The 265,999-nt window shown below is 46.0% G+C and overlaps 2 protein-coding genes and 2 long non-coding RNA genes across 6 annotated transcripts; 2 read left to right on the top strand and 2 right to left on the bottom strand.

The window, feature by feature from the left end:
- The first annotated feature begins 12,205 nt into the window (after positions 1–12,205).
- On the top strand, positions 12,206–31,655 carry LOC120406592. Its single transcript, XR_005599379.1, has 2 exons — positions 12,206–12,695; positions 31,409–31,655. It is a non-coding gene; the product is annotated as an uncharacterized LOC120406592 (long non-coding RNA).
- A 10,295-nt stretch (positions 31,656–41,950) lies between these two features.
- On the bottom strand, positions 41,951–43,048 carry LOC120406817. Of its 2 annotated transcripts, none has more exons than XR_005599607.1 (3): positions 42,844–43,048; positions 42,311–42,381; positions 41,951–42,212 (listed from the first exon to the last, which is right to left on the bottom strand). It is a non-coding gene; the product is annotated as an uncharacterized LOC120406817 (long non-coding RNA). The 2 variants fall into 2 exon arrangements; XR_005599606.1 differs by lacking the exon at positions 42,844–43,048 and adding an exon at positions 42,487–42,633.
- A 3,840-nt stretch (positions 43,049–46,888) lies between these two features.
- On the top strand, positions 46,889–69,933 carry LOC120406661 (homeobox protein EMX1). Its single transcript, XM_039541678.1, has 3 exons — positions 46,889–47,315; positions 53,790–53,974; positions 69,411–69,933. Exons 1-3 carry the CDS (start codon positions 46,961–46,963, stop codon positions 69,576–69,578), a joined length of 708 nt encoding a protein of 235 aa, XP_039397612.1. The 5' UTR covers positions 46,889–46,960; the 3' UTR covers positions 69,579–69,933.
- Positions 69,934–91,776: 21,843 nt separating this feature from the next.
- Positions 91,777–251,515, bottom strand: SFXN5 (sideroflexin 5). Of its 2 annotated transcripts, none has more exons than XM_039542387.1 (14): positions 251,391–251,515; positions 233,881–233,949; positions 219,177–219,254; positions 202,355–202,381; positions 200,560–200,614; positions 198,879–198,904; positions 192,493–192,546; positions 187,650–187,706; positions 185,226–185,291; positions 163,106–163,196; positions 145,756–145,871; positions 140,642–140,727; positions 124,088–124,205; positions 91,777–96,323 (listed from the first exon to the last, which is right to left on the bottom strand). In XM_039542387.1, exons 1-14 carry the CDS (start codon positions 251,445–251,447, stop codon positions 96,246–96,248), a joined length of 978 nt encoding a protein of 325 aa, XP_039398321.1. In that variant the 5' UTR covers positions 251,448–251,515; the 3' UTR covers positions 91,777–96,245. The 2 variants fall into 2 exon arrangements, with proteins under 2 accessions (XP_039398321.1, XP_039398322.1); XM_039542388.1 differs by lacking the exon at positions 91,777–96,323 and adding an exon at positions 108,374–108,455.
- Positions 251,516–265,999: the final 14,484 nt, after the last annotated feature.

Genomic DNA, 265,999 nt, shown 5'->3' with positions numbered 1-265,999 from the left:
GTGACTTTAGTTACAGCCTGAGCAAGGAATGATGCCCCTGGAGACACTGGCTCAGAGAGGCACCCATTTCCTCCTTGCTCCTGGGTGCAGAAATTTACCATTGGCCTCTGCCAGGTGTAAATTATAAGTCCTGACCCCGCCCCACCCCTGCTGACTCAATGGCACTGGCTAGTATGCTACACAGCAATTTGTAAAACAGGAAATGAAGAATTCTATCCCCAAAGTGAAACTTCAAGGCCATCTTACGTAGAATAAACAACATTAAACAAAAACTTCTATAGCACCCTATACCTTGGAAAATGTATAATCCAGATTTTACATGATACAAGTGAGAATGATAAAGGACACAGCATTGCCAATCCTAAGTGTTCAAAAACCATGAGTCAGCCACCTCCCCACCCCGCCACCCCACCCCAACATCATAGTTTGGGCTTTTTAAAAGAACAATAAATGGTTTTTTTACTTCTGGTTTCTTAGCTTTGAGGTGCACTCGGGGTCATGTTTTCTAACTTTTTTCCTGCAATAATGAAGAATAAAAACTCATTTATTTTCCAAATGCAAAGTGAGATTCCAAATGAATCACAGGACTCCAGGAGCTGGGACTTTATGAAAATCACCAGTTATTCTGAGACTTAGCTAAAATAGCAAGAGTTGGCAATGGTGAGAGAAGGAAGGGGCATGCTAGTCATGCCACTAGTTACAATAACAGGCGACTGCAAAGGGGCAGCCACGGGGGTCGACGAAGGAGGAGGAGAAGGAGACGACATGGCAGAAGGAGGCGAGGGCATAGGGGTCACACAGGAGAAAGAGGAGGAGAAGGAGAAGATACTGAGCTCCTGACTTCATCCCACTCTCCTGTGCAGGTCATCGACATGCCGCTCTACAATAAGTGCACCATCCAAATGAAACAACTCTTGCATGAGAACACCCCCAAATGACTTCCCAAGATGCAAGGAGCCTGCTACTGAGTGAACAATGCCACCTGCCACCCCTCACCTTTGGCCATGGCAGGGCGCACCAGACTGGCTGGAGGGAGCACGGGGAGGGGGCGGGCTGCTGGCCCCAGCCCAAGTTCACTCATCAGACACAAGGGCAAACTTTTCTTAAAGGAGACCTGTCTTTTGGTTTGTACCCCTGCCCAGCACTAAGGGGGTCTGCAGCTGTTTTGTCCTGGCTGGAGGGGGAGCACAGGTCCTGGGAGAGACACCAGAGTGGGCTGGGAGTGGCTGGCTCGCTCCTTGAGGAAACCCCCCGGCCCGTACTCCCCCCAGCAGCACCCTGGCAGTGAACGAAGTCTAGGAATAAAATGGTTGATTTTTATTCTGGCAAGAGGTTACAAGTTGGTGCCACAAAGTACCCTAGGAGTACTGAAGATTCATAGATTGATCTGTTACAGGTGAGTGTATGTGTTTGCGGGAAGGGGGGGGGCAGGTTAATGTTTAGGACCAGAGAATACATGACTGGACCAGAGAATACATGTCTCAGGATGTGCAGCATTTCATAAAAATGACATAGGGGACATAGAATCAGAGACATAATGGGATGGAAAAGACACCAGAAATGTAACACCATTATACAATCAGTGGAGACCAGAAGGATATTACAGCAGAGTTTTAAAAAAAGGAATACTGAAAACATGCCATCTTAAAATCCCAAGAATGCCCCACTCCTGGTGTGCTCTCAGTTCTGGATACCCCATAAATAAAAGGGGTTCAGAGATGCCTGTTCAAATGATTAGTCTCTCTTCATAATACTAGAATTCTGGTGCCCAAATTTTAAAAAGGATTTTGAAATATTGGAGAGGAGGAAGAAGAAAGAGAGAGCTATAGACAGATTTAAAAAAAGAAAAAAACTGAGGGGCAGAAAAATGCCATACAGTGAGAGACTGAAAGAGCTCGATCTGTTTAAGCTTAGAAAAAATAAGAGCAAAATGGGTACTAAATGGCTCATTGATCTAGCAGATAAAGGCAGAATGTAGCAGGGTGGTCACCTCACTCCTGCCTGGAAGGGCTTAAAGCAGAAAGCAACTACAGCTGTAGCCAGTGCAATCAGGGCCCAGCTGGCCCTTATAAGACGGTAGTGGGCCAGAAGCACAAACAGAGACACTCTCTCTGTTTGTAGAGGGAGAGGGACCTGGCTGCTAGGGAGCTGAGAAGGTATCTGGGTGGAGCAGGGCTGGGGGAAGGCCAAGGGAGCTGGAAAACCCCAGGCTGTGGCCTAGTCTAAGGCCAATTGGGTACTGGGGTTGCAGAGGGCAGCCCATGGGTAGGTTGAGACAGCAGGTCCAAACCCCCCTTGCCTGTGATGAGGGGCTGATACTGCAGTCTGCCCAGGGAGTGGGGACTAGTTAGTGACTGGTAGTCCAGGGAGGGATGCAGTGGCAGTGGGACACTGGCCTGCAGGGGGCTCCGGAGGCTGGATGAGCTAATTCCCGAGACGACCATCAGGAAGCGCCACAGCGGTGAGTCTTGCACCATTACACAGAACAAGAACCAATGGCTGGGAGTTATAGTCAAGCCAAGTGAAATTAGAAATGAGCACAAACGTTTAATTGTGAGGCTGATTGAGCATTAGAACAAACTACCAAAAGATGTGGTGGGTTCTCTTGATGACTTCAAATCAGGACTGGAGGGGATGTTGGCTCTGTCAGAAAGAAAGGCATCCATTCCCAGGCTCCACTACCAGAGAAAAATTGGATGGGAGGGGAACACAAATCTTTTCAATAAACTAATGAAACCATTCATTTCCATCTCTTCAGTTTGATGTTACCATTTCAAATTGTATATGAATTGTATTATAGCTGATAATATAATGTATCAGTTTTATATAATAAAATATATATTCAAAGTATAAGCTATTAATACAATACAATTTCATTACATTCATATATCTAAATTTAAAAATATTGTTAAATTATAATAGTCAAAATGATAAAGATGAAACAAAGCACCTCAATTTTATCAAAATAAAATGTTTTTATATTTCCATAATGAAATTTCAGAAATTCTTTTTAGCAGAAAAAAGACTTTTCTTTCAGATTCTGGGCAGAATCTCTGTTTTATAGCAGGGGGTCTCAAACTTCATAGGAGCTGGAGAGGGGACGTGCCGCTGCTTCCTGGAGCTGTGTGGAATGGGGAAAGACCCCGACCCCTCTCCCCAGCTGGAGCACTGGATTGGGCGAGCCCCAGATCCTGCTTCCCGGATGTGGCTCCCAGGCCGTAGTTTGCCCATCTCTGCTCTAAAGCCTGGGGCCCCTGCTCTATTCATTCTTCTGCGAGCTTTGCCATGTGAGAGCTGGGGAGGGCTCGCCTATCCACCTTTACCAAGGGCATGGCTTCTGTGCAGTAGTGCTGCCACCTTGTGGTGATTTCAATAGCACACGCCATAACACTTGCAGGGCTACATCGATTCCAAGGGCCAGAAGGGACCACGGTTATCATCTAGTCTGACTTCCTGAATAACACAGGCCAAAATAGGGTGATTTATTCCCCCAAAATAATTCCTAGAGCAGATCATTTAGAAAACATCCAATCTTGATGGAAACTTTGTCAATGATGGAGAATCCGCCACATCCCTTAGTAGATTGTATCACTTGTTACCCTCATCAAAATGTACAATTTACTTCCAGTCTGAATTTATCTAGCTTCAACTTCAAGTCATTGGATCATGTTAGATCTTTGTCCACCAGAGTGAAGAGCCCATGGTTAAGTATTTGTTCCCCAGGTAGGTACTTAGACTGTGATCAAGTCACACTTGAACTGTCTCTTTGTTGAGCTGAATAGATTGAGCTCCTTGAGTCTATTACTATCTATAGAGCATGTTTTCTAATCCTTTAGTCATTCTCGTGGCTCTTCTCTGAACCCTCTCCAATTTATCAACCTCATCCTTAAATTGTGGGCACCAGAACTAGACACAGGATTCCAGCAGCATTCACACCAGTGCCAAATACAGAAGTAAAATAACCTCTCTGCTCCTACTTGAGATCCTCTGTTTATGCACCCAAGGACCTCATTAGCCCTTTTGGCACCATGTTACACTGGGATCTCATGTTTAGCTGATTCTCCACCATCACCTTCTCATCTTTTTTAGAGTCACTGTTTCCCAGGGTAGAGTCCCCCACCCTGTAAGTATGGCCTGCATACTTATACATTTACATTTAGCCGTATTTTAAAAGCGTAGGGTTTGCTTGCACCCAGCTTACCAAGCAATTCATATTGCTCTGTCAGTGTCCCATCCTCTTCATTATTTACCACTCCCCCAATCTTTCCCCCATTGCCATACTGTTCAAAAGCTACACAGATGAGCCCCAGTGGGCCATGCTAGTCTATATTGTTTAATAGGTGGAGTTGGTAATGATGCCTACAGTTAACATTGTCAGATACACTTCCCATTGTAAGACCCTGTTTTCCGTTGCTTATAACTTTGCCAAACTTAAATCATTCAGGTTGGAAAATTTCCAGGCCAGGTGTCTGCTTTAGGCTGAATTTTTGGGGGAAAGTTGCAGCAAAAATGGATCATCTTTCTCAGAAGAAGATGGCGGGGGGGGGGAATACATGATTTGCCTATGTTTTAAAAAATTATCACAATTGTTACTTTGAGAAACTCTAAGGCCCCCATTCTGTGGAGCAGGGACTGGAAATATGGTATGCGAGTGGGGGAGAGGGGGTCACCCTTGTGTCAGGGATGTGCCTTTTGCTGTTCACGGTGGGGAAAAAACCCAAATGTAACCAAGTTATGAGATTTTTTTCCCCAAATGCTTAATTTGCACATGCGCAGTTGAGAATGGTTAGAGTTTGGCTGCTAAATTCTCTGAAGATGCTATCTGAGGCTGGTGCATGCTCAGTGAATTCAGCCCTAACGTGTGACCAGACTGAGCATGCTCCATCTCAGAGATGTAGCTGCTGAGCAGGACTTTCCCTGAAACTGCTCCTCCCCAGCTGCTGGTGTAAAACACAGGAACTGAGAGCAAAGAGCTGCTCTTTCTTGTGCTCTGAATGATCTGCCAATCCCAGCTAATGCCTAGGCAGCATGGAGGAGAGGGTGGTGGGAGAGGGGGCGCGAGCAGAACCTGCTGGTGGTGATGGGGAGTGTGACAGACCCAGGCCAGTGGGGTCCAGGAGTCTGGTAGAGGGCAAATATACTGGTCACTGGATGAGCAGTTTTCTGTTCCCTGAGTGACCAGAGCAGGGGCTGCACTAGCGTAATCAGGAACCTGCTAGAACCAATTAAGGCAGACAGGCTGATTAGATCACCTGCAGCCAATCAAGGCAGGCTAATCAGGGCACCTGGGTTTAAAAAGGAGCTCACTTCAGTCAGGTGAGGAGGAGCCAGAGGAGAGGAAGTGCGTGTGAGGAGCTGGGAGCAAGAGACACAAGGAGCTGAGAGTGAGGGGGTGCTGCTGGAGAACTGAGGAGTACAAGCGTTATCAGACACCAGGAGGAAGGTCCTGTGGTGAGGATAAAGAAGGTGTTTGGAGGAGGCCATGGGGAAGTAGCCGTCATGCAGCTATTACAAGAGGCACTATAGACACCTGCAATCCACAGGGCCCTGGGCTGGAACCTGGAGTAGAGGGTGGGCCTGGGTTCCCCCCCAAACCTCCCAACTCCTGATCAGACACAGGAGAAGTTGATCCAGACTGTGGGGAAGATCACTGAGGTGAGCAAATCTGCCATTAAGCACAGGACCCACCAAGGTAGAGGAGGAACTTTGTCACAGGAGCTAGAGTGGAATTGAGTGGGATAAGGAGCCTGGGAAGGTGAGAGACTGGGATTCGGAGCTGGGGTGGAGAAAGAGGAAGGGAGCTGAGAGCCAGTGGGATGGTGGTGGAGATAGGACAAGGTGTTGGGAGGTATGGGGGAGATGGGGCCTTTCTGAGCAAGGAGTCTGGGAGGGACACTGGGATGTAGCCGAGAGAGGGAGACATATGTAGCTGGGGGGAGGGATAGCTCAGTGGTTTGAGCACTGGCCTGCTAAACCCAGGGTTGTGAGTTCAGTTCTTGAGGGGGGCCACTTAGGAATTCTGGGGCAAAAATCAGTACTTGGTCCTGCTAGCAAAGGCAGGGGGCAGGACTCAATGACCTTTCAAGGTCCCTTCCAGTTCTATGAGATAGGTATATCTCCTGTTGTTATTATAAGAAATGCTCTGCACCCCAACTCCAGAGAGTTTTGCCCTGGGCTGTGTTGGCATAACTTCCTTGTCTATCATTATATCCTTGGTGTGGTACCCAGAGCAAGCATGTTGTCAGTGTGACATCTTCTCAGGGAAGAATCGTGACCGTGGGAGTCAGGGCACCTGGGTTCAATTCCCAGCTCTGCTGCAGACTTCCCATGTGACCTTGGGCCAGTCACTTCATCTCTCTGTGCCTATTTCCCACACCTGAGAGGGTTTGTGTGTGCCCCAGTGAGACTGGGAGCTGTAATTGCAGGTCACATGCTTTCTCCTAGCCACATGCCCTACAGGAAATTGCCTGTAAGGCTTCCTGCATCCTATGCAGATTGGAAGGGATTGGTGTTCTGCACCGGATAGGTGGAAGGTCTTGGGGGAGACATTAATAGAGCACAGGCCAAGAGGAAGCTGTCACTGGAGAGGGCTGTGAACTCCCTGAAGGCAAGGGCTCAACCAGACCTGAGGGGCAGTGAGACTGTGGAGCTGTGTTGGTTTGTTTTGAATCTTTGTCAGTGAAGTCCTGAGAAGACAGGTGGAGCCCGTGCTGCCGTTCGGAGATTGCACTCAGCTGTTGAAAGTAATACTTCTCTGCTTCACAGAGATGTGGCCAGGCTAGATGCAATTACTGTGGTTGCTCAGATACTGTAGTGATAGCAGTGGAACAGAGACCTGCACTCAACAGGATTCTCGCTGACCTGGCCCAGTTAGGCAGTGGATGGGTTGGCTGGGCCTTTTGTCTGGCCTTCATCTTCAGTCCTCAGTAGAGGACATGCCAGTAGATAAGCATGGAGGTGATCGTAGCCTAGTCTGGAGGCGACCAAGGCAAAGTAGATCACTGTGCTAATATTGTGTCAGAGAGGAGGGGAGAAAAAGCTTTGTTGCCCATGGGTGGGAAAGGGTATTTCTGGCCACTGGTGGGACGTAGGTGTCCCCACTTTGGAAATGAGTCTCATGGTATTCGGCTGCTCTGAAACATATAAAGCAAAATCAGCAAGGGAGCAGGCAGAGGCTGCCAGCATCTCCTCAGTGCAGGTTCTGAAAGCATAAGCCCAACGTTCATTTGCTTCTCTTTAGATACTGATTTCTTGTGCACAGGATGTTACATGGAAATGAGTTGAACAAAGCCTCAGCGACCATGTAGCCAGCTGAGAATCAGAAAACATGCTCTGCCTCCCTGCAGCTATGCACTGACTCTACTCTGGATGAAAAGGTCTAGAGGAGAGAATTCTGGATCACTCCTCTACATTAACACTCACCTGCACCAACATTTCAGATGGCCGGTTGGGCTCAATATCTTTGGTGCCAAGCCTCTATTTGTCTGGGGTAAAGGAGTGGTTATCATAGCCAATAGCTCATGCATCTGCTTCTTATGTTTGTGAAGCACTTTGAGTTGAAAGGTGCATTAGAAAAGGCAAAATACAGTATCATTGCATTTTCATCCCTTGTTCTGCAATTCAACGTTATGCCAGTAGAGGACACCTCAAGACCAGGAAACAACCCCAGCTGCCCTGTGGTTTGAAGCTGGCCCTGTTGAAAGTGTGACAGCTGTTCTGAGTAACTCAAAAAGTGGCCAGACATCAATGAAAGCTAACCCCAAAATAATGACCAGCAAGACTGGGAAACGTCAGCTGTCAAGTCTCAATGGAAATTTCACAGTCTGCTCCCACGAGTGGCTGATAAATGTGATACACTGGACAGAACATGAGGAAAGTACCACAGGGACCTCTAGGGTCCTTCTTTGGTGTAGGGCAAGAGAGGCGTGCTCCTGGCAGACAAATAGAAATATCAGCTTCAGGCAGCCTCCTGTCATGCCACGCTGGCCCATGAACAACTCTGTGGTAAGGGCCTTACCCATCTGTCACTGAGTGAGAGCACAGAGGTTGTAGGTAAACCATATCTGTCCTTCAATGTGTTTACACAGCAGCCAGCACAAAAGGGCCATGACCTTGTCCAGGCCCCTGGGTGCTACTGAAATAGAAATGTTATTAGGGGTTATGATGATTCTCACCGAGTTCCCCCACACCTGCACTCCCACCTGCAATCTGTGCGAGCAGCAGGTGCCAACACACGGCTGTTGCTGGCCATTCCTTGATTCAGCTTCAGTAAATACAGAGCTTTCTAGGAGCGGATGGCTGTTTCTCAGACAGACTGTAAATAGATAAACACACTGTCAGCGTTCCATAGAGCCCAGCTATGCACAGGCCTTTCCAACTTGCTGTCTCACTGAAGAACTGCTGTCTAGTGGTTAGCGCACAGGACTGGGAATCAGGAGATCTGGGTTTTCTTCTGGCTTCTATCCCACACTTGCCTTAGGCAAATCACATCCCATTATTATTGGCATTACTGCAGTACCTAGAATTCCCTCCTGAGGTTGGAACCCCCTCATGCATCTTAGCTGGGAAACTGAGCAAGTAAAATACTCCTGTTTTTTATGGCCACCTGTAAACAGTGTCGCCAATTCTTGCCTTGCAGTTTTAAGAAAAAAAATACTGTGAGACTTACAATAAAACTCCAGCTCCTGGAGTCAGGTGATTATGTGAGAATCTCAGCTTGTATTTTTAGAAAATAGTTTTTAGGCCTCCTGGTTGCATAGTAAAGCTGGAAAATGTAACAACCCCCAACCCTTAAAGGCTCAAAACCCAGAAGGTAAATAAAATGATTTTAAAACTGATTTTTATTTTTTATTTTTTAATTCTTGGGGTTGGCAAGAGACAGGGTGCAGGCTGCACTGAGAGGCAGAACCTGGTCCAGGGATCATGCAGACTGCATACTGGTCAATTTCCTTCCCTGTTCTCCACCATTGACACAGTCTGCATGCTGGTGGGGTCTGGCTCCACGTCACTGTCTCTTGTGGAGGGTCACCTTCTGGGTCTGCCGTGGAATTTGCTCTTTGTGCAAACAGGAGGGAGGTATGGGAGGAAGGTGGCTGGTGCGGTGGGAGCTAGAAGGAAATGAGCAGTGCAGGGAGCAGAAGAAAGCGCAAGAAACTAACTGTCTAGCATAACCACTGTGCCTATGTCACGGCTTGAGGGTGTTACAAAGCCTTCCACGGTGTCTGGGAAGCCTGTGGCTGGGACAGATTAATGCAGGATAGCGGGCGGCTGGGCCTTGCAGTCTGCTGCAGCAGTGGATCAGAGCGGCAGGTGGCACTATAGAGCACAGCTGGGTGCAGGTGGCAGGGCGTGGATAGCCTGTCTCAAGGAATCAAGAATGAAGATACTTGGGGGAGCTGGGAGGATGCAGGCATGAGCCTGGCCAAGAGCCTTTCCCAGTGCTTAATTGGTCATGAAAGAGGTGCTGGGCTCAAGCAATTTTTTACATTCATAAGGGAGGCAGCAAGCCCAGCGGTGCCGGGGCTATGAACTGCTAAGCCCAGCGGTGCCAGGGCTATGAACGGCCAAGCCCAGAGGTGCTAAGGCTTAACCCTGGCAAAATTAAGCCTTGGTCTTTCCAAGTATTGCTGGCTGCATTTAGCTGGGGTAAATCCTATGCCTGGGTGAATAATGGAGGTGGGCCAGAAGGTTCCCCTCCCGATCCACACTTACTCAAAGCTTGGATCCTGGGCTAGGTTCAGGCCCGTCTCTAGTCGATGGGGATGTGCATGCTACACGGGGAGGACTCTGTGATGGATGTTCAATGGAGTCTAAAGCAGAGCCAGTAGATAATAAAAGCAGGGAGGACTATGTGACAAAGGGTCCCTCTGTCCGTCCCCACCCAGTTATGGTAGCTAGCCAGCATCTGATCTTTGGGATGTCCTGGGAGGGGCTAGTGCCTTGCTGTATTTTCTAGGAATTAAGGAGTATCCCTTTAAATCGTTTGTGAGCTCTCAAGTGGTCCTCACCATCGCCTATGTTTCCGAAGCCACCAGAGCCCCGCCAGCGCAGCGGTTTGTACAGGTAGCCAGGCCTGGCATGTTCTGTATGTTTAGTGAGCATGCTTATTTGGCCCACGCTGTTCATGGGTCCTATAAAGAGCAAAAGACCCAACTTCCTGTTCCATCAACCACCCTGACTCCCGCTCTTCCAAACCCAGTTTCAGAGGTGGTTTGTCCAGCCTTGCTCTGAACTCTGCTCAGCTGCCTAAGCGGGTGTGTCAGGTTTCCTGCGAGGAACGTAGACCTAGTCCGTTATTGTGGGAGACCCGCTGGGGACATCGCAGCGCCTGGGCCCAACTGGAGATCAGCTGTCCATTGTAGAAAGCGGCGCAGGCTGGCCTGCCTCTCATTCCATGGGAGTGAGGCGATCTTATCTGCCAGGGGCTCTAATTCTCATCCAAGCCCTGCTCTTGTTTGTGTTTAGGAGGCGAGCTTTGCTGCTCTGCACGGCTGTGAGATTTGGTTTATCCTCTCCCCTATGAGAGCTCTGCAGGGAGGGGCCTGTGCGCCCCCCCCCACCCCCCGCTTGACCCAGAAAGTTGGGTCATGCCACTCACCAGTCAGATGGGATTACTGCCACGCTAATCATGCTATTATCAAATGTAAATGATGCTAAATAGTCTGACACTGTCAATCAAATTAAACAGCAGCCTCTTGTTCGGGGGTGGGTTTTTTTTCTTTTTTAGAACTGTCATGTCAGCCAGCCAAAGGAGGAGGCGAGGTCTGTGCTGTGGGCAGGCATATGGGGAGAACTCGCTGCAGCGCACGGGGCTAGCCCAGCATGGCACGCAACATGCAGTGTGTGCATTCGCGGCAAGCCGCAGGCCCCCCTGCTCTGGGCAGTGGCCCTGACTCCTCTCTGGCGTCCCCCTGCCGTATGTTCTCAGCTCTGTCTTCCTCCTGCTTCTTCCTTACCAGAGCAAAGGGAATACAGGCCCTTTGGGTTTTCTCTCTGTCTCCCTTCCTGCTTTTCCCAACTTCTTTCGTTTCCTCTTCTCCCCACTGTGACAGAGCGGGAGCTGCCTAAGGGGCGCGCACTTGTATAAAATATTGCTAAATAAAGCGCCCGGGGCTGCACCTATGCAGCAGCACGTGTGAGGGACCCCCCACCCCTGCATTGTTTTACTTGAATTGAGTGATGACTCAGTGCCTAACCTGACCCTCAGCAGCAGCCAATCCCCCCTTCAATTCCACCCGGTGCAGCCAGGATAAAGAGGAATGGCTTGTGTTTCTCTCTTCCCCTTGGCCTGCAGTAGCAGGGTGAAAGCTGCTCCGACCTGTTCTGTGTGCCTAAGGCAGTTCACCTCTATTGGTTCTACCTGACTGTCCACTGGGGATCAGTAGGCCCCTTGGGACTCCATCATGCCCATATAACTTAGCCCATCCAGACAGGATCATTTAAAAGGATCTAAACTATCTGAGGCAATGCAGCAGGACTGACATCCTGCCCATGTCCTCCCCTATTCCTCCCTCCTCTCCCTTCTGATCGCTGATAGACTGGGTTGGAGAAGATGGACAGCACCTGGCCCTTGAAATTGTCAATTACAGAGCAATCTCCTCCCTTTGTGCTGCAGCTTTTGGATTCCCTTCTCAAAGGCGTGGGTTTCCAAGAGACCCGACTGGGAGAGGGAAGAAAGCCAGCTCACAGCCTGTGTTGAAATGGTGCCTGAAGTTTGACTGAAGTGAAGCCAGAAGAATTCCCCTTGGACCATGACCATCCAAACCTTTATCTCTTTCCATACGTTCCCCACATTTTCCCCCTCCTCCTATCTGGACAGCTGCTATGAAGAAGGGGGGAGATTTGAGTGGGGAGGAGAAGTGGTGCTTGCTTGCTTGTAGTGTATTATTCAGCCTGTAGGTGTTGCTGTGTACCATATAGAGGACCAGCCAGGGTGTGGTCACTGGTGAACAGTGAAGACAAAACTGGAACTCAAACTGTGTGGATGCCTGTTGTTCGTCTCTAGTTTGTAGTTGCTTTCTTGTTTAAGGCTGACTGATTCCCTGTAGCATGAAAGCGCTAACTAGGCCTTTCACATGAACATAGGAATTGCCAAACTGATCCATCTAGTGCAGTATCTCATCTCTGACAAGAGCCAGCAGCGAGGATGTTGTAAGAAACCCTGCAGCAGGCAGTTATGTGTTAAACTGTTGCTAGGGGATGTTAGAACTTGGCTCCGGGGTCTCCTTCCCTTGTTGGTCTCCATGTTCTCTTTGCTCCAGCTCCCGGGTGAATCTCACTGTGACGCAGCCTGGCGATCAAAGGAGGCGGTCTATCACAACGGAAGATGGGACGTCAGAACTGAAGAGTGGGAAGTTTGAAATCTGAGTCCATCTCTGATCACAGTGGGGAACAATCCTCATGTATGAGTCACCCACCTCCTCCCAGGAGTACCTCCCAGTTATTTCTCTCACACTCTCTCTCTTTGGGCCTCAGGATGGGGAGTCTGTCTCAGACTTTTTCAACCTGCATCTCTTTGACTTTAGCTTGAGGACTTTGAGCTTGACTGCAGCACTGCTCATGACAATGGGCAGAGTTCTAAATAAGAACACAAGATGGAGCCATTCGCGACAGGCACTGCAGAGGCAGAACAGGCAGCAGAGGAAGACAACCAGGCGCAAGCAGAATGCATTTTAATTGGCAGTGCTGATGCAAACGTAAGGGCTTGTTCCTGCCTCTTAGTCACATAAGAAATCCCATTGAGGTCAGTGGGGGCTCAGCACTATACACCGTGCCCAGGTGCCCTGACCTCCTACCCCCCTGCTCTAACCAGTAGAAAACACAGCCTCTTTTATGCTTCCTATGCAGTGATGTGTCCCACACTGACAAACAGCCCTCCAAGAGCTTTAGACTGAAGCATGCAGAGGGTTTGTTTTTTAAAGGCATTGAAGTCACTTCTGGGATCTCTGAAACAGTCCCTGCTAGGGGTTGGGCTGGTGCCTCTGCCAGAAATCCCCACCAAATCCTTGTGACCACAATGCAAAACCTTCCAAATTAAAAAGGGAGCATATGCAGCGACCTTCCCAAGCTTGGACGCTGACCCCATGCTGCTCTGGGGTCAGTCCGTCACCAGGGCCTCAACTACTCAGTATATTAAATCTTTCTTAGAAAGGCGCTGAAGCACCATCTCACCGCACCAAAAACAAACCAGAAGGATTTTCTCTGCCCTTCACACTAAGTACTCGGGTATTTCACCTGGGTCCTGGGAGCATCTTTGTGGGGTGAGTGAATCTCATATGAAGGCCTGATTTTCACAGGTACAGGTCCTATTCTGTTCAGTGTGACTTCTGGGTGATCAGGCCAACGGCAAAGGAGGTATTGCCCAATTCATGGGGCATTGACAAGTGAAAAATCCCAGGCCATGTTCTCAGCTGCTGTAGATGGCTGTCCTTCCCTTGACGCTGAGAGCTGATAGAACTCTAAGGGATTGACACCAGCTGAGAAACTTCTCTCTTATGCTTTACAAGTGGGACTGATAACGCCTCAGGTTCCTGGTGGAGAAGATGGATGGCCCACTGGCTACCTTGCTGGGCTGGGATTCAGTAGGTACAAGGCACTGGTTTGCCATGGGCTTCCTGAGTGACATTAGGTGAGTCACTTCGGCTTAGATCTACAGTGGTATGTGGGCTCCTAGCTTCTGTGGTTTTCAAATTGAACCTCTGGGCCTTAGTTTCTCTGGGTGGGGACCACAAAGGTATGTAGGCACCTGAGTCCTGCTTTTCGGCACCACTGCAATCCATAAAATCCTGCTCAGCTGCTGACTAACCATGTAGGCACCTAAACACGTGTGGCACCTGAAATTTAGTCCCTTCCCCCCTGGGCTATGGGATATGATGAAGGAATCTCTCCCAATCTCTCCTGCTGAAACTGTTCCACTTTAATGGACTCTGTAGCCCGGTGGGTAGGGTGCTTACCTGAGAGGTGACAGATCCCTGTTCAAATCTCTTCTCAGCAGGCTGCGAGGACTTGAACGGGGGCTCTCCCACATGCCGAGTACCCTAACTGCTGGGCTAAAGGTTATAAGGGGCTGCCACATGGAGTTAGATGATCTCTGAGTGCACTTACTGGATTGGGCCCCACATGTGACTTAGGCAGATGGGCACCTGTCTTCCCCCGGGTTGTGGATTGCTGATGGAGAAATGTGCCTCCCAGCAGCCTGGACTTCGGCGCCAAACTCTGAGAGCAGGCCAGGACTTAGCCCACACCCCTCTCACCAGCATCTTCCCCGGCTGGCCTCGCCCACTGGCTTCTGTGGATCACAGCCTAAGGTACCCAGTTCTCCCCACTCATTGTTTAGGGAGCCTGAGCTAGGCACCTGGGCTATGTGGATTGCAGTGTTGTTCCTGCGGTTTTTCTATGTGCCTAAAAGTTAGGCCCAGGGGCGAGGGAAGCTTCCTAACAGTGAGGGGGAGGGCCTAAACCATGGTCCTGCCCCCACTCCGCCCCTTATCCCGAGGACCCGCCCCTTATCCTGAGGCCTCGCCCCTGACCTCCTGCCCTTGCGCTGCCCTTTTCCCCCCAAGACCCCACCCACTCCCCCTGTTGCTTGTCCTTATGGATGGTAAAAAGTGGAATGGCATAGCCCTCTTACTTTTAAAAATGGTGGGGCCATGGCCCCTGGACCCCCCGATCCCTGTGCCCCTGACCACCATGCTGAGTGTCATCCCACCTAAGTCTGTTTTGTGGCTCTGGGCTGCTGTCTCATTTCCCCCTCTGTAACTGTACTGCCTGACCTCTCAGAGAAGGTGAAGATAAATATATTAAAGACTGTGGAAAACTCAGGCAACATGGCCCATATAAAGTATACAGATTACATATTTTATTTAAATCTGTTATTTACATAATCCATAACTTTTCATCATATGTGGTTTTGCTTTCTACATCTATTGGACTGGGACAGCGAATCTAGATTGGTCAGTTTCACTTGTGGTCACCTGTCAGTTTCACTCTCTGGTTCTCATCAAGGCTGTTGTGTTGGAGATTCCTGTCTTACACAGCTCCTCCCCTGGGGTGCCTGAATGGACACCGAACACCTGGCATGCTTTTTTTTTCTGCACTACGCAACGATCCCAACCAACAATTTCCAGGCATTAGACCTCCCTGATAGTCCTGCAAAGTGTGTTTCTAATACCAGGCCCCTTCTCCCAATACCAGTGTCCCACTGTTGATATCAGCATTGCCTCTCTGCTGAGCAGTGGCAGGTATCCAGGGCTGGCTTCCCAGTGGAAGTGGAATCGATGACGGGGAGTCTGGGTATATTTTAAGTGTAACTTGTTTTATTTGCATGGATGCACCAGTCCTGGAGCAGAGGTGATCACACTGCATGTAAGGCAATCCCTTCTTGCAGGAATCACAACCCAACACCAATATCTAGTTCCCAAACCCCTGCTGCTCCTGCAGCTCCTTCACTAGGAGCTGTCTCTACACAGAATCTTGCATAGCCCAAAACTAATGACACACCATGTCTTTCCAAGACTGAACACTGGTTTGCACACTAAGACCTTGCAAGGCTCTCTGTAAACAGTGCCAGCTGGTAACATCTGCCATAAAAATATGACTCTTCTGAGTCAGTAACATTTTGTTGTCTGCACTGGTGTAAGTAACTGCACAAGGGTCTGGGAAGCAGAGAATCAGACCCCCTAATGTAGACACATTGCCTCAGTATAAGAAATGGTTTCAAAATGGGATATGTTACATGTGTGCAATGCATCTGCACAAGGGGTTTGCACGGATGCAGCAACCAGCCCAGCAACAAGAGAGACCAGAAAGAAAGGCCTCCCTGGGTCTGAGCTTGGGTGGCTAGTCTGAGACTCCGCTGGTGCTGCAACATCCACACAGCTATTGGTAGTGCACTAGTGCAAGCCAGCTCACACGGGTCTGTCTACTCAGGCGGGAAGCATGCTCCCCGCTGCAGTGTAAACATACCCTCTGAGCTTTTCTTGGCCTGGATCCTGAACTCTCTTTTTCCTCCCCACATCCCCTTGATCCATTTCTCAGTGTCTCAGCATTAAATAAAACGCTACCCAACAGCTGCACATCAGCTTTGCCCTCAGGAGATTCTGCCCTCTAACACATACCGTTTGGTTGGTCAGTAAAGCAGAGACAGATAAGAGATTAACCCAGTTTAGAGCGATGGAGCAATCAGTTAGCTGGTAAACTGTGCTGTTCCCCAGGGCTTCAAGTGCCTTTAATGAGTTATTATTTAGTAGGCTATATTGTAGTTAATGGAGGGACATTGCAGAAATGATCTGTTATTAATTAAACTATGCCAGGGCAAAGCTACCAAGTTCTTCTTCCAGGCTGAAGTGGTTAGATTTACATTGCTTAGTATGGAAAGATACTGGAGGGTGGACTTCAGACAGGAAGGAAAGATGAGGTTGCCATTTTAAAAACTGTATTTGTTTTGATCCTCCCTTTTGTTTGTATTTTTGATCCTTCTTTCAAGCTTGAATAGCTCTAGCTCCACTAGGAGTTACAGGGTTCGGTGCAGGAATCGCTGGGTGAGGTTCTCTGGCCTGTGCCATGCATGAGTTCAGACTGGATGATCACAGTGGTCCCTTCCGGCCTTAAAAAGCTATGAATCCAGCCCGAGTCCATTTTATTTATTTATTCTGCATTGCCACAGCACGGCCAGAGCTCCGGGCGTCCCCAAACCTCTGACAGCCAGACGCTGGGAGTGGGCGACGGGATGGATTGCTCGATAGTTGCCCTCTTCTGTTCATTTCCTATGAAGCATCTGGCACTGGCCACTGTCAGAGACAGGATCTGGGTCTAGAGGAACCATTGATCGGACCCAGTCTGGCTCCCCTCCCTGTTGCGCTAGGCAGTGCACAAACATATAAGAAAGAGATGGTCCCAAAGACTCCAAGTGATGAGTAAAAGCTATTACCAGCCGGGGGCAGCTTGGTGGCCCATGTGAAGCTTTTCGGTCTAGTTCCCAGTCTCCACCCATCACCTCACAGAACATGCCGCAGCTAACTGGCCCCCACTGCTGGCAGACTCAGCCCAGAGACAGAGGGCAGGGTTGGATGTGTGAGGCCTGGTTCCTCCCAGCTGGGGGCTGTGCAGATGAAGATTGCTCTGCTATTGTCTGTTAGGGTGACCAGATGAGATGAAGAAAATATCGGGATACATGGGGGGTGGGGGTCCACTGGCAGAGCAAAAAACAAAAAAACCCAAAAAAAACCCAGTGCTGCTGGTGGAGCAAAATATCGGGACAAATTGCATCCCAACAAAAGATCAGTCAGGATAGGGGGAGGGATAGCTCAGTGGTTTGAGCATTGGCTCGCTAAACCCGGGGTTGTGAGTTCAATCTTTGAGGAGGCCACTTAGGGATCTGGGGCAAAAATCAGTACTTGGTCCTACTAGTGAAGGCAGAGGGCTGGACTCAAGGACCTTTCAAGGTCCCTTCCAGTTCCAGGAGATTGGTATATCTCCAAATTAAAAAAAAACCACCCAAATATCAAGATGGTCCCAATTTTATCGGGACGTCTGGTCACCCTGTTGTCTGTGCTATGGATGGATAGATGACGACAGTTTCCAGGGCAGTCAAGCCAGCACCTTTTGTAAGAACCCCTCACCTTGGGTCATCAGCAGTGCTTGAAGCCAGGGCATTAAGCACCAAAATGCAGATTATTACCACTTAAGGAAAAGGAGTAAATCCACTAGCTGCTAGCAGTAGTAGGCTGTCATCTTCTGCATGCTACTGGAGGGGGATGTGACACACGTTTTATGCCTTTTGCCATCACTACACTCACACAAAGAGCCAGTTAAAAGCAACCAAAGCATTGCCCAGAACCTGAACCTCATCACGTCACCAAAACTTGGGCCAGATCCCAGCATGAAGTCATTGGAGCTATGTTGATTTATACCAGCTGAGGATCTGGCGCCTTGTATGTGGCTCAAATATGTGCAGTTAACTTATTCCATATCACGCCCCTATGAATGGCGTGGGCTTCGACAGGCCTCGGGGGGCCAGGTTGCTGCTAAAAAAGTCTGTTCTCCTGTTCCTCCTCCCAGCCATGTCTTTCAGAGCCAGAGGATCAAGTGAGGATCTGAACTTTCCGCACCAGTTCTCTGACATTTGCCCGTCACTGTGTAACCAGCCAAACAATAAATAAACGAGAAGGGTAGCTGCAAAAACGGAGCCAAAGGGAAAAAGCACATTATGGGGGCGGTGGGAAGGAGTCACTAACAAGCCAGTCTGTGCATGTGGATCATTCATTTGGTCTTCACTGCTCTGGACTTTCCACTCTCACCTGCTTCCTGTTAATCAGAACCCACATTACAAAACATTGCAGTTAATAGCTGGCAGTCAGATCCATGCCTCTCCCTTGTGGGTACCTGCCCTCCTCAGCGCTTACAGGCAGCCTGCCCCCTGTTCGGTGAGCTTGCTGGAAGGAAGAACTCCCCGGGGATTATTCAGACACAAAATGGGCTAAGTTGGGCAGGTGCTTTGTTGGCGAAGGGGGAAAATGGGACAAACTCAGAACTTGGGTGCTGTCCCCCTAGATGTCCCTTACTAATATACAGCATCGTCAGGTAACACCCTGGTGAATGGTGTGTCGCATTCCCTCTCCCTCCCCCAAGGGGCTAGTCCATATAGTGGATAACAACCTACTTCTGCTGCCAGTCAACAGAGTTCCTCCGTTAGCTCAGACTGCCTGAGCTTTGGTGTGGAATGTCTTGGTTTGATCCCCAGCTGGAGACCGATGCTGGGTGCTCTTCTACCGGCTCAGCATGTTTGGGGGGCTGGAGGGAAGAGAGTGCACAGGAATCGACTGCTCTGGGCAGTGATGCATTATTGTTACGAGTCCATAGAGTCACAGAAACGTCCCGTGTCCCTCGTTGGCTGAAGTTCAGCGGTGCTTTAGACAATGGCTTCTCGGGGGCACCTGTGTACCCCAAGCCACCTGTGAGCGTGGTGTTTGTCGTGCCTCTCTGTGGTCCCCTGCTGCACCACACGAACAAACCTCCCCTGTAGGCCTGCAGTGATCAGGCCAAAAGGGAAGGGAAATATTCTGCCCCCTTCAAAGGGCTGATGCAAGTGAGTGTGTCAGTGGGAGCTGTAAATAACACCCGGCAACAGAGCCACGTTGGTCATTTCTGCCGCGAGTAAACCCAGCGTCATCTGCGAAAACAGGAACCAAGCGTCAACAGCGAGTTCTGAGCACAGAGCGAGCAAGAGAGCAGCGCCAACACCCTCCTCCTTCTCCCCCACCCCCAGTTCACAGCAACAATATTTTAAACACCGACGACAGTGCCTGTGACAAGGACAATTTACAGCTGCTCTGCTCTCCGGTTACTTTCCAGGGTCTGCTGGTTGGCGGGGGGGAGGGGCGGGGGTGTTGCACAATATGCTTTGGTAATTGCAGGCAATACACCTCTACTCCAATATAATGCTGCTCTCGGGAGCCAAAAAAATCTTACCGCGTTGTAGGTGAAACCGCATTATATCGAACTCCCTTTGATCCACCAGAGCGCGCAGCCCCGCCTCCCTGGAGCTCTGCTTTACTGCATTATATCCGAATTCGTGTTATATTGGGGTAGAGGTGTAAATGTGGTTTTTCAAGAACTGCATTGACCATAGTGACATCCCTGCAAAAATGATACTTTGCATCATCTGGGTGACCCAGACAAATGAACCCAATTGGTTCTGCTGGTGCGGCTTTATATTCCAGATTGTAATGATCTTACTAGCGCCTAGAGCAGTGGTTCTCAACCCATGGCCTGCATGTGGCCCCGTGAGTGCACAACTGTGTCCCAGCTCAGCTGTGCACTCAGGCTGCGGGCTTTGAGCTCCCACTTGCGCTGCCGTGCGGTGGGATCCGGGCTACCAGCTGCTGCCCTGCTGCGCAGTGGGCTCCGGGGTATGGCAGGGTCCGGGGTCAAGGTCCTTGCTGCACCCCGACCTCCGCAGTGGGGTCTGGGCAGCTGGCTGCCGCCAGGCCCCACAAGACAGGGTCCGGCCAACCAGCTTCCACCCAGCCCTACACCACGGGGTCCAGGCGGCTGCCTGCTGCCTGCCCCACACCGCAAGGTCCCAGCGGAGTCTGGGGTCGGGATTCCTGCCCTATGCCCAGCTCTCCACTCCTGGCCCCATTCTGTGGGGGGGCGGAGGATGCTGAGCATAGGGGTTTGTGGGCGGGAGGTTAGGTGGGGGGCTCTGTGGTTCTCAACCTGCAGCCCAGGTAACACTTTGTGGGCCGCATATGCGACCCACAATGATAAAAAGGTTGAGAACCACTGGCCTATAAGCACCAGCTGAGGTTAGGGGCCCATTCTGCTGGGTATGTTCAAAACATAGTAAAAGACAGTCCTTGCCCCCAAAGAGCTAACAGTCTAGCCAGACGGGACAAAGGGTGGGAGGGGAAGCAGGCACAGAGCGGGGAAGTCACTTGCCTAAATTCAAACAGCAGATCAACGGGCAGAACTGGGAATAGACCAGAGGCCTCCTGACTCCCACCCCGGCGTTCTCTCCATTACATCACACTGCCTCTTATAGGTGGAATTGGTAGCACCATTTAGCGTTAAGGTTGCCCAATGCTTCCCATTCTAAGCCCCTGCTTTCAGATACTTATAACTAAGCCAAATTTTAATCATTTGGCTGAAATTTTCCACCTCACGTGTCTGCCTCAGGCCGAATTTTTTTTTTAGAAAATTTTGAGCCTAAATGGCTCAGCTATTTCCAAGAAAGAGGCTATGGACAAATACGTTGTTTTGCCCATGTAAAAAGATTCTGACAACCTTTTCCTTGAGAAGCTCTAGCATCCCCATGCTTTGGAGCTGGGTCTTGAAATCTGGCAGTGGGGGAGTGGCCTTTGAGTCAGGGACATGCCTTTGCTCTCCCCCGGGAAATCGGCCCAAATTTGGCCAATTTATAAGTCTTTTCAAAATTGCACTTTGCACATGCTCAGTAGAGCCTTTCTAGAGCGTCACAGATAAATGCCCCACAGATTCCATCCGCGCTGGCCTTGCTCCAGCCCAGGGCTGGGCAGGAAGTCCCCTGCATTTGCAGCACGGGGCTGGGGCCAGGCACCAGATCTGGGCGATGGAGCCTGTCTCTCCTGCACTCTCAATGACCCGCTGCGGGGCCAAGGCACTGTGGAGGCGAAAGCTGCCTGATTTGAATGCCAAGGGGGAAAGAGCCAGATCTGGGGGTGGTGGGGGGAGTTGACTGGGACACGGAGCCTGTAGGGTGGTGAGACTGGGACTAGAGACTGGTGGGGTAGGGAGGAGACAGACTGGGAGTCTGGGGCTGCCTAATATTTCCCATTAAAAGTATGTATCTAGGCTGCCCATAGGGGCTGGCGTGGTAGGAGGCCTGTGCTTATGGAGATGGCGATTCTTTCCCTGTTGCTGCCAGGGAGATGCAAGCAAGGACCGGGCGCAGCACAGTGGCTGCTGGGAGATCCTAGGTAGCCACAGATTTGTCACAGCGTTTAGCCTTAATGTTGTGCCTTTCATCCCAAAGTGCTTTATGAAACGGGGTCTGGTCCAGCATGGAGATGAGCCGCTCCTGAGAGGTGCTGAGTCCCCGCATCCCCCACTGAAGTCAATGGAGGTTACACATGCTCAGCCCCTGGAAGGGCTGAACTCTGGTGATAGGCGGGACCACCTGTGGGATGAGAGGGGAGCTCCATTTCTTTGGCCTACTCAGCCCTTGGCCATGCTGCAGAGGCTGCCAGCAAAGGGGCAATGGCCAACGCTAGTTGTGATAGCCGTCTGGGCTCAGGCCACCAACACACTTGACACAGGCCACCAGACAGCCTTGAGATCACAGCAGCTTTGGGCCACCCGGCCACCACCTCTCTTATGAAGTGTGGCTGGTGGGTTCTCTCTGGCAAACGAACACTGCTTAGACAGGGCAGCTGGGGGCCATCCTGCAGAGCTAAAAATAGGTGGGGAAAGTCTTCCTCCTCTGAGACAACTCCTTGGGTTGGGGATATTTAAGGACTATGGTTCTCACCCACAGATCTTAGACCTCCTCTGAAAGGTGGGCAAGTCACACTATAATAGAATCATAGAAGAGTAGGGCTGGAAGGGATCTCAAGAGGGCACCTACTCCAGCCCCGTAGCGCTGAGGCAGGGCCACGTAAACCTAGGTCGTCCCTGACAGGTGATTGTCTAACCAGGGATCGCACAATGAAATCAATAGGCAGCAGGTTTAAAACCCTCAAAGGGAAGTACTTCTTCACATACCGCATGGCCAACCTGTGGAACTCATTGCCAGGGGATGTTGGGAGAAGGCCAAAAGTATAACGGGGTTCAAAAAAGAGTTAGATAAGTTCTTAGAGGATGGATAACTCAATCATTGCCCTGTTCTGTTCATTCCCTCAGCAGCACTGGCCAGTGTTGGAAGACAGGATACTGGGCTAGACGGACCATTGGTCTGACCCAGTATGGCTGTCCTTATCTGCCCTTAAAAACTCCAGTGACAAGGATTATCCCATCCCCACCTTATAAAAGGGGTTCAGAGAGATTAAGAAACTTGCAGGCCTCACACAGCAAGTCAGCAGCACAGCCAAGTGTAGAAGTGAGGTCTACTGGTTCCCAGGCCATTGTGTTAGACACTATACCATGGCTTATTAGCGTTACTCAGGGATAGAGGGTGAGAGAGGGAGATTGAGATCATGCAAATATCTGTCCCTGGTGTCCTCTTGGTCTTATTGCTGGAGACACGTAAGGGACAAATTTATTTTTCTTTCTTTCTTTCTTTCTTTCTTTCTTTCTAGCTAAAGACAGATCTCTGCTCATCACCATGGTATCTGCCCTCAGTATTGTACTCAGTGTGGCTGCATGGGTGGGCAGAATTTGGCATGTAGAGTGTTGTATGAAATGTCACACTCATTTGGCTAACAGATATTGTGCCCATTTGAAATTCCTCTCCTTCCCCTCCCCCACTTCACATATGTTTGGGCGTTCAGAGAAACTTCAAGAGATGATCCAAAGTTCCTGAGACTGGGGATATTAATAACCCCAGCTGGGACATAGTATCTCCATTTCAGGGATTGGGCTACCAGTAATAATCACCTACTTTCCAGGGGTGTTTTATAAAAGTTTGTTTCTAGACAATGTACCTTCTGAGCCACATTGAAGTTGTTAGTGGCCCCTTAGTTTATATGGGATTTTGTGCTGTTAAAGAGGAGGGAAGGATTTTTAATATTATATTTGCTTCAGTTAATTACCAAGTTAGTCTTGTAAACTATCACTGTGTGAACAGGGGCCTTTCCCAACCTACTCCAAATCAAAGTCCACAGGCTGTGGCCGTACCTGAGGTTTGGCTTTGTTAATAAAGAAATGAACAGACATCTTAAAATTCACCTTCAGATGTGACCCAAGTCCTCGCTGTTCCTGAGGTTCCTCCCTCAGAACAGCTCTGCCCATACCCTAGATCTTCTTTCCACACATAGCCACTCCCACTTCTTTTAACTCCAGGTGGAGTAATGAGTCACCTGCCCGGTGAGACACTGATTCACATGTGGTTTCAGGGGTCCTCATGAGAGGAGCCTCTTATAGGATCTGTGCCTAAGTCCAGCAGATCCCACTTAACCCTTTCCCAACAGGATCAGCGCTTATCAGGCAGGAGACGTTTCAGGCAAACATTGCTGGCCTGTGACATGCTACTAAGAAAAAAAAATTCTGTCTGGGACTTCACTGCAACTTTAAGTGCTGCAGCTTTCAAGATAAAACGGATACAGATAAGTTAGAATAAATGCCTTTTTATTAGTATTACTACTATGACTTATAACTCTTAAAAGCCCAAGCCCCACATATAACAAAGAGACAACCCCTGCCCCAAAGAGGTTACCATCTAAGTATAAGACAAGCAGTAACGAGTGGCTACCAACAGCACAGGAAAACAGCGAGTTGATTGTGATCAACCTGATAAGCAGCAGGCACCAGAGATTTCTTATTAAAATTGCAATAATGTTACAAATGTGATTTACTTATTTCGACTGATGCTTCAAGGCATAAATCGGTCTCTAGATGTAGGGATCAGGAAGCAACTTAAAATAACTCTGGACCCAGGGGTGAAAGTAACACTTACCGGTACTGCCGGAGGGAGTCCTGAGGGGGGCGTGGCCTCAACCGGAAGAGGCGTGGCCACTCAAGATTTAACGGCCCTGGGGCACCGGCTGTGGCTGGGAGCCCCAGGGCCTTTAAATCAACCTGGGGCTCCCAGCTGCAGAGGTGGCTGGGGGCTCAGGGGTAAATTAAAAGCCTGGGGCTCCAGCCACCGCGGAGCTCCGGACCCTTTAAATCCCCACCGCAACTCCAGCCCCCGGAGCCGCAGGCGGGATTTAAAGGGCTCTGGGCTGACCGCAGCCACGGCAGCCCAGAGCCTTTTAAATCCGGCCCAAGCCTGGCCGCCGGAGCCACGGCAGTGGGGGTGAGGGATGTTAAAGGGCTCTGGGCTGACCGCAGCCGCAGCAGCCCAGAGCCCTTTAAATCCGGCCCCAGCCCATCCGCCCGAGCCACGGGTGGGATTCAAAGGGCTCTGGGCTGCCTGCTGTGGTGGGGAGCCCAGAGCCCTTTAAATCCCAGCCGTGGAAGCCGGTGCGGTCCGGCATGGCGTACTGGCTCTTGCCGGTACGCCGTACCGGACGGGACCGGCTTACTTTCACCTCTGTCTGGACCCAATAGTCCGTAACTGTCCACTATGGGGTTACTTGCACTTTCCTCTGAAGCAGCCATTGCTAGCCAGGGTCAGAAACAGGACACTGAACTAGATGGACCTCAAGTCTGGTCCAGTCTGACAATTCCTATGTTTGTATTTTGCACTTTATAAAGTGCCTGATCCAAAGCCCATTGAAGTCAATGGGTGTCTTTCCACTATTGTCAATGGGTTTTACATCAGGTCCTAAATTAGATGGGTGATATTAGATTGGTTATTTCTACTTTGACATGTTAGTCAGTTTCACTCTCTGGTTCTTAAACCCAGTCCTGTTGTTTTCGGGTTCTCAGTACCTCACGGGATTGTTCAAATCCGACTCCTGTGTTCCTGTCCCCCCTTCTCACTGAGCCTTTCCGGGAATGATCGTGCAACATTTTCTCTTCCTTTCTGAGGTTTTTGTGGTGATGTCTATTCTTCTTTTTTTTTTTTAAATCAAAACAAAAACTGAAATGTTAGGGCCTAAAGTAAATTTTGCCTCCTTTGAAATCTCTGGTGGGTTTTACTTCTATTAATCAAATCCCCTCATATTGGCTCAGAAAGGAGAAGTTTCTTTCTTTCCCCCCCTTTTTTTTTAAATAAAGCATCTCAGATCTCTAAGTTGCAACTCATCTCACACCTAAGCGAAATTGTGTTTTGCACAAGCCTTTCAGCTGTTTTCTCAATCTCTCCTCTGTCTCATTCTCAATTCAGTCAGTTGCTATAGGTATGTTTTAATCCCCAGCATGGTAGATTTTAATTAGTCTTTGTACAGATGGCCAATTAACATTCATTACTTTTGCCTTGAGCGATTAATTATGAGTTTGGATAGAAAGGGAGACAGAGACAGAGGAAAGATGGGCAGGTGAATTTTAAAAAACGGTTTTTAATCAGAGTTTGGGTTTTCGTTTTTGTACCATAAAAGAGAAGCGAAGGAAAGCAGTTACCCTCCTGATTGAATCACTTACAGTCCCAGAGTGAAGGCAATGTGTTTGAACAGAAGACCCAAACCCGCTTACTCTCACTGTTGCTATCATTGGACTCTAAAGCCAATCGCCGGTGCCCCAATTAAATGCTAATTGAGCCTCTTTCATTTGGAGCTGGTGAGACCTTAGCTGAAGCTTGGGAAGGGCAAAGGAAGAGTAAAACCGGATGGACAACTGATTCCTGAGGGATTTGGGAACATCCATTACATCTCCGGAGTTCTAGTTTGAAAGGCACGTAATGGAAGGGCTGTTCTTGGCTAGTACCTACTGAACTAGTGGTATTAAACCAGGTTCAGAACAGACTGTGAAAATATGTAACATTTCAGTACAAATAATAGTGATGTTTTGCACCTTCATAGTACTTTCCATCTGAGGATCTCAAAGCACTTTATATATATTAATGAACTCAGCCTAACAAATTTCCTGTGATCTAGGTAGGTATTATTATAGATGGGGGCTGTGAGGACAGAGAGAGATAAAATAACCTGCCCCTGGTCAGTGACAGATCCAAAAACTGAACCCAGATTTCCTGACACTTGTGCCTTAATTACAAGATCATGTTCCCTCTGAATGAGGTGTGTTAGGGGGCAAAACTTAGTTTACATCATAGCGTAGCATCATACTATTTTGTTGCCTCAGAGAATTGTAGAAAATTGATAAGGGAAGCAAGGGGACACAAAGTGAAATCTATGGCCAGAAGAATGAAGGATAAAAGGGAGGAGATTTTAAAAGTATATTAGGAACAAAAACAATCCTGACACGTGTGTTTGGTTCATTGCTAAATGGAAATGATAGAATTATCAATAATAAAGCAGAAAAGGCAAATGTGTTCAATAAATATTTCCTTTTGTATTTGGGGAGGAAAACAAATGATGCAGTCATATCATATAATAACTTTATTTCTGTTCCACTAGTATTTCATAAGGATGTTAAACAACAGCTACTAAAATTAGACATTTTTAAATAAGCAGGTTCAGATAACTTGCATCCAAGAGTTTTAAAAGAGCTAGCTTAGGAACTCAATGGAATGTTATTGTTGATTTTCAATAAATCTTGGAACATCAGAGAAGCTTTAGAAGACTGGAAGAAAGTTAATGTTGTGGCAATATTTAAAAAGGGAAAACAGGATGATCTGGGTAATTACAGGCCTGTCAGTCTGACATCGATTCCAGGCAAAATAATGGAGTGGCTGATATGGAACTCGATTAATAAAGAATTAAAGGGTGGCAATATAATTTCTGCCAATCAACATGGGTTTATGGAAAATAGATCTTGTAAAATTAATCTGATATTTTTTGAGATTACAAGTTTGGTTGAGAAAGGTAATAGTGTTGATGTACTATACTTAGACTTTGGTAAAGCATTTGACTTTGTACCGCATGACATTTTGATTAAAAAAGTAGAAAGATATAGAATTAACATGGCCCACATTAAATGGATTAAAAGCTGCCAAACTGATAGGTCTCAAAATGTAATCATAAACAGGGAATCATCATTGAGTGGGTGTATTTGTAGCAGAGTCCTATAAGGATCGGTTCTTGGCCCTAAGCTTTTTAACATTTTGATTAATGACCTGGAAGAAAACATAAAATTGTCACTGATAAAGTTTTCAGATGGCACAAAAATTGTAGAAATGGGAAATAATGAGAGCAGCTCACTGATACAGAGCAATCGGGATCACTTGGTAAGTTGGGCACAAGCAAACAATATACTGTACTTCTTCATATGGCTACATGTAAATGTATGCACCTAGGACAGCGGTGGCCTGAGGGCCGCATCGGGTTTCGTAAATTGTATGGAGGGCCGGTTAGGGGAGGGGGGTTGTGGCCCGGTCCCTACCTCCTATCTGCCCCACCCTGGGACTCCTGCCACATCCAACTCCCCCTGTTCCCTGACGGCCCCCCTGGGATGCCTGCCCCATCCACACATCTCGCTCCCTGTCACCTGATCGCCCCAGGACTCCCACCCCCTGATCCAACCCCTCCTCTCATTCCTGATGGCCCCCCCCGGGACCCTTGCCCCATCCAACTACCCCTTCTCCCTGTCCCCTGACTGCCCCCAGAACCTCTGCCCCTGACTGCCCCCTGGCACCCCATCCAACCACCCTCCTTCCTGACTGCCCCCCTGGGACCCCTGCCCCCATTCTATCCCCTGTTTCCACCCCCGACCACCCCGACCCCTACCCACCCCCGGTCCCTGACCACCACCCCAAACTCCGCTGCCATCTATCCAACCTCTCTACTCCCTGCCCCCTTACTGCGCTGCCTGGAGCACCAGTGGCTGGCGGTGCTACAGCCATGCCACCCGGCTGGATCCGGGCCATGCCGCTGCCACCACCACCATGCCCGTGGGCCGTAGTTTGCCCACCTCTGGCCTAGGAACTAAGAATGGAGGCCATACTTACAGGGTGGGAGCGACTCCATCCTGGGAAGCAGTAACTCTGAAAAAGACTTGGTGGTCATGGTGTATAATCAGCTGAATATGAGCTCCCAGGGTGATTCTGTGGCCAAAAAAGCTCATGTGATCCTGGGATGCATAAACAGGGGAATCTTGAGTAGGAGCAGAGAGCTTATTTTACCTCTGTATTTGGCACTGGTGTGACCACTGCTGGAATCCTGCGTCCAGTTCTGATGTCCACAGTTCAAGAAGGATGATGATAAATTGGAGAGGGGTCAGAGAAGAACCATGAAAATAAGGAAAGGATTAAAAAACCTGCCTTATAGTGATAGACTCAAAGAATTCACTCTATTTAGCTTAACTAAGAGATGTCTATGGGGTGACTTGACCACAGGCTATAAGTAGCTATGTGGGGAACAAATATTTAATAATGGACTCTTCAGTCGAGCAGAGGAAGGTCTAACATAATCCAATGACTAGAAGTTGAAGCTAGACAAATTCTGACTGGAAATAAGGTGTGAGTAGTGAATAGTGAGAGTAATGAACCATTGGAACAATTTGCCAAGGGGCGGGATGGATTCTCCATCACTGGCAAGTTTTAAATCAAGACTGGCTGGTTTTCTAAAAGCTCTGCTGTAGGGATTATTGTGGGGCAGGTCTCAGGCCTGTGTTATACAGGGGGTCAGACTAGATGATCACAATGGTCCCTTCTGGCCTTGGAATCTGTGATCTCGTGAGTCTTTCCAAAAGAGATGATAAACCCACCTGGATTTACCTGGAGACAGATCATTTTTGTCATCTTCTAATTTCCTTGGTTCTACTGTAGGCTGGTTGGAGATGTTGCACATCTTAGATCAGCCAGTGCATCCCGCAGCACAGCTGGTATGGTACCTGTGTTACAACAACCCAGGGCTTTGGTTTCCTGGGTTTCGCATCTGCAAACACACACACAGACGACATGCAAATACACACAACATATATCATACATACATGCACATAAATGTGTGCACTGGCTGGAAGAATCCTAGAAATAAAGGGCTTGATCCTACCTTCTTCAGTGGAAGCTGGCTTAGACCTGACGTGACAAAATTCTGTTAGAACATATGCTAGCCCATAGTTCCTGGGTATTGTTCCCTACAGTATATTCTCCAACCCCGGAAGTCCCACTGAAGTTAAAGGGACTTAACAACGTACTTAAGTGCTGTCCTGAATAGGAATTGACTTAAGAATTCAATCTATTTAGCTGTGTGCTTAAGTGCTTTCCTGAATCAGGGCCTGATTGCTTTGTCCACTCTGGCTTTAAATGTTTTAAGCTTCCACTGGGTCCCTTGGGAAAGGATTTTGCAATCTAATAGGAAGTTTCCCCTGACATCCAGTCTAAATTCTCCTTTTCTCGGTCCATTCTCAACACAACTCCCCTACCACCCAGATGCACGCCAACACACCGACACACAATAACACGCCTGAGGAACAGGCGCACTGTCATTTCTACATGGGAGAGAAACATAACCCTGTCAGCAAATGAGAAGGAGGTTGGTAATCCCTCGTCGCCTAGTTTTCGTACAGAACCAGGGCTTTATGTGTAGCGTAGTCCACTGCTCAAAAAGCGCTTTGGGAAGCTGAACACACTAAGCAGCCACAGCTGCCAGGAGCAGCTCTCAGAGAGAGTTACACGACGAAATCCCTTTTAAGATCTGGGCCTTAGTTATCATGAAGTAACAAAACTGATGTAAAACCGTTAATAAGCAATAATTTATCTTCTATACCTGCGTAATGATTTACTAATTGATCCTGGAACTTGTACTGAGCTGCAAATAATTGTGTGCTAGTGTTGTGGCTCGTTGGTTTCTTCTCGTTAGGTTATATTGGTGTAAATCAGGAGTAACACTGCTGAGGTCTGTGTAGGTAGACGGGTGTGGAATGGGCCCAAGGAGAAGCACATTTGGACTCCATCCACAGCTAAGGACATGAAAGGGGTACGTTCCTAGCTGTCTAAAGTGCATTTGAAGCTGAGTTACAAATTCACCTGGCTAGCAATGTCAGCTAAAAGGCCCCATCCTAAGAGTGACCCATGCCAGTGCAGGAGTAGCAGGATTGCTCTCCTGAGTCGGGACGACTTATGTGAGTCAGACTCTGCAGGACGGGGCCCGTAATTCCCCCTGCACAATACCCACTTCCAGCTTCGGCACATCACTAATTCGTTCTAATTGATTTTTCACACTCTCGGGAGGGGGATTATGACATCCAATAACAGAGCCCTGATGTTCTGGCTTTCTCCCTCCCTGAAAAGAGCCTGATAGGCTAGACTCCACCCCCCCCCAAGAGCTGGCATACTTTTCTCAGCCCTGGGTAGCCATGGTGAGACAGTTCCCAAACCCTTCCCCTCTGCAGTTTGGATCAGAGGCTGGCTCAGCCTAAAACTCCCTTTCACTCAATATATGAAAGTTACTAATGGGCCCGCTGCAGCTGTTTCGGTGTGTTTCCCGATCACCGGAACGCTCTCTTTCTGGCTGTCTATTTACGCAGGCAGACAGAAATTGAACAGAATAACTCTCTGAGGGCCTGATTCTGACGCCCTCACCCATGCTACGTCGCATTTCCTCACTCCTGGTGATTTCATCCTGAGGGAGCTTTGCAGAATCGGAGCCTCAGTTCATGACAAATTATAATTGCTGGCCCACTTTTGTCTCCAAAGAGGCATTTAGTCCTTTAGCAGAGAAGATCAAAATTTCTCTGAACTGCCAACAGGGGCCTGTTCCTACTTGTGGAAGTAGGTCCATTGATTTCAAATAGCATAAGGATGGCAGGCTCGGACTCCTGGCAATCTCAGGGCTTGAATCTTGCCTCAGCTGTACCAGTTCTATCCTGGTGTAACTGCACTGACCACTGTTAGGTTGAAATTTTGGGGCGGGGGGAATTAACAAGCTTAAGCTTGAGGTCTAAACTTCCTAAAATTGTCACTTTTATGCAATTTTGCACCAGATCAACTTGTCTTGAAAACTCTGAGCCAGGCATAAATTGGCATCATACCATTGGCTTCAGTGGAGCTGTGCTGACTTAGACCAGTTGAGGATCTGGCCCATCAATTGAAACACTGATCTGTGTGTCGTAAATGAGGGCCAGATTCTGCTCTCAGTTACGCCAGTCTCAACTCAGACAGTTGCAGATTTCTGGCAGACTCTGATGTGGAATATATATGTATATATATCTTCATACTATATGTTCCATTCTATGCATCTGATGAAGTGGGCTGTAGCCCACAAAAGCTTATGCCCAAATAAATGTGTTAGTCTCTAAGGTGTCACAAGTTCTCCTGTTCTTTTTGCGGATACAGACCAACACGGCTGCTACTCTGAAAACTGATGTGGAACTGATACTTACCAGCAATGGACAGCTAGAAACATTACAGGAAAAGGAAGGACACCCTCAGCTAGAAATCAAGGCCCAGCTCCTCAGCTGGTGTGATCCAGCGTAGCCACATTGAAGTCCGTGGTGTTTCACTGGTTTGCACCATGTGAGGATCTGAAAGTACAGAAATTCTATAGAAAATGTCACACAATGAATGCCAGGTTGTCCAAGTACCCTTGCCAATTTTTATGATTGTACAATCACATTTTCCCATTACCTTTTTTTATTTTCCCCAGTTGCTGTGTGAAGGACCCACACTAACAAAGGAAACTGACAGCCTAACAATTCGCTCTGTTCAGATAAACCCCTGCAGAGCCACAGTGAAGTCAATGAGACTCTATGTAGATACAGGAGTGCATCCCTAAAGGACAGATTGCAGGGGCCTGACTGCTGACCCTGGGGAAAGCAGCGAAACTGACAATGTGCAAAGTGCTGTCAAAGGCTCAGAGTAAACAAAATTAGATATATTTCCTCTCAAAACTCTTCCAGTTCTACTAATCATAGAGGTAACTTGTAGCAGGAGTTGGCAAGAAAATAGCAGGCACAACAGTGGGGTTTTTTTAATTGATGGCGTTCCTTTAAATTCCATTGAGCTGCATTGGACTAGGAGCACTTTGAAAAGGGGGACAGGATAGGGATATAGCTATTGTTTTGCTGAAAACAGAAAGTCCCTTCTAAGAAGGGACAGTCGTCACCTGAGTACAAGGGAAAGTTTCATAGGGGGCTGCAGGTCATTTCTACCAGGGGCTGCCAGCTAGGGTTGCCAACAGCCCTTTATTACAAGGGACATCCCTTCTGTTCTCATCTCTGTACAACAAGATTGGGAATTGCTGAGTGTTGCAAAAAGCAGCAAGAAATTCCCCTGGCGAATGTAGATGAGTCCTGCTTAATGTTATTATTAATAAATAATAATGATAATAATTAATAGCGGGAGGGGGACGGGGCAAGTTGCTAAGAAAACAGTCCCATATTTTTGAAATACAACACTGGCAACCCAACCGCCAGCAAATATCACTGACAAAACCGGGACAAAAAAAGAAAACATACAAGAAAAGAAATTAATGGTTGGACCGAATCCTTCTGCAGGTAACCTTTGGCTTCACACCAGTGGGACATTCCTTTGCATAAGGCCTATGGTGTCCAGCCCCCTAGGGACCGGCCAAACAGCAAATCTGTTTTGAATAATAGTGTCAATTCTTAATATAAAATGCTGGCACCCACCCACCCCAACACACATTCTGGGTAAGCGAACTGCAATACGCTGACGTACCCTCCTTTGTAGTTTTGTAAAATATTTATAACAGCAATTGTACCTGTTTGGCTCAGTCCAGAGACCGAAATCTTGGAAGTTCACACCAAACGTTTTGTGTGTTGCACATGTACATATCTCTCTGAACTTATTCATGCTGAAAAGCCCTTCTTCTTTTTAAGTATTTCCAGATCAGATCCGAAGAGAACACGTGCCGTTTCTTTCCGTGTGACATCCCTAAACTATGGCCTTTCCTCTCCATCCCCACAACTGAAACGCTCACCCAGGCTCTCATCATCTTGCATCTCCATCACTGCACCATCAATCTCTCTGGCCTTGCCACATGCTCTCTTGCCCGGCTCAGATCCATTCAGAATGCAGCTGCAAAGCGGGTTTTCCTCGCTTGTTGCACTGACAATCTCACCCCTTTCTTCGCATCCCCTTCCTTAATTCCCCTTTCTCTATCACCTCAAACATTAGCTACTTGTCTTCGCTTTCAAGGCACTTCATGGCCTATTCCCACCCTACCTATCAACTCTCATTCGCTACCAAGCTGTCGATGCTCACGTCTGATCAGCCCACGATACCAGCTCCCATTGCTTGCTTGTTATATTTTCATACACGCACCTTCATGCTTCCTCCCATGCTGCCCCTCATGCTTGGGAGGAGCTCTCCATAAACATCTGCACCCACTTTCAAAACCCTCCTTAAAACTCTCCTGGGCAGCGATGCCTACAAAAACAATTTGACCAGGGTTAGGCCTCTGCTGTGCAGAGACCAGTATTGTCTCATTGTTCCCTCGTACTCCCCCGTTGATCGGACTCCATTGGGTCTCGCTTGTCTCATACCTGGACTGTAAGTTCTGTGGGGCAGGGACCATGTTTTTGTTCTGTGTTTGTACAGCACCTAGCACCTGAGGCTCCTTGGGGTCAATGCTAATACTCAATAAAAATGATGCTGAGTAATACTATAGTTTCCCTTTGAACAGCATGAAATGTCGGTTACATCTCAGAAGGTGCCAAGACATTTACATCTACGGGATGAAATGAGGATGATGATGGTTTATTTTCCATCTGAGTCTATGTGACTTGTCCCAGGAATAGAACTCATCTCTCCTGACACCCACTCCCCTGCCCTAACATACTGCGGGGCTTGTCCCATATCTATAAGATGCAGTGCACAGGCGGCCAATCTAGATGATCCCCGGTTGTCCCTTCTGGCCTTAAACTTGATGATTCTCTGACTGAGGCCAGGTCTACGCTAGGCCTTGTCTCCACTACAAAATTAAGTCACCCTAAGTTAGGTCAGTGTATAATCACCGCAGTAATTACTGAGGTAGTTTGTGTCCACCCTATGCCCCCCTCTGTCGGTGGTGCAGGTCCGCACCTGGGACACTTCCACCGACTTAACTGTGTGGGGTATTGTGGGACGGTGACACCTAGAGTCCCCCCGAGCTGGGGCCGATAGGGGGCCAAGCTGCCAGGCAATGTAAGTAATGCGGTGGCTACACAGACACTTCATCACCCTAACTATGTCAACCTAAGCGCTACGCCTCTCGCGGAGGTGGAGTTATTAGGCGGGTGGCATGGGCCACTTACATCGGCGAGAGCAATGCTGTAGTGTAGATCACGTCCTAGAAAACTAGGTCGGCATAACTACCTGATAACTAATCCACACCCCTGAGCAGCGTAGTTAAGCCGACTTAAGTCCCCATGTAGACAGCACTAGGTTGACAGAAGAGTTCTCCCATCAGTTTAGCTACCACCTTTCTGGGAGGTGGATTACCTGCGCCAGTGTCAACATAGGTAGCATCTACACTGCAGCATTACGGTGGCACAGCTTGAGCACTGAATGCACATTGCAGCCCTTTCAATAATAGCCAGTGTACATGTAAAAATCCAAGTACCTGCCCCATCCCTAGGGGATGCTAAGAGCAAGGCCTTATGCATGGAGTGAGGTAGGGTTGCATGGATGTAGTTTCACTAGTGCAAACCCCACCAGTGTAAAACTGGCTTGTATTGTTGCAGCTCAAGCTACATGGGGACAAGGCATTTTTTATACCAGCGCAGTGCATCTGCACTAGAGGTTTGCACCGGCACAATTCCTCCAGTGTAACTGTATCCTGCCATGTGCACAAGGCCGGAGTTACTCCACTTCCGCCCTGGAACTGACCTCAATGAAGTGATTTCCACATGGCAGAATACGTCACCCATGACGCTTCTAAAAGTCCCTGCTATATCGTCAACTAAAACAGGGTTCAAAAAAGAACTAGATAAGTTCATGGAGGATGGGTCCATCAATGGCTGTTAGCCAGGATGGGCAGGGATGGTGTCCCTAGCCTCTATTTGCCAGAAACTAGGAATGGGTGACAGGGGATGGATCACTTGATGATTCCCTGTTCTGTTCATTCCCTCTGGGGGGAATGAACCACTGTCGGAAGACAGGATACTGGGCTAGATGGACCTTTGGTCTGACCCAGTGTGGCCGCTCTCATGTTCTTATGCTTTAAACCTCCAGCATTGGGTGCCCAGGAGTCATGAAAAGCTGGAGTTGCTGATTTACTAGCCTATACGCTAATAGAGAAAGAAATGACAACAACGAAGCCAACTTTGGTTGTTGGCTCAGAAGAGAGGAATCAGGAGACCCAAACTCTCCTAACTCGCTCCTTGGGCAATTCTAGTCACTCCCTTTACCTAATTTTCCCCATTCGTAAAAGGAGGCGAGTGATATTCACGCATCCTTGCAAAGCGCTGTGAGCTCTGCAGGTGAATAAATGGGAAGTATTATTATCTGACTGACGCCTGCTTTGAAAGAAGGTGACAACCAAGTCTAATCCCTCGGACTCTCCGCTAAAGGCTTCCTTCATGACCCCAAAATAGCCTTTGAGCCAGAGAGCGCCCCTCAGTGTTTGTTTTATGCACAATTCCCATTTGGCACCTTCCTACAGAGCAATGGCAGGATATGGCCCTCTGTAAGTATATGCCATTAAAATATGCACACTTCCTGAAAGCAATATGGATTTGCTAAATATACTGTGCACAAATCTGTTTACATTAATAATGGCTGGGAGTTTGCCATCCATATGACTGCAAGAAACCATCAATTCAACATAAATTAACTGAAAATTACAAGAGATGGAAACTAACTATTTCCCTCCTCCCCCCCAGCTAGAGAAGGGGGAAGCACAGAGACATTGGCATCTATGCTATTGACAAGGATGGCTCTGCTTGGCAAGCTTGCGGAGTTTTCTCCAAGCATTCTATGCCATCTCGTTTGTGCATTTGCAACGTCTTGAGCCTCTGCAGAGGGAAGATGAGAAACGATCACCACTGAAGGCCATCAGAGCTTTCTGTTGCTCCTCTTCACTTGCTCTCTTTCAGAGAACAGTTGAGGTTTGCTGAAAACCAGTCTGCAGATTAATCCCTGACACAGCAACCCTGCAGGAATCAGTGCAAGATTTGAACCTTCCCCCACCCCGAAATCAGTAGCCAAACATCAGGGGCAACAGGACTGGCTCAGGAAATTCACCAAGGATGAAGATGCTTTGTTTGCAGTTTAGGACCTGATTCAGATCCTCTTACTCACAGCTGGGTAAGTACCTTGCTCTGAGGGTGGAGGAATGTATCCCTAAGCGATTGATTTGTACCGAAAGGAGTGGTGGAGAAAACAATCAGTTGAGAAGCCTCCTCTGGTTCCTCTCAGAGATTTCGCTTTGGGCACTTGAGCTGAAAAGAGGAATAAACACACATAATATTTATCCACGCTCCCAGGAAATCTCAGTGGAGACGCGAGGGCCCAAGTCATTGTTTTGGCATGGGCAGATTGCTAACTTGTTTAAATCAAAAAAAATCCCAACTTAAAAAAATTGGCAGCTCCCGGCATATTAGTCAAAAAGCTGCAGACTTGGCTCCCAGTCACCTCAGCAACATAATGTTAAATGGCATCAAGACAGTATATCAGCCATTTACATATGTTGCTTATAGACGCCAAACTTATTAACACAATAAAACTGCTGCTAAGATGCCTCCCTGCCTATTTTTCTCATTGAGAATGTCAGTGTTGTAAGCACCTAGCAGTCTCGGATGGAAACACACTTGGTTTGCCTTTCATACGGCAATGGGGAAAATAAATATATGAATCATCTAAGGTCCCACAGACCATTTCCAAATAAATCTTTCCAGGAGGAAGATTCATAGATTCAAAGGCCTGAAGGGACCATTATGATCATCTAGTCTGACTTCCAGAGAATCTCACTCAGTAATTTCTTTATCAAGTCCATAACTACAGCATCTCTTTTAGAAAACCAGACAGTCTTAAAGACTTCAGGTGACTGAGAACTCAGTATGTCTCTAGAGGATTTGTTCCGATGGCTAATCACCCTCCCTGTTCAAAATGTGCATCTTGTTTCTAGAAGAAAACACTTTCCCGAAGGCAGGATGTTAAGCAAAGGTGCCACTGAGTAATGATCCTCTGCAATTTATCGTGCCCAATGCTATTAACGAATGAATCCTGGGAAGGAAGTCGCCAGTCACTATTTAGTGTGCCCATTTTACAGAAGGGTTGCTGAGGCACTAAGTGAAGTCAAGTGAGGGGCAACAGGTCCCACAAGGCAGAAGTAAGACTAGAGCAGTTCAGTGCTTTACCCACTGGCCCATCCTTCCTGGAGATAAGACTGACCGATCAGTTCAGTATGAGAAGGCTAAGGGTTGACAGCAATAACCACACACCATTGGTCTCCAAGCAGGACTTTCCACTGATCTGCATCAGGTGGGAGGTTGCATAAAAAACACTGGCGTGATGTAGCCCATGAACTGCATTTATCACTCCACGGGCGCCACCTGGCTGTGTGGGGCACTTCAGGGGCAATTGCCGTTCAGAGGCACAATCAACATTTCCAGGGATTAGAACAAAAGCCCTCCGGGCTTCCTGGCTGTCCTGATGCTCTGAGCGGGGAGTCAGACCTCCTGTCTGCAGCTGCACCTTCACCAATGCTTTGCAGGCCCCTTTGGACGGCTCAGGCTTTGTCAGGATCCTTCAGGATCGGGGCTCCCCACGCTGACCTGAACCCCGGAATCCAGTTAAAGGGAATGTGATTGGACATGGTTAGGGTTAAACTCCCACGGGATCCTTCAGCGCTCCTGGCGCAAAGGAACCCCGGGCGGAGGTTGATGGAAGATTTTCCTGCGTTAAGGAGCACGGAAGTGGGTGTTTCTAAGGGTTCATGCTCACTCACAGCTCCCACGGGCTGCTGCTGGAGAGCAAGACCCGGTCCCAGCCCCAGCTTGTAGCCAGGGGGTGACTTGGCTGCACAATTAAAGGCCTGACTTTGCCCTGTGATGATTTATTTGCCAACACCCCAACTAGGGACCCTCTGTGTGTACTTCCTGTGAAACAAATAAACACCCGGCCTTGAGGAGCACCCTGAGAGCCCGTAAATAAACAGACATTTCTTCCCTTCCGGAAGGTTCTCTCAGCTCCGGGTGGCTGAGGAAGGCCCCTATGGAACTGGGCTATTGAAAAGCAAGGGGTGGGACATGGAGAAATATCCAGGGCCGGGAGTCTCATCTTACCTCTGCTTCTGCCCTTAACTTCAGTGCAGAGCAGGATCCAGTGGGTGCTGACACCTGCTGGGCATGGCATGTCTGATCAGGTACCAACCCCAGGAGATGCTCCTTTTCCACTGGGGCTTCTTAAGTGCTCCGTGGGGAAAGAGTGTGCGAGGGGCATCCCAGACCTGGACAGTCAGCAGAGCCATGGATGAGCTGGCACCATGTGCACGCACTGGTGACTGGCTGCAACTTGCTGCGAATGTGAGAGGTGCAAGAGCTAATGTTATTAGTGCATCTTCTTTAAAGGAGCAGCCCCATGCAGTTTGTCATTAGGTCCAGAATATATTCGACCACCAATGGCCCCGGTCCTGTGTTCTTCTTGCACCCAACCCATGGGCTTAGAAAGAGATTTGATTGCACATCAGTTGCAGAATTAGTTGTGGGGAGGGGGAGAGCCAACTTGGGCAATCTGAGCTCAGAGGTTAAGGTAAGGGGGAGCTAAAAACAGTGGGAATTTCCCCTTTTTCTGCCTGGCTTGAGGGAGCAGCACCCCACCCCCTTGTCAGGTGCAGTGTTTTGCTTTTGAACCACTGCCTGGGTGGGCCCCTACAGGCTGCACCCCCCTATAGTCTTGTGAGAAGGTCTGGCCCTTCTCGCCAGCCCCCCTCCCTCCAGCAGCAGTAGCTGCATTTCCAGGTTGTAAGCGCATGTCCTGGCTGTGGGGCTGGACCTGCCCTGTGTATTTGGAAGCCTTGGAATGATCCCTGCTGCTGGCAGGCCTCATTTGAATAGTTGTGTTTCTCCAGCAGCTCGCACCTGAAGCTCTCTAAGCACGCTACAGCCAGAGGGGAATCAAGCACGCTACAACCATGAGCCCCTGGGGCTGCGGGGAATCAAGTCAGTCCTGCCATGCTCATTTTATAGACGGGGAAACGGAGGCAGTGCCGGTGAAAGTGACTTGGCCAAGGTTGCACAACAGGTTAGTGACTGATCTGGGACTAGACCCACAGCCCTAAATCCTATTAGATTCCCCCCCTTAAGGGACACTGCCCATCACCTCCATGGGCACGACATCATGGGGCAACGTAAGAGTCTTGAATTTTATCCCAGGTGTCACACTCCACTGCATGATGTTGCCGCACCCTCATGTACTGACATCACGTCAGGACACCAACCCGTAAATGTTCCGGGATTAGGTTTGTGGGGAGCCCAAGCCTAACTTCCGGGGAGTCCGGTCCTGCTCCTCCATTCCAATGCCAGGTGTCTAAGAGATCTGCTCTAGCTCAAACAAGAGTTCTGGGCTTCATGCAAGAATCATTGGTGAGGTTCTCTGGCCGGTGCGATGCAGAAGGTCCGACTAGATGATCACGCTGGTCCCATCTGGCCTTAAAGTCTAGGGATAACTTTACTGGGAGTGGAGGGTGCTCGGAGCTTCAGGCTGTCCCACCATCCTAATGCCTGAGCTGAAGAGACAAAGATGCCATCCCAACCTTTCCTGTTACTCCCCAGGTAACTGTAGAGGTTTCAGGTTCCTGGGGTGCTATTGAATCTGAGACCGGGATGAATTTCAGAAGATGGGATGCAGGGAGAGAATTTAGGGGTTATGAGAACTCCAGGATGCCACAGCTGACCAGGCTTCCCTCTTATCCGGGATGGGGACTGTCTCTCTTCTCCCTCATGTCTGGCTTCAAGGCCAATAGTCCCCTGGAAGCAGCTTTAACTACCTAACGAATACAAGGTAATCCGGGAACATGGTTTTCCCCTAACCCAGTTGCACACATGGTTCAATCTTGTAGCAGAGGGCCTGCCCCATTCCCATGGGTGAGAACCAGGCTAAAACCTTGCTCAGAGCCAGGGCCTGTCTGCCCGACCAGAGTTGAACACAGCTGGGTAACAAGGCTGTAGCCAAAGTATGTCATTGCATGATTTGTTCTTTCCTGTGTGGACAGAAACTGCCATGTAATACACAAGGCCTTTTTTGGGAACCTCCCACCATTGCAGCTCAATCAAGAGTAGGAGCCCTAAGGCAGACAGGATTCTAGCCCACACTCCATCACTGACCCTTGCGGGTGACCCCGGGCAAGTCCCTAACCCGCCCTGTGCCTCAGTTTCCCATCCCACTCCTTGTCTGTTTTAATTGTAAACACTCAGATAAGGACTATCTCTTATACCCAGCACAATGGGCTCTGATTTCAGCTGTGGTCTCCAGGTGCTAATGAAACTCATAAAGTAACACTGTCTCCCAGAAAAGTCCAGTATAGAGCCAGTCCAAACCAGAGAACCAACCACAAACTATGAGCTAAGGTGGGGGGCACATGCCATCTGTTTTTAAGCAGAGCTCAGTGAGAAGCCCTGTTTTAACACACAGGGGCTGGTTGGCCCTGGGTTCCGTTTCAATGCGGTTATTTGTGTAGTGTAATCAGGGCCTAAAGAACCAGCCAGATGAAGTGACTTGCCCCAGGAGAAGGGGTCAAATCCTTTTTGCTTCTATAGCGCCTTCTATGCCTTACAGGTACTGTCCTCCATAGCCCCCAGTAGGCAAATCAACTCAGGATTATTATCCCTTCAAACAGATGGGGAAACTGGGAATCAGGGTGTTGGGATTCCTTCGGGGACCTTTTCTACTTGGCCAGAGAACACCTCATTCTGTTCTGGGAGAACACTTCAGCCAGTTCTCTGGAATCCAAAACCACAGTTTGAATCCAGACTCGTCACTGAGGTTTCTCTACTGGCAGTTCATAAAGCTACACCTGAGCTGATCAGTGCACATAATTATAACTCAGATTATAAACATATTTGAAAACAGATGCAGATTAGTCTACATTATATCACACGCTTTATGGTAGGTTTACTAATTACGGGAACCAATCCCTGAATAGATGATAAGCTGTCCACCCACTACAAGGCGTACTAGTGAGCAAAGCTGCAAACTTACCCCACATTACTCTTCTCCTTGCTACTTCTTTGTTTACTAGCCACATATTATTTACAAGGAATTCGTGCTTTGTCCACTGTTAACCTCTGTTTCCTTTACTTCTGTTTGCTTTCATTGTTCATGCAAGGCCTACGCTGGGAAGTAAAGTGACTTGTCCAAAGCAGCAGTAGGAGAGACAGTAACAGACCACAGGTTTCCTGGCTTTTATTCTGGTGCCTTAAGGACAATGCCATCCCTCCCTGTCTATTTGCCTGCCTATCTATGTTCTTGAGCTGGGGAGATATTTGTCTTTCCTTAACCCAGAGGACTTAACAAAGGAGAAAGCCAGGGAAATTAGAGAAATAACTTAGCAATTGGAGTTGAGGGTTGGGTGTAGAATGCCTTCTTTTAAATATTTCCGAACCGAGCTGACCCAAATCTGTAAGGATGAGTGAAAAGAGACACGGAATAGACTGAGGCTATGGGTAACTCCTCGCTGGCATTAAGGGGAGGCGTTTTCTTAGGTCTGGGTGCAGGATTCTGCAATCAGTAACCCAAAGGTGTGCTCAGGTAATAACCTGCGGTTAAATCATGCCCTCCAGCTGACTTTTGAGAGTTCCCAAACTTCATGTAGCCAGGATCAAATCAGCCCTGGTGGGAGAGAGATAAATGATGGAGATAAAATTCCAGCAAAAGCAAGTTAATAACCCCACCAAAATAATAATTAGGCGAGTTTAAAAGGAAATGATGCAGCACTTTGAAGTCTGATCAACTTTTAATGTCCCATCAGGCTCCTCACCCCTGGTTGCCCTTTAGTATCTGAGTCTTGATTTTCCACATTTTGCCCTTTGATGATGGAGGTTGATGTGTTACAGATTAACAGGGTGGCGGGGGGGAGAAGCGCCTCCAGTCCTCGGAAACTGCTGCAGGTCTGATCTCAGGAATCACTTTCCTTTCTCGGGGCTTGTCTACACGGGGGACTGCAGAGAGAGGGCAAGGGGTCTGGGGAATCACTTTCCTGCAGAGTCAGAAGAGAGATGGTAGAGCTCAGGAAGGAAGACGTAGGGGGAGGGTGGGGAAAGACAGAAAAACACCTGCAGTGCAATTTGAACGTACTCACGATCCCAGAGCCGGCATCTCTCTCCTGTGCCCACCTCGGCTCCTTCCATTTCGCTTTTGTTGCCTGGCTGGGAAACACAATCATTATTTACCCAAGGCGCATCAAATTCCCGCTGGAGTTCCAACTCCTTCCGCCTCCAACCTCCCAGTTACCAATCCGGAGCCCGCCTCACTTCACACCGTCTCCAGAGTTTTGCGTTGCTGTTAAAATCGAATCAATCCCCACTTGTTTCCACTGGTAACTTTCATTAGTTTTGAATCCGATCGCTCCTTTTTTATTTTTATTTCCCCCCCCCTCTTCTAACTAAGGTCCCCCAAAGAAATACTCATTTCGCTCAGTCAAGACAGATCAAAACTAGTTCCGACTTCACCCTGGAGAAATTCAACCGGGGAGGAGAAAAGGGGCCCCTTTCTTTCTTTAATAAAAATGGGTCCCGTAGACTTTCTAGCCTGTGTCTCTGATTTTCTAAAGAGCGGCTCTCTCTGGCAGTAGAAATTCCGCGTGAAATAATGGTCCTTTCATTGGTTACCCTAGAAAAGGTGGAAGATCTGATTCCGAGGCAGGTGACTTGAATGAGAATCCGGCAGGAAATCCCAGGCAGAGCAGAAATGATGTTGATGATTTATTTTATTTGCAGTTGTTTTCCCTCCTCGGTAGCCGGGGAAACTTCCACCACACAGGCAAGCCGCCCTGCGAGAGTCCCGCCGTGTAATAACCACCTGTTTGCAAAAGGAAAGTGAAGTGATTTAGTACCGGGTTTAAACAGCAGCGCCTCTTAAACGGTGTCAAGTCCGCAGCGTCGGGGCATGGAACGAACTGAAATTGAAATGGTTGTGATTATCTCGGCAGGACAGAAATAATAAACACGATCTGAGCGACTCCCTGTTAGCTTTCGGCGACCCCAGTCGTCTCAGGGCACATTGGAGCCAGAACCCAATTCGGATTTTCTGTGCGAAGAAACGCTCTGCTAAACAGCGATGTATCCTGCAGAAATGGAGCCTTTCCGTCTGTTTAATGGATAGGGAACAAAATGCAACCGCTCCTGTTAGCCTTGTTCTTTAATGGTTTTACTACCCTTTAAAAAAATGACCTCCCGTTTTCTGCCATCCGCAAATTGGGATTTCTCTTGAAAAGCCTAAACTTTACCCTGTGTGCAAAGGATCCTGCCTCCCCCACCCCCTCGGCTCCCACGCGAGATGGTGGATATGAACTGCTGCAGCGGCAGGAAATTTGTTCCAACTGAAAAGGAGCAGTGTGATCACTGCAGGTGTGGAACGGCGTGGCCAGGCCGAACTTGATCCTGGTGAAGTCGATTTCAAAATAGAAATTAAACCGAATTATTCTTTTAAAAGAGAAAAGCCGGCTGGGCATGTCTGGCTGGCAGAAACGGAAGATCGATGATTTAGGAATAAAGACCAAATTATTTGCTCAACAACAAAACGGGTGTTTGGGAAGCCTCGTTCAAAAGGCTCTGGAAAAAAACAGGCATCTATTAAGAATGACAGGTTTTGACACGTAGGCTGAACCTCTGGGGGTTATCTCTGTGCACATCAAATACAGACAATCTTTTATTTTTAGATTTTTAGATTTTCTTTTTTTACCCACCGAGTGTTTGCAAGTAACAACAAAAACCCACCTGAAATCCCCAAATCAAACACACAGAGCCCTGCCTTTAAAAATGATTTTTAAAGCACTGATTTTTTTTTTTGCACCGGGAAGAAGAATTCTTTGTTTTTACCTTCCCAGTGGCTCACTGTGGATCTGAAACCGCAGTTCCCTGATTTCTAAAGCGTCTAATTTCACTCTGCCAAAGTAGAAAAGAATTGTGTTTCCCCGTGGAGATTTGTCCCAGTGCTCGGGAGGCTTTGAGCTTGAATAAAATAATCTCCGTTCTTATTTCGATAGCCTGCTCGCGTCCATCTATCGGTCCAAACGAGTCGTTTCGAATCAATATCGGAAAGATCTGTGGGTTTCTGAGCCGAGCCGGTATGCGCACAGGGCCCGGCCCTACACGGCGGTTTGATTCGGACCAAACCTCGGGCAGAGCAATTTTCACTCCCCTTCGCATTCATCTCGAAGCCCTTTCTCGGGTCTTAAAATCCAATCGACTCTGGTCTCCCCCACACCTCCAGCCCCCCAAAGGCAGCGGAACAAAAGGCTCCGGTGCGCCCTTCTATCAACCTAGGGCCCGATCCCTTCGGTAGCCAGCGGACTCCGGTTTAAAACGCTCTGCGATTTCTTGGGCAGGCAGACAGCGCGTCCCGAAATAACCCCCACTCGGAATAAAGGCGACAGGTGCTTGCTCGCCGCCCGTGCGCGATTAAACCCGCTCGCACCACGCGGGGACCGTTGTTGGTGTCTCCCCATTAGAGCGTCTCGGTCTTTATTTATTTTTCACTCTGTGTTTATTTCTCGTTCTTTGAACCTTCTTCCTGTCCCCAAAGCCAATTCGACCGGCCTGGCCCGGCCCGGCCCGACCCTCTCCCCCGCTTTGCGTGTCATCCTTCGCCTCACCTGCAGCCGCATGGACGGGTTTGCCAGGGCAGCGGTTTTGTTCTATTAGTTTGGAGCGGTGTTTTTACGTGTGTGTTCCCCTCCCGGCCCCACTTCGGCCGAAGATGCCCAGAGAAAAAAGAGGGGGAAAAACCCTAGGTGTCTGGGCAGAGATCTTGTGTGGTGCCTCGATCGTCCTTCCTGAGGGCCACAGGGATCTCAGGACAGGAAAGCAAGGGGAACAGAAAGGGAGAGGGGTCTCTCTTCCCCCCCCCCAGTTAGTTCCCCTCCTCCTTAAATAGTCTTAATTTCCAGCAGAAGGGAGACTCGTAGGTTGCCTGCCTGGCGCATTTCAGCTCACTGGAGTGGAAAATAGACTTTACACCTTCATTGTAGCGGGCGCTCCGGACAGCCCCACTCCTTCACAGGGTTAACAAAACTCAATCAGTGTGCGGACACTGGCCTGCTCCAGCCGGGAGCCAGACCCAAAACCCGGGGTGAACTCTGCGAGAGAAGGGGTGGGGATCTCGGAGCACGGGGGAGCGGGGTAACCACGGCTCGGCGAGTTTGCACCAATTCACATTGGTTTTTTTCCTCACACGCCCCCTTCCCAGTTTGCTCCCTAATTAAAAACGTCAGGTGCAAGCGGAGCGGGGGCTTGAGTTGGCCGGTAGGGAGATGTCACAAAGCCGGAGCGACCCCATCTTTGAGTCAGCGGGGTCAGCAGCGAGCTCAGAAAGTTAAGAATAATCAGCCCCACCACAAAGCGTGAGTGTATCCCGAGATCTAATTGTCCCGGGTGTCCTTTGGCGTGAGAGATTTACATTTTCCTCTGAAAAGAACCTGTCAGAAATTGTCCACTTCTGTGAGAAAGTCAGGCACATCTACCCATCTATCTGCACAGCGTGTAGCTTCTTCCTAAATGAGCACATTGCGGGACGTCTGTGTGCGCAACACACACACATAATGCATGTGTGTAGGGATATGTCAGGGGTTGCTTTTAAACATGGAGATGGCTCCTATAAACAACACAATCAACAATAATCAACACAACACGGATTTGCAACAGAAGCTCTGAAATAGTCTATTTAAAAGCAAATCAAACAAACAAACAAACAAAAAAGACCCACAAAAAGACACATCACCGCTCCTGAAACCAACATCCTTTCCACACCAGATCCCTTCTTGCCAGAGAAGAAATAAATCAAATTTACACGGGGAGAAAGCGCCTGGGTTTGCTATCTGCCTGAATCTGAAATCTCTTAAGGAAATCGGGGAGCCCCAGGGCTGACAGGCTGTCGGTGGGTAACATTAGGGCTCCTGCGTGTTGTTTTTAAGGAATTAACTCTGTTTGAAATAATGTGGACGCAGATTGTGACGGCGCAGCCTTCACAACCCCCTGTTGCTCTCCCGGGTGCTGCGCTGCCCTATGAATTTGATCCGCACCGCGTTGGGTTCAAAGTGGATCGAGCGATTTCTCTCCGAGGAGTTACACCAGAAACACACCTGATTGAAAAGGAAGGGGGATTAAAATCGACCGCCCCCCCCCAATCATCTGGGTGGATTTCGAAACCAAAGACACGGTCCAAGAACCCAGCGGGGTGTGTGTGTGTGTGTGTGTGTGTGTGTGTGTGTGTGTTGGGGAAGGTGGCTTAGCCAATGGAGAAGCCGGGAGCCCCTGTGGCCGCAGCCCTGCCAAGTTTGCGTTGCTTCTTCTGCCAAGGCTCCAGTCCAGTTTTTTCAGGAGATCTCTCTCCCCATGTGCCCTCCCCAACCTTAGGGCAGGTGAGTTGTCCAATCAGATGGTCCTTGCCAGGTACCAGTCTTATTTGTACTGCTCTCCGGCGAGCCAGCCCGGATTTGTGTACCGGGGTGTGAGTGTGCGTCTTGCGGGAGCCCCCCCCCCCCCGCCTCCAAAGCAACCAGCCTGCCTGCAGGACTCTGCTCTCCTCTCTGACTGCAAGGGACAAGTTTGCCTGGATCGCAGCTCCCTGGCTGCTTTCACCTCGCTGGGAAAGACCGCTCACCTGCTTGCTGGGGGGTGGGGGGGGCGGGGGGCAGAGTTGTGTGTGTTTCGGGGGGGGGATCTTTTGCGCACACACACACACACCCGAGGCACAACCCCCTCCAAAGAGCTCACTCCAGAGCAAACCATGTTCCAGCCTGCAGCTAAGCGGTGCTTCACCATCGAGTCGCTGGTGGCGAAGGACAATCACTTGGCTTCAGAGGATCCCATCCGACCCACAGCCCTCAACTACCCCAACCCTTCCGCGGCCGAGGCGTTCGTCAATGGCTTTCACAGCGCGGCAGCCGGCAGGTCCCTCTACAGCAGCCCGGAGCTGGTCTTCCCCGAGGCCGTGAGCCACCCCTCCTTGGGCGTCCACCCGCACCAGCTGGGCGCGTCCCAGCTCCAGCACCCGCACTCCTTCTTCGCCCCCCAGCACAGAGACCCCCTCAACTTCTACCCCTGGGTGCTGAGGAACAGGTTCTTCGGGCACCGCTTCCAAGGTAAATCAGGAACCGCCCGCCTCGGGAAGGGAGGGGATTTCCCCGGCGTGTCGCTGCCCCTGTCCTTCCCCTTCGAAACGCAGAGACAGACCGACCGGGCAAGCCAGGCAGCCACTGCCTTTAGCGAGGGGCCAGGGAGTCGCAAGGAAGAGGGGATCTATGCAGGTGTGTGCTGGACATGTGTAGATCCAGGCGTATTCCCACACATCCGAAATGCAAGGGCAGAGTTTTAGTGCATTGAACAATTTCTTGCTGTTGATTTCTTCTTGCATTCAGCATTCTATCTACCCCCATACACCCCCTCTATCTATCTATCTATCTATCTATCTATCTATCTATCTATCTATCTATCTATCTATCTATCTATCTATCCCCATACACCCCCTCTATCTATCTATCTATCTATCTATCTATCTATCTATCTATCTATCTATCTATCTATCTATCTATCTATCTATCTATCTATCTATCTATCTATCTATCTATCTATCTATCTAGCCCCATACACCCCCTCTATCTATCTATCATCTATATATCTATCTACCCCCATACACTCTATCTATCTATCTATCTATCTATCTATCTATCTATCTATCTATCTATCTATCTATCTATCTATCTATCTATCCCCATACACCCCCTCTATCTATCTATCTATCTATCTATCTATCTATCTATCTATCTATCTATCTATCTATCCCCATACACCCCTTCTATCTATCTATCTATCTATCTATCTATCTATCTATCTATCTATCTATCTATCTATCTATCTATCTATCTATCTATCTATCTATCCCCTTTGCAGTGTTGTAGCCCTCTTGGTCCCAAGAGATAAGAGAACCACCGTGGGTGAGGTAATGTCTTTTAAAGAAACAAGGAAGAGTCCGGTTGACTAACAGAGTTATTTGGGAATAAGCTTTTGTGGGTAAAACCCCCACTTCTTCAGATGCATGGAGTAAAAGGCAATTGCTACAAAAGCAATTTTCCCTCTCTTGATATTGACATCTCATCCATTATAGGGAGTGGACCACATCCACCCTGACTGAATTGGCCTTGTCAACACTGGTTCTCCACTTCTCTTCCTGTGTCAGTATAATAATGCCTGCATCTGTAATTTTCACTCCATGCTCTGAAGAAGTGGGGTTTTTAACCACGAAAGCTTATGCCCAAATAAATCTGTTAGTCTTTAAGGTGCCACCGAACTCCTCCTTGTTTTTGTGGCTACAAACTAACACGGCTACCGATCTGAGACTTGGTGGCAGAGACAAGCTTTCAAGCTACAGAGCTCTTCTGAAGCAGCTTGCACACATATGCACGTCTACACAAATGCATACATATATATCATTGTATTGCATGCATATACTGCTTGTGTATTGTCGTGTCTATTCTGAGGAAGAGCTCAGAGTAGCTGGAAAGCTTGTCTCATCCATCAACAGTAGTTGGGCCATTAAAATATGTATTTCCTCACCCACCTTCTATCTATCTATCTATCTATCTATCTATCTATCTATCTATCATCTTGTGAGCTTGCGTTTCTATTGCATCCTCAGATCTAGGTGTATGTATTCTTTCTCTCTCCATAGGACTTTTAATACACGAATATATTTCCAGTGCAGCAATCTACACAAGCAGTGTATGCATGCAATACAATTACAAACATGAATGTGTGTAGTCCTCTATCTGTATATGTGCGATTTGTGTGTGTATAGATAAAGAACCGTGAGACTTGAAAACAATGCATCGCTGTTTCAAGGGAAATACAAACATTGGATTACTAAGATCTCGTTTATAGCGATATTTATAATATATGAACGCGGTAGTTGAGATGCTGAAAAGTATAAGAGCGTATTTATATTTTAAGGAACAAATATGAACGAATTAAGGAGCGTGTGTAGATAGACAACACGGGTCTGTAGTAAATCAAATGTTTCCTTTTAAAATAATTATTGGATGTTGTTTTCAAGCTCTCTGGATTTTGATTTTGGTTTTATTATTATTTTTTTGCGTGCTCGTTTTTGTTTTCACGTAAACTAAACTCGTCCTCCCTGTCCCTGCGCTGTTCGTGGCCCAATCTCGCGGCAGAGAGGCAGGTTACGAAATAAATCCACAAAAGGTCTGCGGCGTTAAAACTGTTGCTTCGGCAGCCTTGTTCCTAAACTCAGCTCAAGTTTTCTTGTTCTCTCCCGGGACATCTGTTCTCAGCGGTCGGACGCTGCTGGCTGGGCGCTGCTGGACACAGCCCCTCGGTAATTGTGAATCTAGTTTCCTAGAAGAAATAAAAAAAACCTGGAGCAAGAAATGTAGGAGCTGCTCTCGCATTTCCCAGGGCGCGTTGGGAGTGGGAGAAACCTCGCCCCCTGCGCTGGGGTATTTTTAATAATAGATCTGAGCGGGTCTGGGGGCAGAGAAAAACAACGATCGAATAAGGGATCCGACCCCGGATGCCTTTGAACTCAGTAAGTCAGGGGGAGTTTTGCCATTGATTGTAAAAGCCAGGATCAGCCCCAGTGTCTAGAGGCCAGGCACGTGGAAAAAATACATATAATTATAGTTGCATAGATATATATATATATATAATTAGCTAGATATAGCTGCCCTCCAGGTTATGTGATAGATATAACGTAGCCTATAAAGTTTCATATTATACACTCAGTACGTACACACAGCATAGAGAGATTAGATTATATTTTACAAAGATACTCATCTCTTTATATATAATTTTACATACTTTTATGTGGCAGGGGTGGCGATCTCTCTGTGTCTATACACACGCACGCACGCATTTACTTGGTCACAATTGAACCTTGGACGTGATGTGTATTCACATGGCTGTCTGTTACTTCTTTCGATTTATAACAAAACATTTAACCTACATACGTCATTTTGAGATCTGATGTACAACTAGAAGTATATGAAAAATAGAAATAGATCGAGTAATTGACACGTGTAAATAAGCGCATGCCTGTGGCTAGGTGTGCGTTTGTGTATCGTACCCAATTTGAATCCTATGCAAAAAATAATTCTCTGTGCCCACGTGGGTGTATGTCTCGGAGAATTATTTCCTTAAAATGCATAATATATTGGAAATGATTAGTCCTTCCATACCCACAAACTCCTGCAGATTTCTGCTTAGCAATTATTATATGATAGCTCCTGCAGTTGTGTGTGTGTGTGTGTATACATATATATATGCAATTTCTCTTCTATTCTCTAAATTTCCCTTCTAGTCTCTAAAACCAAGGGAAAGGTTTCGCTTGCACCTAATCTCCAAAAGGAGACTTTTCTTTTCTTTTTTTGGGTAAAGAAAACAAGCGCCTGTGTAAGGAGTTTGACCCAGGCTGGGGTTGCAAAGCTGCTGAGATACTCGGGTGTTTCTCCCCACCCACCCCCTCTCCCAAGTCCTCATTACCGAGTTATAAATGCAAATCCACATTAGGCTTTTCACTCCATACACTAAACCAAGTAAAAAGAGAGCAGGGGATCATCAAAGGCCGGCTTTGTTCTGGGCGGGAAGGGAAAGATTAGGTTATCTCCTCAGCAGCAAATTCTCTCGCCTGGCTCCTGGCTATGCCTGCTTAAGCAATAAATTGCCGCTCGCGAGATTGCTGAAATTGTTATGTGTCAGCAGCACTGATTAGCCCGACAGATAAAAAAAAATCCCGGGGGTCAGAGCAAGTTCCCTCTTTGGGCAAAATCCCTTTTTCCTGCTCGCGGGAGGGGATCGGCCGGACATCCCAGCCGCTGCCCGCCCTGCCTCTGGGACGGGACCCACAGGGGCAAAAAGATCCCCGGATCCCATGTGGCACCCGCCTCCCCCCGCCCAATATACAAAGCAAACACCCCTTGCCCCCCCGCCCAAACAAATCGCTTCTGTCCATTCTAGGCTCGGCGATGCTGCCGTTTCGCGGGGAGGCGGAGCAGGGAAGCGGGCTACCAGGGACAGTGTAAAAGTCACCGTAGGGCCGCTGGGCGCTTGGAGATCCCTGCTGAATGGCTAGCACCGAGGGGGCTCCTGCCTCCTCCTGCTCCAGGGCAGTTCAGCGGAGAGCGGCTGCAGAGAGGAAGTGTCCCGCCATAGACCAGTTTGGGTGGGATCCCCCCACCTGACGTGTATTCGCGGCTTTATTGAGGATTGATTTGTGTCAGCGCCCAGAGCCCCCCGAGTCATGGATCCGGCGCTCGGCGCTGTACAAACCGGGTTCGCTGGTAGCCCGTTCCCGGATCGCTGCTGGGGCCGGGCCAGCCCGGTTCGCAGCGATTCCCCAGCGGAGCCGCTTCGCTGGGACGTTGGTCACCAACTTCGCGCTGCTCCCAGAGGCCGCGGCTGAGATTTCTTGCCCGGTTACTTGGCTGGAGGCGCAGCGGGGAGCAGATAGGAGGTGGAACCCCCCCGGGGCCTGGGAATGGGGGAGAAACGGGCCCCCGGCTGTAGAGTCCGGGCGCGCTGGGCTCCAGTGTAGACCTGGCTAGGTCGGGCTCAGCCTCGGTGTGCAATGGCCAAAGGCTACCCGCCGGCCCGCGCCCTAACCCAGCCTCCTGTTTTCCCTGGCAGCCCGGCCAGCGCCGGCGGGAGGAGACGCTTCTCCAGGCGGCCCGGTTTGCCCAGAGAGGGGGTTCTCCTCCGGAAAGGGGCGGGGGTCTCCCCGATTCCCACCCGACTTTCCTCTGCTGCGCCGGTGATGCTGGGGGGCCGGGGTCACTCGGACCAAGTGAGATTTGTGTAGGAAATGCTGGGCCTTTCCCATCCTGTACCTGGGGCCACTTCTGTCTTTTTACCAGCGATCTCTGCTCCACGGCTTCGCCTCTAGCCAATAACTTTCCTTCTTTCTTTCTCTTATGCGTCTAGTTCTCTTTCTTTCTACTTACTATACTTAACTTATCGATTTCCACTTCTTTCTTTCTTTCTTTCTTCCTACCTACCTACCAACCATATGTATCTATTTCTACTTCTTCTACTCTCTTTTCTTTCTTTCTTTCTATCTATCCCCATACACCCTCTCTATCTATCTATCTATCTAGCTATCCCCATACACCCCCTCTATCTATCTATCTATCTATCTATCCCCATACACCCCCTCTATCTATCTATCTATCTAGCTATCCCCATACACCCCCTCTATCTATCTATCTATCTATCTATCTATCTATCTATCTGTTGCTTTCCCGGCCGCCGCTCCTGTGTTCCCGACCCCGCTGCAGCCGGGAGTTACTCCCAGGACTCTGGATGTCACGACGCTGCTTTTTGCGGCTCCTTTTCCCCGGCCGCAACGGGACAAGTGCGGGCGGTGAATGCGGCCCCTGGGACCCTCGCTAGGCCCGGCCGTTTCCCAGGCGCTGCGGGCTCCCCGGCTTTCCCCGTCCCGGGCCGAGCGGTTAATTAAAAGCTCCGCAGCGCTTTGCAATTGCTGAAGTGCCGGGTCCCGCCAGCCGCCGCCAGGTCGTTTGTCAGGGGGCTCTGGGCGGTGCCTGCAGCACCTCGCTCTCCCCGCGGCCTGACCCCGCGCTGGATGGGGGCAGAGATAAGGCCCGTTTCAAAGGGAGCCTCCCTGTGATTTATGGGCACCAATAAGCGCGGCCTCGTTCCTCTGCCAGGGCTTTAATTACAGGGCAGGTCCCTGCGCGGCGCGGCGCGGAGCGGAGCTCAGCTTGCGGGCCGGGGCCGCTCGCGGGGGGCTGGGGCTGGCTCCCTGTTCGGGGAGGGGGGGTCCCCTTTGGAAGTGGGGAAGCAGGAGGCCGGATCGATCCACCGCAAACTCAGAGAAATCACCCACCGCCACGTCTTCGTTCACGTCCCCTGTGTGTGCGCGTTTCGCTTTCTTGCTTCTGATTCATTCTCCACTTGCTTTCTTGTGCTTTCTCGTTATTCTTTCTTCGTTTTCTTCCTTCCTTCCTGTCCTCTTCTTTCTTTCTTTCTTTCTTTCTTTCTTTCTTTCTTTCTTTCTTTCTTTCTTTCTTTCTTTCTTTTCCTTTTCCTTGATTCTTTCTTCACTTTCTTTCTTTTCAGTCCTCCTTTCTCTTTATCCTTCCTTCCTGTCCTCCTTTTTCTTGATTCTTTCTTTCTTCACTTTCTTTCTCTGGCTTTCCTCCTTTCTCTTGATTTATTGTTCACTTGCTTTCTTGTCCCTTTTCTTTCTTTCTTTCTTTCTTTCTTTCTTTCTTTCTTTCTTTCTTTCTTTCTTTCTTTCTTTCTTTCTTTCTAGGGCTCCCTAATCCTGAAGCTGCCCAAGGGACTTTCATTCCCACGCATGAAGATCAGGGTAGGGGGAAGGGAAGACCCTTTGGGTGGCGGGGGGGGGGCATCCCTGAGAAAGGGGCGAGTCACCCCCAGGACACACTCACACATTTCCCCAGCAGGACAGGCCACTGGTGGGGCAGGGAGGGGGCTGGGCAGACTAAGAAGTGGGGGTGGGGGTGCCCTGGGGAGTGAGCCCTGGCCTGGCACGTCTCTGACTCTCGGTGCTTTGTCTGCAGGGAGCGAGGTGTCCCAGGAGGGTTTGCTACTGCATGGGCCATTTGCCAGGAAGCCCAAGCGGATCCGCACGGCCTTCTCCCCGTCCCAGCTCCTGCGGCTCGAGAGGGCCTTCGAGAAGAACCACTACGTGGTGGGGGCCGAGCGCAAACAGCTGGCCAGCAGCCTCAGCCTCTCCGAGACCCAGGTAAGTACAGGGGGAGGGATCCAGCCATCCTCCCTCCCGAGCCTCTCTTCCTCCTTTCGTTGTGGTGTTGTGTGCCATGCAGAAATGGATAGGTCACCCTTTGCTTGGCTGCGGGGGTGCAGTAGCATGCCACATGTTTCATTGGGGAGGGACAATTGTACCAGGGCCTGAACTCAAAGGGGCCCCTAAAACATCTGTAACTGGGGTGAAATGGGAGGGCATCAGGCCCCAGGCGATGTAGCAGGCATCCGGGTCTCAGCACAGCTGTGCAGCCAGTTCCCTGAAGCTGCTCCCATTCTGCTGGGCAAACAGCTTTCCGCTGGCCGACACAGGAGTTAGGGTGGGTGGGTGCTCAGACAAGGTACTGCAAGGAATAGCACCTCTGAGCGCAAATTGTATTTGCAGGCCAAGGGACTGATCGTTACGGAGCACAGAATCATTTGCCTTTAGCAAAGTAGGTTACTATTATTATGGTCTGGCTCTCCCTTGTATCTGTTGAATCAAAAACTGTCAACTATCTGCAAGAAATGAGTAAGGAATAAGGATATCTGGGAAGGGGAGGAAATTCCTCAGGACTTCAAAGACGCAAACTTATTACACTATACAACCAGAAAGGCAACAAATCTGACTAGCTTAACTCCCAGGCTGACTCCCTGGTATCTGTAGGTGATAAAAGACTTTCCCCTACTTTGCTCAATCAGCTTACTATGATTATTATTCACTATATCAAGGGCTTGAGACCCAGCAGTACAAATGTTTGTCAGATCATTTCCCCCACAGTCCTGGGCTAATGGAACGATACTCTGTGGATTAATTTTTAACGGATACATAATTATGGGATAACTATTCCTGCTAATAACAATCATTACAACATGCATTGCTATAAAAACCCATGACCTGTAGCATTATTCCATTGCATGTAACACTGCAAAAAAGGAATCTTATTGCACTTGTTTGTCAATATAAACAAACTTTACAATTTGTATAAGTCGAGCCAGATAAGAAATAGGAGCCAGGAGTTGCTGTAAATTAAAAAGGAATGGAGATTCATTTCAACTAACTTTTCCCTCAAGATTTTAAAAGGGCATTTTTCCTTACAGTGTTAAGAAAAAGTGAAATCCAGAAATATTATAGATAGGAATGTGGGTGTAAAAAATATAAGAGAGAAAAGATGCAGAGGTGAAGGAGCCAAGGAATATACCCAGAGGTCTGTCTAATTCAGTATGCTGTGTCCAACAACTTCAGCTTCTGCAGAGGAAGGTGCTAAATTCCCCAGAGTGGACAAGTATGGAATAAGCTGCACATCGGGAAAGTTTCTTTTTACTCCCCTCAGTCAGCGGTTGTCTTATTCCCTGAATTAGGAGGGTTTATAGTCCTTCGATGTTGTTATCCAATCTAATGTAGCCGTGGATGTTCTCATTATCCACATCAGTGGCCAATCTGTTTTTGAATCTTGCTAAATTCTGTGTGAGTATATATTATACGGTATAAATATATAACTAAATGTACACGTATGTATACACACACACACATGCACGCACGCGCACACAGGTTATTGGAAGAAATCAGCAGCAAAAAGTTGCCCCAGGATTTAAAACGTTTCTGAGTTTGGGTTATCAGGCATAATTTCAGGAACAGCTTTAAACCTTTGGAAAAACTGGATAGATAGATAGATAGATAAGGCTGAATTCAGACTTGGATCCAGATCCAGTCTCCCCAGTGCTTTGGTTCTGCATATCCCCATTTAGAATTTTTGAACCCCAGGGGATCATTTTAAATGTGTTCACCCCAAATCCAATGAGACAGGTCAATCACTGGGATGCCGTTTGTCATCACCCATGCTCTGAGGTCCTGTGTTCTTCTTTGCTTCTTCTGTCATGCCTCACGTATGAAGCCAGCTCTCAGAAAACCCCCAAAAGGTTAATGAAACAAATGCCAATTAGTTTTGAAGGCAACAGCCGTCAAATATTGCCCCAGGGGGTCAAGGAATCCTTCGGATTGTGCTATGTTGCCCCAAGCCTAATTGTGATTTGTTCAGAAAATTGAAAGACGTGTATCTCTAAATCTGGGTGGATGTGCATGTGTATAGTCAGAAAGAGAGCAGAATCTCACGTTTTATTGTATATTTATAAATATTGTATATTTATAGTTCTAGAAATCCCGTGGATGCATTTTTGTAGCTTTCTAGTACAGAGTTATTTATCATCTGCAGTCACTCAGTGAACACAGGTCGGCGTTTTGCACTGAGAGACTTCTCTTTGGAATCGCCAATAACCTAAGGCCAGATTCTGAGCCTTTAATAGCATTTCAGTATCATCTCACTCCACAAAGCATCCCACAGAAATCATTAGGAGTAAGATGCTAAACAGGAGGAGGAGGATCAGACCTGGCCCTGAATGATCACCAAAGTAATTCAGCTCATAAATGCAGCAGCAGAGCTATTTCCAAAGGGAACTTTTCGATTTCAGCCCAGATATGTAGTGTTATTCATTTATTTTTTCATTAGCTTTGTAGCTTTTTAAAATTTATGTTTGATCATGTAAAGTGTGTGCGGCGGGGAAGAACCAATTTTCCATGAGAAATACACAAATGCTGTACCTGAAACATATGTATTACTGTACGAATTGGCATCAAAGTACTGACCGGTCGCTGGAATCAATCTATCCCATCCATGCTTCTGAAAAGAGGAATTAAAAAGTTTAGCTCAGATTGTAACACACATTTATAGCCACCACATATATTACTACAGTGTGGGTATATGATGTGTAAAATATACATGCACACACCTCACATCTCAGACACACACACACACTGCCAGTATAAGGCATACACTTCATCATATATAAGACACACATGGTGTGTCATGCATGACACATGCACCATCGCATAGGTAAGATTCTCACACAAACACCATTCTGACGTAACATAGGCACCTTCTCTCCTACCGCGCACACACAGAGACTCACATATAAACATGCCCGTACATATTTTTGATTTTAGATGAGAGAAGTGCAAATTGCCTAAATGTCCCCCAAATTCAGTAGCTCGACTCCCGGGCCTACTCTCGTCGGCAGAAGTGTGGCGCTCAAGGCAGGACCTTGCTCCGTCTCTGAGCAGTTCTTCTTCTGGCACTTGATTTCTGCACTTCGTCTCAGTCTCAGCTAAGACTTTCTGGGATGCTTGGAAGCACCTGCCTCCGCTCCTGAGAAGAGGCAGCTGCAGTGTCACAGCTGGAGTGAGGCACAACTGGGACCAGAGAGCAACATCTGGAGCAGCCCAGAAAGAAGGTGGAGGGGGTCTGAAGAGACCCACCCACACCTGTCCATCCCTTTGGGTCCCAGCCCGGGAAAGAGATGGGTATTGACCAGGAATTGCCTTTGGATATAGGGTATGAGGTGTATAGAAGGGACACTAATCTCCTGTCCTATGGAGTTAACAGAGACTGAGGCTGGGGCGTAGGCACCAGAGAGGGGGGCTGAAATAGATTCAACAGGGCTATAACACAGCTACTAATGGGGGTCAGTCTGGGATGTGCCCACAGGGGATCCAGCCCAGACCATACCCACTAACAGGAGGGGTGATGGGGTTGTGTGGGCTGTGCAGCAGTTGGGGTGTGGGGCGTGTAGTTTGTGTGCTGTGTGTTGATTTGGTTAGGAGGGGGGTAAATTTGTGTGTGCTGTGCTGCTGTTGGGGTGTGGTGTGTGTAGTTTGTGTGCTGTGTGTTGATTTGGTTAGGAGGGGGGTAAATTTGTGTGTGCTGTGCTGCTGTTGGGGTGTGGTGTGTGTAGTTTGTGTGCTGTGTTGATTTGGTTGGAGAGTGGGGGTTTGTGGGTGCTGTGCTGATAATACTGGTATGGGGGGATGGATAGCTCAGTGGTTTGAGCATTGGCCTACTAAACCCAGGGTTGTGAGTTCAATCCTTGAGGGGGCCATTTGGGGATCTGGGGCAAAAATTGGTCCTGCTAGTGAGGGCAGGGGACTGGACTCAATGACCCTTCAAGGTCTCTTCCAGTTCTAGGAGATGGGTATATCTCCAATTATTACCTTTATGTGTAGTTTGTGTTCTCTTTATGTGTGGATTTGAGAAAGAGGGGTTTGGTGTGATGTGCTGATGCTGGGATGTGTGCGTAGTCTGTGTCCAGCCTGTGGAGAATAGATCCACAGCACGTGGGGCAGACAGGACAATACATTGGTCCTAGGTCTAGCATACGTGATAGGATCCTTCTTGTATAATACATGCACCTTCTCTCATCCCATTCATGCACAATCACACAGACATTTTTAATTTCAGATGAGAGAAGTGCAAATTGCCTAACCGGCCTGTACAGACACACACACACGCACAACTCCAGTGCTGATGCTGGGGGACAGGGGGCGTCGCCTGTGTACTGTGATGTATACTTGGTCTGACTTTAGCCCTACATTTCTATGATTCTATGGGTCAATTTGTGTCAGAAGGCTTGTGGGCTTGGTGTGACACGCTGATGCGGGATGCCGGTGTAATTTGTGTGTGTCAGTTTGTGTCAGAGGGGTTGTGGATTTGTTGTGCCGTGCTGATGTTGGGATGCAGGTGTAGTTTGTGTGCTGTGTGCGTGTTGATTTGTGTCGGAGGAGTTGATGTGAATTGCTGATGTGGGGAAGTGTGTGTAGCTTGTGTGCTACGTATGTGGCGATTGGTGTCAGAGAGTTTGGTGCGACGTGCTGAACTGGAATGCGCGCGTCGTTTGTGCATGGAGTGAGTGTGTCGATTTGTGTTGGAGGGTTGTGGGTTCGTTGTGACGTGCTGATGCCGGGATGCATGTGTAGTCTGTGTGCTGTGTGTGTGTTGGTTTGTTTAGGAGGGGCTGTGGCTCTGTGTTAGAGGTGTGGATGGAGGGGTTGTGTTGGCTGTCGAGTGTGTGTTGTTTGTGTGTGTGTGGTGTTGGAATAATTTTGCCAATGGAAATTGACAAAATGCTGCTTGACTTTTTGTGAAGCTTTTTGGCAAATGAAAACCAGCCTGTTCCTCCAGAGGCAGGTCTTGGTGGTGACTCCTGTAAACTCCAGCTGCAAAGCAGGAGGAAGACCGTGGCTGGGTGGTTCTGTTTCAAAACACTCCATCACCAGGCGAGGACTCAGTGGTGCTCCTGGCGAAGTCAGGGGGAGCTTCGCCATTGACCTGAGAGCAAGGCTGGGCCTAACATTTATTATCCCAAAATTCAAAACCCTCATTCAAAGGCCCCAGTTACCCCAGGAAAAACTTGGGTTCAGTTGAGATGCTTTGTTGGGATCCTTCTGTCATCCACCCGCAATGGGAAAAGCCAGTTGGCATTCCAGTCCAGGAAAGCATAGCTGGAGGTGCACCTGCATAACCAAGCTGGCAAACCGGGCAGGGGAAGAGGGTGAATTTATACTGCTAAAGTCCTATATGTGCAGTGAGTGTAGACTGGCCACTCGCTACGCAGGAGCCATGCTGGCAGGCTGGCAGTGAGAATGGCAGGGGTCTCTGAGTGGATGCCCCTTGCCCTGCTGATCTGTGGTTTAGGAGGCAGAACCGCTTGTTGTTCCATGGGGAAAATTCCTCCCCCTCCAAAATTCCGTTAGTCGAGACTCCCATAGGGAAGTGTGGGGCCCTACCCTGGAAGACTAGACACCCCCATAGAAGGGAGAGGTGCTAGTGGCCTGAGCACAGGTCTGGGAGCCATGACCTCTTGAGCTTGAATCAGTGACCACAGGCAAGTCACAGCACGTCTGCCTCAGTTTCCCTGTCTATGACATGTTGGGGGGGAATAACCTTCCCCACCCCCCTGAAAAGAGTGCTGCGTGGATTCCTGATGAACATTTGGGCTTGGAAGACAAAATGTCCTGTGCAATCTCAAGGCGAAAGGCCTCCTATGTTATTTCTTCTTGCCACTGCTTTTGGCTGTGACGGGGGGGTTGCGGGGTGGGGAACATAAGAACATAAGAAAGGCCGTACCGGGTCAGACCAAAGGTCCATCTAGCCCAGTATCTGCTAGGCAATGATCAAGTGATCTCTCTCCTGCCATCCACCTCCATCCTCTGCCGAACTTTATCCAGTCTTTTTTAAACATGTTATAGCCCTAGCCTTCATAACCTCCTCAGGTTCACAAGTTGACTGTGCGCTGCGTGAAGAAGAACTTGTGTTATGAATAAGTAAATAACTTTTCCTTATCGACCGAATGGCGTTGTGTCTGGCCTAGCTCCCTTTTTCACAGGTGGCAGCTCCATAGTGTCTACTGATTTTATCTGACACCTAGGACAGAGAGATGGGTCACGGCCAGCAGCGGCGGATTATGTTAGGTGCTGCAGCGTCCCATCAACAGGGATGCATGGACAATAGATCCAATGGCATGCAGGGCAGAGAGGAAAATCAATCTGTCCTGCATCTAGCACCTGCGAGAGGTGTGCCTTGAATTAACATACACGGCATTCTGTCGATAACAATAACAGCACTAACAATCAAGGCCTTGCTTTATTGTAGCAAAGCTATTTGGGTTCCAGTGTAACTATATTGCCTCTTAACCAATAATAATAGGAGATATACCTATCTCCTAGAATGGGAAGTGACCTTGAAAGGTCATTGAGGCCAGCCCCCTGCCTTCATTAGCACGACTAAATACTGATTTTTGTCCCAGATCCTTAAGTGGCCCCCTCAAGGATTGAGCTCACAAACCTGGGTTTAGCAGGCCAATGCTCAAACCACTGAGCTATCCCTCCTCCCAAACCAAGCCCTAGGATGCTATTCAGTGATGGTGAAGGGAACAGAAATCAGAGTCATGGGGTTAGAAGGGACCACAAGGGTCATCTCGTCTAGTCTAGGTATGAAAATAAATGCACAAAAGTTAAGGAAGGAAAGAGTTCAGCGTCTCAAAGGAATGTTAGTTTGCTAATCCTGTATCTGCGACACTTACCATTACTGTATTAAAGTGCACGTTTAGACAGAATAACAGGGATATGTTATTGATAAATGATAAATACATTCACTGGGATGGAGGCAACATTCCGAGGCTAAATGTGGGACTAGCTTCTGCTCTCGGTTACAGCGGTATAAATCTGGAATATCTCCACTGATTCTGATGGATTTACACAGAATTTCCCCCTTAAAGTGCCATTAGACTCTGGAAAGTGACAGGTACCAGGGGGCAGCCGTGTTAGTCTGTATCAGCAAATACAAGGAGGCGTCCTTGTGGCACCTTAGAGACTAACACATTGATTTGGGCATAAGCTTTCGTGGGCTATAAAGCGACTGTAGAACAGACACCGTGGAGTTTTATTTATTTAGTGGCTCCCGATCCAGTTTGCTCCAACGACAAACCCAAAGATGTTTTCTTCTAACTGCCAGCCCAGCAAACTCAGCCTGGGCATCAGAAAGACAAGCTGTGTTCTTTCCGAATTCTGCCTTGACACAAACAATCAAGATCTGTGACTGGAATCTGGTTAACAATTTGGTTAACTATGCATGAGCCGGAACAGAATCCGGCGCCCTGTCTTGTAGCTGTGTTGGCCCCTGCAGGGCAAAAGGGAGTGAAAACTTCCTTTGTCGGGCAGCTTTGACTCAGAGACTCGGATGGGGCCATGTCTGTTGAGTACGAAGGTGTCATGGTTACACAGTCACTTTTCTGACCATAATCATTGCTTAACTCTTTCATTCCCTGGCTTTTGCACCTTTATATTTGTAACCTTTATGGTCCGTTGAAGGTAAATTCTTGTAATTGAATTTCGCTGTGGCTTTGAAAAGACAAACTCCAGAGCTATTAGGGGTGAGGAGTTTACAAAATGGAGATGCTGATTTCATGAGCTCAGCTGCCTCGGCCAGTGGTGACCTGTGCCTTGGTAGGGTATTCAGAAAGCAATTGGACTCTGGTCACTCCAGGACAGTTTAGTCCCAGCCAGGACTGAAGAGTGACCCTATGTGGTGTCAATAGACAGCACAAGCTGGGTTATCCAGCCTGGCAGCTAGCGAGCCCCAGAGAACCACTGTGTCCAGCAGCCTCCATAATGAATCTCCTTCATACTGATTATACCTCGGTCCTATCTCATCTCTGCCCTGAAGGACACGGCAGGCCCTGAACTCTAAGGATACAGTGCAGTAGGGAATGGTGCGAATTTGCGATGCAGGGCACTTCAGAGATTCTAAGGCCACAGGGGACCACTCTGACCAAGCTCCTGGAAAGAACCCAGAAAGAATCAAGTGCTGTGCCGAGTAACAGGGCAGAAAAGCTGTTAAACCAGTGTTTCCATGTGCTATTTATTCCTTGCTCAGCTACTCCTGCATGCTTCACACAGGCCCCCTCCATATACAAAGGCACCACCCGCCCACCCACCCCCTGCCATAGCAGCGCAGAGCGGAATGAGACAGGCTGAGAACGGCTGACAAGGAATCTTATTCCTATGCCTGCAATGGGGAGAAACAAGGGTTAATTAATACACTTCTATGGACAATGTTTCATCGTAGAAAGAAAACACTGAATAGCTCTGATGGCTGGCTCAGGTCCGGTCAATATGAAGACTATAATGCATACATAGCCGTGATGATAGTGGATTAATGTCCATTCACTACAGAACTTTGTTCAGCAACCCTAGAGTCCTCCATAGCAGTTGATTATCATTGTATAACAAATCTCCTGGGATGTCAGCAGGGTTTGAAGCCAGGAGCTTCAGCATTAGAAGTATGGGTCTCATCCACTTGAGCGAAAGAAGTAACTCCACTAACAGCTCCCTGTGTGAGGCTTTTATTCTGTATATAAACCAGCCACTAGAGGGGGACAGAGTAACTAGTTCAGGTTTAAGCATCCAGGAGTTTGGATTTGCCTAGGCTTTCTTTGGCATTTTAACTTCAGGCAACCTGGTTACATTAGCATAAAATTTGAGCAAAGCAACTTTCCCGCGCATTGCTGGCGCTGCATTAACACAGCTGGGAAGAAAACTCAAGGAAGGGTTTAACCTAGAGTAATTCCCAAGATGAGGATAATGTCCAAAACTTTGAGTGTGTATATAGGGCAGAAGATAAAAAGTTTATAAAACAATGAAAGGGACAGAGAAAGTAGCTTGGGAGCATCTGTTCTCCCTGCTTCATAACACAACCGGGATGGTCAATGCAACTGAAAGGCAGCAAATTGCAAAATGGGAAAAAGAAATACTATTTCCACTCAGGGTGTGATTAGACTGTGGAACTCACTGCCTCAGCATGTCACTGAGGCCAAGAATTTAGTACGATTCAGAGGAACTGGACGGACATTTATGTGGATGAGGATATCTAGCATTATCATAGCTAATGCTAAAAGAGTTTTGGAAGGGATAACAACTTCATTTAAGCCAATTTCTATTAGGGATCGGGGAGCAGATTCTCCTACCTCTGCCTACTGTGGGGTTAGGGTGACCAGATGTCCCATTTTTAAAGGAACAGTCTCGTTTTTTGGGACTTTTTCTCATATAGGCGCCTATTACCCTCCATCCCCTGTCCTGTTTTTTCACAGTTGCTCCCTGGTCACCCTATGTGGGGTTCTTGCACTTTTTCAACAGCATCTGGCTTGCGACCACTGTCAGACAGGATCTGGGCTAGATGGATCACAGGTCTGAGCCACCCTGGGAATTCCTATGGTGTGAGGGAGGGTGGTTTACCTTTGCAACGTGGCTTTCCTGTCCTAGGCACCTGCAGTATTGGAATGGATTCCTCCAAGCGGCGTACAGTTCAGAAAGAAGTGCTCTCTAGTGCTTAGAGCACTCTGGCTGTCAGGATGGGTTCCATACCTTCCTCTGAGTGGTGCATGACCTTAGCTATTGATTTAATAGCTCCGTGCCTCAGTTTCCCCATCTATACATTGGGGCTAATGATATTTCCCAAGATCCTCTGTGTCTGATAGGTTGGACTGAAGTTTGTAAAGTGCTTTGGAGCTGTTGAATGAAAGGCGACTATAAGTATTGTTTTAAAAATACTCTAAAACTAAGAAAGCAAATGAGCTGATTCCACATGCTTTGATTTCCCTGGGATCCACCAGTCTTGCACAACATCTGTATTAATAAAATAACCAGTTCTTATATTTCAAGGTGAAAGAGTCTAAGTCGCTGCATAAAGTAGATACAGGGATTATTTTGCCCACAACGGAAATGCAGCCAGCTGTGATGTGGACAATGGCCGTTGTCCATCCATGGGGCATAGTACTTCAAGACAGAAAGTAGATAATATTGTGTCCAATCAATGGGGCAGTAGAGAAGCAGAATGTAACTGCCCGAATGGGAATCCAGCCAGGCCCATCCATTTCTCCTGTGGAAATGGGCCATAGGTATCTTAATGGCCTGGAGTGGTCAAGACAGCGAAGCAGCACAGTGCCCCCTAGTGTCTTGCTGGTGCCTAGACTCAGTAATACTGGGAGGGAATAAGGCCCCTGAATCACCATCAAAGCAGAACTCTGGCTGTTGTTTATTTCCCAGAGGCCCCTCAGCCAGCTGTTGACTCAGTCTGGGCACATGCACTCTGATGAGATCACACTAGGAACTCAGGCTGGGTACATGCTTTGCACTGCCAGCAGTTCTGTTCTGAGGCCGGTTACTCACCCGTTTGCTTTGCAGCTTCTCAGACCTCTCCCCGTAACACAGGTTAACGCTGGAAAATCCTGACACTTGAAATTTTGTTCCTTGATCTTTTTTTCCATCTCTTCATACTCTTTATGCAGAAGGTAAAGGCAGTTATGCATGACTCTCCAGAGAGCAGGGGGTGGCATGCAGACATGCACCTTGGTGAAAAGGAGGAGTGGTCTTGTGGAAAAAGTGTTAGCAGAGTGACATGCAAGTGCTTGCTCTGCTACTGAATTCCTATGTGACCTTGGGCAAGTCACTTAGCCTATCTGTGTCTTGGTTCCCCATGTGTAAAATGACACTTTCCTACCTCTTGTAAGGAAGAATACATTAAAAATTGGGAAGTGCTCAGATACTCCAGCAATGAGGGATATAAATAGGATGAAGATTAAATAGTGCCTAATGAGGAAGCAAATATCTCACTCAATATCTGAAAATGACAAGGTTTTATGTGGCTAATCGGGAGTTTGGATAATCGAGGGGGCGGGAGCCGTTCTGCCATCTGCAGTGAGGCGGCCTTCCTCATAGCTGGGGGCTCCGTCTCCCCGTCCTCCTCACAGTCCTGGCCAGGGGTTTCTGCTCTGGTGTCTGAACCACCACGTTATCCGATCTCTTCCTTGTCTCCCAGCTTGGGATATGGGGGACAAAGAAGGGATTTGGCTAACGAGGGTTCGGAAAAAAGGAGACACACCTTACTCCTAAGATAACTGCTGGTGATGTGTGTGAGCCAGAAGGACCCCGACTGATTCTCAGGGCAAGTGTATGGCCCGGCCGTTAAAAAAGCTCATCTTTGCGCTTATAGACGGAGCAAATTAGATGTAGGCACAATTTTCCCAGAGTCACATTCTGGAGCAGAAGCACGCTCTAAGCACCGTTGTTATACGTGGCCGTTTGCCCTGAGTTAACCAGCCTCCCTCTTCTTAGCTGTCTTTGTGTGCCACTCTGCCTGCCGGCCTGCCCAGTTTTCTCCCTCTGTCTCTCTCAACTTCTGATAAGCAGCACCGCTAAATGTCTCTCTCCCACCCCCTGCCCAAGAAAAGCAGAAAAGTCGCCCACAAAAACCTTTAACTGGCAATGACAGTTGCTAAATTATTTCACTAAAAATCCAGGAAATCACCAGTTAAGGCAACGTTCCCACCAACTTAAACTCACACCTCATCCCCCCCGGACATCAGGCCGCCCAAATGCGTTCCCACACATCTCAGTGCCACAGGCATCTCATCTCTGCAGCACACTCCCTGGTCCAGTCCCCGTGTAGAGCCACCCCCTCACCTTCTTCCAGTCACATCCACCCACAGACCCTCCTCAGACAGCTTCAGATAAACTCTGCATCGATGTAGATACTCACATTGCCTCGTCACCATAGTATCTGAGCACCTCAGTCTTTGATGCACTTATCTTCCCAACACCCCAGTGATGTAGAACGTTGCTATTATCCCCATTGCACAGATCGGGAAACTGAGGCACGCATGGTTAGCTTGACAAAGGGGCTTGGGCGCTGCAGTGCTGCTGGGACACAGATTTTATAGCTATATCTTAATCAGCCCTTGAAATGTGAAAGCAAATGGGAGGGAATTAGCTCTGTGTAGCATGGAGCTGGGTCAGGAGCTTATTTATCCTCACAACATGCGTGTGAGACAGAGATGATCCCCATTTTAGGGAGGCCCAGGCCCACAAAGGTATTTAGGCTCCTAGCTTCATTTATTCAATGGGAGTTAGATGCCTAAATGCCTTCGAGAGTCTGGGCCAGAGAGACTAAGTGCTCCTCAGGTCTCCCATCTCCCAGGCAAAGCCACGGGATCATCCCTCCTCTCCGCCTATACGGGCCACACTCAGGTCCACTGGAAATCAATGGAGTTTTGCCATTGACTTCGCTGGGACCAGGGCTTAGACTTAAGCATTTGACTGTTAATTGAAGGGGTGTTGGGGGATGGCTTGTGATGTGCGGTGCGTGTTTATTCCAAGCCGCTGTCCCCGCCACGCTCTTTGTACCAGCCGCCCTGCTGGATTCTAGGCCAGGGGGTCGCAACCCTTTTCTCTCTGAGGCCCCCGCAACATTCTATAAAAACTCCACGCCCCCTCCCCCCCCGTGCCACAACAATGGGGTTCCTGTGTATAAAAGCCAGGGCCGGCGTTAGGGGGTAGCAAGCAGGGCACACCACGCCACAGGTGCCCCTTTGAAACTACATGGCTCAGGCTTCAGCTTCAGCCCCAAGTGGCAGGGCTCAGGGCCCCAGGCTTCAGCCCCATGCAGTGGGACTTCAGCTTTCTACCTTGGGCCCCAGCGAGTGTAATGCTGCCCCCCCCCCACAAACCTGCTCTCAGGGAGCCCAGAGCCCTGACTGAGAACCACCGTTCTAGGCAAAACCCTTTGGGCCTACATGACACAACGAAACTTTATTCTCTCTAGCAGCTGCTGTGTGTCCCCCGAACGCTTGGTGGGGTTCCCTGGCACCGCGGCAGAGTCACACGAGAGATCAATCTAGATATAGAGCCGAAGGAGCCACAGAAAGGCGTAGACAAGGGAGAAATTGAGCAGTGCCATTGCATGAGCTCTGAGCCGTTCCTGTCGCAGCCATACATCTGGTAACTCTGTCGCGCAGCTGCAGGGGCTCTTTCCCCTCGAAGTTGCTGGTTTTAATCCTGCCCTAGGTGGCTGCCGGCATTTGTCGTTTTACCTAGTTGACGTTACAAGCGGTGGTATCGCTAGCGAAGCTCATCACCAGAGGATCTGAGCGCTTCACTAAGACTAGCTGGTCTGGGAGCGACTGGGTGCTCAGCTCCTGTGAAAATCAGGACAGCGGACAAACGCCCGCCCCACCCTCCACCTGGTAGGGAAGTAGCATCATCCACATTGTGCACATGGGGAAACTAAGGCACGGAGCGACCGACGTGACTTGCCCGTGGCAGAATTGAGAGTAGAATTCAGGTCTGGCGAACCACAATGGAAGGGCTTTAGCTAGAGGGACATTCTTTCTCAGCAGAGAAGCCAGGTTATAAAGGGACATTTGGCCGGCACTTTCCTCTTGCCTCCTACAGATGGTTCCTCCAGCAGGGAGCAGGGTGGAGATGCTTATCCCAGCAGCGTTATATGTTTGGAGGTGATGCACAGGGGGCTTTGCCGTCCCTGGTTTCAATTTCGCACCTTTCACAGACACTGCTTTCACGTCAAAAACAATTTTTTTTAAACATTTTATTCGCAAGCAACACAATTTGCAATTTACAGCTGCTGAGCAATGCTTGTCCCTTTGTCACCTCTTGGGCTGCTCTGTGCTGAGCAAAACTGGGGCACCTTTCTCCAGGTTGCCATCCCAGTTCCTCATCTCTTTCCTTGCTGTCCCTATTTGAACCTGTGGAAGCTGAAACTAGCAACAGGGGAGCTGCCGAAGGCTCACATAAGCATCTACAAAGTGTAGCTGCTTCTAAACTCACCCGCCAGCTTGGGTCTGAAGAGCAGGGATGGAGATCCGGTAGGCTTCAGGTATGGCCAGAAATAAGCCAGGACCAATCTCTCTCTCCTGGTATTTCATCCCTTCTCAGTCTACTCCGGGTGCCCACTGGGCACTGCACAAATGAAATGAAAATGAAACAGCAGCGACTCTCAGTCTGTGACCCAGCAGAAGCCCGCATGGCCCTTCCTGGCGGCCCACAAACGGAGGGTATGTCTACACATGAAACGCTACAGCGACATTGCTGTAGTGCTTCAGTGTAGACATGACCTACTCTGACAGGAGGGGGTCTCCCATTGACGTAGGTAATCCCTATACCCGAGGTGGTAGCTAGGTTGATGGAAAAATTCTTTTGGTGACCTAGTGCTGTCTACACTGGGGGTTAGGTTGGCCTAACTACATCACTTAGGGGGGGTGGATTTTTCACACCCCCCGAGCCCTGCAGCTATGCCGATGGAAGCTCCTAGTGTAGCCCAGCCCCCTGCGTTTTTAACCTCCTGTAATTCATTGCCAGTTATCTCAAGGTAGTTAACATGTTTGAAAAGGCCAGTGTGGACATTCTCCAGATGTCTGTCAGGCTACAAATGTTTGTAGTTTCACCTAGGGATCAGCACTGGATAAGCTGTAGGCTACGGCTGCATTGCACAAAAGGTGTGGTTTTTGCATCCCGATGGCTATCTCTGTGTCAAATCCTAGCGGAGACAAGGCGTTGTAGTTTTTATATAGATGTAGCTAGTCAAGGTAAACTCCCGGTGTGGGATAGAGGGTTGACCTTGATTAGCTTGCTACATCAACGTAAAAATACATTACAATTATTACACAACACTACAATACATCTACATTACAATCAGTCACTTCACTACACATACATTACAGTCGCTACATTACAATACATACAGATTACAATCACTGTGCTACACTACACTATCCTATAATACATCTACATTACAATCAATCACTGCACCACACAAACATAATCACTGCCCTACACTACACATTCATTACGCTACACAGCCATGCAATACACAACCATACCTGTATGTTACAATCACTACACTGCACTACAGTACGTATCATAGAATCATAGAATATCAGGGTTGGAAGACACCTCAGGAGGTCATCTAGTCCAACCCCCTGCTCAAAGCATATACATATATCATACATCTATATTACAGTCAATACACTTGACGTAAAATGTGCAAGGGAAGACCAAGTCCTGGGCTATCTGGCAAGTCAGGCTGCGGTGGGTTGGGGAGTTGGGAGAGGAGCGGGGTTCTTTCTTACAAAGTGGTCCCCCGCATAGGAAAAGCTAGAGGGCCCCTCTCAATGCGTGGCTTGCTCAGAGTCAAAACACATGCCCAGAGAGAGCATAGCATCTCTGTGACCCCCCGTCCTCTTTCTGTCTCGCCCAGGTGAAAGTGTGGTTCCAAAACAGAAGGACGAAATACAAGAGGCAGAAGCTGGAAGAGGAAGGCCCCGAATCAGACCAGAAGAAGAAAGGTTCCCATCACATCAATAGATGGCGGATTGCCACCAAACAGTCCAACGGGGAAGACATTGATGTCACGTCTAATGACTAGAAAGGGGGCAGGCTGCTGGCAAATAAACCAATGAGAGGAACAAGGGGGAGGAGGGGAAAATACGGGGCAAACAAAACAAAAACAAAAACCGGAGCGATTTCACAAAGACAAAGCAACCGTCACCAACAGCTGAGTTTCCTCCGCGGTGCATGGGCCAAACGAGAGGCCTACGGACCAGTCCCCCCCTCGGCACTCAGTTCTGCCCACTGGGTGGCCTTCACCGGCGCTTTGGAAATGAAAGCTCCCAGAGAACAGAGGAAACACCCCTGCAGCCATCCTGCGCTCCTGAGAACTGAACCGAGCTGCCCGTCCTCGCAGCCTGAAGCTGTCGGTCAGCCACAAGATCAAATAAAAATGTCAACCAAGAAACTCAATGTACACAATCCTTTTCTTTTTTTACACAATTTTTATTTTAATTTATTATTTTATTTTGTGCGTGTGTTCCCTGTCGTAGGTAGTTAACAGCTGTAGTGTGCGTTACTGTATGGTAATAAAAGCAAAATGGGCTCAATGCATATCTGATTACCTTGGCAGAGGAAGTGGGGCAGGGGGTGTTGAGGGGCGGACAGGACACACTGGTCAAATCAAAAGCTCCACTTTTCCCATTCAACCTCAGACCCTTTACCAGCATAGTTTAAAACCAAGTTTCATTTGAATGGGAATGAAATCATTCATGGGAGAACAGGGAAATGCCTGATTCACTGTTATTTGTGACCAGGTTGATAAACTAATGCTATTTGTGGGTCCTTATTATTCGTGCTGGATGCTGGCTGGATATAAGGAATTGCCAGGCGGGATCAGACCCAAGGGCCATCCAGTCAAGTGCCCTGCCTCTGACAATGCCGGAGCCAGATGCTTCAGAGAAAGGTGTAAGTACCCCACAGTTGTGGAATACTCTGCCTGTGGGGATAGTTTTAATTAGCCCTGGATAGTGGTTCTATCATGCCCTGAAGCATGGGGGGTTTGTATCACTTCTAAAACGCTAGGTTATTTTTTAGTAATTTTCATTATGACTCTGGACATTCTAGGCATGAGGTAAATTAGAGCTGAGTGAAAAATTCAATTTTATGTTTTCCTTGAAAGAGTCCAGACGAAATGATTTCATTCCAAAATTTCTGGGGCAGATTTAGATTTCTGGGGGTGAAATGGAAAGATTTAGCTCATTTCAAATGGCTGTTTTCTTTTCATTTTAGTTTTCAACTACCAAGCTAAAACCAAAACGATTGTTTCCTTTCATTTCCAATTATTATTGTTGAAACATTGAAAATTTGGTCAAAACCAAGTTGCCTTGACACAGTCTCAATTTGGCTGCCTCCTCACTTTTTGAGAAACAATTTTTTTTAATGAAAAATTTTGGCCAGCTTTGCTATCGAGGTCTTTTTAAAAGTAAATCCTGCTAAACGCTTGGTCTTGGTCAGTTGTGAAAATATCTGTGGAGCTGGAGGCTTTTACCAGTGAATGAGTCGCCTAAGGAGCACTAGCAGATACGTGTCATTTGCTATTTGTTATTCTCCCAGTCTCAAAAAGATGTAATTGTCCAATCAGAAAGCAGAACCAATACGAAGTGACTTAGCTCAGCAAATTGTTGATGTGAACTGCCCAGAGTCTGACAAAAATGGGTGAATCCTTGCAGACAACAACCATGTGGGAGGAATTGGGGTTTGCAGGCAGAAAAAGGGGTGATTCCCTTCTGCCGTTAGGAAGCTAACTCTTCAAGGGACATCCCAGGTTTGCTACCTCAGGATGATTGCAGAGGTTCTGCCCAGGCTTCTGCACCTGCCCTCAGGCCCCTATCCCTCTGGTTTGCTGACCCCTGCACTTTCTGGGCTCCCCCTGGCTGCCTTTCTTCCCCGCATGCAGTGAGGTTGTAGACCAGTTGATGTGGCCTTTGTCTGGCAGGAATCTCTGCGCCCGGGCCTTGCTGGTACTGGGAACAGTGAGGTTCCCTATGAAGTGTGACTACCCGCCATTGCCGGTGACACCTGCTCAGCGAAAGGAGTTGGGTTGAAATAGGCCAGAGGCTCTGCGTAGGGTCTACTGTATGGGGAAGTCTTGTTGATTGTAACAGGGATGAGCCCAAATGTCTGCACTGCTGCGGGCGCTCAGGATTAAAATGTAAAGTGACTCTTCTTGGTGTAGCGGTGCTGAGAGGCGAAGGGCCCTCGCATCCTGCTGGTTCTGGGCCGGGGTTTCGGTCCTGTCCCTGGCGTCATCGCCATGCAGCGATGTTTGCGATGCCATGGAAGAGCAGCGAAACTGTAGCTGATCGCGCTGCAGATAAGAGCTGAATGCTGTTTATCCTGGCAATGCCAGCGTGAGTGACAGCACTGTGGTTAGCAGCTACTGTGTGAGACAGGGCAGCTAACAGCTCCTCTGTGTGACAGTGCGTGGGGTGGGGTGCGTATGTGTGCAGAATTCTCACCAGGCAGCCCGGCTGCTTGGAACAAGCCCTGGTAGCTCCAGGGTACACAGGCTTATCAGCCCTGGATACTCCCATCCTTTCTCATCTCCCCATCCCTCCACTGCACTGAATAACCTGGAAAACTGCTCTGTGGCATCAGGGATGGATGAACTCCCCCACCCCCCACCTCAGTAAACTCCAGGGAGATGATGGTATCTCTAGCTAGCTCTCTCTCCTGAGCTGAGTTTAACACAAATCTGGCCTGAGATTTGAGTGCCCCGGGGCCTGTTTCACGCCCTCGCTGAAGCTGGGTTTACATTACTGCATCTTCACTGGCTTCACTGAAGTTACTCATTTGCACCAGTGCAACTGAGAAGTGAATCTGGCCCAATGATCCTAATCTACCAGATCTTCCGCTGGTGCCAAACAGCGGCATTCCGTGGCACTTTGCTGAGTGACACTAGCTCAGGATCTGATCCCATAAGTTATGCTGCCATCACTTTCTCATGGCATACGCTGGGAGGGAGGAGAACTACTGGAAAATGGCACCTTTGCTGGGAAGGTGCATATAAAGTATGTCAGTGATCCCTGTGAAGAATGCGGCACATACACAGTGGGGCTGGCTTGCCCCTGGTTTGTAACTTAAACTGGCATTTACATCTGTGCAGAGTCGGAGGTGAGACACACCGGCCCGGGAGGTAAGTGCAGACTGCTGGTAGTGGAGCATGTCACACGCACTTTCCACAGCTGCAGATGACTGTGTTAAATTCAAGGCAGGGCGAGGCCAGGCTGCCCTTCCCATTCTGCCCAACTGAGCGGGGTGGGCCCCCGTTTAGCTGGGCGCTACACGCTTGGCCTGACCCGGTGAACGGGCCAGCACTGCTTCTTAGGAGCCATTGCGAAGGCAAGTTCCAAGGCTAAAGGGTCAGTCCCGCTCCCCTACACCTGTGAATAAGCCATTAAAAACATTCTGCAAGCGAACAGGAAGGTTGCAATGACTAAGTGCTCAGCGATCAGGTGATGCCAAAGTTAAGGATGGAGGATGGAGTACTCAGCGGTCAGGCGATGCCGACGTAAAGTTTGCAATTACTAAGCCCTCAGAGGTCAGGCGATGCCAAAGTTCAGGTTGCAAGACTAAGTGGTGAGCTCCCAGAGGTGAGACCCCACTGGGGAATCTGGAGAGACAGATTAGGGTCCCAGGTGCCATGGACGTTCAGAGAGGGGGATGCGTAGGAGCCGCTCAATGAAGATTTAGGACCTGGGAATTTGGAGAAACACCAAATTCGAATGAGGTTTACATGGGAACCTTGACCTGCCCCTTGGGAGGCAGGGGAACTCACTTGGAAGGTGCTTTAAGTTATCCTGCACTGTCATGCATCGTTAAATATGATTAACAATTACCCATGTCTATGTTTCTCTCCCTCCACCCCCCCTGCTGTTTCCTTGCATGTTTTCTCAACCTGTTGGGAAACATGGAGCGTTGGGAGGCTGGGACACTGTTCCCAGCCTCTGGTTTTGTTTGCACAGGCACCAAGTCACTGCGAAGCAGCCAGTGGGAGCTTCCCAGGTAGTGAGAGTAGCTGGGTTCATGGCTAACGGCCGAGATGCTGCTGACTCAGCAGCAAGCAGATCGCAGGGAGTGTTCAGCGCTAAAGCGCTGTGTCCCTGGGACAGACTCAGCAGCTTGGTAAGGGACAATGGTCAAGGGGGGAGGGATAGCTCAGTGGTTTGAGCATCAGCTTGCTAAACCCAGGGTTGTGAGCTCAATCCTTGAGGGGGCCACTTAAGGATCTGGGGCAAAAAATCTGTCTGGGGATTGGTCCTGCTTTGAGCAGGGGGGTGGACTCAATGACCTCCTGAGGTCCCTTCCAACCCTGATATTCTATGATAGAGGCTTTTGCCTCTCAGTCCACGGCTAGACGGTGTCCCTGGTTGACAAGAACTGACGTGGCTGCGATCCACGGCTTGCATCCAACCCCATCACCACAACTGGCAGTAGCAGGCCCAATTGCCAGGCCAAGGCCTGAGTGGCCCATAGAAGCTGACTGAAGGCTGAAGACCATGATCTATTGGGTGTAGCCAAATCCAGGAGAGATTGTTCTTGTCCCTGGGTTACCTACTTCCTTCCTTTGCAGGTCACTGCTGAGAGGCAGCCCTTTCACATTCATTACAGTGGAGACTAGACTGGCGTTCTTTGGCTGCATAAGCTCATGAAGTGCCCTAGCACGGACCACTCCAGCGAAGCGTGATCCTGCACAGCTTACGTGGTGTCTACCACGCCTTAGAGTCCCTTGCTGTCAGTGAGGCGGGAAGAAGGTCGTGGCTACCCAATACGGGGCGGGAGATGGTCTCAGGACAGAACTGTGCTGTACCAGGCCTGAGCTAGCGCTTTGGCACCGTGTGGCTGTTCCAAGCTGGTGTAACGTAAGGCCTGTGTAACACAAATCAGTTCTAACTGAGAGTGAGCTGGCACCAGGCCGGGAGAGTCGGTGTAGCTTTTACATGAACCATTTTAAAGCCAGCTGGGAAGGAAGGATGGTCTTGTGGTGAATGCACTGGCGTGGAACTCAGAAGGTCTGAATCCAATTCCTGACATTGCCACAGACTCCTTGAAAATTGGTGGAAGTTGGGTGCCTAAATACCTTTGTGGAGCTGGACATTAGTCTCTCTGGGCCTGTACAGTGGGCATAGTTACACTTCTCTTGTCTGGTTTTGTTGTAAGCTCTTTGGATCTGGGACTGTGTGTGTGCATTTGTGCGTGTGTGTGTGTGTGTGTGTGTGTGTGTGTGTGTGCATGCATGTGTTTGTGCGAGTGTTTGTGTGTGTGGGGCTCGAGTCGGTCCTACAGACACCCAGTTAGAGACAATTGTGCTCTGAGTGTCTATAGTGCTGCTGACACCTCTTGACGCTAAATCCTGCTTGTGGTACCAGCACAGCTCACAGTAGAATAGACAGGTTGGGTTTCGCTGAGAGAGCAGCACATTCATTAAGGGTCAGTCATTTTTTTGGTGAGCCTTTTTTAACTGCCCAGGAGAAGGAACAGTAGGTAGATGCCTTTTTTTTCTAGTGGTCGTCTTGGAAATCACAGTGATGTAGCCTGTGAGCGTTCTTAGGCTTAACTCAGGGGTTCTCTAGATGGGGTCGGGACCCCTCGGGGGGGGGGGGGCGCAAGGTTATTACACAGCGAGTCGTGAGCGGTCAGTCTCCACCTCAAACCCTGCTCTGCCTCCAGCATTTATAATGGTATTAAACATATAAAAAAGTGTTTTTCATTTATAAAGCGGGGGGGGGGGGGTCACACTCAGAGGCTTGCTGTGTGAAAGGAGTCACCAGTACAAACGTTTGAGAATCACTGGCCTGACTGAAAGGGCAGCAAGTGTAGAATTTTTCACAAAGATGCAATTTCTCCCAACAGTCGCTCAGGCATTTGAGTTAAACAGATATTAACCCAAAGACTCAGCCGAGCGTTTTAAACTCTCTGACTGAAAATCTCATCCCTTCTCCCAGATCCTCAGGTTTCACTTCCATAGTACGTGCAGTGTCACAGCTCTAGTAGGTCCTGACTCATCTGCAATGTCATCCAGAAAAAACAAGGTAGAAAAGGCCCAAATTTCTGTCAAAAATTAGAGGGGGAAAAAAGATTGCAAAGAAAAATGCTTTCCAGGCAGACTTTTAGGTCTCAAAGAAGCACAGCTGGGCACAAGCTTTTTCCTTTGCACCTGAGCTATTGACGTTCCATCTTTGCCACAGTAGGTCAAAAATGACAAACACTTCCACCCTCTCCTTAAATGTGAAGACGCCAGTGACTAAACTGTTATAATCAGAGAGGGGGAAATTAAATCTGTTTTTAGTGCTTTTGTTGGGAAAAATGTCATAGCTCTGCTCATTATTATTAAATTAAAGTGTTTTGCGTTAGTAGCTAGAGGCTTCATCCAAAATTAGAACGTCATTGTGCTAGGTGATGTACAAACACATACCAAAGAGCCTGCTCTAAAAAGCCTACAATCTAAGTAATAATGCTCACCTTTCCTGCATCCCCCCTCTGTCTGTTTTTTACACACACACACACACACACACACACACACAGAGTGAGAGAGAGAGAGAGAGAGAGAGAGAGAGAGAGCTCGGTCTACACACAAAGTTACATCAGTTTAATTAAAGGTGTGTTTTTAAACTGGTTCCTTGCCAATGTAAACTAGCTTGACAAAACCCCTCTAAACGGATTACAGTGTGTCCACAAGGGCGTTTGCACCAGTTCAACTAAATAGCTTTAAAAACTGATTGTAGTTAAACCTGCGTGTGTGTGTGTGCGTGCGTGTGCGCGTGTGTGTGTGTGTGTGTGCGCACACCACAGCAAAACTACTGCCTGACAAGCGCCCACCTGTCACACTTCTGTACCATAACTAGACCTCAGCTGGTGTATTGGGGCCCCAGGCCATGGAAGGCACCTGAAGCACTAGCCCATTGAAATGGCCAGTGAGGTTCTGTACCCCTGTCCTAGCAGCTGGGCTCGAATCTGCTCAGCACGAGCCCCCCCATACTAATAAGACCTAAGGGCGCGTGAAAAGGCCCTGTGCTTCCTGCACACTGGTGTGGGGGTCTATGCCTGCTCCTTCCTTGAAGTTGCGAGTGGCAATTTTATTTACTTCTGGGGTGTCCGTCCTGCAGGAGCTGTGTGGTGCCTCTGGTAGCCCAGAGCTCACCGCCAAGTTCTCGGTGGCTGAATTGGTCCCAATGCTACTGGAAACTAATCAGAGCAGCTGAGATGTGCTGTGCAGCCAGAGCCGCCTGCTTGTGATATGCATGAAGCTGGAAACGCGGTTCGTTGTAGAGTGGCTCCTTGCGCTCCTTTCTGGTGGTGTTTTCAGCCATATCCTTTCCTTTGTCTCGCCGGCAAAGAAAGAAGCTATTAGCGAGATAGCCATCTCATGAAACAAGTGCCCCTTTGTAGGGTTACACCGCAAAGAGGGCCTTAGCCAGACCTTTTGGTCTCCTCTGGTTTTAAGCCCTAACATAGTCATGTTATTGACACTCATCACGCAGCAACGGAAACCCACTTAGAGCGGCCAGGGCCTGAGAAACAGCTGGTGTCCGCCCCTTGTGTGGCTCAGGCCAGACAGCACAGGTATGGCAGGTATGCGAGGGGGGGTTATGGTTTAGCGACTCTTCACACCTGCGCCAGGTATTGAATGTCGAGAGAGAGCCTTCCATTTTCCTTGTAAGTACCCTGGAATGGCTGATAAAAGGGAGTTGCTCTAGGCCTGGGGAATCGCAGGGTGAAAGCTCCTGTGTTAACAGAGCTTTTTACTTAGCAGGAACTGCCCCTTCATCACATCGTTAAAAGCCCTGTAGGGCCACTTACGCTCAGCTCCCCAAATAGGGTCCGTGTGATATTTCCACTGGGGGAGGGTAAGGGGTTGGGAGCTGTTGCTGAGAACGCTGAAGCACGAGGAATTTGTGCCCTCTCAGGTTAGATTTCCAAACAGTGACACCTAGGAAGGAAGTGGCTTTATTCTCCTGGGCCAAAAAAAAGGGGGAGACACAGGCCAATGGGAGTTGGGTGCCTAACGTTCTTTGAGACTCTGGGCCACGGCGGCTAAAGCCTCTGAGCCAAGCACACCTGAACTCTGGCAAAGGTTGGAGCCACCTTTTGCAGCTGGCCCCTCGTTCTACAACAGCATGAACCAAATGCCCAGCCCTCAATGCCCTAAAACGCCGCGAACGTTTGGCTCTGAACGTTGCCGCTTGGGCCTGCTGAAAACACACAGGTCCTTGGCAGCGCAACTCTGGCCAGAGTCCAAGTCCCTCACTACTGCCTCTTGCCTTGAAGGGGGGTGGGGGTGGGGGGGGTTGAATGGGATTCCCTGCCCTGATTTTGGTTGGCTTGACTGAATCCTGCAGCTTTGCTGTCCCTGGAGTGTAGCTGGACCCTCCTGGTCTTTGGGCCACGGGGCAGCTCTGGTGAGACTGGCACCACTAGGCCTGGTTTTGTATTTACCTGCCGTAGGTTGCCTCTCCTTAGGGTGTCTTGCCCTGGAGAGACAGAAAGCCCCCACCCCCGTTCTCAGGCCCTGTTTTGCTTTGAGCAGGGACAGGGGAATTTGCTCTGAGATCAGGTTACTAAACACTGCTCTCTGGCCCTGTGAGTGTTCACACACCAGTGACCTCCTGTGCCCTCCCCCAGCAAAGCTTTCGCTCGGTCTGACTGACCTAGGGCCTCAGCCCAGGGGCCTGGGAGCTGTCTGCTTAGGGCTCGGACAGGTGTCTTCCCAGAGGCTCTCAGAATGAGCCATGTAATCAACAAGGCTCAACAGCGCTAAACAAACAAACAGGGATGGCAACACACGGGGAATGGGATGACACCTGAGCTCAGGCCAGAGATAGGGAGGTGGATTCCCTCCCTCATGCCCAAGTTAGAGAGAGCACAGGAACCACCAGCATGGCTCTCACCAGGCACAGACGGGGGCCACTGCCTGCTGATCCTGCTGCCATGTGCCTGGACTAGCAGGGGCGGCTCTAGCTTTTTCGCAGCCCCAAGCACCGCAGGCAGGCTGCTTTCAGCGGCGCGCCTGCGGGAGGGCCCCGGTCCCCCGGCTTCAGCACACCCGCCGTTGAATTGCCACCGAATCAGCGAACCTCCCGCAAGCAAGCCTTGCAGGGACCGGCAGGGTGCTGCCCGCGGCTTGCCGCAGGCATGCGCTTGCCGCGCTGGTGCCTGGAGCCGCCGCTGTGGACCAGGGAGGGACAGCCTGCTACAAGGTGCTGCAGGGTCTAACCAGAAAAGGATGGCGCGGGGGGGGGGGCATTTAGTGGGGTGTAACTGGGAGGAAAGGATGGAATCCAGCGAGGTTGACTATGTTTAACCTGCTGCCTACTAATTTCATTGGGTGACCCCCTAGTTCTTGTGTTATGTGACAGGGTAAATAACACTTCCTTAGTCATTTTCTCTGCAACATTCATGATTTTATAGACTTCTAGCATATCCTCCCTTAGTCGTCTCTTTCCAAGCTGAAAAGCCCCTGTCTTTTTAATCTCGTCTCCTATGGAAGATGTTCCAAACCCTTAGTCATTTTTGTTGCCCTTCTCTGTATCATTTCCAATTCTTATATATTATATCTGAGCTGGGGCAACCAGAACTGCAAACAGTGTTTGAGGTGTGGGCGCATCATGGATTTATTTATATGCTATTTACCGTCTTATTATTTATTCCTTTCCTAATGGGTCCTAACACTGTTAGCTTCTTTGACTGCTGCCGCAGGTTAGGGTTGGTTTGGATCTAGCTGGGTTTATGTCACAGCAGAGCACCTAATTATCACAAATACATACAGAAACTTGGCTTTAGAAAGGCACCGGGGAGAAGGGCAGATGCTGATCTAAGCTCTATAGGTGTAAAGCAGGAGACAGGTCAGTGGGGTTCCACTGTGCAGCCATATAATTGAGACTAGAGGGGCTGGATTAAAAGAAGTGCAACATAACCTTTTCTCCCAGTGCCGTTAAAAACATGCAGGGTCTTTTTGTGAGCCTAGCTTTTTAAATCCCACAGTGTATATTATTTCATTAGAGTTATTTTTTATTACTTCATTAAAACACACTATTGTTTTCTTTTCTTTATAGGGACACTGTCAGCTTTGCTTAGGCTCACCATTTTGGCTGTGCAGAGAAAAGAGGATTTTAAAAGAAACCGTAGAAATGTTCTCCTGGTTTTGTTTTTTTAAATGCCAGTGATGCTTTATTTAGCTAGCGACACTCTCCATCAATGTGGGATGCAGGGTGGTTTGTTTTGTTTGGGTTTTTTTCCCCCACGGTCTTTCTTCCTTTCTGCTAAGAATATGTCTAGGTGTCAGTGTGAGTAGCACCCTTGTCTCTGAGCCTATATAAGAAAAAGAACCAAAAATCAGGACTGTCCCTATAAAATTTGGGACATCTGGTCACCCTATTAGGGCGTGAGGATTTTTTTTAACCAAACTAGTCAGATCAGCATATACCTACAGACAGGGGCTTTAGATACATGTAGCAACCTGCATGGAACTTGAAGAGAGGTGCCCAGGTTGCAGAAGGGAACAGTTTGGAGGAGACACCAGGAAGTTAGTCTGTGTGCACATGGCTTGAGTGCTTCGTTATGTTACATCTTCTAATAATTCTCTTAATAAAGAACCAGTTTAGTTTTACAAGCATGGCGGCCTCTCATGTTATTGCCCAGCACACAGTACATGAAACATGGTGGCAGCAGAGAGCATGATTACCAGGCAGACAAATCAGCACTTAGAAATAGAGGAACCAGGCAGCATGGAGGGATTAGTTTATTCCTCTATGGTAATAAGCTATATTGGCATAACTCCAGCCACACTAGGTAGGTTGTACCACGCTAACTCTACCAGCATGCCTAAAATGGTACAACGTTTGTGTATAGTGAAGGTCAGAGTTGGCTCCAGGCACCAGCTGAGCAAGCTCGTGCTTGGGGCGGCAGATTCTGAGGGGTGGCATTCCCTCGAATCCATTTTTTTTGTGCTTCGCTGCTTCGGCCGCCCTGCAGGTTTTTTTCTTTTTGGTTCGCCGCTCCGGCTGCCCTGTAGGGGGCGGTGGCGCGGAGGAGGGGAGCGCCCTGCTGGGAGCAGGCTGCGCCCTCCATCTGCCCCAGCTGGTGCCAGGTCTGTAGCAAGGCCGGCAGCCCGTGTCCTTCCCTCCCGGCCGACCGGAGCGGTGCGGAGCCCTCCCGGCAGGCGGCGCGGCGCGGCGGAAGCCCTGGCCAGCCCCCTTCTCTCTCCCCCCTCGCTCCCTCTCCCTCCCCCCCGATGCATGGGGCAAGTCTGCAGTGCCGGGAGTCCCCCTGTACCTGCGATTCGGCTGCCCTGCACGGTTATTTTTGCTCTGCTGCTCCGGCCGCCCCGCAGGTTTGCTTTTTTTTGGCTTGGAGCGGCAAAAAAGCCAGAGCCAGCCCCGGTGAAGGTGCAAGTGCATCCCATGTGCCTAAGAGGGAATATTTGTTTAAGAGCTCTATAGCGAAAGGGGGAAGGAGTGAGCTGGATCTGGTTCATTGTTGCTAGGCAGATCACAGTTAGCACTCCACATGCAGCAGGTTCTGGAACTGGGCATGGCAGACGTGGGCATGCTCAGTAGGTTCCCTGTTGCTGGACTCAGACAGACGCCACGAGGACAACTAGTCAGGGCAGCTGCTTTACAAAAGGCCATTTTGCAGCAGGGCTTGTTTTTTAAAAAGCTGTATACTTCACTGAGTGGTTGGTTAATTAGTTAGCTGACTGAGTGATGTCAGTAGGGAAGGAGGGAAAGTCTGCATGGATTCCAACTGAAGAGTTTTACAAGCAAGTGGAGGGAAGATGTTGCTTTTGACTCAGCAGACTGTGTAGAATAGTGATTTCTGGAGTCAAATTAGCACTCAGCATTACCCAAAAGAGCCACAGTCGTGTGAATTCATTGTGCCCTTTCACAAGGACTGACCAAGTATCACTATTTTATCAACCACGATTGGTTAATGACATAGTGAAGGCATCCTGATTGGTTAATAACGTAGATTGGTTAATAATTAAATCACACATGGTTTAATATCATGTACTGCAAAGAGCTGCAGGGAACACATTAAAGAGTGACTTGGGGCTCATGACCCACAGTCTGAGTATCACTGCTATAGTGTCTGGTGATCAAAGCCTGTAAATGAGACTCAAGTGAACTCAACCTAAGCTTTTGGGAACTCTGAGCTTCTTCTCACTGTGTTTCTGTGGGGATTGACCTGTTTAGATTCAACTTGTTTTCTGTATTTATGTTTATGGACAACTGTGAAGATAAAGTACGTGGATTATAAAGTAGCCATGTTATGTTGTAGAAATTAAGTCGTAGTTGTTACTATTATTATTTATTATGTTTCTTTAGCATAAGATTTTATAAAGTTGGTACCTAAGAATTAAGTTAATTCCTTTTGTTCTTTTTGGACTTTAGGGGGAGGTTTAGGTTGGACATTAGGAAAAACTTTTTCACTAGTAGGGTGGTGAAGAACTGGAATGGGTTACCTAGGGAGGTAGTGGAATCTCCTTCCTTAGAGGTTTTTAAGGTCAGTCTTGACAAAGCCCTGGCTGGGATGATTTAGTTGGGTTTGGTCCTGCTTTGAGCAGGGGGTTGGACTAGATGACCTCCTGAGGTCCCTTCCAACCCTGAGATTCTATGATTCTATGACTTGATTGTGGGGCACTGACCCTGTGCAATCCTTGCTGAAAATCCTCAATGGCTGAATTCCAGGTCTCCATGTGCTTTTCTAGGGGAGTTGTTTTTAGGTACTAGGAAAAGGGCAATGAAATAAATTCTAGCCCACCCAAAGGTTATATAAGATCCTACATGCAGAAGGAAGCGTCCGTGTCCCATGGCATGAGCAGCACGGTCACGCACAGTAACCATGGTCTCATCTCCAATTCTTTTCCTTACACAGTTTAAAGAGAGAGGTGGGTTTAGCTTCTCATTTGTGGCATGTAACAAGATAGAATTCGTTATGGGCTGTGTCTGATTCCACAAACAAACCTTATGAGCCACTGGGGGGGCACTAACTTTGTATACATTGTTCTCCATTCCCTGTAGGAGAGGAGATCTTGGCTACTAATCTGTAAGAGGAAATTACAAGGCCCAGACACCACCTAAGTCCCTATACAGGGGTGAGTTCCACCCCAAGTTACTGTCTCTTGCCCTTAACACAAATTGAGAAAGAATCTACATCCCTGAAAATCTAGGTAATGATTCACCTCATAAGCGCTGGGAAAAAATCACATTCAAAGTCATTGTTTAGGGCGTGAATGTTATTATTTTACTAACTGAGCCATCAGGTTAAAGGGTTTTTAAAAGATTAACTCAAACCCTCTCAAATAATTAGAGTTAAATGACACGTAAACAGTCATCTGAATTAATTTCTGAACTTGGTTGGCTGCATTACTGAATGCATCAATAGGCAGCCAGTGCTTTTTATAGGACTAAGCAGGGAAGACTAAATTCCCGTAAGAATCAATAAAGGCACTATTGTTTTATTTTTTTCCCACATTAATAAACTCTGCAAACATTTTTGGATGCACCTGTGAAAAATGTTGCTTTCTTGCCTGGGACATTCAGTGGGTGCCGATATGGTGCGCGTCACACACACACACAGAGTCTTATTTCATCCATCAGGGGCAGAAGAGAACACACAAAAATGGACACTACAGTTTAGAATCGAATGTGGTTAGCATATGATAACGAACAGAATACGTGTATTTCTGTGCCCCACTAATTCCTGCTGAATGAAAACAGACATGTATCTATCATACACATTATACGTATACTAACCAAGCTAGAGTCAATTTTTTTAAATGCATCTGCTTTTATTCCAGACATTTAGAAGTGTTACATAAAGTGTTGTGATTGATAAATCTATTGAGAAGGTTAAAAAGACTCTGTGCGCGTTTCGGAGTTGATTGAAATTGACAGAGGTACATGTGCTTGTAAAGTTACATTATAATAACTGCTGGAAGACAAGACATTTCAGAAAGATAATACCCCTGTTTTTTCTCATGATTTACAGTTTGCCATTCAATACAATTATAAGGTGCTTTCAAATTGGAGTGGCTTGTTTTCTGAAGAGTGATTTCTTTAGACAGGTTAAGGGCACATGAGAATGTCATTTACAAAACATTTTATAAAAGGATGTTTCTTAAAGGGAACCAGGCAGATTTCAAGGTCTGTAAATAACCAATGTTGTCAGTACAGTTTTGAGCCCACATATTTTGCACACATGACATCAGTAACTCTAAGCTAGTTCTTCAGCATAGCTGCCCCATTCCACTAGTTTCTTGTAGCCTAAGAATGTTTTGTGCACGGCTTCTGTCTCTGCTGTAATATGCCGAACAGCACCAAGAAACTTCTCAAACGCAGCTGGGTGGCCTATCAGAGCACCTGTGTTCTGAGTCATACGCTTTTAAAAGGAAGAGACAGCTACAGCTCTCTTGATATGCAGCACCAATGGAACCCTGAGATCTACACGGTCAGTTTTAGCCAATTGTTTCAGTGTCACATTTTTATTTCATATTTCAGACATAAAACCAGCGACTAGGCATGTCCCCTTCCTGCTCTACTACTGTACAAAGCTACTTCTACGTCTGCTGTTATGTTGACACTGTGAGAGGGGTGTGTGCCTCCCCAGCTCACATACACACACGCTCATCGAGCCAGTGCGAGTATAAATTGCAGGCTGGCCATGGTAGCATGGCCAGTGGTGTTGGAGGCACAGCGGAGCTAGCTCCAGGTGGGTTTGTGCTACCATGGCTACACTGTTATTGATACGAGTGTGGCTATGTGTACATGAGCAGGGGAATCACACAGAGTACACATAGCCGACATTGTGCTGGGCAGCCAACTGGATTCACTGGGTCAGGAAGACTTAGCGACCAGGAGCCACCCCCTGTACTCCTCACTTAGGCAAAAGTCCCATTGGCTTCACTATTAGTGCTATTCACATAGCACAATAAACATGCTATAAAGACAATTACGGAGCCAGATCCTCAGCTCGTGCAATTCGGAATAGCTCCCCAGATGTCAGCAGTGCTACGCCGATTTAGAGCCGCTGGGGACCTGGTCCGTATGCCCCTGCCCTGGAGAGCTTACACTCGAACCGTGGGCAATAAGTAACATGTGAACACCGAGTAAGGGGAGTTTGGCCTAAGCTGAAGATGGGGCTTTCGTTAACAAGCCCTAAACAAAACCAGAAAGAGAGGAGATAGCTGACGACGCTCAAGGAACCCAGCTTTGACGCTAAAGATATGCATGAAGCAGACATGAAAAAAGCAGAAGACATTAGGTATCTCTATTGTAATCGACAAGAACTGTGCAGTATTGTAAGCGTTGTTTTACAAAGTGTATTGAACAAAAGTAGCTATTGCTATGCTGAATGCTAGGCGTCTATTCCCTATCCCAGCCTTGGTGAGGACAGTGTCACGGTTGGACGGAAAGGATAGGCCAGCCATTTTCTGCCTGGGCTGGTACATTTTCACAACTACTTTGCCAGCTGCTCTAGCAAGGATGAAATACACGTTATCGCTTAGCAGCGCCGTCTTTCATTTGTAAGATTTTGCGTCCCATTACAGGTTCACATTGTTGCCTGCGAGTGACTACAGCAGCTCTGAGTTGTGATGTGTCTGTAATGAGCACTCTGTGGCCCAGTCCCTCAGATGGTACAGTCCCATGGAAGTTAATGGAGCTAGACTGATTCATGCCAGATGAGGATCTGGCCCTGTGGCTCCATTTGGCATCTGACTGATGTAGCTCCCTTTTCTCTGTGTTACCTTATGTGTACTGGTGATGAGGCTCATTGTGGCTTGGGCATCTTTATAACCTCTGGCTGTGGCTAGCCATAGAAAGATGGCCTGGATGATGCAATAGGCTTTTCCCATCTGTACAGACTATAATATAGCCCAGCAGCTACCCCTGCTGCCCTGAGCATGTGAATAAGGCCTGGTCTACACTAGAAAATAAGGTTGGCATAACTACGTCGCTCAGGGGTGTGAAAAATCCACCCCCCTGAGCAGTGGAGTTAAACTGACCTAAGCTCTAGGTCGATGGAAGAATTCTTCCACCACCCTAGCTACCGCCTGTGGGGGAGGTGGGTTACTTACGCTGACGGGCGAATCCCTCCTGTCGGCGTCGGTAGCGTCTACACCAGCACTCCTGCAGTGGTGCAGCTGTGCCACTGTCGTGTTTTAAGTGTAGCCAAGCCCTTAAACAAAGTGGGGAAACAGCCCCTTGGCTAATGGTTGAAGTGAAGCGGCAGCAGTTTCCTCAGACAAGGTTTCCTTGGGGCTTCCCAGGCATGCGTCTAGCATGGACCTATGGCTGGAACATCACGGCTCTCCCCACCCCTGCATGAAAGCGCAAAGCAGCTGCCTCTGTGGCACCATCCCTACATAGGGTGACCAGATGTCCCGATTTTATAGGGACAGTCCTGATTTTGGGGGCTTTTTCTTATATAGGCTCCTATTACCCCCACAGCCCGTCCCGATTTTTTACACTTGCTGTCTGGTCACCCTATTCCCACAGGGCACCCGGAATCTGGAGGTGGGGAACGGAGCAGGAGGCTCTTGTGAGGCATATCTTGCCCTCCTGTTGGTGGGGAATCTGCTCCGAAGTTAACATCGCCTAAGCTTGGACTCACCAGCAGCCATGCAGGTGGCCCTGGAGCTGATGTCGAGGAGCAGAGCTGCTGCATGGACCATCCTAGCCTTTGGCAGCTCCCCCAGGAGCGTCAGGTCCCTGAAACTCCTTGTTCAAGACAGTGCGTGAGGTGAGTTTTCCTGTCCTACTGCCCCCTCCCGCTGGGATCTCCCACAGGAGAAGGTGATCCAGCTGATTCCTGCCTGGGTCATACTCCGACAACCCTCCAGTCGACATGCCAGCCTGCCCTGGGAGCAGCCGATGCAAACACATCTCCCACAAGGGACTCAAAGTTCTTGCTGGCTCCTTTTGCTGCAAACTGGGCCTCGTTATTTCTTAATTAACATACCCAAGAAATCAATTAACTGCTACATTTCTAATTAAATACTATGGGAGACGATCATCTCATTATTATTATCTGCTGAGGTGAACAACTCGATGTGGTTTATTTGCCATTTCTCCCACTTCCCCAATTATGGGAAATAATAAATGCAAATGACGGTGCTGTTCTCACAGATTCCAAACTCCTTTTGTACATTAGGAAAGTCGGAGAGATTAATTAGCTATTAAGTGAATGTGCATAATGTTATCATTAGCTGTTGTGTGTATTGGTTTTGGCACAATTTGCTGTCCTAATAAACAGTACTAATGTGCTCTCACTCTCTCAGTGCCATGCCTTTCATTTCTAATATTGCACAAATAGCAAAGTGTGTGTGTCTCTTCTCTGAAAATGCACACTAGCAATCAGGTTCGATTATTACTTGGGCCAGATTCTGATCTCATTTGCACCTGGTCTAAACCTGGGATAACTCCACTGAAGTCAGTGAGTGGGGTTACTCCGGATTTACTATAGGTCCACTTGAGAACAGAATTTGGGCCATTCTTTTTTGGACTTTTACAAGTAAACAGAGATACAACATTTTGAGAAAGTGATTAGTGATTTGGGGTGCTTCCATTTTTGGGGGGGACAGCAGGGGAGCAAGCTGAAACCCTAAAGGGGCCCAATTTTTAGGAAACGGTGAGCTACCGCCCTCTTAAAAATCAGGCCCCTTTTCAAAGTGTTTCAGGCTGGATCTCCAAAAATCACTAGTCATCCTTGAAAATCTGAGTTAAAGATTTCGGAGCTCGTTGTGTTTAGTGGTCCAGTAAGTTTGGGCATTCTGAGCCTGTTCTGGAGTTGATCATATTTTCACATTATCATGTCACATCATTTGGGGAATAAGTAAACAACGTCAGAAGCCTAAACGAAGAGATTCGTCATTCCTTACAATCAGTACCAAGCTCGCGCTAAACCCAGTGTACAGGGAATACAGTGCAAAACCAGCAAGGTGAGGTTTATCCACCACCTATACGTGAGCAGCAAGTCTGCAGTACAAGTTTCAAGTATTCTATGGGGAATGCAGACGTTGTGTACACAACTGCAAGTGAAACAGGCTTTTTAAGCCTAATTGTTCCTTAGGCAAGCGAATGCCTGAGCATCAACCACCAGGTTTGTCTTTGCTGAACCACCCTGTGGCTTGCTGCCACCCAAATCTATTGCAAACCCTTCTAAAAAATGTGTCGGTGACTTAAAAAAAAAAAAATCAGGTCTGATTCAACATGACAGCACCCCGGATTTAAACTGGGTTAACTCCACGGATTTCAGTGGAGGTACAACAGCCTAAAACTGGAGTCGTGCAACTCCATGGTGAATCTAGCCCATTATTACTGGTCTGGATTTGTGCAGCACGTTGCACAATGGGGTCCTGATCCCTACCTGGGACTGATGTTGTGTACACGATGCTTTAGAGACAGCTCCTGCCCCCAAAAACTTAAAAATCCCAAAAGGCTTGAGTGTCCTCTCACACTATTGATTTCAATAGGGTCACTCCTGATTTACACCAGTGTAAGTGAAAGGCGAGTGGCGACATGCATCTTACACTTGCCAGTGCGTCGGCCAATATGGTCCTGAGTTAGACAATGACCAGCGGGAAGAAAGAGAAGGCTGGGAAAGAGTGAGACACGAAATCAGTGCATATCTAGTATAATGCTCCCTATATTATACTGATAGCCAGGGCGATGGCCAGCCAATCCAGGGAGATTGGAGGAGGGGCTCGAGGGAGCATGCCTGCTGGAGGAAGGGCACTGCCCTGGGTCACTATGTGTAGCACCTACCCCTAAAGGCACTAGTTTCTCAGGCCTCAGGCGGCTGGAAGAGTGCTCAGCAGAAGGCACTCGCCAGCGGGAGCAGACTGCTGCTCTCCAGCGATATTGACCTTTTCCCCCTGATTGGCTTCAGAGAGGGAATTGTGCAAGTACATGGTCATTTACCCGGCACACGGTGGCTGTCTTGGGTGCTCCCCAACTGCTTTGGGAGGGTGTCCAACCCCTGCCCTCAGACACTTGAGTAGTGTCCCACTGACCGCTCTCACTCCTCGGGTTGGGATTTGGGCCATAATTTTCCAAGGAATCTCTGAGCACAGGCCATGTCGAAAGGATCGCTGGCAAATGATCTCCAAGTTTGCCTGGATTTCTTCTTGGAAGCCCCAAACCCTGTGCTATTGTACACCATGAGGAGGAACCATTCTGAGTGCTGGATTTCTCCAGCCAAGTTTGTTAAGCGCATTAGAGAAGGAACCACGCCTTTCGTGGCAGATGTCAAACTGAGCCAAAGCAGTGGTCTGCTGAAGACATCGCCTGCTCCACCTTATGTTCAAAAATCTTATCCCTCATTACTCCAACCCATCTCCGGTGTCCCCTTGGTTTCTGTCCCCCGTGGGCAGAGTCTTTGTGTAGATCCCCTTCCCACCTAATGCCAGTTCTATGCTGATGGAATGCCACTGATGTAAACGGTGCTATTCCCAATTGACAGCAGGGTGAGAAGTTCCTGGATCAGCAATCATTGCCAGTAGGAGATATCACAGAGAATAATCTTGTATTGGAAACAGGATGGACATGACCATCCCTGATTCTGCTTTCCCACAGCATCTGCTCCAAACCATTCAGGGAAAGGCTGACTGGAGACAGAGGAGAAAACAGGGAAGCATTTACGGGTACTAAAGGTGGGAGGAGAGAGAATGGCCCAACAAGAAGAGGTGGGGCGGGGAGATCACCAGGTGGGTGGGGAAAGAAATACAAAGGAGAGAGGAGACAGATGATGACAGGAAGGGGACTGAAAAGGATTCAGCATGCAAAACAGTGCTAAAGAGGAGTCTGGTAACAGAGAGACACCTATTTCCTTCACTCCCTGCCCTCTCCTGTACTACTATCACTCCGTGTGATAAAGGGGAGTCGGGTATGTTCCACCTCCTGTTTTCACTATGGGTTATCACCTTGTAGCACTCTCAATCTGAGGTGGATCTCCTGTCCATGTCAGTGGAGGTTACACATGCTTATCGAGGGCAAAATAAAGCCCTAAATATTCCAGGACAGATACACTGGTTGCTTTGAGCAGCACAAGTGATGCAGAACACGTGGAGCGAGCCAGTAAAACTTGCCCTCCATCTTTGCGAAGCAAGAGGTCCATGGCAGAAAAGGATGCGGTTACTTTCACAGGCGCACTTCCAGCTGGCCCCTTAGGATGATTTCTAGAATCACCTGCCTATGTCACCTGTACAGCAGTTACAGTGTGGGGCAGGTCTCTGGTCTGCGTTATGCAGGAGGTCAGACTATATGATCACAATGGTCCCTTTTGGCGTTGGAATCTATGAACAGAAGACCTGTGCTGCTACATTTCTAACAGACAATGGGACTCTAAATCTAGAAACATGGCCAGCAGCCACAGACGCTTTGTCCACAAGATTGGAGAGGAATTCCTCCCTGCGCCCACCCCCAAAAAGCAGAAATTGTCCCTGTGACGTTCTGTCTCCCCCACCCCCATTTTTTTTTTAACCTCCACCACTGAGAGTGCAAAGGGGTAACATGATTGTTTTGATGCCAGCAGAAAGTGCTCTTGGCTTCTGCTACTACCTCAACTGGATAAAAGGAGAATGGCTCAAGGGCAGAACTGAGATGATCCACTTCTGCGCTTTGTGGAGAACTGTGAATACTTCACCGGAACTTCAAGGATGGCAGTTATCCAGGTAGCCTCATGTTCTATTAGGATGGTTTTCAGGGTACTGGACCTTTAAAATTTTAAGGAGTCTACCTCCTGTGCAGCTGTCCGTTTCATGAAGCAGGGTGCATGCAATGTATTACATAGGACATGCACACACGTTGCTCTCTCACTGAGCCTTTACTTTTGTTCTTTCTTATTCTGTTATTTCCCTGAATATATAATAATTGTCATTCAGATTGAAAGTGCACGATTGATCTTTGTGTAGGAAAAACACAGAACAAGAATCTGGTGATGGGGATAGGAACTAAGACAAGGAAACAAGAAAACAAAATTAAATTCTCTCAAAGAGAGCAGTGTGTGTGTGCTCACATGCTTCATCCCCCACACATCACAAAATGGACGGCTTTACAGCAGAGAGTGAGATAAATGCCATAGGCATTTAAAGATGACACATAGATGAACACGATATGTTGGGAAGAGTCAACACAGCTGAGAAATCATGCCTCACCAATCTATTAGAATTCTCTGAGGGTGTCAGCAAACATGTGGAGAAGGGTGATCCAGTTTATACAGTGAACTTAGACTTCCAGAAAGTTTTTGACAAGGTCCCACATCAATGACTCTTAAGCAAAATAAGCAGTCATGGGATAAGAGGGAAGGTCCCCTTGTGGATCAGTAACTGGTTAAATACAGGAAACAAAGGGTAGGAATAAATGGAGTTTTCATAATGGAGAGCGGTAAATGGCAGGGTCCCCCAAAGATCTGTACCGGGACGTGAGCTGTTCAACATATTCATAAACAATCTGCAAAATTTGCAAACGGCAGGGAATTATTCAAGATGGTTAAGACCACACACCTGACTGCTAAGAGTGACAGAGGGATCTCACAAAACTGGGCAACAAAATAACAGATCAAGTTCAATGTTGATAAGCACAAAGTAATTCAACGACAGTCATAAAAGCAAACAGAATGTTAGAAATCATTAGGAAAGGGATAGATAACAAGACAGAAAGTATCATAATGTCGCTTTATAAATCCCTGGTACACCTACACCTTGAATACTGTGTGCAGTTCTGGTCACCCATCTCAAAAAAGATCTATTAGAATTGGAAAAGATACAGAGAAATGCAACAAAAATGATCAGGGGAATGGAACAGCTTCCGTATGAGGAGAGATTAAAAAGACTGGGACTATTCATCTTAGAAGAGAAAAAAGTAAAGAGGTGGTATGATAAAGGACTGTAAAATCACAAGTTATGTTGAAAAAGTAACTAGGGAAGTGTTATTTACCCCTTCACATAACACAAGAACCAGGGGTCACTCAATGAAATTAATAGACAACAGGTTTAAAACTAACATAAGGAAGTACTTCTTCAGACAACGCACAGTCAACCTGTGGAACTCATTGCCAGGGGATGTTGTGAAGGCCAAAATTATAACAGGGGGTAAAAAAAGAACTAGATCATTTCATGGAGGATAGGTCCAGCAATGGCTACTAGCCAAGATGGTCACTGATGCCACCCCATGTTCTGGATGTCCCTAAACTTCTGACTGCCAGAAGCTGGGAGTGAACAGCAGGGGATGGTTCACTTGATTGCCCTGTTTTGTTCATTTCCTCTGAAGCACCTGGCATTGGCCACTGTCAGAACACAGGCTACTGGGCTAGATGGACCTTTGGTGTGACCTAGTATGGCTGCTCTTTTGTTCTTATCATGTACATGGAAAACAAGACATACCAGTTACATGACTACAGGTACAAAATTCAGGGATGTTTGAATCTGAGATTTTGGTTCAGGCTAGTCTCAAATTGTTACCTCTTTCTTCTGAAACCAAACCTATCTATTTGGGGTCCATGTTCAGAGAGGTGATGGACACCTGTAGCTCCAGTTAAAGGTAATGGGAGCTGCAGGTGCTCAGCACCTCGCAGGGCAAGGCCATGTGATGAGGACAAAAGAAGACATTTCTGAGTTTGATATTAGTAAGGTGAGGAAAAGGGGGATCATTGTTAGTGCCTAACCTCTGCTAAAGGGACACTGCCCAATTGTTTACTCCTGTTAGCACTGCAGTTATGGGAGAGTGAACTGGACTCCCTCCAGGGTCACACACCATTAACAGAGAGTTTGTAGGTCCTGACTACAGAATCTTTATTATTAGTAGTAGTATTATTGCAGCATCTAGAAGCCTAGTCATGGACCACTGACATATCACCTAGAACAACCCCCTGCCCCCAGCTTAGCCTTTTAGATCTTAGGCCAAAGTTTCAGAAATGAAAGACAGAAAAATCACAGGCCAGATCTCCAGCTGGTATAAACCAGCACAGCAACAATGACCCCAATGTGGCCCCATATTTTGACATATAAAGTGAGCACATTTGATAGGGCTTCATTGGAAGAAAACAAAACTGGAACCTTGTGATGCACCTGATTTTGATCCCTTTTCTACCAGTCCTCCCGTGGGTATAAAAGGGATCAAAGGGTATATCTTTTGATTTCAACAGAGCTACACCTTATTCATGCAAGGGTGAAATAAGAATCAGGCCCTCTAGCTGTAATTTAAGATTAGGGCCTGTTAACTCCCCCACTCCACTCTCTTCTAAACCCTTATAATACATCGATGGATTAGTTCCCCTGCTAATTAATGACCTGCAAAGCACTGATCTTAAACACTTTGCAGTCAAAGTTTATGAGTGAAGTGAAACGATTTGCAGTCTCTCATCCTCCTTGGGAAAAAATAACTAGTTTGACTTTTACTTATTTATTTATTTTTAAAACATTTGCAAAGCTTGTTTCTACCTCCCCCCCCCCCACCCCAGGTATCTCTGTCAAAAAAATGCAGTGAGCAAATCCTTGAATATTTTTCTATCAGCCATTGTAATTAGCTCTGCATGTTGAAAATTACTCACTCCATCTGTAGCCCTGGCAGGTAGCTAGAGTTCACAGCTAGTGGAATCTTTGATCAGTAATTATGATGTAAAAACAAATCGCCCCACTCCCCAGCAGTGACATCGCTGCAGTGGAGAAGCACTCACTTCTACCTCCTTCACACCCTCAAATGACTCAGTCTACCCCTCCCTTAAGAGTTTGGCAGGATTTCAACAGAGTGGTTTGAAGGGTGACAAAACACCATGACATGGAAAACTGAGCGATGCTGATAGAAAACAGAGCCAGGACATTGCTCATTGTTAATACGAGCAGCTGATTTTGTTCGCCACTTGGATTTCAGTTCAGAACAATACAGGACACAGGTTGTGCTGTAAACAACGAGATCCAATTGGTTTCTGCATTCATTAGGAACGTGAGATTATTCGCCTTCACTTTAAACCCAGTTTAGCTGCTACACATTTGGCACATTTTTAATACTAGTTTTTCTCCAGCACATATATACGTGTGTGTGTGTCTCCATCAGTTGTGGGGCTCAGATTTATTTTAATTTGGCTTTTATCTTTCACCCAACCAGCGCAGCAATGAAAAGTCCCAGTTTTCTTTTGCTAATTCTGTGCTCTGTGTTTTTGGCCAAAGCAGTGTGCGTTTCTCAGTGGCGGGTTGGGATTTTTATGCTTCACCTCTCTGTGTGCTCCATTTCTTACCGAGCCGCAGTGGTAGGCCTGGCTTTTCGGTTTCATTGCTGGGGTGAGCTGCATAACCCATGTACACACTGCTTGGAATCAATGGGCCTGATGCTGTGCTGGATTGCCCCTGGTGTCCTTTCAGATACCGGCGCAAAGTGGATGTACAATGTTACCGCGCCAAAAAGGCAGGGCTCTGGCACTCGCTTTGGGCCTGGTCCGAAGCCTGCTGAAGCCAGTGAAAAGTATGGCACTGACCTGAATGGGGTTTGGATCAGACCCTGAATACAAGTGCAGGTGTGAATGACACAAGGCACAAGGCAGTGAGGAATCAGTTCTTCTGATGATCATACGGTATAAATCAATATAGTGCCACTGAGCTCAAGGGAGTGACACCAATTTACCCCGGCTGAGGATCTGGCCCTGTGCGTCCTGGGGAGAATGCAGCGTGTGGCTGGCAGAACGGGACTTTGCAGGCCTGACTCCCTCGCACCCAGGATACACCATACTAATGCCCCTGGGCTCGAATCTCCTCCCATGTAGGTGAGCACAAGAGGCAGCTCCTTTGGCGAGGATGGAGTCGCTTTGGGGTAAAACCACTGGGTGAGAGGAGCATCAGCCCAATATTTCCACGTTCCATCTGTGCATTGGTGGAACATGCTTCAGAATATACGCTTCCCCCATCATTTTCTGCACCCGTCAAAGTCCATTCTTGCTATTTCTTATACTTCTGTGCCTTGGTACAGCACATTTATTCCCGTCTGTCTCCTTCTAAACTCCTTATGCTTGGCGATTGCTCAGCAGACACTGGCTGCCTCACTCATGTACATTCATGTGATCTAGTGCATTAGAAGAACTATATTGGGTTAAATTTTGCTGTCTGTTACACCTGGGGTAAATCCAGAATAGGCCCATAGACTTAAGTGAAATTACTCTGGATTTACACCAGCATAACTGAGAACATGATTTGGCCCGCTAAGCTAAGTATGGCTACAGTGCTTTGAGACTGAGTCTCCTCTCACTTAGGCTGGTTTTAGACACTTTAGAGACTTCTGCGCAGTTACTCCTGATTTACACAAGCATGGGAGCAGAATCAGCCCCCTCTGGTTTGATCCACCACTGTGTAACTCCACGTTTATACTGGTGTGACTCCAGTGAGGAGTCAGACTAGCACAAAACTGGAGTAGCACATTGGTGACATAGGTCTGCTACTACGAACCATTGCAAGAACCCACTTGTACACATTCTACAGCAGAGGCTTCCCATGCACCCCCCAAAAGCCCCAAATCCAACCTGGCATTTTAATCATTATAATATATGCATGTCTAGAGTGCCCATTACCATCGTACCTTTCATTCTAATTGTATTCATTGGTGAAATGCACCAATGGGACAAATTCTAAGCTCTGTAACACCAGCCTAAATCTGTAGTAAGTCCACTGGCTGCAGCGGAATTACTCTGGTGTGAGTGATTAGAATGTGGTCTGTATGACAAGTCAGATTCTCTGATAGTGTCAATCAACAGAGTTCCACTGAAACGGATGGAATCTGATGGTTTACACCTGCCGAGGATCTGGCCCTTCACCATTAGGCTAATTCTGCTGTCATTTATAGCAGTGTAATTTAACAGAAGCCAGTGAATTTACTCTAGGGGTATGTCAATGTACATGAGAACAGAATTTGGTCCATTATGCAAAGTTAAAGGACAGATCTGTTTATACTAGCAGATCTCTTCCCATTCTGTGTACTATAACTTGGCAGGTTGACTTTTCGTTAGCTTGCTAGCCTGGGCAAAACCTGCAAATATGCTAGTGCATTAGGCTCCAATCACACAGAATATCTTGTAAGGCCAATGAATGCCAGGATACCACCCTGGTTATTTGTCGGAGAGGGAAGGAGGGAGGGCACACAGGCTATGACCTTCATTGTGTTATTTGTTTAGAATCAAAGTGTCACAAACCTAACCAAGGAACATTGTTTTTGTGCATGATTACTGGTGCAAGATTGACATTTAATCAATATGGTACACTTATCAAATGCCCTGTCTAGCGCTTCTAACTCATGCACCAATCGATTTCTACAGAATTATTTCTGTGCAGCATCCAAGTGTTGAGATTTAATTCTTATTAAAAAACAAAATTGTCTTGCGTAGTCTACTTTCACGGAGAGTTAGGCATACCCTTGTCAACATATCATTAAACCCCTTTCCATGCAGTGCTGTTTCTAATTCAGGACATTATATTGTAGCTAATTCTCTAACGTGCTTGAAAGTCATTTGTTTTTGTTCTTGTTGCTAATTTAAAACTTTTACTAGTAATCTTTTTGACTGATGTGAGGTGTCAGTATTCTGAAAGTGTTAATTCACTCCCAGCTCCTGAGAGTGGTAATATGTTACTATCTCTGAGTTCTAGTGTTTGTTTTTCCCGCCCCAGAAGTAATTGTGAGCTTCCCCTTTTCCTCCCCGAATCTTCTGTGCTCAGAGGATCCACTTCCACTTACAATCCTTTATTGTAGACAACCGTCTTACTGGTAGTGGCCATTGCAATTTCTGGCTCCAGTTGGGATGTCTCAATCTGCCAAATCAAAGAGGAGGTAAGATTAGAATTGGGCTAATATTGTCTGACAGCAATGGGAGCATGATGCATCAATAACATAAACAAACAGAAGCAAGGCTTTAGCTGACTTTTCTGATTTTACTTATGCTGGCGTAAATCAGGGGTAACTCCACTGAAGTCAATGAGCCTGACTCTGGTCTCCTAACTATGCAAATCTGGGGTAAGATCTGCAGGAGTCGGTGGAGAGTTATAGAAGGCCCAACGGAGTTCCTCTGCTGTGAACTGCAGGAGTGCGGCTGTAGTAACAAGCAGTAATAACAGTGCTTGGCAATTCAGTAATGCCTTTCACCTGTCATCTCAAACTGCTTTCCCATGATTATGCTTATATCACACCAGCTTATATTGAATTATGTTATGTGAAATGACTCATATTCCCTCCCTTTCCAACCCTTGAAATTCTATATTAATTTAAACAGCGAAACAACACATTTTTAAAAAAAACCCAACAACTCTATTGTCTTGTTTTACATACATTTCCCTTTCCCTTGCCTGATGCCGTCTCTCTTTCCTTCATATCAAATCCAATCTAGTTCCCAATCTTGCAGTTGGATCCACATGGATGGGTGCTTGGGTGGGATTCATAAAGATATTGAGCGGCCTAACACCACCCTTTTGACTGTGCCACGACCTAGTGAAGTCAATGGGGCGCTCCTTGTGGGAGCAAGAGTCTGCATGTTCAGATCCAATTCCAGGATCAGGGCCCTAAAGTCTCAGGAGGGGGATTAGCGGTGAAATCCTGGCTTTGCTGAAGTTGGTGGCAAAAGTCCAGTTGATTTCAATAGGACCAGGATTTCACCCCCTATTTTACTTAGTCCTGCCATGAGTGCAGGGGACTAGACTAGATAACCTCTCGAAGTCTCTTCCAGTCCTACGATTCTATGATTCTTTCTCTCTGTAAAGCACTATGCACTCCTATGGTACTACAAAGAAGTGTTAAATAACATAATACACTATATAACAGACTAAATAATATACTATATAAGTCTTTGAAAAGTTTATCAGTGGATCTTCTATGCTGTATATTTTAAAGGCAACATTGTTCCATTCTCCACTGCACTTTTTCTCTCTGTGAAATCTCCTTTTATTTTTTCCAATCAGACTTACAAAAAAGCTTTTCTGTGATCCAAAAATAGTCGGACCCTCTGTATTTGGAGGACGAGATTGGGGTGGGAGGAATTCTTATTGTCCAGTCCAGGCCAGGATCCCCCCAGAAACAGGACCCTGCACCTGACAGTATCATATTTTAAAAAATCCTATACATTTAATCAGTGCTGAAGCTGACAATGCTAGGAACCCACGTTAAAATCTAAATGCTTTTGAAAATGTTTAACCTAGTTAGACAAATTAGCAAAAATTTGTGCAAAACAATTTAGGTATTTAAAATATTCAATGTTTTTAAAAACTGGAAAAACTGTTCTTAGCTTTCAGCTGCAAAAACCCAACAAAATATAACATCAAAGCAATCTTAACATGAGGTGCAACATAACCCTTCAGCAAAGCTGTTAAACAGCTACTGAGGCATCATGGGAAATAGCACTTCATTTATTCAAATGCACATATGTCAGGTTTTTGCACCATATGTCATTCCAAGCTATTTACAGTAATAATTAAATCTTAATCAACGTTTAACCTCTGTAAAATGTTTGAAGGGATCTAATCACCCTTCAGACTGCACTAATGAAGGAGAAATATATAAACATAAAAAGAAAATGATGCATAGATAGCACACCAGAAAGAACAGTAATTGCAAAATTGTATTTCTTTTAAATATAATCAGCAAATTATGTAAAGTAAGCCAACGAGTATTTTAAGTGAAGACATCTTGGGTGTCAGAGGTGTGATCAGCTAATTTTGTACTGCTATCCATAACAGATGTAGCATATTTTCTTTTAGTGCCATTATTAGCAACTTCACCATTTCTTCTTTTACTGAAACACAAAGTAGAGCATTATAACAGGGGGAAGCTACTCAACGAGGATAAAATAGCCTTTCCTCTCACTGTACAGGAGAAGTGACAGCCGCCATTTTGATACCAGGATTAACTCTGTTCTGGCTGCCTCTGATAGAGCTTTTCTTTCTACTTTTTCCCCTCTGGTACGGAAAGAAAAGTTTTTTACACATCCATGTAGTGCAATTTCACAGATCAGTATTAAATATCACAGCCAGAGGTGCCTCAGAATTACCTAGCTAAAAGACATAGGTAAGGGAGATATATACCTGGAGATTGTCATAGACTCACCCACATGACCTAATTCTCTGCTCTGTTAACACACCCACACAGTTAGGTCAGGATGGCACAGGAAGGGAAATTCACCTTGTGTAAAGCTATATGCACCACTTCAACCCCAGGGTGAGGATGCAGAGCTGGGTGAATCGGTGGAACAGGCATGCAAGGGCATATGCTGCAGCCGATTCAGACCAGTGCAGAGGCAGTTGCTGAAGACAGAGCAACCGCAGGATCCTGGCCTACCCCGATCAAATGGCCCTGCCCGTAGAGGATGCACAAAGTGGCAGCAGGTGCTAGCCGAACCTGGTGGATGGAACAGTGAGTCGGGAGGAGCTGTGGTTTCCACTTATGTGGGCTTGGGGTGTGAATTCATAGGGCCATTTAGCTCTCTGTGCAATGCTCCAGACAATGGGCTTTATGCGGGAACGATGACTTTCACCCTCTACACAGAGGGGGATTTCTAGGGACAGCAAATTATGGGCTAGATCAGTGGCTCTCGACCTTTCCAGACGACTGTACCCCCTTTCAGGAGTCTGATTTGTCTTGCGTAGCCCAGGTTTCACCTCACTTAAAAACGACTTGCTTACAAAATCAGACATAACAATACAAAAGTGTCACAGCCACATTCTTACTGAAAAATTGCTGACTTTCTCATTTTTACCATATAGTTATCAAATAAATCAACTGGAATGTAAATATTGTACTTGCATTTCAGTGTATCGTATATAGAGCAGTATAAACAAGTCATTGTAAGTCTGAAATTGTAGTTTGTACTGACTTAGCTAGTGTTTTTTCTGTAGCCTGTTGTAAAACCAGACAAGTATCTAGATGAGTTGATGTGCCCCCCTGGAAGACCTCTGTGTACCCCAGGGATATGCATATCCCTGGCTGAGACCCACTGGGCTAAATTGTGCATTGCAGGCACAGCCCTGCAGTAAGTGTGGACCTGCATTGCTCCAGGGGACCTCCAAGGGGCACTCTCGTCTCCGGGGGCTCCCTGCCTCCACTGAGGAAGAACAGTTTGATACCCCTGTGAGGGCTACAGCATACTCCCCCCTACACAGCTGACCAGTCCCACCCGATACTGCACAGCGAGGCAGGCAGGCACTGGGGTGGAGGAGGGAAGGCAGCAGGAGTGGATTAAGGATGGCAAAGAGGTGGCTAGTATTGCTGGTGTGGGAGCCGAGGAGACAGTGAAGAAGTGATGCTGTTTGACCAGGAAGAAGGCAAAGCCGGCGGAGGAAAGAATGAATTCATAGCACCGGAAGGCCATGCAGTGACAGGTCTCTTTCCAGAGACTCTTAGCAGATGATGGGGTAAAACTGCTGTGTAAAGGATCATGGGTCCATTTTATTGCCATGTACTGTTGGGCCCACTCTTCCCCCGTTAGGCCTGGGAGATCTCTGGCACTGGGGAGCCCTGAGGCCTGCCCAGCTCTGCATGACTCCAATAAAGGCAACAGTGGAGATGCTAGAAGCACTGCCCCGGAACTTTAGTTCCGTGTGCACTCCCAGAAGTGCACATGTGTTTCCAATGCAGATAAAGGAACAAAGTACTTTGCCGAGGCACTAGCAATGCACTGATGAGAAATGCACCCAGGGGGCTATTCCCTTTGTTTGGAAATCAAATGGAAAAAAATAAGGTGGTGATACTTTAAGGCAGTAGAGTCACAAGTCAGGGAAGGCAGTAGTTAAAGTCTCGGCAGCAGCATTAGCTTGGCTACGTCCACATACCCATGGCGTAATACTTTCCATCCCCGTTTTGGTGTTAAAAGTGTAGTTTAATATAGTATGTTAAACAGGTATGTTGTTAGATCAGCCGCCAGTATCCTGGAATCTGCTCAGCCTGGCTTTGGGCCAGGGAATGGTATTGAGACTCTTGGTTCTGAGAGATGTCCACCCTCTGTCCAGAGAGAAGGGAAGTCCATCCGTACTCATCCTGCTGGGCCCCTGTAGCGTTTGATACCAATGATCAGCAAATACTTTTGCCTCATCTCCAAGAAGGTCTAGAGTGAATGGAAATGCCTGAATCAGGGCCTTCCTCCCAGATAACTCTGAGGACTGCTATGGGCATTGGTGTATGTGCCTCCATACCTCTCACCTGCAGTGTATTACCAGACTCAATCCTCTTCCGCACACGACTCAACATCTCCATGAAGCTGTTATTAGTGCTGGTGAGACAACAGGGGCTGGAGTGCCTGTGGCACAAAGATGATACCCAGCTGTACAGCTACTTCATACCAAATGCAAACGGCATCATCACCCAGCTCCCTCGGTGCCTGGCCAAAATCAGCTCCTGGAGAAAGAGCAGTCAGCTAAAGCTAAATGACTGTGGTGATGCTGGTGGGAAGAGGGAAATGCTCCAGAGAACCAACTTCCTCTCTTTTAAGGGCATTTGCCCTCATGTTAAGTGAGTCCACAGCCTGGGGTCCTTCTGGGCTCCTAAGTGCTACTAGGTACCAAAATAGTCCTGGAGAAAGAAAAGCTCCAACTTTCCTCTTTGACTGGCCAGAAGACTGCAGCCCACCCTATCAAACACTAGCCTGGCCACCGTGATCTGCATATTTGTGATCTCCAGGTTTGGCTCTTGCAGCTTGTTATAATGAGGAATGAAGCCCCGTGCCCTGAAAATGCCTCGGGGTGCAAAGGAAGCACCCCCCTGCTTGGCAACTCAGATGGCCAGGAACACATCTCCCTGGCCCTCCACCCTCTGAACTGGCTCACCACTGACTGCAGCATCATGGACTCGATTTGGAGATGAAGGGTCACATCACCCCCCCTCTCCACACCCACAAGGGGTGGCTCAGGGGGAGGAAGTCCTATAGCAGTGGTTCTCAAACTTTTGTACCATGCTCCAAATATGACGAAGTGGGTATTCACCCACGAAAGCTCATGCTCCAATACATCGAAGTGGGTATTCATCCACGAAAGCTCATGCTCCAATACGTCTGTTCGTCCACAAGGGGCCACAGGACTCTTTGCTGCCCTTTCACACAGCAAGCCTTTGAGTGCGACCCCCCCCCCACCTTATAAATTTAAAACACTTTTTATATATTTAACACCATTATAAATGCTGGAGGCAAAGCGGAGTTTGGGGTGGAGGCTGACAGCTCACGACCCCCTGAGGGATCCCAACCCCCAGTTTGAGAACCCCTGTCCTACAGCAGGGTATGCCTCCAGGCTTCAGAATAGGATCTAGCACCCAGCCCCAAACTCTGGGGGATCTGCAGAAGGTCACGATAATTGGTGTAGACGCCCTGCACCCGTACCAGGGAGTGAGATAGAGGTGGTTCTGGGCCCTGGTGGCCACCCCTATCTCACTCCCTGGTAGCGCAGTTCCATTGAAGTCCTGCTACCAGGCCCTTCCTTGGTCATGGCCACCCCACGAATCCCCGTAAAAGAGATAGGTCCACCAGAAAGGGTGCTCCAAGGAACAGGGAGCAAAGCCCCACTTCACTGGGCAAGTAGGGGAGATGTGTGTCTGCTGGGCCCCAAACCCACCCATACGGGGTGACTAATCTCTGTCCCTCCCCAAGAAGCATCCTTTGTGAGGTGTGGTTAAAATGGTGCCGGTTCTCCTTTCCCTGTGGGAGGTCAGCTCTACACAGCAGATTTGGGGTGGGAGGAGACGATCCCCCACTAAATCAGGGATAACAGTTGCTGGGAGGCCTGGGAGAAAAGGGACTTGAGTTTTGGCAGTGGGAGAGGATGGGTCTGGAGTGGGAGAGCGGCTCAAGAACCCACGGAAGGGAACTGGAGTTTACAATCCCCTGTCCCCCAAGAGTGCTGAAAAGGGTCAGGGAGAGAACATGGCGGCCTCAAGAGTGGGAGACCCACTCGGTAATGTGAAATGCCAAACCAAGGCGGAGCAAAGCCTACCCTGCGCCTGCCAAAGAAACCTTTACCGTCGACGTCAGCAGGAGCTGACTCGGTCCTGGGAAATGACCTGGATGCACAGCAAGGCAGAAAAGGTGCTTTTCACAGCAGGGAACGAGCTATGCTATTCCTGCTCTTGTCAAGTCGAGCTGGCTGCTTTGCCCAGGACTAAATATTATCCCCCACCACCAGTTACGTTCTGGGATTTGATGCAGTTCTGACAAGCCTGCATCCTCCCTCCAGCAGATTACCAGGTGCATTTAAAACAAATCCACCCTATGTCCCTCCTCAAGCATCTGTTTATAAATGAGCATAACCCAGCATGGCAGAGCCGGCTTTCAGCCATGCTCTTGACCCAGTGAAATGTATCCCTTGAGGGGAACAAAGGCGCTTTAATGGGAAAGCCTCTTGTTGGTGGCTGCTGTGAGTGAGTTCCATTCCCCGTCTGTCCCCTGCCGTGGAAGCCTCTCTCCTCTAATCAGTACAGACAAGGCTAATTGGGGTGATAAAGAACTGGCTCTGAGAGCTGGCGTGGGCTGGCAGAACAAATGGTGCGGTGGTCACAGCTGGGACTGTGGAGACAGAGAGAAAGCGTGTGATACAGGCTCCGGGAGCTGAAAGTTTAATCAGCCCATGTTGCGTGCGGGTCTGCGAGGTGGGGGGTTGTGTGTGTTTTGCATTCGCTGCTGACATGGGTGTAACGTACACGCACGTCCGGTGAAGCAGAAGCAGGCAGAAAGCAGATGCTTTTTGTTAGGGGTTGATAATCATTTCTCTCCCGGCTCGGGAAAAGGTGTAGAAAGGAATGTGCTCCTAAGGGTGTAAGGAGGGAGACAGGTCTAGGCTTCCTGCCAGGGATCCTGTAATGATATGGAAGGCAGCTAGGGGAGACAGGACCAGATGGATTTGGCATACAGCTAATTTCTCCGCCAAAAAACACCACCACAAAAAACAGTTTTCTAGAGGGGTGGGTCAACATGTATTGACTGAGGCTTCATCATGAGGAGGTGGGGGAAGGGTATCTGGGCTTGGTTCTCTTGTTCTATGGGGCAGGAGTTAAAAGAGAGGTGATGGTGGTAGAGTTCCAACAGAAGTGATGATGCAGAACTTGCTGGGTGAGGATCCATGGCCGACGTTATTGTAGGTCAGACTAATTGATCATAATGGTCTGTTCTGGCCTTATAATCTATGAATCACCCGGAATGGGATGGTGGAACCCAGAGCACCTACCAAATGGCATTTTCAGACAAATGGGGCTAACATCCAGTGTAGTGGTAGCTCATGATGAACATGATTATTCTGTGTATTACGGCGGCATGTTGAGATGCCAAACAGGACCTGGGGTCCGTGGTGCTGTACAATCAAAGAAGTCACAGCCTACCCTGAAGGGGATGGACAAGCAATCGAGTAGGTTTTTATCCTCTTTCATTCCTGCAGTAAGAGCGTCTATGCAGACTGTAACTGGCTTCTAAAGCGCTCCCATGTTATTTCAGAATTCCATTTTTTTTTTTTACTGACAGTAAATGAAACCATGTTGTTAATAGGGATAAAATTAAAAAATGGAACCAGAACCCCGCGGTGCCATGTTTATTTTTATAAGGCTGAGGACTGCTCTCCAAAAAAAAAAAGAAAAATAATTGAAAATACTTTTAAAAAGACAGCAAACCCTGCTCTCTTCTCTTCAGATCAAAGAGAACTTCCACAAAGTTCCCCTGAGCTCCCAAAAATTGAAACACTCTCTCTCTCTTTCTCTCTCGTTAAAAGGCAGAATCAGGAAGGAAAGTGGGATTTGCTAATGTGAGAGCAGCTTGGAGAGTTCCCCTTCCACAAAACTACTGGACAGAATTCTCCTTGTGGCATCTGTGCAGCCCCACTGACACCAAGCTGTTGCAGCGAAAGGAAGAGCAAGATCAGGAAATAAATGGTCCAATCTTGCACTCAGAGCTCTGACTTTGCCTGAACGGAGACTGCAGGGTCCGGGTGCATAAACCTTGCATGCTTTTAATTCCCCCATCATCTCCATGTGTTTATCATGATTCCAACTGATTGACAGCTTCCTGACCGTGCTGGATGCAGGGAGGTCAGCCATAACTGCATCCTGTGTTACTTTTCAATAGATTATAAGGCCTGGGGCAGAGACTGATAACATCTACTATGGGGCCAGGGAATATTAGGATAATCTAGTCTGATTTCCTGCATAACACAGGCCAAAGAACCTTGACCAGTGATTTTTCCATCTGGCCCAACTACTTGTGACTGAATTAGAGCAGATAATTTAGAAAGACGTCCAACCTCAATTTAAAGACTCCCAGTGATCTTACCATACCTGGTCCATGATTATTTACCATCGCTGTTAACAATTTGCATCATATTTCCAGTTTGAATTTTTCTAACTTCAAACTTCCAGTCACCAAATCTTGTTGTGCCTTCATCTGCTAGATTAAAGAGTACTCTGCTTTCAGAAATCTTCTCCCTCTGTAGGTACTTATCGACTATTATTAAACAGCCTCTTAATCATCTCTTCGAATAGACCCAGATGCTCAACGTACGGCATGTTTACAAGACTTTGAATCATTCTTATAACATTTTACTGACCCCTTTCCAATTTTTCAGCATCCTTTTAAAAATATGCACTGGTCTCACTACTGCCATATATAGCGGTAATAACGCCTCCCCACTTCCACTCAATATTCCCCCGTTTATGGATCCAAGGATTGTGTCACCCTGGGAGCTCACATTCAGCTCAAGTCCTTTACAGTCACTGCTTTCCAGACTCTAGCCCTGTTTTACAAACCGGGCCTTTTCCTTGTCCCATGATGCATGACCGTGTATGTGGCTGTATAAAAACACATGTGGTTTGATTGTGCTAGCTTGCAATGACTGCTGGCTGCATCAAAACGTGACATTGTACAAATGGCACCTTTCACTAACCAGACCTGATGCCTGGGTGTGTCCAGAGTCAGAGCTGCTGGCAGAATAAGCTTTTACTCCTTTTTACTACTGTGACCCCTGCAAAGCCAGCACAGGAAGCGGGAGCCTGAATCTACTTTGTGTCGTGCATCATCCATAGAACTGCTAATTGAATTCCAATCTGCAGTGCCAAATTTTACCCAGGCAATCCTATTGAAGTCAACTGACAAAATGTGGAGACAATGAGATTGCACGGCTGTGACAATGTGGCCTGTAGAATCTTTATTGCTGGGGACTGTGGCCCAAGGACCCTTTGGTGTCAACTGACAGATGGCGTGAGGGATGCATAGGGTTTTACAGGATTCCCTGTATACATATTATTTTGCCAAAGGGTGGCATGTGACGTCTCTGCCAAGAGGCAGTAGCTCACTGCTCACAATAATCATTTCAAAAATGTACATATGGATAATATTGAAGGAGTTAAGTATCTATCCTGGGAATTAAGTTCTTAAAGCCTTGAAGTTAAAGGCAAGTCCCGAGGCAGTGACAGGCCTTGGACAGGCAAGGGGGTAGCAGACCCTTCTCTCTCTCTGTCTGCTCATGTGTGTACTGTGCATTGTATGTCCTACCATGGGCGGCTATTTGCATAGTGAGCCAGATCCTCAACAAGAGCGTGGAAAATCTATACAAGAGAAAATCTACAGGAAAAAACAAACCCAACAGAGGGGTATGCTGTTTCTGAGTAAAGACAATGAACTTTAGGGGGTATAACTGGATGTACACCCTGGATTCTCTACCTCGGGGACAAGCTGGCAGCATTTTTCGTCTCATGAAAGAAGGATCCCAGCCAGGCCTGGATGAAAACTGCTGGAAGGACTTTGGGGTGAGCATTGCTCTATAAGACATGGATGTATTTAGTTAAATAAGTCTAGGCTGTAGAACGCCAGCGATGATTTTATTTTATAGGTAACCCTGTGTTTCCAATACTTCTACTTGCTATCACTCGAATCTCTAGTCTCTGTTAACTAAAGTTTGGCTTGTTTTCACTAGAAGCATATCTACGTTTTGTGTGCTCTCGGGTGGGACTGGTAAGCTGAGGTGTACTATTCCTGGAAATGTCATGAGTGTCCAGTGGAAGGGGGCTGGACCCTCCAGGGAGATGCTCGCAGGTGGGGTGAGCCTATCACTAACTGGCCGAAAGAGAGCAGGTTCCTGAGAGAAGTGCTTGTGTTCCTGGTGGCAGGTGGAGTTGGGAGCAGACCCACAGCAGGCAAAAAAGGCTTCCTGGCATAAAGGCAGGTGGTAGTGAGGTGCCTCCCAACCCTGGGTAGCCCCAGGAAGCGTTACAGTGACAATGCTGGGAGAGCTAGAAAGGGCCTGGCTTGACTCAAATCTCAGGATCAGCATGTAGCACTGGCTGGTAGACACAAAGGTATTTTATATGCAGTGGTAAGACACAACAGACCCAGAACCCTCAAGAGGTTATTTTCACAGTCACTCTGCAAGATTTGGAAATATCTGTGACTCCAGGCTCCCCAGTACGGGTTTGTTTGACTATTTCAAACCACGTTTACTAATTTTTTTGCTGCTCTGACAGGAGGCAGGCTTTTCACAACTGCTTTCCTCTAAATATCTGGGGCCAAATTCACTTGCACCAACACCTGCATGAATACAGATGCACACCAGTGTCCCATCCAGGAGCGGGCGCTCAACCCCCGCCAAGCCACCTGTGGATGGCACTTATGCCAGGATCATCTGTAGCCCCAACAGGGGAAGAAGAGCTAAGGGGATGTGCTAAGCTTGCTAATCCTCTCAGCCAAAGGCACCAACTAGAAATATGCTCTCTAAGCCACGTCTGTACCATGGGGTCTCTTCACTTCCTGGATAGACACATTCCCTATCTGAGGTGTTATCTCTCACAACTAAGTCAACTCTCTCTCCCCCCTTACGTGGATCAGCAAACTGGGTCATTCCACAAATCCCCATCAGCGATGCCCAGTCTGTAGAATGAAAGAGTGGAAAAGACCCCAATATATTTTCATACTGAATTTTCTCCATGCAGCTTAGAAAGCTCAGGTGGATTATTCTTTAAATGCTCTCACTGACAAGTGTCATAATGAACAGGCTTGTGTGGTCCCCAATGCCCTCTGCTGGAAGGAATCAAAACTGCCTGAATGTGTGTCATCGGCCCTATACTGCTCATACCAAAGAGAGTAGTTCAAAGGCTGCTGGAGCAGGAGGATCTGGATTCCATCCCTGCTGTCACCAGGAAGTTCTGAGTGGCTGTGGTGTGCAGCATTGTTAATAACAAAGGTGCATGGATTTGGCATGATGTACGTAACCAAACAAAAGCATAAACTGTGAGAAGTGAGGCTGGATACACGAGAAATGCAGGGATCAAAGATACTTGCACAGCTGCTGGGTGCCAAGCCATTTAGCCAGTGATTACTTGCACTATCGAGGGCTTTAATGACTCATTTCTTTCCATCTGCTTTGATCATGGCCTTTTGTTTGGCACTTTAAAGTATGGAATTTGAAATGGAGGAATGACATTCCCTAAGAGCTTTCAGTACTGTCTGGTGATGAAGGGAAAGTCAAGAATTGCCAAGGTGCTTTTTTTTTCTTTTGCATTAGTGGGTAGAAAACAGCCTCCCCGGTTCAAAGTGTTAAAGGAGAAAGCTTGAGGGCTGGGGGAGGAGGGGGGCACACATGTGTGCTTTCATCCTCATCCAGGAGGGACCTTAATCTACATCATAAACCCATAATGCAACCTGGCTAGGCTACAGCTGGCAAAGTGCTCCGCACGCAGAGATACAGCCTCTGCCCCAGAGAGCGTACAGCCTAAAAGAAAGCAAGAAGTCAGGTTGTACCAGAGAGCCAGAGGTGGGAATTGTTTAAAAAACGCTCATTATTTTTCCATTTTGATTTTTTTTTTTTTAATACAAGTTTATTTCTTGTGACCCTCGTGGAAGCTTGACAGGTGGGGTCGTGGACATCTGGGATTGAAAGTGACGACAAATGGAGGAGGAGGAAAGGAACAGGGAATTGAGAGGGGCCTCACAAGTGGTGTGCAGAGGCCTGGGGAGACACAATAGGAGACAAAGTCTGAGCCGCAGGCAGAGCAGAAGCTGTGAAGGGCTCCAAGAGCAAAATCTTGATGTGGCGGTTAAAGGGGGACCCAGGGGCAGAGTTGGTCACATTCATCATAGGTACAGGGTGGCCCTGGGCCAGAGCAAGGGTGGGCCCCTCCCCCCCCCCCCCGGTGCTCCTGCCAGGGAAATGGGGTCAGTTCATGGTGGCTTGCCCCACTCTGCCTGCCGGGCACTCCTGAGGAGCTGAGTCTGGGCATGGAGGCTTGCACCGCTCCTCTGCAGGAGCGCCGGGTGGGTGAAGCAAGGCAAGAACCCGCCCCCTGACCTCGCTCGCTGGCAGGAGGGCTGGATGGGCAGAGTGGGTTGGGGCGCGCCCATTTTTCAGGGCTGGAGCCCCTGGGCATGGGCCCTGTTGGCCCAGTGGCTAATCCGCCACTGCAGGGTTGGGATGGCGTGAAGTGCTCCAGGCAGGGCAGGAGCAGCTCTGGCAGAGGGATGTGAAGGGACACTTTCGGCACAATCCTTGCCTAGCTCCCACTAGTGCTGTTAGTCCTTCATGAGCATGGGCAGTGAATTCACACGGAGGGACGAGATCAGCAGGGAGCAGAGGCGGACTCAGCCCTCTGTGGGATACGCCTCCCTCTGGTAGCAGTCACCTGTTTCGAACCCTTTCATACAATGATTGCATTGTCTTCCCTGAGATTACTTCCAGAGCCCCTCCCTTAAGAGCAGGCAGCACTTTGCATATCACACACAAGACAAACCCCACACTCTGGAGTCTACTCAAATGTGACAGGTAGAGGAAGGCTCAGGCACAAGAAAGGGTGGAGAGAGCGGAGGTGAGGAGAGCCACAGGACAAGCTTTGTGGGTTTTGAAGGACCACCAGGTAGGTGCTGGGGCCTTCTGTGTTAGAAGCTGTTGCAAATGCAGGAGGCAGCCAGTGAGAAGCACTGACAGATTAACCCTTTCTGTTGCCCTGGGCAGAGTGTAATAATGTTGTCCCTTCCTCTCAGTTCACCTATTGGCAAGAAGTGAAAACTTTATGTCCCCTTCCTCTGCACTAAGGAACATAAGAACAGCCACACTGGTCGACCTAGCCCAGGTTGACCAGCCCAGTCTCCTGTCTTCCGACAGTTGCCAGTGCCAGGTGCCCCAGAGGGAATGAACAGAACAGGGAATCACCAAGTGATCCATCCCCTGTCACCCATTCCCAGCTTGTGGCAAACAGAGGTTGGGACACCATCCCCACCCATCCTGGCTAATAGCCATTGATGGACCTATCCTCCATGAAACTCTCTATCTCCTTTTTGACCCAGTTATAGTCTTGGCATTCACAACATCCTCTGGCAGGGAGTTCCACAGGTTGACTGTGCGTTGTATGAATAAATATGTCCTTTTGTTTGTTTTAAACCTGCTGCCTATTAATTTTCTTTGGTGACCCCTAGTTCTTGTGTTATGAGAAGGAGTAAATAACACTTCCTTATTTACATTCTCCACACTAATCATGATTTTATAGACCTCAATCATATCCTCCCTTAGTCATTTCTTTTCCAAGCTGAAAAGTCCCAGTCTTATTAACCTGTCCACATATGGAAGTGGTTCCCTACCCCTAACCATTTTTGTTGCCCCTTTCTGTACCTTTTTCAATTCCAATATATTTTTTTTTAAACGGAGCGAACAGACAGCTACCACCCAAGGAGATTACATAGTTTACCCTCTATATCTGAGGCCATTTCGAGCAGAGAACAATTCTGTGTTTTGTTTGGCCTTCCACTGCCGGGTTTAATCTTTAAGCCCTCCACAGGCGTGGCCCAGTTATTTCCATAACGGACTCCCTCAGCCATCAGGAAGTACAAGAACAAATGGATATCAACTGGCCATCAGAAAGTTTAGACTTGAAATTAGACGAAGGTTTCTAACCATCCAAGGAGTGAAGTTCTGGAACAGCCTTCCAAGGGGAGCAGTGGAGGCAAAAGACATATGGCTGGCTTCAAGACTAAGCTTTATAAGTTTATGGAGGGGATGGTATGATGGGATAGCCTAATTTTGGCAATTAATTGATCTTTGACTATTAGTGGTAAATATGCCCAGTGGCCTGTGATGGGATGTTAGATGGGGTGTGATCTGAGTTACTACAGAGAATTCTTTCCTGGGTGTCTGGCTGGTGAGTCTTGCCTACATGCTCAGGGTTTAGCTGATCGCCATATTTGGGGTCGGGAAGGAATTTTCCTCCAGGGCAGATTGGCAGAGGCCCTGGGGGGTTTTCACCTTCCTCTGCAGCGTGGGGCACGGGTCACTTGCTGGAGGATTCTCTGCACTTTGAAGTCTTTAAACCACAAGTTGAGGACTTCAATAGCTCAGACATAGGTCAGGGGTTTGTTAGAGGAGTGGGTGGGTGAGATTCTGGGGCCTGCGTTGTGCAGGAGGTCAGACTAGAAGATCATGATGGTCACTTCTGACCTTAAAGTCTATGAGTGTGCCACAATGACAGCTGAGACGGATAGGATGGAACTCTCAGACTCTGCCTTCTGCTGTGGGAACCACAAAGCCAGAAATCTGAACACACTTGAGTCTCGCAACCTTTAGAATGTGACACAAAGCTCAGTTTGCTGCACAAAACCTTCTCATAATCCCTGCGAAGAGTCTTCTCCAAATTTGCAGTGTCAGCCTTAGTACTGACAGCCCCAGGCATTTGAGCATCATTAGCCAGGCTCCAAAACATCATGAGGTTGGCTTAAAACCATGAGATTAAAAAAAAAAAAAAATCTTTTTTTTTGCCTAGTGGTTTCTGAACCATTGGGGCCATTCAGGACATGTTTTGAAGTTTTTCTCCACAATCATAAAGACTAAAAAGTTTGTTTTTTGTTAACGAAAGCCAAGATTCATACCTAATCACTTATCTTCAGGAGCTGGGGTTTTAAGAAGAATATCAAATATTGCAAAGCTTGCAGTGAAATCATGAGAGTTGGCAACACTCTGACCCTAAGACAGTGGCGTGAAATTAAGAAGGGAGTGGAAAGGATGGTCCTTTTGAAGAGCAACGATGCCCTGTGTTTGGCATGCAGATACTGCCGCCATTAGCGCATTAGACGTGAGCAGGATAGAAGCTCAGAGGTTAACACATGCGTAACGTGAAGTTACTGCCTACAAGCACTCATGTAGTGGCAATTCCCACGCATGTGACTGAATCAAATAACAAAGTTCATCACCACAGATAGAAAACAGGTGACCTCAAGGCAAAGGCAGGGAACCTCCTCCCACGCAATGGAGAACCAGATGAAGGGGCAGAACCACAACTGGGCAAGGGCAGGGCTTCTGATGCCCATTCACACGGAACAAAAAAAGAAGTTTGTTCATTCTGTAGGGAAGTCCTGATTATGTGTGTGGCATGTATAGCAGAAGGTAAGTGCACATCGAGACAGCTGTTTGCTAGCCAACAACTGGAGATTGCCGCAATCCTGGTCCTATAAAATGTCTCTTAAGATCAGAGGCAGGCACAAGCCAGAACCATGTATGACCTTAAAGTCAGCAGTTGCAGTGGGCTGAGAACTCTCCCCCAGAAGAGGAAGTCCTTCTGAAGTTAGCTGTGTGGGGGCATTTAACATAGCAAGCAGGGGGAGAGATTCCTTACTCACTAGTCAGGAGATCAGGAAGTTTACGCTGTAGATTGGATTCTGGTGCAGTGGGGTCCATGCCAGCTAAAGCAGATATGGAAAGATCAGGACTAGCCTACCTAGAAGATGACCTGGGGATGTCCACAGACAGTCTCTAACCAAAGCAGCAGAACTTGGGTTCCGAAGCAGCCCATCTGTGTTTACTGAAATGGGCTACACAAGCCCCAGCACATACAGATACGTTTGACTTTTGTCCTCTTTTGATAGATATAAAGGCCCATACTTACACATCCAGATGCCCAGAGTAGGCATCTACATCTGCATTTAGGCACCAAAAATCAAAGTGGCCTGATTTTCAGAGGTGCTGATCACCCACAACTCCCACTGAAATCACTAACTTCAGACACACAAGTGTCAAAATGCGGTCCAAAGTATACAAGCTTTTCAACGTGACTGCCAAGATTAGACAAGCTAAGCAGAGTCAGCCTAGACCAGCACTTGTATGGGAGACCACCAAGGAACACGCAGTGTGCTACAGAAAGTGGCACTGGTGGTTCAATAGGTGGCACTTTCTCCCTATGAATCCCTATTGAAGAAACAAGGACATTGGTAAGGATCAAATTCTCCTTACCTAACTCCCGCATTCCCAGTGGTTTCAAGGGGACACAGCATGCTTCTTGACTTCCTGTCCTCATCTCTCGTAGTGTTGCTCTGCATAGCTAAACAAGGCTACATTACACTCCAAAGGGAGCTGCATATCAATGATGTGATTAGTGAGTGTGCTGTGGAGTAACAAGTGTTAGAGAAATGAAACTGGTATTTTGATATTGGCCAAACCTAGAGCGGTATAATGGAAGCTTTCCTTGATGACAAATGAAGTCACAGTGTTTCAAGCAAGTGCCATTGTCTCTTGAAGTGTTGGAAGACGGAAGAGTGAATACCAACTCCCTTCTCTAGAGAGACAAGGTGGGTGAGGTAATATCTTTTATCGGAATAAAATATCTTGTATTCTCATGAGGATTTTATTCCCATTCAATAACAATGTCAGAAAGGGGTCTGGTTTCATGTTTTTATGTCTGTCCCTGGGACACAGGTTCAATATGTAAACTATCCATCCTGCAAGTGCGAACTCCTGCAGGTGTGTGGGTTGGCCCAATAAAAGGCATTACCTCACCTATCTTGTCTTTCTAATATCCTGGGACCAACATGGCTACAAAAACACTGCATAAGACTCCTTTCTCTCTCAATCTTCAGCATCAGCAGCACATAGTTCTGACGGTGGCAATTTTTCTCTTTGGGTGAAAATGAGCAATAAAACCAGATTAAGTCCATTTTAAGGAGAATCCCTCACACAGATCGCATAGCAGGAGAAAATACTCCTGGCTGTTTTGGGGGGAATATACAATCTCTGCAGGTATATGATATACTAGGATAGCGTGATGGATGTTACAGGATTTAGGGAAGCTGCTGTAGCTTCTGAGACGCCAAACAATCTGCTTGAGAATCTCATGCTTTCAATGTGTCTCCTTCTCTTGGACGGGACAATGAATGGGACTATCAGGAATATACTACTCATTTTAAACAGTTAGAAAGGCCAAAGGGCATGACTATAATCACTGGCCTTTGGGAAATTTGATTTGTTAGTTGGAACTTCTATACATTAACTAATTCTTCTTATGGCAAGCAAATCTGGAACAGTTCTGCTTGCTAAGCAGCCATGTGTCCTTAACACCTCACTTGGAGTGTGGCCACTGCACTTACGGGGAGAGGCACAGCAGCCATCTCTTTGAGTAAAGGACTGCTGAGAAATGTCCTGAAGAAAGAAGTCAATTAGCAGGCCCTGGAAAAATGGTTTCTTTCTATAAAGTGCCTTTTAAGTATGGCTTTCAAGCCTCTTTAAGGGTTAATGTTTAGCTATTTACCTAGAGTTATGGGATGTCAGCTCTTTCTTTTGACTCTTAATGGCTTATAGGTATCAGGAGGTGAAGATTCCTTAAAAGAGATGGTGTCAGGAATGTTTTTTATGCCCACCAGCACCCACACACCTGCAGGAGTTTGTGCTTGCAGGATGGATAGTTTACATACTTGAACCTGTATCCCAGGGACAGAGATATAAACATGAAACCAGATCCCTTTCTGACATTGTTATTGAAGCCTTCTGCAGTACAAAGGGGTTCTTTCTCTCCTCATCCACATTAAATGACCACAAATAACTGTTCAGTTCAAGGCAATTCTTCAAACTACTGCTCTAGGGATCAAGACTACAGGGTTAGGGCCTGATCCTGCAAGGTGCTGAGCACCCTTTTCTCTCACTAACTGCATCTGGACTTGATTTCAGTGGGAGAAAGACTCATCTCCTAATAGCTCCTTTGGAAGCAACAGTGACATGCCTGTATTAGGCACAGAGACAAGGTGGGTGAGGTAATATCTTTTATTGGGCCAGCTTCTGTTGGTGGAAAGGACGAGCTTTCGAGCTTCAGAGGCACCACATTGAAAGGGCAAAAATGTGGTGACTGGGTCAGGTAACAAATTGCCACTATTGTAAACAGACTTCAAAACACAGATCAACCTACTCACACATCAAAGTTGTTTTGACAGGGGCATGGGAACAAAAATCTGGGTGCTGAATAAACCTGAACATTGCTCACTTGTGACATTCAAGGGATGAGAAATGCCAGTGTGTCTCGTAATTACACTTGGGTGCAAAGAGGCATTTCTAACTCAAACCATCTTGTTCAACTGCTGCCTCATTTTCAATAACTTCCGAAGAGCGACTTGTGCTGGGAACAGGAACCTCTGAAGACAGAATGTCCATCTCTTTCGCTGCAGCACAGGCACAGCCTGGGCAGAAGGGAGGTATGCTTCCCCCAAGCTGGTCACTGAGATCTTGAGAACAAGGCAGGTCAGCCATTAACCAATTCAACCCCAACTGATGACAATTGAGGTGCCAACTATGATTCAGATGCCTGTTCACTAGAACCTGGATTCTGACCATCCAACTCATTTTACACAAGTCTCCAAGCTGCCACCAGGAAATATCTTCCATCTGCTATCAGTCTGGGTTAGATTTAAATTGGCAACCTACCACGTACCCCACAAAGGGAGAAGTGGCCGTGACTTCACAAGGGACTTTGCTATTGCTATGGAGTTTACATGGAAGGTGCTCAGAGATGCTACTGAGATGGGCAGCAGTATAAAACAGATAGATGGAGGGATTAGATAGATAGCTAGATACATCTCTGTAGCTATTAAGGCCTCTTCATTTTATAAAGTTTAGTTTCTTTCCATATTGAAGGGACAATGCATGTTTCTCTCCTGCTGAAGCATGACTCAGAAGGACATTGCACAGATTTATGCTGGAAGCATGGGGCTTCCCGCGTTCCTTTAATAGTAACAAGACTCTAAAGAGATTCCACAGGCTGCCCACAAGAAAAACTCCCAGGAGTCTGCTGTGGAGGCAGATGCTGCTTCTGGGAGATCATTGCCAATAGGTGACACCTGGAATGTGTGGATGTTGTCCAACTGAGGCGAGGAGGAGGAGGAGTGGGCTGGTGCAGTGAGGCAATCCGACACCTCACCAATGTATTCCCCTCTCTCGCCTCAGCTACGTTCTCAAAAACAGAGTTTCAAATAACGCCGAGGGATTCTGTCAGACAATTGTGATCATTGGTGCCTGGGGCTTTTTATAACTAGAAGGCATGATACAGTGAGGGGAATTAAGCACTGGAACGATTTACTAAGGGCTGTGATGGATTCTCCATCACTGGCAATTTTTAAATCAAGATTGGATGCTCTTCTAAAAGGATATGTTCTGGTTCGAACAGGTATTATTTTGGGGAAGTCCTAGGGGCTGTGTTATACAGGAGGTCAAACTAGATGACCACAGTGGCTCCTTCACTAAGACTACTGTTCTGATGATATGCCATCTCCCTTTACAAACTCTCTGCACACGGCTTCCCCATTAAAATGCAGCCATCTCTGGGGTAGACTGGAGCAGAGGGCAGGCTGGAAGCAGGAAGGACCAAATAGCTGCAGTCACTTGGCTCAGCAGCTGCTTAGCTCAGAGAAAAGTAGTAGCTCAGGGCTTCTTCCCGCCTGCATGACAGTGGAGTCACTGTTGGAGATGGGGAGAGTAATAGACGGGGCAGTTCCACGTGACAGGAGGGGAGAAGGTAGGAGTGGACGCAAGGGTCGGAGCCAGGTGGGAGAGGAACAGTTGCGGGGTATTTGCAACACACAGAACTGACATTGGAAAATGTTTTCTGATTCTTATTGCCAACATTTCATTTCATCTTATTTCCTTGGAGAACTAAAAAAAGATCCTTTCAGTTTGAACAATCATGCTCTCTGCTGGTGCTTTTTACATGCTCCAGTACTCACACAGGCTCTGGGTGTTTCTTAATGCCTTCAGAACGCACGGCACCTCGCTGTACTAATGATCTCCCAGACAGCAGCCTCCGAGAGCATCACAATTAGAGGTAAACGAAAGGGTGTACTCGCTGGAGGAATCTGCTCTACAGGAAGCGAGCGACTGCGATTTTTTTTTTTTTGCCCTGGTTGTTTTTGCAGCAAAGGTGTTCTGCAGATGCCAGGCTGTCAAGGTGGGATGGGGGAGTGGAGTGGAGGTGTGAAGGGAAGGCCAAAGGGCAAGGCCAAAGGAAAAACAGCATGTGAAAACTGGCTCCTCAGGAAACACACGCCAGGCCTGTGAACCCTGCCCTCAGACAGAGGAACAGCTGGTGCAGGTGAAAGAAAACAAGAGATGGGAAAGAGCGAGCAAGTGAGTTGGAGAGAAGAGAGATTGCCTCAACGAGGCAAGTCGTTTTCTCAAATCTCTTCTTGCTTTGTCATCTTATTTGGAAAAGGTTGACGGGAGGGAGAAAGGAAGGGATGGGTGGGAATTGAAACCTCAAAGAAACAAATGGGCAAAAGACCTTCTGCTTTAAATCGAGGCTGATCAAAACCTTTCTGAAAGCAGGCAGTACAGTTCCGACAGAGAGGGTCTGGTCTGCCGGTTTGAGCTGATGCACTTTGCTGCCTCAGGCTAATAGCGGGAACTTTTCTTGTGCAGCAAACTATAGTTTTTAGTGTGCAATCCCCTTTCTAAGTTATATATTCCAGTATTTCTGCTGTGCCGTGGGACCCTCTCTGAGCCTATTAACCCAATTAGCCACTCAGTAAAGGACTGAAAATGTGAAAGACATCAGCATTTGGGACTAGTAGCACTTTGTCAGTCTAGAGCACTCTATAAAGAGTTTCCAGCGGCTCTGAGTATGTTGTAGGTAACAGCAGCTGGGCAGGAGATGCTGCAAGAAAAGACAGTTAAGCCTCACAACAGGCCTGGGAGGTAGGTCAGTATTAGTCCCATTTTACAGATGGGGAAACTGAGGTACAGATAATGAAGTGATTTGCTCAGGGTCACACAGAGAATCAGAGCTGGGACTAAAACACTGGCCTCCTGACTCCCAGTCCCATGCTTTAACCAGTAGACCATGCTCCCTCCCTTTGGTTACTGGGGTGGGATCCAGTAGAGCAGATGTATCCTTCCATCTAAATTAAACAGTCCCAGATGCCAAAATAAAAGGTAAAGAATGGTCCAATGAGAGAATAAGATCCTCCCCATAGCTCATAAGAACAGCCATACTGGGTCAGAGCAATGGTCCATCTAGCCCAGTGTCCTGTCTTCTGATGGTGGCCAATGCCAGGTGCCCCAGAGGGAATGAACAGAACAGGTAATCACCAAGTGATCCATCTCCTGTTGCCCATTCCCAGCTTCTGGCAAACAGAGGCTGGGGACACCATCCCTGCCCATCCTGGCTAATAGCGAGGGCATGATCCTATCACTGTGCAGAATGAAATGGTTTATCTACTGCTATATGACGAATAATAAAGGCTGCTGGTTCAGCCCTCACATCTGTCAAAAATGACTTCCACTCAAGTGAAGCCCAAGCCAGATAAAACCATAAAGTCATGAGCCTGCAACCAAAATATGTGACTTGTGACACTTGTGGACATTCAAGACCTCAGGGCACTTGTCACAAGAAGGGCAGTTTTCAAGGCCAACCTTGACCATAAATGTCAGTTTTGGCCAATGAGCTTTTACGCTGCCTAAAGCCATCAGCATTTAAGGACACCATCCCTCATGCCTGGGACTAAAGACAAACTACCATACTTCTCACTTCTTAAACATCTCCCCACCCCCAGCAGCTGGCAAATCCTTTCCCCCACTCCTCTCCATGTCGGACAAAACTACTGTAGAGAATCCCGTCAAGCAAGGCAGTCCTAAGGGAGAGAGGGTTGCTTGGAGAACCCCTGTTGCCTTGCATCTGATATGATATAAGGATGCTTCTGGAGGGCTATGGCTGTGACCTCCATACAGCTCTTTTTGTCAAGTGCCATTTCATTAAAAAATCAGCCTTTTAACTGTGGACACATTTCAACCTCACCAAATCTGCTAATTATTGACAGTTGGTGAAGAGGAGATTTCACTTGTTCCTCCTGTTAAACTGCATCTAATTAGTAATTACTGGTTCACTGTCATCTTTACTGCAATAATCCCACTGCACATTGGCTCATTAACCTTTTGCTTTTCTAATGCAGCCTGCCAACAAGATGAAGGCTGAAACAGATTGGAAAACAATAGCTCAGTCTTGTATTTTAGATGTTTTTCCTCTTGCCCTGGAGAGCCGAAGGGAAGATTATTTTTAAGACAAGAATTTCAATTGCAATCAGCCTCATTCTTGGTGATGGTTTGTCCTACATCTAGTCAGCTACTAGAAGTCTTTAAACGGAGCCTGTGATGGGGCCTGGGTCTCTCTGTCACTGACTCCTCTTCCAGATGCTTCAGCCCTTGTAACCAGAGCCCCGTGCACTACACAGCATGCTGGACCTGGGTTCGGCAGCAAGATTCCTGGACTCTGCAGGTGCAGCAGACTGGAAACTGTGCAGCAGTTTCTTTTAAATAGAAAATGTAGGGTCTGAGTTAATTAAATATGTACGTGAACAATGAACTCAGTAGGGTAGCCCCTGGCTTATTTATTGGGATGCTGAATTCAATTGATTTTATGCAATTCCCATTTTCAGTGTTGGATATGTTGCAGATGTTTGTACAGGCAATGCATAACTGCACTGGAGGGACAGTCAGTGAGTATGTTGTAGGTAACAGCAGCTGGGCAGGAGATGCTGCAAGAGTCATGGGAAGCAGTTTGAGATTGTGAGCTAAGAATATTAACTGGGTATTTCTGCTAAAGCGATCTGCAGTGAAATACTTAATGCTGCAATTAGGTTTCAGAGTCAACACCCTCTTGAGATTAATGGGATAATTCCCACCATATTCCCACAATGTTTTAGACTTGCTGCAGACCCAAGGAGATATCACTGCATTGGTTTACACTTGGTGTCTGTTTTCAGGGTTATCTTCACAACCATAAGGGCAAAAAGAAAAGAAAAGAAAATTGAGCTTCTGGAGCACAGGTCTGCAGTATGAAGTGAATCAGAGAACCCCTGGGGCTCTGCCTTTGATTAGATATGGGTCCAAGACAATTTTGATGCACTAACTTTCCCAAAGCTTGGTTGATCAACTCAAGGGTTACTATTTTAATGTCTATGAAGACAGTTTTAAGGCCAGATTCTGATTTCACTTACACTGGCTTTAAACTGGTATAACTCCACTGACTCTGAGGCAGCTATTTCTGACCTACATTGGTGTAAATGAAAGCAGAATCAACTCTTATGGCTTAAAAAAAACCAGCCAAATGGCCTGCTTCATTACTCTTCAGAATGTGGCAAAACTCACCATTTTTCTCAGGCCTATGGGGAGCAAGCAGTTAGACAGGGTGGGGAAGTAGAGGGTTGGTGACAGGAATTGCTATTAAGGTCTCTGGCTTTTGCATAGGTTGCTGGGGCACCCCTTTAAATCTGTGACAGGGCTTTAACTCTGGGCAATACTGTTTCCTGTACATTTTGTAAAGTGCTCAGAGTCAACAATGGGAGCTCAACACAATCAAAATAAATACATTAAACGAACTAGGCTCCCCACTTCAGTCCACTAAACTAAACTGAGAACAAAAAGCCACTGAAGCTCCTAAGCGAAGAAAGAGCTTAATAGTGAATCAGCTGCTAGGCTTCTTTAATCACCGACGTCAGTAGGGTAGTACATGCATAACAGAGTCACATTTGGCTCATTTACTGTTATTTTAAATGGCCCCTTTGGAGCAGAATACCCTGGTTACACTCCATTTGCTCCCTGGACATACCTTGTTCCAAGTGGACTGCCTCTAATGTCTGATCTATAGCTGCTTTACACCTACTACCTCCACAAACAAAACAAATACTTGTAGCACTGGGCACAGAGTTCGTATCCAGCCACACAGGAAGGTCTGCTAGCATAGCCGGGAGAGGAAGCAGGTCTGGCAGATTTCGTGCACACACATAAGCCAAACACATCACACGCTCAGATCCTGAATTGAGACTCAGGACTGATGGGCTGTGACAGGACCACTAGCCAAGTCTGGGAAGAACTGGCTCTGAAGAGATTATGGTTTTAGAGAACTGACCTACTCCATTCACTTCCTAGGTGCTGAACGTCTCCAAAGCTCATCAGCCACTAAACAGATCGGAATCAGATTCTGCAGGACTGGAGATTTACACACACCCTTCAGCAAACGACAACACTTTGTAAAAGACTGGGAGTCTGATAAGACTGAATATAAAAATGCTTGATACCTCAAAGTTCCCACAGCAGGACTTCAGTTCTCTTGAAGCTGAGGGACCAGAGCTGAGAACCCCGTGGATAATGAGCAATACACCACTGGCTGTAATGGCTTCCCTTCACTGACATGATGTGTGGGCAGAGAGCACATCAGTCTGTTTTAGTGGCTAATCAGCTCTGATTCATGTTTACACTGTGGATAACACTTTTTTTGCTTTTAGAAGGTCACTTTCAATTAATCTTTGTACCATTTTAAAAGTCACCATTGTTTGCAATTGTAATAGTCTTTGATACAAGACAGACATTAATTTTTTTCTGTAATTTAAACAGAGCTAGGATTGATATGGCCATTAACATCAATATAACCGGTCAGACCAAAATATCAATAGCAGCACTTTTCACCCAAAGAGCTCAAAGTGCCTTACAGATGTCTGTAAGCACTGTTAGACTCATTTTTCAGATAGGAAAACTAAGGCACGGACTTTTTTCTCTTTTTTTAAGGCCCAAAAACCTTCACAGAGGGCATATAATTTTGGATGCTTCAGCTTTTGGATAACAAACTTTAGATACCTGTGGCTTCATTGGGTGCTCATTGCCTCTGGAAATCAGGCCTTTGGTGCCTTAAGATGGAGACCCAAACAATGAGTGGACATTTTTGAAAATTTAAGCCTTAATGACTATCCCAAGGAATTTCAGCCCAAGTAATTTCAGTGGCAGTTGTGATTGGACCCCAGTTCCGGTTTTACTTGAATGGTTTCCGCTACAAAACAGTTAAGTATCCCATCTTCTTTTGACTGGCATTTTGGTGACCCCATAAGCAAGAGAACATCAAACTGGCTTTGAAGTGTGGCTTTTGGCCGAAAAGTGAAATCTAACACAATCTAACACATTCTTGTTGCTAGGCACCAACAATGTGCACTGTGCTGCACAAGACACGGAGCAAAGACAGTCCCTGCCCTGAAGATACAATCTAGAGATGAAATGGAGAAGGTGGAATACTCAGAGAAGCTGCAAGAACACGGATCTGCTCCTTGTATGTCTTCCGGTCATAGAGGCTTGCTTTATAGACAACAACAAATGTTCACTACATGAATACTCCGGAGACAACACAGACATGGGAGAGTGAGCAGGACTGTGTTCTTCCTGATGCACCAGAAGCAAAAGAGGCAGCTCAGTTCTGACCACATAATCTTTACTATGGATGCTAATGAAAAAGAATGAACCCAGCTTGACTCTCAGAGCCCAGGGTGAGCTGTCAGAGCCATCAGGTAGAAACACAAACACTGACTTGTGAACAGAGCACATTTGACAGAATCACTGAAAGAGAATAACTATGGAGGGCCACAATGTCGTCTTTACAGCGTTACTCTTGACTACAGCTGCTACCCTTTAAGTACAAGCAGAGAGGATTCTTTCCAGGTACATTTTTTCAAATGTCTCATTTAAATGTTTTGTGTCCCCGCTCCTCCCTGCAATTAATATGTGTTAAAACTGATTACTGCACAGCCTAAGAATCCTCAAGACAGAAGTGGGTGAACCAACTAACTCCTATGGGAGAAAAAAAGGATGGGAGGGGAAGGGAGGCCAAACAGGAATGGTGCCGTGTGTTGTATTTAAACCATTTATTTCTTGCATGGAACATAGGACTTTCTACTTCAAAAAGATCTCACAAAACTAAGTGATTGGGCAACAAAATGGCAAATGAAATTTAATGTAGATAAATGTAAAGTAATGCACATTGGAAAAAATAACCCCAACTATACATACAATACGATGGGGGCTAATTTAGCTACAACGAGTAAGGAAAAAGATCTTGGAGTCATCGTGGACAGTTCTCTGAAGATGTCCACGCAGTGTGCAGAGGCGGTCAAAAAAGCAAACAGGATGTTAGGAATAATTAAAAAGGGGATAGAGAATAAGACCGAGAATATATTATTGCCCTTATATAAATCCATGGTACGCCCACATCTCGAATACTGTGTACAGATGTGGTCTCCTCACCTCCAAAAAGATATTCTAGCACTAGAAAAGGTTCAGAAAAGGGCAACTAAAATGATTAGGGGTTTGGAGAGGGTCCCATATGAGGAAAGATTAAAGAGGCTAGGACTCTTCAGCTTGGAAAAGAGGAGACTAAGGGGGGATATGATAGAGGTATATAAAATCATGAGTGATGTTGAGAAAGTGGATAAGGAAAAGTTATTTACTTATTCCCATAATACAAGAACTAGGGGTCACCAAATGAAATTAATAGGCAGCAGGTTTAAAACAAATAAAAGGAAGTTCTTCTTCACGCAGCGCACAGTCAACTTGTGGAACTCCTTACCTGAGGAGGTTGTGAAGGCTAGGACTATAACAATGTTTAAAAGGGAACTGGATAAATTCATGGTGGCTAAATCCATAAATGGCTATTGGCCAGGATGGGTAAGGAATGGTGTCCCTAGCCTCTGTTCGGCAGAGGATGGAGATGGATGGCAGGAGAGAGATCACTTGATCATTGCCTGTTAGGTTCACTCCCTCTGGGGCACCTGGCATTGGCCACTGTCAGTAGACAGATACTGGGCTAGATGGACCTTTGGTCTGACCCGGTACGGCCATTCTTATGTTCTTATGTTACTCAGTTCATCACTGGTTAACTTCAGCCTTCACTTAATTTGATCCAAACCTCAGGAATCAAATCCCTTGTAATAAATATAACAAAATCACAACCCCTTTTTTTTGATCACCCAGGGCAGGTATTGCTGTATGATCCAACCACCAGCTAAAGGAAAGGAAAACCCACATGACAATAAAAGATGAACATGGCTCTCTGTATGCATCCAGCCATTGTTACTGACAACGTAAGCACTGCCATGTGCTGAGCAAGCTGTGATGTGCACGCCGGAGGCCATATATATAACAAGACCAAGCACATATTTAAGTCAAGGAGACAACAGCTGACTGCCAAAGGACAGGAAGGCCTGGTAGCAATCAAACATTCAACAGAGCAATCCATTTTTGTGATTCACTGTGTTCTCCACATACCAAACCCACACCTGCACACAGGCCCTCTGTACGCGGAGGCTAGAAACAACCAACCTTCCCAATGACGCTTCTGGCAGGGGGCTTCTCCAAAAGCCTTAGCCTGCGTGAGGTTATAGATCCTGTTGGCTGCTGTGGTTGTGATCACCTGATAAAATCTCGCCCACCATTAGCTGGGGGAGGCAAACAAGCTGCCACATTGCGGTGACTTCAGTGGAGCTGCTGCTCCTCTGCTTTGCGCTGCACAGTGTAATAGAGACTAGACGTGCACTGACCTCCGACATCTGTGGAAAGAGACTGATGGCCAAGGGAAGAGCCAGGCCGAAGGCCGCGAGGCACACAAGGCCTTGCACTGGGAGAACCATCCGGGGACGGGATCGCAGGAGAGACGTTCTGTAAAGAGGAACCAGGCTTTGTTAGTTCGACGGACACACCAGGTTACCCCGCGCCATCATCCAAACAAGCTCTGCTGCTCTGTTAGTGCTGCACAAGGAGCGGTGGAGCAGTCTCGCTGTCTGTGACTGACTCCAAATCCCACCTCGAGAGCCGACCGTCTCCCTGGCAAAACATTCATGAGAAAGGACCAGGTCTCTGGCCCTTACTCATGTTAAGCGGTATCCTGCTCTGGGAGTGGTCCTAATGAGATCAATGGGACCCACTCACAAAGGACAATGCTTCTCCTGGTGAGTACGAGCACCATAATCTGCCCCACAGGGAGTTATGCACACACAAGGGGCCAGTCCTGCAGGCCTGAGTAGTTCCATTAAAGTGAACTGGCCGAACTCAGAGGTGATGTGCCTAGGCTGGTGTAGGCTGGACTCCCTGGATGCAATTGCATACCAAGCCCCTTGGGGACCCAGCACGCAAAGCTGTAGCCCTGTCTGGGCTAGCAGGGGTTTGCTGTGGCCCCATAACTGAAGGAATTTCTGTAAGTTGATGCAGCCTTGCAACTCATAACCTGGAGCTGCTCAAAATAGCCATAGTGCCATCTGTTGTGATCCCAGCCGTATCATGCCTCCCCTCACCCCCCACCCCCATTCCCAGCCCCAGCTTGGCATGCCCTCCACAGGGGGGTGTTTGCGGCTGCCTCACACAGTGCCTGCACCAGGGAATTCTCCCGTAGCCAGCAAAGGGAAATCAACACAAGGATGAGTCCCTCCCCCTTACTCCAACTGAGAGTTCCTTATATACACTTACCAATGTGTAACTTATGCACATTGCAGCTGAAAAAAATGTGCAAGTTGAAATATGGTGGGGCTGCTTTGATGTAGACCCTCTTGTTGGTTGCTTTTCTTACTGCTCTGTGCAAGATACACCAACTTAGAGGGACAAATACCGTAGCTTTTCCTACCCTCAAGCTATTATTGACTATTTGTATTACAGCAGATGCTAGAGGCCCAGGTCCTACCTTCGCTGCAGAATTAACTCAGGTGATCAGCACCTGCATCTGAGCACCTAGGTTAGCTTAGCCTGGGTGTGAGCTGCCACCTTGCCAAGCCATAATACCTGAGTTACTGTATCCTCACGGTACTGTGCTCCCTGGTACGTGCCACTAGGACTTCTGGGGACACAACCCATGGTTCTTTGCGCTGGAGTAAGCTGAACCACTCTATAATTCTTTCCCTATGAGTTGTGGGAGAACTTGTCGGTCCTTCTGAGCACAAGGGGGGGAATTGTGGGAAGGCACTGGAGGACAATCATCCTCACTCCAAAGCGGGTGGGTTACCGGCACGAGTGAAAGCAGAACTCAAGCTCTAACTCTCAGACCCAGCTGGGCCAGCTAGCCTGGGTTTGACGCACCACCAAACTCAGGTGAGAGGGCTTTGTATGTGGACAGGATAGGGGTTAGGGACAAGACCCGAGTACGAGCCTGAGTGAACCCTGCAGTGAAGACAGAACCGTAGTATAAAGACAGACCCTGCCCCAAAGAGCTTACAATCTTAACTGCAAGGCAGACCGAGGGTGGGAGGGGAAATGAAGGCCTGGAGAAGGGAAGGGACTGACTCCAGGACACCCAGCAGATCAGTAGCTGTGTAGGGAACAGAACCCTGTTATCCAGAGTGCCTTTCCTACCCTTCATTTAAATAATCACTCAGGGCTTTTCACATTTCTTCTTTCCATTTGTCTCTCTGATGAGCCTGACTGTGCACAAGACAACATTGTAAGGTCACAAACGGCATGCAGTGAAGCAGCTCTCTACATCGAGAGAAGTGACTAGCCGAGCCCCTGAGGTGCTCTCAGTCTCACCAACGGTGGCGGCTGAGAGCTGCATTTGTATTTTTCCTTTGAGTAAAGCTTGGGAATAAAAAAAGGGCCAGACCCTGAACTGGTGTAAATCAACCATAGCTCCTTTCTCCTCCAGAGTCATAACTCCTCACTAATGGTGAGTGGAGACTACACTGCTCTACATTCAGTGTACACTCTGTAAGCTGGGCCTGTGTTATCCAATATTCATCTGTTCTGTGATCCGTAGCCTGGAAAAGGATTTAAGCGCAATCCTCGTAGCCTATGCTCAGGCAGAATTCCTGCTGAAGGCAACAGGAGTTGTGTTTGCGTAAGAGGTTCAGGATCAGGCCCTTAATTATATTATAACAAAGTTCTAAGATTATTCTACAGGAAAACGAGCCTTCAAGAATTGACAGCAATGAAAAGTGGATAACTGGTCCCCTCTCTCTGGGAGAGAGGAGATTGCTGGAACTGATGCATTCAACTTGTGCTTAAAATGTCATGATCCATTAGAGCCCTTACTGAGAAACTTGTAGGGACTGGTCTCTTTCTGGCTTCCCTGGAGCACAGTTTAGAACCCAGACATCATTGCTTACACCACCCTGGCACTTTAATTTGGAAGCTGCCCCCTTTTTAATTACTGCCCGGTTGGGGTCCTTATAATCACCCAAGTCAAAACTAAACCAATTTAAAATGATCACTGGTACAGCTCCTAGGTGTGACTTCCAGGAGTGTTTTCAACTCAGGCCAGTTCAAATTACAATGGCTATAACCTCCTAATTAAGAAGAGTTATGGCTTGATTTAAAGAAAAAAAAACTAATTAACACATGAAGTGTAATGTCTTAATTGGAGCTTGGATTCTAAAATTTGTGAAGTTCAGGATAAATGATTCATAATTAGTGGAGAAGGATCACTTTTCTTCTGCCCTTAGGATCTTTGTCCTCAAATCAGTTTTCAAAATAACATTTAGCTCAATATTGTCTTCTGCATTTTGCAGAGAGGGAATTGGAATGCTGTCTAATATCTCAACAACTGCCCCCCCGCAACTAAAATCTACATTTGATTTCAACTGCTAGATGTTCCACAACCTCCTGTTTGCAAAGCAATCATCTCATACCAGATAAAAGAATGAATTCACTGTTTGTTAAATAGTGAACTAGTTTATTTCCCGGTAAATAAATTGTGAGCCTTGCTCAGCTGTTAGAGTACAGAACTAGAAGTCAAGACTCCTAGGTCCTATTAACAGCTCTGTCACTGAGACTATGGCCCGTCGACTCTGCTTCCGCCTCTCGCCGTGGTGGAGTACAAGAGTTGACGGCAGAGTGATCGGGGATCGATTTATCGCATCTACACTAGACGCGATAAATCAATCCCCGATAGATCAATCACTACCCGCCGATCTGGCAGGTAGTGTAGACGTACCCTATGTCTACACTTAAAATGATACAGCGGCACTGCTGCACTGTGTCAGCACAGACGCTTCAGCAACAGGAGGGGTTCGCCTGCTGCTGTAGTTAATTCACCTCCCCAAGAGGCAGTAGCTAGGGCCAAAGGTGCTGGAACTAGGGGTGTGTGTGGGGGGGTGTTGCTGCACCCCCCTGGTTTGGAGTAGTAATAACAACCCAAATACGTGGTTTCTGCCTTCAGCACCCCCACTACAAAAGTTGTTCCAGCACCACTGGCTACATCGACAGGAGAATTCTTCTATCTACATGGGGGTTAGATTGGCCTTTAACTACACCCTGGAGAGATGTACCAAAGCCATTGTAATTTTTCAGTGTAGACCAGCCCTGGCATGCTTCAGGCCAGATTGCACTGATCATACTCCCAGGGAATGAACAGTACCTTGCACTATCAGTAGTTACATTAAAATCAACAAGGCTACTTGTGGAGTCTGATATGACTCAGTGCAAGTAGGGATATCCCACTTGAGCCTTCTGTGATTCAAAATAGATCAGATCAGCACACATTTTCCAAAGTGGCCTCTAATTCTGAGTTGCTCCAATTTTTGGGTGCTCAGCTTTGGATGCATTGAGCCCAATACATTGCTGCCTGCATCTTGTGTTGTCGTTTACACCAGTGGAAAATGACTGCAAAACACTAGCAAATCAGAACAGTAGGGTTTTATACCCACTTTGCAGTAGGGCAAACAATTCTCAAGGCAATTCTATGGTGAATCAGATCCAGCGTTCCTAAAGCTGGGAACCGAAACACAAAGTACGTAGAATTAGAAGCCACCTTTGAAAATGTGGGCCTTGCCTCTTCTGTTCCTCTGCCTGGGCTCCTGCAAAATGATCATATTTACATCATTCTTCCCATTTCTGAGGCACACATAGCAGCACTGCTTGCCTCACACTCGACTGCGAAGCACAATTAACATTTGCAAATTGATCTTTGGATGCAAGACACTATGTATGTGCAAAGTATTTCTCCTCCTGCCACTGCCACCACTTTTCTCCTTCTGTCTGTCTCTCTCCCTCTCTTTTTAAGCTTTGTCTGTCTACTCCCCCTCAAAATTCCCTGGTGCCTACTTTTTTGGCATCTTGCTGCTGACGCACAGCGGATACAAGCAAGCCAATGACATCATGAGGAGCTTCTGGCTCATTGAGCCCAGGTATAAATTATTATTCTGAGATAGATGTATTTAAAACAGAAAGACCTTAAAGATCCCATATATATATGTACATATATATATGTGTGTGTGTGTATCAACTTATGCAGACAGTACATCTGCTCCACAGACACAGTGTGTTGTAGATCTTGTAAATACACCTTCATTCAACTTTCATCACATTGTTCATTAGTGATTTAAATTTTGCATAATTTGGCAGCTGCCTCTGGTGTTTTTCAGGAGGTACTGTAATTTATTCCATATGGAAGTCACTTGGTGTACTAAAAAGGAGTTATCAGGTTCAGTGAACCAGAGCTGTATTTGCCTAGAAGAAGGTGTTAGATGCTAAACTAAATATGACAGGAGTTAACTGAAATCTCCCGACTGACAGATTCTGTGGGTTTTGTCGTGTTTAATATAAACAGGATCATAGCTAATATGTACATTATGAGAGACTGGGAATTACAATGGGGCAGGAACATTAATCTTATTTCTTGTGGGTCAAAGCCCTGAGTATCCTGAGGCACATCCCAGGCAGGAGGGGGCTACTCAGAGCCCCTTGTTAAAACTGCACCTCCAAAATAAAGGAATGTATGGGGTGATTTTCCTGTCCTTGATGGAACTGTCCCGTATCAGGATCCTGCTAATCCACCCCTGCCACAAGCAATTTATCCCTTGGGATCAGAAAAATCTACCTGACGAACACATTTATTTTGCCAGCTGGATGGCCTCTATTTTTAAAATCAGTTCCCAGGGGAAGCTTCCCCCAGATGCCCTACAAGCTATCCCCACCCCTCCGTTGAGGGTCACCCAAGAGAATGCTGTGCTTTGGTTGCGATAAGGCAGCTGTGAGGAGAGCCAGGGACGCCAGGATTGTCCTCTTAAAAGGAAAAACAGCTTCGACTTATGACACGTGGGAGCCTTAGCACGGCAGGATGCATGTGGCTGTGATGCTGTCAGCTGAGCCATTTCACCGCACGCCTGGAGACCTATCATGTTAAAATCTGGGCTAGAAGGGAGGTTAAGAGAGAGAAGAAACTCTCATCTTTAGGGCGGTAAAACTTTGACACTCTCTACATGTTCACCTTAGCCCCCGCACTCTGCCGACATTACCAGCCTCATCGGACCACTGGCCAGTTCCACACCCAGTGACCCCGTGCCTTCTTCCGTGTGGCCCACTGTGCACGGTATGACCTCCCGGAGCTTACCCACAGGGCCCCAATCCTGCCTGCATGTAATTTCCTCTTGAAGACCCTGGGCAACCTACAGTGAACTGAGCTGTCTTGTACATAAATTGCCTGATGTTGTTCCCCGTTTCCCTCACCTCTATCTACGTGTCTGACTGTCCTTCAACTGGGAGCTCCTTGGGACTGGGACCAACCTTGCAAAGTGTTTGGAAAGCTCTGGGCACTACCAAAAATAAATTATTGTAAAGGCCCTCTGCTGGTGCCTTGCCCAGTCAGTGGCTTGAGATGATTTTAAACTATGCAGAAAATGGTGCTCAACTGTTTTTATTGCAGAATTAAGGATATTGTGATTCAAACAATATAACCAGTGTCTTGAACTTTATGCCCTTTGCCTTCTGGACTACAGCAAGGTGACATATCTGGGCATAAAGCCTTCAGCCCTTAGCAAACTCCAACTGGTACAGAACACGGCAGCAGATCTCCTGAGCAATGTGAGCACAACAGAACCTGTCCTCCACTCCCTGCACTACCAAACCAAGTTCAAGGTCTCAATCCTCATCTTCAAAGCACTCAACAGCCTGGGCTGAGGTTACCTAGAGAGCCTACTGTTGTCAATGATCTTTCTCCTCTGGCACAATGGAACTCTCTGAAATAAGGGTAGAGCTTGTCTGTGCAGGAGACAGAGGTTTCTCAGAGGCCGGTCGGAGATGGTGAAATGAACTAAGGACCACCACAAACCTCACCACTTTCCATTCTAAGTGCTAGGAACACATCTTTGACCTTGTCATCTCTAATATAAACACATAGCAGCGTATGTAAGTTTGGGTGTATAACGTACGCACATGTGGGTGTATAAACCCTCCAAAAGAAAACACTCCACTGCACACACACTGTGAAGAGGATGAGAGAACAAAAAATGTGACAGATGTGCAGTCACATTGCTTAATGCTCTACTGAAAGGCGCTAAGATACTCCAGCAATGAGTGTGGTATAAGGACCTACATAGAATAGAATAGAATAGAATAGCTAGAATCCTCCCCATGAACAAATCAAACCAGTAGCCCTACTTATCCACTCTATAGTATAAAGATTCCAAGCCAAGGGTCTCTAGTACAAGTCTGTTTGCCAAGAGGTTCTGCCACCTTCTTTGGCTCTGGTTATGAGAAACCCTTTTCATTTAACTTGAAAAACAAATTAATTGATTCCCAGTTCTCCTCTCCAATACAGCACACAAACCCCAAGACACTGGGGTCACAGGTTAAGGGAGAGGGAGGGAGAAATTGTTGTGCGAGTCCCTGTTAAAATCTTAGTATCAGAGGGGTAGCTGCGTTAGTCTGTATCCACAAAACCAAGGAGGAGTCCAGTGGCACCTTAAAGACTAACAGATTTAGTTGGGCATAAGCTTTCGTGGGTAACCCCCCCCCCCACTTCTTCAGATGTTTTTTACCCAAGAAAGCTTATGCTCAAATAAATCTGTTAGTCTTTAAGGTGCCACCGGACTCCTCGTTGTTCCTGTTAAAATCTTGACACCACCTCTCCACTCTACAAATGCTGCTGAAAGGTGTAACTGCGCTCCTGGGATTGGACAGAAAATAATTCTGCTGACTAGAACAGAATTAACAAAGTGACTGCAGCTTCCCCACTTCCCAGATGTTTTCAAGAGAATTTTGTGCTGGCGACAGATGTGCTGGAGACTGGAGTTCACTTGGTATCTACAGAATGGGCACAGCACGGGCAACTGAAATGCCATCCAGCTAACATGCCTTCACTTGTTTCTCAAGGAGGGAGCTCAGTCTCCAACCCTATGTCCATTTCTCTGAGACTGCCCACCAGGGGACCCCAGGGTATCAGCTGTGGGGGGCGTGTTTTGCAATGGGCAAACTTGTCTTGTAGGGAAAGGACGGGGACTGCGCTAATAGAATTTCATAGGGCAACACACAGGGTGTGAGGAGACTGTTTTCACCTTTGTATCATCAGATTCACTGCTGAAAAGTGCAGTGTGCTATTATAAAAATACCACAAGGAACCTATGCTGCAGCTTCATGCTCCCTGGCCTTCCGCCACAATTTCTGCTTGTGCCCCTCCAGACCACTCAGAATGAAGCAGCCAAGCTCATCCTCCTCTCCTCTCTTCAAATCCCTCCTCTTGCCTCATCCCACCTTCTGCATCAAGTTCCAGCTTCTCAGCCTTGCCTTTTAGGCCTTGCACAGGTCCGAGACTCCCTCCTGCCTACATCTCTGTTTTCACTTCACAGCCCTTGCTCTCTCTGCTCTGCCAACATGTCCTCCTTCCCGTCTGCCTCGCTGCTCTCCTCTCATCTTTGTGCCTTCTTCCACACTGGCCCCTGCACCTGAAACCCATTCTCAGTTCTATCCACTGAAGTGATCACCAAGGAAATGGTTAATGTCGACACTGGTGGGCCACCATGGGCTACAGAGCTGACACTGGGTTGGATGGATCAACAGAGGGCAAGAGAGTTCACCCTTCTAGGCTACTGTTTCAGGCTCTCCACATACTCAAGAAAACACAGCATTGTGTACGCTCAGTTTGGGTTTGGAAAGGTTGTGGGTTTTCTGGCAACTGCGAGGGCTAGAAACTTTTTTTTTTTTTTTTTTAAATGAAAGCTGAGATTCTTCACAATCCAAATGTCATATGGACCACGTAAATACATCCAGCAGGCTGGGTCTGGCACCTGGGCTGCATGTCTGACACATCCGATTTAGGGTGTAAGCTCTCTGGAGTAGAGGCACTGGGCCAAAAACTCTACTGGTGTAAACTGGAGCAGTTTCACGGACTCCACTGAAGATGTGCCAATTTACACTCAGCAGATCCCATGTCTTTATAAGCTCTATGCACACTGGTCATGCCATATAAAAAGATAAAATAACAACATAGCTTATTTTCTCATGGACAGGAGTTTGGATAAAACTGAAATTCCAAGTGGATACCTACGTATGTCCCCAAATATTTAATTTTAGGGCTGTCAAGCGATTAAAAAAATTAATTGCAGGATTAATCACACTGTTAAACAATAATAGAATACCATTTATTTAAATATTTTTGGATGTTTTCTACATTTTCAAATATATTGATTTCAATTACAACACAGAATGCAAAATGTACAGTGCTCACTTTATATTTATTTTTGGTTACAAGTATCTGAACTGTAAAAACACAAAAGTAGTAGTATTTTTCAATTCACCTCATACAAGTACTGTAGTGCAATCTCTATCATAAAAGTTGAACTTACAAATGTAGAATTATGTACAAAAATAACTGCATTCAAAAATAAAACAATGTAAAGTTTTAGAGCCTGCAAGTCCACTCAGTCCTACTTCTTGTTCAGCCAATCGCTCAGACAAACAAATTTGTTTACATTTTCAGGAGATAATGCTGCCTGCTTCTTGTTTACAATGTCACCTGAAAGTGAGAACAGGCATTCTCATGGCACTGTTGTAGCCAGCGTTGCAAGATATTTCTGTGCCAGATGTTCTAAAGATTCATATGTCCCTTCATGCTTTAACCACCATTCCAGGGGACATGCGTCCATGCTGGTGATGGGTTTTGCTCAATAACAATCTGAAGAAGTGTGGAACGACACATGTTCATTTTCGTCATCTGAGTCAGATGACATCAGCAGAAAGTTGATTTTCTTTTTTGGTGGTTTGGGTTTTGCAGTTTCCACATTGGAGTGTTGCTCTTTTAATAATTCTGAAAGCATGCTCCACACCTCGCCCCTTTTCAGATTTTGGACAGCACTTCAGATTCTTAAACCTTAGGTCGAGTGCTGTACCTATGTTTAGAAATCTCACATTGGTACCTTCTTTGCATTTTGTCAAAACTGCAGTGAAATTATTCTTAAAATGAACAAGTGCTGGCTCATCATCCGAGATTGCTATAACATGAAATATATGGCAGAATGTGGGTAAAACAGAGACGGGGACATACAATTCTCTCCCAAGGAATTCCGCCACAAATTTAATTAATGAATTATTTTTTTAATGAGCGTCATCAGAATGGAAGCATGTCCTCCGGAATAGTGGCTGAAGCATGAAGGGGCATACGAATGTTTAGCATATTTGGCACATAAATACCTTGCAATGCCAGCTACAAAAGTGCCATGCAAATGCCTGTTCTCACTTTCTGGTGACAATGTAAATAAGAAGAGGGCAGCATTATCTCCTATAAGTGCAAAAAAACTTGTTTGTCTTAGCGACTGGCTGAACAAGAAGTAGGACTGAGTGGACTTATAGGCTGTGAAGCTTTACATTGTTTTGTTTTTGAGTGCAGTTATGTAACAAAAAAAAATCTACATTTGTAAGTTGCACTTTCATGACAAAGAGATGCACTACAGTACTTGTATGAGGTGAATTGAAAAATACTATTTCTTTTATCATTTCTACAGTGCAAATATTTATAATAAAAAAATAATATACTTTGATTTCAATTATAATACAGAATACAATATATATGAAAATGTAGAAAAACATCCAAAATATTTCATAAATCAATTGGTATTCTATTGTGTAACAGTGCAATTAAAACTGTGATTAATCAGGATTAATTTTTAATCACAATTAATTTTCTTGTGTTAATCGTGTGAGTTAACTGTAATTAATCAACAGCCCTATTTCATTTATACCAAACTAACTTTCTAAGAGTACAGCAGCCTGTGATACTCTCACCACTGTAACTGCCTTAGCAGAACTTACCTTGATGGCCAAAAAAAGTCATTGGGACCTGCCTACATTCTGGCTTGAATCATGCCAGCAATAACTCTTTTGTGTTTTCCAGCATGGCTCCTGCTAAGCTGGTTTCTTTGCCCAGTGCGGACTGGGGATTTTAACACTCATGCTAGCCCAAAGCATGGTGCAGGCTAGCCCCATTAGGTAACACACAGAACCACTTCCGAAGATGCGGCCCAGTCCTGTTCCCAATTAACTCAATGGGAGCGTCCAGCAAGGGCTGTAGTTTATAACGATGTTAGGCCAGCTATGCTAGGCTGCAATTGTGTCTGAGAACAGGGTTATAATCCATAAAATGAATAGGTTCTAATTGTTTCTGAGAGAGAAGGAGGAAGCTGGGTGAGGGGAATGGGAGGATGCTGGGAACATGGCTGTGGCAACTGATGCTTAGTTGGAGAATCCTTGCACCGTTTCTTCCTCATCTTTCTATAACCATTGCACAATAGGATACATACAAGTATCTGAATGATGACAACATTGTGAGATACAAGTAGGATAAATTCATTCCTGGTGTAACTCCACTGAAGTCAGAGTTATGCGAGGGGTCCAGTGAGGCTACACCAGAGAAGGCACATGATGAGTTCTTCTACTTTCTTCTGCTTTAAAATTCTTTATGTCCCATACTTAGAATTTTCTTACTTTCATGGATGCAGCTAAACTGTATTTATATTTTATTAAGGCTGTCTTAACATAGCTATTGTTAATTATACAACTGAAATAAGAATATATCCGTGCAAAATAACTGGCATTATGCTCATCACACAGCGCATGCCATCCCAAAATAAATGTTGATTCTATAGCTTGGATGCTTCTACATCGTGTCCAAGCAGCAGGAGATGCATGAGACATGGTGAAAGAACGGAACACCGGGGAGCTGAGCAGTGGGAGGTAACACTGAGTTGCCTGAAGAGCAAAGAACGAAGGCCAGGGAGTTAAAATACGCAGCAGGCAGAGACTAGAGACGCCAAGAGAGCTGAAAAAAATGGCATGAGAGATGAGAGAGGCAGCTGGGGGAGTTAAAACATGCAGATGGAGAGATGCGAGATATGGCTGGGAGAGATGAAAGACCTGGATCCAAGTGGAAAGACGACGACCAGGAACTGGCCACTAAAATAAACTTTTAAAATATTGGGACAAAAAACCCCAACAACACTGTATTAGTCTTGTTTTAAGCTAAAAACCATTGGTGGGGACTATGGGCAGTTCCTCAGCTGATGGAACACAGCTCCACTTAAGTCAAGGAAATTACACCAATTTACCACTGGCCCCATATACAAGGAATCAGAGTGGCATTTGTAAGAGTCACTTTACCCACTAACCACAACCTCAGATTCAAACACAGCAGAACTCTGAGGAAGATCTAGATTGAACTTTGTGACTCAGGCCTAGGTTTAATTAAAATCACCTTCAGCCTTAAAAATAATAAATCATCCTCCTCCTCACCATTTTTAAAGTAGAATCATAGAATCATAGAATTCAAGATCAGAAGGGACCATTATGATCATCTAGTCTGACCTCCTGATCATAATGGTCCCTTCTGATCTTGAATATGAGTAATATGAGATTTTTTTAAATAATTAAAGCTATGTGTAATACATCTCATATGTCTCTTGCTATAACTGCAATAAAACTTTCCCACTGTAACCAGGATCTGACAGACAGCTGTCTGTCAGACAGACAGAGTTTGCAGTGTTACTGTAGTCTTGTTGGTTCTAGGCTATTAAAAGATAATGTGGGTGAGGTCATATTTTTTATTGGACCAACTTCTGTTGGTGAAAGAGACAAGTTTTCAAGCTTACACACCTTGTCTCTCAGATAGACAGACAGGAAAAAGAGCTGCCTGGCAATTTTCCACTTAAATGATTTTTTTGACAGAAAAGGCAGCTTCTGCAAAATTGAAATTTTTGACTGGAAAATTTTGATTTTGCCAAGATTTTTCAATTTTCCATCAGGAATACCAAATCAAAATACTTCATTTCAGGTTGGTTACACTCATACTGAAATATTTCTATTTGTTGAACTGATCCAAAATATTTTGTTTCAAGCCAATTCAAAATTAAACGGAATCTCTTCATGGTACTGTATTGCCTGGGAGTTGTAGTTCAGGAGTCTCATGCCACCATTTTATCCTATGGGCCAGTTCCCTGGCTTGACCATGTCTCCCATGATGCAATGCAGCCTCCCCTCTGACCAGGCTGTAGGATGCATCATGGAAGATGTAGTCTGGTCAGGCATCTGAATTACAACTTCTATGAGGCAATGCAGCACCACTGGGAGATGCAGTTTAATGCTAAACTGACTTGAAATAGAAGATCTTAAAAATCACATAATCGTGATTACAATTTTGGGATTTTCCCCATGTCAGTACTAAATGATTTTGGCAGCTGATAACTCACAAATTGCTATAGATAAATAAAGGACAGAGCTTCGCAGCACTTGAAAACTGGTGCCATGCTTTCACATGGTATGGAACCATTTTTTTAAAGCACTAACAGTTCTCAAGACAGATGCAGATAAGTTCATGTTGGAACTGAAGAGGGAGGAAAGTAAGGCAGCGATCAGAGTAATGTAGCATAGCTTTCCAAAACTAGATATTATAACAGGAGAGATCGTCAAAGCCACAAATGGCAGCGAAGTACCTATATCTCACTGAAAGTCAATGGGAGTTGGGTGCCTATATGCCATTTGTGCCTTTGAAAATCTACTGCATTGTCTGTAAATATTATAGAGAAATTATATTTCTGCTAGTCCTCATTATATAAGCACAGTATTGCCAATCCAAAGCATTCAGAAATCAGAAGTCAGAGCCCAAAACCATGAAAATGGCTTAAAAATCTTATGATTTTTAAAAAAATAATAAATAATAATGTTGTTGATTTGGTGAGTTCTGAGCCTTTAGGGGGCACTCAGATCACATTTTCAAGCTCTTCTTTGCAGCCACGAGGGCTAAAAAATTACTTTGTAAAAAAACTGAAACCTGAGATTCTCACCTAAGCGTTTGACTCCAGGAGCTGGGATTTCAAGAAAAATGACAAACAGACTACTATTGTATGAATATAAAAATGTATAATCTCAGCCAATACCCAATGGAGTCTTTATGGGCCAGATCTTCTCCTGGAGTAACCTGTGTAGCTTCGCTGGCCAGCTCAAAACCTGGCCTTATAATCGACTTTCCTTCTTTGCTGACCCAGTCTGTTATGCCTCCACCTTCCTGTACTGACCTGAACTGAAAACTCACTTCTTCCAAAAAGGCCCTTCCTCTTTAGTCTACTCTTCAGAGAGTTGTCATGAAATTGGACTGAAAATGTTTATTTCACTGACCACTAAAAACAAAAAACCCTGCAAAAAAATGTGGAACTGCACAGGTACATGCCTGTGGAGTCTTCTGGCTCCCCTGGGAGACTCCTGTCTTTGGGCACCCTCTGCTGGCATCCCAAAAGCTGTCAATCTCCTATTTTTAGGGACAGACAGCTCCATACTATAATGACTGGCCTGAGAAAAACATTGAGCAAAGGTGGATGAACAGAGCACCCACAGCGAGGTCCATGCAGCAGGAAAGAGCCACAGATTTAGAGTAGGGAGAAGATCACAACATCTCAGGAAACGCAGGCTGGAGAAGGCAGTACTTAGTGCCTGGGGGACTTGATGGGAAAAGGAGATGCTGGAGCAAGGCAAGGCCCAAGAAGGTCATGGGGGGAAAGGGGCGGAAGGTGACTACCACTGGAATGGAGTGAGGTATTTTAAGGTTATGCCAGAATTCCCCAGGCTGGAATTTGACCTGGACACCTGGGTTCACAGCCTGATCTTTGGGCAAAGGGGATCAAAAGTTCCATAAGAGCTTTAAACCACCTTGCACATGCCACACAACATGCTAGTTTTACATCTCACCAAACTTTTTATTTGGCCTGAGCCATGTGGGTCTCAGGAGTCCTGGGTTCAATTCCTAGCTCTGCCACTGACCTCCTGGGTGACACTGGGCAAGTCACTTCTGCGCCCCTTGCCTCAGTTTCCCCATGTGTAAAATAGGGATAATAATACCGAGCTTCTTTGTAAAGCGCTTTGAGCGCTACCCATGAAAAGTCAGTATCATCAGTATTCACAGCATGTCTGTTTGGAAAGTACCAAGCACAGGGCTGGTGCTACAGAAATAATTAATAGCAGAGAGGGAGGATGGTCTTGTCAAAGCTATGGGCTGGGACTCTCTTTGTGATATTGGGCAAGCCATTTAAGGTTTGTTTACACAAGGAAATTATTCCATAATAAGGTAGGGTGCGATTTTAAAGCATAACAGCTATTCTGGAATAGCTGTGTGGACACTTTTATTCCGGTTTAGCTTAATCCAAATTGGAATTATTCTGGTCAATATCCCCATGCAGACAGGGCCTTAATCTCGCTCTGCCTTATTATCTAATCTGTAAAATGGGGCTAATAATACTGTGATTCTTGACACCCTTTGTCTGTTGTGTCTATTTAAGAGAGTCCAGGGTAGGGACAATATGTGTTTGTACAGCACCTCGCACGCTGGGGCCCTGGTCTTGGAGAAGGTCTTGAGAGGTGACAGTAATACAAATGAACAAATACAAGATGCCCAGAAACACATCAGCCATTAACACTTATAGGAAAAAAAAGGCTTGATCCCTGTTAACAAACAGAGAGAATTTCCCGCAGCCCAATGGCATTTATGGACCAAGGGCAAAGCTGTTGCTACCCAAAGCTGAGGTTCAATACCCAGTCCTGCTAATTATTGTTTACTTTGTCAGTGGAGTGTTTTAGAGCTGCCATCATTAACATTTGCTTAAAAAGTGCTTCCAGTTTTGCGTCAGAACCAAAGTAGCTGGCTCTTTAGAGACACTATTCTTCAATGCAGTAATCAGTCTCTGAAGGTTCACAGGTGACACACGCCCCATTGAAGCCCATTGAAACAGAATGAGGTGTACAGATGGGATGATAGTAGATGGCCTCTTCTCTGGCAGAGAATTTTTTTTTAAAAAGCCAGGAAAGAGTAAACATCCACAACAAAAAGAACTCACCGCACTACGTTCTTAGCAGAAAAGAAAAGACATGCTGGAACACAGGGGACGGGGGATATGGATGTAGCAGATACTTTGTTAAAATGCGGTGACACTGATAATTAGACATACTATGATAATACTGCCCCATCCCACACACACCCTAAAGTGCTACCAAAAATGTAGCGTTTCTCAAAAGTGCAATGAAATACCATGGAGCCATACATCATGAGGGAGCCAATCTTAATCACAGGAAGCCAAGTTTCGCAGAGCATGCAACAGACAGCATTTGAGGCTAGTGTTCCACCCATGCTTCCATACAATTAGGCCCAGTTTTTCAGAAAGAGGCCCGAGGCCTGCATGAAATTACATGCTTATGGCCTGATCCAAACTTCACTGAAATCAATGGGAATCTTTCCATTGAATACAGAGGGTTTTCAGGCCCCTAAAGAGTAAAGGTGATCAAGCAACTGCAGCAGTTCAGACAGAAGATTTCTTCTTGTTCCTTTTAAAGAGAAGTCATAATACCGATATTAATGCTACAGTATTCTACACCGATGGCCAAAGATGCCAAAATAACAATACAATGTGTAACAATACAAATTACTGCTATCTACTGGAGTATACAGTTTGACAAGGATATTTCTTCTGAAATCACAGTTAATGTCCACACTGGAGCTTGAAGGTGTAACCTCCGGTTACAGACCCGCGTTAGCTCTGATCAAACTAACAGTCTAAAACCAAAAGAGTAGCCATAGTGGCATGGGTGGGCTAGCTGACCTGAGTACATACTGAGGGTCTTAGATGGGTTTGGACTCAGGGTGGCTAGCTCCCTCCTGCTGCTTGCACTGCTGTGGCTACATTGCTATTTTTAGCACACTAGCTTGAGCTAGCACAGGTATGTCTCCCTGAGCAGAAAATGGCACCTTCCCGCTCCAGTGCAGGCGTATCCGAAACTGCACATCTTTACCCATGAGGGCTGTTCCTCACTTTCCCCCAGCTTCCCTTTCCCTGGAAATTCCCCCCAGCCCCACCTCACCCAACACTTACTTTTCCAGTATAGACATAATCATTGGAGGTAGAACCAGTATAGGCATTGGCAGGACCACTCTAGTCAGGGCTGTCTCTATCAGTGCCTAAAATAAAATAAAATAAAATAAAATAAAAAAAAGAAATAAAAGACAGACACTTAAAACTGCTCCCAGCATATGCCTTTATTGATCAAACAACCCACTGGGACAGAAATCCTTCCCCCAGCATTTTCAATGGTATGTATGTGGTTGGAATGTAACAACAAAGATTGATAACAAGGTTGATATCAGTCACTTGCATATAGATTCATGGATTATTAGGCTGGAAGGGACTATCTGGTCTGTGACTATCTGGTCTGACCTCCTGTATAACCCAGGCCAGAGAACTTTCCTCAATTAATTCCTATTTGAGCTAGAGCAGATCTTTAGAAAAACATCTAATACTGATTTTAAAATGGCCAGTGATGAAGAAGCCACCACAACTCTTGGCAAGTTGGTCTAATGGTTAATTACCCTCACTGTTAAAAATATGTGCCTTGTTTCCAGGCTGAATTTGTCTAGTTTCAGCTTCCAGCCATTGGATCTAGTTATACATACCTCTGTCTGCTAGCCTGAAGAACCCACCAATTTCTCTTCCCCATGCAGGTACTTCCAGACTGTGATCAAGTCATCCCTTAACTTTCTCTTTGTTAAGCTAAAAAGATGGCATTCTTTGACTATCACTGTAGCACTATCTCTACACTGTACCGCTGTAAGGTCTCTCGTGCAGCTGCTCTATGCCAATGTGGGAGAGCTCTCCCGTTGACATAATTAAACCACATCCAACGAGCGGTGGTAGCTATGTTGGTGGGAAAAGTTCTCCCGCAGAGGCAGAGAGTATAATAGGCTAGGGAAGGCTAAGCCTGCCCTGGCACAGCTGCAGCTGCGGGGAAGTTTTTGATTATTATTATTATGCGCCATGCAAGTTCTGGGGAAGCTGAGGAGGCGGTATGTGCTACTCAACTTCCTTGGTTCATCAGTAATCTCCCTGGACTCCATGGCACATATAAAAAGCTCAGGTTATTTGGAAGAGACGTGACAACATAAGTGATAGTGTAGACACGGCCTGAGTTATTTTTTTTCTGAACTGCTAATCACTCCCGTGGCTCTTCTCTCAACCCTTGCCAATGTATCAACATAGGGTTGGGCAGTAAGTGGTCTTCCCATCCCTGGGGAGTTTTCTAGATTTTGAAATCTTTCCCATTCTGAATCAGGAAGGGAAATCAAAACCTGGAAATTTCTCTCACATTGACAAGTTGAAAAAATAATTCAATTATGGTAAACTGAAACTTTTTGTTTCAATGGCGACTTTTTAAAAAAAACAACCCAAAAATTAAAAAAACAAAACAAAAAAAACCCTTTAGATTAAATTTACTAAAACATGTATACAAAAAGTCACTTTCACTCAAACCCCAACTTCCCTTTCAGAAAATGTCAAAAAGCAACATTCTGACAATTTCATAAGTTTTTTTTGCAAAAATGTTTCAATTTGGGAGATTTGGCGAGCAGTTTTGGTTTTGATAAATCAGTGTTTTTCATTAAAAAAATATATTTGCTGAAAAATTCCAGCCTAGCTCTCTTTACCTATATTCTGCTCTTGCTCTGTTGTTGCTGCAAATTATGGGCCAGAATCTGTGCTCAGTTATGCTAGTGTAAACCGACAGTAAGTCTGATATAAACGAGAGTACGGCATGGCCCTATGCATGTAATAAATAACGTAACATTCTATCTATGAATATGTGTCAGCAAGGTGATGCATTGCGAAAAGGGCTAATATTCTGGGGTGTATTCAGAGGAGTGCCACTGGTAAGACATGGGAGGTAACTATCCTGTGCTATTCAGCACAGATGAGGCCTCAGCTGGAGTACTGTGTCCAGTTCTGGGCACCACACTTTAGGGAAGATGTGGATAAACTGGAGAGAGTCCAGAGAAGAGCAACAAGAAATGATAACAGGTTTAGAAACCTTGACCTATGAGGCCAGATTAAAAAAACTGGGTATGTTTAGTCTTAAGCAAAGAAGACTGAGGGGGACCTGACACTTTTCAAACAAGTTAAGGGCTCTTATAAAAAGGATGGTGATCAACTGTTCTCCACGCCCACTGAAGGTAGGACAAGAAGTCATGGGCTTCATCTGCAGCAAGGGAAATTTAGGTTAAATATTAAGAAAAACCCTCCAACTCTAAGGGTAGTTTTGGAACAGGCTTCCAAGGGAGGTTGCAGAATCCCTGTCACTGGAGGTTTTTAAGAACAATTTGGCCAAACACCTTTCAGAGGCAGCCTAGGTTTACTTCATCATGCATCGGAGCAGAGGGCTGGCCTAGATCACCTCTCAAAGTCTCTTCCACCCTACATTCCTATAAATCTATGATCTATCTCGTCATAGGGCACTTGAGCCCCTCACCTACATTGATCATTGTATCCTCACTTGAACCCGGGAGGTCAGGAAGTACGATCATCCCCACTGTACAGATGGGGGAACTGAGGCACACAGAGATAACATGATTTGCCCAAAGTCACACAAGGAGCATGCAACAGAGCCAGGAATTAAACCTAGTTCTCCTGAGTCCTAGTCCAATACCTCAACCATAAGAGCGGCCCGCCTCCAATGCAGTGTGTCACTGAATCAGGCTCTAACATTTACTGTATATGATTTTAGCAATAAACTCCTGAGGTCCTAGACTGCTGTTTGGTAGCCACAGGCTCAGAGCTCAGGATGTGCTCGCCACATAACTCAGAGAAGCAGAGCTGTTGGTGGGAGAGGGAATGTGGATGCTCCTCTCTCCCCTACTCCGAACGGTCTCTGAAAGGGATGAGGGGGGCAGAGCTGGAGAGGGTGAGGCTGTGTCTGCTTTCACTGGCTGAGGGACAGCGGATGACCCAGCTCGTGCTGAAAGAAGGGCGGGGGATGAGGTGAATTGATGGGAAGCTTGGGGGGTGAACCGGTGTGAATCTGGAGGTTGGGTGGTGAATCAAGGGGGACACAGGGCTAACGCTGAGTGACGGGGTGCTGGGAGGGGTGCAGTCAGGAGGTGAGGGAGACAAGGAACAGACTGGCGGAGGAAGCAAGTTGCATATGCAGAGCTGCGAGGAGGGTAACTAGTTCTCAGACTTTTGTACTGGTGACCCCTTTTACCTAGCAAGCCTCTGAGTGTGACCCCCCCTTATACATTAAAAACACTTTTTTATATGTTTAACACCATTATAAATGCTGGATGCAAAGCGGGGTTTGGGGTGGAGGCTGACAGCTCGCGACCCCCCATGTAAAAACCTGGTGACCCCCTGAGGGGTCCCGACCCCCATTTGAGAACCCCTGATCTAAACACTGGAGGTGGGGGGGTGTGTGGCTAAGCTGCCCAGTACGAGCAGAGCCCAGTGGAAGGAGGACAGAGGGACAGTGCAGCTACCTGGCAAGATGTGTGAGGTGACACCCATAGCAGTTGAGTAGTGGGAGTGCAGAACCCCACCCAGAGACACAGAGCAGCAGCAGCACAGGGCTGCAAAGGTAACCCCCCGACCCCAAGGTTTTCCACTGATTGTCACCTTCCTGCACAGATAAAAATGCCACACACACGTCACTCAAACTGTGCTGCCAGGTAACCATTTAAGCCCAGATTTTTACATGCTTCGCTCCCATTGAATCAATGGAAGTTAGGAACCTAGCTACCTTTCAGGATCTGGGCCTGAGCCATTTGGCCAGACATTAGGACACGGAGAGGTCTTGGGCTAGGGATGGGGTGACGGCGGGTCAGGAAATCTGGTTCAGCTCTGATACCAACTGCCTCTGAGCCCTTTGGCAAACTGCTTAACAGCTCTGTGCCTCAGTTTCCCCTTCAGTAACATGGCGATATTAACAGTCACTCACCATTCCTTGCAGGCGGCTCAGAGGCTAAATTAGTTACTCTCTGTAACTGTTTTAAGAGCCTTGGACAGAAGGAGTGCCAAGTGCCAAGGACTGTATTATGAGCTCCACTGCCTGGATTTGTGCCTCTGCACACTTTACCTTTCAGATTAAAACCTACTAGAAAACAACCCGGTTCAATTAGACAATCAGACAAAGCTCTGGAGACAAAGCAACTCAAGAACAGAAAAAACTGGAAAGTCATAATGTAGTCATGAGCATATGGCAGAATTCAGAAGGTTGCAGGGCAGGAGCAGGAACAAACCAGGTGTTAGCAAGAGAATAAAAACAGCTGGGGTCTCCTTATAAAGGTTTGGTTGATGGTTGTTAATGTCATTTGGCACAGGGTGGGTTAAATTGCTATTCAGCTGGCAAACTAAGTTTTTCTCATTTGTAAAAAGGTGTATGTTATCTCTGCCTCATACTCAACGTCAACTGCTTACAGCTTCCACAGTGAAATCCTTAGACTGACAGTGGAGGGGTGGCGGGCGGGGGAAGAACAATAGGTTCTCACTTAAAAGAATTCAGAGATTTTTGAGGCCAGAAGGGACCATTATGATCATCAGATCTAACGTTCTGCATAACATGCCCATTCCTTCATCAAGCCCATAACTTCTGGTGGAGCTATATCATATCTTTTAGAAAAACGACCGGTCTTGATTTAAGACGTCAAGTGCTGGAGAATCAACCACAGACCTAGTGAAGTCGATCCAGTGACCACTGTTAAAAATCTGCTCCATACATTCTTATCTGAATTTGTCTAGCTTCACCCACTGGATCTCATTCTGCCTTTTGCGGCTAGACTGGCCACACTAAACAGAATCGTAGCTAACACTGAAAATGAGAGTTTCTACCACTCTTACGCCACGATAAATCTTGATTGACTAAACCAGGCATTCTGGGCCAAATACTTCTAGCCCAACTGTACCCCGGATCTGTCACCTGTACATTTCTGTGCGCACCAAAGCCCCAGATTTCTGAGTGCTCACTGAGCAAAGCAGGTAATTAACCACCAAAGCCTGATTTATCTTGGATGATGGATAAGGACTAGGCTGTCCCAGTTTTCTAAATGACCGCTGAGATTCTCTTTTATTTCTAGCTCATCCAAATCAGGGGTTCCCATGGCCATGGGCTTCCTGGGGCCTAAAGGCCAGCTGTGTACGTGTGTGCTCCAGGGAAGCCCGCAGGTACATACATGTTTGGCAGCAATTCTGGAAGATCCGACAATGTTTCCGTTACTGTCCAGTACGTCAATCCCTTCTTCCAGCTCTGTGTGCCTCATCAGGACAACATTGCAGATATTGGCACTAGCTGAGGGTGAGAAAAGCACAGGGGTCAGTAATCCCTCCATCAGGTTTCACAGGATACTGGGGCAGGCTGCAGCCCCCATTTAAAAATCAAACAGCCACCTTCTGCTCTCAGTAACCTCCATTCCACTCTGCTTTGGCTTCGCTGCAACTGAGAGTAGAATTGGACCCCAAAGGGATTTTGGAGGGTGGAGGGCTGATATTGTAATGAGAGTTATACGTGATTATGTAGAGGAGGAGAATACGTCGATATCATGTGCTTTGACTGCCCAGACAATTTGTTGTCACAAGCAGAGGTGGATTGAGGCAAAACGGGGCTTGGAAACCCCAACATTTTCAGCCTCCCCAAAACTCTCTTTCCTATGATGACTGCCCCTCCTCTATTGAAATCCCTCTTCTCATCCTACCTCCTACACACCCTCACCAACCTCCCAGAGCAGCTCACCCCAGAACGGCATTAAGCAGCTATGTGCTACATCACTGCCTGCTACTCCATGGGTGAGTCAGTGATCCATGATGGGTCCTTTTGACCGCAGACCCAAGATCCCAAGGAGTCTCCCTTAATCTACCCCAAGGACAGCTTGACAGACACAAATTCCTCTGGCACCAATAAACGTTTGCAGGCATGACAGAAACCTGTTGAAAATGATTTCATTGAGCCGTGGGAACAAAATCCAGATGTTTTAGATCAGCGCTGCATTCAGCTCTTAACAGTGCATACAAAGTTTTGTAGAATCTAATTAGAAGCAGCTTCATTAACACATGCTGTTGTAAACCCTGTTCCTGTTGAACTCCCATCATGGGGTGGCAACATTAAGGGGAAAATAGCTGCTTAGATTTGGTTTTCTCTCTTTTTTTCTTAAAGAGAGCTACTTGCTTGACACTTTAATTAGTTATTTTTCCAACTAGACTATGAACCACCAGTGCCTTAGCGAGTTCCCTCCATTTTCAATCAACATTTAGCCTCCACATCCAAGTCCACTCCAGTTGTGTGGCCAGACCTGGCCTCAGAGAGCTGCCCTCTGCTGAGATTCATGGCTGATTAGGTCTCCACGCTGGAATTCTTTGGAAATAACCTCCTTCCTCACTAGTCTTGACTATTGTAACCTTGCCCTGTCCTCAGTTCCACTCCGAATGCTGCTGCTAGCCTCAGCCGACTGGCTTGTGGCTCTGGCCATATCACCCCTTTGTGGAGTCCCTTTTCCAGTGCGTCAAACACAAACTTCACATTTTTACCAATAAGGCCCTTCACTATACAACCCTGCTCAATATGTCAGCAACTTTATCTTAGCAAGTTGTCAACTTTGCTTTGCAATGCTGGCTTTCCCCATCTGTTAGTCCATTTCTCCCCAAGCACCTTCGTCCTATCTCCCACGCCAGGCCTCATGCAGTGGAAAAGTTTCCCATCTTATCCTCTTTCAAACCCTTCCTTCACTCACCTCTGTCATGGTGCCTACAAAACCCGACCTGCGGACAATGACTAGATAGCAGAGTTTATTACTTATACCAATATGCCTGTTCTACTATTACCTTGTCCCGACTTGTCTGTCTCATTCACCTGTAGAGAGCTCTCTGGGATGGGAACGATGGCCCAGATCTTCAAAGGTATTTAGGCTTCATTGATTTCAAAGAAAGTTAGGAGCCTAAATACCTTTGAGGATCTGGGTCTGTCTTTTTATTACATGGGCCAGATCCTCTGCTGGTGTAAATCAGTAGAACTCCACTGACTCCAAGGGAGCTAAGCTGATTTACACCAGCTGAGGATCTGCCCCCTCCCCTCTCCCCAATTTCTGTACAACACACAGCAGTGAGGCCCTGATGGGTACACCTGGGCTCTACTAACAAATAGGAACAACTAGTCAATCTGATCATAGCTAAGAGAATGGGATCAGGCAAAGGACAGCAAAACAGTCTGGTTTTGCAATACTATTCATTTGATGAGCTCCTTCCAAAGGCGTGTTTCGGCAGCTCTTGAAGGGTTATAATGTTTACTAACTAAAGTCAATTCATTTAGTATAACCAACTTTTATTTTTTTTCAAGTGGCGGGTGGGCATGCCCTGGTGCAATGCAGCTCTCTGCGATGAAAGCTGATTTGTGTCAACACACGCTGCTTACACTCCAGAATAGGAGGGAAACCACAGGCATGTGCACACATTTAAGGAGCTGGAGTACTGGTTGGGATTACAGTGCAAAGTCATGTGGCAGGAGGCCTGAAAACACTCATGTTGTGTGAGGCAACACAATGAAGGCACCGGGGTCTCTCTCACTTTAGGATGATTAGTTATTATGGGGAAGTGGACCTCCAGAGAGAACCAAATCTCACACACACACACACACACACACACACACACACACACACCTACCTCTACCTAGCTACTTCCAAGCTCTAAGCATTCTGCAACTTCTCGGGTCAGGAGTTCCCCTTCTGCCCTGTATATGTATGTGTCTCAGGGTTTTCAGGATCATCTGCAATTATGCTATTTAACTTGGTTTTCAGCTTTGAGACTCATCTAGGAAGCAGGAGCCATGACAGGAGGACTGAGGCCAAGGCCCCATGCTTCCAGGTCAACTGGAAGGAGAAGTGGAGGGAGAGGGGGTGGAAAGCAGTTTCTAGACACAGAGTTTTGCTCATAAATCTTCTCCCTCTTTGTTTCCAGGCAGGGGGAGCCATAATGCCAACTGCCGCTAACCGTCCCATGTTATAGTAGGAAAGAAGAAAGACTTAGAATCTAAGTTTTACTTCCTTTCTGCTACTAGGGTGACCAGATAGCAGGTGGGAAAAATCAGAACAAAGGGTTGAGGGTAATAGGCGCCCATATAAGAAAAAACCCTGAATATCGGGACTGTTCCTATAAAATCAGGACATCTGGTCACCCTACCTGCTACATACGTTACAAACAAGCCACTGTTATATGCTGGCGAGATTCTAAACACAACCATGCTCATCCCACCCCTGAAGTCCTTGGTTGGGCAACACTCCCATTAACTTGAATAGAGTTAGCCTGTTCCACTGGGCAAGGCACCAGAATAGATGAAAGGAGCCTTGGGCTCTGTTCCTGGTTCTGCCACTGACTTGCCGTATGACTTTGGGCAAGTGACATCGCTTCTGTATACCTTAGTTTCTCCCTCCGTGAAACAGAGACACTGATACTCTCCCAGCTTCGTAAAGTGCTTTAAGATCAGGCTTAACGTACACAGGTGAGGTAGGGTGGCTGCCTGTGTTGTACCGGCTCTGTGGATAAACAGAGGCACAGTCTCCAGGGTGATAAATCGAGCACACTTCACCAGCACTAAATGTATATGAAAGTATTTTAAAAGTGAAAATCCAATGTTTGTGGATTACCAGGTACACAGTGGAAGCAGCAAAGGTGGGCAAACTGTCTGCTCATTCTGTAAAAGCAAACCAAATCTGCCTTATTGCTATGAGATCCATCTAAGGTACTTCTATGGCCCCTGTAGCATGTGAACCCCTCAATCATCTTTACAGTATTTAGGGAATCTGGACCAGATTCAAACAGAGATTCTGATGTGACAGGATTTTCCCAAATTCTGAACAAGTTCCTATCTGTCAATTACTTTGTTGACAATCTTTCGTAATATTTAGCCCTTTATATGTTCAAAGTACTGGTCAAATATGAAGACCTAAGATGATCATCCATCAAATGCCTTGTCCCTCACAATATGTCCTAACTACTTACACTAAACAATCTGTTCCACCTTGAACTGTGCTGCGACACTCGGTGTACCTTTCCCAGACCTGAAAAAGAGTTGTGTGTGGCTTGTCTCTCTCACCAACAGAAAGTTGGTCCAATAAAAGATATTACTTCACCTACTGTGCCTCTCTGATTTTATATGTATTTCACATTTACCTGTGAGTTGGAAGTCTTTATAGATGGAGAATATGTCCTTTTGTACTGCCTAAATGGAGTTGTTTAAAGAGATTAAATAAAAACAGAAAAACACCCTCGGGGAATTCCTATTTGGGTTAAAAACAAAAACCCAAACCAAAAAAAAAGAACCCCCAACTTGGCCATAAATCTTGAAACTTTAAAGGCTTCTTTTTAGGTGAAAAAAATCCCGCACTGCATTAGTGCCACTCCAGCGAGCAGAAATAAAATTCCTGAGCTGCCTTACAATACACGCCAGCAGCATTAAAGTGCTGTTCTACTCTGAAAGGCGACTAAGTAAACAATGGTATTGTGGGGATCACTGTCTCATAGTAATTTCTCTATCAAATCTCAGAGCACTGGGTGGGTGCCCTCCGGTATGAAGTTCAAATAAGACCCAGATCTAGATCAAATCAATCAGTGGGCTCAATTTACAAATAAAAAGACATGTTTTGCTAACTGTCAGCCCTGCAAACTCACCCTGGGGTCTCGGGGGCTGGCATAGGGGAGTCTTTCCATTGACTTCAGTGGGCTTTGGATCAGGCCCTCGGAGGCCAAACTGGTTTCTATCCTTTTTGCACATCATCCCCAGTAATCACGGTAAAATTCTGCCTGTAGTGACACCTGTGTCACCCCCCAGCAACAGTGAGGCAACCTCACTGCCCCCGTATAACCGACTGGCACTTAGGCCTGAACTCAGCTAAACATTTAAACGTGTGCTTAATCTGGGGCCTTATTAGACAATTCTGCTGACGACGCACAAGAAGGAATAGAATCCCACTCCCTCTCCCTTCACTGTGCTGACTCCGCAGGCTACACCGGAGCAAAAAGCTTTAACCTCTTACATTTGTCGCTGTAGTAACCACGTATGGCTGATCCGTGTAGGTCACAGTTCTCGTCTTCACAGATCAAGCTCATCTGTGGAACGGACCCAAATTTTGGAGGAGTTTGAATTCAAATCCGAGCTAACCCAGACTCCACGTCTCAGGCCAGTTGCTACTTTCCTTTTCAGACCGCATTTCTTCGCCCACTTAAACACCAAACCCAGATGGATTTTATAGGTAACATTTCTTTCCACTAAGACAATACTTCAGAGAGGGAAGCTGAGAGAGCAAAACATGGAAAAGGCTACAAAAGGGCTCAAATTCAGACTTGGTGTAAATGCGAGCAGCTCTGCAGACTATGGTGGAGTTACAGCAACTTACTTCTGAGCTGAATTTGGATTTTTTTCTCTATTTTTAAATAAATGCCTTATAACCCACACATCCCAAAATTCTACCTCACACATTCACCTGAGGCAAGTCATGCATGTAATATATTGCTAGTTATTTCATTATCATCAAGGTAAAGGGCAGGAAAGCAGAGTTTGTGGCTGGGCTGGTATATTTTCATGACCATTCTGCAAAGCTGTTTAACATTATTTTTGTTTCTTTTAATAAAAGGTTCCTGGAGTCTCTGGAACCCAGCTCTCTCTTCCCACGTTCCATAGCCCGATGAAGTTACACCTGGTCCAAATTCATCCCATTGGGTCGGGTTTCTTTTCAGCACCACTCTATGGGCCAGTGATCTGTTCCAGTTCTCTCCTGAAAATGCTAAACTGGAAACCGTGAGATTCAAGAACTTCCCGTTCAACTTTTGCAAGAGAGAGGAAGAAGACTGAGGCTGTAAATGGCTATCGAAAGAACAACCTGATATATGCATTGCAGGGTGGGAGGAGGAAGGGAGAGTGGAAGTTCAAAATTGCTTCTGTGGGGGACACAAGATACACTGTGATATGCACTAGCAGAGATCTCCACAAGGATGACTGGTCTTTTGTAACCCTGGGGGCATGTTTTTCATGTAATAACAAGTGGATTAAATTTGCAATCAGCTGCTCACATGAGGCGACAAGAGTTATATTTTCCCAGCCTGGGAACTCCCTGAGGGCAACAGATCCCTCCAGGATCAAACAATATGATCCTGCTAGGAATCCAACAGGGCTCCCAGGTTTGTTATTTATTTCATTCATGCCAAGTTTTGTGACAAGCTGATTTACCAACAAGCCCCATCTCTTGGAGACAGTGATTCTATCACTAAATGTAGTATGCAGTCAATCCACCAGCACAGTGCAGCAGAGAGCAGGAGTAAGGAGACTGGGGTTTCCTTCTCAGCTCTAATACAGGTTCTCCGACCTTGAGCAAGTCACTTAACCTCTCTGCGACTCAGCTTTCCCATTTGTAAAATGAGGATAATGGACTCTATTTCATGTCATGCAGACAGTGAAGAGTTCTGGCTGGGGCATGAGCCAATCAATGCACTCCTAGAGTGGAAGTGTACATGGGCAGATGTATTTGTTCATTCTATCCCTATGCATCCAAGGAGTAGAATGTGCAATTCCATTTCCTGTGACATTGCCCTGATTGTCTATATTGTCAGCTGTTTACAGCCTAGTACAGATTTTGCCCTTTTCCTAATGCAGCAGCAGCTGGGGTGCTTGTGTTGTTTTCAAATAAAGTATTTGTTTGCACAATCGAATGGTGTGTTGGGAAACAAAGAGAAAATTCAAATCAAAGCTTTTATCACGTCAGACTGACAAGAGATAAATTGATATGTATAGAACAGGTGAATCACAACTCCACATAAGAGCATTTCCCCCGGCTAGCGAGAATGTGGGCACGCAGGGCATCACCTACTTCCCTCGCTTCCCTGGACCCAACCCCTGTGACTTTCTGTTGACTGTACCAGGTCTGTAAACAAGTATGGTCTTCGACTCACTCCTGGCGAAAGTACTCCCCCTGTCCTCACATCTGCTGTACAGTGCACAGCACGCCCTGACAACACAAATGGCATTACATGCATTGACATCCACATGGTTTGTAGACAGCACCAACAATTTAGTCAGTCAAAGTCATATTCCACCACCTTCCTGCAACTGTTCAGTGTGTAATTAAACCTTCTTCTGCCAGATGCTCTCACATCAGGGTACAGCTTCATGAGCCAGGCAGTAGAGGATAACACAGGTCCCCTAAAGTAACAGTGGACAGAGATACCTCGCTGATAACCATGTTGTTGGGAGGGAAGAAAGTCCTTCCTTGTCCAAATTTGAAAACACCCTGGAATTTTTCTCTGGAATACCCTGGTGTCATGCACCCTGAGGTACATCCCGTGTTGATGTACATGAATCTCCTTCTGTGGTCAACCAAGGTCTGCAAAATGAATAAGTAGTATCCTTTCCAGTTGATGTATTTATGTGAACCTTGTGGGGGGCAGACAATGGACATGGACATGTGTGCCATCCATGGCTCTGGGACAGTCCTGGAGCCCCATTCTCCCACAGCCAATAATTATTTTGGGGACATTAGTAATCCTTACCACTTATGGACAAACCACAACAATAACTGGGTCACAAGTCTCCACCACCACAGCACTGACAGCTGACTTGCCAACACCAAACTGGTTAGCCACTGATCTGCAGCAGTCTAAGAATAGGCAGCTTCCAGATGGCAATAACAACCTGCTTCTGGAGTGGTACGGACAGCTTCATACGGATGATCTGGGGCTGAAGGGCCAGGGCGAGCTCCTCACACAGCTCCATAAAGGAGGCCTGTCTCTTGCAGAAAATTTAGCGTCACAGCTGATCACCTCAGGTCTGCAGGACGATGTAGTTTCACCGCTTGATATTTGTGGTCCTGTTCCAGAACTGCCAGTCAGCACGGTGAGATTCCACAGCTATTAAAACCTGTCTCAGCTGTTTCCACTGCTCCTTCTCTGCATGCCTCCTGCACGATCTCCTTAGCAAGGCCTGCCACCGCCTTCTGAAGGCAACAAGCCACTGCCTAAATTTCCTCCACTGCATCTCGTGCCTTGCATTGGGTCTGGTGTCCCAGAAACAAGAGCTGCGTTAATGCCGACAGCTAGAGTGGGTCATCGGCTGGATCCATGCTTGCTACCAGTTGGAACACAGACTGTCAACAGCAGTGTGGAGTGTGCCTATCTGGAAGTGCTTATATTTACTGTGTTGTTGAGCTCAGACTTCTGCACAGGGACCCAGGAAAGACAGGTAAGTTTTCCCACAATACGCTGCAAAACGATTCACACAATGACATAGTTTAGTGGAGTACTAAAACACAGGAGATATCCCCCCAGCAATTCTAGTGCCTAACCGGAGTTACTGCAGAACCAGCGTGGACATGATTACACAGGTGTGATCTGAGTGTGGCTTAACTGCTGGACACTCACACTCTTAGTCTGCTATCATTCCCATACCTGGTTACCTGGAACCAGGTAAACTGCAGTGAAGACATACCCAGTGACTCTGGCCAAAATCTTAATGCCTCGACCTAGGGTGTGAAGTGTACTATTCTACACAGGATAGTGGCTGCCTTCCACCCTAGAGGTGGATGCATTTTACTGAAGTTCCATCACTTTTGAAAGAGGCTAAGGATGGTAGCATGAGTAATTCATTTTTCTGACAAGAGAATTTCCACATAAACACCCTGAGAAAAACAACATGGTTCAAACGCCTGGCTGGTGTAAATCAGCACAGCCCCCAGTGAAATCAAAGGACCAGATCCCCAGCTGGCAAAAATCAGAGTATTTCCATTGAAGTCAATGGGCCAGACCCCCAGCTGGTGTAAGATGGCGCAGCCCTATTGACATTAGTGGATCTATGCCAATTTACATCAGCTCAGTATCTGGCCCCATGTCTTCACAAGGTTAAATCTAGCTCATGTCTCAAGGCTGGTAGTGAAAGTTAATACGAAGACAGATCTTTAATTAAACAATTTACCCAGGTCTCCAAACCAATAACTTCCAGCTCTCAAAACAACCAAACAGCAATTAGTGGGAGGCTTCCTGATGTCCTGGCACACAATTAAGCATGACAGTACACAAATAAAATAAGAACTAGAGAATTAATTAAGGGCTAAACAAATTAATTAGGGTCCCCAATCAATTCTGACGCCAGCTTAACCTCTTTTTCCTAACACCTCTGTGTAAAAATAGAACCACCTGGTGGCAGAGATTTTGTAACATGCAACTCTGATCCAAACCTGGTCTGAGACGTAGCTCTGAAATCTACTCACAATCTTTAATGCCATTTTGAAACCAAACTAAAAAGGATGGTTAAAATAAAATTTCCCACTAAATACATATCCGAAACAAAAAGAACCGCATGACCATCATGGAAAGGATTTTCATGATAAATAATTATGTAACGGTTCTATAGCATTTTTCACCCCTAGATCTCAAAGTGCCTTTTAAAAGCAAGGGAGTATCATCACCCCCATTTTGCAGATGGGGAAAACTGAGACCTAAAGCAGTCAAGTGGTCTGCCCAAGATTACACAGGGAGTCAGTGGTAGACAGACTTTTTAACAACAGTTTCCCAGTGTTCCCATTAGCACTCTGCTTGTGAATGGAAATTACAAATCACTATGCAATCTCCCAGCATTATGTGGGCTCTGCACATGGGGGTCAATGCAAGAGGTGAAGGAGATTGTATAGGGTCTATTTATGTGCACAATGAATGAAGCAGACCTCTGCGGACCCTGTTTTGTTTAGGAACTGACCCAAAGGCCATTGAAGTTAATGGAAAAGTTCTGGAGCCCAGATCCTCAAAGATATTTAGGTGTTTAACTCCCACTGAAATCAATGGTGGTTAGGCTCACATCCTCAAAGGTATTTCGGTGACTAACTCCCACTGGCTTCAGTGGGAATTAGGCACCTAAATACCCTTGAGGATCTGGGCCTAACTGACTTCAATGGGCTTTGAATGAGGCTCTGAATGAAAAGATTATGCAGGACACAGCGTTTAACTGCTGCCTACCAAATAATTCCAGGAGATCATATTGGTTTTTAATTTTTATATATATTTAAAATAAACCTAGGACACACTACAAATAACGATGTTAAAGCAAATAAAGAATGGAACACTTAAAGCCAGGAAATGCCAAAGTTGAGGTTAGCCATACAAACTTAACTCTACCCCTCTGGGGTGTGCTGTACAATGCAATCTAATGACATGGTTACACGCTATTTTTCCTGCAGGACCTCTGCCTCACTCACAGTACAGGCTGGCTGGCGAATCGATTAGGGCTTGTTCAATCACTGCAGCTGGACAGTGTGCAAGGGATGAAAAAGGGAGCACACCCTGCACAGTCAGGATAACTGCTAACTGTTGAACAGCTTCCTCATTCACTGCACGCCATCCGACCTGCACACTCAATGAGCACCGAGTGCTTCACTTTCCAACTTTGACATCCTATTCATGTGATCATGTATTTATCATGCATGGAGACACACACACACGGTTTGGGAGGATGACACTACAGTGCCAGAGGAAAGCAGCATTGTTTGCTGATTAGAGCAGAGAACTTTGAGGCAGAAGACCAAGCTTCTGCTCCCAGTTCTGCTGCCACTGACCCACTGTGTGACCGCTCCGTGACTCAGTTTCCCCATCTGTAAAACAGGGATCATGATCACTTTTGTAAAAAGCTTTGAGATATTTGGAGAAAGACAATGCATTGCATATGTACTAAACATTAATAAGGAGTGTAATATGTGTTAGTCTAACATAACACTTCCCTTTGGGCAGCCCGGTCACACAAGACATGCTGGCTGATGTCAGAGGAGGCAAGTTAATATGTTCTTTGGATCAGAACTAGAGCTGATTAGGAATTTTTAGATGAAACTTTTTTCATTAGAACCGAAACATTTTGTGGAATCATTATCATTTTTGATGAAAATGTCATTGAGAAAGAGAGAGAGCCCCCATCCCAGAAGAGCCAAGGGCCTGCTGGTGAAAGCACTCATCTGGGATGTTCCAACTCATCTCAATGTAAGTCAGTAAAAGATCACATACCTTGTGCAATACTGTGCAGTATTTACCTCCACCCTCATCCTGGTGGACACCACAGCCTGATGAAGCTGCAGCCAGTCCAGGTACAACAGCGCTTTCTTCTCTTATCATTTAACGAGAACTAACAGGAAGTGTGATCACAACCTGCACAGAAACCATCTTGCCTACTTCAGGTGTCCTGTACAAGCTTAGAGTTCTACTGGATTCATCACATGTGGATACAATAGACTTATGCACACCAAGATACCAAAGTGGCCAGAGAGGCCTTCTTTGGCTGGCCAGGAGGCTATGACCTTATCTCTCAGACACAGACACAGCTATTCATGCTTTGTCACATCAAACTAGATTACTGCAACATGTTCTACCCTCAAGTGACACCTGAAAATTGCATGTGATCTTTTTATGTGGAGCAGACAGACAAGAGTGTACACCACTACCCCGATATAAAGCGACCCGATATAACACGAATTCAGATATAACATGGTAAAGCAGCACTCCGGGGTGGGTGGGGGCTCCAGTGGTTCAAAGCAAGTTCGATATAACGCAGTTTCACCTATAATGCAGTAAGATTTTTTGGCTCCCGAGGACAGCATTATATCGAGGTAGAGGTATACAAGATCGTTGCTTTGTGCTCTGCATTAGCTAACAATCCAATTCCATATCTTGCACATGCAAGTCCTATCGTTTGCACAAAGAAGTGACTGTGCACAAAAGCTGTGTGTGCAAGTAACTTGCACGTACAAAGTTGGTGTACACAAATGGAGCCTGGGCTGGGCGGATTGCCCTTTAGAAGTATGGCTTTATGTGTTTCACACTGAGCAAACTAGGCAAAGGCAAAAGTGAAATCTTACCAGCCACTATGGCCCAGATCCTAAAAGATGTTTAGGCACCTAACTCACATTGAGATCAATGGGAGTTAGGAACCTAAATACCTTTGAGGATCTGGGCTGCTGTACTTACTTTGCAGTGGTCTGAAGGAGTGATGAAAATTCTTTGAATCAGTCAGCAGCAGAATCAAGCTTGGGCAAAATTTTTTAAAATGAACTGAGCCCTGAAGAGTTAGCACTTTAATGTTCCACTACAGAAATAGAAAAAGGTTCATTAAATGTGTGGAATCGCTTTAATAATCATTATCCGAGTCAGCAATAGCTTATGACTGGTGATTAGTTCTTTAAAATACTCAGGCATAATTTTTTACCCAAGCGATCTAGAAAACATGGCCATGTAAGACTGATCTGAGGAATGATACCATACATTCAACACTTTCGTCCTACGGTTGGGGGGGGGTGTCTCCTCTTAGAGCATAGAATATTTAAACAATCTACTGTACAATGGTTTCAATTTGCACCCCAAAACCTCACAGTTAGGGGTAGAGTTGTAACAATTATTCATGCAATTCTGGGCTTCTTCAGAAGCAGCTCTTATAAGTCTGCATTTTTGCAGGAAAAATATTTTTATCCGTTTTTATTGTAAAAAAATGGTTCTATTGCTGGTTTAAGGACTTGATTCTGTTTCCGATTCAAACCGTGCATCACTAAATATCTTAAAAACCAAATGCTTAGGGATTCAGAATTTCTATGTTCAATCAATATTTATTATTATTTCAACTGCCTTACAATGGAAACCGCACTTAGATAAATGACTGTCCAGTTTCAATGTAGCTTTTGTAAACAGCTTTGCTGTGAATTCCTGTGCTGGAATGCTGCTTTGTCACTTCCTACGGCAATTCTCAGTGATTCATACAAGACGGCCCTTTGCCTTCTATAGCAATAGTGCACTAGGGGGAACTCTATTCTTCTCATTCGCCAGTGCAGGAGGAGCATTACTGATATGGAAATCTGTGATGCAAGAGAACGATCTGACTCAAGTATTGCTCAGTAAGTAGTGGGTAAGGCTATGTATAGTAATTCAGCCAACTGTATTCATAACCCCAGCGTGTTCACTTTCCACAAACATTCAAGCTTCACTAGCAGGATCACTTGTGGAAGTGGACACTGCGACTGCATACTCAAATAGCAGCCGGTAGCTAAGTATGAATTGTATATTTGATTTCAAAATGTGCAATTCCTGACCGAGCTGCTGACCAAGAATCATTCACTAAAGAAATCAGTGGGTTTTGAAAAATGAATACATGAAATTGTTTTAGTGTTGTATGCATGTTATTGTAGCTATGACGGCCCTAGGATATTAGCAAGACAAGGTGGGAGAGGTAATATATTTTATTGGACCGTAAAACAATCCCCCAACCTCTCCAAGCTCATTATCAGAAGCAAGCTCCCCACAGACCAGGACACACCAAATCAAAGCAGCACCAGACCCTGCCAGAACAACAGATGCAAAACCTGCAGCCATGTCTCCACTGTTACAATGACCAACACCCCCCTGCCCCCCACACACCTTTCAAGATCCATGGCTCCTACACATGCCTATCCCAACATGTGGTGTACCTCATTCAGTGCACTAAAAGCCCTAACAACAACTACATGGGTGAAATCAGACAGACAGTCTCAAATGAACTCACACAGGAAAATGATAAAAGGCAAAACCACTGTCACCTGTGGGTGGACATTTTTCACCAAGCAATCACTCCATATCTGGCCTCTCAGTCCTCAGCCTCAGAAGAAACCTGCATAACACCTTTATAAGATGAGCCTGGGAGCTAAAATTCATAACTTTGCTAGACACTAAAAACTGTGACCTGAACAGAGACACTGGATTTACGGTTTATTACAACAACTTGTAACCCACTAACAACCCTTTTTGTCCTATGACTGTAGAGGTGTTGACAGGGCACTTCGCCTTGAATGATCCAGAATATGTGCTAACTCCTTATGCTAAACAATCTGTTCCACCTTGCGTTTAGCTGTGACACTTGGAGGACCTTTCCCAGACCTGAAGAACAGCTCTGTGTAGCTCGAAAACTTGCCTCTCTCAATAACAGAAGTTGGTCCAATAAAAGATATTACCTCACCCACCTTGTCTCTCTAAAATAATTTGAGTAATATACAAAAACCATCAGATTCTTTATAATGAATAATTTGCTCAGCTCTAGTCTCCAGGGTGAAATTTATTCCTACACAGAGGGTCAGCCCCTAACCTGTGCACCACTCAGAGGGCCTGATTCTGCAAGGTGCTGAGTGACTTGAACTCCCGTTAACTTCCAACAGAAGATGATGACCCCCAGCACCTCATGGAGGGAGCTCACTGCCTCACAGGATTGGATCCTTACATGTGGGTGTTTAAAGACTAATATTCATGGTCTTTACTTTCAATGCCTTCCACAGGATTAGCCCAACCCACCCAATGGAGTGTCTTACTCTCCAATATCATGACCTCCTACAACAGCTACGTTCCACTGGCATAATTACACTGTCAGCTTCAGGAGACTTGTCTACAAAAGGGTGTTACTGCTCGTTAGTTGATTCCCAGTTCACCCAAGAGTAAGACTGGTGAACAGCAGCTTTCTCTTCAGCAGGCCCACAGCTGTGGGACCCATTTCCAGGAAAGATCACAATGACCACGAATCTCAGAGCCTCCGTAACGAACCGCAGAACCCACTTCTCCAAATAACAAACTTCAATACATCAAAGCCATGAAACTCTCCTTGGAGAGGTACAAAGAACGTGGCATACTCCTTTCAGTGTTAGTGAGACACAGAAACACTAGCTGGAGCACAAATTCCTAGACAGACTAGCTTAGATTAGAGTAGAGGGATGGCAGAGAGGGACACACTGCAAACGGCTTTTTGAAGGCTGCTTAAGTAATGATGCATGACGAGGGGTTTAATAAACAGTTAAAATGTTTGCAGCAGAGACACACCACCCCCATATGCATCATTCCTATCACTCAATAAGACAAACAATCAGTTAAAAATACCCACCAATACAGACATCCATAACTGTTTTCACCTTTTGAGGGTCTGAAATTAGTCACCCTGGCCATGGATGAAAAGGGAAAAATTATTAAAAAATAAAAGAAGCAGCAGCCGCCATATGGCAGGGACGGCGGCACTGCAGCTCACGAACCACATGTGGCTTCTTTACAGTTAAAGTGCAGCTTGCAGAGCCCCTCCTGCCCCTCCCCCCTGCCAACCAGACTGGGAGGGAGCTCGGGGCTCCTGCCCTGTGGTGGGGTGGTGGGGCTCGGGGCTTCAGCCCTGCAAGGCGCACCAGGAATGGCGCTTCAGCCCCAAGCCGTGGCAGATGCGCCCCATGGGGCTGAAGCCCCAAGACCCTCCTCCCCGCAGGGCAGAAGCCCCAAACCCCTGAGCTCCTCCATTCTGCCTTGACAACATATCAACTGGTTTGCCAAAGACTTACAGCCAGGATGGGGACCCGCCAGGCCTCCAGCTCTAGCACTGACTAGCCGTGATACAGTAAGTAGGATGTTAATATTTTTAAAAATGCATGTGTCAAGGTTGTGCATGTCTGACAACTCTCGGACTTCTGAAGCTTATCGTATGCAGTTCGGAGAGTCAGTAAGTTTGGCTACTCAGTCGATACAGAGAAAAAACAAGAACTTGTATCCTTTGTAACAGTTTACACCGAGCTTTTCAGGTTTAAAGAGCACTATGAACATTAGTCTTCAGAATACCCCTGAGAGGGAGGTAAGAATATTTATTATTTATTATTTTTTGCAGCACTCAATGTGTGCGAGGCACCTCACAGACCAAACTGACAGCGTCCTTGCCCTGAAGAGGTTACTTTCTATATTCCCAATTTACAGACTAGGAAGCTAAAGACCAGAAAGGTAAAGGACATCAATTCCAAAACTGGCCCTTGATTCTGGGGGGCTGACTTTTTGTGCACCCAGCTTGAGACACCAGAAGTACAGATCACTCTCAACTCCAGCTGGAGCCAAGGGGAGCTGCAGATGCTCAGCACCTCTGAAAAGCAGGCCCAAGTGGGGCATGCAAAAAACCAGACATCCAAAAGCAGAGGCCACTTGAAAATTAGTATGTAAGTGACTTGCCCAATATCACACAGGGAATCGGTCAGAGCCAGGATTCTAACTTAAGAGTTCCTGGCTCCCAGTCACATGCATAAACTAGACCATCTCACCACCTTTCCCCTTGTTCCAGAGGCGATGCTGGATTTTACGGGCTATGGCTGGCTGACCTCTCTCTCCAACAGAACAGAACAACCCCACATCTGTGATATTCGTTGTTCTTCAAATAGTTAAAAAAAAACAAAACAAAAAAAAAAACCCCACACACAACCACAATTTAACCTTTTATTTATTTAACTCATTGAGTCCCTAAGTGAAGGTGTCTAAGTCCCATTGACTTTCAGGGGAGTTAGGTCCCTAATTGGCTCAGGTGCTCTTGTACATCTTGGCGGCTATCTGCATTTTTAGGTGCTTAAATACATTTGTAAATCTGGCCATAATCCGACCTTGCACCCTGGGATTTTGTGCAGCAGCCCCTTTTACTGAATTTACGATAACCAGATCATGCTGCAAAAGACTATATTAGTCCTTGCATGCACACATTTTTTCCCCTCTGCTTTCGGAGTAAATTTTAGTGTTCTCAAAAGCAAGAAGCTGATGGCACTGACAGACAGTCAGCAAACCAGATAGCCTCTTCACATAATATTTGTCAGTGCACCTCAGATTTAAACTCCAATGTTCCGGCACTTCTGATTCAGAGTTTCTAGAGGTTGAAGAATGGCACATTATTTAGTGGATATTTTAATGTGATTCTGAAACCACCAGAGAGTAGCTTAAGACCACCAAACTCGTTTCACTTGGGATCTACACCACGTTTGAACTCAGATCTCCAGAAGCAGGTAGCTACTGTGTTAACACCAAGGTCTTACTACCTTCATTCAGACCGAACACGGATGTCTAATGGGAGAGGCCAACAGCTACTCTGTTGTATACTGGAATAGGCCGGTCTTAGCCTAGCAGAGTACCGGAGTACCACAGTCACTGCTTTCAATAACTGCACAGCATGCAAATTCCTGCACTCCAGCCATGGTCCTCAAAACCCACTTCCCGTGTGACTACAAATATGCCCATTTCATCCTGCTAATGTTTTATGTTATGTCTCCAAGATATTGACTAAAACATTTCAGGATAACAACTTCTTGTGAGGTTTCAGAGTAGCAGTACTCTGGTGAGTACTTCTTGTTAATTTGGATATAACCAAATCAAACACCAGAGCCTAGGAGTTTATTCAGCCCAGGCTATGGTTACTACCCAAAGAATGAACAGTCATCTAAAGAGTGAAGATTAGAAGCGTCAGAACTCATTCTGCATTGTCCAGTCCTCTCTCTGATAGTCTGAGTGGCCCACATGGGTTATTCCCACTGAAACAGTGAATTTCAATCCTATATTTTATTTAGAACAACAACATCTCAGCCACGGGTTACATCTTGCAGTGCTGCCAGCTTGGTGTTCAGGCCACAGTATAAATCACAAAGGCAGAAGCTAACGGTAGGCCTCAACAGCATTAAATCCATACTTAGAGCTATATCACACACACAGAGTGTACAGAAGTAGATCATGTCTTACCTACAGCAGGGAATGGCACAAACCTCTGGATCAGGAGACGGGTGGCTGGCGTAAACTTGTTTGCTCTCTGAACCAGAACATTAAGGCCCACCTTTAGACAGAGAAATCAAAGAAAGGTAAAAGCATTTAGTTCCAAATAATGGTGCTCGTTCTGTGCCCTGCAGCGACTAAGGAATAGAGCTCTTAACTGAGATGAGAGAGGGAGAGACCTTTGCTTCTGAAATCATTCCAAAGCTAAATCCATTCAGGTAACCTTATGTGTAGCCCTTCCATTGCTTCCACGCTCCCCCCATTGCCCCACAATTCCAGCCCTCCACTGCTACCCCCAAAGGAAGGATGGGATCCATTACAGTGTTACTCTTCTGGGTTGTTTCTTCACCATTGCCAATGGAGATGTCTCTATATTGCATTTTTTATCCAGTTTGATGGTATTTTCCCAGCCAATCTCACCCCTCCAGCAGAGTTTGGATTGGATTATGGTCTAGCCACGTAGAAGGTATTGTATAACTGTAACGCCAACAGACCCCGGTTGTTGCCGGCTGGGATCAAACCTTGGACTTCTGAAGCTTAAGGCATGAGCCTCTCTCTACTGCATGAGCTAAAAGACAAGTCTTTTAGCCAAGGCTGTAGCAGACTCATCAATGTCTAGCTGGTCTAGGTGCCACTAGAGGGGGACAGAGCGCCACACCGAGCAGGCCTGGGTTCCATAACTATACTTTTTCACCCATTTCCTCCAGCATTTGAATGAGGCACGGTGCACTGCATTTTAACTACAATCCTAAAGTAGCTGCACACGTGTAACCCAAAGCAACAATGTGGGTCTTTGCCCAGCTGCTAGAGGGGAACAAAACCATACAGTCTAACAGTTTGGGTTACAGATTAAGGCTGGTCAAAAATTTTCCATCAAAACTTTTTTCTCCCCGACAGAAAATTGGATTCTCATCTAAACACAATTTTATTGCAGAAAGCACCTTCTTTCCTCAAAAACTTTCCATTTTTCATCAGAGAGGCCTAAAAGGCCCCAAACCAAAAGTTTTGGCTGTAACCCAAATGGTTTTGACAGTTTCTGACTGAAAGTCTTCACCCAAAAAAGTGTAATGCAAAAAATTTTCAGCCAAAAATGGGTAAAATATTTTTGGTTTTCAGGGTTTTCAAATTTCTTACCAAATAAATACATACCTAACAATACATAACAAAAAGTCAAAATTGTCTGTGGTGAAAAAAACCCCAACATTTTCTGACCACATCAGTTACACATGCACACGCAGTGTCGTTGCCTTTCTTTGGGAAGATGCTGAAAAACACTATTACAGTTTGAACACTGCGTGAGCACAATTAGGATTTTCACACCCTCAGCACCCTTCCAAATCCAAGCAGGTTTCCACTGGAACACTGAATGACACTTCTCCTCCTATGGGGTATTTCCCTGCCAAATCATCCCTTTCTGCTTTGACTCCCCACCCCACCCACACTTTGGCATTAGTGGCGTTCAAAAAGAGTCATACTATATATATTTTTTAAATAATCAGAAAAGTGTTTTTTTCCCCCTCTCTTTCTTCATTCTCAAAAATGGCTGAGAAGCATTTGCTCAATCATTGCAAGGCCTGGAAAATGTAAGCCCCAAAGGTGAAAGCTAAGTTGTAAGCTACTGGAAAAATGGGGGCTTAGAAAGGGAATCATAGAATACCTGAGTTTGAAGGGACCTCAGGAGGTCATCTAGTCCAACCTGCTGCTCAAAGCAAGACCAATCCCTGGACAGATTTTTGCCCCAGATCCCTAAGTGGTCCCCTCAAGGACTGAGCTCACAACCCTGGGTTTAGCAGGCTCAAACCACTGAACTATCCCTCCCCACCTCAGACAATCCTAACCATGGTTCCTGGCCCCACTATATCTATAATACAGCTATAGTATTCATAAATGTGATTCACTGAATCTGCAGAGATATCATATTTTGTTTCGCTACCAAACTCCTCTACTTGGAGTTTTTTTTTTTTTTTTTGCAGGATTTGAATGCAAAATGCAGGTGCAGCAGCTTTTGAAAAGAGAAAAGGTTGAGCTGAGCCACTGCTGTGAAGTTACTAGTAATAAAAACCATTTTATTTTCAGATTCAATTTGGTGCCACAGATGAACTCACTTTTCCGTCTGTAACACCCACCCTGCTGTGAATATGAAATTAAATGTTGATATAGATTTAAATCCAATCTCCCCAAATTCTCGACGCAAGGTCTAGGTTTAAGAAACTAATGAGGGTTTGTTTTTACAGTTTTGAAATTATTTTACCCAATCTGTGAACTCTTTCCCGCAGGTCACAAAGTGGGACCACCTAAATTGGGAAAGGAGAATGCCCTGCAACACACTAGTATTTTTGATCTCAGATCATTGCAAATAAAAGGGGCACCAGCAAAGACTTGTTAATGGGTTTTAATTGAGAGGGGCTGGCCAGAGGTGGTATGTCCAGTGGACCAAATGCATTACTAATGTAACTCAATGCTAATGGAGTTACTCCAGGGGTGAGTATAGTTAATTATTGTTATTTATTTGTATTACCATCCAAGATCAGGCCCCATTCTGCAAAGGCATAACAAAGAGACAGTCCCTGTACCATAGAGTGTAGTGTTTGCTTCAGCAGCTTGAAAATAACATTGCTTTCTCTCTTGGGTTTGCCTCTGGCAAACTCCATTTTCCCCTCCAATTTTTTTATGGAGGATCTTTGTCCCACTTCCCTATTGTCAGCATCAACAATGAGGTCGGCTCAGTGCTGAGAGCAGAGTTCGCAATGCTGTGAGCAGAGTTGCAGTGTTGCCAGAACTCTGGATTTTACCATGAGTGCCACAACATTTCATCTTTTTTTTAAAGCCCCAGCTCCTGGAGTCAAGGGATTGTGTAAGAACCTCAGCTCTCACGTAAAAAAAATTCTTGCCCTTCTGGTTGCAGAGCAAGACTTGAAAGCATGACCCTAGTGTAACCTAAAGTCTCAGAAGCCAAAAGACAAATTAAAAAAAAAATCTCCCCAAATTATTATTTTTTAAATCTCTCTATTTTTCAGCCAATTGTGATTTTTCTGAGACCTGACGAATGGATTTGGGGATTGGCAATGCTGAGTTTGTTCAATAAAGGCCCAATCCTTCTCCCCCTCGCTCTGATATCTGTTTCTGAAGTAGTGGAGTAACAATATTAGTGGGTCACCTACCAAGAGGTGTTTTTATTTATTTTTCAGTGGTGGATTTTTACAAAGAAATAGATACTGAGAACCCAGAGAACACTGCCGATCAGACCACAACAGCTCTTCCCTTCTAACTACGAAGGGTTAGGAGGAGACTTACATTGGAGATAGCTTACCCAACATCTGCCGGTTGCATGGCTCCTTGCACCTTCCTTTGAAGCATCTGGTTCTAGCCAGACAAAGCCCTGGCTGGGATGATTTAGTTGGGTTTGGTCCTGCTTTGAGCAGGGGGTCGGACTAGATACCTCCTGAGGTCCCTTCCAACCCTGAGATTCTATGATTCTATGATTCAGTCTGGCAATTCCAATGTTCCAACAATGTAAACGCTGCATAGGCGCTGACTCCGTGGGTGCTCCAGGTGCTTAGTACCCATTGGCAGCCAGCTCCCCCCCTCCTCCCAGTGCCTCCTCCCGCCCTCCTGCTGATCAGCGCTTCTCCCTCCCTGATCAGTTGTTTCGCGGTATGCAGGAGGCTCTGGGAGGGAGGGTTAGGAGTGGGGGGAGGGGGTGGAGCAGGGGTGGGAAGAGGCGGGATGGGGGTGGAGGCTTGGGAGAAGGTGTGGGAGGGCTGTGGCAGAGCAGAGGGTTAAGCACCCCCTGGGCCTGGAGGAAGCCTGTGCCTATGAAAGGCTGAGCTTAATGCTGGCATTTGAACTATCAACCTGCCAGTGTCCACGGAAGGAGATTCAGACCTACGGAAAGGGAATGAAACGAGGCTCGCCCGTCCTTCAGCCTCAAAGACACCAGCACAAAGCTTCAGAGGGTGCAGCATACAGAGGGCACAAAACATAGCTAATAAAAAAGGCAGGTCAAGGTAGAAGAAGCAGAACACCCGCCTGAGGTCAGGTGCAAAGGAGGAAGGAGATTGGGAAGCAGGAAGAGACGAAGGTGGGGAGAGGGTAGGAGAAGAGAAAAGAGGACGAGAGAGAGAAGGAGTGTGGGTTGCAGCAAAAAGGGAGGAGGAGTTGGGATCAAGGGGATATGGGATGAGAGAAAGGCAGGAGAAAGGAAACCATGGAACCAGAGCCAGCATTAGAGGAGACTGTGGAAGGAGGGTGATGGAGAGAGGCTGGTTTGGGGCAGAGGGACAGATGTTTCTATTGAAGAAAATAGCAAGGTCTTGAGCAGAAACGGAAGAGGTGAGGCAGGGGCACAGGAGGCAAGGTGGGATATGGTGAGAAAGCAAGACAGAAACACAGACGCAGGGCACTGAAGGACAAGAATCTTAAACTTCATTTGGTAGGTGACGAAGATCCAGTGGAGGGACTCAAAGAGGGGAGCGACATGGTCCGTGCACAACCTGGTCTATGTCCCTATAAGTAAACTAAAGATAAACAGCCATGTGGCCCAGAAGGGGAAGAGGGGAGGGGCTTTATTTACGAACGCACATCAACATTAAACACACAGCATCCATGCAAATAGATATTGCCCTTCACAGAGGCACCGGCATGCCCATGGGCAGTGAGATGCAGCAGGCTGTCGGAGTGGCGGAAAGCTGCTCTGGCAGCGGTGAAAGAGAAGCCACTGCAGCAACAAGGGGAAATGCTGTAGAGAAGAAAGAGGTGCTTGGAGGGAAAAGACAGCAGGTGGAGATCCTGGAGTTCCCATAAGGTGGTGAGCCTTTGGGTGGCATGGAGGACACTGAGATACCGATCCACAGTGCCCCAGGTTTGTAGCGATACAGCACACTGCTGTGTGGACACAAGCACCGGGGTATGTGTTGGCAAGGTATGAACACACTCCACCAGAGTGTTTTATTGGCTGAACTGTATCAACAAATCTTAAACTGGGGCAACACCTCTTTGTAGACACGTCCTCAGACAAGTCTGGCTGTCCTTCTGAAAAATATGCCACAGCTCCAACAGAAGTTATGGGTTTGATGCAGGGATGAAAGTTGGCCGGTACAGTGTACCGGTGAGAAGCCGGTACCAGCCCGTACCCCGCCAGCAGTGCTTTAACGTCACTGCCCCTTTTGTCCCCTCTATCGGCAGCCCTGCTGGTAGGGACGCTCCTGGCAAGGCTGCCAACTTGGTGGGGGGGGGAAGGGGCAGCTGCCCTGGGGCCGGCAATTTAAAAGGGCCTGGGGCTCCCGACCACCATCGCTGCGGCGGCTGGAGCCCCTGGCCCTTTTAAATTGTCACCGGAGCCCCGGGCAGCGTGGGCCAGGTAGAAGGGGAGGAGTTCTAGGGGGAGTGAGGTCTCAGATTCTGCCTGGGAATGTTGGTGTTCGTCCTTTGAATTCAAAGATGACCATGACATCACTGATTGATTTGGTTTCTGTGAATATGTGAATGGCTGATCAAGCAAATGTTAGCTTTGAACTGTCTCTGGCACACTGAACAAGAGATGCCGCTATGGGCTAGTTGATTAAGAGCGGACATGCTGCTGTTGTGAGATTTACGCTGCTGGCACTTCTGCTCTCCCTCAGTAGTTCTCCTCTGCTCATAGACTGTAACTCCAGTATGGATCAAACTTCGCCAGGTAGAACGATCTTGAGCGAGATCTTCTGACTCCAGCAAGAACCCGAGAGAGGCTGAAGTAGCCAGAGGGAACAGAGAAGATTCCGGTAGTGACCCGGGGTGGGCCAGAAGATGGTGAAGAAAGATAAGAAGGAGTTTGGGGAAGATAGCGACAGGGTCTGGGAGCATGCAGACCGTGGTTGCCAAACACAGGGTGCCCGGGCTGGAGCATGGAGCAGTGGGCAGGCCTGGGTTCCCCTAACAGCCCCTGGGATGTGGCATGGGCTGGGCAGAAAAGCGGAAAAGCACCTGAGAGAGTTTGTATGGAGAGACTTTGTTACTGTGGAAAGGGAGGACTATAGTGACCTGGCCGGAGGGCTGAGTCATGAAGAGGGAGAAACCTGACTCCAGAGAGAGAGAGCAACTGAGAGAGGGGGCGTCAAACTGGTCGAGAGCTAATCCCCAGACCAGCCACAAAGAGGCCTCTTAGCAGTGAGTAGTGAAGCCCAGGACGGCCCTGCTTTGGCCTTGGAATTCCTGAATCTATGAATAATGGTCCTTTCTGTGAACAGTTATGGAAGGAGAGAAGCAAAGAAATAGGAGCAGGAGCCTTTGGGAGTTTGCTCAGGGCAGGGATCCAGGACTCAGAGTCACATACTAACGTACAAGAGAAGTTAAACAGGCAAAGAAAGTTCATCACTTGCTCTTAGAATCAGGAGCAGGAGGAAAAATCACTGAGTGACAGAATCCAGGTTCCTGCTAATCTCTAAGGAGGCATGGGGCCACTCTCCCTCCCCTCCCTCGCCCTATTTTGAACTGACCTCCTCCTAGTTCTAAATGTTTCTTTACTGCACTAAGTGGTAGAAAGTCCTGAGGACAGTGGGTGGCCGCCTGCTCCCTCTCACAAACTGATTATGGGCTATAACACCAAATTCACAGGCTGTCAATGCAGCCACTCCACACTACTCACAAACAATTATCGGGAAGAGGGAGCTGGGATTAGAAAACGCCACAGGGGCACCTTCACCTAGACAGGAGAGTGAAAAATTGTGTGCGTGTGTGAGTTGGTGTATGATGGGGATGGCGGTGGGGAAGGAGACAGGGAAGAAGACTACGTTGCAGGAGATAACAGGGTAGATGATGAGTAGAGGTGGTTACTCGATCGCTCTGTGCTTTAGCATTTAAGCAGAGTGCACAAAAGGCAGTTCCTGCCCTGTCGTGCTTACACTCCCAACGAGCCAAACACAGCGTAGACAAGTGGCACCTGGAAGCCCAGAGAAGGAAATCACTAGCATGGTGATTTCTTTAGCTTTGTCGTTGTGGTATATTATTGACTCTCTTCTTGTGGCCATCATGGAGGCAGGGAATCTTTAGGAGGGAGTAAATGAAGAGAGGGAGGTGATCGGGAAGGCATTTCATTCACAGGACGGAAGCTTGGGGAAAAAACAGAGACACGTTTGCGGGAGAAGTGGATGAACATGGCAAAAAGGCCCCCGCACTGATGAAGCGGGTGTGTGTGTGTGTTGTACTGGGGTATGTCTACACCACATCTGAGGTTATGGTTCAGGCTCTCCAGCTATTTTAGGGAGCTAGCATGAGCCTCACTAGCACAAGTCTGTGTACCCAGGCTGGGAGGTTGACTCCCAGATGCAGTGCTGACGCACCCTTAGCAACTAGATCAGAGATGTAGACTGTGGTGGGGTTATGTAGGGCCTTGAAGATAAAGAAGAGACACTTGACCTTGTGGCAGTGCATAAGAGGGAGTGACAGGCCTTCCTACCGAATGATCAATTCATTTCTATTCAAGTGACATTTGTGAAAACCATTTGCTTCTCCCTCTCTGTTCTTATTGCACAGACAGGCTCTAGCATCGAATGTGCATGGACAAACAGCAGGCATCCTGCTAGTACCAGTCTGAATCAAAGTTCTGACGAGTACTAGCAGAGTACCAAAGTAAAGAAACGAATATTGCTTTCCACTAACTATAATGCTGGGACACGATTTCTAGAAACATTCTCTCTAGACTGAGATACTAAGACTTCAGTGATACCCATTCACTAAACAGCATATCTTGAAGTACCTCCAAGAAAACCCAGGGTAATGGTGTTAGTACTTCAGTAGATACTACTCCTGCTCCTGCTGTTGACTTGCTGAGTTAACAGCAGGAAGGCTATCTTTCCGATGAGGCATCACACTAAAGTCCTGACATTTTGTGTTCACATTTGCTAAACTACTCATGGCATCGCTAAACCTAATTTCCTGGCCAAATTTTAATTAATCTAATTACATTCTGTGGCCCTAAATTCTCTCTCAAGTTTCAATTAACTAGTCTGTTCTCCACTCCCTGTACTAAACTGGTGTGCCATGCTGCGGTGTGCTGTTACATAACTGACACGTTCCACCTCCCAAGTGGCTGCTCTTCCTTATATGGTTTGTATAGATCCATATTTTCAACTTAAGACGGGGGGAGCTGTGACTGCTCAGTACCTCTGAAATTCACACACTGTCATCTTATTATTAACCATTTGTATTACCAGAGCACCTAAGAGCACTTGTGATGGGCCAGGATCAAACTGAGAAATCTAAATTTAGTGGGTATTTTTGAAAATTTTGGCCTAAATTTCTCAAGTACTTGGTATCCTACAAGTCAAGAGGTGCCATATAAATGTAAGTTACTATTACTACCACCATTCAGAGTCAAAGATTTGGGAATGCCTGCACAGTTTGGAAAGACCAGGGTGTTCCTGTCCCATCTGAGCAACTAACTGCTAGGCCTGTTGCTGCCCAGACTCTGGAGGCCAAGTTCCTGCTTCCTTTCCTGGCTCCTGCTCCTTTTCCCACCTACCATGCCTCATCTCTGTTCCTGCTATCATGCCTTGCCCCTCCCTGCTACCTACCATGCTTTGTCCCTGTTTCTGTTACCATGCCTTGTTCCTGCTTCCTCACCCTGACCTCAGTTGCTGACTCCAGTTTTCCCCTTGGTGTGACCACAACCCTGACTTTACTCCTACTCCAACCATTAGGTCAGACAGCCCTCGTTACAGGCCCTGACAGCTTGCTCAGCCCAATCTCAATCTCGTCCAGGACTCACTGTTGACCCCTGGACTTGGGGTGGACACTGCTGGGGGTCCCATCTTGCCATCACCCCAGGGTTCTGAGAGTTCTCAGGAGCAGATTGCTGCCCTTCAGGCAGAAAACCAGACACAGAGAGACCAAGTACAAGAGTTGCAGACAGGAAATGGTTTCTTGCAGGAGCAAGCTGCAGCACTCTGAATGGCTGGGGGTAACCATTCGGCTTCTCTTACGACACCGGGCCCAGAGTTCCTTTGCCAGAGAGGAGATGGTACCGGCAGTAAGTTTCCCGGGTTCGGTACCCACTGCAGAGCCCTGTTTATGCTCTAGCCCCAGGAGCATGCCAGATATCAAGTTAATGTGGGGCTGGTACTGAGCCTGCTTTCTGGGGAGGCCCTGGTGTGGGCCTCTCCCTTTCTAGAACAGAATCACTCGGCACTGACCAAGCGGGACCCTTTCTTACAAGCATTTGCCAATATTTTCGCTGACCCTCCCTGGGCTGCATTACTCCTGCTTGCTGAATTTGCTTCATTGCGGACTCTGGCTTTGACCATTGGTATGTGACCTGATCCTGACTCGACTCCTGGCTCCAACAACCAGTAGCTCAGATAGCCCATGTTACAGGCCCTGACAGGAGGGGACAGGCTGCTGCAATGAGTAAGCATGGGTGACACTGATATGCAATGTTATTTATTATGGTCCAAACACAAACACACCCTCTCTGCCCTTCCAACATCCAGTTAAGGTTGCTAAGCAATCAATGCATTGTTAGCTGTCACTTAATTTACAAAACCCAAGCACTTAAAAGAATATAAATGAACAGTTACAGACAACACAGATCTTATGCTGCCCACACAACAAAGACACACATTAGCCTTATACAATACAAACAAAAGCATATGGATTGTTTTCTCCTTCCGTTTTTTAAGATGGAGAAATTCAAAACAACCCTGCAGTCAACAGAGGGCAACAGGCTCACACAAACATATGCTCAGTCCCATGATTCCTAGCTGATGACTGGATTTACTTCCAGCTTTTCTTGGAAATTTAGTCTGTACCCATGGGAAAGCCTGGTCAATGGCAATCATACAGACATTATTTTCCATGCGCAGTCTTAACTATGAGTCACCACCGATGCCTTCATGTGGAATTGCCTATACCACACACACATCATCATACAGGGCTTAATTCTGATCTCATTTACACTAGGTTCTCACCGGTATAACTTCCTGACCATCCTGGTGTGAGATCAGAGTGATGCCAACAATATCACACAGCCCCTCTGGGGTGGAGGGCAACAGGTAGACAACTAACCTGCTGAGCCATAAGCGAAACAGCACATTGCACAGTGGGGAGAGGTCAAAAATTTAGCCAAAGGACACTGGAAAAAGCCCTTACTCTTCTGAGAAATCCCATAGGATCTTGACACAAAGCAGGCAGGATGTTGGTTTTGAAGGCTTGTCCAAAAGATCCTCCTACGCACCGTACTGACTGGAACTCTGTTTATCTACGTTGGATGATCCTGGAAGGCTTTGAACCTTTGGTTCTGAGGAACTTAAATGTTTCAAATTGGATGCTTAAAGGCCAGAACCTAAATCTGCTGAAATCAATAAAAAGAGTCCTACTGACTTCAGTGCACTTCAGATTGTTGTCTAAATCACTAAGCTAACCCTCTCAGAATTTATGTATATACAGCAGATTTTTGTTACCCTTTATTTTACTGCTAATAATTGATGCAAGCTAGGTATGATAGTGTTATCCCACACCACCTCTGATCCTTCCACTTAACAGAGAGCTTACACTCAATGTAACATCCCTGCAGATAATTTATTTTCTTGTTTATTGTCCTCAGCCTCATTACCTTACATTTCTCCACACTGAGTTACCAAGGCTGTCTGCTCACTTCTTATTCTTTTTCAATCTTCCCACTGAAGCTGGTCAGACACTTTCCTTCTGCAGGAAATTATGAATATTTTTGTTCTATATTGGAACAAAGTCAAAATTTATAGGACTGCCATTTTCAAAACGTATCGGCTAGAGATCTGCTTGCGTATTCTGGAGTTCCAGGCCAGATTGAGGCTGACTCTAGCTTTCCCCATTCTCCTGATAGTCATTGGATTCCTTTCTCACCTGATCTGACATGCATCTGATTTCCTCCTCTAGAAAATGTATGTCTCATTGCAGTGCCAGTTTCCCTTCCTGCTCCGAGAACACCAAAGTAAAGAATTAATTTAAGTATTATGTCTTTTTCTTTGCCGAGTTCCCCTTATGCCCCCTAGACAGCCCAATGTTTTCTTTCTGGAACTCTTGCTCATTAGAGGCTGGAAGGGGTAAAGCCTCAGCTGGAGTAAATTGATGATTCAGTGGCGCTGCTCTGGAGCTACAGTGATTAACACCAGCTGAGGGGTTGGCACAATGAAGTATATCACCCATCTTATTCCATTATACCCTACAAGGCTCCTTTGGTTTAGTGGACTGCACACATGACTGGGAGCCAGAACTTCTGGCTTCTATTCCAGGGATTCTCAAACTTCACTGCACCACGACTCCCTTCTGACAACAAAAATTACTACAAGACCCCAGGAGAAGAAACTGAAGCCTGAGTCTGCCCAAGCCCCAGGTGGCAGGGGGGCTTCAGCCCTGGGGGAGGGCGCCTGCAGCCTGAGCCCTGCCACCCAGGGCTGAAGCCCCTGTGTTTCTGTCCTGGGCAGCGGGGCTCAGTCTTCAGTTTTGACCCCAGACTCCAGAAAGTCTAAAACCAGCCCTGGTGGGGGTCACAACCCACTTTGGGGTCCCGATCCACAGTTTGAGAACTGCTATTCTATTCACTTGCTGGAGGATTCTCTGCACCTTGAGGTCTTTAAACCACGATTTGAGGACTTCAATAACTCAGACATAGGTTAGGTGTTTGCTACAGGAGTGGGTGGGTAAGATTCTGTGGCCTGCATTGCGCAGGAGGTCAGACTAGATGATCATAATGGTCCCTTCTGACCTTAAAATCTATGAGACTCTCTGGGTGACCTTGGGCCAAGTCCTTTAAGCTCTCTGTGTCTCAGTTACCCTCACTGTGTAATGCAGATCATAATAACAGCATTCCTCCGTTGTAAAGTGCTTTGAGACCTACAGAAGTAAGGCCCCATATAACATTAACTATTATGCTGCGTCTCGGCTCCCCAGAGTAGTCAGTGGGTGGTTTCTCTCCAGGCAGCAAAGGACCAACCAGAAGGCAAAGATTTGGAGCCAAGGCCCTCTCCTTTCAGGCCCTCTGGCTCCAAGCTCACTGGTCTCTTGGGGTATGTCCACATGCATTTTGGAGCCCACAGGAGCTCCAAGCCTGGATCTATAGACTTGGCCCAGCGGGGCTCGCACATACGCTCTAAAAACAGCTGTACAGACAGAGCTTCGAAGTTCTGGCTTGGGCTGGCATCCCGGCTCTGCAGCAGCTTCAAAGCACTGTCTACATAGCTATTTTTAGAGCACTAGCTTGAGCCTCACTAGCCCAAGTTTGTCAAGCCAGGCTGGGATACTCACTCCTGCAGTCTCCAAAGTGCTGTGTAGACATACCCTTGGTGAGGAAGGCAGCAGGTGTCCCATAGTGAGGGGCCATTTTAGAGAGAGGAGCCATGAAGACTGCACAGCCAAATCAGGCTTCCATGAGGTGCCCTAATTGGGTACCCTCCAGTATTTTATTACAGAGCCTGTGTGTCTGAAATGCCAGCCGAGCAGTGCCCCAGACACCTGCCAGTATGAGCAGCTCCAAACTGGATGTCCTCACTTCATTTCAGAGCTCCCCCCAGCAGATGTAGGTGTGAGCACAACACCCAAGGGTTATGGTGACAGGAGAGAGGGGTACCCTCCGGACCAGCCCTTCCACGTGTCCCCTGAGGTAGAAGCAGACAGTCTTAACATTCAGGCTGCTCATAAAAGAAGCTTCCTAATTAAAAGGCAGTTATTTCTGACAGTTCCCCACACTCTGTCATGCTCTCATAAAAAAAATCCCCTGTGTTGCTTACTACAAAACGTGGGCCATCTTCTCAGCTTGGTGTTGGTTCCACTGGAGTCTAAGAAATCCCCCTCACTCAGACATCCTGGAGTCTCTCTAACCTGAGGGCATCTCAACTAGCTCCACAGGGATCCAAACTTCAGACCTCGAAAGCCCGAGGGGCTCCACTAGGGGTATCTGTAGGAAATTCAACCCTATTGTGACTAGATTCCTAAAGGCCATGTCCTACCTTAAGCTTCCAGCGATGTCCCTGCTCCCTCCCTGGAACCTCAACAGGCTGCTCCAGGCCCTTTGTGCCTCTACTATGCTCTCCTGGATGACAGCGCTCAGACTAGTGTCACCTCCACCTGAAGGGTGAGGGGGGCTCACAGCAGTGGCCTGCAATCGCTCACCTCATTTTACCTAAGGGAAAAGCAGCATTTCACACTAGTCCCAGCTTCTTTTCATTTTAAACAGGAGACTTCCCACCCCAATGTTTGCTGTGACCCCAATTGCAGAAGGAAACCCCAGATGCAGTTGGAAATCCAAGTGCTGGAGGACGTCTGTAGAGCCTTGAAGATCTACTTGTCACGAACAAAGGAGGGGGGAAAGCCCTATTCCTTCTTCATCCTCAAGGGTTCCTGCAAGAGGATTAAAGCACGTCTGACCATACTCCCTTGCTGTATCCATCCTGATCACCTATACCTCTGCGAGCCTCCCCTCCCTGATTCAACTTCAAGCCCATTCTGTGAGAGCCAGTTCTTGGATAGACAGAAGAGAGGCCTCCCTTGGATGAGCTCTGGACTGTCAGCTGCACTTTCACCAATCACTACTGACTGGACCTGCCTTTGCCAGCAGATGAAGCATTGGTATATAGAGTGCTCCAAGAAAATAATTTATTACTGACCCATAGATGGCTTTCCTCAATGGAGCACTCTTCCTTCCCTTCTCTTCCCGGACTGCCCAACTTTCTTCTCCTGTCACTTTAGCCGGTTCAGTTAGCTGGCTGTTAATTTCCCATTCTCCTCCCTGGGTGGGTGTTGCTAACCAGACCCATCATCCATACCGGGAAGCCAAGCCACAGAAAAACAAAAAATTTCTTACCTGCTAATTAGTTTTCCGTGGCTTGCTGAGCCAGTGAAGACCCCCCACCCAGGCAGCCCTTTGGACTAATGGATACTGCCGGGAGCATGGTGTAGGCTAAGCAGGTTTAGTTGCCAGCTTTGGAAATCATTCACAGGGGAGCCTAGGGACAGAGAGCCTGATTTTCTGCTCACTAACACTGGAGTAAGTTGGGAGTAACTCTGCTTAAACCACTGAAGCTACAATGGCATAAGTGCAAGGAGAATCAGGTCCAGAGTGTCTGAAAGGGGAGGAGGGCTTGGCGCCAGATCTCTTGCCTAGACACCAGGAGAACTACCATTCATCAACCACACTGCTTGTCAAGCCACAGAAAACCAATCAGTGGTAAGAACGCTTGCTTCTATTGCACATAGTTCCCTACCTCCCCGTCTTCCACTCTTTGGATTTTTTTTTTCCTTTTTTAATTTAAAACACTCTTTTAAGCTTCATTCCAGGATCATTCTATTCTTCCCCCCAGCCAATGTTTCTAAATCACTTTTATATCAGTCCCTCTATTGCCATTTTTCCTCCTCGTAGTATGACTTACAGAAGTCATCGATGGAAAAGACCTATTGGATCATCCAGTCCATCTCCTAGCCTAGCCAATATGAGATTGCTGCCTACAGTGCTTTGTACAATCTAGTTTTAAAAGCCCAAAACAACGGGGCAGGCACCACTTCTCTAAGGAAACTATTCCACAGCCCCATACATCTCACTGTCAGGAAGTTTCTCCATATTCAATCTAAATCTTCCATTTCTTTTTATCTTTACTGGCTGTTATCATGTACCCTCTTAGGCATTCTTTAGACAATTTATATACATATGTAGCGCTTTTAACCTTCCTAGTAACTCAGTCCCTTCAGTCCTGATCCTTTGTTTTGTTCTTTGAATTCCTGCCAAATTATCAGTGTCTTTCTGGTAATCTGGTGTTGCCACCAAAATGTAATACAACTGAACACAAGTACAACTGCTTGATTGACGGAACACACACCCCTTTGATAGCACAGGAGTTGCATGAACCTCTGGTTCAACAACCTACTGCAGAATCATTTGATCACCATGCTGTGCATTGGGCTGATTGTTTTGGTGACATTTCCACAGCTGCACGCGATTCTTTACTGAGCTGCTTTATGTCAAAGAAACAGCACAGCTTTAAAGGGGCATTTCTGACCCCCAAACGGAGGCTGTTATCACAGTGGAAGTGTACTGGATAGCTGACTCTGAAGCTGGAAGGGTTCGCAGTTCAGTACTGGGATTAGTGATGGGTTCAAACCAAAGCCCTGGGTATAAATACCTACACTTTTGGCACATTTGGATCTAGAACCTAAGAACCATGTCCAATTACGATGCTTGCAAAAATTATTCAGCTTTTCGCTTACATAGCATTTTTCACCTTCCCAAATCTTGACAAATTACAGGTATGGGTGTATGATTACAAGTAAAGGGTTTTCAGATCATTATAAACCCCTCTGACTTATTACAATTGTTGGAGCTGGAATATTTGGAAAAAAAATTATTTTAAAATATACCTGGTTTCTCTCAATTCCTATCAATGTTCCCTGGCTTTGTCTGTCTTGTTTAGGAAAACCAGCTGATACTAATTGTACTTCACATATTACCACAGTGAACAGCGGCCAGATATCCATACTGGGTAAATAAGCTCTAACAACAGGACTCTGATTGTTGAAAAAGAACAATTCTGGCTTAGCGTTCAGAAGATCAGTTAAGCATATAGCAATCAAAATAAAAGGCAGAAAGAAGGCTTGCTTTGGCAAGTATACTGAGAACAAGATAAAAATAAACCAAAATCACAGAGGGATAAAAAAATAAATCTAGGTTACTTACCAGTAACTAGAATCCTTTAAACATATTGCTTCCTCAGAACCACACTCTTGGAAGTTGTATGATGTGTTGCATCGATCCAACAGTCTTTAAAATAGTTAGCTTAGCTCTACATATGTGCTCAGTGGGGGTAAAGACCACCTCTGTCTAAAGAGTCATGTCTACCCTCCCCAGGGGTGAAAGTAACTTACAGGATTTACCGGTACTGCCGGAGTCCTGAGGGGGGCGTGGCCTCATCCGGAAGAGGCGTGGCCTCTCAAGATTTAAAGGCACTGGGGAACCAGCTGTGGCTGGGAGACCTAGGGCCTTTAAATCAACCAGGGGCTCCCAGCTGCAGAGGTGGCTGGGAGCCCCACGGGGCTCAGGGGCAAATTAAAGGGCCCTGGGCTCTGGCCGCCAGGGGGAACCCCGAGCTTTGCGGGGCTGGGGCAGGGATTTAAAGGGCCCAGAGCTCCTGCTGCTGAGGGAAGCCCGGAGCCCTTTAAATCCTGGCCCCAGCCCGGCCGCCAGGACAACTGGAATAGCCTTCATGAAATATACAAGATACTTAGAGAAAGTTTTGTCAATTTCAGCCTCTGCACTCTGCAGGCAGGACAAAACAAAAAGAGATCTGAGATTGCACCCGATGTCCTAAGGACATTTCAGGTGTTTAAATCAATATATAAAGAGGGTGGATTGGAATGAAAACTACTATTTCTTTCAAAGGAGGCACAATAATTTCCCTGAATATTCAGTTTTCCCCTCCAATCTGTTTGTGGTTTTGTCTATGGGGGCTATTTGCTTTCCCTGTGAATCTTTAGTTGCTTTAGCAAAATTGCTTTGCCCAAAATAAACCCTAATCATCATGTTTCCACCATGTTCTCCATGTTGTTGTTGTTGTTTTTTTTTTAAACAGTAACATTTCAAAGAGGATCTGCAAGCAGTTTGGACATCAGAACCATGATCCTCTGCTGGGGAGGGAATGGGATAGATTTGAACTTGGAAATGGTTCCTGATTTTGATTGTGTTTAGGAGATCCCCTCATCCCAGGGGCAGAAAAGAACTGCCCCTGCCACGGTCACACACCCCCAAGAACAACTGGGAGTGAAATTAACAAGGATGCCTGAAACGGCTCCTAACTCTGGGCACTGAACTGCACAGGGAACAGCTGAGTTTAAACTGTTCTTTTGCAGGCAGCAGCAGCAGGCATCTCAGCCATTGTCCCTACTGCAAGCTAGAGCCTAGAGGAGAACCCTTGCTGGGGGTGGTGTGTGTTGGGGGGAAGGAATGCAGAGCCTTGTCTGCAGCCTGGCTGGAGGAGGGGGAGGGAGAAGCCGAGAAACCAATGTGACAGTGAGTTTTCCCCTTCCACCTGCTTTTATTAGCTCTGGATTTAAGCTGTGCAGCCAAATGCTTGTATTTGTTGTGTATATTAGTATTGGAGAGATCCCCTCATCCCGGGGGCAAAAAAGGACTGCCCCTGCCATGGTCAAACACACCCTCCCCTAGACCCCCTCCCCCAAGCTACTGTGAGTGAAATTAACAAGGATGCCAGAAACCTAGCCCTGGGGGCTGAACCATCCGGGAACAGCTGAGTTTAAACTATTCTTATGCAGGGAGCAGGCTTCTCTCTCCCTCCGTCAGTCAGTCTCCTTTTCTTACCAGTACCAGCTTACTTTCACCTCTGACCCTCCCTCCTCTATTCTTGCCCAGAACACAGGAAGCAAATGTATGTCTGTGGAGGCAATATATTTGCAGAATATCCTAGAAAAACTACATAAATCAGTGATGGAAAAAACCTGTTAAATCTGTGACTTCATCCCCTTCTTCCTCAGCCAATGCAGGATTATTGCCTAAAGTATATTCTCTAGTTTGTTTTTAAATGGCTAATTTATCTGGAGATTGGGTGGGTGAAGAAATAAATTCCTGGACCGGGTATAGTTTTCCTTGCCCAAAGTTACATTGTGCATCAGTGGATGGAGAGGGAACAGGTTCCAGGACCAAAAGCTTTAGACATGGGTCCCTATAGCTAATCGAATTAATCTACATTGAGGCACTTAAATAAGTGGCCTGATTTGCAGGGATGCTGAGAAGTGGCAGCTCCTGCTGACCTCATTTGGGAGCTGCAGGTGTCCAGCACATCTGAAAATCAGACCAGTTCTTTAGACACCTAACTTCAGTCACCCAATTTGAACATTTTGACCTACATCTCCTGTCTGGCTCTTAGGTGCTCATTTGGCCTCCCTTACCATGGCAGCTGAGTGCATCGCAGTCTTAAATGTCCTTATCCTCACTTTCGCTGTGAGGTAGAGAAATGCGAGCTTCCCCATTGTGTGGATGGGGAACTGAGGTACAGAGAGACAAAGGCTCAGCTCCTCAAAGGCATTTAGGCTCCTAACTTCCAGAAGGTAGGAGCCTAAATACCTTTGCAAAGCTGGGCCAAAGTGACTTGTCCCAGGTCCCAGAGGAAGCCTGTGGTAGTGGAAGGAAGTGAGCTCAGATCCCAGGCTAGCACGCTAACCACACAGCCATCCTTCCTGGTCGCAATCTCAAACCATTAGACCAGTATTGCCTCTGAATGAAAATCTTGTTTATTGTCAGTAGAATTTGTTCACAAAAGCTGACAAACACCATCAGGCCTGATTCTCCTCTCACTTCTACTGATGAAAAGCAGGAGTAACTCCACTGACATCACCTGAGTGCAATAGGATAAGCAAGAGCCAAACAAACCCCTTTGCCCTAAGAAAACATGTTTAATTGATCCCCAGAAAAGATGACAGCCTCCTAAAGGAATGCACAGCACGGAGGCCAGATTGAAACAGAGCTCAAAAAAAAAAAGTTACCACCTATGGCACTGGATGTGTAAACGAAAGTCACAGGACCAATAAATGAGTCAAGCAGAAAGGAACTAGATTTGTAAGAATTAACAAGGCAGTGCAAACCAGTAAATGCTACTTTTGCGGTAATGGGGAAACGCTTGTTTATAAAGCATTACAGAGCTTTTGGGTTAATTGCTAAAAACACAGGGCCAAATTCTGTGGTAAGTTACACCCCTGCAACCTGATTTGGTCATACAGGCGTCACTGAGAGCAGAACCTAGCCCACCGTGGTTAGATAAAGACAAAAGGTATTTAAACTATGGAAAAGATGATCTCAAATCAACTGACTTGTCATGACCTTTCTGTACTGATTCCCCACCTCCCCGCCACTAGCTCTCCTCCTTCTGTCACCTGCACACTGCAAACATGGAAGGGACTCACTTTAATTAATACAAGGTCTCTGCAGACCACTGGAGATAATGGCACTTGTTTTCAGGTCATCTAGTCTTAATAGGCTCACACTGGGAGGTGATTTGCTGCTAATTGACAGCAGAGATCAGTTAATGAGGTCTAAGGCCTTAGAATCCCAGGGAACAAAAATTAAGGCTCTTTCTAAATCATTTTTTGTTTAACAGATAGATGTGGAATACCTGTTTCAGAAACTTTACTTTGGTTATTAACCTAGCCGCTTACCAGGTAAAATCACTGCATCTGGAAAAAGTCTCATCTCCGCACAGCAGGAGGATCTTACTCAGTTCAAAACTGCCCTAAAAGGAAGGGAGCTCCAAGTGAATGAGACTACTTTTACTCAAATTGATAGGGCCAGGCACTGTATAACAATGACACTATATAAGCAAACAAAGTAAAAACTGGCCTGAAAGATGTGGTGTTCAGATTATAATTCCAACAGGATGGGCTAACTGGACTGAAATGATTTAGGATTAATAATAAATATGAATGTTACATTTATACTTACAGTACAAATATATGTGAGAGGCCACAGTGCCTTGTGATGTATCATTATGACAAATGAGATCAGCCAGGATGCCCCTGCTAACAATCCACAGATGTGGCTGTTATGGGCTAGGGCTGAGCTTTGTCAATGGAGGGTCCCTCATCTGGAATCCACTTTTTCTGCTGACATGAAAGCTACTGACATTCAGGAAATGGTGAAAGGCTCGAATCTTCTCCCAGGCATTTGCCTGCTCTGTGTGTGCGCCTGGGGGGCTAATAGGTAGTATGTGTTGGGGGGAAAGGTCTGGGGTGGGAGGTAACTGCTTGAGGAAATATTGAAGAAACTAGCACAAATTCAGCAGTTACATAAATTGTGGTGGAAGTTGTATGTAGAATGTAAGTGGTAAAGCAGAGTAACATGACAATCAGTAATTGTGCAAAATGAGTGTAATTTACACTCAGAGGCGGAAATTTACACGTAGGAAGAAAAACGACTAAGCCCTAGTCTACACTACAGAGTTAGGGTGTTGTAAGGCAGCTTATATCAGCCTAACTCTGTAAGTGTCTACACTAAAATGGAGCTCCCACCGATGTAACTCGCCCACTACACCGACTTAATAACTCCACCTCCACGAGAGGCATGGCGCTTAAATTGATGTAGTTAGGTCGTCGCAGTGTCCATGTAGACACTGCGTTACTTACATCGACTGTTTCTGCCTTTCAGAAGCCGTCCCATAATGGCCACACTTACAGTGAAAATGGTGAAAGCGCTCCTGGTTAGGATGCGCGCCAACACAAGGACCATAGTGTGGACATGCAAAAGCAGTTGAATTACTGCAGAGGCTGTAAGTTGATGTAACTTAAGACGACTTAATTTTGTAGTGTAGACTTGCCCTAACACAAGGGTGTCAGAAAAATGTATATACTTTCAGTCCAAACAATCTCAAAACATTCGACAAATTGTATGCTCAATCTTGCTGTCCTTACTCAGGTAACGTTGACTTCATAGGTCTGAGCATTTTATTTATAGACAACACCACAGAAACACCCACTGCTGCTGTGAAGGGCAGTAGCCTACTAGCAACTGCAGGAAAGTGAGAGCTGGGGGACGTTTTGGCCAAGATAACAGGGCAAATCCCTGCCCTTACAAAAGTTGCCAGGGGATCTTTAATGTCCAAGCAGAGCAAACAGAACACCTTAGTTTTTCAGGCCATATGTGAAAGCCCACCTTGAAAAGAAAAATGGCCGAGTCAACTCTGGAAAAGTATCTACTCTACACAGATGATGAATAGTTGAGTTGAACTTGTGCTTCTAGCAAGTCTAAGAATTATAAACCTGATTGTTACACCACTAAGCCATAAACTTAGGGATGTAAACTTGTCAGGGCTTGTCTTCACTGCCGAGTTTACCTAGGTTACAACTTGAATAATGCCCATAACAAAAATCCTGCCCCCAGACAAAAACCCTTAACTCAAGTGCAGCGGTGCTTTTAATCTGGCCCACCCATCGAGGCTAACCCAGAGTGGGCAAACTTTTTGGGCGGAGGGCCACATCTGGGTGGGGAAATTGTATACAGGGCCAGGGCAGGGGGTTGGGGTGTGGGATGCAGGAAGGGGCTCAGGGCAAAGGATTGGGGCAGAGGAGGGGTGCGGGGCGTATGAGGAGGTTGAAGGAAGGGGATTGGGGTGCAGGAGGGGTGCGTGGTGCAGGCAGCGGGTTTAGGGCAGGGAGTTGGGGGACGGGGTGCAGGAGGGGTTCAGGCTCTGGGGTAGCAGTGGCATGCACCGGGGCCAGGGCAGGCTCCCTGCATGCTTGCCCTGGCCCTGGCCCCGCGCCGCTCCAGGAAGCGCTGCGACCCCTGGGGGAGGGGAGGCGGAGGGCTTCGTGTGCGCTGGCCTTGCCATCCCTCCAGGTACCTCCCCCAAAGCTCCCACTGGCCGTAGTTCCCTGTTCCTGGCCAATGGGAGCTGCGGGGGGCGGTGCCTGGAGGCTAGGGCCTGGGGCCCGCGGCGCCACGGGGGGCAATCCCACGGGCTGGATCCAAATACCATCATTCTATGCAGCTCAAGTGCCATTATACAGTGGGGGAATTAACTTGAGTGTAAATAACGCTAACTTTTCAGTGAAGCCATAACCTTGACTTCTACTACATAGAGCTAAGGCCACGTCTACACTAGCAAGCTTACAGTGGCACAGCTGTACCAATGCAGCGGCGCCACTGTGAGATCGCTCGCGTAGCCGCTCTATGCCGATGGGAGAGAGCTCTCCCGCTGACAGAATAAAACTGCCTCAATGAGCAAGCAGTAGCTATGTCAGCGGGAGACGCTCTCCCACTGACATAGCGCTGTGCATGCTACCACTTATGCCAGTAAAACTTATGTCACTCGGGTATGTTTTTCACACCCCTGAGTGGCGTAAATATTGCTGACATAAGTGGTAATGTAGTCAGAGCCTTAGTAGGGCGTAATGCCTTGGTGGTGCAAAGGCTGGGTGCCTATGGACAGAAAGCCCTAAGTGTTAACAATCTTTTCTTGATCTCCAATCTAGGTTATGTCTATTAAAGTAAAGCCATTTGCCATTTCAAACAAACCATCTCTCAAAAAAATACAAAATTAATATGGGGGAGAAGTTATTTCTTTAGAGGAGAGAAATATAAAATGTTACCCACTGCAATTGAGACAGCACTTATGACAGCTCCCAAGTAGCCCTGGATGAACTTGGATGTTGGAGAAGGCTTTGGAAAGGAAAGAAAAAGAAAACAATTTCAACACAGAATTCTGGGTATGAAAATAATTCTGAATTATTACTACTACTAGTTTAAAAATGTTTGGTTTTGTCACAGCTGCTGGGTTCTACGTGGCATTGTTAGCTAGTGGGATTGCCAAAACAACAGGAGTTACAGCCTGATGGAGTAGGTTACAGCAGTGGTTCTCAACCAGGGGTACACATACCCCTGGGAGAACGTGGAGGTCTTCCAGAGGATACGTCAACTCATCTGGATCAGTGTTTTTCAACCTGGGGGTCACGGGATGTGTTTAGGAGGGTCACAAGGGCAGGGCTGGTGTTTGGGGTGGCAAGCAGGGCAATGCCACAGTGGGCCCTGCAAAGCTAAGTTATATGCTTCAGCCTGAGCCCCACTGGGCAGCTGGGGCTGATGCACATAATTTACCTTTGTGGGCCCCCTGTGGTTTTTAAGTGAGGTAAAACTTGGGATACGCAGAACATATCAGACAGTATTCTGGGGTACAGTATTCTGGAAAGGTTGAAAACCAGTGGATTAAAGCAGTGGTTTGTAACCAGGGGTGCACAGATGTCTTTAGGGGGCACATCAACTCACCTAGATATTTGCCTAGTTTTACAACAGGCTACAGAAAAAGCACTAGCGAAGTCAGTGCAAACTTAAATTTCAATGACTTGTTTATACTGCTCTATATACTATACACTGAAATGTAAGTACAATATTTATATTCCAATTGGTTTATTTTATAACTACAGTATATGGTAAAAATGAGAAAGTCAGCAATTTTCAGTAAGAGTGTGGCTGTGACACTTTTGTATTTTTATGTCTTATTTTGTAAGCAAGTAGTTTTTAAGTGAGGTGAAACTTGGGGTATGCAAGAAAAAAATCAGACTTCTTAAAGGGATATAGTAGTCTGGAAAGGTTGAGACCCACTGTCTTAAAGGACTTGGAAAATTATTTATTTAGCACCAGAAATTTACTATTTGTCCTGGAAATATTACACGTAAATGCGATTTGGCAAAGTGGCAGAACTAGTCACACACACGCACGCACACGCACGCACGCACACGCATTATGAACCCAAAGCTTTCTGATTTAACTATAGCTCTTTGAAAGGTTATCTTGACCTGACAACTTCTTTTAGCTTTTAATGAGAATCTATTGCATGTAAGTCCGATGGCTTCTAATTCAGCTTCATACCTGGAGCTCTCAGACATCATGAGAAGTGACACAACAACATAAAAGTTTGGGGGGACGGGGTGCAAAAGAAAGACTCAGAGTAAGAAAACTTTAGTTCTGCAACTGCACTGAGAGGAACACCCCATGGATACTAACAAAATGGGGGAAGGACTTGTCCCCCGCCTCCCACTAGGGGTTGTATATTTAATCGTGGAGTCGTCTTTTGTCCTCAGAAAAGCCAAATATCCATCATATTTTCTCTTTACTATGTTAAATTATGTCACTTCTTACCAATCAAGACTATCAACTGGGCAAATGGCAGTTGCGGCAGCATGTTGTCTGCCATGTAGGAGACCAAGATCTGGAAGAGAAACTGACTCATCTCCCCAAATCAGTGGGTGTCAAGTGTACTGGAGAAGAGAGAAGCTTGGTGTCTGGAAAGAGGCCCAGAATCCCCACTTTTAAATGCTCTTGAAAATGAGAGCGTTGGATACAGACGGCACGCCCGTACAGCTCCTGTGCTAGCTTTATCTAACAAGTTCTGCCAGAGCATCTGTAAAGAGGAGGGATGAACTCTAGGACCCTGCAGAACTCCTCTATGCAGTCACCCTGATTTCAAATGCTTGAAACCTGTCTGAAGGTGTAGACTGAATACTGAGGAATCACATTAGCAGATGGTTCTTATTAGCACTAACCAGCAAGTACCAGAAGGAACCAGACTCTAGAGCTGAGAGTTCCTGCCTTGGGGACTGGTTTTACGTCTGGTTGAGGTTATTTGAGTTACCAATAAAGTCAAACCCCTAGGAAGGAGCTAAATTAGAATTACATACAGCATGCATATATTCTACCAAGCAGAATAGGAACTACACCTGCTTATATCACCTAAACCCAGACCAGCAACAGCCCTGCTATTCTGGAACAATAACCCTGGTTTTGGTACTTTGAGGATTTGATCAAAGGACAACCAGGGACTAGACTGAAAACACAAACTCAGTCCACTTATTATCTAAGACAATTTAATAGTGAAGGCTCCATAGGAGAAAGGCCAATCCATAAACCTGCTGTGGCACCTACCCTGCAGTTTCTGTTAAAGTCCAAGATTCAGGAATTACGCTTTCAGTGTCAAAAAAGATCAGACTTACTGTAGATACTGCCTATGTAGCATCTCCTCACCTTAGTTGCATTTCGGTTTGCATAGTTGACACATGCGTTGTGGCTCTGATTCAACCACTAAAAAGGACACAAAAGGAAATAAGAGATACAAACAACTGTTTTAAAAAAGAGAATGTATCTATGCTACTACTGCTGCAAAAAAACAAAACTCCCCCCCTCTCCAAACATGATACAGAAAAGTCCACTTTATCCAATTATACCTCCCACTGGGTCACGGAAGCTTTGTGATATCAAGGAGAATACTGTTATATGTCTGCGAAAGTACACGGGTAACAGAGAGGAAAACTAAATGCAGAAATGTGCATTATCCACTCTACACACACATACACACTCACACAAACAACTGCCACCCCTGCACATTTCTAAGGCTTTGTGCACACTTGGGGTACGTCCACACTACCTGCCGTATCGGCAGGTAGCGATCGATCTATCGGGGATCGATTTATAGTGTCTCGTCTAGATGCGATAAATCAATCCCCGAACGGGCTCCCCATTGACTCCAGAACTCCACCAGGGCGAGAGGCGGAAGTGGAGTCGACGGGGGAGCTGCGGCCGTCGATCCCGCACCGTGAGGACGGGAGGTCAGTCGAAATAAGACACGTTGACTTCAGCTACGCTATTCTCGTAGCTGAAGTTGCGTATCTTACATTGACCCCCCTCCCCAGTGTAGACCAGGCCTTGGAGTCCAATCCACTCCCCTTTTAAGCCCAGGGGTGTCTTTTAATTGACATCACTGGACAATGAATCTGGTCCTCTGATTACAGTATTAGCTACAGTAAAGTTTAAAAGGGACACTGTCAGATAGTTTAGACCCTAAATTTAGGTTTTTTTTTAATAAAAGTTTTACAAAATCTATTGACAGGAATATTTTCATGATACTTAAGAAAACCCAGTAAAAACAGTGGGTGTGCTCAGACTTAAATGTCCTATTACAGCTATCCCAGAACAACAGCCTTGTGCTATTCCTATTATTATTGGTACTACAGTAGCCCCTAGAGGTTCCAACAGGGATCAGGGTCCCATTGTGCTAGGTGCGGTACATACACATAGTGAGATAGTCTCCCCAACTGGTGTTATGTTGAAGAGTGGCTGTTTGATCCCTTTAGGGGCTGTCCCCAAAAGAAAGACAAATAGGTTGATCTCTCCCACTTGTCTGGGGGTGGGGGGTGTCTCAGTTTGGTAACCTCCACTGTCACCATTTTGTTACATTGCACCCCACCCCTGGCCCTACGGTTGACATCCCAGTGTCTTTGACCCTCCCCTTTTCACCAGCATTAAATTCACACGGACATGGACACACACTAAAACTAGAAAATACACACACACCCTAAATTAAAACAGTACAATTGCGATAAAAACTGATCTAAAGCTGGAAAGATCAAACCTTCTTTAAAATTCTTTTCATAAATGATAGCATCATTGAAGGGTTACAGAACATGGCAATTTTAACATTAAACATTCTTCTTCCTGCTCTGGTCCATGACATCCCTTATATAAAGTTGCAGGATATTATAGGCCCTAGCAGCCTGTCTTTTAGACCCTCATTAAACTCAGTGGTTCTCAAACTGGGGGTTCATGGGAGGCTGGTATGAGGATCATGAAAGAATCTACTGTACCATTTTGGGGATATGGACTGGATGATCTAATTGGTATTTCCACCTCTGACTTCTAGGATAGGATTTACTCCAATGGAAGTGTGTCAGCAACAGTACTGGCAACTGGAGAAGAGTAGCGCCGTGCTTTTGAACTGAAGTGCTTTATCCACAGCAGTTGTGAATTAAAAGAACTACGGTTCCCCACCCCACTCCCAAAGCAGGTGCCACACGTAATGTGCTTCAATGTAAGAGTAGGATACTACTGGTTCTTCTCCAGCTAATGGCCAGAACCTGAGAGGAGAGAAAGAAGAAAGGGGAGAGACAGTCACCGAGTGGTTAAATGTGGGGAGGGCATAGGCACAGAAAGACCAAATTAGGTAAAAGCAGTAGTGATAGCCCACAAGCATGTTCTTCCTATTGATCTCAGGACTTTCACATAAAGGAATACACGGGGCCACCAAAATTTGCCTTTTATGCTAAAAAAATATGATTTGTGAGAATTTTGTTTGGCAATAGGCGCTGGGAATTTGTCCTGGTTTCCAAGTGAGTCTTTATAAAGCTCCACTAATCAAACTCCACTGAAGTGTCCCATCGAGCAGAGCTAGAGAAACTGCTGTAACAGCCCTCACCCAGGTAGAATTGGGTTTCATTGAGAACCCAATACTCACCCCTGCTTGGTCACCATCCCACAACTCCACCCCAGTTACCAACCAGAATCTCAGCTCAAAAATATAAAACTGGGACAAGTTTTGCCCCATTCCCTTCCTACCTTAAGCAGTCTTTAGAGTGGGGATGGATCAGTGCCCTGCTATCCACTCCCTGGCTCTGCTGTCTTCTGGGGTGGCTGGCTGATACACTTCTGGACTCTTCAGGAGGTGGCTGGCTGGCCCACTCCCCCTGTCTGCAGAGTTCAGAGGGGGTGGCAATGGTAGTAGGGCCACTCCCCCTACATCCAGGAAAGATCTACTGGAGGGAGGGCGTTCTGAACACTCCCTCAATTCAGCAAAAATGGGACTCCAAAGGCTGAGAGGGTCCCACTCATGCTGCTCCAATGACTGCTTACCTCAGTCTGGGGCCTGACATGCCCTGGACTGCAACATGCGTACTCAAGGTGCTGTGGTTAAAGTATGTCAGTGCAGGCGCACGGGGCTGCTCTCCTCCAGCTGCTGGTCAGAACCTGAGAAATGATACCGAAAGGAGAGAAGAAGGGAAAGAAACAGAACGGAGTCAGAAAAGGTGGAAAGGAGAGGGAAAAGAGAATTGGACAGATGGAGGGGAATGGGGACAGAGGAAGAAGGGAGGGAGGGAACATGGATGGAGGGGCAAAAACGTTCTCTCCCTGGGAAGTCTGGTAACCCCCATATTTTTTGCACCACAAATTAAGTTGGCATCTGAAGTTTGAGAGAAGCACTCCCAAAATGAACCTCTCCTGTTAACACTGTGATCTGGGGCAATTTGGTCTGACAGTGGGTCCAGCAGGCCGTCTGAACCAGAAAAAGTTTGAGAACCACTGAAGCAGCCTCCCAAGCGTGCTCCGAGTTAGTCAAGTTGAAGGCTATGTTCCTTTTCTTTGCTGCGGGCTGGGTTTGCATCTGATCACAGTTTGTCAAGCAGTTAGAATCCTACATTTCACATGTCAAATTCTACCTCTACATAAGCACACGTAACTCCCAGTGAAGTCAATGCTGTTCTACTATTGGTCTGAGACTTGAAATTTGTATATCCAGTTCCAAATAAGGATTCCGACACCCTTATTTACACTGAGTAAATGCATATGCATTCTTCTTAGCGTATGCCAGGAGTCTCATTGACGTCAGTGGGGCTACGCACATGAGTAAGAGTAGCATAATCAAGTGTCTGATCCTGCACCACTGAAATCAATGGGAGTTTTGTCACTGACTTCAGCAGGCACCGGATTGAACTCTAGTTCTTAGGCATCATGACAGTGGGAGAGGTGAACAACTCTAGAAATTTCCAGCCACAATGCCTCTTAAAGTTGTATACTGCACAAGATGCAGCTTCAGCGTTTGAACTATGTGGCCATAACTTACCTTGCTGAATTTAAATACAGCCACAAGTTACTAGGATATGCTTATGGTTTCTGTTGACTGCACCTTTCCAAAGTCCTAGATAGTCTGCATTATGCCTTGATCTTCCATGGCTGGCATGACATTTTATAGCACTATTTACTTTGAAGGCAATAAACAAAGATTTTTAAGAACAGTTTGAATAAGTCTTATTTTTTCAATTATTCAGAATTGTTTATTTGGGATAACATTTACTATGGCTCAAATTCACACACACACACACAGACACAGACACAGACACACACACCCCTCCTAAATAGCTTTGTACAAAGAAACCACACGGGGGTAATTGCAGAAACATTAGCCAAGCCCCCATTCAGAACGCAGAACTGGCACAGAGCCCAGCGGTCAGCTGATGCCCATGCAGCAAATGTGGAGTCTTCTGCATATATGCTCTGCTGCCACCACTGACGTTCCGCTGCCTTGGGGACCTTCTGAAGCTGCAGAGCCCTGTGAATTTCACTAAGAGAATATGCAGTGCTGTTGTAGCTGTGTCGGTCCCAGGGCATTAGAGAGACGGGGGTGGGGAAGGTAATATCTTTTCTTGGACCAACTTCTGTTGGTGAGAGAGACAAGCTTTTAATCCACACGCAGCTCTTTTATTCTAAGAGCTCTGTGGAGCTTGAAAGTTTGTCCCTCTCACCACAGAAGTTGGTCTAAAAAAGGGTATTACCTCCCCCTCCCCCCGTCTCTCTAACAGAATATGCCCTTTTCAAGGGTTGTAAAGGCTGGAACCTAAATGACTTGACAGAATGTCTTCAAAACAGCAAAGGTGTGAGCATCAAGGGCCTAATTCTCCATGGCTTTGCACCTTGTGTCATCATTTACACCTGAGCAAAGTGGGTGTATAGCAATACCATTTGGATTCAGCACCATTTTACACCTCCTTTATGCAGGTGTAAATGATAACACAATGTGCAGGGCAGTGGAGAATCAGCCCCATGGGTTTATTTGCAGCATACTCCAGTCCTACCAAAAATTTCCAATGAGATCCAGCCATACTATCTTCTCATGAACTAAGATGCTCTTGATGCAGAAAGGTAAATATGCCTTAGTCACGCTGTCATTTTTTTGGGTTTATGCTGGAGATGTAATTCAATTATGCTTTTCTTTTGGCAAATAAGACCATAGACTCAATGTGCCATGGCAGAAGATTGTTACCTGCCAAAAAACAGTGGACGCCAGCGTCTGGTTTGGCAGGAGAAGACCAACAACCTACAAGAGAGAGGAACGATTTAAAAAAAAAAAAAAAGGCATAATGAATAAACTGTCAGTCTGTTTGTAGTGCCTTCCTACGTATTAAGCACACTGAGATGCTTTCTACTCACCTATTCATGTGTGGATGAGGGGCAACAGGTGGAGAATATATCTGCTCCGTCAGGGTTTACGATGTAGCCCAGTATCATACAAAGGAGCAGGATTAAGAAAGGGGATGGAAATCTAGAAAGCAGGATTCTCTTTCCAACTCTGTCACTGACCTTCCCCCTTAACCTCTCTGTAACTCAGTTTCTCCATCTGTAAAATGGGGATGGTTGTGCTGCCCACCCTCACATGGATGAGTCTTAATTACTTTTGCAACATGCTTTGAGATCCTTGGATGGAACTTGGTACAGAAGGGCAAAGTATTAGAAGCTGTATTATTCTGAGGACTAATACTCTATTGGGACTTCCACAGTTTGCTAATCAACTATTTTACACAAGTACCCTCTGGAATAGGACTTAAATATTATGTTTCAGAGAAATTCACAAATCATTTCTCATTGGTTGGCCAGGGGGTGGAAAGGTTTTTATTTTTCTTTGATGCATTTATTGTTTCAATGTTTGGAAGTGCAGCTCCTCTAGCAAATGTCGAAAAGAGATCAGATTTTAATGTTGGAAAACAGGGAACTACCACCTGGCAGTTCAAGTGCTCTTAGTTGAGACCAATTGTTTTAATGATCATGAGTTTAGATACCTCACACCCACAGTTACAAAGACCCTAGAGGTCCAAATTTGGGCCAGGTGTTCAGTCCCATGTTCACTCGGCCAATAGGGGAGGGAATATTGGGCCTCACGTGGGTAAGTAGGGAGCAGCACAGAAAGGCCATGTCCCATTCCACAAGAGAAAAAGTTGCCACAATGCAGGGAACTGAAGAGGGATGGAGAAGGATGTATAAAGGGAAGAAACTCCTTAGGTTAATCCACAAACAAAGCTCCCGGTGAGCTGAATTGTCAGCTAATGGGTAGATACAATGGGATACACCTTCACATTTTTATCTTTTTTCCCCTCCAACTACCTAATTCTCTGGGAATTAGAGTGGAGAGACAAGCGTGGATCTGTAATGTGAAGACTGTCTATTTCAGAACCCACCAATGAAATTTTCCTTTATTTCTGAGTGTGTATATTTTTCACAGGACCCCATGCTACCAGGAGAAAGAATGCTCCTCATGATAGCACTCTGACCTCGGCGCTAGAAGGCTGTGGATTCACCCACACTCTTGGACTCTGGACCAGGACATCCTCTCTGATTTTATTTATGCTGAGGATGAGGGGTGGGTAAAACCTTATATAACAGCCAAAAGGATCTGTCAAAAGGAAGGGAGGTGAGCCCTACGATCACCACTCATTTGCGCCTGCATCAGTTTTGGGGGTACAACTCACAGGCTAAGGATCCAGAAGAGAGAAACAACAACTAACAAGAGGGTGTAAAAAAGGTTGGACGGGCTGGTTTAGTTTACACCTTCCTGTTAAGTTGGTTTTCCCTCCTACGCTCTTTCTTGAAATGTAAGTTACACCTACTTTGCATGCCTGCTGAGTGCCAAATCAGTGAGTTACACTAACTTACCATTTACTCCCAGCATGCAACTAACACCAGGATTTACATTATCAGCGAACTTGGCCCAGATATTTCCATAGAAGTTGCACCTCATTCCAACAGGTCTGAATTTGGCCCCAAGAGCCGATGGGTTAAAGAGACTGGGGAAGATGAGGCAGCCCAAAACGTTAGTCATTTATAATCTTAACCTCAGTGGAAGAAAACAAGACAGAGACTAAATGAAAAGAAAAAGAACACCCAAAATCTGCATGACTGAAAGAGGCACATTTAATGCAAACTCTCCATATGTGCAAGAGTCTGCCAAGGAATGTACAGCTTCACTTTTAATTACTGTCAGGGGGGAAAAAACAGCTAAAAAGGAAAACAAAATAAAAAATCTTAAACACCAGAAATATATCAACCACCAAATTCTAATTGCCTGACTGATGTGATGGTCGTTGTGGCTTTGAAGCCAAGGGATGTAGATGCTTTCCATAAAGATTTGCCGAGTCTGACAAGACTCTAGTTGAAAGAGGTCAGGTGGGAGGAATTAGTAAGAGGGATCTTTATGTTTACAAAACCAAAGTCCTTTCCTATTGGTTAAGGAAAGTGGATTTATCTGTGAGTCGATATTAATAATAGCACTCAGCTCTTATCTACTGCAGTATTGCCAGTCCCAAGCAGTCAAAAACCATGAAACAGACTCCAAGAAAGAAAGAAAAAACTGAGATTCCCAAATAATCACACAAATCCAGGAGCTGAGGCTTTAAGAAAATTGCCAAATATAATGAGACTCGCAATAAAATTGCAGGAGTTGACAACACTACGGATTGCTTTTCATCCCCAAGTACTTTACAAGAGGAAGCAAGTATTTCCCTCCTTTACAAAGGGCACAGTGTAGTAGAAGTGACTTGCCCAAGGTGACGCAGCAGGCCAGTAGCACAGCCAGACATGGAACCATGGTCTCGTGACTCTGACTCCAACACCAGTGCCTTACCCACTAGGCTATGCTGCTGAGTTAAGTAAGCTCAGAAGAAGCCTCTTCCTAAGTTGGTGTCTTGTCCTCGGCTAGAACCATAAGACTGCTGCACAATCATTTTGCTCGAGGAAATCCCATCCCCCTATGTTCAATGTAAGATTCACACTGTTTTTATGCTAGAGCAGGCTGCCAATTTTGTCACTAAATTTCACAGATAGATTGGCATAAATGTTACATTTTAATTTTAACATTTGAAAATGCTTCTTTTAAAAAAAAAATGACAAGAGGTTCCAGTTTATCCTTTACAGCTAGTGAAATTGGACTCATCTGACAGCTCTCAGCTCCGCTGACAGATCTGGATTTGGGCCGATTTCATTGTCAATTTGATCGTTAACTCATTTCTGTTTAACCCAATTTAAAAAAAAAAAATGCCCCACCACAAGTTGCCACCAAAATGTTAGATACAACAAATTAATAATAACAATAATCTTAACCTCTAGCTTTTGGTAACCATGTTATCAACTTCCTTGGACAGGATCATTACTCTTATGTCTTATAGTGATAGACTCAAGAGCTCAATCTGCTTAGCTTAACAAAGAGAAGGGGTGATTTGATCGTGGTTTATATGTACCTGCTTATGGAACAAATAATTCATAATGGGCCCTTCAGTCTACTAGACAAAGGTATAATATGAGCTAATGTCTGGAAACTAGACAAATTCAGACTGGAAAAAAGGTGTCAATTTTTAACAGTGAGGGTAATTAACCATTGGAACAATTTACCAAGAGCCCTGGTGGAGTCTTCATCACTGTCAATACCTGATGGACCCTGGTGGATCAGGAACCTGGATTTGAGAGGAATAGGACCAATTCCTCCCTAGGTTTGGGTCAGGTGTCTTTTCCGTCTGGAGTTACAAGAGAAGAAGATGTTTGTTTCAAGTTTCAAGTTGTCTTCTTTTTGTTTCCTCCTTCTCTACAGTTTTTCTAGAGAGTAGTAGTTCTAAGTGTAAGAGTGATTGTGTCCTCACAGAATAATGTCTGCTTGCAATTGTTGTTATTTGTATTTATTCTTGTTATTGTTGTGTTGTTGTATGTTGAGAGAAGAGATTATTCTGACTAGAGAGAGAGAGGATACTCTCCATGAGATATGAGCTATTAGAGCTCTAGAGATTCTGTTATTTTTTTTTTTTTTTCTTTTAATTTTTCTCTTTTAATCTTGATTAAATCCCTTCCTTCCACTGTACACTCTTCCACTGTGGACTCTCGGTGGTCCACTGTGGAGAGGAGGGAGAGGGAAGGGAGGGGGAAGGGAGAAGGGGTGGGTTTTTGGTCAATTCAGGGGTTTGAGTTCTGGTGAGAGAGAGAGAGAGGGGGAGAGGAGAGAGAGAGGGAGGATGTGTTTCCCCAGGGGGTTCTCTCTGGAAAGGGGAGGAGGGGGGAAGGGGGGGGAGGGCAGGGAAAGGCGAGTGTGTGGAGCCTGGGGGTGAGGAGACTAACCTGGTTTGGAGTGGGGGGGGAATGCTTTGGGGTGGGGAGAAGACCCCCCCCATTCTGGTGTGAGGGGCAGAGTGAGGTAGTGAGGTCACTGTGGTGAACCCATTGTTGAGTTTCAGAGTTTTTTTCAGCTGGGGAAGTTTGAAGCTTTTCTTTTTCTTTGCTTTTTTGCTTCAGGCTTGAGAGGAAGGTGTTTTTTGAAGCAGGGGGTGGTAGTTAAGCAAGTTTTTCCTTCTTTTTTTGTTTTTTCAGTTTAAAGCCCCTTGCTGTTTTGTGGCATGCTGTTGATCAGAGATCTCTCAGGAGGGGGGAGTGGGGGGGGTGCTCAACAAAACAAGTAAACCCATCCAAAAGGAAAACAGGGGGGGGAGATAGGCCTCCCAGGTTTTTTTTTTTTTTTTTTCCTCCTGTGTTGAGAACACAGATCTCTGAGGAAAGATTTTTTGTTTATTTCAGCCAGTCAGCAGGGCTGCTGCCCACAGCACAGCTACTCAGACAGCTACTCAGCAGAGAATTTTTTTTTTTTTTTTTTTTCTTTTTTCTCTCTCCACAAACATTACACAACATTACACACACCACAATTTTGATTTCATTTTCTTTCTCTTCTCTTTCTACTCAAAGGGGCAGGCAGAGAAGGGAGAGGGAGGGGAGAGGAGAGAGGGGGGGTTGGGTTTGATTTTGTTCAATATCATCATCCAGTTCCAGAGAGAGGAGAGGGGGAGAGAGAGAGGGAGGTTTCCCTCGGATCTTGGGATCTCCCCCGTCTCTGGGAGGGGGGAGAGGGGGGGGAATAGGGAAAGTGTCTCGGCCCACGTCCCGTGGTGGCAGCCAGAAGGAGACCCACCCCTACCTTTTTGGGGTGGGGGAAGACATGCTGGTCCTCACTTTGAAACCCCCCAGCTTCAAGTGAGGGTAGACCCATGACACTGGCAATTTTTAAATCAAGATTGGACGCTTTTTTCTAAACGAAATGCTCTAGGAATTATTTTAGGAAAGTTTTACGGCCTTTGCCATATAGGAGGTCAGACTAGATGATCACAATGGCCCCTTCTGGCCTTGGCATCTATGAATCTGTGTGTTATATGCTTCAATGCACTTGGTTTATGAGGTTTCAACCTGCAGATTTCAAGCGTTACAATAGTTGAGGCAGCATGTTCTAGAGGATTAAAAAAAAAAAAAAAGCTGGAATCCAAAAGTACATGAATTTTTCATCATGGTTCTGATGTCAACTTGCTGTGTTGCCTGGGGCAAGTCACTTAAAATTGCTGTGCCTCAGTTTCCCAATCTGTAAAATGGGGTAATACTTAGCTACGTCACAGGCAGAGGGTGAAGATTAATTGAAGTTTAAGCATTATAAATGCAGTCAGGGAGACCTCTATCCTGGCCTTCATTTGAGATATTGTCCCCAAATGTTAATATAGTCAACTGAAAATAACAAAGATGAACTGAGAGATGCACACTTAGCAATAACCCATAACTAATGACTTTTCAACTGTTCATTAGACAGAGAGGATTTTGATTTTCATTGGGGGAAAGGATAAAGTTATCCTGGGGGGGAATAAGTCAAATAATCCTGGGTACTGTGACGTAGCTCTTGAGTTTGCAGGGCTCTCACTGGGTTTGTCACATTCTGGAAGCGATTTGTCAAATGTACAGAGGAGGAAGGATCCGAAGACCAATGCAGAAGTTACATTTTACAGGTGATCAGTGCACCGTGGGGTATTAGACACCTGCGGCTGGCCCATGGCAGCTGACTCAGGCTTGTGGGCTTGGGCTAAGGGGCTGTTTAATCGCACTGTAGACTTTCAGGCTTAGGCTGGAGGGTCCTAGAGCCCAGGCTCCAGCCTGAGTCCAAATGTCTACACCACAATTAAACAACTCCTTAGCCTGAGCCTCCGCGAGCCTGAGTCAGCTGCCATGGGCCAGCCGGAGGCGGGGGGTGTTAATTGCCGTGTAGACAGCCCCATTATCTTTCTGGAGAAAGAGCCAGGTAGAAGGTTAACCAAAAAGGAGAAGATATTACAAAAATAGCAGGATGCTATGTGCAGGGAAGGAGGTGAATAATGCGTAACAGGCAAACAACCTCAAACATGACAATCTAAATCCATCAGGGCACATTTTGCACAATGAAACCCTCGCTAACGCGTGATGGGAAAGGTGTGAACATTTTGTGAATGTCACACCGATGTAGTGTGGAATTTGGAGGATTCTATGTGAGTGCTAAAAAATGCATTTCCTGTTACACTCAGGCCGGGTGGGGAGAGATGCTAAAATACTTACGATGGGTGTTCCAAAAGGAATGTAACCTAGAAAGAAAGAAAGATACACACATTTTAATACACAGAGATTAAGGAGGTATCACACCTGAGAAACTTGGTGCTGCTATGAACGTAGGGTAAGAAACACATATGGCATGAGTCTGAGTCTCCTCTTGTTTGCACCAGTGTAACTCCAGTATCAGAGGGGTAGCCGTGTTAGTCTGGATCTGTAAAAGCAGCAAAGAGTCTTGGGGCACCTTATAGACTAACAGACGTTTTGGAGCATGAGCTTTCGTGGGTGAATCTCCACTTCGTCGGATGCATGGATGTAACTCCAGTGACTTTAGTGGAGTTACAGCCTGACAATCAGGAGTGAGAGAAAAATGGACTCACAGTTCTTACCTTACTTCCCTTCTGAGCTCTTGGGTGTTTTAAGTGTTTTCCAAGGATTTTTTTAGGCTTGGCCTACACTAGAAAAGTTACACTGGCATAACTGTATTGGTTAGGGATGTGCTATTTTTACTGATATCCTGGTATATAAACCATCCACATTGGAGGAAGGAGGGTGTGGGTAGTGCTGCTTTAGCTACAACTGTATAGTTCAAATGGAAACACACTCTAGTGTGGGCAAGCCCTTACCTGTAATCTCACTGGCCCTCTACAAAAAAATCACATACTCCACATGTTTCCTCCCGCAGCAAGAGCTGCCAGTTACCACACTTTGCTGTGCTACAGCGCCTCCCACCAGAGAGTCTAAGAGCATGTTACAAACGTTAATGCATTGAGTAAGCCTCACAACCCCAACTGACAGACAGGGATGCCAAGGCCCAGGGAGGTGGAATGATTTGTCCAAAGTTACACAGCAAGTCAGTGGCAGAACAGGAGAGAGAACCCAAGAGTCCTGGCTCACCTGTGCTGTGCTTTAGCCAGGAGGTTACCCTTCCTCTCCAAAAAGATTTTAGATCCTGCCATGTCTCCTACGCTCCCACCAGATTGTCCCACCGCATGAGCTCATTTCCCAGCACAGCAGATTAGAAACCAGATAAAGGTCCCTTCAAAAGGGGATACAGACTGTCCCTGCCGGTGGCTCTCCCGAGAAGGTACCAGAGGAACACTTCTGTGCAGTAATTGCCCCACAAACACAGCCACAGCTTGATCCACAGTAAAGGCAGGTAGTGTTCTTTTGCCTCAAGGGATGGAACACTACTAAAAAGGGGAAAGAAGCGGCTGATTTAATGATGCAACAACAGCTGTCTCACACCAAGGCTGGATGTGGTATGGCACAAAAGAAAAGCACTTTGTCTCTGAGGGAGAAAGAACATGGGTTGGTGGCGTGGAAGGTGCCTTCCAAGAATTCTGTTCGAGTTAGGTTCTTATACTATGCCCGTCATAGTGGGAGAAAGCACCAGAGTTTTTGTTTATGTGGCAGCTTTCTTTCCTTGATCCAAGGTTAAAATGAATGCCAACACGTAAACAGAGTGCCTGGATACCACAGGGACGGGCACTTTAGAGAGGCCAGAGATGAGATAAGCTAAAGTTCACATTCAGATGTCCGGGGGTATGGAGAAGAATGAGGCAGACACTAAATATTTAAAAGATTCAGAGAAAGAACTGGGACAAAACCGGGATTATAACATTTACTATGTGTTTTCAGTAAGATTAGTAAACAGATCGGTACACTGATTAGAGGTTATATACTCTACCTGACATTCTGAAAGGCATGAAGATCTTCTCATTAGTATCAGGATGTATGATGGCCTACAAAACAATCAGCAAATAAACATGGTGAAAGCATGGAAGTGGCTGGCAAGCAGCAGAGAGCCTGACCCTTCCCATTATGTACAATCTGTTTAACTGGAGAACAGAGACACACACGTACGTGTCTCTACAGCAGCATAGGCAGCATGCTGCACATGGCTTTTGCAGCACAGATCAGTGGCCCATGACCATTCAGTAGTCCTCACAAAAGCCTCCTCCTGCTTATTGGTTTTCTGCTCCTTTAAAAATTCTTGACATAACTGAGTGCTAGTGAGAAGTGACAGGCTGACAACACTGGAGACAGAAGTATAGAACAGGTACAGTGAGCAGTAGCCATGTCCATAAAGAACACACATCAATGTGCCTTAACCCTGACCTGGGAGGCACTACCTCTAGGGGCAAGAACAGAATTTAGTTTCCATGGCCCACTCTATCCTTGGTGTCTCTACCAAGATTGCTAACAATGAGGCCACCTTTGTTGGTGGTTTTATAATCTGGACACTCAGACTAAATTCACTGTACACAAGACAGTAACAGCCATTAGATAGTAATAAATCATTGTCAAGTGGACTAGATGGGAAGCAGCAACCTAAAATTAGTGCAATGTAGCCCTCCTGTCCTGTGTGTAGGTTTGAAGTTTTGACACAGTAAAGTTTCTGAAGATAAAAAAAATCAGTTCTAAGCAAATGTTCAGGACAGATTTTAAATTTAAATTATTCAGAAGTGTTACTCAGCTCTCCTGCAGTAAACTGAGTTGTTCAAAAATTCCTGTGATTATAAAATTAAAAGCATATTTTCTGAAATGACAGGTTTTATTTAACTCTTCCTGACTTGATACATGATGAGTTCTACTCACACAGCCCCCACTCCCACTAAATCTATGTATACATTTTCCTAGGATTAAGGGTGAAGATTCTCTCAATAATCTAGAACAATAATGAAAACTCTCTCCATTCACACGTATGCATACACCAGCTTGTAAACCAGGTCGAGGCAAGCATGGACATTTGCATGGAAATCCAACAGAGCCTGACCGTCTTGTTGCCAATTGAAAACATGATTGTATGGTCATCTGGTGTTACTGAAACAAAGAATTCTCCAGTAAAATCCTATCGGCTATCATAATGGTTCATTGCACTACTTTTTGGGCGCAGGAGAAGTTCAACCTTCATGTCCATCCAGTTCTTAACCTCACTGTAGAGACCACTTACAAAGGATCCAACTGTGATAGTTTTGTGCTATGGACAATTGTTCATTAAGAACTGGCCTGAGACCACCAACTTATTCTATTCCACAGCCGCCCATAAAAGTCACCTTTGGTCTTTCTCACCTTAGGCAGATAAGGACCAGATCTCCATATGAAGCCAGTGAGGCTGCACCAGTGTAAAAACTGGTGTAAACAGGGGTAAGAATCAGTCTGCTAGTGTTTTGGGATTGTCCAGGGGAAAGATATGACAGAGTTTTTATTGTTATGGAAGAACTGTCAAACCAGTTAATGGGAATATGGAGACCAGGATAAGTGGGAGAAAATGAACACATAAAATTATATATAAACACTAAAATAAAATTAAAACTCTTAGGGGAGGGGGAGTTATTTGCACATGCTATTTTATCTTGTCAGAGAAAATGTAACTGAAAAACCGTGACAGAGAAAGGAGCACCACCTTTTTCCCATTTAGGAAAAACAGAAGGGAATAGTGATATTTTAAAAGAGGAATAAAATATTTAAAAGGTTGTTACCTGCTTTATTTTTTGAGCTCCCCAAAGCTAGAAAAATAAAATAAAATGAAATATTAGTTTTTTAAAAAATCAGCACAGAAGAACCCACATTAATCCTCTGATCCGTTACATTAAAGGAACGGGAAGAATTGCTCTAAGAACTTTCCTCTAGATGTCAGAGACTGTTATTTAGGGCCCTATTCTGCCACCTTTACCCACATTAAGTAGTACCTTATCAGAGCCAGTAATCAATGACTGAAATCAATGACACCACCTGAACAGGAAGACACTGCTCAAGGTAAGACAGGATGGCAGAATTCAGACCTTATATTATACGTTTCTGAGATGAGGAACACTGCCCTCTTTACTCTTTTGTGTACACATCTGAGCATATGATTAGCACAATAATACCTTGAATGAGCTCCCAAGACTCCCACTGAAGTCAGTGTCATTGGAGGGCATGCCACTCTAAAGTGAGTAAACACTGAAGTGAGGTATTTGCAAACATTCATTCAAATACAAATGGTGCATTAACTTCAACAGGATGAGGGGCCCAGTTTTCACCTTTCCACAAACAATTGTGCAAGGAAAATCTTCTTCATTGAAGAATGCTCACTGTAAAGGAAAGTGCCATGAATATTCATAAAATACATGTTTTTATTATTGACTGTAGCACACAAAGACCCCAAATCAGAGGCAGGGCCTCATTGCAAAAGTCTCAGCCCCTGTCCCAAACAGCTTACAATTCACTTTATGACTAAATGAAAAAAGAGGCTGTAACAAATAATTGAAAGGAATGGAGAAGGAGGATGAGAGTAAGAGAGAGAAAAGAATATCCAACATAGACTTGTTTTGTGCAGAATTTGGTGGTTCAGTCATTTAAGGTATGGAACTTTTTAATGTAAGATATAGGATTTTGCCACCCTCTCTCACGTTGGGCTTGGTCCTGTTCCCATTCAAGTCAATGAAAAAATTCGCATTGACTTGGTGCAGGATCAAGGCCCTTGAGGAGTATGTTTCAAAGGGAATATTCACGGAGTAAGGTACTATCTCCAGGTGAGGAAGCATAGTAGAAGTTGGCCCATAGCGATCAGCAATCCCTACTACCTAGTAATTATTTACACCCAGATTCCAATCTCATTCACAAAGGTGTAAATCTGGAGTAACTATTGATGTCCGTTACTGTGGTATTTGAGCACCTCACAATTTTTAGTGTATTTATCCTCACTACACCACAGTGAGGTAGGGCAGTTCTATTATCCCCGTTGTACAGAGGGGAAACTGAGGCACAGAGAAGGTAAGTGGTTTGTCCAAGGTCACACAGGGAGTGTTTGGCAAAGAAAGGAATTAAACAAAGATGAATTCAAATCCCAGGCTAGCGTCCTACGCACTGGAGCATGCAGCCTCTTTAACACAGCATATGCAGAATGGTATAAAAGACAATAACTGACCTTCAGAATATTAAACAAAAAACACCTTCAGTCAAAGAGGAATTCTACTATGTGTTTCTACCTCTTCTAAATGCATTATACAGCAAAGACAATGTATTTTCTGGCATAATCTTAGACATGGGTGCAGAGAACTGGCCTTTAGCATCCCTGTTCAGCTGACTCTGTTTTCAAATGCACTAGTGAAAAAACAGTCTATGAGGAGGAAGGACAGTTTCTGAGCAGGTTCCATGGGCATTTTGGTCAAGATATCTAATTTCACTAACTGGTCCCAATATTTCTGCATTTCCTTGCTGCAGACCAAATATTGTCAGAACACTGGATTATCCCATTGCTTCCCAGAAACAGACTTTACAAGATGCACCTGATGAGTCACCTAAAGATTCTGCCAGCTCATTTTCACATTTTTTATCCTCTAATTCATTTTCTGTTTTCAGCAAGTCTACAACATTTTTCCAATAGATTCAACACTGTGAATAGTTGGTTTTGCCAGCCGGTGGCTGGCTCCTGACAGCAGGTCTCTGTTTTAGCTAGGGATTCCATTCACACTTTCTCTGGCCATGTTAGAGATGGAGGGCCAAATTCTCATCTCATTTACACTACTGTGAATCCAAAGCAGCTGCACTAAAGTAAGTAGAGTTATCCCAGAGTTATGCTTGTCTGAATCAGCCCGTGGTTTCTAAATAAGGGGCTACTTTTGGGCAGTCTCCTACCACAGGTGTTCCTATTTCACACAGGAGTTACTGTACATTAATAACATAGAATTATATACTATGTGTCAGCATTCAGGGCAACCGCACCTGAATTTCCCCTTCATGGTTCAGCAAGGTCACCCACTCTAGGCTCCCAGATCCTCAGCGGAGACTCACATTTCTCTCTCTCCTGACCAGGGTTTTTCCAGGCAGCACAGTTCCCTGCTTACGCTGAGAGTTCCCCAGAAAGTCATACTGCCTAAGCAGGCCTGCTTTGCTTTCTCCACAGAGGCTATAAACAGAGCAATTGCCCACAGTTACGACACCACTCTTTCTAAGCAAGCACATTTATTCTTAAGGGGAAAGCATGACAGGGAAAGCATATTAAAACAAGAGAAGAACCTACACACATGCTAATAAGCTTACCAGAAATCACCCCAACTCCAACAAGAGCTCCGGCAGGTGTCAGTCCTTCAAACCTCACCCAGGAGCTCTACCGTGGTTACAAGTTCGTAACACCTTTTGTTCAGAACAAGAACACCCATGAACCTGAGAGTCCCTCCTTTATATAGTTTGGGCCTCTGATCTTGTTCTCGTGTAACAGGTGATGAGCAGACAAAGGTTCCCTCCTGAGGGTGAAGTTTCTAAAAGCTGAATTCTTGCACAAATGGAGGAGTTTACATTAGCATACACTTCCCCCTGGAGATTTCCAGGAAAACCCACTTCACTTTAAAAGTTCCTTCTTGTCTGCCCATTGTTTCAAATAGTTCTTTGAAGCTCTTAACACTTCCCAGGGTTTACATTAGTCATGACTGCCCCCTACAGACATTATGTGCAATCCCAAAATAATACATAACCATTTGCATTTTTAATACAATGTGCTCCCAAAGTACTTAAACTTAATCCAGTAAGGTTTACCCAGAATACTGCAGGAAAATTGCCATACCTGCCACACTAGCCACTTTGCAGTTTGTGTCCCCTCCAAGTGTTTGCTACCCCTCCAGTTTTGGTATTAGTAGCAAATTTACTCAAACTTGGATTTACACAAAAGAAACATCAAGTAAAAAACAAAACAAAACAAAACCAGAGCAAACCGAACCATTTTTAAAGGACTTCACTTTCTGTGCAGCAACCCAAACGGGCAGTGGCAGACAAGGAGATCAGCCTATGGCCATTGCAACTTTTTAAGATGACAGGTCTGCCTCCTGTTTCATTGACACATGCTTCACCACTGTGAAGGAACTGGCTCCAGGGGCCATTTGCAAGTCCTCCAAGATTATAGTCTAATCGCTCTCAAACTAGTTGATGACAAATTAATACTTTTTAATCCATGATTTCCAAGTTTCTATTTCCCTTCGGTTCCAAGAGCAGGGACCCTACTACTTTGTGACGGACGCACCAGCGATTTGTGTAAAGAACAAGAACATGTTGTTCTTTTGGGGTCGGGAAGGAATTATTGGGGTCGGGAAGGAATTTTCCTCCAGGGTAGATTGGCAGTGGCCCTGGAGGTTTTTCGCCTTCCTCCGCAGCATGGGGCAGGGGTCGCTTGCTGGAGGATTATCTGCTACTTGAAGTCTTTAAATCAGGATTTGGGGACTTCAACAGCTGAGTCAAGGGAGAGAATTACTTCAGGAGTGGGTGGGTCAGCTTTTGTGGCCTGCATCTTGCGGGAGGTCAGACTAGATGATCATAATGGTCCCTTCTGATCTTAAGTTCTATGATTCTATGTGAACTTAAGACATCCCTGGGAGTTTCTACTGTGATTATTCAAAAGTTGGAGGGGATAACACCCAAAACCATTAGATAATTGGGTTCCCTGGAGATTTGTAGAAAAGGATCTTAAGTTGCAGAGAGCTGCTCTGCAGCTGTGGGCCTACAGAGCTTAGCAGCAGATAACGAAGCCGGCTGGATGCATCCTCCCAACCAGCTCTAGTAGTGCCACAAAGCTCCACGAACCCCAGAGTGCAACCATGCAGCTCTCCTTCCTACTGACTTCCTTAAGGCTGGATGTCTCTGGCAGCAAGGCTTTGTCATGGGCTTGGCAGACCCAGAGCACAGTGAGGAGACACAAACCCAAGTAACCCCAGGGAAATGGTAACTGATCTTTGGTTAAACAGAAGCATTACTCACTTGGGGTTCGTTGTAATAATTGGGCCTACACATTTGCCCTAATTGTGAGTCCAACTGGATAAAGTACATAAAAGTTCACAAAATGTCACAATAACCTACAACAACAAATGCTGATGGGCAAAGGTATGAAAAGGTGACAAAGTAATTAAAATTAGCCCAAACATAAAGTAACTAAAGTAACTCATGGACTGTGTTAAAAATCATGCTTGATAAACAAAAAAAGTGGGAAGAAAAAAATCAGCGAACCAAATTTCATGTGTCAGAAATGGCCTAATTGGTGGACAAAATAACGAGGGGATGGGCTATTCCACCCACCATTCCCTTTGCGAGACCTTAAATTAAAATACTTTAAGGAGAAAAATTGGCTACTGGAGCAAGCTTCACCATCATGGCTGCCACCCCCATCATCTCCTGGGCTCCCAGGCCTTCGTCATCCTGATCCTGAGACATGTCCTGACCAGACTGAGACTGGGACAGGGAGAGGGTCCCAGATGACATCACCACCTCTACCAGCTCCAGCTGAATCCCAACCACCACCTGGGATGAAACAGGATCCAACTTTAACAACAACAGCTCCAGCCCATCTCAACTCACTTCTTCTCTCTTCCCCAGCAGGACCGTTATTACCGTCTTTGATACCATCTAAGAGACTGACAAAGGGGGGTGGGGTGGGTTCCTTCTAAAATTCTCTCCGGCTAAAGGGAAAGGGAACAAGGGATGCTGTTAAAAAAATGAAAGCCTCAATACCTTCCATTTCTTTTCTTTTTAACGGTTTTTCTTTCCTTTCTTTATCTTTAATAAAAAAAGTTAAAAGGAGTTTGAATGGTGTATTTACCATGGCACTAAGCAAGCTGAAGTCTCTATACCAAACCCCAAACCTTGTTTAACATTGTTTAATATGGGATGGTAACTGAATTATGTTTATACCTTTAGCCCATATATTCCACCTAAATTAATACAAGTTCCACTGTATAAGACAACACTTGAAAGTAACTCTTCAATTAAAAAATATAAAGGATGCTTCAACCCCAAACCTACCTGTTAACAGATCTGATTGTAAAAATATGAGCGTTAATTGTGCAATTTGAAGGGAATAAGTCTCCTTTCACTAATTGCAGTAACATGTAGAGTCCATGGATCTGAGAGTGGATTATTTTCTGTTCACATGCTGAAGCCTTGTCTACTCTAGGTAACTTTGGCAAAAATTTCTCATTGGCTGGTGGGGGAAAAAAAAATAAGAAAGAAGATCAACTACGCTACGTGAATAAATAACGGAGATGAAGATATATTATATATATTATATCCTCACTCACCCTGGATCGATGCGGGATCGTCTCTCATCTTCCGCCTCCGCCGCGCGGTGCGGTGGTGGTGTGGAGAATCGATATAGGAGCCGCGGATCAATATATATATATAGCAGAGATGAGACGCGATATATCGATCCCTGAAAAATCGATCGCTACCCGCCGATACGGCGGGTAGTGAAGACGTAGCCAGAGTTGCTGAAATCAGAGTTAGCAACACTGGAGACCTACTGTAGATGAACTGCCAGCCTGCATAAGCAAGGAAAGACCCACCCTAAGTAGGCTCAGAGGATACGTGCACGCAGCCCATCTACACTGGAATTGGCAACAGTGATAAATCTTTGCAAAAGTGTCCCCAGTATAGACAAGGCTTAAGAGTGAATCACTAGAAAGAAGTGAGTAGTTTTTAAGTAATTGTCTCTGCTTCTCTAGACATAAAAGTCTCATTTGGAACCCTGCTAGCCTCTTTCTTGCTCTAACAGGAGGTTTTCTCATCCTTTCGCAAGATCCTGCCTGCTCCCACAAAACTTTGATGTTAACGAGATAGCAGGCTGGAGTTTGCACCCAGTCAGCAAGTGCCAGTTGTTTCTCACTCTGGAAACTGCAAAAGATTTACTAAAGCAAAGCTCGGATTATCTATCCCACACTGAATTCCGAGTGTTTCAGCATAGCGACTGGAATGTGTGATACATCAGGGCTTGCTTTATGTACAAGAGCATCTCCTGTCATTGTTCTTTTCCCTAACCCCTTAAAAAAACTGTTTCACTCCCAGCAGGAGAAATATTGTCCCTACAGGGTGCTGCTTACTTTGCTTTGGAAGTTCACTGAGAAATATTTCAAGCTGACAGCAAGGACCTGCTAAGAAGTGGTTCTGCTTAGTGCTGGTACATACATTAACAAATCAAACAGGACATCAGTGTTGTCAAATGGTTAGAGTCAAGGGGTCAAAAGGTGCCCCAGGTCTGCCACAGAGTCACTATGACCCAAATATTCAAAATGGGGCAAGGGGGTGCCCAACTTGAGAGACGTAGGGCTTAATACCCAGAGATGGTTAGCACCTGCAACTCCCATGGACTTCCATGTGGGTTGCAAGTGCTTAGGACCCACCGAATTACAAGGAAGTTCATGGGAGTTGGGTGCCTGACTTACTTAGGCTGGGATTTTCAAAGACTCCTAAGGTATTTTGGTGTCCAGCTCCCACTGAAGTCAATGGGAGTTAGGCGCGTAAATAGCTTTGTGGATCTGGGCTTACGTGCCATAGCACCCAAGTTTGAAAATTTGGGCCTTAAGCTCTTTGCTCTTGAGTTATCCATTTATAAAATGGACCTTCTGGGGATTGCGACAGGCTTCACAGATGAACTTTTATAAAGCTGTTATAGACATCCTCAAATGGAAGACAACGCAGGAATGGAAAGCATTGGTTATGGTCGTTATTGTCGGTGGCAGCCAGCAGCTGTCAAGGGTGAACTTCAATTTTCAAGAGGCACCTGTGTGACATAACAGGGCACAATCCAGATCAGTGGGGGGCTGTGTCACCTCCGCCCTGCAACCTTTGGTTCCTTACAATGCCTTGCTGTAGTAGCTCCCACCTGGGCCGCTCACAAACAACTTTCCAGCAGCAAAGCCACACTAAAAGGTAATAATTGGAGATATACCAATCTCCTAGAACTGGAAGGGACCTTGAAAGGTCATTGAGTCCAGCCCCCTGCCTTCACTAGCAGGACCAATTTTTGCCCCAGATCCCTAAGTGGCCTCCTCAAGGATTGAACTCACAACCCTGGGTTTAGCAGGCCAGTGCTCAAACCACTGAGCTATCCACCTATGTGTAACTGCACCCTGCCAGCTACACCCTGGCTCTTACCAGTCTTGGTTATGCAGCTCCGAACACAATCCCAGTCCTGGATCTTCCTCCAGAAATGTATGTCCTGTATTGCCCAGCCCTCTACTGGACAAATATATTAAGTTTGTTATTCCTTTAAATGAATAATAGGACAGCTTATTACCTTAAACAGTTTCCCAGATACTTCAACTTAAACACACTGGATTAGATAAAATAGCAAAGCAAGTTTATTAACTATAGAGAGAGAGATTTTAAGTGAGTATAAGTAAAGAGGCACAGAAGTTAGAAATGGTTATAAGAAAAATAAAGATCAAATGCTTACTAGTGCCTAATTTAACAAACTATATTAGATTCAAGCAAAATTTCCTCACCAAATGCTTCCAGTAAGATTACTGACCAAAATCTTCAGGTCAGGACCCCTTCCCCCAAAGTCCAACGGCTGTTTCCTTTTGTCTTCTCAGGTACAGAGAATGTGATGGGCAAGGAGAGAGAGAGACAGACACATGCTTTGGGGTGTTTGTCCCTCCTGTTTAGAGTTTCAGTCTCCCTCTTGAAAAACATTCCCAGCTGAGAACCAGGAGACTGAGGGTCTATGTGGAAGGATATTCCTTGCTGGGTTTTTCCACCTGTTTGACCTTCCTTAGTTTTCCCTTCCTGTTTGATTACTCTGTTTACTCCTTAAATGCACATTAAGGCACGCACACATTTCTTCATTTAGGACAGACCTGTCTTCTAAATAGGCAGGGCTGTGGGGTTTTGAACATCTGTTAATAACATTTTACAGGGGAATCTTATAATTTCACATACAATGTTGCCACATATATCTTACCAGGACAATACTGACCAGCAAATTATGAGTTTTCCAGTGATGCCTTACAAAGCATACCTTGGACAAAGATTATTACAATAGTGTGCGGGGTGTGAATATGGGGCGTATTCTGTCACAAGCTCTATTTTGTTACCACGTCACAACTGGTTCACCATGCTCCTGGATTTTTTTTCCGGGTCTTAAATCAAAAAGGGAGATATGGACTGGACAGCCTTATAGGCCTTTTCCTTCCCACTAGCCAATGGACCATTGGTTCCTACAGGGCTGTATGTTTTCAGGTGCTTTCATGTGCATCAAAGCAACAAGCCCCATCTTAGAAAGGCAGAAGGAGTACTACTTTACATATGTCAGTACTTGTCTCTCAGGACTTATCTACCCAGTGGGATAACGTACGTGCACTAGGGGTGTGATTTCTAATGTGCACTAAGGCATTGCACACTAACTGGTCCATGTAGACCCTGTTGGTGTGAACTAAAAGTTCCCTAGTGTGCTTTAACGTAGTGTTCTTTAAAGCAGTACTACATTAAAGTGCACTAGGGAACACTGATTGCACACCAGAGAGTCTACCAGAGTGGTCCCCAAACTGTGGGGCGCAACGCCTAGGGGGGTGCAGAGGAACGTTTGGAGGGGTGCAGCAGGGGCTGGAACAGCCCGGCAGGGAGGTGGGGTGGGGAGGGAGTGCTACCCAGCCCTGCTCTGACCCCAGCTCTGCTCCAGCCCTGCCCCCAGAAACTCCTGCCAGCCAGTGATTCTCTGCAGAAGACATAATACCGTCTTGGGGACTGGGTTATCTTTCCTACCCATGTGTGATGAAGCTGGGTGTGCGCACACGTGTGAAAGACGACAGCCTGCCCATTCCTCTCCCAAGCCTGCTCCGTCTCTGCCCCCTCCCCCATCAAGGAAGCCACACCTGCTCTGGATGGCGGAAGATGCCCAGCAGGAGCTGTGCCCCTTCTGCTTTAGAGGGAAAGTTCACATGTGGAGCATCGGGGTTGGGAGTGGGGTGTTTACACACATACAGCGGTGGCTGTTGGGAACTAATTCTCCTGGCTGGGATCTTGTTTTGGTGGAACTGATTTTAGGCATTGCTTCCGGGTTCTGTTCGCCATCCAGTACGGACGGGGCCAGAGTGTCATAGCTAAGATTAAAATGCAGAAGAGAGGCGCTCCCAGTTCTGTCCTCAGACCATTAGAAAACATCCCTCAAAAAGAAAGGGAAGCAATGGGAGACCCGCTATCCAGCCTTCTGATAAAATGTAGGTAAGAAATAGTGGATTGGAGAGGGGAAGAATACAGTTTACTGCAAATGGACCTCTTCGCTCTTCATCAACAGTGGTAAGAAAAGTTATTATTCTCCAAAAGGGATGCTGTTTAGCCTTCAGTAGAGTCATTGTTCTCTGCTGTGTCTGGGACAGCGTGAGTGGCTCTTCCTGCTGCTAGCATGATTGAAAGAAGAGCACAGTAATAAATATATGGCCATTATACTGGTGAGTCTCTTTTCACTTCACTGAGACTAATAGGGAAGAAATGAAACAGTTTCAAAACAACAAGTTGCCAAAACTGCATTTGGAAAGGCTCAGGAGTGAGAAGCTACAGGGGACATGCCAGAGTGCATGCTCAGCCAATGCTCACGGGACGGGGTTGGATGGAGGCAGAGTGTCTCTCTCCCGGACCCAGGAGGATGCATTTCAAAAGCTCACATTTCTCTCTTGCTGTGGCTCATTCAATTTCTTTCAGTGACACACTTGTGTTAAAGGGGTGAAGATTTCTGCTTAGATGTCCTGAAGGTGGTGGAATGAAAAAAAAAAAAAACAGGTGAGGGGAAAGGCTGTCTCTTTGTTATCTGAGTGTCAAGACACTGCAATGATGGGTGTATGAGAAATATATAGACATTTCTTTTCAATTTATATTGCCATAGCTCCCACAATGTGCTCAGTTTCCTACAAACATACAGAAAACACAGAACCTAGAATCATAGAACCACAGAGTTAGATGGGACCACAAGGGTCATTTAGTCTAACCCCCTGCCAAGATGCAGGATGTGTTGCGTCTAAATATCCAAGACAGATGGCTCCAGCCACTATTTGAAAACCTCCAGTGAAGGAGCTTCTACGACTTCCCTAGGCATCGTTCCATTGTCCTACTGTTCTTACAGGTAGGAAGTTTTTCCTGAGATTTAATCTAAATCTGCTATGCTGTAGTTTGAACCCATTGCTCCCTGTCCTACCCTCGGTGGCAAGAGAGAACGATTTTTCTCTTTTTTATGGGAGCACCGAGCTCCCAATCTACGGTTCTGTTTCCATAGACACGCACATGCTTAATTTGAGAAGAAAGATGGTCCAGTGATAAGGGCACTAGCCTGGGACTTTGGAAACCTGGGTTCATTGCACTGCTCGACCACAGACACCCTCTGTGATATTGGAAAAGTCACTTAGGGCAGGTCTACACCGCATTTTTTGTGCTGGTTTACTTAGCTCAGTTCAGAAACCAATATAGTTAAATTGGTGCAATACCAAGCATGGAGGTAAATTTATGGAAATAAGTTAACCAACATAAGCACCTTTTTATGCCAGTATAATGCATCTATACTATATCTAAACTGATATAGTTAACTTGGTACAAAAAAACCTTTGCAGAATTAAGGTGTATTTCAGCCTTTATCTTGCAGGTCCTTGTGTGATGCACAGTGAGCCATGTACAACTGTTGTACAGCACCGTAACTTACACTAACACTGTGGCTCTTTGTTCTCTCCTAGTGGCGAGACCACAAGTAGAAGCTGTGGCACACCGACAGAGGGCAAGAGTGAGAGGGAGGATGTTCAGGAGGAATATAAAATTGCTGCAAATACTTTCATGGTCTGTTTTCTGTCTTTCTTGTTATTTAGTCTGTAAATAGGTGTTTGTTGTGCTGGGCGCTGCGTTGATCCTGACTGGGACCTCTGGATGTGGATGTCATACAAATATTAAATAGCAATAGTTTACGTTTCTGGCTGATGCCAGAGCACGCAGACATTCCCATAGAGATTTATTCAAAGGAAAGGGACACCAGGACAAAAAGGCACAATGGGATGGATGTGTTTTGATGAACATACCAGGTAGGTTGTTTAGGGGGAAGTGATTCTACTGGTTTGTTGTTATAGTTCGATAGCTTTTAGCACAGAAAGATGAAGACGTGGGCCATTTCAGTAACAAAGTCCAGCATCATGGGGAGATGGGTTAAAAGAATGCTGCAGTTCTTTAAATTAATTTGCGAAAAAGCATTCACAGCATTGATTCCCTAATTTATTCCTTCAACAGGAGACCTTCACCCTACGTTTTACAGTGCCTGAGCAATACTGTCCATGTCCAGTAAACACTGTAAGTTCCTTGGGACAAGCACTTGTTTTTCCTGCATTGCATTTTTGTGTGGCACGGAGCACAATAATAAAAACAGTTATGCAGCTGTGTTGTCAAACAAGGATACTTTAAATCTCTCCTGTGTAGCTGGTAGCCATCAAGTACGGCTTCTTGCAAGTTTTACCACTGCTGACATGTCAGCATCAATCTGTTCTTCCAATCTGTGCTGGTTGGTTGGTCAGGTTGGAAAAGGGACTCTTGCAAATAGAGGACACAGATGCAGTTCTACAAATTAGATAATGATGCAAAGAAGCCTGAGAATAAAGGACAAAAGCCATATCATAATGTCTGCAGTTGGTGAAGCTTTTTGGTTTGAGGATGTCTGGGCAGCAATACTCACGGGCTGCAGAAAATGCCACTTTTAAGGAGTATGCAGCTTTATTCAGTCCACCAATATTTTTGTGACTGCCATTCTTCTTCAGAGAAGTATTTATTCCTTCAAATGAAAATGCCTTTGTTCCAATGGAGGCTCCCCACAGGAAGCAGTCTGGGAATGGCTGCTCTGTTTAAAATTGGATGCGTTATGGTCTGTACCTTCTGCTGCAAATTGGCTCCAAGTGCAAGTGTGTGTGTCATTTTCATCTATCTCCTTTCAAATATCACTAGCCACCAGAGTTTCACGCTAAAATCCCAATCCCACCAGCGGCCCTCCAAGAAGCCAGGAGGGAATCTGCAAACAAAGAGTTCGCAGGATTGGGCACCTTACATGTAACATGTTGCCTCTCTCTCTCACTGCGTAGAAGCTTGTAATGAATGTAAATGAAAAAGATTTTGCAAACTCAGTAATGGGACTGTTTAAACTAGGAGCTGAGGGAAAGCTGACAGGTGCCAAGGAACACTCAGGTGGGACAAAAATCTGGTAGGGCTCTCAGTGACACAAAGGTATCTCTGTAGATGGGACAGATGTCCCATCAGCAAGGATCACACCACTGTCTCTCTAAGCTATTAGACAGGTCTGCAACTCTCTACTGTTCATTCCTAGCAGGCCTAAGAGACACATCAGGAAGCCTGATTCTCTCATTGCTTCCCTTTTAACTTTTTAGAATACAGTTTTCATTCCCAAACTGAAATTAGATACTGATGCCTCTTGCATCAAAACATTTTCAGATATGTTATGCTCATGTATCTACTTCATGGTAGAGTTAAAAAAAAACAAACAAACCCCAACAACAACATACCAGGCAAACCCCAAATCATTAGATTTTTTTTCCCCAGAAGAAAAAGATAAATTTTTGTAATGTAATTATTTAGGAAGTTTTAACAGGTTTACAAATCATTGCCATGTAAATATCTAAAGTGTTAATCATTACAACATTGAGCTGATCTTTTTGTTTAGAGAAAGATTATGCAGTAATATAATCATCAGATCTCTCTGTTTAACAGAGTATTATCATATTACAGAGTGAGCCTCTTTCTGCCACCCAAGCTGAGTTATTTCTGGGGATTTTATTAAACTGAGTGAAATGACTGACTCTACTCATATTTATCAAACCTTGCATGCCTGTCGAATGTTAACATTCAAAATAACTGGACAGGTGTGCTAGGGGGGTGAGGGGGATTGGTAGTATCAAAGTACTTTTTAGCATTGAATAAACAGTACCTAAATATCTAAGTATCTATCTGTCCTCTGTCAATTTTGCTGGGTACCTAATTGATGCATTGAGTTTTTCCATAACAACAATCTCCCATATGTTTTGGAACCATTCCTCTAATTTTTGGCTATTTTTCTTTTCCCAATGAGAGGTTATCAGTAGTCTAGCAGCTACTAGCAGATGAGATGCATTTTTCACCTGTTTGAGTGTGTCCATTTTCCCTAGGAAGCCCCTGGGAACAGGTTACAATCTTAAACTAATGGTCATTTTGGTGAGCAGGAGAACAGATCTATCGTTCCAGATCAAACAAAGAGGGTAGGAGGAGTAAGTGGACAGCTAACAAGTCAATGTGAAGTTGAAGACAATGAGGATGAGGTTGTGCTGTGAGGAAAAAGGGAGTGCAAAGGAGTCAGAGAGGAAGGTGGATAGGGAGGACTCGGGGGCAGTAAATGGTGGCTACCTGGAGGGGGAGTGGAGATAAGAGGCAGGCGGAGTGTTGTTTGAAGAGAAAGAAAGCGTGATAAGGGTTGGAAGCAGCAGAAGAGAAGCTCTACACCTCACCTCACTCCTTTGCGGACTACTTGAGGTGGAGCATGTGAGAGGAGAAGAGATCACTGTGAGAGTGCAGCTGCAGCGGCAGTGTCAGGAGCGGGGATCCAAAGTCCCTGTAAGTGCCAGGAGATAGAGGGAGAAGGAGACCAAAAAAACATGGATGAAGGTGATCTTTGAGATGCAGTGTGTGCAACCACTGGGTATTCCAGAGGGAGCAAGAGAAGAGGAGGACAGGGAGAAGGCTTGAAAGGGAAGGGCTAGAGGTGGTGATGGGACAGGGTGCAGGAAATGAGACTGGTGGGGATGGAAGTTGGGTCAAATATCGCACAGAGGCGGAAGTGGAGGTGGAATTTGTGGTGGTGAGAGGGGGTGAGGAATGGGCAAAGGGAAGGGGAGAACAAAAAGGGAGAAGCAAGGATAAGGTGGAGATGGGAGTGGGGAAGGGAACCGGTGGGTGGAAGGGATGACAACACAAAAGAGGTGTCAAGAGAGTGAAGAGGGAGTAGTGGCAGAACATGGTTAGGAAAGAGCAGCCTATGGGGTTGACAGGAGCACACACTCAGCTAATGCAGACAAGAGCAATAGAACAAATAATGGAACCAAAGACTGTATCATAATGAATATGCCCAGAGGCAGAGTTAAGGCTGGACATGGACTGGAACTGTGACATTTCATCGGCTTTTGAGCACTTCACTTTGCAGCTATAATATTTTTTACATAGATAGTTCTACTTAAAAAAAAAATGGAGCATTTCTTATTGTGTGCCTGGATCAGCTCTGGCTATTTGCTCTGCCTGTAAGAGGGCTGATTTTGTACAAAATTCTGGCTGGTTTTCTTGCATTTTCTAGAGGATTTCTAGATTAAGATTACCCTGGTTTCATGCTATTGAGCAACAGCTGAGCTTTCTAAAATAATTTCTTCTGAACGCAACGAAGGCTGTGCTGCAAGGCTGTGAACCTTTCCCCAGAGGATAACTGGGGATGAAGAGTGTTTACTCCAGCATCTGCCTCATAAGGAGAATCATGGCAAGCAGGGGCAGAGCCAGTTCTGGATGGAACGGTCCATAACTGTTCCATTTCAGAAGGTTGAATCTACGTAGAAGGAGAAATCTCTCTTTAAAAGCCCTGCCAAGGAGATAATAAATGTATTAAGAAAATATTTGATGTTACAGAGTTTCTGACTGTCTTTTACACTTACATTTTTCATGTAGTGGAATTGTTTCACCAAGCAATGAAAACAAACTAAGCCCAGTTATTATGCCTTTGGCTGCAGCTGGGGAATCCTTGGCAATAGCCACTGAATGGAAAGAAGGCAGTTTTGGATACTGGCAGGGTTAGTGTAATACAAAACTGAACTCTCACTAGAAAAAGTCAAGTGGGATATTAATTTAACGTCTCCCTCAAAACAAGATGTTCTCTGGACTAAGACTTGATGGTAGGTTTTTGCTGGGCTGTTTGAACAGCTGATAAGGGTTTCACAGAAGTATTAGATTATCTTGTAGGACTTCAGCAAGCCAGAGATATCTACTTTTTCAACCAGTTTTGCTCCCACCGTCTAGAATTTCATCTAGACCTCACATCCCTAGTTTACTTATGAGAATGTCATGTGGAACTGTGTCAAAAGCCAAAAGTGCTTCCCTCTTCCACTAGGCCAGTAACCATGTCAAAGAAGAAAACCACACACACTGCAGCCTCACTTAGGTGTCTAGACACCTATCTCACACCTAAGCCCCAGTGAGATCATAAACCAGGACAAGATAGCTGGAGGAGCCGTACAATGTAAGTGCATTTATTTCAGTGAGGCTATATCAGCAATTAATGTGACCCCTCAGAGAAGCAGGGTTTATAGACAACTCTGGCTGCCAATAAATGGACATAGTGACGTGCCTGGTGAGAGACTTCAGCTTAGTGAAGAAAGCAACATATTTTTTAGGATCTAGAACTAGCAAAATACCCACTTTGTGAGAGCTGGAGGGTAGTGATGGTGCTGGTGGTGAATATTATTCTTAATTGACACAATTCTTTAAACTCAAATGTTATGCTTACTTTTAATAATTTTTATTTAACATGTTTACAGGTTTTTAAACCACCTCTGGTGGAATTTTGCTCAGCAAAACTTTTTTAAATGCCTAACCCCCTCCCCCCCCACAAAAACAATACACCTGTCAGGGATGGTCTAGGTATTCTTGGTCCTGTCTCAGTGTGTGTGTGTGTGGGGGGGAGGCCCAGATGACCTCTCAAGGACCCTTGCAGCCCTACATTTCTATGATTTCTATTAAATTATTAGTATTAACGTGACACACACCAAGTTACGATGCCCAGTGCCAAAAAGAACATGGAATAGCTAAAGTAAGACATCCAGTTCCTTCCAGAAGGAGCATATACTGGCATTACAACTAATGCCACATGAGATCCCAGCACTGTGACAGTCATCAGCTGTCCCATCATTAAGGACTTATTTAAAAAAAAGTAACACTTACTAAAAACAGATCAGCAACAGATGACAACTTGTGATAATCATGACAGTACAAACCCAGGAAAGTACCAAACTGGTGATTGGCTACAAAGACCTACCTCAGTGGTCCCCAACCTTTTTGTGACCAGTAGCACATTCATGTTTTCAGAAGAGCGTGGCGGGCGCCAACAATTTTACAAGGTTTATTTTGTATTTGTACATTAAATAATACAAAAAACCATATTTAATATTACATAATATATGAATCCAGAGAGAAGAGAGAAGCCGGAGAAAAGCTGCGAGGACAGCCCTGGAGTACTCTGTCCCCAGCAGGCGCGGAGCCCCAGATTCTCTTCCCTGCTGGGAACTAGGCAGGCCTCGCACCTGCCGGGAACAGAGAACACTGCGCCCGCAGCCTGAGTTCTCTGTCCCCGGCAGGTCCCCTGATGGGCACTAGGCAGGTGCACATAAATGCCCCGGCGGGCGCCCTAGCGCCCGTGGGCACCATGTTGGGGACCACTGACCTACATGAAATTTGTTTTTCTTCAGTAAAGTAGTTGTCCATGCACAAGTAGGAACCCAGTAAATAACTGCTCAGATGTATTACCTCTTTGTTGGTGACTCCAGGGGGTAAAGTCCCATGTTTATAATCCTCCAGCAACTGCACGGCTTCTTTAAGACGACTCTGCAAATACATAAAACAATAAAGCATGATCAGTAATATTTGTTCTACACTGACCACGTTAGACCTAAGGCTCTGAATCTAGGTTACAGGACCACGTGCAAGTCTTAAAGCACACTTCTTTATGCAAGCCTCAGGATAGGTGTATTTTTTATATATACACATACACATTTAGCACATGTATCTGTATTTGATTTATACTATCAGCTTTTTGAGACAGGGACAGCATCTTTCTCTTTGTTTGTGCAAGTATCTAATAATTATGTGGGATACACAAAAGAACAAGGAATGCTGGCACAAACGGTATCAGAAAGTCTGTTCAGCTGAAGTCTTCTTAATTAGCGTGATAAATCTCATTTACCATCTCATGAAGGAGGCTGGATTTATAACGCAGCTAGGGAAATACTTTTTTGAAGACAAAATGACCTACTCAGGTGCAATGGACAGTGCATTTATGGGGAATCAATTCATACCTTGCACCAAACTCTGAATTCCAGACACCATCAAAACACCCACTGAAGTGAAAAGGAGTTTTGTCTACATAAGGACTAAAGGACTGAAAAATACAGTAAAGTAAATTCAAGCCCTCAAGAACTGCAGTAAGAGGCACTAGCCCATATAATTAATCTGTATTATTAAAAGAAAACACACACACACACACACACACACACACAGAGTGGTCACCCTTAAAAATTCAACATCTACCAACAGTTATTAAACAGCATGTTTGATTCTAATCTGAGCTACATCAGTGTGGAGCAGGATAACTCCACTGAAGTCAATGCTGTTTCTGCTCTCAAATGGGTGTACCTTCACTGAAATCAATGCAGTTATCCTGCTTGACACCAACATAAAGGAGATGAGAATCAGGCCCCATATATCTGAGATACAATAATATTTTCATATACTTCAGAACTGATTTAACTGTGCTATCTTGGGTACCAACATGTGGTAGCTGTTGGCAAATGTTGATATTTTAATGATGACCACTATATTGTCTATATACATATTTGGGCCAGATTTTCAGAATCAGTGTTGGCATCATTCTGCTCCCACTGAAGTTAATGGGAGCTTGATTGCTGAAGTTAATGAGATCAGAATTAGGCGAGAGCTGAGGCCTTTTGAAAATCCCACCCATTATATACACAAACACATACAGAAATAAGCAACTTCCTCATGTTGCACTAAAAGGCAGTTTTTAAATATTGCATGCATTCTAATTATCACAAGTATTGATATTCATGTATTGCTGAATCAAAAAGTCCCATTGGTTCCAGAATATATACCCATATTTAAAGGGGAAGGATGAGCTTGCAATTAAGCACTGGACTGAGACTTGCAGGCCAATTCTTTTGATGTGTGGTAATAAAAAGGGGAAAGTAATCTCCACTCAATTAATCCAAAATGCAGAACAACAAGTCAGGCTGTAAAGGCTGGCTTCAGTGGGGGCCACCACTTTTCCAGTGCCCTGCCAAACCTGCAGTGAGGCTGCAGAAAATGTCAACGGACTAGGGAAATATTTCTCATTTATTTAAAAACAAAGACAATTCATATTATTTGCCTGGATGATGGATTCCCTGCAGGAACCTTAATGTTTTTAAATGTTACTGTCAGGCTTGTTTAGTTGAACATCCCTGCATTAGCCGTTATGACTATTATTTCTAGATAGGGATGCTTTATAAATAAAGATTTTTTTTGAACATGATGAAATCTGATTATAATCTACCTAGGTATTTATGGCCCTTACCATTGTATCATAGATCCTCACAAACATTAATAAGCTTATCCTTCCAAAAATTAGGCAAGTGTCATTACAGCAAAACTTGTTCTTCTATAGGCTGGGCTAATTGCTGGCAGATTATTAGTGCCTTTTTGTTGCAAACATCAAAGAATACTTTGTTGTTTTCTTGGAAATGCCAGCAGTTAGGCCAATCCGAAATTGGCAATAAATGAATGACTAGTGCCTTTCAAGCGTTCAGTACATAAATGCATTAATGAAAAAGTGGCAATCCCAGCATTCTACAGAGCAAATGTGTTGTGGATGGATTAATGCCCATTTTTGCATACACTAACCTAATTCCATATATATCCACATATTTTTGGCCTTGGTATTACATTTCGCATTGGCTTACATTTATCAGCAGTGATTCAACATAAGTGTAAAAGTGAGTAATCTTTATAAAGACACCTAATGAGGTTTAATTTCAGGAGACATGAAGAAAGAAAGAATTCAGGAAACACTCAAACAGCTTTAAGGAAATATGAACCCTAGAGCAAGCTTCTTCTCTTCAAGCTCGGCTGTGGAGGTCGGTCACGGTTACTGGGACCTGCACTGCTGTCCCTGCTCTGGATTTGCCTGAGAGCAACTCCACCGGTAACAAGCTGCTTCTCGTGGGGTGGAATCACCCATTCTCCAACTCTTAGACCAGAGGCTCGTGCTCACCAGGATTACCTCAGCAGGTCTGTCTTCAGATAGGCACCTGCAGTTTTGACCCTCGGGAATGGTGACAGTGGTATATCCACAGTGACCACACAGCCTTGTCAAAACAAAGTATTGTTTATTCTTAGTAGTCGGAACACCAAACAGCACAAGACAGCAAGGATTTGAAAACAATAAAATAGCCTAAACACAGGCATATCTACATAGCACTTACCATTCCCGTCCCCCTCCCCCCACAGTGTTAGCCAGGTACCCCAACTTCTTCAGACTCCTGCCACAGAGACTCTCTCTGTCTCTGCCTGTTCCCTGAATAGCCCCCATCAACTGACCCTGCTTTCTCTCAAGAGAGGGACTCTATTTAGTATCCTTTTGATCTTAAGCCCCCAGCCCTGGCAGAATAAGCCTTTCAAATTTGCTGGAGCCACAGCAGGAAGTCCCTTCCTAATTATTAGCCCAGCCACTGTTCTTGCAATGGCCCTTGAAGCATTTGCCCTAGAGATATTTTATTTCTAGTCTTTGTTTTATGGAACAGCCCCTTTTGACTCAGCTCCAGGAGTCAGATCACAGCCCTTACAGCAGTCGGACAATCATAGAGCATTCAGAGCATTTGTAAGCTAATACAGAGCAGCCTTCGTGTCCTCCACGGTCACTCAAATGTTTTATCATCCATATCTATTCATTTAAGGCAAGTTTTATCAGACACATTACCTGGTAAACTCAAATCTCTTTTCAGAAAGCACTAGCCTCATCTGAAACCTCCTTGTCCCCCCGCCTACTTTCTCTGAGAGGTTCTAGAACAGGGGTAGGCAACCTATGGCACGGGTGCCAAAGGTGGAACTTGAGCTGATTTTCAGTGGCACTCACACCACCCGGGTCCTGGCCACTGGTCCGGGGGGGCTCTGCATTTTAATTTAATTTTAAATGAAGCTTCTTAAACATTTTAAAAACCTTATTTACTTTAATATATAACTAAACTATTGTTGTATGTATAGACGTATAGAACTAGACCTTCTAAAAACATTAAAATGTATTACTGGCACGCGAAACCTTAAATTAGAGTGAATAAATGAGGACTCGGCACCCCACTTCTGAAAGGTTGCCGACCCCTGTTCTAGAATCACTCTGGATTTATATTTGATCTTGGTTTGGTTTGCTGACTTAATGAAGATAGGCTCCAGCATTATGAAGTCACCCTACACGAGCGTTGGAGACATCCGGGGTACAGGCAGAAGTATTGGAGAGAAACACTCACACCCTGCTCCAAAGAGGAGGGATTACGTCAGTATCCAGGCTCTGGAAAACTGTAGACACACCAACTGGAACACACCACAAGGTATTTAAAAATAATGAAATGATCCTCCTGGAATTAACCATCCAGAGATTTAAACTTTTCACAGTCAAGCAGCTTTAATATGTGAGTGAGGGGAGGAGAGTTTGGGTCCTTTCCTAGCAGGAACTGATTTACTTTACAAAATATACATATTTGTGTCTAGATATGACAACGACGGGCACCTTAAATGCTTACAAGTACGGCTAGTCATATGTCCTGTGGTCAATGCCAGTCACAGATCCCACAATTTTTACAAATAAAAAAGGACTGTACGGAATTATTTGTACTTTCGCTTATGGTTCTCAGAATAATCTTCTTAAAGGGAAAAAATGAGGAAGTGCCATCTTCCTAATCCTTCCAGTAGATAGTGCTTCTGTAGAGTATTCCTCCTTTTATATAAAGTGGTTAGAAATGACAGGAAAGTTATAAAGCCCTATAATTTAAGAATTATAACAAACTCTATCAAAACACCACCAAATATAAGAATTTTATCAATATCATGTGCATAGTAAGGGTTTATCCTACCTGAATGAGTTTAATTTTTTTTTTAAGATAAAAAGGTACCTCATGTATATGAAAATATATGAGGCCCTTTTGAGAACGAAGGGGGGAGAGAGCAACTGAGATAAAATTATGACTTTTGCATTTTTTGCCATGACAAAAATTGATTTTTTTTCCCAATTCATCCCCACCCCAGACAACACAATTCTGATACTCATAAAGGAAGGGAATATTAAAATGAAATTAAAGAATAGGAGAATCTGATATGGCAATGCAGGATCCAGAGGTGAAAAGTCAATGACAACTGAATGAATAATAAGTAAAGGATCCAGGGAAAATAACCAATTTTCCCTACAAAGCTCCACAATAAACCAGTATTGCCAGCTCAAAATACTGGAGAACCATTCATGCTCGTTATTAGTATGGGGGCTTGGGGGGCAGGGTTTTCCACTGCAATTACCTATACTGTGTGCCTTGCAAATTATCTACACAGAACAGCATGTAACTTTGAATGAAAGTCTAAAGTAAATAAATGAATGGATCTGTGTTCTATTTTTTTCCTCTTCTCTTGAGGGAATCTTAGTAGTTACTATAACAACCCTGGCTGGATCTCATCTTGTTTAGTACAGCAACAAACAGAAACAAAAAAGCCCAATTTTTGCTTTTAAAGTTGCAGTCTCCTTAAATGTCTCCTTTTGGCTCAGCAGGCAAAAAATAAATAAGGCTTTATGAAAGGAAAGAGCCTCCAAACAAAACAGCTGAGGGTTGTGGAAGATTACAAAAAGGCTTAAAAAGAATTTATGAGTGTCCACTAACAAACAAAAATGTAAAACATAGTGATCAGACTAAGAATATGAAAGGCACTTGGTTTAGACTGTTCAGTTTGTTTTAATAAACTATTAACTGCCCCAAAACTTTTCAATACAGAGTTAAGATTAACCAGCAATGCCTCATGTAATTCCACAGTGCCGAGTGCACCTGTTCTTTAAACCTCCAAAACCCAGGAAATACAGAATTGCGGTACACATCAGTCCAATGACACAATTTGCACTACTAATCGTTCCTCTGACCCTACGGTGGCACAGCATTATTATGGTGGGATGATGCCACCACAGTTCAGGTTGCACCAGGATTTCTATTTTCTGAATGGTAAAAAAGGCCTGCAAAAATTCTGTCTGTTGGTCAGAGGATCACTCTGAATGTTTATTGTGTACTGCTTTATTTTTCTATAGCAGTTTGTGGGAGGAAATATCATTTGAAGTTTGCTATGACTGCTGCTGCTTACTGGAGTCTTTTGTTTTCCTTCTGTTTAATTTAAGCTATTTTCCTTGACAGTACCGTACTTCTAAATCTGTAAAGTAAAATCTGAGTCTTCATGTGGATTTTAGGTAACTTTGAAATATCACCTCTTAAACCAGAACCTATGCTCTCAGAGCAAAACTTCCAGAAGAAGCCCCCACGGAATGGAGGCAGAGAGCACCCAATGTGCACCACACAAATTCTCAGAAAGCTGTGGAAATCAGGACTCTTAACTCTCAACATATGGCTGCTGCTCAGGTTCAATAGCAGCAGCTATCCAATTATTTGTCTGCCTGAAAACACTGGCTTGTAACAGAGCCCCAGACCTGCTGCAAATATGCAAATTTACTTTCTGTGGCTCGTCAACTTGGATTGAGCCACGTTGTAGAGATAACTTTTAACCTGAATAACTTTTAACATATTGATTCCTCAGAGGGGCAGTAGGTGCTGAGATCAATCTTGAGTAGGTTATATCAGTTTGGGGAGGATCAGCCCCTAAATTGATCCTCAGTTGTGTGCAAAAAAAAAAAGTTGTAATATCAAAACGATATGGTTCTTATATTATTTGGAGGGGAAGGGGCCATATCTAGAGAGCACCTTGTTCAAGTGACCTCAAATTTGGACCAGTAAGTCTACCATGGATGTCCAGAAGGCACTGCAATTTTTATGACAATCCAATCAAACATGTGGATTTTACATAACTTAGAAAAATCAGGTATTAAACATTAAGCTAGTCTCATCCATAACTATAGTGGGACTACTGCTCCACTAGAATGACTGTTTGGCAGTCTTCATCCAATTCCTAGCTGGCAAATGTCCACCTTACAAATGGACTTTCTTGATGTCTGTCTCAGCAGAAAGGTTGAGGGCTCAACGGGTCATGGAATCTGAACTAGAGGTGGTACCACCAGATCCAGGTTGAGAAACAGTGGCAGTAGGGTATGCCAGGGACCAAGTGCATTGTCAATGCACTTGGTCCCTGGCATACCCTACTGCCGTGTGATATCTGGTCCCTGGCATACCCTACTGTCCGTGTGATATCTATTCTGAGGATACTCAGAAGACTGCAGGATTATCAGACTGGTACCTTTTCATTGAATCATAGGATTGGAAGGGTGTGGACTCTGCTTAAAGGGTTCTAGATGCTTTTTGACCTATGTCTCTCCAGCATTTAATGACAGAGCTAATTAGACTCAAGAGGCATAGAATCATAGGACTGGAAGGGACCTCGAGTCATCACCTAGTCCAGTCCCCTTCACTCATAGCAGGACTAAGAATTATCTAGACCATCCCTGACAGGTGTTTGTCTAACCTGCTCTTAAAAATCTCCAATGATGGACATTCTACAACATCCTTGAGCAATTTATTCCAGTGCTTAAGTTTTTCCTAATGTCCAACCTAAGCCACCCTTGCTGCAATTTAAACCCATTACTTTTTGCCCTATCCTCAGAGGTTAAGGAGAATAATTTTTCTCACTCCTCCTTGTAACCTTTTATGTTCTTGAAAACTGTTGTGTGCCCTCTCAGTTCTCTCTTTTCCAGACTAAACAAACCCAATTTTTTCAATCTTCCCTTGTAGGTCATGGTCTTCCTGAGCAAGCAATGGTTTTGACCTCACAAAAAGAAGTTTGCTTCACTGAACTTCATGCTGACTTTATAGAAAGCATGTTCATGAATCATTCGCTCATGTTAACTTAGTGGCAAGTAAATGGACCAGTGAAGGATTAAAATCCTGAAAAAACATTTGCAATGAATTCAGTTGTCAGAGGCACAACAGCCTTTTTCTTAGCTTTTTATGAGGCAAACACCTCTGAACAGCTGCTCAGTTTTTGCATCATGCTGAATATTATTACATAAAGACACTTGTGGCCACCTCCTGATCCATTGAAGCCCACTGGGGTTTTGCAATAGGATTTGGTCCTACAGGATGCAGAGGGTTCTCCCGCCCTAGTGAAGAGTAATGGATCATGACTAAGAATGTCTGCTTTTGAAGTCGCTCTTTTAAAAATGCCTTTGGAAGGCACTTATGGGTCAATGGAGCAACTCCAGACTTACACTGGTGTAACTGAAAGCAGAACTTATCATGGGATTTTTGAAGGTGCTCAGGGGCCCAGTTTTACGGGTCATAGATTCCAAGGACAGAAAGGACCATCCTGATCATCTAGTCTGACCTCCTGTATAACACAGGCCATAGAACTTCCCCAAAATAATTCCTAGAGCAGATCTTTTAGAGTGAGAAACATCCAATCTTGATTTAAAAATTGTCAGTGATGGAGAATCCACCACAATCCTCAGTAAATTGTTCCAATGGTTAATTACCCTCCCTGTTAAAAACGCATGCTTTATTTCCAGTCCAAATTTGTTGAGCTTCAACTTCCAGCTACTGGAGCATGTTTTATCTTTCTCTGCTAGACTGAAAAGCCCATTATTAAATATTTGTTCCCTATGCAGGTACTTATAGACTGTGATCAAGTCGTCCCTTAACCTTCTCTTTGTTAAACTAAATCAACTGAGCTCCTTGACTCTATCACTATCCGGCGTGTTTCTAATCCTTTAATCATTCTCGTGACTCTTCTCTGAACCCTCTCCAATTTATCAACATTCTTCTTAAATTGTGGGCACCAGAACTGGACAGTGTTCCAGCAGCAATGGCACCAGTGCCAAATACAGAGGTAAAATAACCTCCCTACTCCTACTCAAGACTCCCTTATTTATCCATCCAAGGATATAGAAAGAGGACACTGTAGTAAGGGGCTGCCCAGCATCATGCTCAGCATTCGTTCCCCTCCAGAAAACCATGCAGGCATATTTAAATTGCAACTACGGTCAATATATAAATCAGGTGTGAGCAAACTAAAGCCCGCGGGGTGGGCAAACTCTAGCCCTGAGTGACATAGTTAAGCCAGTCATTGTAGCCAGTGTTAGGTTGACTGAAGATTTCCTCCGTTGACCTAGCTACTGCCTCTCAGAAAGGCAAATCATAACTACAGCAACAGGAGAACCCCTCCATCGCAGTAGTAAGCGTCTACACTGAAGCGCTACAGTGGCACAACTGGAACTGTGCCGCTGCAGCATTTCTAATAAAGAGTCGGTGAATTTCACCTCTGTGCAGAGAACCAGCACAAGCAGCAGGCACCACTTATATCCCACTTCAACAGCACAATCCCTGATCTGAAGTGGAGCATGCGTCCTGTGCTGACACACTGCACGGCAGGGTTCAAATCTGATCTGCTAAGAGTACAAAAAGGTGGTTCTTCTACCTGACAGCACCACAAACTCAACCTAGCAAAGCTGGATTTCCAGATCCTCTTTCTGCCACTTATGCAATCACTGATAAAAATCAGAAATTATTATAGCTGGCAATTCTGCTGATGATACGCAGGACAGACTAGAATCCAGTCTACTCTACTGTATTCAATCTCCAATGAGAGATAACAGGAACAAGAAACTTTTTGTCAGCATAAAACCAGCAGACGTGACAGTGAATAAACACAGACAGCAAATCTGCTGAGTAAGAAGGTATCGTTCGTATATGTGATCATGATCCCACTTTGGACCTAAGTATGGGGGTGAGGATTCTCAGAATCATGCAGGGTTGAGCCCTTAATACTGATGTAGGGAGAGACAGAGCTTCTTTATTCAGACAGAGCATAAGGGAAAACAGATAAAACATGGCCCTTCTGAATGCAACTTGACTCTTAATTCTTATTTAACTTTTGCTTTATTATAAGCTTTCTTAAATGAAGGGCCTCTCCTGCAGTGTGTTAACAGTCTGTCTAGGTTAATGTCACATGGAATAAATTAGGCTTATAAAAATATCTGCCGATCCCCATTGCTTCCTCTGATGGGGCTTAATTACATAGCAATTTAAAGTATTATTCCAATCATTTTAATCTCACACTTTTCAGAAAATAGGCATGTCGCCCACCAAGAGGTTTCACATAGTCTCAACTACAAGAATATCTGGGCCTGACCTCAGCAGTGCAATGTTTTCTGCTTATTAGGAAAGTTTGAAATTTGTTGCCGGGAAAATTATTTTGTCAGAAAGTCAGAAGCCACATGGATTAGCACAGAAGAATTCCTTTGTCTTTAAGACTTATGTGCAATGTTAACTAATGGCTGAAACCTAGGTTTCAGTGTGACAGATGCATTAACAGTATGTAAAATTAGTACATTTTGGGTAGATCAGCACAAGGCAGCATGGCCTAGTGGACTTGAACAGAGACATGCAGAGTGTGGAAAACCTGATTTCTAATCCCAGCTCTGCCACTTGCTTTCCATCACAGTTTACTCATTTTAAATGTAATTATATCATAATGTAATACCGATTACCTACCTCACGGTGAGGATGAGTTAATATTTGAGGCCCTCAAAAATGCAAGGCACTCAATAAATATTAAGAACCTACATCAGAGTCAGATTTAATCTCATAATTTTGTAATGCATAAATGTCAACGCTGCAATAATCATCTTCATAGCACCTTTCATTCTAACAAAGCCCCAAACTCTTCATAAACTTTACCAATGGACTATACAAAACTGAGTCAACCTCATCCATGATGCAATTCCATTTGGCTTTCCCATGCAGATGAATCACTTTGCTGAACATCAAAATACAGCCACCTCTGGGAGGGAATGCTGCAACTGCCTCGCAATACAATACAGTTTAGAAAAGGAAATGGAAAATATCCATCTGAAACTGCTGTGGAATTAATAATAATCTTCGCAGTTCTCATTAGAAAGCTCATTTGTCCATTTCTTTCCTCTGATACTGGGCTCCTCCAAGACAAACAACAATCCTTTTGTTCCTTGAGAAGAACTCCAGGCCCGAAAGATGTAGCCATCTGTCAGCAGGAAAGGGCTTTCTACATATGGCTGTGTTCTATCTTTTACTTTTCCAGCCATTTCTAGATTTCATTCCCCATTTAGAGTATAAAACAGAACAGAATGGCTTTTTATATTTACACTCTAAATATTTCAGAGCAGTGAGTCAGACACCAATAGTGCAACAACTGCGTAGACAAACAAAGCAGATTGTACATGCTTCGGGGTTCTTTATGTGATCTTAGATATTAATATCTGTTTTACTGAGAAAGATTAACCAAGAGAAAAGAGTTAATGTTGCTCCATGATGTGCTGCAGAGGGTTCATGGGAGCTTCAGTATACTCCAGTAATTCCATCCACAAAACGAAAGAGATGATCAGGGCAATTTCACTTTCTGGGAATCTGCTAAACTATCCCTGAGAGATCATCATGATATGATAGGGTTTAACTAGCATGGTTTCTGCAGAGGGAAATAATGTCTCATTAACTTATTGGAATTCTTTGAAGGTGTCAGGAATGTGGTGGATTAAGGAGAACCAGTTGACATAACTTATTTAAAGTTCCTAAAGGCCTTTGACAAGGTCCCTCAAAAAAGTCTACTAAAGAAGGTAAGTAATCATGGGGTGGGGTGAGGTGGGATAGGTCAAGTTTATCACAGAGCAAAGCTGGCTAGACCGCAGAAAACAAAGAGAAGGAATGAATGGTTAATTTTAATCAAGAAAAAAGGTTAACAGTCCCCTGGGGGTGGGGGGAGGAGGTGGAAGGTTAATGGTTCCATTTTAGGTCCAATGTTCAATATATTTATAAACAATTTGGAAAAAAGGGGAGAGTAGCAAGGGAAAAAAATTTGTAGCTGACACAACTACTATGTTACTCAAGTACAGAGAAGACTAAGGCTATGTCTACACTACAGCCTATGTTGGCATAACTTACGTCGCCCACCCCCCTGAGCAACATAAATTACACCGATATATGCGCTCATGTGCCCAGCACTAAGTCAACAGGAGAGCTCTCTCCTGTCGGCATAGAGCATCTTCACCAGACAAACTGCACCGCTGCAGCGTGGTACTCGTAAACATGCCCTAAGAAACTTCAAAGGGCCTTCACTAAGCCAGGTGAGTGGGCAACAAGATGGCAGATGAAATTCAATCTTGACACATGAAAAGTAATCACATTGGAAGGAAAAATCTGAGCTCCTCATACACCTTCCAGGATTCTAAATTAATAGTGTCCGCGTTGAAAAAGGACCTAGGTGTCATTATGTACAGGTTAGTGATGACCTCTGCTCAATGCACAACTGCAGTCAAAAAAGCCAGAAAGATGTTAGGATGGATAAGGAATGGGATGGAAAATAATACAGAGACTATTCTAATGCCATTATATAAATCAGTAATGCACTTTCACACTGTGTGCATCATTGGTCACCGTATCTCAAAAAAGAACATTGCAGATTTAGAGGGGTTTCAGAAATAGGTAATAAGAATTATTAGAGGCATGGAAAAACTCTCAAATGAAGATTTTAAAAGTAGATTGGGATGGATTATCTTAGAAAAGAGAAGAATAACTGAAGACTCAATAAAATATACAAAATAATGAAGGGTCTTAAGAAGGTAGCTTCCACAGTCTCATGACACAAGAACAAAGGGACATTCAAAAAATGCTAGGCAATAAATATTTGTTTCGGATAGAGCATATTTACACAGTGGAACTCACTGCCACAGGATGTCAGTGAGGCCAAGAACTTAGTCTGAGTCAAAGGGGGACTGGATATTTCTATAGCTAAGAAGACTACCCAGAGTTATAATAGTTAATGCTTTAAAAGAGAGCTTTGCTGCTTCAGGGTTCAAGCCCATCTCTAATTCTGAGGAGGTAGGAGGAAACCTTAATGATGGAGAGGACAGGGTAGGTTTCTACTGAGCATCTTTGTTTTCTCACACCCCCATTAACAAAGAAAAAAGTTCCTACTAAGAACTTCTGCATAAGGTTGATAACATAAAGGAAATTAAACTATGAAATTTCTCTGTACAGTTGAAAAAATAAAATTTTTTTGCTGCACCTCTTGGGCCCAGTTCTGATCTCATCAAAAATGGATTCATGTTTGTGTCACTTCGTTTAGTTCAATCAAGTCACTCCCAATTTGAGTGTTGCAGAGACTACACAGTAATGCACAGTGGAAATGTGTTTCCCCCCAGTATGCATTACTTCACATTTATCAACAGTGAATTTAATGTTAAATAATAACAGCATCAAGCCTTAATTTGTAGTAATTTTTCTATTTCCACATACATGCTCGTGTTCTCTTTATATACGAATTTAAGTGTTAGTAAAAACCATTGAATTCACAAGCAACAGCATCTCTTTCAACCTGCTTTATCTTGCCAGTTTGATGGCTCCTCATGAGACTGTAAACCTCTCTCTTGCTAGTAGGTTATTTCTTCAGACTGTGTTCCACATGCTGCCTTTTGAAAATTGGATTTCATATTTCATCCAAACTTGTGTTTTTATAAGTGAAGCTATAAACTTCGATTTTATGGCATGAGAACAGCAGTTTTATTCTCTGCGGTTCTCTTGGACAGGAATCTAAAGAGAACTCAGGTGAACTATCCAATAGCTTTATGTCTTTGAATGAAACTGATTGATTCTGGAAAAAAGACAGACATTTAAAACTCTGCCGGGCACATTTTCAGTATGGTGTGCAAAGAACTGGATCCAGACTGCCACTGACTTTAACGGACAGTTCAGCTGCCAGTGCTCTGCATAATGCACTGAAATTCAATTTACATCCATGGCTGCATTTGCCACACACAAAAAAGTGTGAATTTTCTATTGTGTCATCCCCTAGACAGGAGCATGCAGCATTGTTTATGATTCACCAACTGAAATATATCTTTTGGGGAAAATAATCTTTAAGGTCAATAATTCTATGAAATATTAAATGCAAAAAAATTTTAATGTCAATCTTAATGAAAAATGTAATGCACATAAATCAGGTAAAATTAGAGTGTTTTTATAACCAAGAAAGTCATTATGTAAAAATGCCAACTTCTTACTCAAAAGATGCACTTGCTGCCCTGTGCTTGCTCAAGGTATGTCTACACTACCCGCCGCATTGGCGGGCAGTGATCGATCCAGCCGGGTTGATTTATTGCGTCTAATCTAGATGCAATAAATCAATCCCCGAGTGCTCTCCCATCAACTCCTGTACTCCACCACTGTGAGAGGTGCAGGTGGAGTCGACGGGAGAGCGGCAGCAGTCGAAACCACGGTAAGTCAATCTAAGTACGTCGACTTCAGCTACGTGAGTAACGTAGCTGAAGTTGCGTAACTTAGATTGATCTCTCCCCGCTCCCAGAGTAGACCAGGTCTCAGAATCTATCTTCTAACTTTAACAGCATAATATCTTTTTACTACATTTTATGACTCTGGTGAGCATCACAAGCCAAACACTGCTGTACAGTGGGGAGTGAGCTATTCCTATTCTGGCTCTTGCTGCATGAGTAGAATTGTTAACTAACCTCCAATTGCGGAATCTTTATTTCAGGTGACACTGCACAAGCCAGAAAACACCCAGGTTGACTTTCAGATCCTGAATGAATTTGTGGGACTGTCAGTTAGAAAATAGAAAAAGTTTTTTTTTACCTGTAAACTAAATAAATGTCATCTGAAGACACAGAGATAATCAACAAGGAACTTCATAGTGCCATTTGTACAAGAGTCATTTCTCAGAGTACAGACACACTTTTAGGTTTCCACAGCAACCTTCAAAATGACCTCTAACAGATTTTATTTTATTATTTTTTTAATTTAGACTTGTGCCCTTTACTGCTCCTCTGATGTGTAAAGGCTTGAAGAGGTTTTTTGTTAGTTTGTTTGGGGGAGTTGTTCCACTTAGAAATACAAGGAATGTCAAGTCTGGACTTCCCTTTTTGCTAAAGAATCTCTGGGAGGTCTTGGGGATGTTTATTGTGAGCTCTTCTGCTTTAATTGAAAGCACAGGGGAAATTGGCTCTGAATTTCATGGCCTCATCCTGAATGGTAGAAAGCACCTTCCACTCTCATTGAAGTCAAAAGGAACTGAGCATACTTTGCACTTGACAGAATTGGACCCTCAAAACAATGCTAATGTTAGATCAGTGGACTCTCTTGCACTTAAGCCTTTCTCGCTCCTTCTCTCTTTTAAACCAAATCTATCAAATAAGCAGTATCTCAGAGATCAAACAATGTAAATACATTACCTCAGTAACAAAGAGAGTGCGGGGGTCAACGATGTCCAAGAAGTGCCTGAATCGGCCATAAAATGAAGTCTGGAGGACAGAAAGAAAGAGAGTTAGACAAGACGTTCCTTTGCAAAGCAGAAAGGCATTTTATTGTTATTTCCTCTGGAGAACTAGTAGTAACTAGGAATGCTATTTACTAAAAAGCTGACAAGATGTCTCTTCTCTATAAGCTCTCTATAGTGGACAAGGAGATCATCCAATCTAAGCTTTGAGGCTCTGAACAAGTACATGGATGCCAGATTAAAGGAAACTGTCATCAAAATGCAGTTTATTTCCACAACTGAACAGCAGAAATATTTTTCACAATTTAAAGAGGAAAAGATATTTTTAAACATCCCCCTAAAGTTTGCAACCAGAGCTCCCAATCCTGCAAAGGACCAGATGTGGGGACACTGCCACTGCTGCACCTGCCGAGTCCTTTGCAAGATCAGGGCCTAGCATACTGAAGTGTCGTGCTAGCACACGAGAACCTGGACGTGAAATGGTTGTGCCCATTTTCATCATCCGAGCTGCCAGGTGTAAATTTACTAAAAATTAGAGAATTTAATTTATCTCAGGTGAATCAGAAACACAGTTAAAGTTTCTTGTTGTTTTTTCTAAAATAAGTTTTAACATGATAGTACGGGGTGTTTTACAGAACACACACACGGCCCTTGCCTGGGAGAGCTTATGCTGTATGAAGCAGTCTATAATGATTTTGCTAATCTGAAGAGCCTGATCAGTACATGTAAGGACTGAAATGGTTTTTCAGGACTCTAAACTTGACTAACGAACGCCAGGATGCACAAGCTTTTCCTAACCAATTGCCATTTTGGTACCGTGCTATTTTAGATGACAGCGGGCAAGTTTTAGCTGGGCATTAACTTACATTTTTCATTATCAGACACTCCTGGACCATGAATTATTAGCAGTAAATATTTATATTATGGTAGTATTCAAAGGCCCCAATGAGGATTAGAGGCCTTTGTGCCACACAAACACAAAGCATTTATAATCTAAATGACACACAAAGAAAAATCTCAAGAATGTGGATACAACATTAAAACAAATGAATTTGGTGAAGAATTGGCACAGCTTTGGTAGTTGCATATATTGGAATTCCCTCTGCATCTCTTCTGACTCACTCCACTAGAGGAACTCCACTAATTCTGCTCGCCTCTGCAGAAAAAAAACACTATTTTCCAGGGGCACAGAGTGAATTGGACTTTGAACACTCATTACTAGTCACTTGCGCTCTGCAGTGGGTGTCACTGATACTCCTGAGGGCATTCTGCACCAAAAAATTACAAATTCTGCACCCCCAAATTAAAAATTTTGCAAAATTCTTGAGGGTCTGGATGCCTGCGGGTTGGGCGGATGCGGGAGCAGCTCCCTGTACAAGGATCCCTCCCACTGAAGCTGAGGAGCGATGGGTGCAGGAAGTTGGGGGGTTGTCTGCAGAACTTCCTGCAGCTGGGGGAGAAATCTGAGGGTGGGTCTGACCCAGCCCCCAGTGCCACGAAGGGGAAGAGGAAGTCCTATCCTCCCCAGGCCAGCAGGGACTAGTAGCTGAGCCCATCACATGGTAGGAGCCACCAGCTGTGTCTTTCCCAGTCCCACCTCCTGCCCCCCAGTGATCTACCTCTCTGCTGGCTGCCCTGGGCACGCGAAACACACTGCTGGGGAGGGTCGCATGACCGCTCTTGTGGCTTCCCTTTGCTTCCCCGTCAGAAAGTTATTTTTCGGTAGGGACGCAAAGAAATATGCAGGAGACAAAAATTCTGCGCATGCACAGTATTCCTCCAGGAGTACACTGAGAAGCACTTGTATCCAAAGAACACAGCACTTGTTGAATGATTCGGCAGCTCCTGATGCTGATTATGGTATATTGAAAACTGCATTAAAATTATGAGCTGGCACTTTAAACCATAAGGCAGGGGTCTCAAACTGCCGACCGGCGGGCCACCTGCAGCCCACGAGCCACTCCAATGTGGCCTGAAGGGCTCCAGCAGTTTTGGGGTCGGGTCTCTCCCTTGGCCCCACCTGGCACCCCCCGGGCGCTCCCCCCTCAGGGGCCCCAGCAGCGCAGCGGAGCTGAGCAGCGTTGCCTGCTCGCTCCAGTGGCTGCCGGCCCCTCCCTGTGGCCCAGGGGCGGGGCGGAGCAGGGCTGTACAGCCGCGTGCTGCCCCCGCCCTGAGTGCCCCTGCAGCCAATGGGACGTGCGGGGATGGTGCCTGGGGGCAGAAGCACACGGAGACCCCCTGGCCCGCCCCACCTTGGAGCCCCAGGTAAGCGCTGCACCCCCAACCCCATCCCAGAGCCTGCACCCCCATCCCTTCCCCACATACCCCCTCCCACCCCCAAACTCCCTCCCAGAGCCTGCACCTCCTCCCCACATACCGCCGCCCGTCCCCAAACTCCCACCAAGAGCCTGCACCCCTCTCCACATCCCCCCAGCCCCCAAACTCCCTCCCAGAGCCTTCACCCCAGACTCCCTCCCCCATCCAAACTCCCTCCCAGAGCCTTCACCCCAGACTCCCTCCCCCATCCAAACTCCCTCCCAGAGCCCAACCTCTCACCCCTTCTGCACCCAAACTCCTTCCCATAGCCTGCAACCCATTCCCCTACCCCAGACCACCTCCTCCACCCAAACTCTGTCCCAGAGCCTTAGGTGGGTGGAGTTTTTGGGGGGGTGGAATTTTCAGGGGTGGGTTCTAGGTGGCCTGGGTGACATTGGCGCTGCTAGGAGGATTTGAGGACTGGCACTGGCCCTAAGGTAAATTGAGTCTGAGACCCCTGCCCGAAGGGGTTGTCTGGTCCTGCTTGCAGGGTAGGGAGTTCTGTGGGGAAGTCTGCAATTTGTGTCCTCAGCAGTTTGCAGACACACAGCCTAGTGTAAGCAGGGTTGCCAACTAACTAATCGCACAAACCCAAACACCCTTGCCCTGCCCCTGTGCCTAGGAGCCAGAGGGACGTGCTGGTCACTTCCTGGAGCCGCGCAGAGCCAGGGCAGGTAGGGAGCCTGCCTTAGCCCCGCTGTGCCACCAACCGGACTTGGGCCTATTAAAATCTCCTGGATTGCCTTTAATAGTCACCGGGAAATTGAGGCCAATTCCGGGAGACCCCCTGCCAATCTGGGGGGTTGACAACCCTAAGTGTAAGGGGGATGAGTTGTACCTCTCTGTTTCAGGGAGCAGAGTGCATTCTCTCTCTCTGGATTTGGGTTCTTGTGTGTTATTCTAAGAAATAAAGTAGTGTCATGTTGCAACTTTCTAGCAAGAGTATTTTATGTTTTATCTCACTGCTCTGTTTGTATGCTGTGAAACATCCTTTGCTTTAAAGGAGATAGCCAACTACTCACTAAAGTGCACCCAATGGCAGACAGACTGAACTCCCAGCCATCTCTCCCCCCCCCGCTCTCCCCCCGGCTCTTAGTCAAGGAATCCAAAGAAAGAGGAAAAAGAAGGATAAGGTCTAGTTGGCTCCTGAGCTTGGTCTCTACTTTCTATTCTATTCAAGGCAGGGCTGTTAGTGCTGCTGCCTATAGCTCAGGTTTCCTGACACTTTACTGTAAGACCCTGTTTTCAGTTGTTCATAACTTTGCCAACCTTTAACCATTTGGACTGATGTTTTCCATGGCAGGTGTATGCCTCAGACTGATTAACAATTCGGCAGTTTTTCAGAATGAGGTTGGGGGAAAACAGGCTGTTTAACCCATATTAAACACAGAAGGGGGGCCAGGCCCCAGAGGCCCCCCCCCCCCCCCCCCGGCCCCCCCGGGGCTCCCAGGGCCCCCCTCCCCCCCGGCCCGGGAGCGGGGGGGCCAGCGGCAGGAGCAGGCGGGCTTGGCGCTCGGGCTTTCCCCGGGGGGGCGCGGAGCTCTCCCCGCTCCGGAAGGACCCCCCCCGCCAAGAAGGCGCGCCGGACCGGCGGCGCCGTTCCGCTCGGTCTTCCGCCGGTGGGGCTCGCCCTTCGGGGGGCGGGGCGCGGGCCCCTGCCCCCCGCCCCCCGCGCCCCGGGGCCCCCTCGGGCGCCCTCCCGCACCCCCCGGGCGGGGGCGGCGTCCTGCCGCCGGCGCGGGTCGCGGGGGTCCCCGCCCCGCGCCGGTGGTCACTTGGGGTGGCGGGGGTCCGAACAGAACAGACCCCCGCGCCCCCGACCCGGCCCCCAGAATCCTCTGGGCGGCCCTGGTTAAACAATTCTTACAACAGTTTCAATGAGGAGCTCTAGCACCCCCAGGCTTTGGTGCAGGGTCTTGAAATACGGCAGGGAGCTTGCCCTGATGTCAGGGATGTGCTTTTTGACAACCCCATGAAAGTCTGCCACATGTAGCCAAGTTATAAGCCTCTCAAAATCGCAGTTCACACATACTCGGTAGAAAGTTGTTACAAATGGACAGATAAATTCTCCAAACATTCCATCTGCCCTGGGCCTGCTCCAGCCTGGGGCCACAAGGGCTGACTAAGACTTTCTCATGTAATTGAACGCCCCATCTGCTATGGGCTGCTGTAGTGCTAAGCACAAAAACTGAAAGCAGGGAAGCTGTCTCTTCTGTGCTCTTAGTGCCCTAGCTAAGTCTATGAGAGCTGTGCTCTTAACACAAATTGCTATAAAATGTTAAACTCTCGGGGGCGTGGGGGGGAAATCAGGTCATAGATATCACAAATTGGGCACCCAAAATTAATGGGCACGTTTGACCTTAATCTCTCTGTGCCTCAGTTCCCCCTCTGTAAAACAAATAACGCCACCTCACCTCAGAAGGGTGGTTTGAAGATAAATTCATTGTTTAGGAAGCACTTGGAGGCTACCATGATGAGCACCATATAAGAGCCCATGATGAAGTTAATATTTCTGTTTTCAGAGCAGGGTTTGAATAGTATGCAGCAAATAAGGCCCAGGGCCACCCACTGACCATTTAGGATAAAACAAAATATTGAATAGCTGCTCGTTAAGGGAGCACCACCTATCCTGTGCACTGAATGAGACAAGAGTGCTGTGGAAAAATAGATTATATGACCATGTAGTTAAAAAGTATTGTAAGACACACGCACGAGAGGGGCAAATTAAAGTTGCAGAGGCAACATTAATTCTAGCATTTCCTAATTGTAGAGTGCTTAGACTTTACAACATTAACTTTATTTTAAAGTCTATATAGGTTCTTAGACACCCTCATCACCATAGTAGGAGTGCTTTGCAGTAGTGGATTAACTGACACGACTAACATCTATCATCCGTGGCTCTTGCTCTCTCACACTCACATTATGTTATCCTGAAGGCTCCCACTTTGTGGTCTCCTACTTTTTCCCCACTGCCCCTCCTTTTGGTTTTATCAAACAAAACTTTAACAAGCAATAGAGACATCCAGAAGAGCCTCAAGATTCAAACACGATCAGGGGAGGTATCTGGACCTGACCTCTCCTTCGCCTTGCAGTTTGTGTTGTTATTTACACCTGTGCAAAGTAAGTGTGAAGTGAAATGCTATCAGATCAGACTGGTAGTGTTTTACACCTACTTTGTGAAGTTGTAACGAGGACACAACATGCAAGACGGGAGAATCAAGCCCTTCGGTGCTTGCTGGTTAACATTTGTATCATCCAATACTAAGAATTGTTATAAAACATATGATTTTATTGTATAATAAAGTACAAGAGACAAAAATCCTGTGTCTACGGAAGGAGGACAGAATAGTCTCTGGTAGATTTTATCAGAGGGGTAGCTGTAGTCTCTTCTGAAGCAGCAAAGAAGCAGTGGCACCTCCACCTTACTAAGAGATGTTTGCAGCATGAGCTTGAGCAGTGTGAAAATACACTTCTTTTCGATACAAGCAGTGGAAATTTCCAGGGGCAGGTATATATATATAAGCAAGCAAGAAGCAGGCTAGAGATAATGAGGTTAGATCAATCAGGGAGGATGGGGCCCTTGTTTCCCTTGCTCCAAAATGGACCCATTGGCCTGGGGTCATCATCTCCATTTGGTTCATGTAAGCAGCGAACATCCTAATGGTCAGATCCTCAGATTCTGGAGGCTTTAGGCCCATCTGTTTGAAGCTAATTCCTGTCAGAGTATCCTAACCTGAATGGTTCCTAATCTATATTTAAAATAAGGAATGAAAATGCATCAGAGCAGAGCTGCAGGCAATCCCTTCTATTGTTAAAGAATTGTGCCTTCCTACATTATTTAGAGAGAAAGGGGGCTGGGGAGCCAGAATTAAGCAGAAATTTCTGCAGTCCTTGAAGGGGGAAGCTCTCCAACTTAATGGAATTCCCAAGATCTCTAGGGAAAGTCTACTGCTCTTCCTGCCTCTCCAGAGGGTAACCCCAAGGAGTCAGGCTGCCCCTGCCTTCCGACCTGCTCCTGTGCCACAGACACCCACAATCCTGAAGAGACTCGAAAGGTCTGCACTGGGAACCAGTTAGAATTAATGCTGACACAAACATCATTGATTCCTGGAGGCATTGCCTCGGGGCTTGCCACGGGATGAGGCTACGTACAGCCCCACCCCCAAAATGCGCACACGCTTCCCGAAATCAGATGCTCTCCCTCTGACAGATGACTGATTGTTTGAGTGGTTTTTCCTGCGTCTTTCATTCCCTCTTCTGAATGATCTGAGGGGGATAATCCAGTCCATGTCTCCCTTGACAAAAGGCACAGGCAATGAGAGGGCAACGGCTCTGCTGTCCTGGGCTAAGGCCCAAAACAGAGACTGAGAGCTAGTCTACACTAGAAATGCTACAGTGGCACAGCTCCAATGCCTCTGGTGAAGACACTTTATGCCGACGGAGAGAGCTCTCCTGGCGGCATAATAAAACCACCTCCACAAGAGGCAGTAGCTATGTCAGCAGGAGCAGCTCTCCTACCAACACAGCGCTGTTCACACCGGTGCTTAAATCGGTGTAACTGACGTCACTCAGGAGGGTGGCTTATTCACACCCCTGAGAGACATAAGTTATACCGACGTAACCTGTAGTGTAGACAAGCCCTAATTCTCATGAATTTCCTATTATTTGGGGAGGTGGGTTTCCAACAAATAGGATCAGCCACAGTTTTGTGGCAATTAATCTTTCCTAATGAAGTAATGTGGGACCTATGGCTACTGGCCTGGTTTGCACACAGACGTTAATTTCAATCACCTCCCACGTCAATGCCTTGTTAAAGCTGGGGATAGTCATGTACTGCAAGTACAAGCTATGTTATTAGCAAACATTTCACTCTGCTGTCTCTAAACCACATTTCTTCAAACAAGACAACAGCACTAAACCTCATTCACTCCCACGTCCAGGCCAAGTTTTTAAAGAGCAGCTTTGTTAATCAGGCATCTGAAAAAAAAAATTTGTCATTGGTGAAAAACACTTCCTCCTCTCTCCTGATTCTCTCCCTCTCACACACACGCGAGCTTGGCTCTTTCACAAACAACCAAAATGCTTCAAAAAATTATATTTTTTCATAAAAATAAAACTTGGCTTTGGACAGAGAAGCAACATGAGAAGAAGCATGGTGTTGGTCAGGTTAGAGGACAGGAATTCTAACTCCCAGGCCTAAATTCTATGGCCAAAGGCTTTGGGAAAAATCACTTTATTTCCCCATGCCTCCGTTTTCCCATGTTTAATATGAAGACAGTCCTTTTCTACTACACAGACTGTTCTGAGGCTTAATACGGTTATATTGGAAAACTGTACAGATGGAAGTTGCTACACAGTGCTGACAGTGGTCTGAAAGAAAGTCAGAGGTCTATCATCATCTGAGAGCAGCAACTTTGCTAAGACAGCACTTAAAGTGCCCCCACACGTTAAACCAGGGTTCTCACAACAAAAATTTTGGTGGCCTCAGAATGCGGCCACCAACTCTTGCTGGTGGCCATTCTGACAAATTTTCCTACAATACTTAACTGACTTTAGGAAAAACAAATAAATATACACATATACACGTCCAAATCATTGTAGTTGATTTATGTAGAGGGTTTTTGCAGACTCAGTAATAAAAATAATGTACAGTTGTATGTTGTGCCCCGGCCCTGCTCCCTCCCCCATCTTCCACAGATCCCCCGCTGCCCCCTGATGCCTCCACCCACTCCCCTATTCTTCCCATCATGCCCACAGGCCCCACTACTTCCTTCCCCCTATTGCCCTGAGCGCCTTTGCATGGCCCCTAGAGCACTGCATGACAAGCTAAGGGATAAGCAGCTGAGAAGCTGTAGGGCATTTTGAAGATTAAAAACCAGTTTTGTTGATCTGTGGTAGTCAAAGAGAGTCTCAGGCATTTTTGGAAATAGAAAAGGTTCCGCCACAATTTCTAATAGAATTATGAAGATTCCAACCAAACAGCTCCTAAACACCTTTGCTTTTAATTATACATTGACATTTAACACTGCTTACTTGCCATACAGCGTTCACTGAATGATGCAACACTTTGCCATCACTTTTATTCACAATTAAACAAGACACTGCATCTCATAAAGAAAACAATGCCTTTTTTCAGTCATTTATTAAGGCCTCAATGCTGCAGCTTTTGAGCAGCCAAAGCTCCCACTTAAGTCAAAGAGACCTTTGGCTGCATTCGGATGGCAAGTGTGGTATTAATTTGATTGGACCCATAGACATACGCCACAATTGGTAGTTGTATCTGTATCTGTAAATAGGTTCAGTGGTCAAATTAATTGCAACAGCAGAACTTTTAAAGTATATTGCTGGTTTTATTGTGATCAGCTTTTCAGTTTGAGCCCGAAGTATGTAAACTATCTAATACTGTTCCTTTTAATCTTCCTATCACACTCTTCAAACATTGACATTAATAAAGCAAATCATTTTAACACATTTACTTGAGACAAAGCACATCAGACATATTTAACAACAAATTTCCCTTAGTCTTACCGCCACATTAACTAAAAACCTACTAGTAATTTGGGATTGGTCATTCAAGCTGTGACACCATTTTTACCAGTGAGAAGACTAGGCCTCTGGGAACTTTGATCAAATAATACAATAATAATAATAATAGGGGTTGTTGATTAATCAGTGTTGCTAATGAGCTAACCGGTTACTCTAGTATCTTCGATGCAGAGTCCTTGGGAAAGTGAAAGGCCCCTTATGGAAATATGTCACTGCCCTCGTGGCAACCAATGAACAGCAGGAAAAGCCAAAAGCGAATCCTAACACCACTTTTAAAGCTAGACAGCATGAAAATGCTAGCATACAACATGGCCCAAAATAAGGGGCTCCTGCTGCCACATAAAAGAAGAGAGAAGCCTCAGGCCTGATCTATGCTACAAAATTATGACAGCCTAGCTACACAGGTCAGGAGTGTGGTAGGGAAAAAAAAATCACCTCCCCCAGCGAACATAGCTGTGCCTTCAAAACCCCCAGTGTAGATGCAATTATATCAATAGAAGTGTGCTGCTGCTGGCATAGCTGGCGTCCTTTGGAGATGTTTTCCAGCAGAACGACTCTTGGGGGTTTACATTGCTTCTACACTAGGGGGCTCTGTCGGCATAGGCTCTGTAGTGTAGACATGGCCTCAGACCCTACATGTTCTAAGCAGGAGGCATTGCTTGTGCATCAGTGTTATTCAGGCCTCACTCATTACTGCCTCTCCCCCGGCTCTGTGCAAACGCACTCTCTTCCCCACTATTTTGACAGATTCCAAAACTTATAAGAGGTGGTTTGATTTTTGTGTTTCTCTCAGATACCCATCCAATTAACTCTAGTTATGAAAACTCATTAACGGAATCTCCCCATTAACCATACACTATTCACAGCTCCACTGCCCCCTCCACTTGACTCTGCTTTTTCGCTTCTTCACCACTAGATCATATACGTTTATCGCTTCCTCCACATCTCCCTATTTCTTACTCTCTCTGCCCCCCTTTTAATTCAAGATTCCATCCCCTTCTTCTCCGATCCTCCAGGGGTTGCATTTGGATAAGATGTTGTGCCTACAGACCACCAGAAATGGGGATGCATGGTACTTCTAGCCTTTCTGCTGCAATCCCAACATCTCATAACTCAGATGAAAGTGCAGGCTCAAGTTTGAACTCTAATGTGCTGACTAGACAATAGAGGCAACTTCCCCTTGTATTCGATGTTTTTTCCAGTTCCTACAGGGGAACTCCTGAAGCTCAAGAGGTCTGGAGTGTATTGCACCACCTGCAGATAGGAGACACCCGCAGTGGCACCTCAAGAAGCAGAGTGAAACTGATGAGGACAGTCCTTGTCTGTTTCACTCTGTTCCTGCCAGCTCTGCTAGGGATGAACTGCCTGTGGAAGCACAGGCGTGAACCTCCTCTGCCAATCTTGCAGAGTCCATCTGCATATTCTGCAAGGAGGGAGGGATAGCGCAGAGTTAGAAATTTTATCTAATGGAGTCTGCTGCAACAGAATGATAGGGGTTTGGTGTCCTTCTCCATTCTGACTGCTCTCCCAAACACTCCACAGTCAGCTAGAGAATATCTTTAACCAAAAATACAAAATGTTTCTTTTATTAATAGGATTATTTCCAAGGGCCTAAAGTTCTGGCTGGCAGATTCCTTAGGAAACGACTGCCTAGATATTTCTTCCATATTTCTACATAAGGAGTAGAGTTTAAAAAGCAAGACACTTGGAAATGTACTTGACCTTCAGCTGGCATCAGGTACCATAAAAGTGTGCCTACAGCCTCTGTTTCCCATCTGAGTCTTTTAACAGCTGTTGTAGTAAACAGTTCACTGGAAGAAAACTGAACAACACAAATTTGCTGTGATTAATCGAGGCTATTTTGGTACCAGTTCTCACCAGCCTGAAAGCAGGGTTTAGTTCTGAAAAGTGGCTAGGAATATTAAGTCCTCTATATAGCACAGCAATTCATAGGGAGCAAGAGAGTACATTATAGCTCCATTTCAATTAAATCACTGTGCTGTAGGCCATGCGAGATCCAGCTGACTTCAAGGTAAGTACAAGAATGAAAATACTTCTTACAGGCTCAGGAAATTCAGGAAGAGGAGAGGAGGTTAACAGGCAACTGTAACATTTGACTGTCACCTTAAATTTAAATGAAAGTGAAGACTGACTTTTCTTAAACTTTATGCACTGTAAACAGACTTGTGGGGAACTGGACAGCTCAGAGGATTGGTAATGGAAGACACGGCTTTCCTACCTGCAGAGTTGTACCAGTTTAATGTAAGGTATCATTTTAAAGTGATTTAATTAAAACAGTGCAGAAGGCTGAGTGGACATGTTTATTCTGGTTTCAGCAAGACTTATTTCAGTTTAGTTTAAATAGATTAGGAAGAAGTTTGAGATAAAACAAATTATGCCAGTAACCCAAAATAAGAGTGTCCACGTGGGAAGCTGAACTAATTTAACTAAAATAGTGTAAGACAAGGCCAGATAGCCTTTCATCTCTTGTTCTCTGGTATAAATCCAGGCCAAGTTGGTAGTTTTGAAACATGGGATTAACATCCTTTGGCCCTGCGCGCGTGCGCACACACACACACCAGCTACACTGGACTGCAGATACCGATTTTGCTCCACTCAAGTTTGAACTGTGTTTAAACATGGTTTTAAGTGTGGTCCTTTGGCCAGTGAAGATGGGGGCTCAGGTGCACACAAAGCAAAGCAGCTTGACAGCCAAACACATTTCATGGCAGAGGGTTTTAAAACAAGTCAAGGTGGTCCTTGAAGAAGACTTCTTCCCTCAGTGGCTCTTAAGGAGCCCTAGAGGAGGCAGACGGCCCTCATTCGCTGAACACTTTCAAAATGGAAAGTGTTCATTTAGGCAGCCTGAGTAGGAACTGACCTTTCACATAATGTGTTTGACAGCCCCCAGTTACTTCTGCTTGGCAAAAGATCTACACCTTCTCTAAAACCTTGCCAAGCACGTCTCCACATCTGTTTTGATAGAGGCAAATTAATTAACTTTGCAAAGAACAGCAGCTATGTAAAATCAGGATAAATTTGTCTGTCCCTAATGTTTCAGGTCTATCACTTACTGTGTTTCAATCCTACAAAGAGAAAGGGGAACACTCTAGCCCGGACGTGGCTTCAATTCATTGTGAGTTTCCCTAAAAAGTAGGAGATGATTCTAGATCATGCAGAGAGTCTCTTTCTCTCAATATTCTGTAATTTCTGTATTGCTTCATCTATCCCAAAAAGAAGCTTCTTTTGCCAAAGAGGCCAAATAACCTTGATCTGAAGTCAACTAAGAAATAAAAAATGTATGTGTGACCCGAGATGCTTTTAATGCCATTCAGCAAGGGGTTACAAGAATATCCTGATTCTTGTATGTACATTCTGGCTCACCAAAGAATGTCACGTGGGGTTTCAGATGAAAGCCAGACTCACACTGGTCGTTAATATTGTTGTGAAACCTATGTAAAGATACTATGTAAGGAGTTATGTATGGATACTGAAAACATGTTCTTAGATTCTGTATTCCAGCAGAGGTGGACAAACAGACTTCCTGACAGATAAAAGTTGTTTATTCACCAGCCTCTCTGTCGCAATGTAAATTAAGCACTGTAAGCTAACACAAGGGAAGCATGTTTACATACAGAGACATGAAGTCAACAGGGAAGAGCACAGCATGGAAAGAGATACACTTATCAGGAAATACACTTCAAAGGTTCGCTGGACTCTATTTGGGGAACAAAGACAACACCCCATCCTCTTGCATCTAGGAAGTACATGGGCAGTGCATTTACATTCATGAAAATGGGATCTCAACCAGCCTGGCTGAAAATGCTGGCAAAGGCTTTGGGTGAGATAAACTTCATTAGACAGGAAGCTAACCTAACAGTTAAGTTTAGTCTCTAGAAAGCATATTATGATTCTGTTTTATATGTAACCTTTTGTTTCCATTACCCTCACTCATTATCTCTTGACTCTTTGATAATGGACTTCTTGTTGTTTTCACTATAAATATATCTCCGTGCTGTGGTATTAAGCAAGGTGCTGATCCTGTGTTGAATCATACAAACTGATGTGCGCACTGTTCCCTTGGGGTCAGTGGACCTGGTATTTCTGTGAGTGTTTGGAGACGAAGGGGGTGGACGCTACAGGGAAACGCTTCAAAGGGACTCAGGGACTGGGGTGCGCTATTTTTACACTGCAAGGCAAGGTAAGGGCTAGTATAGCCACCCAAGCACTCTGCTCTCAGCTAACAGGTTGGGGGGTGTCAGGGAGCTGATACCCAGTTAAGAACAAGCAAGTCTCCTTCATTCTGAATGCAGAGGGGTAACAAGGTGATTCAAGTCCTGGGTACCCCGGAAACCATCCCAGTGAGAGACTTGGCTGAGAAACGTTCACAATCCTAAGGAAAGCAGCTGAAGTGTACAGTAAGTGATTCTGGGGAAATGAGGCAGATTTCATCATTTACAATTGTACCAGTGGGCATGGATATTTTCAGTAAGAAGTCCTAAATGTTGTGATAAATCACTTTCTCCAGGCTCTGGGAAACAACAGGGAGAGTGAAACCATCTTACCTCACATAAACCAGTCCCCACGAAATGCAAGTTTTTCTCTCCAAGGTTTTGTTCCTAGCAGGCAGCTTTTCCTTGCTTTTCTCCTCAAGGACAAAGATTCTTAATATAGCTCAACTGAATTTTTCACAGCCCTTGTTTGACTCAGATCTCCTCTTAAAGGGCCACAGGATTGTTTCTAGCCATCATTTCCATGAAGAAACAAAACAGTGTGATCTGAAAGTATTATTATTAGAATTTAGACAGCACCATAAGTCTCCCTGGTGTGTTATAAAACAAGTAAAGGTATAAGTGCCTTATCAATCAGATCCCTACACCAAGGATCTCCTAGACCAGTCCAAATGTAACACAGCAGTGAATGACAATAAACGAAGAATTTGGGAACACACACTCCTTTGGTCAGTACCAGGCGGCTGAGGGGAAAGCAGGGGGAAGGAGAGGGGATTTCATTGACCAGTTGATATATAAAGACTGTTTGCTTTTTAAGATACATTAATTCCCTCCCTAGGTTTACCACGTTAATTTAGTCCTGGTGAAAAGTATCATGATTGCCCTGGAAACTGAGAGTATGTCTACACTACTAGCACACAGTGGCCGCATTGCAGCAATGCCACTATAGTGTAGACACTTGCTACAGCGACAGAAAGGGTTTTTCCTTTGCTGTAGTAAATCCACCCCACCCCAAGAGGAGGTTGCTAGGTTGACGGAAGAATTCTTCCATCAACCTAGTGATGTCTACACTGGGGCTTAGGTCAGCTTAACTACGTCCCTGAACAAAGTAGCTGGGTCAACTTAAGTTTTAGTCCTCTAACTTCACAACAGGGGATAACATGAGCAGCAACCCCACCAGCTGATGCTGAACTGGAGGGAACTCCAACACAGGCCTTGTCTATACTAGACCTTTCCTTTCCCCCTAGAATTTCCCCTTGATGATGCAATGGAAGCACTAATGTAGACATGCTGCCAGCATTTTTAACCTTCATGTCATCTATCTAGATCCACTCTAAGCAGGATTATTCGACATGGTGGTTAAAGCAATAGCATCTGGTCTGCATTCGTGTTCTTACTGTTGTTCCAGTTCATGGAACTCCACTGGTTAGCAAGATGAATAGGAAACACTGGGGGAAAGGCCTAGTCACTTAGCAATGAGAGAAGTCTACATTCCTATTCAAAGCTCGGTCTCTGTCTAGTTGTCACAGAACTTTTGCTGATATAGTAGCTTGTCCACTGGGACATGGAAGAGACCCACAACCTGGACAGACATATTAAAATGTGTATGTGATTGTTAATGTCCTGGCCTACCCATTCCAGATTTATTTCGCCCCCTATTTTTTTTTAAACATTTTTACTAATGATGATCACTCCTTAATGAACAAAATGCTCCAGGGTCTGTGCCTGACGCCCTGCCAAGCCTGCCTAATATCATCTGTGTTGACTGTATAGTGCCTCCTCCTTCTGTCCAGTTAAAGAGCTCTGTCTGGTCAATTTGAACATCCCTTGACTTACAAGCAGGTGATTAGCAATTAAATAGCCCCTCGCACATTATTTCTCACTGTACTTCCCCAAGTCTCCTGACTCCCTGTCCAGTGCCTTAAACACAAGCCCACCCTTCCTTCAGTAGATAGACAGGTAAGTAGTAAGGTAGGTTTGCTTCCCAAATTTTGGCATCAAGCAACTAAACTTTACATTATGTCTCTGAGTCTCCAAAAACAGATAGGCTGCCTTAGTTCCAGGGAAGCTGCCATCTACAATTAGCAAGTCAACTGGCTGGCAACTTTGCTGTCACACTGTGATCCTGTCCAGATCTCAGCAGGATAGTGAAAACGTCTCCTTGGAAGCCTTATGGCCTTTATGACAAATTCCCAATAATCTGGTTTGGGAAGGGAGGAGGGATGGAGGAATCACATTAACAAGCAAACTCTTGTGATTAACTTTTCGACTGTTAGCTAGAAGCACATGAATTGAAAACCAGTTCTGTCATCTCGGTCCAGTGCTCTCATGTTCACTTCAGTGAAAGAAACCAACAATCATCGTAGCAGATTACATAAACTGCTACCATCCCAAAGAACTAGAGTATGTGGTTCTATTTCACTGGACAAGATTTGGGCAAGTTCTTTGTGGGCCAAGCCGTGGCCAAGAATGGTCCACACAACAAAAGCCCCACAATCTCTTAATGCAGGAGCAACCAGAACATAGACCAGAACTGGGGGCCGAACAGCTCCAAAACTTGCACTCGATTTTCATGACTCTACATTTCATTTCAGGCAACGATCTCTGTCTGCATTAGACCTAACTCACTCTCTTTGCTTAGATATGAAAATTTCAAAAGGAAAGGCATGTTGACCAAACCAAAGTCTACTGTGCACATCTACAAGTTTCCTAACCACCAGTATTTACCTAACTCATGTAGTCTCTGGAGCAGTTACAATATCGCACACATACAGAAAGAAAGCACTTTTAGACATAAATCCTTTATTTGACAAACCATAACAGGGATCATGCAAGTAAGTAAAAAGAACAGGAATACTTGTGGCACCTTAGAGACTAACAAATCCACAAGTACTCCTGTTCTTTTTGTGGATACAGACTAACAGGGCTGCTACTCTGAAGCAAGTAAGTAATTAGACTGTTAAATGGCCATTTGAGTCAATGGACAAGAGAAGCTACTTCAGAGCAGTTACAAGTAGTTATTTTAGGTGGGATCAAAATTCTTCCCTACCGTTCCTGGAGAGAATCCAGAAAACTCTGCAGAATGTTCATCATATCAGGTCTTGCCTTCACCAGGTTCCCTAAGGAAGTTTCCTCTCTTTTATGCTGATGCAGCTGCAGGTGGAACAGCTAGTGCAGACAAGTTGTCAGCAATTTTATCACGTTTTCTAGACCTGCTCTGGGCAGAGATAGCTGACATGATGATGAAGATGCCTGTGCCCTATCTATCGACACTACTGCTCCCACCACTGCAGTTGTGTCAGTGCTAGCGCACTGGTTGGCAATTTCCCAACTAACCTCCCTCGGCATACACAGCCCATTGCACAGCTGTGTTGAACTTCAACCCAGGCAATATAAAAATAAAGAAATCAGCAGAACGATCACACGGAAACACTGGCAAACGTTTTAGCAAAGAAGTGTGTTTTAGTCATGTGGGAAAAATAAAACATAATTACATTCTATAACAATCCACTCCTTAACGGAAAAGCCTCACTATTGTGTAATTAACGGCCTTGTATAGAAATTTGTGCATAAGCGGATTTTTATTACGCCCAGTATTTACTTTTATGAACTTCCTCCATATTTAAAAAAAAAAAAGTACGATAAGCTGTGAAATGTGTTTCCGCCTTTCAAAATAACCTGATTCCTGCTCTGATGCAAAAGAGAAGTCCGATACATCTCAAAGTTGTTCTCCCCTATATGGGACTCAGAAGCTCCTTTATGGAGAATGAAATTATGAGCAGCCACGGCCGCCTTTCCCAGGGGAATTAAGGCACCGGCAGGGTGCAGAGCCTGAGTCCCCTCTCGCCCCTGACAAGCCCGTGTTGCTGTGCACTCACACCCGGTGCCAAGGGGGTGGGACAGGGCTGGCCCACGCACGCCGGGGCACGGGGGATGCCTGTTATCTCTGCAGGCAGCTGTTCCCCGCCCCACCGCAGCGGAGCGGCAGGTGGCGACTTTGCTTCCCACGCAGGGCCGAGAGGCGGCACCTCTTCCAGCCGCAGCCCCGGCCGCGTGTATCCCAGCCCACGCGGGGGCTCGAACCCGCGCACGCTCCGCCTCCCACAGCCACAAACCCCGCTACGGAGCCACGGGGGGCGGGGCGCAGCGGCAGCGAGTGACAGCGCGGAGAACCAATAAGAGTAGAGGGCACCCGCCAATCAGCGCGCGGCTCGGGATGAAGCCGGCAGAGGGAGGCGGCCGTCCCCACCGGCAGCTCCTCGTCCCGGCACGGAGCGCCCCTGACAACCCTTCCCCCCACCCCCTCCTCGTCTCGAGACACCCCGACACGGCCCCGCCCCCGTCCCTCACGCGCGCAAAATGGCGGCCGTACCTGCTCGAAGCGGGGCTTCCCCAGCTGGAAAGGGGGGTACTCCGCCGGCTCCGCCATTCCCCTCACGCCCCGCAAGCGCCACCACTTTAAACGGCCTCCTCCGCCGCCGGGTCCGGCCCCTCGCCTCGCCGCCGCCGCTATTGGACGCGGCCAACCGCAGCCCCCGCGGGGCATGTTGGGGGATGGAGTTTTTTTTTCCCCAGACGAGAGGCATGATGGGAAATGTAGTTTTAGCGGGCGGGGGGGAAGGTCTCATGGGAAATGTAGTCTGAGCCTGGTGAGGCATGATGGGAAATGGAATTTAGAACTAATGCATCATGGGGAATGTAGTTTGGGAAATTGAGCCGAGGGCACCTCCAGTCAAAGACCTTTCCCTCCCACCCGCGTTTCAAGTGGTCAAAGGAGGATGCAGCACCACACAGGTTTGGCCTGCCCATAGATGGAGATAAAGGCAGGGCCAGGCCAGGCCAAACCTGACTGGTCCTATGACCCCCAGGCCTTTGCCTTGGGTCCTGTGTTTAAAATCTGCCCCTTGCCCCTGCTGGGCAGCCCTGCATGCAGAAAATGTTCATTTCAAGCAGGACTGTGGGCTACCGGGGGTGGGGGGTGAAACCAGGACCGGCTTGCAAACAAGGACTTTGCAAAAATGCTTTTGGGGTCAGGGGAAAGCAGGAACATGCTAGGATTAGTTTTTTAAATAAAATAAAATAAAAAGAGGAATCCCTGAGATTCACAAACCTCACCCCCTTCTGCTCCAGCTGCATGGCCCAGTGCTTTGGCCCATCTTCTCTAATACACACATATCAACACGCATATTTTAAATAAAAAAAAACTATGCTTAACAAGATTTCACTGCACACACTGCTGTCTCTTAGGGAGAGGACAAAAGACCAAACACTACCTAACAGCTGTTAGTTACACTGCTTAGTCATAGAAATGTAGGGCTGGACGAGGCCTCGAGATCATCCAGTCCACCTCCCCTACACTGAGGCAGGATTAAGTATACGTAGACTGTCCCTGAGAGGTGTTTGTCTAACCTCTTCTCAAAAACCTCCTAGGACAGGGATTCCACAACCTCAGTAGATAACATGTGCCAGCACTTAACTATCCTTACAGCTGTAAAATTTTCCCTAATATTCACCCCAAATCACCCTTGCTGCAAATTAAGCAGATGGCTTCTTCTTCTCCTACTCTCAGTGGAGAACAAGTGATCAGGGCCCTCTTTATAACCACCTTTTAGGTGTTTGATATACTCATTCATATATACTCATTCATAAGCCAAATATTTTTGGTAAAAAAGTGACAACAAAGATTAGGGGTCAGCTTATAAACGGGTCTACACCAAAATTTGATGATTTTAAACTCTATGGAATAATTGAATTGAATATCTAATACATTGTCATTTTGTTTACCTGGAACAGCTGCAGGCATAGAGCCCCTCAGCTCCCATTCCGCTGGAACGGCAAACCGTGGCCACTGGGAGCTGAGGGGCTCAGTGCCTGTGAATGCTCCAGGTAAACAAAATGTCCAGGCCCGCTAGATGCTTACCCTAACGGGCCAGGAGCCAAAGTTTGCCAACCCCTGAAATATAGGGTCGGCTTATGAAAGGGTCATACAGTTTTTGCTATTTTTACCTAACCATCTTGGGGGAGGGGTCAGCTTATAAACGAACGAGCTAATGAACGAGAATATACGGTATACTTCCCCTTCATTTTTCTTTTTTCTAGACCAAACCTTTCCTTAAAGCTCTTGTTTTCTAAACCTCTTATTTGTGTCACTCTCTTCTGGTCTCTCTAATTTAGCCTCATCTTTCTTAAAGAGTGGAGCCAAAAACAGTTACAGTACTCCAGGGAAGAACTCACCACTGCTGAGTAGAGCAGCACTCTACTTAAAGTGTCAGTGGAAAGCACTCATATACTGTGGTGATGAGCATGGTATAAGAACCTATACAGAATGAGGAAAGAGGCATTGTAGGAAATACAGGATTTCCTTTTAGGTAAAGAGGAGGGTTGTAGCTCCTTCACTGAAGGAGAAAACCCTAGACCAAGAGAGGCTAGAGCACAACCCTACTCATCGATTGCTATGGAGTCACACATCCAACCATCTGGAATTTAGGAGGCAGCACCTTGCCCAAAGATTTTCTTTAAAAGCAATGAAGAATGTTGTGCTAGTCATGCTCTGTTGCGACCAGTCTTACACTACTGCCTCACAACAGAGAAGGACAGCATTTGCCCCATTACAACGTCATAGACTTTGGAAAGGAGTATGGGACCTAGGAGCTTTCCATGGGATAAGCCTGTTACTGCTATCTACTATGATGTTCATAGCACCCTGAGTTTACTTGATGCCATACAGCACAGTCGGTGAATTGGACTGGAACAGATACAAGTCTTTGGTACAACACAACTACCACCATGCAAAGCATGCAAAGCGATTATAGCAGAAATCCTTCACAGCAGAGCCCCTGACCTATTTTTCAGAGGACTTGCAAGAATCACCTGTAGGAGATACCACTCTTCCCCCTTCCTCACGAAGTTACCTCTTCTCACCCTCTCCATTGTTTTCTTTTCTTAAAGCAAAAAGGCCCAATGAGTTTAGCTACCAATGGGGCTCCAACGGCAATGGGCCGCCAAGGTAATCAGAGAACCCAGTGCGCTGGGAGTATCTCTGCTTCCTGGAGCAAACACACTGTTTTGGCAAACTCGTTTGCACCATTAAGGGCTCATTCTCCATGCTGTGTGTGATCAGTTGTATCCAAATGCTGACCGTCCAATTCTCAGTGACAGAGATGTGACAGCACAGTAAGCACAGTGAAACATGGATGCCACAGCACCAGGGAATCTTCTACTGATTGACAGGCGTTTGCATTAACTTTAAAGACACTGGTTGAGCAAATGCAAATACATAGGGAGGTGCTAGACCAGCTTGCGGAGCAAAAAACAAACTGAAGATTCATCAGTTCTCTTTGGGAATTTATAGCCTGCAGAACACTGGAAGCCCATCAGCTGACATTGTCCTTTCAAATGGGCGATAGAGCGGGAAGCTTGAAAATGCAAATGAACACAGGTTACTTGATCTAGCACCTCAGTTTCACAATTCAGAATAATAGATAGAAAACACCCAGGTTTGGGTGAGAGGGACAAATTTGGATCTACATGAGGCACTCACTAGTTCAATTATGTGCAGAATAGTAACAGGCCAAGAACTATGCTGGAGACAAAGCTCAAGTGGGGGATACAGGTGGGAGAGCAAGGAAGACTTGGAGAGCAGCAGAGGAGAGCTGAGTGGGAAAGAAAGCTAGGTCAGAAAATGGGCTTTCCCCCAATGGAATATTTAGATGAAAATGGGCAGGGCGGGATATGGGGGGCGGGGGCACGTTTGGTCAAAGTTTCAATAGAAAAGTTTGACTTTTCAATCAAAATATCTTGAGTCAGAAATGTTGCCGGCGTGTCTCATGCTGCCATTCTCCTCTGCAGGCTAAAGTCCCTAGTTGGACTGTATCTCCCATGATGCACCATGGTTTCTCCTCATGGTGAGGGGCAGCAGTTGCATCATGGAAGCTATAGTCTGGCTGCAGAATCCAACCTCTAGACGACAATGTGCACATGAGGAAAGTGAACTACAACTCCCACAAAGCACTGTGGCAGGATATCCGAATCAAAACATGTCAATTTTCAGTCAAAATATTTTGGGTTTTGAACCTTTTTAAAAATGAAAATTTGAAATTTTCCACAGAAAGCAGAGAGTTTTTCTGAAAAATTCTTTGCTCAAAAACCTAATTTACTGTTAAGCAAGCAAGCAAACATACAAACAAAACACACACAATGTCTATACCAGAGAATTGGACAGCATGTGTAGCAGATGGGAGGAATGTAGGGTTGCCAGCTTTGTAATATTTAAAACCTGGACACTCCTGCAGGAGTGCTGGAACTTCCCCCGCCCTTCCTCTTCCCTTTGAGGCTCTGCCCCGCCTCTTCCCCCTGAGACCTTGCCCCCCATTTGCTCTTCTTCCCCCTGACCCTCCTCTTCTGGGTCAGGAGGGACTCGCCTGTGGAGCCCAGAGCTTCAGCTGCCCAATGCAGATAGGAGGCTGGCACGGGTAATGACCTGGTGCTTCCCCCGCCCACAGTAACCAGACTTTGGGTGTCTGGTCAGTAGATCTAACCGGACACTGCCAGGTCCCCTTTGCGACCGGTCTTTCTGGTCAAAAACCTGGCCACCCTAGAGGTATGGCAGGTTGGGAGGCTCCTCCAGACAGGTCTTGGTTTGCCCAGACCTACTCCACCCAATCTTCTCTCTAGCAAAATCCTTCCCCAGCTCCCAACTAGTGCTCCTTGCACAATCCACCTCTCCTATCCTAAAATCATCCAGTTTCCAGGCATCAAAGAATCATAGAAATGAAAGGCTGGAAGAGATCTCAAGAAGCTATCATGTCCAGCCCCCTCAGCTGAGGCAGGACCAAGTAAAAATAGACCATCCCTGACAGGTGTATGTCCAACCTGTTCTTAAAAACCTCCAATGATGGGGATTCCACAACCTCCCTTGGAAGCCTGTTCCAGACCTTGTGGTGGACTCAGCTCTATTGTGCAGTTTCAGTTAGAAGGACACTGTCAAGTTAATAATCCCATTATCCCCCTTGCATTGCCCTGTCCTCACTGTTTTACTACTGACAGCGGCTTTGTCTGTCCATTCATTGAAGTTCTTATCTAACACCCATCACCATGTGTCAAGTATCAGAGGGGTAGCCGTGTTAGTCTGGATCTGTAAAAGCAACAAAGAATCCTGTGGCACCTTATAGACTAACAGACGTTTTGCAGCATGAGCTTTCGTGGGTGAATACCCACTTCTTCGGATGCTCATGCTGCAAAACGTCTGTTAGTCTATAAGGTGCCACAGGATTCTTTATCACCATGTGGAGGATCTTAATGCCTGTTGTTCCTTCTCCCTCTCCTGCTTCTGAAACTCTTCCCTCTCCCCCCACATGGAACATCCTCCCCAAATCTGGTTGGAAGACAACAGAAAACTCTGCACAAATCTAACTGATCTATCAAGAGGCAAACATACGTTACTAAGGAAACATGTCATTTTATGATAGTCACCCTCGTCCTTCCTGTCCTTTTCTACCACTTGTGTTGTGTCTGAGTTTAAGTTAGATGATCTTTGGGGTAAGGACTAGGTCTTTGATTTTTTCCACAGAAAGTATCTGGTATATATTTGGGTCCTCAAAAACAGCAGCAATATTACTTTTTTTTTTTAAAAGAAGGTCCCTGCCACTGTTACAAGGAGCATCAGAGATCATTAAAAGGAAGAATTTTACATACACTGAAGTCTGATCCTGCAAAAGTTACTCACCGAAGCCACTCCAGTAAAATCAATAGGACCACTCAGATAAATGAGGATTACCAGGGTTGCCAACTCTCATGATTTTGTCAGGAGTCTCATGATAATTATTGTTTTCCTTAAAGCTGCAGCTCCTGGAGTCAAGTGGATATGTGATGATTTCCACTTTTGTTGTTAAAGAAAAAGTATGTTTCTAGCCCTCGTGGCTGTAGAGAAAGCTTCAAAATGTGACTCCAGTGCACCCTAAAGGCTCAATAAGCAGAAGGCAAATAAAAAGACCCCCAAATCTATGATTTTTACATAATCTTATGATTTTAAAAGACAATTCATCATTTTTGAACATTTGGGATTGGCCATACTGGATTACTCAGTTTAGAAAGAACTAAAGGATCCAGGCTCTAAGGCCTTGCGTAAACGGACAAGTTTTATTTCTTATAACTACACTAGCTTCCTGTGTGGACACACTTATTCTGGCATAAGAGGGACTTTCTTCAGTTCTATCTTAAATCCCTCCTAACACAAAATAAACCAAAAGCAGCCACTCATACCAGAATTCGCGTCCTCACAGGAGGTTTTACCAATATAACTAGATGGGTATAATCTAAGGGGTGAATTTAAACCAAAAAGTTTCCTGTGTAGGCCAGGCCTAACTTCCCCAGCACCAGCTGTCTGTTTAGTTTGTCCTTTTCTCTCAGTTTGGATGGGTGGAGGGGAACCAACTAGTGAGTTTTTCTTTGGCTTCTACTCAATTTCAGGTTCTCAGGCAGTAGCCCCTGGCATGGCATTTGGGTTGGGAACTGTCACCAGTGGACTTAAAAAAACAAAAAGAAACAAACAAAAAAACCCCCACACAATGGAAACATTACAAAGATAAGAACATAAGAACAGCCGTACCGGGTCAGACCAAAGGTCCATCTAGCCCAGTATCTGTCTACCGACAGTGGCCAATGCCAGGTGCCCCAGAGGGAGTGAACCTAACAGGCAATGATCAAGTGATCTCTCTCCTGCCATCCATCTCCATCCTCTGACGAACAGAGGCTAGGGACACCATTCTTACCCATCCTAACTAATAGCCATTTATGGACTTAGCCACCATGAATTTATCCAGTTCCCTTTTAAACATTGTTATAGTCCTAGCCTTCACAACCTCCTCAGGTAAGGAGTTCCACAAGTTGACTGTGCGCTGCGTGAAGAAGAACTTCCTTTTATTTGTTTTAAACTTGCTGCCTATTAATTTCATTTGGTGACCCCTAGTTCTTGTATTATGAGAATAAGTAAATAACTTTTCCTTATCCACTTTCTCAACATCACTCATGATTTTATAGACCTCTATCATATCCCCCTAGTCTCCTCTTTTCCAAGCTGAAGAGTCCTAGCCTCTTTAATCTTTCCTCATATGGGACCCTCTCTAAACCCCTAATCATTTTAGTTGCCCTTTTCTGAACCTTTTCTAGTGCTAGAATATTTTTTTTGAGATGAGGAGACCACATCTGTACACAGTATTCGAGATGTGGGCGTACCATGGATTTATATAAGGGCAATAATATACTCTCAGTCTTATTCTCTATCCCTTTTAATGATACCTAACATCCTGTTTGCTTTTTTGACCGCCTCTGCACACTGCGTGGACGTCTTCAGAGAACTAGCCACGATGACTCCAAGATCTTTTTCCTGACTCGTTGTAGCTAAATTAGCCCCCCATTATATTGTATGTACAGTTGGGATTATTTTTTCCAATGTGCATTACTTTACATTTATCCACATTAAATTTCATTTGCCATTTTGTTGCCCAATCACTTAGTTTTGTGAGATCTTTTTGAAGTTCTTCACAATCTGCTTTGGTCTTAACTATCTTGAGTAGTTTAGTATCATCTGCAAACTTTGCCACCTCACTGTTTACCCCTTTCTCCAGATCATTTATGAATAAATTGAATAGGATTGGTCCTAGGACTGACCCTTGGGGAACACCACTAGTTACCCCTCTCCATTCTGAGAATTTACCATTAATTCCTACCCTTTGTTCCCTGTCCTTTAACCAGTTCTCAATCCATGAAAGGACCTTCCCTTTTATCCCATGACAGCTTAATTTACGTAAGAGCCTTTGGTGAGGGACCTTGTCAAAGGCTTTCTGGAAATCTAAGTACACTATGTCCACCGGATCCCCCTTGTCCACATGTTTGTTGACCCTTCAAAGAACTCTAATAGATTAGTAAGACACGATTTCCCTTTACAGAAACCATGTTGACTATTGCTCAACAGTTTATGTTTTTCTATGTGTCTGACAATTTTATTTTTAACTATTGTTTCGACTAATTTGCCCGGTACCGACGTTAGACTTACCAGTCTGTAATTGCCGGGATCACCCCTAGAGCCCTTTTTAAATATTGGCATTACATTAGCTAACTTCCAGTCATCGGGTACCAAAGCCGATTTAAAGGACAGGTTACAAACCTTAGTTAATAGTTCCGCAACTTCACATTTGAGTTCTTTCAGAACTCTTGGGTGAATGCCATCTGGTCCCGGTCATTTGTTAATGTTGAGTTTATCAATTAATTCCAAAACCTCCTCTAGTGACACTTCAATCTGTGACAGTTCCTCAGATTTGCCACCTACAAAAGCCAGCTCAGGTTTGGGAATCTCCCCAACATCCTCAGCCATGAAGACTGAAGCAAAGAATCCATTTAGTTTCTCCACAATGACTATCGTCTTTAAGCACTCCTTTTGTATTTCGATCGTCAAGGGGCCCCACTGGTTGTTTAAAAATCAGCAGAAAAGTTCCTATTTCTGCAAAATCTAAAGCCTGCAGCAAGCTTGACCCTTGAAGCTCTTCATAAAGTCAGTTATTTATCTGCAGCAAGATGCCCTGCATTGGTAGAACCAAGGACTAACTGACTTAGGCTCCAATCTTGCAAAGAGATTTGTGCTGTGCTTAACTTTTTGCCCTACTGAAATTAAGCACGTGATGAAGCCAAAAATGTCTTTTCTCTCCAACTTGAAGGATCCGAATTTGCCTCCAGCTGCCTAATTACTTTTGCTCTACACCCAACAACTTTGATTTCTCCTGCAGCAGACGCAACCTCCCCAGTAATTTCAGGCTCTCTTTACTTAGTGTGGTCTTCTGGGGGTCCGTGTTCTGCCGTTCCTGACCCCGCACAATAACGTGCTGCACATTTCCTCCCAAACTGGTCTATGCTATCAGTGCTAACACGATACATCGAAACAGGTGCCAAGCTAGAGAACAGAAAATGATCCCGCTGGAAGAAAAACAAACTAGGATTATGGATAACTAAACACCTCTGTTTGAGCAGCAAAGTCATCTACCAAAGCTTAAAGGGAATTAAAAAAAAATCTAAAGGGATGAGGAAAGTCATGAATAGAAACCTGGGCCTTGAAAAGAAAACAAAGGATTGATAAAACAACAGGTGGAGGAGATTAGAAGAGAGAAGCTGGAAGCTCTCGTGTAGAGGCAAAAGCTCAGCTGGGGACTGGTCTTGTGCAAAGCAGAGGCCCAGTGCAATCTAAGTCTTTTAGTGGAATAATGGTATTAGGGCTTAAATTCACAGTCAGACCCGGGATGCCAGAACACACTTGGGTGTCACTCAAAGCATTACAGGACACACCCACTCACCTCTAATGCCCTCTTTGTTTGGTAAATTCTGCTCATTGCAGGATGGCTGGAAATAGATCCTCCCCCTTTCCACTATGCCTCTGTTTTCACAGGTGTGCCAGGATCCGTGTTTACACTGAACCCTGACCTCAGCTCAGACACAGACTTAATGCTGATAATGATGGCAGTTTAAAGAGTATTTGACAATATCTGTTTTCCAAAAGGGCTTTTGAATCGCCATCGCAATTTCCCTTTCCTCCCCTTATAGGGAGGCGGGTTGTCACGAAACATGCTGCACTCTGGCCTCTTCTGCAAAACACTTGAGAAGCACAAGGATCCTCTATGCCCTCCCCAAGATGTACAACCAGACGCTGAAATGCTCCCACTAGACAGAGTCCTCGATACATAATGCACCTACACAGTTTTGCAATTAGCATCCGCAGTTCGGATTATTTCACTCTTTCCTTCAGAAGGACGAGTTCATTCACCCTGTTCAACAGCAGCAGAAAACATTCATTTTTAGACTCAACTGAGGTATGCAATTGAAGCCACTGACTTAGTTTCCATCACATTCATGGGCCTTTATGGCTAAGGAATGAACTAACACTCTCCTTCGAAGGTCCCCACACTAACATAGCAGCACTGGAATAACAAACAGCTGTCACTACGCTGGCAAGCGTCTCCATTCTTAGATGCCATTTTCATTCAGCCAAAGCTTTAGCTTGTGGGACTGGAAGTTTAGAAAGAGAAGATGCAAGTTACCTCTGCATGATATTTCCTACCACCGAGACTTGGATGTTCCCCCCCTCCTCGAGGTGAATATGGCAAGTTCCCACCTTTGTTGTGGCTAAAGAAACTTTTATGCAAAGCAGGACATCTAAAAAGCAAGAGACGAGAGCGGCAGCTACTGAAACAAAAAGGTGTCAAGATTTTGAAAAATGGGTGCTCAGAAATCAGGTGCCTAAATAAGCGGCTTGGTTGCAAAGGAAACAGCGAGCTAGTGACATTTACAATGGCCCTCCTACACACCGGCCCACCAGTTGCCTCTGGGCTTGTCAAGCCAAACAGGACCTACCCACTCATCATTAGGCTCTGCTATAGGAACCCAATGTACCTTTACATTGGAGCCTCTTTTATCAGGGGTTTAGCAGCATGAAGCCACAATGAACCGCATGGCCAGGAAGTGAAGCATACCTTTTCCAACGGAAGCTGCAGGTGGGAACATCGGCAGAGAGAACACAGTTGCTGAATTTGGCCAGAACATAGATTCAGATTTCAAGGCCAGAAGGGACCATTGTGATCATCTAGTCTGCCCTCCTGTCTAACACCGGCCATGCCCCTATTCTCATGAAGAGTGTCACTGATTGGATCTTCGGTTACAAATCATCAGGCGCTTCAGCAGCACTGCTCCCCTACAGGGTCACAAATCCAGTACTGACTCGTCTTCTGCATCGCCAGCCCGCTGTTGTCCTTCTGCCAGGTCTCATCCAAGACCTGCCTCAGCCTCATGCTGTCGGATGGGATGGCTATACACCTCAAACACCGTCCTGGAGGTCAAACACTACAGACTGACAGAAAAATGTTAAAATATTGAAGGCAGGGAGGGGTACCTGACTCAGTCTGTTCTGCCTGTGTGTGTTTGTGAGCGTGTGTTACCAGGAGGTGGGGGCTAAGATCGTTCAGTTCCCAAACCTTGTTGTGTAGCAACTTTCTTCTTCCGTTTAACATCTTATGTGAAGTCTGGGGACTGTAACCCCATGGAAGTTTTAAAAACAAGTCTGCTGCCTTAGGGCGTGTCTACACTACGGGTGCTACAACAGTACAACGGGAGGGGATTTTTCTGTCTGTGTAAATAACCCACCTCCCCAGGCGGTGGTAGCTAGAATTCTTCCATTGACCCTACCCATGTCTACACTGGGACTAGATTGGCTTAACCACCGCGGTGAACTTTTCACACCCCTGAGGGATGTAGCGAAGTCAATATAGATTTTAAGTGCAGACGAGGCCTTAGTAAACAATCTTGTCCTTCTACTGCAGGGGGGCTTCTCTTTCTCTAGAGATAAGTGGCCTCAGGTACTGGGCTGATGGCATCACATTTCGGGCCCATTAATCTTGTTCATGTCCTTTAGAGCAATTCTGACGGTTTTTAATTAAGTTCTCACTCAGGCCGCAGCATCTTCCAGAACTTCTCTCGTCCCCTCAGAGGTGGTTTTGCCAATACCTGTTTGTACACCATTTTGGATTCAAGGGCAGCACCTGATTTCTAAAGGATGGCTCAAAAGAAGGAAGAAGCTGTGCAGTAAGGGACAAAAGTAACCATCTACCCGAATCTACCTGGGATCCAGGCTCTGTGCTTCATGGATGCCCCACATGAGCCTGCCTGGGTAGAGCAGACATTTTCAGCTCAGCAAGGCTGATCTGTGGGCCAGTAGGGCTGCTTTACTATTAAAATGATAGCTCTGCAGTTGGGGTGGATCCAGATCCTATGTAGCCCTACTCCACCCCTAACACTGCCACCCCTGAATAACTCCGACATGGGCCATCTGATGTCAATCCACCCTCTTCCTTGACAGGGGCATAGGAGGGGACATTACTTTAACGAGATGCTGGATGGATGGTGGTGGTGGTTTGTTGAGTGTCTCAAAGTATGGTTTGTCCCTCCCTCCGGGGAAGAGGGGCTGGCTGAAATAAAGAGAAGCAAACACATTTGGGAATACAGTGGAAAAGAGGGCCAAGTCTGCCAGCATCCCTTGGCTACAATGCCTTGCAACGATTCACCTTTAAGGATACGTCTTCCCTGCTTTTAGTCTTGGTGATCAGCACCCAGGTGAGCCTAGCCCCACCCAGGTGTGAGCAGCCACCGCAAAGCCCCACCTAAGTTACTAGAGGCTCACTTTTGCTGCAGCCATCCCATGCATGGACTTCTGGGGGCACATCCCATGGTTCTGCTGCTAGGATTCTGTCCCAGTGAATTGTGGGAGAATCCATCTGTCCTTCTGGGCAGGCATTTGGAGGACTATCAACACTCAAGTGATTGAGTCTGTATCCTAACTGCAAAAGGGGTGGATTACTAGCCTGGGTGGGAGTGAGACCTGAGCTCTAAACCACACCCCCAGCCTGGACAACCAGCCCACACTGAAAGTACCATCAAACTCATGAGAGGAGGGCTACTGTCAACACCCAGCTAGGAGCCCCGGCTAACTGCAGTGAAGACACATCCTAAGTAATCCATGAGATGGCAGCTGGAGGTTTCAAGCCAGAAGATTCTCAATTGCTGTTTTCTCCACCATGCAACCAAAATGCTGTGCATCACTTGGACAGAAGAAAGTAAGTGTTAGTCATTAGTTGGGGTTTTCAAATAATGTACTTTATAGTACATTATAAGTGTGCAGGTTTAAACTGTGATCAATACAGACATGCTGCTCCTAAAGCACAGGGACCTCTGTGTGAATGAAAACTAACCGGGGGGAGGGATAGCTCAGTGGTTTGAGCATTGGCCTGCTAAACCCAGGGTTGTGAGTTCAATCCTTGAGGAGGCCACTTAGGGATCTGGGGCAAAAATTGGTCCTGCTAGTGAAGGCAGGGGGCTGGACTTGATGACCTTTCAAGGTCCCTTCCAGCTCTAGGAGATTGGTATATCTCCAATTATTACCTAACGGACCTGACTCCTAAAGAGAGAAACTGATAGGAGACCATCATTCTATTTCAGGAAATAAAATAAAAAAGTTAACCAATCACTCAGTTCCCAAGCGCCAATTAGCACGGCCCTTCCCGTCAGTAAATCAGATGTGTCTAGGAACAGTTTGAACAATTTTTATTTTTTTTTAAAGTGCTTAAAACGTAAATAACAAGCTCTTTATAAACATTAGTTGCAACTATTAAATCAAGAAACATAAGCAGAACACTTTCCAACTCTGTGAAGAACAGGGAAATCAACATACCCCCCAGATTTGAACACAGTCTTAACCCTGTTTTTTTGGGTGCATTACCAACACGTTTATAGCACAGAACATCTTGTTTGTAAAAAAAAAAAAATAGTATCATCCAACTCAAATAGACGGGGTTTACAAGACACTGTTCAGTATCCATATCCCTTCAGGTTTGTTCCAGTTTAAGGTCATCACTGGACATCTCTTCTATACCCCCTTCACCCCTGGCCAGAAGAGAAAATAAAGAAACAGACTGCTTGATGGGCTTCCTTTTCAAAAAAAGTTAGCTGACCCTATGGGCTGATGATAAAGCATGGCGCTGCACATCTGCAGAAAAACTCTGCAAAGCAGTTTGTGTGGGGAAGAGGCCGACTATACTGGGCTGAAAGACAAAGTTATGGGAATGGCCTTGTTTCAAACTGAACAAACAGCCACACTGTTGACAGCGGAAGGTGATCTATACATACTAAAATCATCTCACCTGCAGTGACGAACCCTCACCAAGACGGTTTCAGCATTAGATTGGTACATAGGGACAATGACGTACTTTCAACTCCTTGTTTTTACACAACCACCTCCTTTAAATACGGATACAGGACAGGAGCATCAATCGTTTTTAGAACAAATACATTCTATGGTACTCCGCTCTCCCCTGCCTCCTTGGATGTAAGACATCTAGATTTTAAAATCTTCACATCAGCCTCTCCAATACAATTTTTTTTAGTACCAGATGAAGTTAATTAAATAGCCACTCTGGTTTTAACAAAGTTCTCTGGACACTTGTGGCACATTTAACGTTCTCTGCTCTGTTATGGGGCGCATAATCATTTGGGGAGAAAGATTTGTAAGGCAGTGGAGAAATGGAGGACAAAACAGTAAGTGGACTTACCAAAGACACCTCTCCTCAAGGATGCCTTTCCCTAGCCAACGTTCACTCACAAATGCCTGACTTCGGAACACTCTAACGGTCAATTAGGTGACACCCAACACAGGGGAGGGAGGGACAACACCCTCTTTAGCCATGATGATCATTCGGCTTGTGCCATGCTCAAGGCTTGGACATTTGAAAGCTACTGTATGAGGTTGGCAGCGTTTTCAGCTATGTACAACTTTTCACTGAGTGGATTCTTTTGGTGCAAGGTGGTCTGTGGGGTTCAATCCCACAGCAGTGACATCCAGAGGGAGGAGGAAAGGAAACACGCTTCCCGTTAAACAAGGCCATTGTCCTGGTACAGTTCTTTGTGATGCAGCTCTTCAAGGTTATCTTGAATAGATAAAGTGCCCAACATTCAAGCTTTGAAAAGGCAGAAAACCGACTAAGGCAGAGAGATTTTGTAGATGTGATTAAATCATAACAAAAGGGGATTAAGCAGCAGCGGATAGGGGTGCAGAGAGCTCTTTAAAAACATTGGCACTTGTGTGGGTGTGGAAAGCACCTACAATAAGTCAGTCCTCAGGATGAAAAGACAGAACAAAATCCTACCAGAAAGCCTATCCAAGAGAGCAATTCATTGGCTCTGGAGGCCGTCCGGGGATCAAGCCAACAGGAGCAACGGTTTGGTACCAGGCAGCATGGTCTGGTCTCGTATGTTTCTGCTGCATGGTACACTGCAAGGACAGTGAACTAATGGCAGTCCCCCATCGGTGAGCTGTGCCACCCCAGGGAAGCAGGTCTATTTCAGAGGACAGACAGAACAAGGCAGGCATCTTTTATAAACAGGCAGCCGAAAAGC

Source organism: Mauremys reevesii, linkage group 5, assembly GCF_016161935.1.
Source record: "Mauremys reevesii isolate NIE-2019 linkage group 5, ASM1616193v1, whole genome shotgun sequence".
Taxonomy (NCBI): Eukaryota; Metazoa; Chordata; order Testudines; family Geoemydidae; genus Mauremys; species Mauremys reevesii.
The sequence above is the reverse complement of the archived record's forward strand: the minus strand, read 5'-3'. Positions and strand labels throughout refer to the sequence as shown.

Bases quoted from the DNA above. Each gene is read 5' to 3' on its own strand.
- SFXN5 (XM_039542387.1), bottom strand. From the start codon at position 251,447: ATGGCGGAGCCGGCGGAGTACCCCCCTTTCCAGCTGGGGAAGCCCCGC. The intron at 200,615-202,354 runs GTAACAACCTTT...ATTGTTTTGTAG, and splicing joins GAGCTCAAAAAATAAAGCAG to GCCATCATACATCCTGATAC. The intron at 185,292-187,649 runs GTGAGGAGATGC...TCCTTTCCAAAG, and splicing joins CAAACCGAAATGCAACTAAG to CCTTCTCCAACATCCAAGTT.
- LOC120406661 (XM_039541678.1), top strand. From the start codon at position 46,961: ATGTTCCAGCCTGCAGCTAAGCGGTGCTTCACCATCGAGTCGCTGGTG. The intron at 47,316-53,789 runs GTAAATCAGGAA...CTTTGTCTGCAG, and splicing joins CTTCGGGCACCGCTTCCAAG to GGAGCGAGGTGTCCCAGGAG. The intron at 53,975-69,410 runs GTAAGTACAGGG...TGTCTCGCCCAG, and splicing joins TCAGCCTCTCCGAGACCCAG to GTGAAAGTGTGGTTCCAAAA.